The sequence below is a fragment of the Saccopteryx leptura genome, chromosome 4 (genome assembly GCF_036850995.1).
Source record: "Saccopteryx leptura isolate mSacLep1 chromosome 4, mSacLep1_pri_phased_curated, whole genome shotgun sequence".
Classification (NCBI taxonomy): Eukaryota; Metazoa; Chordata; class Mammalia; order Chiroptera; family Emballonuridae; genus Saccopteryx; species Saccopteryx leptura.
The window spans coordinates 124483523-124764290 of NC_089506.1; the positions used below are offsets into that span (position 1 = coordinate 124483523).

General features: G+C 51.2%; 7 protein-coding genes and 1 non-coding gene across 18 annotated transcripts; 6 read left to right on the forward strand and 2 right to left on the reverse strand.

Annotated features, from left to right (window-relative positions):
- Window positions 1-259: 259 nt before the first annotated feature.
- On the forward strand, window positions 260-16946 carry GAA (alpha glucosidase). 3 transcript variants are annotated; one of them, XM_066381467.1, is made up of 21 exons: window positions 262-563; window positions 4062-4196; window positions 4635-5192; window positions 7023-7168; window positions 7583-7748; window positions 7831-7927; window positions 8388-8507; window positions 8588-8706; window positions 8817-8948; window positions 10641-10751; window positions 10929-11042; window positions 11139-11223; window positions 11675-11792; window positions 12163-12296; window positions 12443-12594; window positions 12731-12879; window positions 13659-13800; window positions 14275-14424; window positions 14838-15002; window positions 15313-15465; window positions 15878-16946. In XM_066381467.1, the coding sequence occupies exons 3-21, from the start codon at window positions 4674-4676 to the stop codon at window positions 15935-15937; spliced, it is 2832 nt and encodes a 943-aa protein (XP_066237564.1). In that variant the 5' UTR covers window positions 262-563; window positions 4062-4196; window positions 4635-4673; the 3' UTR covers window positions 15938-16946. The 3 variants fall into 3 exon arrangements, with proteins under 3 accessions (XP_066237565.1, XP_066237564.1, XP_066237563.1); XM_066381466.1 differs by lacking the exon at window positions 4062-4196; XM_066381468.1 differs by lacking the exons at window positions 4062-4196; window positions 14838-15002 and having other exon boundaries at window positions 260-563.
- A 792-nt stretch (window positions 16947-17738) lies between these two features.
- Window positions 17739-31964, reverse strand: EIF4A3 (eukaryotic translation initiation factor 4A3). Its single transcript, XM_066381470.1, has 12 exons — window positions 31716-31964; window positions 28706-28778; window positions 27139-27205; window positions 26823-26885; window positions 26011-26143; window positions 25735-25815; window positions 24226-24367; window positions 23320-23458; window positions 22721-22836; window positions 18275-18382; window positions 18051-18178; window positions 17739-17926 (listed from the first exon to the last, which is right to left on the reverse strand). Exons 1-12 carry the CDS (start codon window positions 31882-31884, stop codon window positions 17910-17912), a joined length of 1236 nt encoding a protein of 411 aa, XP_066237567.1. The 5' UTR covers window positions 31885-31964; the 3' UTR covers window positions 17739-17909.
- An 11303-nt stretch (window positions 31965-43267) lies between these two features.
- On the forward strand, window positions 43268-68300 carry CARD14 (caspase recruitment domain family member 14). The gene is given in 20 exon segments (XM_066383626.1): window positions 43268-43293; window positions 43295-43464; window positions 45085-45205; window positions 45329-45401; window positions 46564-46721; window positions 46802-46896; window positions 48864-48924; window positions 49107-49263; window positions 49265-49306; window positions 58841-58965; window positions 59600-59664; window positions 59667-59835; window positions 60640-60703; window positions 61419-61488; window positions 61491-61535; window positions 62427-62630; window positions 64253-64362; window positions 65645-65763; window positions 66276-67760; window positions 68176-68300. Coding segments are annotated over 19 exon segments (2076 nt in total). The 3' UTR covers window positions 66478-67760; window positions 68176-68300.
- A 209-nt stretch (window positions 68301-68509) lies between these two features.
- On the reverse strand, window positions 68510-74710 carry SGSH (N-sulfoglucosamine sulfohydrolase). 2 transcript variants are annotated; one of them, XM_066381475.1, is made up of 8 exons: window positions 74557-74710; window positions 73152-73312; window positions 72403-72508; window positions 72022-72172; window positions 71592-71748; window positions 71147-71228; window positions 70144-70347; window positions 68510-69412 (listed from the first exon to the last, which is right to left on the reverse strand). In XM_066381475.1, the coding sequence occupies exons 1-8, from the start codon at window positions 74651-74653 to the stop codon at window positions 68853-68855; spliced, it is 1518 nt and encodes a 505-aa protein (XP_066237572.1). In that variant the 5' UTR covers window positions 74654-74710; the 3' UTR covers window positions 68510-68852. The 2 variants fall into 2 exon arrangements, with proteins under 2 accessions (XP_066237572.1, XP_066237573.1); XM_066381476.1 differs by having other exon boundaries at window positions 68958-69134.
- A 47-nt stretch (window positions 74711-74757) lies between these two features.
- On the forward strand, window positions 74758-92767 carry SLC26A11 (solute carrier family 26 member 11). Of its 4 annotated transcripts, none has more exons than XM_066381474.1 (18): window positions 74758-74864; window positions 75516-75619; window positions 75998-76234; window positions 76729-76921; window positions 77267-77352; window positions 80271-80350; window positions 81371-81513; window positions 83590-83765; window positions 84425-84497; window positions 84756-84806; window positions 86600-86660; window positions 88131-88186; window positions 88365-88505; window positions 89773-89900; window positions 90161-90260; window positions 90693-90826; window positions 91229-91301; window positions 91979-92767. In XM_066381474.1, the coding sequence occupies exons 3-18, from the start codon at window positions 76010-76012 to the stop codon at window positions 92068-92070; spliced, it is 1812 nt and encodes a 603-aa protein (XP_066237571.1). In that variant the 5' UTR covers window positions 74758-74864; window positions 75516-75619; window positions 75998-76009; the 3' UTR covers window positions 92071-92767. The 4 variants fall into 4 exon arrangements, with proteins under 4 accessions (XP_066237571.1, XP_066237569.1, XP_066237568.1 ...); XM_066381472.1 differs by having other exon boundaries at window positions 74797-74864; window positions 75522-75710; XM_066381471.1 differs by having other exon boundaries at window positions 74797-74864; window positions 75522-75619.
- A 7183-nt stretch (window positions 92768-99950) lies between these two features.
- Window positions 99951-225709, forward strand: RNF213 (ring finger protein 213). Its single transcript, XM_066381485.1, is given in 68 exon segments — window positions 99951-100033; window positions 102705-102928; window positions 117159-117319; window positions 133401-133895; window positions 134178-134300; window positions 134830-134987; window positions 135867-136025; window positions 136761-136963; window positions 138248-138531; window positions 139494-139750; window positions 140906-141106; window positions 144738-144957; window positions 145712-145767; window positions 150254-150533; window positions 152766-152936; window positions 153328-153417; window positions 154092-154214; window positions 156514-156694; window positions 158712-158885; window positions 159921-160070; window positions 161589-162178; window positions 164453-164618; window positions 166250-166467; window positions 167745-167885; window positions 167998-168162; window positions 169003-170167; window positions 171118-171311; window positions 171532-171687; window positions 175927-179535; window positions 181069-181205; window positions 182403-182498; window positions 183787-183905; window positions 184667-184774; window positions 185268-185413; window positions 185755-185905; window positions 186040-186178; window positions 188570-188761; window positions 190000-190145; window positions 191085-191239; window positions 192899-193105; window positions 193434-193615; window positions 194223-194343; window positions 196442-196542; window positions 196656-196838; window positions 198257-198426; window positions 198527-198626; window positions 203887-203998; window positions 205343-205556; window positions 205776-205966; window positions 206721-206843; window positions 207956-208066; window positions 209071-209310; window positions 209581-209662; window positions 210377-210411; window positions 212131-212225; window positions 213326-213485; window positions 214383-214563; window positions 215028-215119; window positions 216458-216709; window positions 218132-218264; window positions 218574-218657; window positions 219051-219231; window positions 219503-219782; window positions 220737-220931; window positions 221224-221313; window positions 221402-221571; window positions 223213-225151; window positions 225560-225709. Coding segments are annotated over 66 exon segments (15612 nt in total). The 5' UTR covers window positions 99951-100033; window positions 102705-102831; the 3' UTR covers window positions 223364-225151; window positions 225560-225709.
- On the forward strand, window positions 201589-201695 carry LOC136404647 (U6 spliceosomal RNA). Its single transcript, XR_010751367.1, has one exon. It is a non-coding gene; the product is annotated as a U6 spliceosomal RNA (small nuclear RNA).
- Window positions 225710-237341: 11632 nt separating the features above from the next.
- ENDOV (endonuclease V) lies at window positions 237342-261842 on the forward strand. 5 transcript variants are annotated; one of them, XM_066381477.1, is made up of 9 exons: window positions 237342-237408; window positions 237748-237919; window positions 241094-241228; window positions 241860-241899; window positions 242842-242954; window positions 243934-244002; window positions 244338-244466; window positions 246262-246335; window positions 247454-248101. In XM_066381477.1, exons 1-9 carry the CDS (start codon window positions 237353-237355, stop codon window positions 247566-247568), a joined length of 903 nt encoding a protein of 300 aa, XP_066237574.1. In that variant the 5' UTR covers window positions 237342-237352; the 3' UTR covers window positions 247569-248101. The 5 variants fall into 5 exon arrangements, with proteins under 5 accessions (XP_066237574.1, XP_066237575.1, XP_066237577.1 ...); XM_066381478.1 differs by lacking the exon at window positions 247454-248101 and adding an exon at window positions 246928-247015; XM_066381480.1 differs by lacking the exons at window positions 246262-246335; window positions 247454-248101 and adding an exon at window positions 259965-261842.
- The last annotated feature ends 18926 nt before the right edge of the window (window positions 261843-280768 follow it).

The following is a 280768-nucleotide window of genomic DNA, read 5'->3' on the forward strand; positions in this document are numbered from 1 at the left end:
TGTCTCTGCCATTTCGGGGCTGAACACCTGTGCTCGCCTTTCAGGCTAGACCGGCAGCAGTTGAGCAAGGAAGTCCAGCAAGCCCGACAGCCTCGGGGGCGTGCCGATAGGATGGTGTCGGCCCATCCCCCAATCCGAAAGGCAAGGTCGCGACCTCCGAGCACTCCTCCCACAGCCGCTGTGCCCGGCAAAGTGCGTGCCCCTGACCCCGCCCACATTGCTGATGAGCGGTTGGAGGGCGAGGATGGTCCACAAGGCCCTGCTCGCCCCTCCACCACCGGTCGCACGATAAAAGGAGCGCATCCTCACCCAGGGCGCCTGCACGGCAGCCGATCACGTAACCCGTGTTTCCACCCTCCCCACACCCACCCACCCACCGACCCGCCTAGACACGCCTAAACACGCGTCCTCTAGCGGCTGGAGTCTAGCACCTAACCTCCAGTCGCAACTGCGGGCCGGAAGCGCGTGCGCAAAAGGCTACGGTACCCGGAGCTGAGCGCGCGTGCGCAGGGCTGAGGCGACAGGGACCCGGTGCGCATGTGCGCGGAGGAGAGCAGGTCGCGGTAAGTGGGCCGAGGGCAGCTTGCGGTCTTAGCGAGGTGCTGGGGCGGTCCGCTGCAGCCTTTCCGGCGAGAGGCTTGGCTAGTTGGGGCAGCCTTGACACCCAGAAGGGGGAAGGATTGCTGGATCAATTGACCTACCGGCGGTCAGTGATTTCCTATGGGAGAAGCTGGGCACGTCGTGCCAGGGTCCGCGCGCGGCGGGACAGCAGCCACGACGGGTACTCGGGAAACCGCACGGTGTTCATTCAGCCCCGCAGTGCCGCCCCGGGAAGGCTGCGCTGGCCTGTTTCACCTGGAGGAAACTTGGAGGCACAGGCGACCCCGTGCCTCCCCCTTCAGTGGTGGAGCTGGGCTTTGAACCTGGCTGGCTGGTCTACACCACTACCCTGGCCTGGGAGCAGGGCCTGAGCCACCTCCCTAAGAACCGTGACAGGCCTCTGGCGAGGATTAGCGCCGCTTGACCTCCCAACCTTCAGTTCTTCCTCACTTTTCTACGTTGTCGCCCCCACCCAGAGACTTGCCCCGTTTCTGGGATCTCTTCCCAAGCTGTAGAATGGAAGCATCGGGAGGGAATTTGGTGCGCGTGTGGGGGGGGGGGGGATCCAGGGGTCCCACAGGAAGAGACGGCGTCGGCGAAATCGAGTGAGAGAGCCGAATTCTTTTCTTTCTCTTTATTCTCTGGTTAGCATTTACTGCCAGGCATCTCTACCAATGGCTGGTCTAACTACTTTTTATGCACACACACTAAGTTACAATCACATGGTATTTTGAATACATCATTGTTTTAGTTTCACTATGGTTACATATTTCCAGATAACAGTTAATTCGTATCTATAAGCTATAAGTCAGGTGGTAAGTTATTCAAAGTACAGTTATACAATAACTTGAATAGTAATAACAATATCGGTACAAACTTCTAAAAGATTAGTACTAATTAATAACTCTATTTTACTGTTGTTGTGAGTCAAGGGCGCAGAAAGAGATAGCAGACAAAATCATCAAGGACTAGCAAAGGACCACTGCTTGCTCAGGCAAATAACCTTGAGTTCATGTAGTGTCCTAATTCTATTTTCACAAGACTACAAAAGGCTTGCTATTTAAGAAACTAACATAGCATTAAGAGTAACTTTTACTTAAAGATACATAGAGTGCACCTGCAAGATAGCTAGTAGCAACATAATATCAGAAGGCATTAATTGCTATTGCTGCTATGAATCCCACCACATTCCTCTCCTTATTCTTGGAAAATACAAAAATCTCATGAGAATGTTTTACTGAGAAAAGCCCAGCAACTGCCTTCAGTGACAAAACAAGTCTTTTAACAAAACATTCTTGACTTGCCAGCTGCACTCCTATCCAAGGCCACGCAACGGGCCACTCCACTACACTTTACCTAAGATTCTAATGTCTAGTTAAACTTTATTCATTTACTATATTCATACACTAGTTAAGTTCTAACTTTATTCTTTCTAACATGATTAATAAGAAGAAATTCTCCTACAAACTTAACCCTTTATGAGGGATATCATGGCCAGCCTCTTATGTTTATGAGCCCAGTTCAAGGGGCTTACAGGCTTTTCTGTGGAACTTACACCTTCTGTCTCATTTCCAAAGAAATTACTACAAATCTACAGGGAAAGCACGGTACTATTATCCCTGTGCCATAAATAATAGCACACACCCAGAAAAGGGGGGATATAAGGCCAGATTAATTCAAAAGATTAAAGGGGGAAGTATCGTTGTGCCTTTCCTTTGCGGTGACTTTGTCAACCCGCAGCCGTTGGTCTTCACTGCGGTGACTCTATCAACCAGTAGCTATCGATCTTCTTTTAATGTGACTTTGTCAATCAGCAGTTGTGGATCTTCGCCTGCTGTGACCTAGTTAGCCAGCATTAGTGGATCGGCTCCCGACAGGCACAGGCACTGCCCAAGGGCTCCCCACCAAGGACCCTGCTCTGCATTCTTTTTTTTTTTTGTATTTTTCTGAAGCTGGAAACGGGGAGAGACAGTCAGACAGACTCCTGCATGCGCCCGACCAGGATCCACCCGGCACGCCCACCAGGGGCGATGCTCTGCCCACCAGGGGGCGATGCTCTGCCCCTCTGAGGGGTCGCTCTGTCGCGACCAGAGCCACTCTAGCGCCTGGGGCAGAGGCCAAGGAGCCATCCCCAGCGCCCGGGCCATCTTTGCTCCAATGGAGCCTTGGCTGCGGGAGGGGAAGAGAGAGACAGAGAGGAAGGAAGGTGGGGTGGAGAAGCAAATGGGCGCTTCTCCTATGTGCCCTGGCCGGGAATCGAACCCGGGTCCCCCTCACGCCAGGCCGACGCTCTACCGCTGAGCCAACCGGCCAGGGCCCTGCTCTGCATTCTTGAGTTCCTCGGTTTCTGAGTCGTCATGATCACAAGGTATCAGATGTGTCTGGAAGGGTCAGATGGAGCCGGGATACCTTGTGATATAAAAAACATTCAGGCTTTGTCCCCCACTCCTAAAGCCCTGGTATCTTGAGAGTGATGAATGTCTTTTATATGCTAATAAGGTGACGTGTGGCTTGGGGCTTGGTACCCAAAAAGACAAGCAGGACTCCACCCCCAACTTCTGGGGAGCTGAAAAGGGCTGGTGATCGATTGTGCCTACATAATGAAACCCTAAACTACTTGGGGTTTTTTTGATGCTGGGAGGGTGACAGGCTCCAGGAGGGCATGGAAGCCTGTTGCCCCTTTTCCCATACCTCACCATCTGGTGGTTCCTGAGTTGCATCCTTTATAATAAACTGGAGATAATAAAACTGTGACTTGTTCTAGCCAATATTGAACCTAAGGAGGTGGGGGCTTGTGAATCCTCAAATGCATAGCTGGCTGGTCAGAAATGTATCAGCTGGGGACTTAGGATTGGTGTCCTTGTGGGGGCAGTCTTGTGGGACTGAACCCTTAACCTGTGGAGTCTGTGCTAACTCCAGGAGGTGGTGTTGGAATGGGATGGAGTTCACACGCAGTTCAGCCGCTGTGTTCTGAAATCCACCCCTGTCCTTAAACCAGGCTGTTTCTGGCCGGTGACACTAGAGCAAGCTGCTTCCAGAAGCCCTGGGCCTCCTGATGGCCAGCTTTGGCTTCAGGATCCCCTCCAACCCTGAGGCCTTGCTGAACCTTCTTCAGCCTGCATGGCATTGTGGGACACATGGATTTAGCCACCAACCCCACGGGAGGGTCAGACTTGCCTGGAGTGTGATGGCTCTCCCATTTTCTCTTAGACAGAAAGGCCTTCTCTAATAGGATCTCTGCACGCTTAGTTCCATGATGGTGCCTCTGCTTGTAGGAGGAGCCAGAGCAACAATGTTTCTTAGAAAATATTTAGAACATAACAAATAAGTAAGACATAATAACAGCCTTACTTCTGGAGTAACCAAAGGCTCAGGTGCAGTTGCTATGACAGAGACAGACTCAGGACCACTGAGGCTCCCTCAGCTGAAGCTGGTTTCCCCTGGACCTGACCTCTGGCCAGTAGGGTCCATGGTCTTCTGCTCCTGGAGGCCATGTCTTTCTCCTGTGGATCTGCCATCCCTCAGTGTTGCCATCCCTCCGAGTTGCCCTCAGCTGCAGTGCCAGAGCCTTCTGCCCGGGCTGTATCCACATACAGGTATGCAGGAGGGGAGCAAAGGGAAGGTGGCAGCCACCCCACTAGTCACAACCTAATAGTCTTTATGAAGAAAACGGCTCACTTTGTCTGCTGTTGAAACTTGCTCATTCCAGTTGTCACTCTATCATGGGAATCTTTTTATGTCGTGAAATCATTTCTTACAGACCTTCTAAATGGGTTTAATTTGTAACATTTCCCAGTACTCTGCAACCCCCTATTTGAGACATTTCTCTCATTTCCCTTTTCCCCTCCCCTACATCTGTCTGAACAATATTAGGTAAGTTTATCCATCCTTGCCTGCCTGCCTCCCTGGCAGACCTCACCTCCACTCTGGGCATGGCTGGCCTGCACAAGTTCACACCTGGAAGCTGCTTGGAGTGTTTCTGAAGCCCCAGCCATTCCTCACTTCCCTGTTGAGCCTGCTTCCTCTCTTCACAGGCCTCCAGGACCAGTCCCACAGGCACTGAGATCATTAACATGAGGTGGCTGTCCTGTTCCCACCCCCTGCTGGGGGTCTGCACTTTCCTCTTCTTGGCCACAGCTGCATTCCTGGGGCATGTCCTGCTCCACAATTTGGCAGTGGTCCCCCGAGAGCTGCATGGCTTCTCCCAAGTACCCAAAGAGACTTACCGAGCTCACCAGCAGGGAGCCAGCGGCCCAGGGCCAGAGCCTTGCCCAGGAACAGCATCCACACAGTGTAACGTGCCCCCCAACAGCCGCTTCGACTGTGCCCCCGACAGGGCCATCACGCGGGAGCAGTGCGAGGCTCGGGGCTGCTGCTACATGCCTGTAGGCTGGCCCCAGGGCTCCCAGATGGGGCAGCCATGGTGCTTCTTCCCACCCAGCTACCCGAGCTACATGCTAGGGAACCTGACCCCCACAGACGTGGGCTACACAGCCATCCTGACCCGTACCACCCTGACCTTCTTCCCCAAGGACATCCTGACCTTAAGGCTGGACGTGCTGCTGGAGACTGAGAGCCGACTGCACTTCACGGTCGGTGGGCTGGGCACATGCAGAGACGGGCGGGGTGTGGGGATGGAGGATGGACATGGGTTCGACTGGGTGTCTGGTTATTGCACAATGTGTATGTGCCCTCGTGGGTAGACCCAGTGCCCACTGAGGGAGCAGTGATCACCAAGACAGTGACTAGGAGGTTCTAGCAGGGGTCCCCAAACTTTTTACACAGGGGGCCAGTTCACTGTCCCTCAGACCGTTGAGGGGCCGCCACATACAGTGCTCCTCTCACTGACCACCAGTGCAAGAGGTGCCCCTTTCCGGAAGTGCGGCGGGAGCTGTATAAATGGTTTCAGGGGGCCACATGCGGCCCGCGGGCCATAGTTTCGGGATGCCTGTCTAGAGCTTGCTGTGGAGCGCAAGGCTCAGGTTTGGAGGAGGAGGCTGAGCTCTCCCAGAAGTGATGTCTTACCCAGAACCCAGAGTCAGCAAGTAGGACATTGGAGAGGAGGGAAAGGGGAATGTTCCAGGCAGTGGGCAGTGGGATCTCAGCTGCCAACTATCCGTCCCCAAGGCAGGGCCACTTGTCTGGTTTCCCAGCCCCTGTAAAACCTTGTCGACTGAATGAATGTATAGACACAATAGCGAGAGCCTGACACATGGTTCAGATGGATATATATATATTTTTTTAATTTTTAATTTTTTTTTTCTTAAATGAGAAGCATGAAGTCAGAGTGACAGAATCTCACATGCAGCTGACCAGGATCCACCTGGCAAGCCCACCAGGGGGTGATGCTCTGCCCATCTGGGGCGTTGCTCCATTGCTGGGCAACTGAGCTATTTTTATCACCTCAGGTGAAGCCATGGAGTTGTCCTCAGTGCCCTAGGCCAGTGGTCCCCAACCTTTTTTGGGCCACAGACTGGTTTAATGTCAGAAAATATTATCACGGACCGGCCTTTAGGGTGGGACGGATAAATGTATCACGTGACCGAGACAAGCATCAAGAGTGAGTCTTAAACAGATGTAACAGAGGGAATCTGGTCTGGTCATTCTTTAAAAATAAAACATTGTTCAGACTTAAACATAAATAAAACAGAAATAATGTAAGTTATTTATTCTTTCTCTGCGGACCAGTACCAAATGGCCCACGGACTGGTACCAGTCCATGGCCTGGGGATTGGGGACCACTGTCCTAGGCCAACCTGCTCCAACCGAGCCATGGCTGCAGAAGGAGAAGAGAGAGGTAGTGAGAAGGGAGAAGGGGAGGGATGGAGAAGCAGATGGTCGCTTCTCCTGTGTGCCCTGACTGGGAATCGAACCTAGCACTTCCATACGCTGGACCGATGCTCTACAGCTGAACCAACTGGCCAGGACCCTAATTGTTTTAAGAGAACTTAAGACACTACTCTTTACTAAGTGCTTACTACAAACCAGACAAAAGCTGGGGTTCATTCACTCTGTGACAGCTGTGCCAGGTTGAATAGCATTGCCAGATTTGCAGATAAAAATACAGAATGATGCCTATAGTGAATTTGAACCAGATTACCAGGGAATGAGTTTATGTTTTTGGTGTAGGTCCCATGCAATACCTGAGTCATACTTCTACTTAAGAAAAGTGTTATTCCTGTGAAATTTGGGTTCACCGGGTGTTTTGTATTTTACCTGACAACCCACAGCAGGTGTGCTACTGGCTCTATAGGTGAGGAAACTGAGGCTCATTGAAAGTGACCAAACCACCCAGGTTCACACACTATGCACTGCCCTACTGGGACTTGAACTGACCCTTGGTCCCCCTGAAGGGTAAAGGACGGAGCAGGCAGGTGCAGCTACCAGCCCAGCAATGGCATTATGACACTGCTTTCGCCTAGATCAAAGATCCCGCCAGCAGGCGCTATGAGGTGCCCTTGGAGACCCCACGTGTCCACAGCCAGGCGCCATCCACGCTGTACAGCGTGGAGTTCTCTGACAAGCCCTTTGGGGTGGTCGTGCGGCGGAAGCTTGATGGCCGGGTGCTGTAAGTGCCCCAACCCCAGTGGGAGGGTCAGGGAATTGGGATGGCATTGTCCTTGACCTTATCTTGGTCCAGCCTCTCCTTCAGGCCTTCTTGCTAGGAGCTCAGGGCCACAACTCCTAGGTCAGAAAGAGTTTGGGGAAGCCCTCACCCAGTACCTGCCTGCAGCCAAGGCTCATGGGGGCAGTCCGGCAGGGCTCTCTCCCAGTGTGCTCTGGGCACTCTACACTGCATCGGGTACCCTGAATTGTTGGACCTCACATGGCTGCTGCTGTCACGAGGTCAGGGTATCCAGAGCTAGCCAGGTCACTCTAGCCCCCCTCAGGGACACCAGGGCCTGGGGATCTCTCTAGGAGGGTCTGTGTGGGTTTTGTCTGACCTCTGAGGTTGTGAGGCTGCCTGATCTCTTCCCAACAGGCTGAACACCACAGTGGCACCCCTGTTCTTTGCTGACCAGTTTCTGCAGCTGTCCACCTCACTGCCATCCCAACACATCACTGGCCTCGCTGAGCACCTCGGTCCCCTCATGCTTAACACCAGCTGGACCAAGATCACTCTCTGGAACCGAGACATTGCACCCATGGTAAGGGGGTAGCCAGGTTGGGGCCTGGACTGGAGGAGACGCACAGGCGAGGGAGCCAAGTGGCATATCCTCTGTGCCCCAGCCCAACGTGAACCTGTACGGGTCCCACCCTTTCTACCTGGTGCTGGAAGACAGCGGGTTGGCTCACGGGGTCTTCCTCCTGAATAGCAACGCCATGGGTAAGAAAGCGGCCAAGTGCCCCACCCCCCAGCCAGTTCTGAGCACCTAGGCCAAGGGTTTCCCTGGGCGTGGCCACATCCCCTCCTTTGTAGATAGAGCATGGGGTCTCTGCATCTGCCCCAACAGGCTGGGGTTGGGGGAGAGGGTCTGTGGACAGGGGTCAGGTCTCGTTTGCTATTCTAATAAATAAGTCCAGTGAGCTGTGGTTGCTCCAGCTCTGCCCTTTGGCTCTGGGGGTGGGCAGAGGCCAGAAAGGGGTGTCCTGAGGTCCCTCTGCTCAGCATCTTCCCATCCTCCAGGGTCCTCAGCAAGTCCTCAGGGTCCTCCTGTACCCTGAATAGACTGTTCCCAGGTCCCTGTAGGAGAACCCCCCCTCTCTCCAGAGATAGTTTGTGAGGTGCCAAGGGCTTTGGGGGGGAAGTGTGTATTTGTCCCTGAGCCCCAGGCTGCTCCCCTCAGATGTGGTCCTGCAGCCGAGCCCCGCCCTCAGCTGGAGGTCAACAGGTGGGATCCTGGATGTGTATGTCTTCCTGGGCCCGGATCCCAAGAGTGTGGTGCAGCAGTATCTGGACATTGTAGGTAGGCCTGCTCCTGGTCCTGTCCACAGCCCCCCTCTACCCCCTCCGCCCACTCACTGAGTCACCCTGTCTTTCACATAGGGTACCCATTCATGCCGCCATACTGGGGCCTGGGCTTCCACCTCTGTCGCTGGGGTTACTCCTCTACTACCATCACCCGCCAGGTGGTAGAAAACATGACCAAGGCCAACTTTCCCCTGGTGAGTGCTGGGGAGGGTCCTCGGGACCCAGCCAGGTGGGGTTGGGGAGGCATGGAGCTGGACCGGGATAGCTCCCCAAGCCCCACAGCTGCTCTGGTGCCAACCTGCAGGATGTCCAGTGGAACGACCTGGACTACATGGATGCCAGGAGGGACTTCACTTTCAATAAAGATGGCTTCGGGGACTTACCGGCCATGGTGCAAGAGCTCCACCAGGGCGGCCGGCGGTATGTGATGATCGTGGTGAGTGCCCCTTCCTGCAAAATGTGCAGCTGACTCTTTGTGAAGAAGAGCACCCGGTGCCTGGTGGCTCCAAATCTAGGTAGCAGCTTCCTTGTGCCTGCCAAGGTCACTAAGGATGTTTTCTGAGTGTCCTTGGTATGGAGGAAAAAGGCCAGATTTGCAGACCTTGCCTTTGCTCTCCATTGACGTCCAGGTTAAAGGTCCCTGGGGACGTCTGTCTGTCTGCTCCTCAGGATCCTTTTGGTTGTAGGTTACTTGACCAGCTTAAAGCAAAGAGGAGATGGTCAGATGACATCACCCAGTACTGGAAGGGCCAGGTGGTCTGAGTCCAGGGTTCATGTGTCTCCTGGCCTTGCCCCCACAGGCTGGCTGTCTCTTGGGAAGGCAGCAGGACTGAGTGGCCCAGAACAAAGACATACCCTCCCTGGGCTAGTCCCTGCAGCCCAAGGGATGCGATTTAGGCACTGGTACAGCCAGATGAGTGCTCAGCCCTGCGTCTGGAGGAAGAGGGGAGGGCAGCTGAGACCAAACAGCCACCACCCCAGATCCAGTAGAGGAGGTGCATTTGCTGAGAGACTTGTGATGGTGCTGGTCCCTATCATTGTGGCCCTTCTGAGGGCAGAGGGCAGCCAGCACCAGTGGTCACTCAGAACAGGGAGACAGATGTACACCTGTTCTTTCTTTTAGTGAGAGAGAGAGAGGGACAAACAGGAGGGGTAAGACATGAGAAGCATCAGTTCTTCATTGTGGCACCTTAGTTGTTCATTGATTGCTTTTTCATATGTGCCTTGACTGGGGGGCTCCAACTGAACCAGTGGCCCCTTGTTCAAGACAGCAACCACTGGGTCATGTCTATGATCCCATGCTCAAGCCAGCGACCCTGCACTCAAGCTGGTGAGCACGTACTCAAGCTGGCGACCTTGGTTTCGAACCTGAGTCCTCAGTGTCCCAGGTTGATGCTCTAACCACTCTACCACTGCCTGGTCAGGCTCCCTTTCTTTTTTTTTTTTTTTTTTTTTGTATTTTTCTGAAGCTAGAAACGGGGAGAGACAGTCAGACAGACTCCCACATGCGCCCGACCGGGATCCACCCGGCACGCCCACCAGGGGGCGATGCTCTGCCCACCAGGGGGCGATGCTCTGCCCCTCCGGGCATCGCTCTGCTGCGTCCAGAGCCACTCTAGCGCCTGGGGTAGAGGCGAAGGAGCCATCCCCAGCGCCCGGGCCATCTTTTGCTCCAATGGAGCCTCGGCTGCGGGAGGGGAAGAGAGAGACAGAAAGGAAGGAGAGGGGGAGGGGTGGAGAAGCAGATGGGCGCTTCTCCTGTGTGCCCTGGCCAGGAATTGAACCCGGGACTTCTGCACGCCAGGCCGACGCTCTACCACTGAGCCAACCGGCCAGGGCCTCCCTTTCTTTCTTTATGCTGAAAGAAATAAAAGCTCATTGTACAATGTATGTGAAATTGGGCCCTTACAACGGAAGTGGAGCCTGCATGCAGGTGTGCCCATCTTTGGCCAGCTGGTGCCCTGTGCTCTGCCTCAGAGGCTGAGTGTGCGTGTATACGACATGTGTGCAGTTCACACGGACGGCTCTTCCTCATCATTACCATTCCCAGTGCCATGTTCCGTTTTTCTAGCAATTGGTGTCATGGCTTTGGGCATTTCCTTCTCCAACTGGTTTCTCTCACCTCCAGGATCCCGCCATCAGCAGCTCCGGCCCTGCTGGGAGTTACCGACCCTACGACGAGGGCCTGCGGCGAGGGGTCTTCATCACCAATGAGACTGGACAGCCGCTGATCGGGAAGGTAGGGTGGGGGTTGGGAAGAGGGGTGAGAAGGCAGGGGTCCCAGCCAGTGGGAACAGGAAGCTGTTCAGGAAGAGGGTGTTGTCCAGTGGGACAGAGTGGGGTGGGGTCCCAGTTGGAGGTGGCAGTGGCTCCTGACAAGGGAAACCTGGGCTTCTCCCTGTGGTCTCTCACCTAGGTGTGGCCGGGGTCCACTGCCTTTCCTGACTTCACCAACCCCACGGCCCTTGACTGGTGGCAGGACATGGTGGCTGAGTTCCATGCCCAGGTGCCCTTCGATGGCATGTGGATTGTGAGTGTGCCCCCCCCCCCGGCTGTCCCTTAGCCTTGGGGACCAGCTCCACCCTCTGCTCTGGGTGGGTGCCCACCTCCGGGTCCTCTCTTGTAGGACATGAACGAGCCGTCCAACTTTGTGAAAGGTTCCGTGGATGGCTGCCCCAATGGCGACCTGGAGAACCCGCCCTACTTGCCAGGTGAGCTCTCCTACCTGTTGTCCCCCTGGTACCAGTTGTTGGGATTGGGTGGCTCAGATCTGGTTCTCCGGTTTGGGACACTTGAAGATGTCTTTCTGAGGAGTCGGTGGGCGCAGCCAGCCGGGAAAGCAGAGGGAACTCAGGAATGAGGTTCAGGTATGGGAGACGCCAGCCACGTAGCACGGACCCCGGCCGTGCAGCTGAGGCGAGATCTCCCTGAGGAGGGGCATCCGGGCTTAGGTAAACCAACAAGGAAAGACTTGAAATGGGTCAAGGGCAGGAAGCTGTGTCTGGGGTCTGCAAAGGTCAGCCTTCGGCATCCTCCTTGTTTCTGTCCTTGGACAAGTGGAGACTGTATAGGATGTGCCTCAAGTTCCAAGGTAGCTCTGATGACACAGCAGCACCAGCCCGCTGGGCTGAGCCTCCCTGGGAACAGCACCCTTTCCTCCAGGGGTGGTTGGCGGGACCCTTCGGGCAGCCACCATCTGTGCCTCCAGCCACCAGTTCCTCTCTACACACTATGACCTGCACAACCTGTATGGCCTTACTGAAGCCTTGGCCTCCCACAGGTGAGGACCTCATGTGAAGGGCTTTGGGGGGGATGGAGAAGGTACAGGGAAACAGGGAGGGAGCCCAGGCCACCCCCAGGGGCCAGCAGGTGGTCCTAGCACTGTCCTCAAACACTGTGCCCAGCACTTCAGAGGATGTTGTATGCTGACCAGGTCTCTGGCCCTGCAAGCCTGGAGGGCACTTATCCTCCTTGTGACTCAGTGCACCTTTGCAGGTAGTAAGGTGGTATGGGCAAAGCTGACTGCCCAGCAGATGTTGGCCACGGCCTTGCCTCCCTCCACCCTTCTAGCTCTGTACCCTACTGCATGGCCAGGCGCTCTGCGGAGCCATGACTCGCTCTGCACAACTCTCTGTCCCCGTTCCACCCAGGGCCCTGGAGAAGGCTCGGGGGACACGCCCCTTCATCATCTCCCGCTCAACCTTTGCTGGCCACGGCCGATATGCTGGCCACTGGACAGGGGATGTGAGGAGCAGTTGGGACCAGCTGTCCTCGTCAATACCAGGTGATTGCCTTGTCAGGATAGGGTATAGGGTCCCTTTCGGGAGGTGCATCCAAAGCTGGGTGCTGGGCTCAGCAGGGCGCAGAAACACGCTGCTGCAATGGAGGGGGCACTGCTGACTCATGTGGGGCTCTGACTCTGCCTTGCAGAAATCCTGCTCTTCAACCTGCTGGGGGTTCCCCTGGTGGGGGCCGACATCTGCGGCTTCCAGGGCAACACGTCAGAGGAGCTGTGTGTGCGCTGGACCCAGTTGGGGGCCTTCTATCCCTTCATGCGGAACCACAATGACCTGCAGAGCCTGGTAGGCAGGTGGTGGGGGCTTCTGTCCTGGGATCCCACTCCTGATGAGGTGGTGCCTGATCGAGCCATTGCAAGATCCCAGAATGGGGGCCTCGAGGCCTAGAGCACACTGCTTCCTCCACCCGTCTCTACTGCAGCCTCAGGAGCCGTACAGGTTCAGTGAGATGGCGCAACAAGCCATGAGGAAAGCTCTCACCCTGCGCTACACACTGCTGCCCCACCTCTACACACTGTTCCACAGCGCCCACACCAGGGGCGACACTGTGGCCCGGCCCCTCTTCCTGGAGTGAGTGTCCCAGGTCGGGGATGATGGCTTATAGGCACCCCTGGGGGAGGGGTGTGACCACGAGCCCAGTGACACCAGGGCCATCCGTCCTGCTGCAGGGGTCCTGCTCCCTGCCCCAGAACCGAGCGAGGGAGCAGGTTGCAGCTGAGTGAACCAAGGCCAAACCTGGGCCCTCCCTACTGGGGTGCCCCCTGCACCTGCAGTTCCCACCCCTTAGATTCCAGCTCAGGGCTGGGGGCGTTCAAAGTCCAGAAAACCCCGGGATGCAGAATGCTGAGTAGGGACCAGGTCACCAGTGCAAAACCAAGTTATCAAACTGCCATGATTGACTCTGTCTGGGGCTGGCCAAGGGAAAGGTGCTCTGGAACAGACCTTGGTCACACGTGAGAAGGCACCGTGCCACAGAATGGCATCTCAAACCAATGGCCTAATGGGTTCTTATTTGGTGAGGTGATAAGTTAGCTATGGAATAAGTCAGGTTACTTTCCCCTCATCACACAGACCTAAGTTCCAGGTGGATTCAGTAGTAAATGTCAAAAGTAAAGGTGTAAGAAAGGACCCAGGGGACAGGTGTGAGCGTTTCCCGGTGTTCTGGCAGGTGACAGCTTTCTAAGCAACAGAAGCTTAGAAAATCGGTGTTGACCAGTCAGCTGGAAGTGGTCCTGCCCTGTCTTCCCAGATTCTTTGGCTTTAGGAGCTCTGTACACATGGGAGCTCCAGCTGCTTCCCAAGCCACCTTGCAGGCCTGGTATGCACACTGATCTCGGGTCTCCGTGCAGGTTCCCGGAGGACCCCCACACCTGGACCGTGGACCGCCAGCTCCTGTGGGGAGAGGCTCTGCTCATCACCCCGGTGCTGGAGACTGGGAAGGTGGAAGTGACTGGCTACTTCCCTGCAGGCATTTGGTACAACCTGCAGGCAGTGAGTCCTAGGTCCCTAAACCCTGGGTCTCTAACCCTGGGAGACTGAACGGGTCCCTTCCTCCTGTCCTGTCAGTGTGGACCAGATGGTAAGAGAGGAGCTGTCTGTCCCAGCTGCTCGCGGGCTTCGCCTGGGCGTTCCACGACATTATCCCATGCAGTCCTTGCAGGAACCCAATTTCTAGATGAGCAAACCAAGGCCCAAGCAGTAACTTGCTAGGGTCCTATAGGCCATCCTGCCATAGACTGAGCTGGGACCCCACTTCTTTTGCTCCTGACATCCTGCCCCTCATGGTCTGGGGTTTGGGCCCCTCATGCTCTGTTCCCACTAAGTGGCTGGGTCTCTGCCCCTGAGGTCACACTAGCTTGTTTAAGCCAGGCCTCCTGGGCATCTTTGTGGAGCCCTCTATTCCCAATGATAGCATGGGGCTTTGGCACTGTCCAGGATCCTTAGTGACATGCCGTCCCCACCCAGGTGCCAGTACAGGCCCTTGGCAGCCTCCCACCTCCACTTCCAGCACCTTTCAAGTCTGCTATCCACAGTGAGGGTCAGTGGGTGACGCTGCCTGCCCCACTGGACACCATCAACCTCCACCTCCGGGCTGGACACATTATCCCCATGCAGGTACCTGGGCCAGACACCTGAACCATTTGTCTAGGCCCCGACATTACTTCTGTTCAGGGGGGCGGTCCAGCTGCCCAGACCCCGGGCAGAGGTGTGGTATCTGAGAGTAGAGGATGAATGGGTCAAGGGAAGGAGGCTCTGGACATAGTGTATGGACTTGTGGCCAGACCAGGCAGAAGATGGGGCCTCGGCCTTTTTCAGGAGTCAGTCTGCAGACCTCTGTGGCCCTCTTACATCCTCCGGGGCTCCACCTCAGACATCTGGTCACCACAGGAGTCCAGGCGACTTGGCTGTGGTGTCTTGCAGATCCGGGTTTCCTGGGCACAGGGTTGTCCCCACGTATTGTTCTTCCCACGCTGGGTCTGGAGGTCTCTGCCAGGCTTTAGCGGTGATATGTGCCACCCTGTTTCCAGGGCACTGGCCTCACAACCACAGAGTCCCGCAAACAGCCCATGGTGTTGGCCGTGGCCCTGACCTTGAGCAGGAAGGCCCGAGGGGAGCTCTTCTGGGACGACGGGGAGAGCCTGGGGGTGCTAGAGCGTGGAGCCTACACACAGGTCATCTTCCTGGCCAGGAATGTGAGTCTAGACCTGCCCAGGCTGAGGGTAGGGCATGGGGGCTATCCCAGGAGTGACTGCCCTGATCTGGCAAAGGGATCTGGCCACCTGGACCCTAGAGGATCAACCCAAGTGCAGGTTGTCTCAGCCTCACAATGGAGAAAGGCCTGAAGGTCAAGGGCCTTGGCTAGAGTCCCGAGCACTGCCAGACTGCCAAGGGCTTACATTGGCTGGGGCCTGATGCTGATGACCCACCCTTCCCTGTGTGCTGCCCAGAGGCGTCCTGCCTGGGCCGTCTGCTCACACCCTGGTTCTGTCTCTCTTGGGGCAGAATACCATCATGAATGAGCTGGTGCATGTGACCAGTGAGGGGGCAAGCCTGCAGCTGAGGAAGGTGACCGTCCTGGGGGTGGCCTCGGCCCCCCAACAGGTCCTCTCCAATGGTGTTCCTGTTTCCAACTTCACCTACAGCCCCAACACCCAGGCAAGTTCTCCAGATTGGGCCAGAGGGCTTGTCCCCAGGATGGGCGAGAGGCAGGAAGTGCCAAGGATCTTGGTGACACGGTGTCTGCCAACTAGCATCATGAAACATGCTATCTAGAAGCTTGTGCCACCTGAGGGGCAAGGGGGAATTGGACCTGGACCCTCGTGAGGTGGGTTGGGGAAGGATCAGTTGCTTTGCACTATATCTTCTATGTCCACACTGACGGCAACTCATTAAATGGCTTAAGGTGGCCAGTGCCAAGAGCACCTGCCCCCCCCCCCCCCGAGTGAGAGGCCTCCCTGGGCCAGCGGCTGCCTACCTGCCCATGTCCAGACTCCTGTCTGCCAAGCACTCAGGGTCTCACCTCTGCAGGTGCCAAGTTTGACGGCCAGTGGTTCTTTCTTGTTTCCAGACCCTGGACATCCCTGTCTCACTGATGATGGGACAACAGTTTCTCATCAGCTGGTCTTAGCCAGGGCCCATGGAGTATCGGGGCCTTGACAAAAGGAGCATGGGTTCCCAGCAGCCCCGGCACTCAGCCCATGTTGCATGGCGCTGACTTCCCTCCAGTACCCAGATTTGTTCACGTCTACCTCCTGTGCTGGGCTCTGTGCCAGCAACACCTCTGTCAGTTTTTCAGCCCAGACCCCAAGTTGGGTCAGTGCCCCAAGGGTTGCCCGGATTTGGAACGTTTTACTGGAAGGCTTGCTCTGTGTAGCGGGTCACTGGAACACATGTAACGTCAGCTGCTACCAGCTGCCTGTGTGACAGCAGGGAAGATCGTGCGTAGGGCCCTGAAGTTGTGCCTGTGTGGCTCCGCTGCTAACTCATGACAGGACAGAGCTGGACGGCCACTGCAGACTAGACTGCTTTCTGGGGAACTGGGGAGAATCCACAGGACTAGGGAAACCTTTCATTTTAAGTGCTATTATTTGTAGTAATAGGAGCATCTGAAGTCAAGCCTCTGCTGGTCCCTCTGGCATCCAGGGTATGGAGGGCGTGCCTGAGGGCCATGACATAGTGGCAGACAGTCCACCCTCCATGGGCCTGTGGGGGAGAGAAGTGAACTGTGCAGTCTCGAAGCAGCACCCTCATATCCCTACCTTACCCTTACCCCTGTATGCCTCATCTCTAAGGTGACTGGTGTCAGAGGCACATGTGGCCCCCACCCGAGCTGTGTGGGCAGGGTGCCTCACCCAACTCCCTTGTCCCCAGACAACTGCTAATCTGCTTTTGGCCAGTACTGATGAGCTCACGTTTTCTAGAACCTCATCTAAATGGAATCATCTCTGTATTATCATCATCTTACTAACATTACTCAATGTAATTTGCAATTCATCCACATGTGTGCTGTCAACCTTATCTTTTTTCACTGCCAAGTAATTTCTCATTGTGTAGCTATGCCACAATGTATCCACTTTTAACGGACATTAGCACTGTTTTCAATTTTTGGCTATTATGAATAAAGTTTCCATAAGCAATCATAGTATTTTTTTTCTTTAACGTTTACTTCATTGATTTTAGAGAGAGGGAGAGAATGAGAGACAGGAACATCAATCTGTTCCTGTACAGGCCCTTACCGGGGATGGAATCCACAACCTCTGCACTTTGGGATGATGCTATCTGATCAGGACAGTCTTGTTAAGTCTTTGAATGCGTTTCATTTCTCTTAAGCAAATACCAAGGTGATATAGTCAGACTGTGTGTGTGTGTGAGAGAGAGAGAGAGAGAGATTACTGTACTTAAAAAACTGGCAAACTGCTTTCCAAAGCGATTGTATGATTTTGCACACCACCCAGCAGGGAGCACTGCAAGGTCTCCAGCTCCTCCCCAGCGCTGGCCTCAGTTTGCCCATCCTGTCCACAGGAACGGAATCAAGCAGCAGGCACAGCTCCCCCTCCCACTATCGCCCTGTTGGCTGCCAATGAGCTGACTACTGTGGCCAAGCCGTTCTGTCACCCATAAACACACTGTACCTGAGTCCCAAATAATCACTCTTGTTGGGACTTCATAGAGCATAGAGGACAGTCCTTTCATAAACTGTACAATTTCAAATGCTTTTGAGTTAGAGACACCTGATGAACTTTAAAGTATTTTGAAGCTGCTGCCCCACTAGAAGTGGACACTGTTACCACCATCCCAGCCAGCATGGGAAAGTTGGGCACTCCTACCTCTTCCCTTTCACCATTTCACAGTTCAGGAAACAGTGAAGTGACCCACACAGCAGGTTACCAGAAAACCTGGTAGCACCTTAAGAAACAAATTTTGTGGGAAAATTTTTAAACATTTAATGAAAAAGAGCCAAGCATTATTTACATGTGGGTAAAAAGTCAACTCAGGTCATGCGTTATGGGCCACACATCCCTTTACACAGAACCTGTCCTGAACAGCTTGTGAGAGACCACAAAATAGCTCCATCCGCCTCCTGCTCAGACTTGTCGCTCTCAGATCAGATCAGCAACTGAAAGGGGAGAAAGCAACAGACAAAACGAGAATGTTAATGGCTCACAACAGACTTCTCAAAAACAACAAAACAAAAAGGCGAGAATCCCAGTGCCCAGACTGCGCCCTCTTTGCACGCTCACCGTTCATGGGCATCTCATCAATCTGTGTGGAATAGTACTGCTCGATGTCTCGCAGAATACGGATGTCGTCATTCTTCACGAAGTTGATGGCCACGCCCTTCCTGCCGTAGCGCCCCGACCGCCCAATCCTTCAGCACACAGTACAGCTACTTTAGTAATTACAGCAAAAAGACCCCAGTAAGCCCCGATGACAGTGAGGCTGCGGACAAGCCCGCACTCCGTACCTGTGTATGTATAGTTCTCTGTTGTTGGGAAGGTCGTAGTTGATGATGAGGGACACCTGAGGGACATCCAAGCCCCGGGCCCAAACGTCTGTAGAAATGAGCACACGGCTGCAACAAGGGAAAAGTAGTCGAGGTGATTGCCTCAGTCATGAAACTTGAAAACTGAACAGTAGTTCAAAACCTATCAGGTCCCGCTCAAACTCGTGCCAGCATGAAGAGATAGAGACTGCTCCAGAGACCCTTTCAAAAGGGTGTTCAGTACATTCAGTTACTTAGGTCATGTGCGCTTTCCGAATAAAAAATCCAGGAATCTACACTATGGCAAATGTAATTTCCGTAAAGCCAAGTCCACAGCAACAGCTGGGCAGCAGCCTAATGATTTTGGGGTGAGGTTTGCAGTATATTCATTTTTTTTGTTTTTTAGTCTGCAAATTTGAATGCAGTTCACACCACTCTGTCCCTTACCCAGGACAGTGTCTCACAGACCACAGACCTGTGTGTGCAACACTGAAGACACGGCCCTCCTGACCACCAGCCCCTGCAATGGAAACGGGCTGAAAGGAGATGTTCTTTATGTGTAAAGTACACACCAAACTCTGAATACTTAGTACCAAAACAAAAGAGAGAAAAAGTATCTTTAATGCTGATTACCTGTGAAAATGACATGCTATCCACTGCAGTGATTGTCAACTAGTGTGCCACAGAATTTTTTAAACATGCACTACCTGATACTTAGGGTGACCTTTCCCCTTAGACTATCAGACAGAAAAGTGACAGCCTGGCAGGTCAGCACAGTCAGAGCCATGGTCTCCCACCGCCAGTCCACAAAAAAGTTAACCACGCTGATGTTGTAGGCTCCTAGTGGGTCGGCACCAGTCCCAGTGGTTCAAAACCACTGGGTTAGAGCATCAGCCCAAAACACCAAGCTTACAGGTTCAATCTAGGGTCAGCACACATGTGGGTAGCCACCAGCGAATGAATGCACAAGTACAATGACGAATGCTTCTCTCCCCCACCACAAATCAATTGATAAAAGTTACACATTTTTTTGTCAGGCAAAATATTTTTGGGGATTCCACAGAATTTTAGTAGTTTATATATGCCATGAAATAAAAAGTTAAATATCGCTCCTCTACTGGGTTAAATACTTAAAATACGTACTATAAAAAGTATTATTAAGCTTGACCAGGTGGTGGTGCAGTGGATAGAGCGTCAGACTGGGATGCGGAAGGACCCAGGTTCGAGACCGCAGGATAGCCAGCTTGAGCGTGGGCTCATCTGGTTTGAGCAAAAAAGCTCACTAGCATGGACCCAAGGTCACTGGCTCAAGCGAGGGGTTACTCAGTCTGCTGAAGGCCGTCGGTCATGGCACATATGAGAAAGCAATCAATGAACAACTAAGGTGTCGCAACGAAAAACTGATGATTGATGCTTCTCATCTCTCTCCGTTCCTGTCTGTCTGTCCCTATCTATCCCTCTCTCTGACTCACTCTCTGTCCCTGTAAAAAAATTAAAAAAAAAAAAATTATTAAGAAGCAACCTCGCCTGACCAGGTGGTGGCACAATGGACAGAGCATCGGACTGGGACACAGAGGACCCAGGTTTGAAACCCCAAGGTCACTGGCTTGAGCATGAGCTCATCCGGCTTGACCATGGGATCACAGACCTGACCCTATGGTCGCTGGCTTGAGTCCAAAGGTCTCTGGCTTAAGCAAGGGGTCACTTGATCTGCTGTAGCACCCCCCTACCCGTGAAGGCACATATAAGAAAGCAATCAATGAACAACTAAGGTGCTGCAATGAAGAATTGATGCTTCTCATCTCTCTCCCTTCCCTATCTGTTCCTCTCTCTTTGTCACACACAAAAAAAAAAAATGAGAGAGAAACATCAATCTGTTCCTGTATGTACCCTGACTGGGGATTGAACCCACAATCTTTGCATTTCAGGTGATGCTCTAACGAACTGAGCTATCTGGCCAAAGCACCACTGTTTTTAAAGGAGCAGCAGTGATCAGGTAGCTGACCTCCCAACAGAAGCAAAGGAACCAGGACACAATCACATCATTACAGTGTAGTAAAAATTAGTCAACTAGATTCCTGTCTCTGCAAACACTGCCCTGCTAGATGTCAGAGGAGACATCTCAAGGCGAAGTCAAAATTTTCACACAGACTAAACAGACTAAACGAGCCGTTGTCACTGCCAACCCAAACAAAATACATAAACAGCACCTTCAAGCAAAGGAAAGTCACCCCTGATGGAGTTCAGAGACAAAGGAAAAGAGAGCGACAGCTAGAAGTATGTGTGTGGATTCTGTTACATAGAGCAATAGTAGGGTGTGGAAGCTATAAAATTTCACACACAGTGCACAAGTCTGGGGGCCCTGATGCCCATCATTCAAGCCCTCTGCACTGGTGAAGAAGAGTAGGTTCCAGTTAATGGCAGATGTCGATGTCATGCATTATATAGTGGTACCTTGACATACGAGTTTCACGGCCGAGCTCGTGAATCAATTTGCTTGTATGTCAAACTGAATTTCCCCATTTAAATTAATAGAAATGCAATTAATCCATTCCGGCCCCCAAAAACCACAGGAATTTTTTGTTTTATATGCTTTTAAATAAGAAAATCTACTTTACAAATAACAAATACATATATACAATAAGAGAGAATGTAAAGAAGTAAACTGGTTTATGAAGTGTATTTACCTTCAAAGTCAGGCGAAGATGTTGGCAGAGGGGGAGGAGACTGGCAGAAGTTTTCATTTCCTGTGCTATTGCTTAACATAACTTACTCTCTACACACTTAATGCTACATTTAATTGCAAAATTTAACTTATAGGCCCTGGCCGGTTGGCTCAGTGGTAGAGTGTCGGCCTGGCGTGCAGAGAAGTCCCGGGTTCGATTCCCGGCCAGGGCACACAGGAGAAGCGCCCATCTGCTTCTCCACCCCTCCCCCTCTCCTTCCTCTCTGTCTCTCTCTTCCCCTCCCGCAGCCGAGGCTCCATTGGAGCAAAGATGGCCCGGGCGCTGGGGATGGCTCCTTGGCCTCTGCCCCCGGCGCTAGAGTGGCTCTGGTGGCAGCAGAGCGATGCCCCAGAGGGGCAGAGCGTCGCCCCCTGGTGGGCGTGCCGGGTGGATCCTGGTCAGGCACATGCGGGAGTCTGTCTGACTGTCTCTCCCCATTTCTAGCTTCAGAAAAATACCAAAAAAAAAACAAAAAAAAAACCTTAACTTACATACTACATATGATATGTAACTATTGCTAAACTTAATTGCTACTTTTTTCCTTTGCTTAATCATAATCATTTTCTTCACTGACTTTTGGCTTTTTCACACTTTGCTCACTTTCACTTAAAGAGGCCGTTTCAACAAAAACCTCTCCATGGAAGCTTGTTTCTTCCTCCCTTTCAGAGCGTTAGGCAGACCATCTAGTGGAGGCTGGTGGAAGCTCGTGATTCAAATATCCGCTCATGACTTAAAGCAAAAAATCCCCTGACTGTTCATCTCTCAAATTGCTCATGATTTAAAGTGCTCCTGTGTCAAAGTACCACTGTAGTCTCCATGGCAACCACCACATAATATAAAGAAACAGGTACTCCCAAATGAGTAGAGAAAAAGAATGATTTTTTCAAGCCCGATATAAAAAAGGAGTCACAGAAGAGGTAAGAGATATACTTACAAAATGGTCAGTGTGAAACCACACATCAGGATTTGTGTTAAATGAGATGGGACTACATGCTCTCATGACAAGACAGTGATTCCCCTTAGACTAAAAGCAAAGCACAAACAGCCCCAGCATACTAGCTACTGCACAACAGACATGAAAGCTTAAGGTCACACACAGGACAGAGGCTGAGAGGACAACCAAGTGGACACAAGCTGAAGCAGAGCTGGTGTGGCTTTGCTAGCACAGTAGGGTTAAGATATGAGGAATCACTAACATAGACAGACACTTCCTGACAAAGTCAACACTCCAGAAACACTAGTTTGGATCACACACAGCCTCAGGATACACACACAAGACCTGACAAAGACTCAGGAGGAACCTCATCCCCTGCACACTCACAAAAAGGGGGCAACAAACAGGTGAGGACATGACAACTTGAAAAACACAATCAGCAGCTGAAACCGCACAGGCACATGTGGGACACTGAAGACCAACCACCCACAGTCCCTGTCCTGCTCAAGGGCACAGGACATGTGTACAAGGAGCCTGTGCTGGGCCACCAGGCAACTGTGAGTGCATCACAGGAACAGTCACATGGGCATGCTCCCTGACCAAAAGAGAACAAAGCTAAAACCAATTAATAAAACATACATGAGGCACCAACCTTCCTTGTGAGGGCTCCCATCACCCAACCTCGCCTGCCACAGCAGTAGGACCCCCGCGATCACAGGAAAGAAGGCCGCCCAGTGCCCAGCCCGGATGCAGAGGGTGCCCACCTACCTTGCGCCAGAACGGAACTCCTTCATAATGGACTCCCGCTCCTTCTGTGGCATGTCCCCGTGCATCGATGACACCGTGAAGTTGGCTTCTCTCATCTTTTCCGTCAGCCAGTCAACCTACCAACCAAATCGGCAGATGCTATGTAAGCTTATTCACAAACCAAACATGGTACTCAGGATTGATTTCAATTACTACTTGCAGAGTCAATGTAATCAATCATAAAGCAAGTGCCCTAGAACTCAGACTAATCGTTACTGGATGTGTAGAAAACTTAACTTTGCCCAGTAGGTAGTGGGGCAAAAATCCACTTAATTTGTCTATCATCAGGTACCATGCAACCACCCAGGCCACCTAAAACAATGACCCTGGGCCTTCTGTGGTGGGACTGGCAACAGCACTTCTGCAGTGTCCCTGTGCATGTTCTGTTCACAGCTTGTCCATGGCAGCTTCTGTGCTAACAGGCAGTAAGTGGTTGTCCCAGAGACCCCATGCCCACAAAGCCTGAAGCATGGACATCCACCCCTCACATAGTCTGACCCAGTTCTGCAGAGAACCAAGCTTGTGTCTACCACAAGGGAATCAGAGCCAAGACTGCGCACCTTCCTCTTGGTGTTGCAGAAGATGACCGCCTGTGTGATGGTCAGCGTGTCGTACAGGTCACAGAGTGTGTCAAACTTCCACTCCTCTCTCTCCACCGCCACAAAAAACTGCTTGATGCCTTCCAGAGTCAGCTCATCACTGTGGGGCAGAGATCAACACTGCTGCTCACCCTGCCAACCAACTGGAGAGTGCCTGCAGGCCAGAATTCAGGGTCCTGCCAGCACAGCCATACCCTCTGAGAAGTCACCACTCCCACATGGCCCAGCTCCAGATCAGAATTAACAGTTACCGCCACTCTGAACACAGCGCTGAACAAGACACTCCACTGCTCAATAGTAATTCCTTTACTCTCAAGTGACTGGTAAACACTAGCAACTAATTTTTAAGTTTGGAGTTAGTGGGTCAAAAGGGAATGCATGTCAAAAGCTGGCTTTTCAGAAAAGAAAATTAGAATTTCCGTGTTTTGGCCCTGGCCGGTTGGCTCAGCGGTAGAGCGTCAGCCTGGTGTGCAGGAGTCCCGGGTTCGATTCCCGGCCAGGGCACACAGGAGAGGCGCCCATCTGCTTCTCTACCCCTCCCCCTCTCCTTCCTCTCTGTCTCTCTCTTCCCCTCCCACAGCTGAGGCTCCATTGGAGCAAAAGATGGCCCGGGTGCTGGGGATGGCTCCTTGGCCTCTGCCCCAGGCGCTAGAGTGGCTCTGGTCGCGATAGAGCGACGCCCCAGATGGGCAGAGCATCGCCCCCTGGTGGGCGTGCCGGGTGGATCCCGGTCGGGCACATGCAGGAGTCTGACTGCCTCCCCATTTCCAGCTTCAGAAAAATACACACCAAAAAAACCGTGTTTTACATCTCAAAGACACCCCAAGTTGTCGGTTTAGGACCGCTGGAGAAGCAGGGCATGCTCACCGTTTCACCAGGATGCGAATGGGATCCGTCATGAACTTGTTGGTCATCTCCAGGATTTCATGAGGCAGCGTGGCGCTGATGAGCACCACCTGCGTGGCTGGGGGCAAGTACCTGTACACATCATAAATCTGCTCTTTGAAACCTGGGTGGGGAACAAAACACATGAAGACATGCAAGACCGTATACTGTGACAGTAAGGCTGCACGTCCAATGCTCACGCATCATTAGGAGCAGGGCTGTGGCTCAGGCCTCAGGCTTCACAAGGAGTCCTAACCACACAGCAGAAAAGCCACACGTTCCTTCTCCTCTCCTACCCCCACCCTACCCTTGGTGCTCTGCGGAACATAGCCCCACCCAAGATTCTAGATGCCTAGTCACAAGCCACAGACACCCTAGCCCTGAATCACCCAACCTGGATGTCAGCACACAGATCTCAACTAAGACCCAGCTGCTGCTGCCTGTGAGGACTTATGTCCACAGTGGCCAGAGCTACTACGTTTTAAGAGAATCTAGAGATGTGGATCTTTACCAAAAAAACAAAAACAAAAAAAAACAACTCCCAACTAAAAAAAGAACAAAACACTCCCACAAATATCAAATCATTATGTTGTACATCCGCAACTAATGTTATATGTCAATTATGCCACAAAAAAATCTGCCTATCAAACAGACAACCAATTTATATTTTGAATATGGTGTAGGCTGAATAAAACAGCCCAGAAACCGATAAAAGTAGTTCATGAATTACGGGTCACCTGGATAACAGAATCACCTCCACACCTGGCTCACAGCCCCCAACCACCCCCAGGCTCCTCTACGGCCTCAGCTCAGCTCAGCTCAGCTCATGCATGAGCCGCCTGGGCTAACCACCAGACACACAGAAAGAAGCATGTGTCTGTTTGAGTGACAGGCACCATGCTGATTGTGACAGCCTTACAAACACGGACCACAAAAAGACCTAAGTGTAGGCCCTAGCCAGATGGCTCAGTGGTAAGAGCATCGGCCCAGCATGTGGAAGTCCCAGGTTCAATTCCCAGCCAGGGCACATGGGAGTAATGCCCATCTGCTTCTCTACCCTTCCCCCACTCATTTTTCTCTCTCTCTCTCTCTCTCTCTTTCCCTCCGTAGCCAAGGCTCCATTGGAGCCAAGTTGGCCCGGGCGCTGAGGATGGCTCCATGGCCTCTGCCTCAGGTGCTAGAATGGCTCCAGTTGCAACAAAGCAATGACCCAGATGGGCAGAGCATCGCCCCCTGGTGGGCATCATGGATCCTGGTTGGGTGCATGAGGAAGTCTGTCTGCCTCACAGCTTCTCACTTCAGAAAAAAAACAAAAAAAAACAACAAAAAAACCCTAAGTGTGAGTCTTATCTTCATGACCCCTGAGGCACAACTGTGTTCCACAAGGACACATTACTCCTACTCCGAGCATGTTCACGAGGTCCACATCTCCACTCTGCTGTGAATACTCAGAATTATATCACAAGAAATCAACTCTATTGGCATGAGTACCTTTGTTCAACATTTCATCAGCCTCATCCAAAACCAACATCTTGATAGCACGTGTCCTCAAACTTCTGCGACGGATCATATCTACAAAATTAGATTTTGAAAGAATTAGCCATCACACTACAAGGAAACAGGCAGCCACCTCAGAGCCCTAGCTTCCACTTCCTGCAAGTGAGTCCAGAGCAGACGTACAGTGTAAGGAACGGAGGGAGCATGGCCCTCACCATTCTGGTGCATCTCACCACCACCACTTGCAGCACAATGTTACAAAGTGCTTACCAAAGACACGACCCGGCGTGCCGGCCACGACGTGCTGTCCATAGTCCAGTTTCCGAATGTCCTCACCCACGTTGGTGCCCCCGATGCAGGCGTGGCACTGCACATTCATGTAGTCACCCAGAGCAAGCAGGCCCTGTGTTGGAACACAGGATCATTTTTACTACAATTTTAAGTGACTACCAAGTATTACTTATACCATTAATTTTATACCATAAAGCCCAATTCTCCTCCTCCTACTCTTGTACCAAAATGAAGTTAAGTTTTAATGGTTTCTTACTACAAAAGTTATACATATTAATTATAGGAAAATCAGAGAATATGTAAAACTCATACTTCCATCCAAGAAACGATGTTAACATATTAACATACAGCCTTCTGTTGTGTTCACAGTAAAAGTAAAATATATTTTAATTAAAATGGGTTTTGCTGTTAAAAAAAATAATTCTAGCCTGACCTGTGGTGGCGCAGTGGATAAAGCATCAACCTGGAAATGCTGAGGTTGCCGGTTCAAAACCCTGGGCTTGCCTGGTCAAGGCACATATGGGAGTTGATGCTTCCTGCTCCTCCCCCATCCCTTCTCTATAATAAATAAATAAAATCTTTAAAAATAATAATAATAATAATAATTCTAAGACTGCCAAAAACTACTGTAATCACACAAATCATACTAAAAATAAAAACACAAACCAGCAATTCATGTATGATTTATGCCAAAATGTTAGGGTTCAGGAAGAGATGTTTGAGGGTATACAACTGGCTGCTCAGGAGGGACCTATGCATACAACCCCACCTCCTGGACGTGTCCGTCTCACCTTCTGGATCTGCACAGCCAGCTCTCTCGTCGGGGCCAAGATCAAAGCCTGGGTTTCACGAACCTGGCAAAATAATGTGCCAGCAAAGACACTCTTCAGTATTTTTAAGATAGACTGCACAGAGGACCCAAATTCAAATATTATTTCTAAATATTATTTCTAATAGAGCAAACAAAACCTAACATTCTGGATGCCACAAATCCAGCAATAACAGGAAGTACTGGGGAAAATTCTTAGATAAAACTGTTCTTCTCAATACTGCCATTACAGAGGAGAAAGGAAGTATTTCCCAGGATGAGACAGAGCAGCAAATCACCTGAATATCCAGACACTGGAGGACAGAGATACTAAAGGTGGCGGTCTTGCCCGTGCCAGACTGAGATCTAGTAGAGAAAACACAGGTGAGACTCAGAACCATGGGCCACATACCACTGTTCCCCTTCACAGAACCTGCCACAGTCATGCTCCGACGGGTGGGAGCAATGGGCAGCTTCTCTCAAGCTGATGCCCGATCCCCCCAAACAGACCAACACCTTAACTGCAAGGGGGTGGGATACAGGCACAACATCACTACTTTTAAGTCACAGGTAATGAGGACAGTAGCTACATCAGGGACTGATGGAGCTGCAAAATCTCTGACTCCAGCAGGTGGCATTCCCCTTTACACAAATATGAACTGGACTGAAACCATAACCATCCTCTATTTTTTTTCTTGTAATTGGGTCTTTAAAAATTAGTTAATAGGAACAAAGCTATTTCAAGAATACTGGTATATACAGCCTGACCAGGCAGTAGCACAGTGGATAGTGTCAGACTGGGATGCAGAGGACCCAAATTCAAAACCAAGGTTGAAACTTCCCAGGAGTCCTTGGGAGAACAGCGACCGTCCATCAGACAGTGAGATTTCATCACGTCATATTAGCTCGACCACCCTAGAGGAGACCTCTTAAATATCCCCCACGCGGGTCACCCTATCCGACTTCCCTGGCCTTTGTCCCGGGGACCAGGGAACATCATGGGGCGGGATACGCTCTGTACTCAATAAAACTTTTATTATTAAACAAACAAACAAACAAACAAAAAAACAAGGTTGCCGGCCTGAGATGGGCTCATCCGGCTTGAGCATGGGCTCACCAGCTTGAGCACAGGGTCGCTGGCTTGAGCCCAAAGGTCACTGGCTTGAAGCCCAAAGTCACCGATTTGAGCCCAAGGTTGCTGGCTTGAGCAAGGAGACAAGGTCACTCGCTCTGCTGGAGCTCCCCTCCACCCCATCAAGGCACATATGAGAAAGCAATCAATGAACAACTAAGATGCCGCAAAGAAGAACTGATGCTTCTCATCTCTCTCCCTTCCTGTCTGTCTGTCCCTGTCACACATACAAAAATAAAGAATATTATATAAAATTCCATATGTCAACTGACAGATAATAAAACTGGCTAAAAAAATAAATGGAAGCTTTCTAGAAGACCACAAAAATAATAACAAACAAAACACCCTGGGGCTAAAGTCAAGCATTTAACCACACAGCTGACCTTTCAACAACATAGGGGTTAGGGATGCCACATACGAAATCCACATACAACTTTCAAGTCTGCCAAACTTACCGCTAACAGCCTACCGTTGGCCAGAAGTCTTACCGTTAACATAAACAATTGTCATTCGACATATTTCATACATTACATACTATAACCTTACAATAAAGTAAGCCAAAGGTAAGAAAATGTTATTAAGCAAATAAGGAAGAGCACATACATTTGCTATATTTATTGATGAAAAAAAACACACATGTATAAGTGGACCCATGCACTTCAAACCCATGTTTTTCAAGGACTTGCTTTACAACTAGCAACTGAGTCCCTGTCTGAGCAAGTGAGCAGACTTACTGTGCGATGACATCTCTCCCTTTAATTATCTGCTTGATGGCTCGCTGCTGAATTGCAGATGGTTTTTCAAATCCTGTAAACACAGAAAAAGTTAGCTCTGACCACTAGGTAAGCATGTTTATAACCAGACACTATAAGCAACTTGAGGCAGAGATTTTTTTTACTCTCCACTCCCATCCCCTGCGTAAACCAATATTCAGCATACCAAGCTCTTACCAAACAGCTGTTGAATGAATATATTGGCCCGCAGTGGATTTTTATGCTAACATGGGATCTTATTTTAATGACAACATCCCTGTAAAAGAAGCATCCTTGTAGAATATATAAACCCCAGAGAGGTCTAAAATAAGCAAACATAAACATACTCCCGGAGAATGATCAGGGTAGATTCACTTTTTACTTCAATTGTGTTATTGTTTTACTACATTACAATAAGTATCCAACACTGCTTTCTTCATTACTTTTTTTTTTTTTTGTATTTTTTGAAGTGAGAAACTGGGAGGGCCTGACCAGGCGGTGGCGCAGTGAATAGAACATCGAACTGGGATGCGGAGGAACCAGGTTTGAGACCCTGAGGTTGCCAGCTTGAGCACAGGCTCATCTGGTTTGAGCAAAGCTCACCAGCTTGGACCCAAGGTCACTGGCTTCAGCAAGGGGTTACTCGGTATGCTGAAGGCCCACGGTCAAGGCACATATGAGAAAGCAATCAATGAACAACTAAGGTGTCGCAATGAAAAACTGATGATTGATGCTTCTCATCACTCTCCGTTCCTGTCTGTCCCTGTCTATCCCTTTCTCTGACTCTCTCTCTGTAAAAAAAAAAAAAAAAAAGCTGGGAGGCAGACAAACAGACTCCTGCATGTGCCCAACCAAGATCCACCCGGCACGCCCACCAGGGGGCAATGCTTTGCCCATCTGGGGCGTTGCTCTGCTGCAACTGGAGCCATTCTAGCGCCTGAGGTAGAGCCTTGGCTGAGGGAGGGTAAGAGAGAGATAAAGGAGAGGGGGGGAAGGGTGGAGAAGCAGATGAACACCTCTCCTATGTGCCCTGCCCGGGAATTGAACCCAGAACTTCCACATGCTAGGCTGACACGCTCTACCTGCTGAGCCAACTGGCCAGGGCTCATTACTTTTTAAATTAAAAAAAAAAAAAAAGAAAATCAATCCATCAGTGCTATGGTCACCACACTTTCCTAATCTGCTGTTGGGGCGACTGTGAGATGTCCTGCACTGTCTGCTGTCCTGTCTGGACACAGCTCTGTGACCTACACCCTACACCCTTCTCCCTCTTGCACAGCAGTCTAAATCACCAAGGATCGAGGCTACTCTAAGGAGTACAAGTACCTTCCATGTACACAAACAAAACTTTATGTACAAGATGGTATTTTAATTATTTTTGGTAGTCTTTTAAAATGTAGTACAAGTTCCCATTTAACACAAAAGCAAGTGTAACAAATAATTTAAGAGACCTCATGCTGACCAAGCACACAGATGGGAAAGTAAAAAGTGTTTAGGGCAGGGATGTCCTGGATGCTAAGAGGCAGGTCAGGCTGTCAGCCTCCCTACCAGATGGGCTGCATTGGTCCTTTACCTCCCACCCCTTCAGCAACTTCTCTTCTCTGTCTAAACTTTTATGACAGCAAGGACTGCAGGATAAAAGATGGACCAGTCCCAGGCCTTAAGTACAGATGCAGACCACTCCCATTAGAATCCCTAACCCCACCTCTTGTGTGTGTGTGTGTGTGTGTGAGACAGAGACAGAGAAAGGGACAGACAGGAAGGAAGGGAGAGAGATGAAAGCGTCAGTTCTTCATTGTGGCTCCTTAGTCTTCTTAGTGGTTCACTGACTGCTTTCTCATATGTACCTTGATGGGTGGGGGTGGGGAGGCTACAGCAGAGTGATTGATCCCTTGCTCAAGCCAGCGACCCCATCGGGGACCTCAAGGCTTTGAACCTGGGTCCTCTGCATCCCACTCCGATGCTCTATCCACTGCACCACTGCCTGGTCAGGCCGCAACTCCACCTCTTAACTTAGACAACTGCCTTCCCACATTGCCAGTGGGATGGCATGTGAGTCCCCAAGCTCACCACATCCAAGACAGAGCCCCAATTTTGCCTCGGTCAAGTGCTCTTCACCTAAGCTAATGGCGGCTTCACACGGCCCGCTCCCCTCGCTCTTCACACTCTCCCACCAGTGAACCCTGGTAGCAGCACTCCACCTCCAAATGACGGTTACCTCTCCCCTGGACACCCAGCAAAGTCTCCTAACTCAGACCTGCTTCTTCTCCTGCCTCCCCCCTCCCCCCAAATTCACAGACAACTAGGACAACCTCTGTAACTCTAAACCTGACTCTACCTTCTCAGGTAAAACCCTCCAATGGCCACTGCACTTAAACCCTTTATCGCCTCACATGACACTTTGCAAGCTCTGGCCCCTGCCTCCCTCTACAGCCTCAACCCTGGCCTCCCAAGAGGGGAGGCTTCTCTGTTCCTGGAATGCACCGGCAGCTCCCTCTGCCCAGTTTCACCAGTCTTCTAACAGCCTCCTTTAACAGCGCAAATGTCACCCCTTCCTGGACGGCCCTGACCTATCTGCTCAGTGTTAGTTAGCCCTCTTCTCTCCCAGGTACTCTCGATTCCATTATCCCGCTTCCTTTTCTTCACAGCCATTACTACTGCGAAGGCATCCCGGCTACAGGCTACCTTCTCCCAAACACAACTTAAGTTCTCCAAGAGCACAAGCCTCACACCAGGAGATACAAGACAGCTGCCCGCTGAATGACTGACTCCGAAGCGCCTGGACGAGTGCGCAGCCTGTGGGGGACCAGCATACTGCTTTGCGCTGAGGACAACACGCCGAAACCACGGACTCGGAGCGCTGACGGCGTGCTGGGGGCGGGGGTCGCCCATCAGCGGCCTCGCCTCGGGGCCCCGGAGTCCAGGCCCGGCCAGGGACTCTCAGCGACCAGACGTGGCCCTGCCCTCAGCCTCCCCGCCTGCGCCCACCGACCGTAAGCGTAGATGCCGCGCAGCAGGTCCTCCCGCAGGCCCATGGTGTCGAACGTTGGGGTCACATCCACCTCCTCGCTGGTCTCGAATTCCACTTTGGTCATGTCTTCCTCCTTGAGCAGCCGCTTCCGTGCCGAACCCGAATTTGCCATCGTGACCGTAGCCGCCATGATCCAGAGTAGGTAGAGAGGAGGGCGCGCGCCTCAGAGGAAAGCGGAAGCAGGACCCCTGCGCCGCCTCCGCCGCCGCCAGGAACTGACGTCACCAAGCGCGCGTACGTGCCTACAAACGTGCGTTGAGGCCACGCCACGGGAAGGGCGGGGAGCTCAGCATCCCGTGAAAGGGAAGGGATGCTCGACGCGAGAAAGGGGCGGTGCTTCGAGGCTCCTGTAAAATCTGAGCTCTCATAGGATCTCGCGAGGAGCGGGACCCCGCCCACCCTTTTATAAAAGTTGCGGATTATGCGCGGTGCTGGAATCTATTGCGTTAGAGGTTGGAAATTGTGCTGTGTAGCTGTCGCTTATTTACTGGGTCCTTCGCGCTGGCGGCGTCAGGGCGCCCTGCTCCGGTGGGGGTTGCCATGCGGTTCTATTTCGGAGGAGAACATGGGCGCAGGTCGCCAAATGCGCACATTCTCCCGTTTATACGCTTTTACGTCGTCACTGGCCTAGGTCGGAGCGCGCCGGGCACAACGTGGGGAGCGGGTTGTTAGTACTCGCTGCTGCTCCCCGCTGGAAACCCTCACTGCAGATAGTCTACTCCTGGAACACCTGGAGTCAGGTCTGGCTAGGCGGCCTGTGTTTAACTCCTTGTGGATAAGCCCTTCCTCGGGGTCGCGTGGGGAGACACAGGGCCACGCCTGGGAGCGCCCCCTCTCATTTCTCTCTATCTCTTCTCCCGCAGCCAAGGCTCCATTGGAGCAAAGTTGGCCTGGGCGCTGAGGATGGCTCCATGTCCTCACCTCAGGTGCTAAAAAAATGTCTCTAATTGCAACGGACCAATGCCCCGGATGGGCAGAGCATCGCCCCCAAGTGGGCTTCCCAGGTGGATCCCAGTTGGGCACATGCGGGAGCCTCTCTGCCTCTCTGCTTCTCACTTCAGAAAAATACACACACACAAAAAAAAAATTCTTGCAGAACACTAGTTGAAAATCGCTGAGTTACAGACATAACAAAAATCGGCAATCTTATTTGAGGCAGCGTCTGCCCCAGTCATGAGCTCCAAGGAGGCCTTCTCCCAGCAGGCCCCTGCTCACTGCTCAGGGTGCTAGTGCTCACTCTATGTTCTACTTTGATAAGACAGAGAACTTTCCCACTTGACTTCAGGACTCTAATGACCACAAAAGTTTAGTCCTGGGTCAAAACAGGCCCGATGCTCACCATGCAACAAGCAGTGCTCGGTGGGACCAGGCTTTCCTCCTGGATCCCCCAGCTCAGGGTGGTCACTCCACTGCTGAATGAGAAACTTTCTCTGGTGGATGTCACAGGGACTTCGGGTTGCTCTTTGACCTTCCCAGGCTCTCCCCAGAGTTTCTTTCCCTTTAAATGAGATGGTGGAGAGGGTCCTGGGGCCCCTTCCCCTGCCTGGCATGGGCTGCATGAGTGACAGGGCTTGTGCACTCCACATCCCTCCGTCAGCTTCATGCTCATCTGCCCTTTTTCAGAGTTTTTGGCAGAAAGTTGTTTCCACCTTTCTTCCTTTTGTAGCTGCTGCTTTTGTTCCTTTCTTTTTCTTTTCTTTTTTTTTTTTTTTTTTAAACAATTCAGCCTATTTTGCAAGGCACAGGGGGAGAGAGTCTGTGAGTCTGGCCATTCAGCATTTGAACTAATTTTCCATGTTGAGTGTGACCCAGCGTGGGGCAGCTGTGTTAGGCTTGCTCACTGGTGATTAGTGCGTAAGCACCTGGCAGAGGCACATGTGCACGGCCTCTATATAATAAGGCTGTGGGTGCTTGCGCTCGAGAGAGACGGAGGATTGGGGATTGTGGATGGCAGATTGCCTGCCCACCACTGTGAGGGGCCATTTTGCTGTTTGTTTGCCTGAGAGGCGGTTTCCCCTGTCTGTGTGCTCGTCTGCCGTTGTGAGACTTTGTTAAACAGAATGGCCCAACCCTTTCCGGCTCTGCAATTTTTCTACTGTCTGCCCAAATTCAGTGTGAACCTGCCTGGCCTCAGCCATCAGCATTATATCTGGCACTGTGAGCAGGATTCGGAGCAGATTGGTATGGAGCCGCCGACACCCTTGAGGGGTGGAATAGAGGAGTGGCTGTTTCCAGTGGCTCTCCTGTTGGGGACCATGGGCTGGGTGTTTTTTACAATCCTGCAAGAAGAAACCAGGAGCTCTATGTGAGAGGCTGAGCGAGGTCAAAAGCTCCAGGGTGAGCTGCATACTGAGCGCCAATGGTGCCTGGAACTTGAGCAGTCTCTGGACAAAGAATTACAGGTTCGCGAGTTGCAGTTTGCCCTGGAAGCTGAACATTGCCAGCAATAGCTGTTGGAGAAACAAATGCAGGATCAGAAGTACGAGAGTTAACTTCAGACTGAGAACCGGCAGCTCTAGTTGACTCAGAGCCACTCTACGGGCAGGAATGCAAAGATGGAGCTGCATTCCTGCCCGTGGAGTGGCTCTGAGTTGACTAGAGCAGGAGTTTCTGGCTCCTCCTTTTCTGAGGGGGAGGCTCTGGCTGCAACTGCCATCCACAGACTCAGAACCTGGCTAGTGGTTGCCAAAAAGGTAAAATCTCAGCAGCAAAGAGTCCCTCAAGGGCAACCACAGCCTCCTCCACAGATCGTAGGGCACTCTGTGGTCCTCCTCCCCAGGCAGAGCTGATGGAGTTGGGGGCCCAATTCAGGCAGAAACCCACCAAGTCGCTGGCAGCCTGCTTGGTGCAGCTGCAGGACATGGGGGTGAATGGCATCATGCTCTCTGGAACAGAGAAGGACTGTGAGGCTGTGAGGGCTGCTGTCCGTGCTGCCCCTCTCCCCGACTAACAAGAGAAACAGGCCTGTGAAAGTTACCCAAACACAGATGTGGGTAGATTTGATTGCAACTGGGGCAGAGAGAAATTATAATTTATTTATTTTTATTTACTTTTTTTTGACAGAGACAGAGAGAGAGAGTCAGAGAGAGGGACAGATAGGGGCAGACAGGAAGGAAGAAAGATGAGAAGCATCAGTTCTTTGTTGCAGCTCCTTAGTTGTTCATTGATTGCTTTCTCATATGTGCCTTGACCAGGGGACTACAGCAGACCAAGTAACCCCTTGCTAGAGCCAGCGACCTTAGGCTCAAGCCAGTGACCTTGGGCTTCAAGCCAGCGACCTTTGGGCTCAAGCCAGCAACCATAGGATCATGTCTATAATCCCACATTCAAGCCAGCAACCCCACACTCAAGCCAGATGAGCCCACACTTAAGCCAATGACCTCAGGGTTTCTAACCTGGGTCTTCCACACCCCAGTCTGACACTCTATTCACTGTGCCACCACCTGGTCAGGCTAGAGAGAAATTAGATGGCAAGCCTAATAAAGTCTTGTTGGCACCGTGGAATGGGGAGTTGGAGGTGGGCCTCCAGTTAACTCCCTCGGCAGAGTGCTCAGAGAGACATTGTGAAGGGCACCTTTGTAATTGTCATTTTTGGAATGTATGGAATGTACCTATTGTGAGATGAGCAACCCTAAAGGGGTGGAATGTGGGCAGCTGTGTTAGGCTTGCTCGCTGCTGTATCCGCTGCAGGCACTTTGCTTGAGTTGTGTGTAAGCGCCTGGCAGAGGCACATGTGCATAGCCTATATAAGGCTATGGGTGCTTGCGTTCAAGAGAGATGGGGGATTACAGATGCCTGCAGACTGCCTGCCACCACTGTGAGGGGCCATTTTTCTATTTGTTTGCCTGAGAGGCGGTTTCCCCTGTGTGCTTGACAACCATTATGAGACTTTATTAAACAGAATGTCCCAGCCCTTTCTGGCTCTGCACTTTTCTACTGTTTGCCCAAATCCAATGTGAATCTGCCTGGCCTCGGCCACTGGCATTAACCCAGGATCTTTGAGTCAGACACGATATGCAGCGATGTCACACATTTATCCTCTGGGTTGTCATCTAAGAAGGCACAAGGGGAACCCCCAGTGCCTATGCCCTGGAGAGGCATTCCCAGGTCATGGGACAATGAAAGAGCAGGGTGCTGGAATGAGGAAGTAGGAAGGGGGAGCCTGGCAAGGGACATGGAGCTCCTCTCAGTCCCTCTAGGACAGAGGACTGTTAGATTCAGGGAGTACTGGGGCTGCCAAAGAGTGTAACTATTGAAGGAACAGTAAGTGCTGATATGGCTCCTGTGAGGCTGGGAACAAAGAAGGTCAGAGACCCTTATCAGAAGTTTAGGTTTGAAATTCGCCACTAAGCTAAAACCGGCCCCTGTTGCTATGCCGGCTCCTGTTGCTATGCTGCGTGTAACCTCCCTAGCCAATAGCTAAACTGCCACATCTGCTTCTGTCCTATGCTTGCTCACTTAGGATATATAAGGGCCTGGCTGTAAGCTCCAGGCGCGGCTCCCATTTGCAGCTCCTTGTGGGCACGGTGTCTCCGGACATCTCGGGAGTTCGCCCCTGCGCAGGTTAAACTGGCCAATAAAGTAACATCTTAACTCCTGAAAGTCTCCGACGTTTGTTCTCATACCCGGTGGATGCTACAAGGACCAGAGCTTGTGCAACTCTGGATGGTCAGCGTGCCTGCAGGTTCAACTTTGGCTAAAAGGAAGAAGAAAGACCAGAGGAGACTGGTGTCCTGTATGTCAGGGTGCTAGCCTTAGGGAGGCAGGGGCAGGGTAGGCCAGGCCAATGAGGGGACATCCTCACTGCCTCCCTTCTCTGCATCCTGTCCAAGAGGGGCCAGAGGGCAAGTGGGAGTGGTAGCCAGCAGCTCTGGGATCTTTCTGCATTTTTTCCAAACAACTTTATTGGGATGTAATGTATCTGATGCCCAGCTTGCCCATTTAAGGAGCATAGTTCCATGGCTGCTAGTAGATTCACAAATGTGTGCAGCCATCACAACAGTCAATTCAGAACATTTTCATCACTTAAAAAGAACCACCAGGCCTGACCTGTGGTGGTGCAGTGGATAAAGCGTCGACCTGGAAATGCTGAGGTCGCCGGTTCGAAACCCTGGGCTTGCGTGGTCAAGGCACATATGGGAGTTGATGCTTCCAGCTCCTCCTCCCCTTCTCTCTCTCTCTCCTCTCTCTCTGTCTCTCTCTGTCTCTCCCTCTCCTCTCTTAAAAAAAAAAAAAAAAAGAACCATCACACTTTATCTACCACCCTCACCCTCTCCCCTCAGAGGACAGACATCCAAAGTTGGGGCGTCAGCAGGGCCCATCTCTTCCAAAGGCCTGGGAAAGGACCTGTCCCCCACTTTCTCCGAGCCTCTGGGGCTGCTGGCAGTCCTCGGTATCACTCCAGTCTGTGTGTGCTTGTTGTCACCTGGCATCCTCCCTGTGTGCATGTCTCTGGGTCCCTTCTCCTCTTTTTCTTTAATTTATTGGTTTTTAGAGAAAAAGGAAGAAAGAGAGAGAGGAACATTGGCTGGTTTCACTTATTCAGGTTGTCATTGATTGATTCTTGTAGGTGCTCTGACTGGGGATCGAATGTACAACCTTGGTGTGTTGGGATGATGCTCTAACCAACTGAGCTACCCAGCCAGGGCCTTCTCTTCTTTTTGTAAGGACACCTATCATATAGGATTTAAGGCTCATCCTAATTACCTCATCTTAATTTAATCATATCTGCAACAACCTTATTTCCAAATAGATCACGCTCAAGTATTGGGGGATTGGGACTTCAACATATTTGGGGGGATACCACTCAACCCACAACATTCTGTCATCTTTTTTTATTTTATCAGCAGTCCCCTGGAAACCAGGTATGAACTGCCAAGGGGCAGCGAGACAGACTTGCTCAAGGACCTGCTCCCCCTCATCTCCACTTACCCAGAGCCTGTCTAGCAGGTCCTCCCTCTGGCCAGGACACTGAGGGAGGGTATCTGTGGAGTCAGGCCTCTGGTGAGAGGCCCAGGGAGCCCCAAGCATGTTGATAACCATTGTACCTGACAACTCTCCTTGGCATTCTAGGCTTCAAAGCCCAGTTCTCCAGTGGTAGAGCGTCAGCCTGGCGTGCAGAAGTCCCAGGTTCAATTCCCGGCCAGGGCACACAGGAGAAGCACCCATCTGCTTCTCCACCCCTCCCCCTCTCCTTCCTCTCTGTCTCTCTCTTCCTCTCCCGCAGCGAGGCTCCATTGGAGCAAAGATGGCCCGGGCGCTGGGGATGGCTCTATGGCCTCTGCCCCAGGCGCTGGAGTGGCTCTGGTTGCAACAGAGCGACGCCCCGGAGGGGCAGAGCATCGCCCCCTGGTGGGCATAGCGTCACCCCCTGGTGGGCGTGCCGGGTGGATCCCGGTCGGGCGCACGCGGGAGTCTGTCTGACTGTCTCTCCCCGTTTCCAGCTTCAGAAAAATACAAAAAAAACCACCAAAACAAAGCCCAGTTCTCTTCTAGACTTCTGCTTTCTAATTCTTTTTTTTTTTTTTAATTTATTTATTAATTTTTAGAGAGGAGAGAGAGTGAGAGAGAGAGAAGGGGGGAGGAGCAGGAAGCATCAACTCCCATATGTGCCTTGACCACGCAAGCCCAGGGTTTTGAACCGGTGACCTCAGCATTCCAGGTTGATGCTTTACCCACTGCGCCACCACAGGTCAGGCATTATTATTTTTTTTTTAATTTTTTTTATTTATTTACTTTTTTAGATTTTATTTATTCATTTTTATTAGAGAGAGAGGGGAGGGAGAGAGAAAGGGAGAGATAGAGAGAGAACAGGGGGAGGAGCAGGAAGCATCAACTCCCATATGTGCCTTGACCAGGCAAGCCCAGGGTTTTGAACCAGTGACCTCAGCATTTCCAGGTCAACGCTTTATCCACTGCGCCACCACAGGTCAGGCCTGCTTTCTAATTCTGAGGAAGTTTTATATTTACTGATCAAACCACAAACGTGAAAGAGCTGTCCCCTTGTTTCCTGGATCATTGTTTGCCCTTTCTCCTCCTTCCACCAGTCCCAGGGCCTGAACTTTGAGTTTTGTAGCAAGTACAAGGTGTAAAATAGTTGTCAGATCACCTTGGCACTGGTTTGTCAGGTTCTACCTGCCCAGCCTTGTCTCACTGCCTAGAATCCTGCAAAGGAGCCTGAAGCGGCACCTGGCCAGGAGGGGGCATCAGGTCCCATTCCACTTCCACCCTGAGCAGTTCCTGCACAGACGGATGTGAGCATCTCTTGGTGAGTGTGTGCCCTTTGGGTGGCTATCCACGGAAAAGGACCCTCTACTGGCCATTCCCTATCTTTCTTAGTGAACACAGGCTGACTTGCTCTGGTTCTGAGCACATTTAGTGTATACACCTCTTCAAGAGGCATTAGATTCTCTAGCCAGTGCAGCTGTTGCCGGGGTCCAGCCCCGGGGGGGGGGGGACCCAGGGGTCCCACAGGAAGAGATGGCGTCGGCGAAATCGAATGAGAGAGCCAAATTCTTTTCTTTCTCTTTATTCTCTAGTTAGCATTTACTGCCAGGCATCTCTGCCAATGGCTGGTCTAACTTTACTTTTTATGCACACACACTAAGTTACAATCACATGGTATTTTGAATACATCATTGTTTTAGTTTCACTATGGTTACATATTTCCAGATAACAGTTAATTCATATCTATAAGCTACAAATCAGGTGGTAAGTCATTCAAAGTACAGTTATACAATAACTTGAATAGTAATAACAATATCGGTACAAACTTCTAAAAGATTAGTACTAATAACTCTATTTTACTGTTGTTGTGAGTCAAGGGCGCAGAAAGAGATAGCAGATGAAATCATCAAGGACTAGCAAAGGACCACCGCTTGCTCAGGCAAATAGCCTTGAGTTCATGCAGTGTCCTAATTCTTTTTTCAAGACTACAAAAGGCTTGCTATTTAAGAAACTGACATAGCATTAAGAGTAACTTTTACTTAAAGATACATAGAGTGCACCTGCAAGATAGCTAGTAGCAACATAATATCAGAAGGCATTAATTGCTATTGCTGCTATGAATCCCACCACATTCCTCTCCTTATTCTTGGAAAATACAAAAATCTCATGAGAATGTTTTACTGAGAAAAGCCCAGCAACTGCCTTCAGTCATAAAACAAGTCTTTTAACAAAATATTCTTTATTTGCCAGCTGCGCTCCCATCCAAGGCCACGCAATGGGCCACTCCACTACACCTTACCTAAGATTCTAATGTCTAGTTAAACTTTATTCATTTACTATATTCATACACTAGTTAAGTTCTAACTTTATTCTTTCTAACATGATTAATAAGAAGAAATTCTCCTACAAACTTAACCCTTTATGAGGGATATCATGGCCAGCCTCTTATGTTTATGAGCCCAGTTCAAGGGGCTTACAGGCTTTTCTGTGGAACTTACACCTTCTGTCTCATTTCCAAAGAAATTACTACAAATCTACAGGGAAAACACGGGTACTATTATCCCTGTGCCATAAATAATAGCACACACCCAGGAAAGGGGGGATATAAGGCCAGATTAATTCAAAAGGTCAAAGGGGGAAGTATCATTGTGCCTTTCCTTTGTAGTGACTTTGTCAACCCGCAGCCGTTGGTCTTCACTGCGGTGACTCTATCAACCAGCAGCCATTGATCTTCTTCTGCTGTGACTTTGTCAACCAGCAGTTGTGGATCTTCGCCTGCTGTGACCTTGTCAGCCAGCATTAGTGGATCGGCTCCCAACAAGCTGTCATCCCAAATGAAAGGAACCAAGTCACAGGAATGTTCAGGCCCAAGAGAAACACTCCCACCTGTGCCCCACCTGAACACAAGGAATCAGTGGGATGAGTCAAGTAGAAACAATGTAATGCCCAGCCACAGGCCCGTGGATAAATCTGCTGTGTTTTATTCACATAATAAAAATCCAGTGCACAGTGAAAAAAGGCTATGTGGCTGTATGTATCCATATGCTAAACCTCAGACGACTGTTAGGGTGGCGTCCTGTCCAGCATAGTACTGCTGATGTCAAGCAAGAGTTAACAGAGAAGTTACTGTTTGCATACAGAATCATGCCAGCTATGTAGTGATTGTCACCACCTTGTTTGGGCAGAGGGTGGGAGGAGAGGGACTGAGACAACCCAGAACTGAGTGCCTCTGATGATGCATTTTCTTAGAAAGGAGTCTGAGGTCCAGAATGTTAACACAGGTTGAATGTGTGTGGTAGGTGCATGGGTATCTGTGATATCACTTGCTTTTTTTTTTTTTTGTATTTTTCTGAAGCTGGAAACGGGGAGGCAGTCAGACTCCCGCATGCGCCCAACCGGGACCCACCCGGCATGCCCACCAGGGGGGCGATGCTCTGCCCATCCGCAGCGTCGCTCTGTCGCGACCAGAGCCACTCTAGCACCTGGGGCAGAGGCCAAAGAGCCATCCCCAGCACCCAGGCCATTCCCTGCTCCAGTGGAGCCTCGGCTGCGGGAGGGGAAGAGAGAGACAGAGAGGAAGGAGAGGGAGAGGGGTGGAGAAGCAGATGGGCGCCTCTCCTGTGTGTCCTGGCCGGGAATCGAACCTGGGACTTCTGCACGCCAGGCCGACGCTCTACCACTGAGCCAACCGGCCAGGGCCTCACTTGCTTTTTTATATGCTTGAAACAGTCCACAGTTTAAGACCATTTTAGAAAGATTCAGACGGATGAATACAGAGTGAAGACCTCATGCCAGGGCCGGAAGTGAAGAGAGGAACATGGCGGGATCAAAGCTGTGGAGGCAGTGGCTACAGAGCTGGGCACCCAGGTGGTGCTCTGTGAGAGGCTGGGAGGAGCCCTCTGAGGTCCTCCCAATAGAGGGCTTGGATTTAGTGCAGTCAGCATGCTATTAAGAAAGACCTGGCCATTTGAAAGCTGTGTGTGTACCAGCCAGGTGGAGTGGCCTTTACTACTTACCTGAGGAGTTGTTTTAGTTTTTTTGTTTGTTTGTTTATTGGGTATTTTTCTGAAGTGAGAAGAGGAGAGGCAGAGAGACACTCCTGCATGTGCCCAACCGGGAACCACCAGGCAGACCCACTAGGGGACAATGCTCTGCCCATCTGGGGTGTTGCTCAGTTGCAACCAGAGCCATTTTTTTAAAATTTTTTTAATTTTTTATTTTTCTGAAGCTGGAAACGGGGAGAGACAGTCAGATAGACTCCTGCATGTGCCCAACCGGGATCCACCCGGCACGCCCACCAGGGGGCGATGCTCTGCCCCTCCAGGGCGTCGCTCTGTTGCTAGCAGAGCCACTCTAGTGCCTGGGGCAGAGGCCAAGGAGCCATCCCCAGCGCCCGGGCCATCTTTGCTCCATTGAAGCCTCTCTGCGGGAGGGGAAGAGAGAGAGAGGAAGGAGAGGGGTGGAGAAGCAGATGGGCGCTTCTCCTGTGTGCCCTGGCCGGGAATCGAACCCGGGACTTCTGCACGCCAGGCCGACGCTCTACCACTGAGCCAACCGGCCAGGGCGAGAGCCATTTTTTTTTAGTGCCTGAGGCAGAGGCCATGAAGCCAACCTCAGCGCCCAGGACAACTTTGCTCCAATGAGCCTTGGCTGTGGGAGGGGAAGAGAGAGAGAAAGAAAGGAGAGAGGGAAGGGTGGAGAAGTAGATGGGCGCTTCTCCTGTGTGCCCTGGCTGGGAATCGAACCTGAGACATCCACAAGCCAGGCCAACGCTCTACCACTGAGCCAGCCAGCCAGGGCCAGTTGTTTTAGTTTTATAGCGATCCATAATGTGCTTTTACAGCGTCATTCTCCTAACACATTTCCCAGACACCTAAATACAAGTACCCGGGGCTGCTGAATGTGACATGTGTCCACTGTGCTAAGTATATATAAGCAGTGTGCTTTCTGGGTGAGTGCCCATCCACTTCCCACTGATCACCCCAAAGCCCTGTGATGTGGATCAGGGCGCTACCTCTGTTGCTGGATCATCCAGCTCATGTTAACCCAAGGCGGTGCTGTCAGGGCTCCTCCACCATCACCCCTGAGGAAGCTTTCAGTCATCTTTTCCCTTCATGCCCTGCCCCAAGATATCACTGAAACAGGTATGCTGTGATCTGTGCACAGCTGTGCTATATCCACAGAAGAGTAAAAATTTTTTGCTCAAGACCCAGTTTTTAGCCCCATGGGACTATGTGCCCATATTGAGAATGTGTGATCTAGACCAACCTCCTAAGTCAGTCTACTGGGTTGGGGGCAGCAGCCTGTATGTTAGAGCCAAATCCAGTCTCCCGAAAGCAAAAGAAACCCTGGTCTTGCTCTGCCCCAGGTCCAGGATTAATGCCTCCCCCCCATCATAGGACGCCAGGGCTAAGGCAGATATCATCATCCTCTCCTAATTGTTCATTTCCTTCCCTACCTGTGACATGGGTTAAGATGGTTTGAATTGGAAGGCCTCCCCGGGCCCAGAAGCCATGGCACTGACTTCAACCTTCCGTCACTGCCCTCTCCATGCAGGGACCCCAGTCATGGCGGAACTGTGCCGCAAGGACTCCTCTAGACGAGGAGACACTGGAGATGACAGAGAGCCACTGCTACAAGATTGGGTGAAGCATCTGCCCCAGCTGCCTGACCCCTGACTTGCACCAGGCCAAGGTGCTGGGCCAGCTGGGTGAGGAGGAGGTACTGTACAGCCCTAGGCTCACCAACACTGCCATGAGAGTTGGTGAGCCCTACACCTTGGTTCTGTGCACTGGCTCCCGTAGGCCATCTCTGCCCAGCCAGAAGCGAAGGGAACCCAAGTTCCAAATGTGGGAGCCCTGTATTGGTGTCCCAGGGCTGTTGTAACAAATGGCTACATAGCAGGTGGCCTCAAACAGCAGAAATGGATTCTCTCACAGCCTGGGGGCTAGACATCTGACATTAGGTACGGTATGGGCATGGCCACATTTGTTCTGATGGCTCCTGGGGAGGGTCCCTCCTCTCTTCTAGCTTCTGGTGGCCCCAGATATTCCTCAGCTGTGGCCCCTTCAGCCCTCACCCAACCTGTTTTCCAGGGCCTCCTCTTAGCCCTCTCCTCATGTCTCTCATAGGACACTTGTCATTGAACTCAGGGCCCACCCAGGTTATGCAGAATGCTCTCCCCTTGGTATTTGTAACTTAGTTACATCTACAAAGACCCTTTTCCCAAATAAGGTCCTGTTAACAGCTTTCAAGTGGACACACTTTGGGGACACAATTCATCCTGTCCCAGATGTCTTTGGAGCTGATACTGACAGTCTGACAGGCTGTGTTTATTCATTCAACACAGGGAAGCTCATAGCTTCATCAGATCAGGTTGTTAGGAGGATTCAGTCAGTTTTTATCACAAGATACTTGTCTCCAAGCCTGGGCCATAGAGAGCTGGCAGTAGGTGGTCACTGTTGACATGAAACTCTTTGTGCCTGTTTTCTGATGAACCTTAAAAGGAGGAGCAGTGCCCTGGCCGGTTGGCTCAGCGGTAGAGCGTCGGCCTGGCGTGCGGGGGACCCGGGTTCGATTCCCGGCCAGGCACATAGGAGAAGCACCCATTTGCTTCTAGACCCCCTCCCTCCTTCCTCTCTGTCTCTCTCTTCCCCTCCCGCAGCCAAGGCTCCATTGGAGCAAAGATGGCCCGGGCACTGGGGATGGCTCCTTGGCCTCCGCCCCAGGTGCTAGAGTGGCTCTGGTCACGGCAGAGCGACGCCCCGGAGGGGCAGAGCATCGCCCCTGGTGGGCGTGCCGGGTGGATCCTGGTGGGGTGCCTGCGGGAGTCTGTCTGACTGTCTCTCCCCATTTCCAGCTTCAGAAAAATACAAAAGAAAAAAAAAAAAAAAAGGAGCAGTGAATCCAAGCTACGACTCGAAGCTGAGAGCAGTGGGGTCTGAGTGGGCTGGGCCCCAGGGTACTGCTGTTTGCTTCTTTCCTCCATGAGCTAAGTATGCACGCCTGCACATGTCCATCAACACACCTGGCAGGTATGAGCTCAGGGACCATCTTCCTTAGTCTTTTACCTCCAAGGCCTAGCACTTGGGTCAAAGTAGTGGCTCAATAAATATCAGCTTCGCCCTTCTCAAGACTGTCTGACACTATGTGAACAGAAGAAGCCCACAGGAACACCCTACCCCTGGGACCCTGACTCTCAGATGTGCAAGGATTCCCCTTTTCGCCTGACCTCTGGTGGCACAGTGGATAAAGCATTGACCTGAAACACTGAGGTTGACGGTTCAAAACCCCGAGCTTGCCTGGTCAAGGATTCCCCTTTTCCATACCCCCCTCGTGGAGAAGCCCATTCCACTCCATTAGTTAACACTGTTCTGTCCCCAAGGGCACTTGCTGGATTTGCTGAGGACACAAGGAAACGATGGGGCCATTGCCTTCCTAGAGAGCCTGAAGTTCCACAACCCTGACATCTACACCCTGGTCACTGGGTTGCAGCACCTTCAGTGGTGAGAGCTCAGTCTTCAGTGGGGTTGGTGGGCACTCCTTGGAGCCTCCGGTTCCTAGTAGCCTCTGGGGTCCCACCTTGCTGGAGTGCTATTCCTAACGAACGCTCTTCCTCATTTCTTCAGGCAGAGGTTCCGTCCCTGTGCCATATCCAGCACTCTGGGGATAGGAGACCCCCCTGAGCTAACTGTAGTGGGGGTGAGTGAGAGAAAGATCCCATGACTTTGGGCTCTAAAAGGAAAAAAATCTGTCCCTAATTAGCCAGCACCATGGAAGAGAGCCCTTGTGGGGTGCAGGTGAAGGGAAGAGTCCTTTCCCTAGAAAAGCTCATGAGAGGACCCCAGGGGACTCTGCAGTCTCCTGCATTGGAGAGTGGGAAATTCCAGGATGTAGAGGCAATATGGATGCCAATGCCTTGAGACTATGCCTGTGCTTGGGGGCAGGCAGCCCAGTCCTGGGGCCTGGCCCAGCTCTCAAGAAGACCACCAAGGATAGAGAGGCACCTGCTGGGGGGAGAAAACGGAGGCTGCAGCCCTCCGTGCGTGTGCTCAGCCCCCTAAGTCAGAGTTCACTCCGACTGGATGGAGGTAAGACCATTTTTGTTAACTGAGTGACGTTAGGTTTCCCTAGAGCAGCTGTTGACAGTTTGGGCATTCAGAGGAGCAGGAGAGACATCACTGAAAAGTGAATAAGAAAGCATTTCTGCTCATCTGGCCTCACGGTCCATATTTGTGTTATTTAGAGATCTGTTATACAGATTTACACTCTTTGTTTTTCTTTAGAATGACATTAAAATGCATTAATATTGAACACGGTTGGGCTGATGAGGGGCAGTTGGGTCTGAATAGTGGGACTGTACAGGGAAGCCACGAGTGGGTAATCTCGACTCCTGTGGTTTATTGACCAAAGTCTCGAGTGCAGTTCAGCTGGAAAGCCTTTAAGGAGCCAGTCAGGCTAGGAGGGGGTTCTGTTGAGAGCCTGGGTGCAGGAAGCAAAGCCCTGGAGGTGAGGAGTGGTGCCCCGGCTTCCTGCCCCTTCCCTGCAGGGCATCTTGCACAGTACACCTGTCAGCACATGACCCTCACCAGCCAGTCACCTGATCTCTCAGGGTCTCAATTGCTTTATATATAAAGTGGGACAGTTCTGCCCGCTTCATGAATTTAAGGTGACACAAAGTAGCTCACAGAGTGCTGGTACATAGTAGGTGCTCAGCTAATGCACCCTGGCTGTGTACCCCTTCCTCTTTTCTCTGCCCTGATGTGAGGAGCCATGGCTTCGTCCCTTTCCACAGCAGGCCAGGGTTATGCGGGGTCCTGTGTGAGCTCCATGTTGACACTGCTTCCTCGTCCTCCCATCTCAGATCTGGTCAGACCTGAGCCCCTTATCCAGCTGCGAGCTGGTGGACAGCTTTCACTCTAGTAGCCTGGTGCCTCCCAGCCAGCTGTCCCTGTGTATGTGAGCCACAGAGGACTTCTGGGAAGACCCTGGTCTTCTAGGTAGAGAGGGGTGGGCATCAGGGTGGAATGATTCAGGTGCGGGCGGCTCTGGGTCTGAGACTGGGAGAGGCAGTACAGTCTGAGCTGGCTTCCTCTTTGCAGCAGCTTCCCAGAAACCTTGCAGGTGGAGCAGGGAGCCTCCCCAGGAGCTAAGGCAGGTGACGAAGACTTGGATTATGAGATTGTAGACAGAGCAGGTGAGTCCCAACCTCTGAAGCTGCCCACCGCCCCGGGGCTAGGCCATAGAGCCAGGAAGGGTAGTGATGACAGAGGTCCTCAGGGAGGCAGGTGAGATGACCAAGTCTCTCCAGGGAAGAGAGGCGTGAACTTGACCACTACCCTGACCGAGACCTCTGGCAGTTTAAGCTGGTGCCCAGCCGCTGTTTCCTGGGTGTCATTTCCATTGTCACTTGGAGGCTAAGAGAGCTGATCCATCCCCAGGACCAGCTCAGCATAGGTATTTGTGCAGCTGCTCTCTCTGCCCTTCCCTGCTTTGCGCCATAGACACTTGGACCTCCCAGTGACAGCAGATAGCAATAGGCTGCAGTGCTCCTGCTCCTGGCCAAGGCACCTGTGGGAGCACTTCTCCTCCTCCATGTTGGCACCTAGGACCTTCCCAATTTTCCTGTGGCTTATTTCTCATATTTGTAACTTAACTAGTTCTCTCTCCTTCTCAAGCCGTGGGCCCCTCACAGTCAGCCTCCTTTCCTGTCCCACATTGCGCATCTGCCCCAGTCTTGGGCCTCAAGCACAGTGGGTACATAGCACCCTGTCTGGGATTCACCCTTTGGCAACCAGGTGGCACACGTACCCTGGTGCATGTATCCCATGCTGGTCTGCCCTGATGCACCTGTATGGCCCACAGTGGGTCACATGGCCAGAAACCTTACCCCCCTCCAAGACCTTTGGAGGTTTTATTTGCTACAGTATCAATTGGGAGGATCTACCTAGGGCCACCCAGCCTGGGTATGAGAGCATGAAGAGAGGGGTGGTCATTGTGACATCTTAGGACAAGCGGAGCAGGCCACCAGCCATGAAAACTGAGTACATCCAGTACATGGCTGGAGGAAAAAAGATAAACAACAGTTAGAAATGTAGCAATATTTTTCACTGAACTCTATGTACCCAGCAGCTAGGAAGCCCCTACCCTAGAGACTTAGCTAAGAACAAGGTCAGCTAATTGCACCTCTTCCGCCCTTGTAAACGCTACTTGCTTGCTCAGCTTAGATAGCCACCCTATAGAAAGGAGCCATTTTAGAAGCTCGGGACTGCAGTGTTCCCTTGCGTGGGTTGCCTGCAGTCCCTGCGCAGGTTTGCAATAAAACTTATAAAATTCACTTTGGGTTTGCTGTGGTCTGTCTCCTGGGATGTAACAGTCATTTCTCTTTTCATCTCTGGTGATTCTACCTGATGTCCTGTTTTCATACACTTTTAGTGGAATGGACCTCAGCTACATCAGGAGTATCTCATTCACCTGGCTTAAATGTAATCATGAATAGATTTTTGTCTGTGAGCCGGGCACAGGCTGTCCATGGCAGGTGACAGGCAGCTGTCCATCTTCTCCTGGCTGTCTGGTCCTCATGTGTGGTCAGTCCACCAGGTGAGAGGAGCAGCCTCGGACTGCCCTCAGGGAAGCTGCCGCCTGGGCAGGGGGCCCATCTGCTGCATAGGCTGCATTTTAGAATGCAGAGCTTAGAGACCCCCTGGGGGCATCAAATCTTTGGACTGCCAACTCAGAGGCCTGCACATACAGCTAGGTGTCATGTCCAGCTGCTGGCATGGCCTGGGGTAAGCAGGAAGCAGCCAATGGCCAGCAGCAATTGCTGCCATGCAGAAATGCAGGTCAGTACAGAAATGTGGGCCCACCAGATTTGATTGTTCAACTGAAGCCAGAAGTCCAGGTTCTAGATTCTGTATCTTATAAAATGTTAGCAACATTCAGGTATCACAAAGGACACATATAGGTTAAACCCTGGCAAGTACAGCTCTCCACCAGCACCTCCTGTTTGGGGGATGGTGAATCAAAGAAAGAGAGGAGAATGACAAGGTTTAGCCTCTGCAGAAGGGGCTGAAGGGGACTGAAGTAGTGTGGACGGGCAAAGTTCTGTCAGGAGTAGGTGACCCCAAGGGCCAATTCAGTGTCTCAGCCTCTGCTTCTGTCTAGACCTTCTGGAGTCTGAGAGCAGCCCGCAGCCGCCTCCCAGGAGCCTCTGCGTATCAGCCAGGTGAGTGAAGGGTGGGGCTGTGGCCAGCAGGTGGCAGAGTGAGGGGTGTTGGCAGGTGACAACCTTTTTGAGTATGAGGTCATGGCGGGAATGGGGGCCATAGAGAGTTCCAGATTGCTGGGGCTGAAGAGGGCCAGTGGGAGATGCCTTGGCTGCACCTCCTGCTCTGGGCTGCCTGTGAGCTCCATCACTCCCTTCTTGCGGCAGAGACCAGCCTGAAAGATCCTGAATCAAGTCACGGTGCTGGTCTTCCAGGGGAATGCAATGCTGGAGCAGATAAGTGTCATCGGTGGGAACTACACTGGCAACTTCATTCACCAGGTCACCCCTGGCTCGGCAAGCAGCTGAGATGGCCTTGCACCTGGGCACCCAGATCATGATAGTGAGATGTGGATTGGAGGCTTCTTGTTGTCTTGTTTTTGAAAGGAGGGGATCTCACTGTCAGTGCAAGTGTGTGCGCACACACAGCTGTGTGTGAAACATATGTAACATAAAACTCACCATTTTAGTTGTTAGGGCAACTTTTAAAACTTTTTATTGTAAAATATTTATTTATTTATTATTATTATTATTTTTTTTTTTTTTTTTTACAGAGGCAGAGATAGACAGGGACAGACAGACAGGAACGGAGAGAGATGAGAAGCATCAATCATCAGTTTCTCGTTGCGCGTTGCGACTTCTTAGTTGTTCATTGATTGCTTTCTCACATGTGCCTTGACCGCGGGCCTTCAGCAGACCGAGTAACCCCCTGCTGGAGCCAGCGACCTTGGGTCTCAGCTGGTGAGCTCTTTGCTCAAGCCAGATGAGCCCGCGCTCAAGCTGGCGACCTCGGGGTCTCGAACCTAGGTCCTTCCACATCCCAGTCCGACGCTCTATCCACTGCGCCACCACCTGGTCAGGCTGGAAAATATTTATCAAACTTCACAGAACATAAATGTACAATGTAACTAATTATTAAGTGAATACAATGGCAGGTAGGTGACTTTGATGTAGCCAAAAAGCACTATTATTGAACTTCAAACTTTTTATTTTTTTATTAATTGATTTTAGACAGAGATAGGGAGAGAGAGAGAGAAGCATTTATTGGTCATTCACTTAGCTGTGTGTTCATTGGTTGCTTCCCACATGTGCCCTGACTGTGGATCAAACCCACAACCTTGGTGTATCCAGACGATGCTCTACCAGGGGTCCCCAAACTTTTTACACAGGGGGCTAGTTCACTGTCCCTCAGACTGTTGGAGGGCTGCCACATACAGTGCTCCTCTCACTGATCACCAATGAAAGAGTTGCCCCTTCCGGAAGTACAGCAGGGCCAGATAAATGCGGCCTGCAGGCCATAGTTTGGGGACGCCTGCTCTAAGCGTCTGAGCTAACTGGCCAGGGCAAACTTCAAAGCTTTTTAACAATAGCAAGAAATCTACAAAACAGGCACCACCCATTCTTGAGGCTCACCATTCTTCCAGGAGGAAAGAGGAGGGAGTGTGTGCAGGTGTGAAGGTGAGAGCTGAGAAGGGGTGGGAGGGAGGCTGGGCCCCTGCCTCAGGAGCCCCACAAACCCCACAGGCTTCTCCCTCTGAAAGGCTGTCCACGTGCTACACCACATTTCCTGTGTATCAAATGATCTCGACTCAAGCTCCTGATAGTGTCATCTTGTATTTTCCACTCCATACAACATGAAAATCCTTCATTCCATTTCTAACACTCCTCTTTTTTTTTTTTTGTATTTTTCTGAAGTAGGAAATGGGGAGGCAGTCAGACAGACTCCCACATGCGCCCGACCAGGATCCACCCAGCATGCCCACCAGGGGGCGATGCTCTGCCCATCTGGAGGGTCACTCTGTTGCAACCAGAACCATTCTAGCGCCTGAGGCAGAGGCTACGGAGCCATCCCCAGCGTCTGGGCCAACTTTGCTCCAGTGGAGCCTCGGCTGTGGGAGGGGAAGAGAGAGAGAGGAAGGAGAGAGGTTGGGGTGGAGAAGCAGATGGGTGCTTCTCCTGTGTGCCCTGCCGGTAATCGAACCTGGGACTCCTGCATGCCAGGCCGACGCTCTACCACTGAGCCAACCGGCCAGGGCCTCTAACACTCCTCTTGAAATCTCAGTTGTCAGCTTACATTGTGGCGACTGCTAGCAGAACCTTTTATGATGTTTGGGGGACAGTCCTGAGACCCGAATGGGGTCAATTCAGTTCTAGTAGTGTTACAGATACATCTTAGTTTTCATCTCATTATAAAAGTACATACTCTCCTCAACTAAAAGCAACACAGAGAATGAATGGAGTAGACCAGGGGTAGTCAACCTTTTTATACCTACCTCCCACTTTTGTATCTCTGTTAGTAGTAAAATTTTCTAACCGCCCACCGATTCCACAGTAATGGTGATTTATAAAGTAGGGAAGTAACTTTACTTTATAAAATTTATAAAGCAGAGTTACAGCAAGTTAAAGCATATAATAATAATTACTTACCAAGTACTTTATGTCGGATTTTCACTAAGTTTGGCAGAATAAATCTTTATAAAAACAACTTACTAGAGTTAAATCTATCTTTTTATTTATACTTTGGTTGCTCCGCTACCACCCACCATAAAAGCTGGAATGCCCACTAGTGGGCTGTAGGGGCCAGGTTGACTACCACTGGAGTAGACAGTAAGAACCAGGGAGCTGGGGGTGGGGGGTTGCCATGACGTTAGTGAGTGGAGGCCAGGGATGCCACTAAACATTCTACAGGGCCCAGGACTGCCCCACAACACAGAGTGACCTGGCTCCAAATGTCAATAGTCCCAAAGTTGAGAACCCCTGATTTAGAACATTCTAGAATGCTCTAGTGTTGTGGACCATAAATGGCAAAAAGCCATTGTAGATTCAAGGCTTAGCAAAAGGCTAAGTTCTCCCCCCTTCACCTCCATGTTGGCTATGATGCTGAGTATTTGCACCCACTTCACTTGCTTTCTTAAGTTGCTGGAAGCAATTTACATGCCCTTCCTCTTACTCTTTGTTTGTTCAGATGTTGGGTGATTTCGCTTATGCATGGTGGGGGGATTCCTGTTTTTGCCTTGAGAGAGTTCCTGTTTTAGCCTCTGATGTGTAACTTTGTATCAAGGACTTTCTTCATTTGCATATGGTTATATAATAAAGCAAACTGGGGCTATAGGCCACTCGGATATTGCCATAAGCATTTGAAGAGTCCTCCTGGTCCCATTTTTTCTTGATGAGTATGTTTCCTTAATTCCACACCGTTATTAGTAGCCACGCTGGTCCGCGGCAAGTGGCGCCCGAACAGAAGACTTGAGTATGAGTATGAGGAAACTAAAACTGAAGGAAGGTGACGGAACTCCCCAAAGTGAAGTGCGCACAGTGAGTAAAGAATGTTTTGGAGGAAAGTGTTGTTGGGAATAAAGATTATGGGACAGATAGGGTAAAAAATAAGGGACCTTTTTGCAGAAATGTTTCTGTATGAAGACAAATCATTGTCTGAAGAGTATCAGGGTGAGCTGGAAACAGAGGGATGTGAATACGAGGATAACTTGGAGTCTGAGGATGACAGGGGGATAAAAAATCCGCTGCTATGGCTGCTTTAGCCGCAGGGCCTCCTTTGCCCTCAGCTCCTTCCTACATTCAACCCTCTGCTCCTCCACTCCTTGATTCTGGAGTCTATAGCTCAAAATCTGGGGAATCCCCTCTCCAACAATCTATAGACCAGGCTCGAAATATAGGGGAAACAATAAATGGCTTTACCTGTTTTCCTGTTGTAGAAAGACAGGACTATATAGGGAGACTAGTGCGAGAACATGAACCTGTACCTTTTAGAACTCTGAAAGAGCTTAAACTCGCTTGTGTTCAGTATGGGCCTACTGCCCCTTTTTCACTTGGTTTATCAGATACTATTAGTGCAAAGGCTCTTCTCCCAAATGACTGGAAGGCGATTGTTTGTGCTTGTCTCTCCGAGGGTGATTATTTGCTGTGGAAGTTGGACTTGCTTGAGAATGGATAGGAGACTCAGGACTCGGGTATTAGGAAAATTACAGCTTTTCCTGTCATGGTCTGATTTTCTTTTTAAATGTTTTAACTACAATCTTCTGAACTATCATTTTGTTTCTTTCTTATTCTCTGCCTGGAAATTGAGGCAGGGGACCTGTGTTGGATCTGACTATGGAAAATATCCCAGCAGCTGCGGAGAGCAAATTTTCTCAGGGAGATTTTGTATAGTCACATCCTTCAGTCCCTCTGTCAGAAAATGCCCTTATTAATGTCAGGCAGGCATCTTTCTAATCTGGTTGTGCTCTGAAATCCCGGGTTTCTCTCTGGTTTGTCTGGTTCGTCTAATTCTTGTTTCTGTTTTGTCTTTGTTTAATGTTGTCTAATATGTGTCTGTTTTTAAGGCCTGAATTAAGGTTTTTTGCATGCAAAAATTGGAAATGCTGGCTCTAATATTTAGGAAAAAATAAAATGATTTTAGAACTTGTAAGGAGCACTCATTTAAATTTAAATAAAATAAGCCCTGGCCTGTTGGCTCAGCAGTAGAGCATCGGCCTGGCGTGCAGGAGTCCCGGGTTCGATTCCTGGCCAGGGCACACAGGAGAGGCACCCATCTGCTTCTCCACCCCTCCCCCTTTCCTTCCTCTCTGTCTCTCTCTTCCCCTCCCGCAGCCGAGGCTCCATTGGAGCAAAGATGGCCCCGGGCGCTGGGGATGGCTCTGTGGCCTCTGCCTCAGGCGCTAGAATGGCTCTGGATGCAACAGAGCGACGCCCCAGATGGGCAGACATCGCCCCCTGGTGGGCATGCCGGGTGGATCCCGGTCGGGCACATGCAGGAGTCTGTCTGACTGCCTCTCCGTTTCCAGCTTCGGAAAAATGAAAAAATAAATAAATAAATAAATAAATTTAAATAAAACAGAATGTAGATCCTTAAGACTTACTGATTTGGTTACTGCATTGTGAGGTGTGTTCAGAGTTCAGAGTCAAATAGCAATTTAAGTATTAGGATTAATCAAATTTACAATATATGTTATACTTGTGTTTTTTTGTGCGTAAATTGCCTTGTTTGTGTGTCAAGTTATTCTCAGTTAGGCAAAACAAAGGAATTGAGCAAAATTAAGCAGGGCTCTAATAAGTCATTTCAAGAATTTGTCTCACAGCTAATTCAGGCAGTTAGAAGAATAGTATAAAGATGCTAATTCTGCTTCTCAGGCCACATCCTGCAAAAGGGGCCCCAAGGAAATTGGTGATTTGGCTCCTCTGATTTTGCCAATTAGATTAAAAAAAAATAGGTCAGGAACTCCCTAAAATGGAATTAACAATACAAGGGCATAAATTTAAAAGACTTTTAGATACTGGGGCTGATGTATCTGTTATTGCTAAGCTACATTGGCCTCCTTCCTGGCCCACTCATGCAGCAGCCACAGAATTACAAGGTATAGGGCAGAGTAAATCCCTCAACAAAGCTCTAGTTTTTATAATGGGAAGATAAAGAAGGTCATTCTGGATTTTTTCAGCTTTATGTGCTCCCTGGATTGCCAGTTAATTTGTGGGGTAGAGGTGTTTTGAAAAATATGGGAGCGTTGCTTGTCAGTCCTAATGGTTTAGTCAGTACTCAGATGCTTGATCAGGGATTTTTGCCCACTACGGGACTAGGAAAAGAACAGCAGGGAATTCTCACCCCCATAGAAGTGGCACCCAATACCAGAAGGAGTGGATTAGGATATCAAAATTTAGCATAGAGGCCTTGTTAGCTCCTGCTACCCCAATAATGCATTGTGCAGACCCAATTACTTGGAAATCAGATAATCCTGTATGGGTAGACCAATGGCCCCTTTCTCAGGAGAAATTTAGGGCAGCTGCTCAGTTGGTACAAGAGCAGTTACAGCTTGGGCACATTGAACCATCTAATAATAGCCCATGGAATACTCCTATATTTGTAATTTAAAAGAAATTAGGAAACTGGAGGTTATTACAAGATTAGAGAACAATAAATAAGACTATGGAAATTATGGGTCCTCTCCTGTTAGGACTTCCTTCTTCTACTGCCATACCATGGAATTATCACCCTGTAATTATTGATTTGAAGGATTGCTTTTTTACTATTCCTTTAAATCCACATGCTTGCAAGAGTTTTGCAGTGTTCCTTCACTTAATTTCCAGGCTCCAATGGAGCAATACCAGTGGAGAGTTTTGCCTCAAGGTATGGCTAACAGTCAGTCCTACCTTGTGAAGGCAGCACCCTAAGGCATATATAATTCATTATATAGTTAATATTCTTATTACTCACCCAGATAAAGACACTGTGCTGACTATTTTGCAACAACTAGAATATTCTCTGAAAGAATCAGGACTTTATATAGCTCCTGAAAAGGTACAGCAATCTTTACCCTTTTCTTATTTAGGACAAATTATTGAGGGACAACAAGTTCGTCCACAGAAAATACAAATCAGGACGGATCATTTGCAAACTTTAAACAATTTCCAGAAACTGTTAGGAGACATTAATTGGCTTAGACCTTCCTTGAAATTAACTAGTGGGGAACAGAAACCACTTTTTTTTTTTTTTTTTTTGGTATTTTTCTGAAGCTGGAAACGGGGAGAGACAGTCAGACAGACTCCCGCATGCGCCCGACCGGGATCCACCCGGCACGCCCACCAGGGGCGATGCTCTGCCCACCAGGGGGTGATGCTCTGCCCCTCCGGGGCGTCGCTCTGCCGCGACCAGAGCCACTCTAGCGCCTGGGGCAGAGACCAAGAAGCCATCCCCAGCACCCGGGCCATCTTTGCTCCAATGGAGCCTTGGCTGCAGGAGGGGAAGAGAGAGACAGAGAGGAAGGAGGGGGTGGGGGTGGAGAAGCAAATGGGCGCTTCTCCTGTGTGCCCTGGCTGGGAATCGAACCCGGGTCCCCCGCACGCCAGGCTGACGCTCTACCGCTGAGCCAACCGGCCAGGGCTAGAAACCACTTTTTGATAGTCTTAGAGGCTAGGCTGAACCAGCTTCTCCTTGGCTACTTACAGATGCAGGACAGCAAGCTTTAAAGCTTGTAGAAAAAGCCTTGCAACAAGCACAACTAAAATGCATAAATCCTGAAGAATCAATTGCCTTACTAATTTGTCCCTCTAGTTACACTCCAACAGGACTATTGAGGCAAGCTTCAGGTCCTACTAAGTGGATTCATTTAGCTGTTACTCCTAAGAAACTTTTATCTCCATATTTTGATCTTGTCACTTCCTTGATTTTCAAGGGATGTAGGCGACTCTTACAGTTTATAGGTTTTAGGCCTCAAATTATTTTTTCTTTTTTCAAATGATCAACAACAATGGCTCTGGGAAACTTCCACTAAATGGCAAATTGCTTTTGCAAATTTTACAGGCCAAATTGATTCTCACTACCCAGCTGATAAAATAGTTATATTTGTATTTCCTAAAACAATTGTTAATGAGCCCATTCCTGAAGCACCTGCAGTCTTTACTAATGGGTCCAGCTCAGGAATAGCAGGCTTAATAATCAATGGACAACTTTATACTGAAACAGTCACCTTAAAATCAGCTCAAAGACTAGAATTACATGCCATTATCATGGCTTTTCAGCATTTGCCATGTTCCTCCTTTAATCTGTATACAGACAGCAAATATTTACTTATGGTTGTTTCCACTATAGAGAATGCTTGTCTTAGGGACAACTGCTGATGAGAAACTATTTCAGCAGTTTCTCCTTCTTCAAAGACTTGTATGTAAACATAGATCTCTGTTGTGGGTGTTGATAGTCCTATTTTCTGCTGCTTTGGTTAATATATAGTGTTTCCTTTATTCCTCCTGCCTCAATGCCCATTCATATTTCAGGCTGGGACCTATTCCTAATTTAGAGCTCTTTCTTTTTTTTTTTACAGAGACAGAGAGAGTCAGAGAGAGGGATAGACAGATAGGAACGGAGAGGTGAGAAACATCAATCATTAGTTTTTTATTGTGCGTTGCGACTCCTTAGTTGTTCATTGATTGCTTTCTCATATGTGCCTTGACCGTGGGCTTTCAGCAGACTTGAGTAACCCCTTGCTGGAGCCAGCGACCCTGGGTCAAAGCTGGTGAGCTTTTTGCTCAAGCCAGATGAGCCCGCGCTCAAGCTGGCGACCTCGGGGTCTCGAACCTGGGTCCTTCCACATCCCAGTCCAATGCTCTATCCACTGCGCCACCACCTGATCAGGCTAGAGCTCTCTTTCTCCTTTTTGCCAACTTCTATTACGAATTTACCTTTGCCACCCAGCTTAGTGTATCCCAAGGTTCTCTTCACCACGCCACAGTTGCAGAGCTCCAGGGAAAAGCACCCTGGTCTCATCTCTCCAGGCAGAGGAGAACAGAAGTTCCATCTCCACACATGCTGCAGATGGCTTTTCCAGTCTACCTGAATCATTACCAGCTAGAAGCAGCGGTCATTGGGACTTGGACGTGAGCTGCAAAGTATAGAATGTGACAACAATTCCATTGCCATGCGGACTTTTCCTGAATGTAGACTTTTCCTGGACTCCTAGTCCTGTGACAGCTCCTAATGGACTGAACTGGGGTTGGGTTGCATTTGCAGAGATTTGGAATGGTGTTGGTGCCAACTTGGACTTGGTGAACATGTTAAGGACACTACTCTTTTATAGATTCTTGTTATATTGGCTAAGAATTTGCTTAAAGGCTTTAATCACTGTAATGTATTAGAATACTTGTTTGGGTATCTGTTAGTATTGGCTATACTAATTTTGTGTTTGTTCTGTATTTTTTCAGTCTGCCTCCAAATTAGAATCAGAGAAACTAGGAAATCAGATGAGTGCAAATCTCAGCACACAAATTAAAAATAAAAAAGAAAAGGGGGATATGTTGTGGACCGTAAATGGCAAAAAGCCTTTGTAGATTCGAGGCTTAGCAAAAGGCTGAGTTCTCCCTCCTTCACCTCCATGTTGGCTATGATGCTGAGTATTTGCACCCACTTCACTTGCTTCCTTAAGTTGCTGGAAGCAATTTACACGCCCTTCTTCTTACTCTTTGTTCAGATGTTGGTTGATTTCGCTTATGCATGGTGGGGGGATTCCTGTTTTTGCCTTGGGAGAGTTCCTGCTTTAGCCTGGACGTGTAACATTGTATCAAGGACTTTCTTGATTTGCATATGGCTATATAATAAAGCAAACTGGGGCTATGGGGCACTCGGATATTGCCATCAGCATTTGAAGGGTCCTCCCGGTCCCATTTTTTCTTGATGAGTATGTTTCCTTAATTCCACACTATTATTAGGAGCCACGCTGGTCCGTGGCACTCTAGAACTGAGGTTCGTTTTTTTGTTTGTTTGTTTGTTTTAAGATTTTATTTATTTATTTATTTATTTAGAGACAGAGAGAGGGATAGATAGGGACAGACAGGAACGCAGAGAAATGAGAGGCATCAATCATCAGTTTTTCGTTGTAGCAACTTAGTAGTTCATTGATTGCTTTCTCATATGTGCCTTGACTGAGGGCCTTAAGCAGACCAAGTAACCCGTTGCTCGAGCCAGCGACCTTGGGGTCAAGCTGGCAAGCTTTTGCTCAAACCAGATGAGCTGAGCTCAAGCTGATGACCTCAGGGTCTCGAACCTGGGTCCTCCACATCCCAGTTTGACGCTCTATCCACTGCACCATCCTCTGGTCAGGCCTGAGGTTCATTTTGGAAGGCAGAAACAGTCCTCTGGGGATCTTGGTATGCAGTGTGTTGGGAAAGGGTTGGCGATTGACTTTGGTGTAGAAGTGTGTGTGGCTTCGAGGAGTGGAATGAAGCTGTCCTGGTGCAGGGCATGTGGCAGAGGCCCGAGGTGTGTGTGGGAGGAGAGGCGGGGAGTGCGGCGGGTCCTACTGTTGGGTGCGTGTCGGCACTAAGACTGCAGCCACAGAGTCCTGGTCTGGGGGCTGACCTGATGACTTGCCCTCAGGTGGATTATGAGGCAACAGAGCCCTTCTTCAAGGCCGTCCTGGAGGGCACGACCCTGAAGCAGGCCATGGGACTTCTCTGGAGGGTGCATGGCTTCTGCTGTCTGTCTGTGAAGGTCAACATGGAGGTTACACACTCCCTCCACCGTGAGCTCACCTCTCAAGACTCCCGGCCTCCCAGTCCCATTTATGTGAGCACTGGCCGTATGGACGCCAGCCCCTGGGCACACCACAGAGCCAGGCTGCACGCTGATAGATATATAAAATTCCAACTGCCCTTTGGTTGTTCCGCCTGGCTGCCTGACCTCACCCTGACTTACTGGACTATCGCCCCTGAGGCAGAAGAGTTCCAGGAAGCTGCTCAACCTCCCCCAAGAAGGAGCATTCCAGAAAACTGAAATCGTAAAACTGTTAAAGGGAACATACCAGAACTTTTGACTCAGTATCCCCTCAGGCTCTCCAAAGCCCTATAAAATTCGCCCCTAGTCTGTAACCAGCGCTCTTCCCAGGAGAAGTGCCCGGCAGGGTTCCTTTCTTCCTTTCAATAAAGCCTGTTACTCTGGTCTTTTCGGACTCCCATGGATTCCAACACACGCCAGGTCTGCTGAGGTCACCATGGCAGCAGAGTCCCCCACCCATGGACTCTGGCACAGAAATGGCTTCTGAGACTTGGAAGCAGTTCCTGCTATCCTCCTTCCACAGTTCAGAGCCTTCCTCATGTGGTGTCACTGCCCGGCTGATGTGCCCTCATGTCCTCTTTGATCATATAAGAAGCTGGTCCAGGACCTGGAAACCAAAGTGGCAACATCAGGGGACTCCTACATCCGGCCAACCTGGCCATAGAGGGACGGGCAGATGGGGAGGTGCAGGTGCATTGTGGGGACATCCTACATGTCACCGACACCATGTTCCAGGGCCGCAGCTGCTAGCACACCCACTGCATCGGCCCATACAGCACCAAGGACACTGAGCACGGCACCATCCCCAACTACTCACGGTGAGCACCTGTGGTGCACCTCCCAGAGAGGGGACACCACCAGGCCCGCTTAGCATGTAGGAAGGGTGGTCTTCTGGAGGCTTGCAGGACCAGGGTGGGCGTGATGAGATGCCCCAGAGAGTGGAACTCCCAATGTGCCACTCCTAAGTTCACTGCTTGGACAGGTTTTGTTTGTGCCAAGGGATAAACCTTGGTTCTAGAGCATTTGGGACCCGAGTTTCTCAGCTCAGCAATGCTGACACTTGGGGCTGGCTCCCTCTATTGTGAGCCTGTCCTGGCTACCACTGGGTGTTGAGCAGCATTCCTGGCTTCCCCTATGTCTCCAGACATTGCCAGTGTCCCTAGGAGGTAAGGTGACCAATCACACTGGTGTATCCAGGACTGTCTTGGTTTTAGCACAGAAAGGTCCCACATCCTGGGGAACCCTCAGTCCTGGGGCAGCTGGGAGGGTGGTTACCCTCCCTGGAAGCAGCATTACCCTTGCTGAGAGCTGTGTCCCAGATCAGCCCATGCAGAGAGCGTGGGGTCGGGTGTGGGGCAAACCCAAGTCCCCTAGCGCTCAGCTTAGCTGGTGCAGGCGGCTGGGACTGAGGTCCCACATGCTTCCCCATGGAGCCAGGCCACATCCTTGGATACACTGGGGTAGCAAGGGTCAGGAGCCCTGTCTCCATCCAGGCTCACACCCAGGACATTCATCTGGCATCTCCATGGTGGGTCAAGGCTTTGCAAGTCTCACAGGGGCTGCCTGCAGTAGTGGGGGCATTTGGTGCCCTCTTGCAGCTGGGAGCATCTGTCCTCGTGCAGGGCTCGGGAGCCGCTGCTTGTCCTCCTACAGGACATGGCTCAGCAGAGCACCACTGCCCGCAAGGTGAGGCGGCCTCCCACTGGCCCAGATCCTGGAGGAGGTCCTGCTGGGGTGGGCCCTGCCTCTCTCCTCGGCCTCCCTCCTCCCCCAGCTCACATCACCTGTGGGTAGGGACCCAATCCACCTGTCCTTGCACCTGGGGTGAGCTGGAAGAGGACTGGGGGCTGGCTTCAGGTCCCATTTGGAGGGTATAGGCTACTGATCTGAGGCGTCACCCTGTGAGTTCCTGCCCCATGGTCCCCCACAGACCTTTATCCAGGTCTGCCTACTGTACCCAGTCTGCAGGCTCTTCTGACATGAGCAAGTACATTCACATGGGCTCTCCCCGTGTGCCCAGCTAACCCCATTGCCTGTCTGTCTGCACCCCATCCTCACTCCCTGAGGTCAGAGACCTGGTGTTCTCCCGACAGAACTCTCAGTTGCCCTGAGCAAGGCCCCAGATTACAGCAGGGCTGGACTGCTGGGGCCCACACTTCCTGCCTCATGTGGTTCATGCATCCTGCCCTCACTGCAGATGCCTGCCGGGGAGTGGGGAATGACTCTGCCTGAGGACCCCCTCCTGCCTCCCTTCATCATCCCCCAGCACAGGGCCTGGGCTGTTCAGTGGGCACAATTGAAGGTCCAGGGATCACCCTGGATTCCCCAGTGGAGTGGGTGCCAGGCCCCCAGCCCTGCATGGATGGCTGGGACAACAACTGGTCCCTTCTCCTTCCTTCAGCAGTCTTGTGGAAGAACCCAGGGGTTGGTCTGCATCGTCACTGTGGACAGAACCAAGGCCAGCTCCCTGAGTCATTCTTTGACAGGGCCCAGTCAGACCCCAGCAGGCTGGAAGGTGAGGCAGGTGGGGCTGTTGGAGGGGCCACTGGCTCTAGGAGGTGAGGGTGTCTTAGGGGTTACAGGCTGGTCAGCTTGGTCAGGGTGCTGCCATCCAGTTGGGCCAGAATCGGTTTTGTAAGAACCAGAATGATGTCTGTGTATCTTGCTGGAGAGCAGGTGTGCTATGCATCTTTAATATCCTTCCTCCTATCATCTGTCCAGTGAGAGTCAACACCACTGGTACAGTTCTATAGACAGCAGTTCCTTTAGACTAGTGACAGTGTGACACTATCCAAATGTGGCACAAACAGTGGCCCCCACAGACCACTCCGGAGTAGTTGGTGTGGGTCTGGGCATAAAAGGGAGGTCAGCACTGCACATGCCCTGATCAGGTAAGATCGAGCTACAAAGATGATCAAAAATGAATTTAGAGTAAGCCGAGTTGACCTGAGTTTATTCCCTTCTTGAAAAGGTTTTGGGTGCATAATATAAGAGGGCTGCAGAAGATGAAACCTAAATGACAGGGAGGGAAGGAGGGGACCTGGATGAAGGAAGCTGAGGGATGGATAGTGTTCAGGCTGGCATTGAGAGGGAGGAGGGGCTGTTTGGAAGGGAGAGGTCTTCTCTATCCTCCTGCAGGCCCAACAGGCAAACGGATCAAACCACAGCTGCGAGCTGGACCTTGAGAGTCACAGGGCTCCGTGATCACTGGGCACAAAGGGCCCACTCAGCCAGGGCAGGTATGGATGTGGGTCCTCATGCTGGAGCCCAGCATATCCCGTACTCCTGTGGGTGCAGAGGCTGTGGCAGTGCACGCACAGTGCCTCCCGTGGGGCCAGGGCCTGGTGAACAGCCCAGGACAGCTGACAGCTGGGAGCCACTGACAGCTCTTCTCCCTGCAGGTCCCCCCCCTCTAGGTGCTTCTGGGTCGAGAGCTGCATCTCCCTGGTGCCCGACATGCGGGTGCACCCACACAGGCCCAGCAGGCCCCAGCCTGTGCTCTTCGTGCCCAGGGTGGTCAGCAAGATCCTGAGTGAGAAGCTGTGCCTCCTCCAGGGGTTTAAGAAATGCCCAGCAGGTACGTTCTCACCTGGAGGTCCCACTTATCTGTCAGGTGGAGGGCAAGATCTTGGCAGAATCCTTTATGGGCTCTCCGGAGAGCAGCATGAGGGTTACTGGCTGGTTCCCTGGGCCGCTGTCACAAGTTACCACATGCCTGGGGACTTAAACCACCGAGGTTTATTCTCACAGTTCTGGAGGCTGGAAGTCTGCCCAGGGTGCTCTCTGGGTTGTACTTCTCCGGAGGGTCTGGGGAGTGTTCTCCTGCCCCTGGCTGCTGGTGCTGCCAGAGTCCTTGGGCTCCTTGGCGTGTGGTGGCCTCCCTCCTTTCTCAGCCTCCTCATCACGTGGCCTTCTCCCCATGCCTCTCTCCCTTCACTTGACCTTTTTATAAGTCATTGGATTAGGGCCTCCCTAGTGCACTATGATCTTTTCTTAACTAATCACATCTGCAAAGATCCTGTTTCCAAATAAGGTCCCGTTCTGACATTCTTAGGTGGACATGGATGGCGGAGACGTTATTTAATCCTATGCAATTACTTCTGGCTCGTACTTCACTGGGGTGGTCACACAACCCACCAAAAGCAGACCAGCAGAGTCCTGGAGACAAACCGGTGTTGGATCCCAGATCCCAGAGGACAGAGTCTGCGTGTCCACACAGCAGGAAGGGTGGCTTACAGGGTGGAGAGCTAGAGGGAGGTGTTGGTTGGTGCTTTCATCCCCCCACCCACCACTAGGTGGCATCTGCCGTGGGCCTGTCTGCGAGCTGGGGCCCCTGTGATCTGGGGTGCTTTGGCCAGTGGGGCCAGGTGGAGGGCATGTGCCTCCCCTGACTGCAGGGTCAGAACCAGAAAGGCACAAGTGGGGGTGAGCTCACAGGGTTACTTAAGGCAGGGGTCTCAGCCATGGCATCTTGGGTGGGACTGTCCCATGCATTGTGGGATGTTGAGTAATAATACCCCTGGCCTCAACCCCCTAGATGCCAGGACCACACCCCCTCAGCCCTAGTTGTGAAATGTCTCCAGACACTGCCAGTGCCCTTGGGAGCAGAACTGCTCCTGGTTGAAAACAAGGGACCTAAGGGGTTTTTCTAGGTTGAAGTTGGATGTGTAAGTATGGATCTTAGAGAAGTGATGGTGGGGTTTGTTTATCTACATCTGTCTATCATTTGTCCATCTGTCTTTCCTTCTTTCCTTCCTTCTTCCCTCCCTCTCTTCTACCCCCCCCCCCCCCGGCACTGATGGACCACTGTTGTGTCCTTTGGTTTAAGGCAGTTTTCAACCTTTTTACACTTGGGGAATGGTGAAAATAGAATTATTTTGGGGACCACTAAGGCAGAAATCACCCTGAGCATAAGCGAATTCAACTAATGTCATTGGGTTTATAATCGTCATACAGTATCAGGTAGTTAACTCTTTCATGGACTGACACAAAATTTCTGGCTGACTAGTCTGTGGACTGGAGGTGGAAACCACTAGTTTAGGGTGCATGTGCAGGGCACAGCCTCCTCTGAGTGGGAAGAATAGGGCTAGGCTTATTAAGAGGGTGCCCCAGGAAGCACTTACCCTGGAGCTGGCAGGGTCCCCGGGGCAGGGTGTGCAGTGTGGGTCTCCATCAGGACCCCACACAGCTGGGTGTGTGATGTGTCTGTCCACTGTCACCTTCAGAGTGTTTGAGTGGATGAGTATGATGCCTCCAGCCAGAGAAGGGACATCATCCAGGAGAGGGAGGCCTCCAGTGGCCACTGCGGGGTGACCCGCCCAGCCGTTGAGTTCCTAATGGAAAAGGTAAGTGCAGAGGCTGCTCGGGGTATTTGGGAGTTCCATCTCCGGAGGAGGCTGCGGGGACAAGACAGGAAGCACTGACTGGGACACCTGAGGGGTGCTGGTCGCAGACCTGCAGGGTCCCCTGGACGCCCCAGGCCATGCCCAGCTTGTCCTGCTCAATGTGCAGCTGGGACAAGGCAGGAAGACCAAGGCCTGTGTTCACTATTTAAGGTCCTTGTAACATGGGCTAGTCGTTGACCTGCCTGGAGCCTGTACGAATCAGTGAGATGGAAGTAACAGTCCATGTTTTGTTTTGTTTTTTTGTTTGTTTATTTATTTCTTTTTTACAGAGACAGAGAGAGTCAGAGTGAGGGATAGACAGGGAAAGACAGACAGGAACAGAGAGATGAGAAGCATCAATCATTAGTTTTTCATTGCGACACCTTAGTTGTTCATTGATTGCCTTCTCATATGTGCCTTGACCGCGAGCCTTCAGCAGACCGAGCAACCCCTTGCTGGAGCCAGCGACCTTGGGTCCAATCTGGTGAACTTTTGCTCAAACCAGATGAGCCCGTGCTCAAGCTGGCGACCTCGGGGTCTTGAACCTGGGTCCTCAGCATCCCAGTCTGACACTATGCACTGCGCCACCGCCTGGTCAGGCACAGTCCATGTTTTAAGGCTCAAACAAATGTATGAGAAATAGCTCACTGTGAACCCTGAGGTTTTCCATGGATACAAAGTGGCTGGGCCAGACTGAGCCCATGGTGGCTCCCTCAGTCCCAGCTTGCAGTGCCTCAATTCCTAGGTGAAAAATCAAATGAATGAAAATTCTTTTATTACTAGAATTATTTTTAAATTGAAGTGACATTGGTTAATATTATGTGAGTTTCAGATGTGTAACATTGTAATTTGATATCTGTATAGATGCTGTACCACCAGGTCTAGTTACCATAGTCACAGTAGGTTTGACCCTTCACGCAGCACACCCTCCACCACCCCTCCCTCTCTGTTGCCTGTGTCTAGTTTTTGTTTCCCTTGTTCATTTCTTTGTTTTATATTCCATGTGAGTGGAATCATGGTTTTTGTCCTTGCCCACCTGACTCCTCTCACTGATCATAGGCCCCCCGAGGTGGACAGAAAGGCCACTGTGCACAGCACTCTGTGAGCCCAACCATTGGTATGCGCATCGCTCTGTCTCTTCACAAATGCAGCCCTACTGGGTCCCCTAGGCAGTGCTTCCAGGTGTGGGCTCTCTCCATTTCCCTGGAGACCGAATCCTGACTCCTTCCTTCTCCTCCCCCAGAACACCCACGCCCTTTTGGACCTTCAGCTGGATAGCGTCTATGCCCAGCACAAGATGGAGATCTTTCCCATCACTGTGCACATGTCCATCAAGGAGAAGGCAATAGAGAACTCAGATTGGTAGCCCCCTGGGGCTGGCGGTGGGGCTTGCTCTTGGCCGCAGCTCCTTGTTAAGCCCTCGTGCCTCCACAGCACATAAGTTGGAAGTATCACAGGGCAGTCACCCACAAATCTGGGACAAAGGTCTTGCTGCCCCCCACATGCTGGGAAGACAGCACAGAGGACAATGAGAACCTGGAACCTGCTTTAACTTGCGAAGGCTACCCGTGAACTGGGCACAGGGAAGAGCCCTCCACAATAGGTGAGAGCCTGTGCTGACACACCTGTAACTTGATTTATGGCCAGATACAAACCCAGATGTCCTGCCAACCCCATTTACAGTTTTGACAGCTGAGACTAGATAGGCAGCCCCCATCCATGTAATGTCATCTGCGGGCATGTCTTTTTGAGACCTTCTTGAAACTGGCTGCCTGTATCCAGGAGCATCTGGTCCCCTAGAATTCCAAGTTGGGGGTCAGCTTCCTGGGGCTCTGCCCTGCTATCCCTGAGCCCACCATCTCTGGCCCCTACAGGAAGGTCATGCAGCATCTGGGCACCTTGGAGGAGCAGCTGCTGGAGGCCAGCAGGCAGGAGGGCAAGCTGGACAAAATGCCATGTCTGTACTGTAGCCTGGTCCCTGACGGCTGGAGCTACCTGGACACCCTGCTCAGCTGTGTCCGCTTTGCCATCTTGGATGAGCAGAAGGTTGTATGGACAGAGCAAAGCCTCCACTGACCCCCAAGTTCGAGCAGTTGTGTCCTTTGTGCTCAAGGCCTGGCAGGGACAGCTTCAATGCTCGCCATACATGCCCCATTAGCTCCCCATAACTGGAGTCTGATCACGAACCCTTACTATATGTAGGTCACAAATGGGCATTCAAACCATCTGCCCACTTTTCTGAGTAAACAGTCTCAACTCACCAGGGCTTGGCCTGGTCTGAACCAGACACCTGAGAATGTTCCCACGGTGGGGGTGTCCCTGGTGCCCTCCTTGGAGCTGGAGGCCCAGGTGTCTCCAGATATCTGTCCATCTGACCTGGCCACTGCACTTTCCTTCTGCATTTCAGTGTCAAAGGGCTCATCCCAAATTCACTAGGGCAGCAGGCTGGCAACCCTACTGGCCCCAAGGACGTGGTGCCACCGCCCAGAGCAGAGGTATAAACCCACCTGTCATGTAACTCTGGCTAGCTTTTCTCAGCTCCTGACAGCTGAGATTCCTTAGTAACTTGTTTAGAGACTGAGTTTACTGGAAAATCTCTCCAAGTGACGGAAGCAGTCTTTTCAGTGGCTCTGTGCCTGATAACTACTGTGCCTGGCCAGAGACCATGGGGGCACCCTGGACAAGCCTCAAATGACCCCCTACAGGGTGCTGGCTGGACTCCTTCCGAGACTGGTGCTCCCTCTATCCAGACTCCCACCCTGGTCCCCCGTCTCTGGCCCCCTTCATTGTACCTCCAGGGTACAGGAGACATTGGGACATGGCTCAAGTGAGCATCCCCAGGTCCCCCATCACCAGGTTTTGCTTCCCACTATCACAGTGAATGTCACTGGACAGTAGTGCCCCAAATCTGACTGCTCTACGAAGTTGCTTTAGAATTCAGGTCGGCATTGTCACAAGTTTGGAAATGGACTTTGGTATATTTACTAAAATAAGTTTTACTGTTCTGGCCTGTGGCTCTCCCCCTTAACTCCCAGGATAGAGTTGATGGGGGAGGGAACGGTGGCAGGAGACCCCCATGCGAGGGAGAAAGCTCCCACCCTGGGTTTCCCAGGCAGAGCTCTGGTCACAGGGCAGAGGGAGGTGGGGGGGGTAGAATATTCTAGGAGCAGCATCTGTATCGGACCCTGGTGCCCTCCACATAGAAGGGACCAGCCTGAGGACAAGGAGTTCCCTTCATGGACATACAAAAAGATGGATCACCACTGGATTAACCTCTTCTCTCGGGAGCTTGTTAGGAATTGCTGGCATAGTGGAAACCCCTCCTGGGGGTTGGGAACGTGACCAGGGGCTGTTGCAAGGTTTCTTTTTTTTTTTTTTTTTTTTGGTATTTTTCTGAAGCTGGAATCGGGGAGAGACAGTCAGACAGACTCCCGCATGTGCCCGACCGGGATCCATCCACCCGGCACGCCCACCAGGGGCGACGCTCTGCCCACCAGGGGGCGATGCTCTGCCCCTCCAGGGCATCGCTCTGCTGCGACCAGAGCCACTCTAGCGCCTGGGGCAGAGGCCAAGGAGCCATCCCCAGCGCCCGGGCCATCTTTGCTCCAATGGAGCCTTGGCTGCGGGAGGGGAAGAGAGACAGAGAGGAAGGAGGGGGGAGGTGGAGAAGCAAATGGGTGCTTCTCCTATGTGCCCTGGCCGGGAATCGAACTCGGGTCCCCCGCACGCCAGGCCGACGCTCTACCGCTGAGCCAACTGGCCAGGGCCCGCAAGGTTTCTTTAAGACCCGAGATTGAGCCTGACCAGGCGGTGGCGCAGTGGATAGAGCATTGCACTGGGATGCAGAGGACCCACGTTCAAGACCCCAAGGTCGCCAGCTTGGGCACGAGCTCATCTGGTTTGAGCAAAGCTCATCAGCTTGAGCCCAAGGTTGCTGGCTCCAGCAAGGAGTCACTCGGTCTGCTGGAGCCCCCAGTCAAAGCATATGTTAGAAAGCAATCAATGAACAACCAAGATCCCTGCAACAAAGAATTGATGCTTCTCATCTCTCTCACTTCCTGTCTGTCCCTCTCTGACTCTGTCACACACACAAAAAAGACCAAATTGATAAAAAATCCAGATACTGTGTTCCCACCTGACATGTGGCACACATAGGCCCCGGTCCCAACCCAGAAAACAAGGCCCCTGTCCAGACCACCCTTGTCTGTCCTAGGTTAGACACCCTGCCCTAAGGACAGTGATGTCCCATACCACACTGGTTGGAGGCTGAGGCACATGTCCTCTACCTCTTGCCTGGCAGAAGGAGACTGAAGCCAACATCAGGGAGAGCCCCCCCCAGATGGATGCAGGGGAAGGGTGGTAGTCTCTGTGCCCCCAGGCTGGCTGTACCCTCACTTGGCATTGTGGGCATGCAGACCAGGACTGGGACAGGAGGGACATGTGCCCGGGACTCAGAGCTCGCTGTGTAGAGGCCGGCACTGTGGTGATGGCTGCTCCTCCAGGACCCCGTCGGGAGCACACACCCATGGGTCATGTGTCTCCCACTGCCACTTAGCTAGCTGGGTCTGGAGCAGTTCCAGAACCTGGGCATAGCGTGGATCTGTGGCCAGGTTCTGGGTCTCGCGGGGGTCCTGGCTGTGGTCGTAGAGCTCCCAGCGCTCCCGGTAGTAGTAGTGGTGGAGATCCGTGTACCAGCTAGTGGGCTGGCCAGCCATGGTGCGGTTCAGGAGGTCCTGGAAGGTAGGTGAGACATAGACGTCCTGGTCGATGGGGAAGGGCAGCTGGAAGTGCAGGTTGTGAATGAGGTGGAAGTTCCCGCACTGCACGGAGCGCATGGGGTAGGACATGGTGACCTCATGGTAGCTCTGGCTGCCAAAGACAGTGGTCCACAGGGGCTCTGTCTCCAGTGCTAGCAGGAGAGACTGGCCAGTGAGCTGGACAGTCTTTGATCCGAAGATGGTGTAGCGGGGGTAAGGGATGGAGAACCAGTCCAGAATAGTGGGTGTGAGATCTGTGAAGGAGGTAGCGTCACCACACAGGCCACAGGGTCCACCCGTGGAAGGCAAACTCAAGCCACTTTGAAAGGCTGATGGTTGCCTCACACATGAAGTCACCAACTGAGAGGGGCTCCTGCAGGCTGATACTTGTCCCTGCTGCCTGCTCCCTCTGGGCCACTGTGCCTCCAATGGTGACACTCAGGGTAATTCTAAAGTCCCTTGGGCTAGTGACAGTTCCTAGAGGCTCATCCATTCCTGTCTGTGCCATGGCCACAGCATTCCCTGGCTTGTGCTTTGGGGCCAAAGGAAAATGCAAGCCCTGAGCTGCAGGAGCCTGAGCGTGCTGCTGCCCTGACCCCTCAAAGCAGGGTCCCCGGGGCTGCAACATTAGTGTCAACTGGGAACTTGTCAGACATGCAAATTATCAGGCCCAACCACGATCTCCTAAACCAGGCACTCTGGGATGCAACACGTGGGTAGTGACAAGGGACTCTGACACTCATTGGTGGGCCAGTGGGAGAACTAGTCCTGGAGGTGGCGAGACCCAGGCTAGAATCCTAGCTAGGTATGCATGCTGCGTGACCTTGGGTAACTTATTTTACCTCTCTGAGCCTTATTTTTGACTCATCATTTAGAATGGGGGTCCCTTCCTCACCCAGGTGAGTGCAGAACAGTCAACACGGTGGTTCCACTAAATTTGTGCTTCTGCCGCCCCCTCCCCTTCCCATGAGACACAGACCCATACCTAGCAGGCTCACGTAGGCCTCGCTGACCTGACCCCAGCGTTTTGGGTGCTCTGGGGATGACACCAGCAAAGGTTCAGCAGTGCCTGGCCAGTACAGGTTGGTCCTGCCGCTGGGGAAGGGGATCCCGTTGTCAGATGTGAAGATCACCAGAGTGTCATTCAGGACACCAGTGTCCTGCAGTTCCTGGAGCACAAGTCCAATCCCTGTGGAGCAGGGAGGGGATGCAGAGCTCAGGCACAGGCAGCTGGGAGACGGGAGACGTGAGGACGTGTGTGTTCTCATGTGCACCTCCTCGGCCATAGGACCCAGCACCGTCCTGCCCACCAGCCTAGGCCTCTTGCCCAGTACTCCCAGCACCCATCCTGGAGCAGGCCTTGCAGGGCCTCCACCTGAGACCTGCCCTCCAGGAACACTGGCCATCCCTCGGTACCCCCCACCCCCCACCCCAGCTGCAAGCTGCCACACGCTGGCTGCTGTGTTATCCAGAATCTTGTGTCTACTCTGTGAAACTAACAGGGACAGTTTTGGGCAGAGCCAGAGACAGGAGTTCCTCTATACCCACTCCCTTTCCAGGTCATTGTGAACTAATAGCACTAGCAGGGAGACGATGACGTACCAGCATTCTATAGCAGATAGAAAGGTGGTCCCTCAACACATATGTCCACCTGGGACTGTCAATGTGACCTCATTTGAAAAAAAGGTTTTTGTGGATGTAATTGTCATCGCTCCCGAGATCACTCTGAAATACCCAGGTGGGCGTTGGATCCCATGACAAGTGATAAGGGGCACAGACAAGAGGAGATGCAGAGAAGGTTATGTGACTATAAAGGCAGCGACAGGAGGGACATGGCCATGAGCCCAGGATGTCTGGGGCCACTGGAGTCTGGGAGAGAAAGAGCTCTCCCTGGAAGAACAAAGCGTTGTTGACACTGATTTCAGACTACTGGTCCAGGACAGAGGCCCAAGCCATGGCACAGCCCACTGCTGTACTCCCTGACCCACCTTGGTCCATCCGGCCGATGGTGGTGTATTGAGCGGCCAGGTCAGCCCGGGCCGCTGGGGTGTCGGGAATGAAGTAAGGCACCTGGGGACAGGTGAGCGGAGAATCAGATTTAGAAGAGGCTGGGGCGTGGGCATCCAGTCCCTGAGTTAGGATAGAAGAGGAAGTGCCAGCATCCTCCCAGGACCTGCAGTCCTCCTCCTTCCTGTGAATGGGTTCACCTCCAAATCCACAATTTTGGACACACACATCATCCACACCTTTATGCCTCTCTCTGCAAGCTTCACAGACAAGACCTGGATCCAGTGAGTCAAAGGGTCCCTTCCATGCTAAGTCACACACTAGGGGCTAGGGCTGCAAGCTCATGGGGAGCATGGCACCCCAGATTTGTAAGGCAGAGGAACCAGGGTGAGGGTGCCTTGGCAACTTGGGAAGGGACCCTCCTACCCGCACATCCTGTGGGTTGTAGATCTGTGGGGTCCAATCTGGGATCCGCCCCATGCCACTCTCCCCATTGCCGAACTTCTCACAGAAGACCCCGTACTGGGGCTGGGAGTGCCCACAACGGTGGGGGTCATGGAAGGCGATGTATAGGAAGAAGGGCCTGCACAAGGGGTGGGGACTTTAGCGCTGAGGCCTGGCTTTCCACCCTGGGGAGCCCCATCTTTCAAGAAGGGACACCGCTTTTGGCTTTGCCTAGTCCCCTTTCACCCAGAGTCTCCTGTGATCCTCACTGCCTCAGTTTTCCCACGTTCCCTCTTCCTTTCACCAGATTAACTTGAGTACCTGGAACCTATTCTGAGATGTGTGTCCCATGTTAACTGCCCAGATCCCTGGCCATATGAGGGTGGGTAAGGGGGCAGGACCATCACCGCACCTGCCGTCCCCAGTCTTCAGGAATTTCCGGACCAGCAGTTTAATCCTAGTGATGTTCCTCCCCACCTGGAGGACAGAGCCATTCTCCTCTGTGTACGCAAAGTCGAACGGGAACACCATCTCTGGCCCCACATGCTTCTTCCCAATGATGCCTGGGGGTGGGAGATGCCTGTCCAGAGCCCCTTCTCACATCTCCCCTCTGCTGCCCTCTCCACTCCCAGCCCTGCACCCTGCCGTGGCCTCTAGAAAGGCAGCCCAGACCCTTGTTCTCATGGAGCCAGGGCCCATCCAAGAGGTCCAAGTCCTCAGGGACCAATGCTCAGAGCAGGCAACACAGGACAAGGCCCCATCCCTCTGGGGCATGTGGCGTGAAGCCCCTCACCCGTGCGGACGGTGGCTTGGCGGAGCAGCAGTGGCAGGCTCTGCACCCTGTCGAAGGCGTTGAAGTGGTGGACGTCCTGGTGCAGGCCGTACATCCCGTTCTGATGCTGCCAGCAGGGACGCTGTGAGCCAGGGTGGGGGCCCTACCACCCAGCAGAGCCCTGCTCCTGCTCCCTGACCCCTAGCTCATCACCTTCCCTTTGTAGGCCCCGTTTAGCCTTCAGGTGGCCAGCACCCTCTCACCCCTTGCTCCACAGGTCCCTCCCAGGGACATCAGCAGAAAATACAAGGATGGGAGGCTGTACACCAAATATAGGGCTGGCTTTCGTTTTACCTTTTTTGTGTATTTATACTTCCCGACTCTTCTGTTGTAAGCACACATCGTGGAGCGAAATAGAAAGCTTCCCCTTTACTAACCAGCTATTTAACGGTGTAAGAAAAATCGTACGTGCTACAAACTGACCAGAAAGATGGCAGCAGGTAAGAAGAAGCTCCCTCCTTGCTGCTGCCACCACTGCCCACAGCTGCCTGACTAGCCTTCCGGGAAGTGTCTGTGCTCAGGTCAAACCCCCCAGTCTATGGAGGCTCCAGCTTACCACGTTGGCCTCTTAGGCAGGGAGCACCTGCTCACCATAAGATAACATGGGGGGTGGTAGTGGAAGGTGACTGCATCTCCTGGGGTGGGGAGCACCACAGGAGGATTGGCCACTCCCTCCACCAGGCCCTGCTTCTGCCACCTGCCCCCCTCACCTGGGGCAGGCCAGTGAGGAGGCTGGCACGGCTGGGAGAGCAGCTGCTGACAGAGGTGAAGGCATTGCGGAAGACCAGGCTGCGCCGGGCCAGGGCATCCAGGTGGGGGGTGGCAATGGCACTGTTGTTGTAGGCACCACTCTCAAAGCCTCCATCATCCGCTGAAGAAGGTGGGAGAAACAGAGGACATGGTAGGCTGGGCTCAGAAGGAACCATGTGTGAGCAACGGAAACTTGGGTTCTGCTGCAGTGGCCTGGGCCAGTGATGCTCAGGTGGGTGTGATGCCCAGGTGGGCAACACAGCTGGGAAGGCATGATGTCCAGGTGGTGGGTGTGATACCCAGGTGGGCATAATATTCAGTAGGCAAGATACCCAAGTGGCAATGCTACCAGGCTTGTGAAAATGGGTTGGGTATGTTAGCAGGCACAGAACTTAGGTGGACGAGGTACTCGAGTGGGCGTGATACTTTGAGTGGGCATGTTACAGGCCTGTGAAACTCAGATGGGCAGGATACTCAGGTGGGCATGTTAGTAAACAGGCATGAACTCAGGGAGTCATAAACTTAGGTGGGCACAGCGGCAGGCATGAAACTTAGGTGAGCACTGCTTTAGCAGGCAGGCATGAAACTCAGGAGGACACATCAGCAGGCAGAAGGACATGGAGCAGTGTTAGGCTCCGAAGACAACCACAAGGATGTGGATGTGGACCCACAGCCAGGTTCTTCACTGCAATCCCCCAAAGGAGAGCTGACAGGAGACCCTCAGTGGAGAGCTGTTCAGGTTTCAACTAGCAAAAAGGCCTGGCCAGGGACCACAGAGTTATCAGGGTGACCCTAGCAGAAGGCCAGACCTCAAAAGTGGAAAGGACAGAATTGATGGGGTTGCCTTGTGACAGGATGGAGGAGGAACTTGGAATTTCTGGAAGCGGTGGCGTTGAGAAGGGCAGGTGTGGGTTGGCGAGCAGACTGACCCAGAGAGCTTTGGAGGTCTGAAAACCGGCGTGGGAGAAGATGAGAGCCCCAGGGCACTCTGGCTGGCCTCTGGGAACTTGGGCACCAACCCCTCTTCTGACACCCCGCCCGAGATCTGTGGACCCCGAGTGACGAAAGCGGCCGGCCTCCGGAGCTGGGGGCTCTGGGCACGGGACAGGGTAGAGGATCACTGCTGGCGGCAGGAGTTGGGTGCTGAATGCTGGGGCCGACCCCCGCAGAGGGTGAGGCTGTCCTGCCTCCCTCCCCAAGGTGCCGACCACAAAGAGTATGGCGTCAGCAGAGGGAGATGGGGAGGGCGTGGCAGTCAGGGCTCCAAGACAGGATGAGTCAACACTGACCGCTATTGAGGCCACCGAGTAGCCGCCATTAGGGGCGACCACAGGCGGTGGCGGCGGCCAGCCGAGTCGCACTCACCAAGGATCAGCAGTACATTCCGGGGGCGCGCCCGGTGCGCGCGGCAGACCCCCAGGGCGAGCAGCAGCGCCCAGTAGATAGCCCCGGGGCGGTGCATGGCGGCAACTCCGGGACCAGTCCGCTTGTGGTCACGTGGGACACCGGGCCCCGCCCCCGGCCCGATTACGTGAGCAACGCCCCCCCCCCCCCCCCCCCCGGTCACGAGGCGCCAGGCCCCGCCCGGTCCGCCCCTCGCTCCTCCTCCGTGTGTTATTCCTGCAGACGCTGCTGCAGCGAAGTCGTCGGGAGAGCAGGAGCTGCTGCGCTAGGTGAGTCCACGGTGGGTGGGGGGCGGCCAAGGACCCGGGGTGGGGTTGGTGAGCTGCCGGGGACCCACCGGGGTCTCCGGGAGGATGCCGGCGCGGCTCACGGCACAGGGTCGGAGTGTGCGGGCGCCTCCCGCGGAGACCCCTTTCTCCTGGTCTTCACCCCACTGCCCCCTACCCAGGCCCCTGCCGCCTTTGCTCTTCCGGGGACCCGTGGGCTGCAGACCATCAGCGGGGTGAGGTCCCCACCTTTAGACGCCATGAGCCGGGGCTGGGGTCGCAGCCCAGGCAGGGGCTTCGGGGGTGGGGGTTGGTCTCATTGTGTCCAGAACGGCCCCCGAGGGTCCTGGGGACGGGGAGGGGTCTTTGGAGGATGCTGCGCATTTGTAATTAGTGAAGGGTCTCTGACGTACTTTCAGAACCAACTAGAATTCCCGGGGCTCCTCTAGGGATGCGAATGCTACAGGTGGGGGTTGAGGTAATGCGCAGCCTCAGGATGAGACAGACTTCCTCCGCCCCCGCTCCTGCCAGCCGCAGTGCGCTGTAGTGGGTGGAGCCCGCCTAGCTGCGCACTTGGAAAACCTGGGGCTCTCCGGGCCTCCAGTTGCCTCCTCACCCACGCTCCCCTCTTCACTTACACCCCCCTCCATTTAAACATAGGTACCTCTGTGGACCCTGCTTCTCTCTGCGCTGCTTCCAGTTGGATTTCCTGGGCAAGAAACAGAAAAGAAATTCTCCTCGGAAGACAAACCTTGAGTGTAATTAGTGTTTAAGGTTCTTATTGAGAGATTGGGTGTTTTTTAGGGCAAGCATTGATGGAGGGAGAGAAGGCACCTGTGGTTTGAGCAGGTGAGATTCAGGGAGAGCAGTGAGCAGGGCAAGGAATAATGGACGGAGGAGAGGAGAGGAGAAGAGGGGAGGGGAGGGGAGGGGAGGGGAGGGGAGGGGAGGGGAACTCCACCACTGGTTGTTGGCTTCTTCTCAGACCAGCAAGGTGAGGGGATTTAACCCATCTGGCTAAAACCTCGGGGTGGGGGGAGACAAAATGTGTCTGTCCTGATGCCCCTGGACCTTTGCTCTGTTGCTGGGTTCTCTGAAGCCTGGACCCTGATTGCTGGTGTTGGTCCCCCCTCCAGCCCACCACAGGCATGTCATCGTCTGTGAAAGCAATGGAGCAGGCCAGTCCCTGGCCTGTTGGCATGGCCGCACTCTGCTCCCCTGCTGTTCTGCATAAGTGGCTGCCCTTCCTGGCCTGGATGCCCAAGTACTCCATGCAGTGGCTGAAGATGGACTTTATTGCTGGGCTCTCAGTCGGGCTCACAGTCATTCCCCAGGCGCTGGCCTATGCTGAGGTGGCTGGACTCCCACCCCAGGTGAGGTTGTCTGGCCCCATATTCCCTCCACACTGCCTGACATAGGCCTCAGTACCCACCTAGAAGCAGTATAGAAATGTGTAGTACTGCCTCCAGACCAGAGGCCACCCAGGAGTCAGTAGATGGGACCTGAGAAACCTTGGTTTACAATCTGGAACGTATGACTGCTGTCGTCACACTGCCACACACAGGTGCCAAGCTCATGTGGATTGCCTGCTGGGGCTAGCAGGATGGCTCACAGAAGAGCGTGTTTTCAGAGTCAGACCCAAACATAAGCACACAGGCTTTTGTGTTCTAGCAGGCAGGTAGAGGAAAGGTTCCCTCATCACTGCAGGTCAGAAAACGTGGGTGGGACAGGCTGAGCAGTTTCCCTGCCTGTGTGTGCTGGTGTTCCCTGAGTCCACAGTGGACACCAAGATCCTGTTCTCAGATGGGTATCCCAGGGACCCTGCGAGCAGGTCTCCTGGGTGCTCATTGCTCTCTCTCCCCAACAGTACGGCCTTTACTCTGCGTTCATGGGGTGCTTTGTGTACTTAATCCTGGGCACCTCTCGGGATTTGACTTTGGGCCCCACGGCCATCATGTCCCTCCTGGTCTCCTCCTACACCTTCCAAGAGCCTGCCTTCGCTGTGCTGCTGACGTTCCTGTCAGGCTGCATCCAGTTAGCCATAAGGTTTTTGTGCCTGGGTAAGACTCTTGGGCCCTCCTGCCTTGGGGAGTGAGGGACTGCGGTTCTCCTTCTTGGGGAACCAAGTCACCTGTCTCCTGGGGATATCCTGCCATCAACATTTTCTTCTTTGCAATTCATGGACTATCCCTGTGAGGGAGGGGTGGGGATGCACTCCACCCCTAGCACTAACCTATTCTGTGTAGGGGCCAGAACCTCAGACCCTAGCCTCCCCTTCCTGCTCTCTAAACCAGCCCAAACGGTGTGCTGCCCACCAGACTTAGCCCTGGTCCCACTGCACCCCTCCCAGCCCACATTTATCAGTATCATCCAAAACCAGCTCAGTATTTCCTCTTGGCCACCAGGGTTCCTGCTGGACTTCATTTCCTGCCCCGTCATCAAAGGTTTCACCTCTGCTGCTGCCATCACTATCGGCTTCGGGCAGCTCAGGGTAAGCGTGCTAGTTGGCACTGGGGCACTTGGTAGTAGCAGGACCAAGGCCTGCCCCTGTAAGTGCAGTCTGGTAGACACCCTGCTATTCCAGATTTCAGAGCATGAGGTCTCCATTAATAAAACAATCCCTCAGGGAGCTTTGAGTGACGGTCAGATTCTACAGCAGGTAACTTGGGCCAGAAATGCCGGCCCTGCTCTTACAGGTGTGCTCATGCCGACATGCTTGGTTCAGCTCACAGGGTGATTCTGTTCTCCTTCACATCATACTGCCAAATTCTAACAAGTTATTCCCCACACCGATTTAGCTAGGTGATTTCATGCATTTTTTTTCCTAATTTCTCCTTAATATTTTTTAAATACCATATTCCTTTATATTTCTGTCTAAACATCTCTAAGAAGTACTGGAATCATTTTTTTGCTTACATCAGACTTTAAGATTCTGGTGGGGCCCTGGCTGGTTGGCTCAGTGGTAGAGCGTCGGCCTGGCGTGCAGAAGTCCCAGGTTCGATTCCCGGCCAGGGCACACATGAGAAGCGCCCATCTGCTCCTCCACCCCTCCCCCTCTCCTTCCTCTCTGTCTCTCTCTTCCCCTCCCGCAGCTGAGGCTCCATTGGAGCAAAGATGGCCCGGGCGCTGGGGATGCCTCCTCGGCCTCTGCCCCAGGCGCTAGAGTGGCTCTGGTCGCAACAGAGCGACGCCCCAGAGGGGCAGAGCATCGCCCCCTGGTGGCCGTGCCAGGTGGATCCCGGTCGGGCGCATGCAGGAGTCTGTCTGACTGTCTCTTCCTGTTTCCAGCTTCGGAAAAATACAAAAAAAAAAAAAAAAAAAGATTCTGGTGGGCAGGAATTGTTTGTGCCTGGTGTAAAGAAGGTGAGTGCTCAGTGCAACTGAGCCGAAGTGTACAAATGAAGCCAAGGGGCCCCTCATCGCAGACTCAGGGCCACGCCCCTGCCTGGTGACTTGGTGTCCCTATCCCAGCCTCTCCCAGGCATAGTGCCCAGGATGACCTATGAACATCTTCCCAATGGAGACAGAGAAAAAGTCAAGGAGGAGATGTGTGTGTAATAACATAGCTGACACTTCCTGTTCTCTGTGTGCAACGAATTGTGTTCAACACTCTTCTAGTGTTTAATTTTCACGACACCCACGGGACGGAGGTTCATTATTAAGGCATCCATTTAGCCTGACCAGGTGGTGGCGCAGTGGATAGAGCATCAGACTGGGACGCAGAGGGCCCAGGTTCGAGATCCCGAGGTCGCCAGCTTGAGCGTGGGCTCAGCAGCTTGAGCAACAGGGGCTTGAGCGCAGGCTCACCTGTTTGAGCGCAGGATCATATACATGACCCCATGGTCACTGGCTTGAGCCCAAGGGTCACAGGCTTGAAGGTCAAGGTCACTGGCTTGAGCAATGGGTCACTAGCTCTGCTGTGGCCTCCCCTGTCCCTGTCAGGGACATATGGGAAAGCAATGAACTAAGGTACTGCAATGAAGAATTAATGCTTCTCATCTTTCTCTTCCTGTCTGTCTGTCCCTTTCTCTGTCTTCCCCATCTCTAAAAAAAAAGGCATCCATTTAGAGAGAAGGAAAACAGCTTAGGGAAGGTGTGGATGGTCATCAAGAAGTGTGTGCACAATGTAAGCTTGGTGAACAGTTTTGTGGGACGGTCTGTTTCTGTTTTTGGAAACAACATCCTTCATTTTTAGTGTCAAGAGTGTTCTTTTATACAATCAATGGGTATAGAGGTTAGCTTCTTTTTTTTTTTTTTTTGTATTTTTCTGAAGCTGGAAATGGGGAGAGAGAGTCAGACTCCCGCGTGCGCCCGACCGGGATCCACCCGGCACGCCCACCAGGGGGCGACGCTCTGCCCCTCCGGGGCGTCGCTCTGTTGTGACCAGAGCCACTCCAGTGCCTGGGGCAGAGGCCAAGGAGCCATCCCCAGCACCCGGGCCATCTTTGCTCCAATGGAGCCTTGGCTGCGGGAGGGGAAGAGAGAGACAGAGAGGAAGGAGGGGGGTGGGGGGTGGAGAAGCAGATGGGCGCTTCTCCTGTGTGCCCTGGCCGGGAATCGAACTCAGGACTTCTGCACGCCAGGCCGACGCTCTACCACTGAGCCAACCAGCCAGGGCGAGGTTAGCTTCTTTACGGACTTGTACTTGGAGAACTTACGTCCCTAAATTCCAGGTCATGACAGCCATCAGACACCCTGGGCTATGGTGCCAGTGGGGGACCTCCAGAGTCTCTCAGGACAGAAGCCCCTGCCCATGTCTGCCTATCCCCATCGGGCTGTGTGTGGATGGGTTTGAGGGTCCTCGAGCTGACTGCCCTGGAGTCTGGGCCTGGACTTCCCCTTCAACTACTCCTCACACCCTCCACCCCGTCTCAAGCAGAGTGAAAGACTAAATCAGAGTGGAGCCCCTTTACCCTCCCGAGGACCTGAGTGCCGGGATCACAGTGGGAGGCCCCTGACTTGGCCAGGTCCCCCCGCAGCTTCTCTGAACACTCCTTGATTCCAGGTTGAGGTGGGGGTTTGCGGGGTGAGTAGGAGTAGTTTTACCTGCCACAGCTGTGCCACCTGGTTTTTCCCAGGGGCAGAGGGCTGTGCTGGCTGGCCTCCGCTTGGGGGACGTGATGTCAGGCCAGTGGGAATAGGAGGGGCAGGGCACTCTCATGGACACAGCTGTGAGCCAATGACAACAAGATCTCAGGGTCTGACCACTAGTAAGTGTGCAGTCGAAGTGGTCTACCTTGCTTTGAGGCCGTCCAGACTGATAGCAGAAATGGAGATAATTTGTAAGGATGCATCCATGACTCCAAACGTTGTAAAATGCTCTTTCCCCTGAAAATAACTTTGTCTTCGGGGGGACCTCAGGCCTCCTTTGGAGAAGGTTGTCTAACCAGAGCCTCTGTGTTTGAACAGAACCTGCTGGGACTGTACTGTATCCCTCGAGAGTTTTTCCTGCAAGTGTATTACATCTTCCGCTATATTGGAGAGACCAGGTATCCTGCTGGGTTTTTTTGCCCACCTTCCAGGGAAGCTATTCCAGGACCCACTCTCGGCCCTGCCCCTCCCCTTCCACTCCCAGGTGGCATTTGTTCCATCCTCTGGGGTCTTGTTGCTCAAACAGGTCCCTAGGACGTCACTAGGCAGCGGGCCAGCCCAGGACCTTCTGAGTCAGTTGCACATGGAAGGGTGGGAAATCTGCTCAGCCAGTGTGACCCCTGTGCAGAGCTGTATTGGGCAGTGGCAGTGGGAAGAGACCGGGAGACAGAAGGACCAGGCAGTCTCTCTCAAAAGGTTTGTAGTTCAGTGAGAAGGAGAACGTACAGAAGTCAGCAGGTTGTGCTGGTGTCCAAGGTTCACTGGCAGGTGTAGCAGTGGTGAGAGCTGGGTTCCTGCATCGGGCACCTCTCTATGATGGCGGGGGCCCTCCCAGAGGGTGGGCACATCAAAGGACAAACAGGAGAGGCTCCTAGGTGAGTCCAGCTAAAAGCTGGGACACGTCTGACGGGGGACAAAATGAAGATGTGGACTTGGGGGAGCTGCGTAAGTGCTGTGTCAGAGAGCAGTGCTGAGGACTGGAGGGATTAGGGAGACCCTGTGACCACCCTCTCCCCTCTGATCTGCTGTGGAAGCTTCCCTGGGGTCTGATTCCACTGCGAGCCTGGGGCACTCTGAGCAGAGAGGTAGCTGGTGGGGTCAGAAGTGGAGACTGGATGGAGAGCATCATAGGCTGTCAGTGAAGCTTCTGGAGCAGAGGAGGCACGGGTAGCCCACAGAACCATGTGACTAGAAACGTGCGCTTGTTACTCTGCTGCCTTTATGATAGGGGCCACTGCCTCGTCTCACACAGGCCTGTGTACTTCCTGAGGTTTGAAGTAGAGCAGGGATGTAGATACTTTAGGGAAAAGCAGAAGGAGCCATGAAGAAAGAAAACTGGTTACCAGTTGAGGTGTCACCTGTAGACCAGAGGACACGTGCTATTGGCAGGTTGGGTGGTGACTGGCCTCTGTCTGCAGGGTGGGCGACATCGTTCTGGGGCTGGTCTGCATGCTGCTGCTGCTGGTGCTGAAGCTGATGCGGGACCATGTGCCTCCCATCCATCCTGAGATGCCCCCTGGTGTGCGGCTCAGCCACGGGCTGGTCTGGACTGCCACCACAGGTGAGGGACCCCTGGGCGAGGACCCACTCCCTCGGCGGCGCTGCACGACCTGGACATGCTCCCGGGGATGCACTGGAGCTGGCTTCAGGCCTCTTCTAGAGACTAGTATCACTGGTCTGGGCATGACGAGAGCCCTGGGATAGCTGAAACTCCCTGGGTGGTTTTGTGTACAGCTAGGCTAAGAACTCTTTTTTTGCATGAATTTTCCACCCTGGGCAATTTTGCCCCCAGGGACATTTGGCAGTGTCTGGAGGCATTTTGGTTGGCTCTACTGGGCAAGGCTATTACTGGCACCTAGTGGGTAGAGGCCAGGGATAATTACTGGCACCTAGTGGGTAGAGGCCAGGGATGCTGCTGCACATCCTGCATTCCACAGCCTCCTGTGGCAAAGAGTGATCCTGCCCAAAGTGTCAGCAGTACTGAGGTTGAGAGACCCTGGTGTGTGGGTAGGTCCTTATCAAGGGTGGAGGGTTAGGGGGCAACAATTCTGATTCGGTTTTAATTTTGCAGTTTGCTGGAGGTAAGTATTTTGCTTTGGGCATGAAAACGGGTCTTGTAATGAGGGGCTGCAGCCTGACCAGGTGGTGGCGCAGTGGATAGAGCGTCGGACTGGGATGCGGAAGGACCCAGGTTCGAGACCCCGAGGTCGCCAGCTTGAGCGCAGGCTCATCTGGCTTGAGCAAAGAGCTCACCAGCTTGGACCCAAGGTCGCTGGCTCCAGCAGGGGGTTACTTGGTCTGCTGAAGGCCCGCGGTCAAGGCACATGTGAGAAAGCAATCAATGGACAACTAAGAAGTCGCAACGCGCAACGAGAAACTGATGATTGATGCTTCTCATCTCTCTCCGTTCCTGTCTGTCTGTCCCTGTCTATCTCTGCCTCTTTAAAAAAAAAAAAAAAAAAAAAAAAAAAAGAGGGGCTGCAGTGAATGCTCCCAAGATGAGGAGGGTTGGGGTGGCAATCACTGGTAAAGGGCCCCGTCTGGGGAGGTGGAGATCTTTCCGCAGAGGTCCTCATGGCTGAGCTGCCAGTTGGTGGCGCAGGAGAGGAAGGCAGGCACAGGAAAGCAATAAAGTGTAGATATTTGCAGGACTTGCTTAGAATGGAAGAGCAAGTGTAAGTCATACTGCATTTGGCCCCACTCCTCCGTGGCCACCAAGTCCAGCCAGCACCATGGTGGGCGGTGCTCATTTCAGCCCTTGAGTCCCTTTCAGCTGTTCAGATGGTCCCCAGGCCCCAGAGTCTCTCACTGGCTCCTGTTCCTCAGACTGGAGCCCTAAGTAAATGCAAAGAACTAGGAAGGTAAAGGAGTCCAGGACTTAGAGGGAAAATATGTGGCTTTAAGTCCTGGCTTTGCCACTTACCTGGTGTTTGATGTTGGTGCAGGTCACGTGCCAGAGTGAGCTTTAGTTGAGTCATCAGGAAATGCATAGAAACAGGCATGTACGGTGTTTTCCAAACCTGACCACTGGGAGTGTGGCTGATGATCTACACCTGTGCATCCCTGGCTTATTTGAAATGCAGGTTCTTCTGTCCCACCCAGGCCTGTGACTCAGAATCTACATGTTACCATGCTCACCAGGTGAAGTGAGAGAAGTGCTGCTGTGACCCTGGAGACTTCTTGGGCTGCGTCTCCAGAATGTTTCTCATCTCATGCTATGGGTTTGATTTCTAGAAGTTCAGTTTGGGAGCTACACAAGAACATGCCTTCTCCTACGTTTTGTCCAGTTTTTAGTTGCCTTAGGCAGCCAGGAAAGCCTATTTTGTTCCTCTGTCTTACTTCAAAGCAGGATTGTCCTGGGACATCTGATCTCAAGAATGGGTTTCAGCTGTGCTGTGGGCCATGCGGTCACTGGTGACTAGAGATGTCAGATGTACTGGCCCTGTACTTGTCCCTCCTCCCTCCCACCTTTGTGCATTTTCTGTGGTGTCACATGTGGGCGGCACCACAGGGTCACTTGTAGCTGCACTGTTTCCCAGGTTAGAGTGTAAGGCCATGGCTTAGTGGCTAGGATGGCATCTTCTATTTTCTTACCCAGACGAGCTGGGTCCCACCATGGGTCTCCTGTCTGTCCTAGCTCGGAACGCCCTGGTGGTCTCCTTCGCTGCTCTGGTTGCATACTCCTTCGAGGTGACTGGATACCAGCCTTTCATTCTAACTGGGAATATAGTCCAGGGACTCCCTCCATTCAGGACCCCTCCTTTCTCGCTGTCCACTACCAACGGGACGCTCTCCTTCACTGAAATGCTGCAGGTGAGTAGGAACAGGGAGCCAGGTCGGCTTACCCCTCGCCTGGCTCTGCCCTGTAGGGAATCTGCTTGGTGGCAGGGAGCTCTGAGCTCAGCTAGGACTGATGAGTCCTCAGGAGGGGCTTTCTCTGGGTGGAGGGATAGGCAAGAAAATAATTCCAGATTAGGCACATCCTCAGGGGACCCCTTGTTTATTTTCCTGCCTTGAGCCCAGGGGTCTTCTGCCATCAGGCACACTGATATAGCAGGAGTGTGATATATCAGTTCCTTGTATGGTCAGGAAAGGCTTCCCCTCTAGCTCATAGCCCTGGGGCCGGGCTGCGTGCGCTACTCTGTCATGTGGGAGAGCCAGTGCCTGCCTGGGCTTTACGGATAAGGACCAGAGGGCAGCCAACATTCAAGGAAAATGGAAGGTTTTCTGAGTAATGAACATGAACAAGATAAGTAAAAGCTGTAACATATAGACTCCAAGAAATCCTACCCCCCAACCCCTACAAAGAAAATAATCAGGAAAACAGAAAATAAGAATGATGTGAACTGGACATGTTACGAACACATGCAGTGCAACCTGGAACAGCTGCAGGTGTTTGGGAGGAGTGGACATTAGTTGGAAGTCCTTTCCTCCCCCAGAGGGTCACCCACAATCCCTCTCTCCCCTCTCAGGAAATGGGGGCCGGAGTGGCCGTGGTGCCCCTGATGGGTATCCTGGAGAGCATCGCAGTGGCCAGATCCTTTGGTAAGAGACCTACCCCCGTGCCTTCCCTGGCAGCCCCTGCCGCAGCCCCGTTCACCTGCCCTCTGTTATCTTGTGAAACTTAGACACGCCCCTGTGTACACTTGCATTTGTGTATCTTACATGTTTATAAGCTTTCATTTATGAAACCTGGGTGGTGGTGTAAAGTAGAAACCCGCAACCTGTGTTTCCATTTAATGAATGTTTTCCTGCATGATGTCACCTACGTAGTGACAATGTTTTCCTGTCCTTTCTCTTTAGCGTCTCAAAATAATTACCGCATCGACATCAACCAGGAGCTGATGGCTATTGGTGAGACCCCTGTCGCTCTTACGAGGGCTGGGGGGGTATGTGCGTCCTGCTCAAGTTGGGGCAATTGTAGTGGTGGTCACAATGAGAAGCAGGGAGCAGAGGTGGCCCTGAGTTGGGTCTTTTGCAGCATTAGCGTAGATTCATCCTCAGAACTCCAGGGGATTCAGTGTAACTGCTCCAAGTAGGTAGCTGGCATCTGGTGCCTGTTCTGACAGAAGCTTGTTGAGCACCTGCTGTGGACCAGATCCTGAGGTCTGCGGCCAAAATGCCTAGGATGTGTCTCCTCAGGGTCAGGTTGCTGAATAAAGTGGCCAGGAGGACCCTCAGGTGAGCTTGCTGATTGTGTGGGTCCCGGAGTGCCTTTGCCCCACCCAGTGGCCTCCCTGCAGGCTGGGCAGGTGGATGAGTGAAGCCTCTGGTGACCCCAGGCTGCCTGTGGAGGGGCCTGTGGCAGGTGTCGCTCTAAGTTTTCTTGTTTTCTGTGACGGTTCCTTTTGAGACTAATCTTAACTTCGTTTACCATTATTGTTTTCAATTTCATGGGTGTCAGGCATCTCTGCTTTTCCTTTCAACTCCTTGTGAGGGGGGCACAGATTTAACAGGCAGCGCTGCTCAGTTCCTCCAAGGGCCATGGGAACTTCCAGCAGACAACTTCATGGCAGCATTGGGCACCCCGGCCACTGGACTTCTCAGTAGCAGATGGCATGAGGCCCCAGGGGTATTGCCAGTGCTCCTCTGGGCTCACAGTAGAGAGGGTCTTGCCTAGTTGATAGACTCAGGGTGGCCCAGGAATCACCTGCCCCACACAGAGAGTCTGCGGCTTCCCCATGTGCCTACCAGTAAATGCTCCAAGTATGAGTTGTCAGAGCTTCCCATTCTCATCTCTGCAAGTAGCACAAAATCCTCTCCTGATATGGTGGGTCCAGATCACAGAAGCGACAAGTAAGGGATGGTCATGGGCTGAGTTGGTGGTGGCAAGCTGTGCTGACTACACGAATGCTTTGACCTGAGCCGTCAGCCAGGTCAGGCAGCTCTGAGCAAGCACAGAGCAGGAAGCTAACCTGGCCTCTATAGATGGCTGGCACTGGGAGGGGTCCCCACCTGGGTCTTGTGGAGCTGGCATGAGAAGTTTGGGTGACCATGGCCTTTGCCATGCCTGCTGATGTCTGGCCCTGATCTTAGGACATGAGGGGGGCCGTGGGACTCATGAACGCTTGGTTCTAAGTGGACCCCACCCTAATCAAGACTTGAACCCTGGATGCTGTTGTGGGTTTTCCAGAGCAGGGGAGTCTGTGGTCTTTGTGAAGGTCTCCGGATGAAGTGGAGGCTGCGGGCTGGTTGTGATGGACATGGGCCAATGAGCCCAGTTCTTAGGTCCCAACCAGGCCCCAGGCTTGGGCACCACCCAGTGTTGGCTAATCAGTGCTGCATGGGGAGATGGCTCACTAGCCATGACCAGCCCCTCAACTTGGAGTGGGGCAGATGGCACCTGACTTCCCAGCACATGGGGCTGCCAGTGGTCCTGAAAGGCGGGGTTCCTCTCCATCCTATGTGGGAAGAAGGCACGTTTAACTCACATAGGCGAGGCTACAAAGCGAGAGTCCACCGTAGGGAACTTGGTTTCTTTGTCCTTCCCTGAAAGAGGGCATTAGGAATGGGATGTCCCCCTGGGGGCTTCCTCCACCTCTGCCTTCCTGTTTCTGTCTGGTTTTAGCCCCCCCACCTCCCATCTCTTTCCCTCAATTTTGTGCTCCTTCGCTTTCAGAGAAACCTTTTCTCTCTTTTCTCCCCAGGCACAACCAACATCCTGGCCTCCTTTTTCTCTTCCTTCCCAGTCACCGGCAGCTTTGGACGGTGAGTGCTCAGTGTCCTTCTCTGTGCTGCTGGGGATGGGGGGTCCTAGCCCAGGCCGGAGGGTCCTCTCTAGCTCTCAAGTCCAGCTTCCCCAGCCAGGCCCAGGCCCCATCCAGACAGGTTTCCTTTCTCTCTGGGTTGTGGATCTGCCTGTTCAGGCCCCCGATGGCCCTTGGTCCGCTGCTCTGGCATCTGGGCTTGGGAGACAGTGGGGGGCTTGCCCTGCTTCCCTTCAGGACCTGGTTGGGTGCTCTTCATGCCCACATACTGAGGATGAACACTGAAAAGTTACGGGTGTGCTGGGAGGGTGCTCCAGCGTCTTGCTACAGGAGCTGACCCCTAAGGAGGTGGGGCGGGAAGGGTTGTAGAAGGGGCATGGGTCAGCTCAAACTCCACAGGGAGGTGTTGCCCTGGGGCCCTCTGAAAGCCAGGGGGCAGTGTGACCTGTGGGGAAAAGAGAAAAAGAGGGTGCGTCTGGCAGCACCCGGTTCCCAGAACAACTGACCCTCAACCTGTCTGAGTACTGGGCCTCCTGACACCCCAGAACCAGTGTCCAAGGGACACAGGACACACTGACCATCCTCCCCGTGCCTCATGGTCCTCATCTGTAAAGTGAGCATCTTAATAGGCTTATGTCAGAGCCATGTATTCAGTGAAAAGCATGTAGGACAGTGCCAGTGATGTGGGTCCTGTGTTGGTGTTCATGCAGTAAGGCCTCGAACCCTTTTCTAAGTTGACTCGTCATGAGTTCTTGTTGGCATAACTGGGTTACAAGTCTGTTCAGTCACGTGGCTATTTCTGCCCCCCCCCCCCCATGTCTACACAGCACCTTGTATATAGAGGGCACTGAATATTTAATAGATGAGATTCGTTAGCTGTAGGGAGTGCTCTTTTGCCAGATCCACTGTATCTGCAGCGACTGGCAGCTTCAACAGCAGATGTTTCTGTCACACTTTGGAGGCTGAGACCTGAGTTCAGGATGCTGACAGGGTTGGCTTCCCCTGAGGCCTCTCTCCTTGACTGGCAGCCAGTGCCTCCTCACCATATCCCCAATGTGGTCATCCCTCTGTGTCCATCTTCGTGTCTCTGTACTGACCTCCTTTCCTTAGGACACCAGTCAGAGTAAATGAGGGCCTTGTCTTAACATAATCGCCCCTTCAGAGATCCTCTCCAAGTACAGTCACTTCCTGGGGGCTAGGGGTCTGGCCTTCAACTTGCTAGTTTAGAGGGTGCTCAGCCCACAGCAGGGAGGTTTACAGATCCTGTTGGATATTTGGATTTATGACTGGACTTCCCTCAGATGTGCCAATGGGTTGTTTCAGGCTTATTTAGGTCGGGGATGCCCCCCTTTGGTGAGGGGGCCCAGTGGTCCCTCTAGAGCACCCTGTCTCTGGAGGCCAGCTGCCTCTGTGTGGACTAGCATGTCCCCTGCTCTGATTACCACTAACAGGTCTCTGTGTTGCCTTCTAGGACGGCCGTGAATGCTCAGTCGGGGGTGTGTACTCCCGCAGGAGGCTTGGTGACCGGTGAGTACCCTCACACACTGAGCCCCTTGGGCCGAGGCAGCGACCTGGGAGAAAGAAAGTGAGAGGGAGCACGGTGCAGTTGGCTTGGTGCCCAGGCTGAGTCCCCTAGGTGGGGCTCCTCGCTCACCCTGTGTGAGTTGGGTGGCAGGCCCAAGTCAGTGCTGTCCCCCTCCTGCAGGAGTTCTGGTGCTGCTGTCGCTGAACTACCTGACTTCGTTCTTCTACTACATCCCCAAGGCCGCCTTGGCGGCTGTCATCATCATGGCCGTGGTCCCCATGTTCGACGTCAAAATCATCAAGACGCTCTGGCGCGTGAAGAGTATGTAGTTCCTCATCTCTCAACACAAGGTTCCCGATGCTTCTCCTACAGTCTCCACTGGACAGTGGTGGCTGGGTTGCAGCCGGAGGGTCCTGTAGTTCTGGGAAGTGTCATCGCAGGGCCAAGGGTCAGGCCTCCTTCAGATCCTCAGGCCTCCCAAGAGTACCTTAAACCAGCTCAATGCAGTGCTGGGTCTGCAGCAGGCTGGGTCTCTGCTCCCCCTCCTGCTTCCTTCCCCCTGCCCCTCCCCTGCCCCTCCCTCCTCCCTCTCTCTCCCTCCTGCTTCCCTCCGCCTGCCCCTGCCCCTCCCCCTCCCCCTCTCTCTCTCCCCCTCCCCGCTTCCCTCTGCCTGCCCTCCCCCTCCCTCCTCCTGCTCTCCCCCTCCCTCTCTCCCCCTCTCCCTCCCCCTCCCCCTCCCTCCTCCTGCTCTCCCCCTCCCACTTCTCTCCGCCTGCCCCTCCCCCTCCCCCTCCCTCTCCCTGTGCACCTGGCACCAGCCTGACATGGGGTAATGCTCATTAGGGATGACCAGCAGGGTCCCATGGAACAGCTGAACCAGCCAGTCCTTTGATGTAACAAATTTCTGTTCCTCCAAGCAATTAGGGAGTTTATGTAGCTTATCTGGTTCCTTCCTCATCAGCCACACACTTCTTCCAGTAGTTACCAAGTGCAGGGGATGTGACTAGATCATGTGCCTGTGATGTTCCAGGCCTTCCATGTGTCATTGTATCCCACCTTTGAACAGCCTTTGACCATGCAACACTGAGCCTAGTCCGAGACTGCCCCCACCCTGCCCCCCACCCTGCCCCCATTGCCCCAGGACGTCTTCCGCAGCTCAGAGAAGTCCAAAGTTCTGGTTTAGGAGTCTGGCGCTCTGGGATGAGGGGTCATGTGGTCTCCTGTCCCTTCACTTCTCACACTTGGCTATGTGCCCAGGTCTCTTTCTCAATCCCTGTTGGAATCCTCCCACAGAGCAGAGATCTTGTCCCCCCCCCAAGCCCCCTCCCAGGCAGGTCTCAGCTGCCACTCAGCCTGGTGGGGAGGGGACTTTCTGCCTCTGGCATGTTCCTGAGCTCACTTGGCTGTCAGCAGTCCCTGGGGTGTCTCAGTCCGAGTCCCGAGTCCCCAGACAGAGGTCCCTGGGGGCTGCTGGGGGCTGTGACACCTTCACTCATTACATGCAAAGCCCCCCGAGTCTTGTGCTGGTTGGTAGCTAGGAGCCTAGCTCACCGAAGAGGGACTGTCAGCTGAACACCCTCTCTTCCAGGGCTGGACTTGCTGCCCCTGTGCGTGACCTTTCTGCTGTGCTTCTGGGAGGTCCAGTACGGCATCCTGGCGGGGACCCTGGTTTCTGTGCTGATTGTCCTCTACTCTGTGGCCAGACCTGACATAAAGGTACCAGCCTTCTCCAAAGGGGGCCCCACTGGCCTTGGCCTCAGGGCTGAAGGGGCCCGGGACAGAACCTCTGGCCTTTGCATTTTGAGGTTTCAGTGTGGTTGTGGCCCAAGGCACTACTAAGTGATGTTTAGCTGGGGGTGGAACTAACCCCTAGATCTCTCTCGCTGCAGGGGGTGGTGTGGGCTGAGGGCTCTGCACCCCTTCCTTCGTCCTACTTGACTCCAGGGCTCACTGGCCTCCCCTGCTGCTGTCCCCAGGTGTCTCAGGGGCCAGTGCTGATTCTGAGGCCGGCCAGCGGCCTGCAGTTCCCTGCCATCGAGGCTCTCCGAAATGAAGTTGTGAGCTGGGCTCTGGAAGGTGCGTGGGGCAGGATTGGCTGTAGTCACCCCAGAGCTTTCCACTGACCTCTCTCTATCCAGCCTGCTCCCCAGGACCCCAGGGCCCTGACCTTGTCTGTGAGAGAGGAGCTTGCTCGCTGGAGTCCAGGAAGTCTGGGTATTAGCTGCATCCCCGTGGCCACGTCAGCCCTGCTCATCCCGGGCACCACTGCCTCCAGGCAGCGAGGGCGGCATTTCCCCATTATTTATCCTTGAGGACCTGTGTCTCCTTTTGGGTGTTGGTGTTTGGAGAGAAAGAGGCTGGTTCTCCCTCTGAGGGAAGCTGCTGCTATTGTCTTGGGTCCCTTGACCCCTCCCTACTGGGGGACAGAGCTCTCAATGGCCTTGCTGTGCTTCATGCCACTGGTCAGGGCCTCTGCCCAGCGTGACCCACACACTCCTACCTCCGCAGTGTCCCCCGCGTGCTGCGCGATCCTGGACTGCAGGCACGTCTGCAGCATTGACTACACCGCGGTGCTGGGGCTCAGGGAGCTCGTGGAGGACTTCCACAGGCAGGGCGTCAACGTCGCCTTCGTCGGCCTGCAGGTGGGCATCTCATGACAGCCGTCACTCGTCATTCTCAAACCAGCCCATGAGATCGTTGTTATCACTATCCTTATGTTAGGATGAGAGTGCTGAGGCCCAGAGAAGCTGAGTAAGCTGCTCAAGGTCACACAGTGAGGATGACAGCCTGGCATCTGACCTGGGGCATCTGGCTACAGAGCTCTGCTCATAGCTGTCACTTCTGTGCTGTACCTTCAGGGCACTCCTCTTTGTGTTCTTGGGAGAGTGCTTGCTTAAAACATGTTCCTCTTAGCACCAGTGGCCTGGTTTTCTCTCTGTTTCCCTGAGTTGGGGACATGGTATCTACCCAGAGACCATTGTAGTTATGCAGCCTGTGGTCAGTGCGGGTTGCCTGCCCAGCACTAACATTTGTCTGTCTTGCAGGGGCCCATTCTCCGTGTCCTGAAGTCTGCTGACCTGAAGGGCATCCGGCACTTCACCACCCTGGAGGAAGCAGGTGGGTACAGGCAGCATCAGCGGAAAGAGCCTACACCCTGCGGTCGGGACAGCAGGCAGAACTCGGGGAGACGGGAAAGTCGGATGCTAGAGTCTGATTGTGGGGATGAAAGGACAATGGGTTATCAGGAACCCTCTGGCACTGGGGTTTTATTTCTTATGGGTGTGTGTCTTCAGTTGAGGTGGAGTTTATTTCCAGTGACATGCACAGATCTTAAACGTCAGCTTAGGTTCTGACAGCTGTATCCACCGAGCAGGAGTTAGAAAGTTCCATCATTCCACCCTCATCCCTTTCCAGTGACCCCCACAGGGGACCCCTGTCCTGTTTCTTCCATCAGAGTTGGTTCCACCTCTTCTAGAATGTCCTGTAAATGGGGTCATAGGACTCTGGCTTCTTCAGCTCAACATGGTGTCTGAGGCTCCTCCATTTGGTGCTGGAAGGGAGCAGCCAGATGCCCCTCCGTGGGATGCAGTGACCAGTGGGTTTGCCACCAGTCAGAAAGGGTCATTATGGCACGGAAAGGGATGGAGCAACAATGGGGGGGAGGTGGATGTGGCCTAGGGACCCTCTGCTCCCTCTGCACTGGGACCCTGACATACGGCCTTCACTCTCGCTCTGTAAGCCAACCCGGCCTCACGTCCCCTTTTTTAGTGCTTTAAAAATGTTGGTCTCTGCAGAGAAATACCTGACTCAAGAACCAGGGACCCAGCCCTACAACATCAGCGACGATTCTGTCCCGGAGCACAAGGTGGCCCTGCTGAAGGCTTGAGTGGGCCATGAAAGGGCAGCTGATGTGCGAAGAGTCTTATAGAAGGTTCTTGTCATCGTGAGGCTGGATACTGTGCTGGCTAGAGGATTTTAGAAAGCTGGAGTGCTGGAGGGCTGGCGTGGAGTCCCCGGGTGGGCCTTGCTGGCTTCCCTTGGGGTGAGTGAAACATTGCTCCCTGCCATTCTGGGGCATGAGCCCTTTTTTTGAAGAATGGTTTGGAGAGAGCCTTCTAGACAGATGGACCCCGGGGGAAAGGGGGAGTGGGATGAGAGCCTGGTCCCGGCGTGGAGCCTTGCAGCCCAGCACCTTTCTGGATTGCGGGGAAGCGTGGTGGTGGCATCTGCGAGGCGGGCTCTGAACTCGACAGTATCCGCTGCTCTGGGAGGAAAACCAAGGTGTGCCAAATGACTCGTGTCTGTGCAGGACAGTTCTGTGCTTTTCAGACCTAAAAACGTGTAGTAGCTTTGGTGTTTTTGTAAAATTCATACATGCTTATTGTGGAAACTTCAGAAAACCCATCCCCTGACCTGTGTGAGTGACCGCTGTAGACCCCCCTGCCCCAGCATGTGGGAGTGTGTGCCATCCACATTCGTGAAGTCCTGTCATCCGTGGTGCGTGTACTTCTCAGTCCCACGCAGTCATTACTGTGAAGTGTGTATTGTGACGATAAATAGAGATGACGTGGTTCTCGCAGTTACCTGGTGTTCTGTGTCGTGATTTACCGAGGGGGCCCCTGTGTGTGGGCTGTGGCCCGGTTCGGCATGTGAGTGCATGTTTTCACTGCAACCTGCTGAGAACCCCAGCTCCACTCACTCCGAGGAGAGTGTGCTTCTGACTCTTCCAGAACTTGCCACACAGGTGGCTGTGGCACCCCAGAGTCACTTGTCCCTGACTCTTCGTCGCATGGAGGAGAGAGAGGAAAAGGGAGCGAGGGGCCTGGTGTGCAGTTGGCAATAAGAGGGACTCGTTCCGTTCTAGTTTGTTCCGTTCTCACCTCTCGGTGCACTGGAGTCCTCTCACCTTCCCGCTCAGTGCACTGACTGATGCACGCCACGCAGCTCCTCCCTCAGGGTCTGGCGTGACTAAAGAGCCTGTCTCTGGGGAAGTTGTCAGCAGGAACCCTAATGACGGGACAGGGAGGGAAGAAGGGGAGGGGAGGATTTAGGATTCAGGCTGTACATGTCCATCCATGCCCCCCTTCCCCATCCCCGTGCCCGAATGATCCCGCTACTAGAAAATGAAACGGCAGGGATGTCGTGGACACTCTGGTCCTGTGTCCCAAAGCCACCCTGCGCTGTACCTGACCTCAGTGCCACCGATGAGGTGGCAGCTTCAGGCTCTGCAGTTGTGTCCCTGTAGGCCCCTTGCTCCGTGAGGCCTCCTGAGGGCAGAGGGGGCTGGGGCTCTGTGAACATGCGGGGGTGGAAGGTGTCTCCATTAGTGCCGTTGGGGACCGGGACCTCCATCTCTCTCTCAAAGAAAGTTGGTGTGGAGCAGGGCTAACCTGGACTAGCCTGAATGTAAACAGCAAACCCTTTTCTGATAGAAGCATGACAACTTATAAAATCTGTTTTGTGTAGCTCTATCTACCCTTTGTAAATTCAGCTGCGGAGTGTAAATCCTGAGCCTGTTCCCCGTCTCCCCCTCGCTTTTAAAATAATTTAATCCCCTGGAAGGACCTCAGTTTTTCCAAGTCCTATGAATCTGCAGTGCCAGATGTCCAAACTGAGCTGAGGTCTTAGAGTGAAGCTGCTGGGACTGGTGCCCACAGTGGAGTGAGTTGTGTCCCCTAAGTCCCCACGAACACTGTATTTGGAAATAAGGTCTTCGCAGGTGCAATTAAAGTTCAGATGACATCACACTGTGTTACAAATTTCTTTACTGTTTGGACTCACGAGGCAAAAGACACACCAGATGCAAGTAAATGGGCAGAGGCTGAAACTCTTAGGTGGAATCAGCTCTGAGAAACTGCGCCACTGCTATTTATTGAGTTCCAAGAGCCACAGCTCAGCAGGTAAAACCAGAAAGCTACAAAAGCCTTTTTCCCAACCATACCATCCCCAACCCTGCACGTCTACTGTTTCTTTTCATGAACAAGGACACAAGAAGAGTCAGAGTCCCAGAGTTTATCAATCACAGAGTACATCTGGTTCTTGGAGGCATTCCTCCAAAAATCCTGCGTACACGCATTTAAGTAACCCTGGCCATTGCCTTTCCATGGCCAACACACTCCAAGATCTGTCTCCACTTAACCCTTGCTCTGCAGTTAACTGCCATCTACATTGGTGCAGAGTTGTCTCCTACAACACTGGATGAGGGTGAGTCCTACCCTAACTGCTGGTGTCTTTATAAGATGAGCAGAGAAACACATACAAGGAGAATGCTGTCCTGGGAGCTATGGAGTTGTTCAGCGACCACCTTCCTCAATCACCTGTCCTGTCTCATAGATAAGACAGAACTGTGAAGCTGTTCTGTCTGTGCCAATCCGCAGTCCAAGGTAGGTGCACCCATCCCGCCCCCACTGTTCTAACCTGGGGACGTCTGACTCTGGGACAGTTTTCACTCTGTGGGGCCAATAGAGCAGGATCTGCAGAGCTTAACCTCGATGGGGAGGGGTCCCCAAAGCCCACAGTGAGTGACATAACTGCCAAGTCTCACAAGACCCCTTGTAATCCTAACATGGGGAAAACCAGAGCTGAAACCCAGATCCAGAGGAGGCTGGTAAGTAGATGCCATCGAAGCTGGCACTACAGGCCCTTATTGTTTGTGCAATTTTTACTGATGTGGCTTGGAATAAATGGGGCATTCTATGATGCCTGCCTGGTCACACAAGCCCTGCTTTGAGCTGGCTGGACACCCGGATCTGGCCAGGGCCATGAGCTGCGCCCCCTGCTATGGCCCAATGCTTCCTGCACAAGCCCCCTGTTCTCAGCCGCCCACCACACTTCCCCACCCTGCAAAGTGCCTCTTAGCTGGCCCAGAGCTGTGGTAGGACTGCTTCCTTCCTGTGGGTGGCCCCCAGATTTTCCAGATATGCAGATGAGCACCCAGGCTGGCCAACAAGGTGTGTTTGGGACCCGAGGAATCCATTCTACAAACGCTAATGGTGGCAATGACAAGATCAAGGACGTTTCAATGATCCAACAGCCACAGGACCATGTGGGATTTAGCATAGTAGATGGTGTGGCTAAGTCAAGGGGCTCCTCTGCTGATGTCATGCTGCTGATCTGGGGAATAATGACCAGCAGATGTTCCCCAGGGCATCTTCCAGGAGGAGCAGACCCTTTGTGAACACTGGGCCAAAAGGAGATGTCCAGGCTTACACCTGCAGCATCTACAACACGGTCTTTCTAGGAACAAAGCTGGAAGTGGTGCCTCCTGAAGCCGTCCTCAAGTTTTCTGGCTTCTTCATTCCCTTCTTCCTTCATCCTCCTCTTCCACCAACTTGGAGCAACCCAGTCTGCTCCTGGCTCTGCTCCACAAAGTCTCCTATACCTGCTATTGTTTTTGTATTATTTTTCCTTTTTTTAGCAAGAGGGAGAGAGACAGAGACAGACAGGCAGGAAGGGAGAGAGATGAAAACATCAACTTGTAGTTGAGTCACTTTAGTTGTTCATTGATTGCTTCTCATAAGTGCCTTGACTGGAGTGCTCTAGCCAAGCCAGTGACCCCTTGCTCAAGCCAGCAAACTTTGGTCTCAAGCCAGGGACCACAGGGTCATGTCTACAATCCCACACTCAAGCTTGTGGCCCCGCACTTAAGCTGGCAACCTTGGGGTTTAGAACCTGGGTCCTCAGCGGCCCAGGTCAACACTCTATCCACTGCGCACCACCTGGTCAGATGTAATTTGTTATTTTCTAATAGATAATTTATGCGTTATGTCACACGCTTTGTTATTATTTTAAAATGTCATGTGAGCCTGACCTGTGGTGGCGCAGTGGATAAAGTGTCGACCTGGAAATGCTGAGGTCGCCGGTTCGAAACCCTGGGCTTGTCTGGTCAAGGCACATATGGGAGTTGATGCTTCCAGCTCCTCCCCCCTGTCTCTCTCTCCTCTCTCTCTCTCTGTCTCTCTCTCCTCTCTAAAATGAATAAATAAATAAAAAAATTAAATTAAAATGTCATGTGATACTTCAATGTATACAGTTATTTCATTGCTATCAGCTGGGAAAGGAAAGGTTTTTTGTGGGTGCTCAGCCCAGAACAGCTTCTCATTGCTCTTTTTTTGGTATACTCATGAGTTTTGACTTGGTCCTTTGGAGTGCTGCTCATCTTCATGGTGTAGCCATCCTGCTGATGCGGCCACTTACCACCAGATTCTTGGCACTGAGAGATGGACAGTGTCCACAACCTCTACTTTCTTTGGAATACTTGTTGGCTCAGACCTGTACCTGTCAAAACAGGATGTCCAGTACCAGTGCCTCAGGAAGTAGGATGTCACAGCCTCCTTCTCTAAGCAGGCTTCCTTTCTGGTGAATGAATGCTAATGCTTCTGGTGCTGCTCTAAGGTCCACACCTCGAAATGCATATTACAGCCACAGCGCCGGGTGAATGCGGCTAGACTAGACCCTAACGGCTGAAGGAAGACATGTTAAGAGGAGGCAAACTGACAATCCGCTGCAGCTTTGTTTACCCTGAAGCACAGATGGAGTTGGGAGGGCAGGTGCACTGAAGGTAGGACAGTGGCCGAACAGTTAGAATCTCTTTCCTGTTTTTCTTACTCCTCTAAGGAGTGGACAAGGATGTAGAGGTGGGGGTGGAGGGATTCCCCTGGAGACTGTAAAATGGCTTTAAAATCTAAAAGATGTGTTCCTTGATAGGCCTGGCCTCTTCTTGGAAGAATTCTCCATTGGAAGGACTACCTCCTGAGTTCTGTGAATGTCCAACTGCTATGCTTTCCACATGAAAGTGATGCAATATTGACTGTCAACTGTAATTTTCTTTTTCTTTTCTTTTTTTTTTCCTATTAAGTGAGAGGAGGGGAGGCAGAAAGACAGACTTCTACATGTGCCCCTACTGGGATCCACTCAGCAAGATCCTACCAAGCAGTGCTCTGCCTGGCTTGGCCATAACTCTGTTGCTCAGCAACTGAGCTATTTCAGCACCTGAGGTGGAGGCCATGGAGCCATCCTCAGCGCCTGGGGCCAACTTGCTTAAATCAATTGAGCCATGGCTGCAAGAGAAGAGGAGAGATTGAAGTGAGAAGGGGAAGGGTGGAGAAGCACATGGTTGCTTCTCCTGTGTGCCCTGACCAGGAATCAAACCTGGGACCTCTACACACCGGGCCAATGCTCTAACTGAGCTAACTGGCCAGGACTTTCAATTGTAATTAAAAAAAAAAAAAAGATTTTGAAAAAAAATTCTAATCCCTAAAGGCTGCATTGACTTTACAGTCAAAGAGGCTGTACCAGGCAGGTAACCACTTTCTCAGGCCATGTGACTTGACCAGGCCGTGTGGTTAGACCCCGGCAGGCTACAGTGTTCTGACTGTAGGTCCTGGGCCCATTCTGCTGGCCCCTTAACAGCTCCCTGTGACTTTGGGGAAGGCCTGGAGCTCTCATGTGCACATGGGTGTTACCCAGCAAGGGCTCACTGCCTGCCACACGTAGGAACTGATACTATGGCCCAGCTTTTGGGAAACAAAAGAGCTTTTACTGTGAGTTTGGCCAGCAAGGAGACTGGAGGCAGGACTCAACATCTGTCTCATCCAGGGTTTGGGTGGGACTTTAAGGGGTTTCAGTACCGGATCTTCCTGGACAGCAGACCCTTTGCTTAGACCAGCGGTTCTCAACCTGTGGGTCGTGACCCCGGCGGGGGTTGAACGACCAAAACACAGGGGTTACCTAAAGCCATCGGAAAATATGTGGCTTTAGGTGACCCCTGTGTTTTGGTCGTGGACCCCCACTGGGGTCGCAGCCCACAGGTTGAGAACCGCTGGCTTAGAGTTCTGGCACTCAGGTTCCCAAGGTGTCCTGTACTTTGGTTCCATGGGGAGAACTGTTAAGGGTTCACAAGTGTCACTCCAAAGTGGGGTTCACATGTTATTTGTAAGTATGGTAAACTTTGGTTTTAAGTCTTGATAGAAGCAGGATAGGACCGATTTGAGCTGATTCTGTGGTTACATGAGTAGGTGGAGAAGCCACCTGCCCCTCAGGGCACACAGGATGTGACACCAGCCTGGAAAAGGTCAGGTTTTGGCCCATGCTCCACTGGACACAGAAGGGCTTGGCTAGCATCCCCCCCCCCAACCTAACAGGTAGCAGTGGCAGGGTGGGGCACGCAGGGTTTCCCTTTTCTTGGTGCCCAGAGGACTCCCACTGTGGAGTATATCTGAGCACTGGGTTCTCACACAGCATCCTCCTGCTAGGACTCAGAAGGGCCAGCCCAGTGCAGTCCACTGCCATCCAACAACAGGCTTTCTGACCAATGCCAGCCCCATCCCTCATACCCCCCTTTTCAGGCAAGCTCTTTCTCCTGGGACCCCCAACTAACAAAGTCAAACACCAAAGCAGTGGATGCAGCCTGGATCCTGGCCAGATCCTAGATAAACTAGACAGTGAGGGGTGGCTGGTTATACATTGGAATTTGTGTCTGTGCAGGCTGCAGTGAATACAAGATAACAGTGGGTGACCTGGCCTAGTAGCTCAGTTGGTTGGAGTATCATCCTAATGAGCCAGGGTCAATCCCAGGTCAGGGCACATGCAAGAGTCAACCAACAAATGCATAAATAAGTGGAACAACAAATGTTTCTCTCTCTCTCTCTCTCTCTCTCTCTCGCTTTCTCCCTTCCTCTCTATAAAATCAATTTTAAAAATTAGAGAAAAAAGAAGATAACAGTGGGCAACCTCTGCTCAGTGTCCCCCCAGAATTTCATGGGCTCAGACATTGATGCTGGGATCCAGTGGCTGGGATAAGCCAGCCCTGTGAGTGGGGAGCATGTGGGAGGGGCACCCTGAGAAGGACCGAGCTTGCTGTATGCAGCCCAGAGCAAGGACAATGTGACTGGACAGTGTGGGTAAGCAGCAGAGTGTCAGGCAGGTGGATGGGGCGAGAACCTGCCTTTGTCATTAGTAATGATCATCCTAATTGGCATGTGTAGCAGTGGTGGGCCATGCCAGGCTTCCTACCAGTGCCCCTAGGCTGTGTTGGTTGGCAGAGGAGAGGATGGTGAGGAGGAAATGAAACACACATCAAACCCTGGCTCTGGCTGGGACAGTATTTGCTGCATGGTCACTTCTCCAGCAGCCCTAGCATGCAGGACTGGGAGCTTACCAATGAAGAAGCGGAGGCACCCAGCAGGGCGGGGTGCAGACCCAGACTCTGGTGGCCTCTTAGTTGTCAATGACCAGCGGAGCCCTGAATGTGGGCAGCAAGCCTCCCCTGCCATTGCTGTGGTCACTTAATACACACCAGGCCTGGATACAATGGGGCTGGTGACTTCCACTTTACACTCAAGTGGCCTGAAGCTCGGCTTAGTGACCTGTCTAGTATTCCCTGTGCCATTCCCCCGGTGGCCACTTGGTCTGCAAGGCAGTGGACACCATCCAAGGTGCTGGGCACTGGTTGGGAAACTTGTGTGCAACCCCCCCCTGGGCTACCAAGGGCTCCAGGAACCGGTCATTGGGGTGGAGAAGGCTGGGGGGGAACCGGGGTGTGGACCTGGCCAGGCCAGTCCCTAGTAGTGGGTGCCGCCCCCGCGCTCACTGGCAGGAGGCGCAACCACGGGCACTGGTCCACTGGGGGGCGCTACCCTGCGCGAAAATTCCGGCCACACCCGCGCGGTCCCGGGCCCAGGCGCAGAGACACGAGAAGGGGCGGGACCCAGACCCGGGAAACGAAATCGAGCGGGCCGGAACCACGTGAGTGCGGGCCCGTGGGGCGGGATGCCGGGTACAGGAGCCAGGGGTTCAGGACCCAGTGGGTATGGGATGCGAGTCACATGGGTGCGAACATGCCCCCACCGGTAGGTGTCGCGGGGTTGCGGTACCAGGGTACCGCGGGGTGTCTGGGTCTGGGTCGCGGGCCCCCGGATGCAAGCCGGGGAGTGGCGCCTGCATCTCGATGCCGCCTCCGTGCTCTCCAGGCCGCCTCTTCCTGCGGCGCCGGTTTCGGTTTCGCTGCCGGGTCGTCAGCCCATCCCCGCACATTCCGGGATACCAGAAACACTCGGAGACCCAGCCGCGGCCTCCACCCGGAATAGCTGTTTTAGCTAATTATATCAACGGAAACGGATTGTTTTGGAAACATGTCCATGTTTTTATCTCATTGTCACTTTTACAAGAATGGCGCTACTGCTCACAGCTCAGGGTTATCCCAGTGGTCCTGGCCAGGCTGGCACCTGTTTGGTGGTGGCCTTGAAAGCCAGAGGGGGGTGCAGAATGAGGAAGTGCTGCCAAGATGGTAGGGGCCACCAGCTGGGACCCCCTCTAATCCCTGACCTACTCCAGCCCCGGGCCTACTGGAGCCTCAGACCCATGCAACCCCTGGTATTGCTGGAGGATGGTTGGGAGAATGGGCTTGGAGTTTGGCATGGTTCAGTGGTTGAACATAATGGGAAAGGAGAAGTCTGGAAGGTGTTTGAATAGATAAGTGTATTATCCCTGCTCTAAGGCCCCCAGCACACCCTGAGGCCCCTGGTGCAGGTGGGACATAGGATACTTCAGTGGGGATTGCTGAGACCTGCTATGAGTGTTTTGGTCTGTGGGGAGGAAGAGCTTTTTTTTTTTTTTTTTTTTGTATTTTTCTGAAGCTGGAAACGGGGAGAGACAGTCAGACAGACTCCCGCATGCGCCCGACCGGGATCCACCCGGCATGCCCACCAGGGGCGAAGCTCTGCCCACCAGGGGGCGATGCTCTGCCCCTCCGGGGCGTCGCTCTGCCTTGACCAGAGCCACTCTAGCGCCTGGGGCAGAGGCCAAGGAGCCATCCCCAGCGCCCGGGCCATCTTTGCTCCAGTGGAGCCTTGGCTGCGGGAGGGGAAGAGAGAGACAGAGAGGAAGGAGGGGGGGCGGAGAAGCAAATGGGCGCCTCTCCTATGTGCCCTGGCCAGGAATCGAACCCGGGTCCCCTGCACGCCAGGCCGATGCTCTACCGCTGAGCCAACCGGCCAGGGCCAGGAAGAGCTTTGGATAAGAGGAAGATGACTTAGGGAAAGAAAGAAAGAAGCCTGGGCTGTGGGGAGTCATTGAAAGTCTTTGAGTGAGAGAGTGCCCAAACGATGGTGGTGTGTGCTTCCGGTGGCTGTGGTGGAAAAGGGCAAGAGGGAAGCCGCAGCCTATCTGTGGTGGATGAAGCCAGGGTACCGCACACACCAAGTGTCTTCAGTCTAGCCCCCCCCCCCCCAGGAGATCACCATCTTGTGGAGACCAAGTCAAGGGTAGCAGACAGGCAGCCATGCCACAGACCAGTGAGAAGGGAAGGCTGATGTCAGCAGCAGGGCAGGAGCCTGAAGGACCTAGCCTGAGGGCCCTCTGGGTGCCCTCCCAGCTGGCACAGGAGCCAAATTGGCCACTGCTTTGGCAGATTTCTCCGGTCAGAAGCCAGCAAAAGGTAGTAGGTGGGCAGGTGGATCTCTGTGCTCCAAGAGCTGAGATACCTGTTTCCACTTTCACTCTAGATGCACTAAGTGGCCTCTGGAGGCTGGAGATCCTTGGCCTGAATCTTGGCCTTGGCATGAACAAGCATGATCCTCACCTTGGTTTGATGCTACCCCCACAAAAGGGTGCTCTGAGTCATAGTCGATAGCAGAAGAACAGGCTTCAAAGATCGCAACCCCTTGCCCTTTAGTAGGAACCTGACCAGGGGCCCTTTTGCCCTGCGCTGCCCCTCTGCCCCTCTGCAGGCTGTCCCTGCGGCTGACTGACTCAGCTGTGGCTGACAGGTTTTTTTTGTTTTTTTTTTTTTTGTGGTAGAGATAGAGTCAGAGAGAGGGACAGACAGACAGGAAGGGAGAGATGAGAAACATTAATTCTTCGTGGTGGCTCCTGGTGGCTCCTTAGTTGTTCATTGATTGATTTCTCATATGTGCCTTGACCGGAGGGCTACAGCAAACCAAGTGACCCCTTGCTCGACCAGGGACCTTGGGTCCAAGCTGGTGAGCTTTGCTCAAACCAGATGAGCCCGTGCTCAAGCTGGCGACCTTGGGGTCTCGAACTTCGGTCCTCCGCATCCCAGTCTGACGCTCTATCCACTGCACCACCGCCTGGTCAGGCTGTGGCTGACAGTTTTTCTCTAGGGCTTTGGGAGCAGCTGTCCTTTGTGTCTCACCCGTGAGCCAGGGGCTTTGGTCTCTGAGAGTTTCTTTCCCAGGACAAGCTTATGCTGTGTCTCTGCCGGGAAAGCCCTCCTCCCACCCCACCCCACCCTGTCCTCAGCTACCCTGGCTTTCAGTCTCACCCTGGTGGGGACAGTTTTAGATGGATTCACTAAGAGACTTTATAAAGCTCAGGAGGGCAGGAGAGTGGGGTGAGGGGGCAGGGGTGAGGAAGCAGAAAGGGAAGTGGGCGCTGAAGCTGTGAGGGAGGCAGGACAGGAAGGACTTGGGATGAGGCTGGGCTGTGAACTGCAGGGGAGGGGCTCAGGCTGAGTTTCTATTAAGCCAGGACCTTGTGAGCTGCTGTAATTTCACTTTTCAGAAACTGAAACTGAAACACGGCTGCAGTCACATGACAGGAGGCTGGGAATAAAAGTGGCTGCTTCCTCAGGACTCTTGCTTCCATATCTTCAGAGGCACACCAGCCTCGGAAGCCCCAACCCAGAGGTATGGAGTGTCCTTCGTGCTGGCATGTCTCCAAAGAGGAAGCTCCCAAATTCTGCAGCGAGTGTGGACAGAGGCTGCCGCCTGTGGTCCCCGCACCTGGTAAGGCCTGGGGGGAGGTGCCAGTGAGGGCAGGGGCCAGCTGGGGATAGAGGGAGGTGCCAGTGAGGGCAGGGGCCAGTGAGTAGATAGTCAGCTCAGTCCTGCCTCCCTTCCTGGAAATGGAAACCAAGGCCAGAAGGCAGCCCAGACCTCAGAGTGAAGACTCCTGTGGCTAAAGGACTCTTTCTAGAAACACTTTCCTTAGAAAAGTTCCGTCGGGACCTTTGCTAGAGGCACCTGTCACTTTTTTAGAAATTTCTATTTCATTTCTTGGATAACCTCAAGGTTCCCCTTCCCCCTTGGGAATGGGAAGGGTGGGCTGAGCTCAGCTGGTGGAGGTTTTCTGAGGCTGCTGCATAGAGTGGGACCTCAGGCACAGAAGAAGTTGAGGGGTCGCTGTAGAGGGCTTGTGGTCAGTGACCAAGCTTGTGAAAGCCACATCAGGCGGGTCTCACTTGCTCACTTGGCCAGTCCTCGATTCTCTTGGCGTCCGGACATCAGCCTGATGTTTCCTCCTTCCTTGGCTGTTCTCTAGCTCTCCTGGTGACTTCCCCTGGTCTTTGGTTTTGCATACCGCTTAGGCACTGTGAGCCCCCAGGATAACCCTTTTTTTCCTGGACCTGTCATCTAAACTCCAGCCACGTGTGGCCTCCCCACCAGAGTGTCTGACAGGCCTCTCAGTTTCCTGTCTCTGAAGCCCAGCTCCTCTCTCCCCTAGACCTGCACCTCAGGCTTCCCACCTGCCTTGCCCAGGGTGAACTTATCCCTCCAGCACCTCAGGCCCAACCCCTGGCACTGACCTCCATTTCTTCCCTTCCTTATGCCCTGCATCCTGTTTCCAGGACCCTGCTAGCTGCATGAGCAGAGCCTACCCAGAGGGTTCTTCCCCTCCCCCTGCCATGTCAGTCAGAATAAAAGCTGCAAGTCCTGAGCCAGTGCCCTGCCATTGCCCTTTGACCTCTGCTCCTACAGCCACTAGCCTCCCTGCAGCTTGCTGGCCTCCCTGTCCTTTCTGGGATACACTGGACCTGCTCTGACCCCAGGAACTTTGCATGGCCTGTTCCTGTGCCTGGAACATACTTGTCCTCAGAGGGCAGCACAGCTCCCTGCCCTTGCTCCTATCTTTGCTCAGCTGTCTCCTCTGCCTCTAGTCCCCCCCAACCCCCAGACCCCCCCCCACTGATAACTGCAACCTGCCCCCCCAAACACACATCATCAGTTTGCCTTATGGCTTTAGGGGGGACCTTCACTGCTTTATCCCAGGTCCCTTGCACAGTGTTTGGCACACAGTAGGTGCTAAATAAATAATTGCTGAGTGATTCAAAGCAAGTCCGCAGGACCCCATGTGTTTTCTTTTTTTTTTTTTTCTCTCTTTTTTTTTTTTTTTCATTTTTCTGAAGCTAGAAACAGGGAGAGACAGTCAGACAGACTCCCGCATGCGCCCGACCGGGATCCACCCAGCACACCCACCAGGGGCGATGCTCTGCCCACCACGGGGCGATGCTCTGCCCATCCTGGGCGTCACCATGTTGCGACCAGAGCCACTCTAGCGCCTGAGGCAGAGGCCACAGAACCATCCCCAGCGCCCGGGCCATCCTTGCTCCAATGGAGCCTCGGCTGCAGGAGGGGAAGAGAGAGACAGAGAGGAAGGAGAGGGGGAGGGGTGGAGAAGCAAATGGGTGCTTCTCCTGTGTGCCCTGGCCCGTAATCGAACCCGGTCCTCCACACGCTAGGCTAACTCTCTACCGCTGAGCCAACCGGCCAGGGCCCCATGTGTTTTCTAAACACGTGCTATTGTTTGTGCATGTGTGTGGCGTGTACAGAGTGAGTAAATAACGGAAGCACAGGCCTTCCCACTGTGGTTCGGTTATCTGCGAGGATGACCTCGTGCCAGGGTTCTGTCACTCTGCTTCTGCTGCGTTTGTGCAAAGTGCTCAGGTTACAGACGTTGCATGTGGGCTCGAGAGGCAGGTGGTCCTGCTGTGGATTGTGTTTTATTGATTTTCTTTTGCTGCTAATCCTTCAGGAGGAGGTCTGGCTGACTGTTAAACCTGAGGGCTCCTGAGGGGTCACAGAACTACGTGTGCCCTTGGCTGGCAGCTGAGTGTTCCCTCCCCTCATAGATTCCTTGCTGTCTAGACATGGAATCATGGCATGGCCGAGCTCCTGGGGTCTAGATGGAGCCTCCCACCTGGCAAGGCTCCCTACCCCTGGTCACTAGAATGTCTGCTTGTGTGGGGACCTTGAGATGGAAAGGGTCTTTGGGGCTCCAGACATTAAACAAAATAAAACCAAATGCTGGCTAACCATGACATGCCCTGAACTATGCTGAGTATCAAGGGAAGAGCTGTATCATAAAGCCCTGTCTCACAGATGCCAAGAACAAAGCACAGAGAGGTGAAGTAACTTGCCCAGAGTCATACAACTGTTCACACAGTCTGAACCCAGGCTGGAGGTCGGGAGCCCATGTCTCGGGAGGAGGCAGTGGTTCAGGTCTTGCTGGCCTCACTGTGAAGGGGGGAAAGGGAGGGTGCTGGCATAACCTTACAGCTGTTCTGGAGCACTACCCACCTGGGCTGGGTAGATAACTAGCTCTAGGCCCTGCTGGTACTGGCCTGTAGCTGGGGGACAGGGGTCAGGAAAGTATTAAGTGTAGGCCTCAAGGGTTAAAATTAGTTGCTGTAGTCAGGTGAACTGGGGTGGTCCTTGGTTGGGGGTGGTCCTTGGTTGGGGGTGGTCCTTGGTTGGCAGCTGAGAAGTTGTTGGGAGGGACAAACAGAGGAAACTGGAGTCTTAGAGACGAGCCCCTCTGGGAATCAAATTAACATAGGACGGATTAACAGGAGAAGAAAACCCACATTTCATTTGTACTTATGGGGTCCATAAGAACAGGAGGTCCCAGAGAGGATCATGCAGTTTGAGGCCAATCCACCACCCTGAGCTAAGGAGAAGGGGTGGGGCTGGGGCTTTGAAGGGCAGGACAAGTTGCCGGCCAGTCACGGAAATCCTTTAGGCAGTGAAGGAGGAGGTGAAAAGCCCTTTCTGAGTCTTTTGTTTCTGAAACATAATCCACCTCAAATAATCCTCATGACAAAAGAGACTTGTTTTGGGGTGATGACGTCCTGCTCCCTATGGCCATCCTTCTCAGCCTGGTGAAAGGCCACTCTAGGGCCACCCGTCCTTAGCACGACACAATCACTGCAGACAGCCCTCACCTTCCAGATGTTCAGCACCCCTGGTCACCTGCCCTCTTGTCCCTATGAGCACGGTGAGCAGTGGTCAGGACCATTTTGCTTTGGGCTGGGAAAGAGAGAGGGAGATGTTGGGGGTGAGGAGTCAGATAAGGAGGCCTGGAAAGCCTACAGGGTAAGGTCCTTATGCAGATTGAAGTGGCTGCCTTCTGCTTTGATAATAGTTCGTGGAGAGGACGTCACTCTCCTCTACCTGGTGCCATGGGTCTCTTATCTATTGTTGGATGCGGCAGATTCTAGTGCTGGTGCTAGTCAGTCTCTGGGGACGCACAGCAGAGCCAGACACCTGGGCCTGAATGGTGAGACTGCCTGGAGCCACTGGCCTCTGAGCATTGCACACTCTGGTGTGACCCCAAGTCTGTGAGCTGCTTTGTGTCCTCAGCCCTGGCTGTGCCTTGGTATTTACAGGAATAGAAAGTGAAACCAGGATGGAACCAGGATGGAGGAGTGGCTTGGCAGGAGCTGCTGGGGGGGAGGCTCCTCCTTTCACCCTGGGGGATGGGTGCATCCATGCAGGTGGGGTGGGTGGGCCCTGCCCAGACCCCAGGGTTTGGGGGCAGAGGAAGGGCACACTGATAAAGGCATGTAAGAGTAGTGTGTGGAGAATTCCAGGCCATCCTAGGCCTACGTGGAGGGTGGCTAGCTTTGCTGGGGGTGATGTTTGCCTGATTCCTCGGAGGGCTTCATTCCAGTAGAGTCAGCATTGGAGGGGGGTGGGTTAAGGAGCTTCTTCCCACCTCAAGTTCCCATTGCTTCTTCCATTGCCCCAGGGGATCAGATGGGACTTCTAGGCAGGACTTGTGTGCTGGGAGATGATTAGGGGGATGTCAGGTTTGGGCAATGCATTTCTTTTTTGATTATCTGCATTTTCCAAAATTTCTTGAGACCCTGCAGGAGGCTGGGGCAGGGGGTGGTGTGGGGTAGCGCTGGGGGGGAGCCAGCTAATCTGTCCAGATGCTGGGTGTATGGCCAGTAGTCATGGCTGTTGTGGCCATTCACATGCAGGTTCTCATTGGATTCGGGCAGACGGTAGAGAAACAGTGGAGCCAAAAATGGTGGGCCATTCCTTTATTAAAGTCTTGCACCAGCCGATGAGCAAACACACAGGGAAACACTTCCCTTTCACTCAGGGCTCCCAAAGCCCTGACACATTCTCCAGTTCCACAACCAGGAGGATCTTCTCTAGTTTCTCCTAGAATCAAAGGCCCCCCCAGTCTCAGCGGAGCTCACAAAGCTCCTCACCTCTGGTTCCCCACCTGCACACCTTCTCTTTCCCTACCAACATGGCTTATTCAGCACTCTGCATTCTCTCCACTCACTCTGCAAACATGGCTTCTTTCTGCCTCTTCTCCTTCCTCTCTTTTTATTTTTTATTTATTTATTTTTTTGGTATTTTTCTGAAGCTGGAAACGGGAGAGACAGACAGACTCCCTCATGCACCCGACCAGGATCCACCCGGCATGCCCACCAGGGGGCGACGCTCTGCCCACCAGGGGGCGATGCTCTGCCCCTCTGGGGGGTCGCTCTGTCTAGACCAGAGCCACTCTAGCGCCTGGGGCAGAGGCCAAGGAGCCATCCCCAGCGCCTGGGCCATCTTTACTCCAATGGAGCCTTGGCTGCGGGAGGGGAAGAGAGAGACAGAGAGGAAGGAGGGGGGGGGTGGAGAAGCAAATGGGTGCCTCTTCTATGTGCCCTGGCCGGGAATCGAACCCGGGTTCCCCGCACACCAGGCTGACGCTCTACCGCTGAGCCAACCGGCCAGGGCCAACCTTCCTCTCTTCTTTTCAAAACTTTCTTGTGTGAAAACATCTCCTCCAGCAAACATTAGCAAAACAATAGGGCCATTCCTAAGCAGGAAGATAATTTGTAATTTTACCGACCACATACATATACCTGGCGCTGTTCGGCCCCCAGTGCAAACTATAGGCCAGCAAACATGAAAATCGTAATTTTACAAACATTTGCCCAACACTGGGGTGCCACAACCAGTGCGGCTTCTAATAACAGTACGGAATTAAGGAAACATATTGAGAAAAGGATGGGACTGGGAGGACTCTTCAAATGCTGATGGCAATATCCGAGTGACCCATAGTCCCAGTTTGCTTTATTATAGTCATATGCAAATCAGGGAAGTCCTTGATACAAAGTTACCAGTCCAGGCTAAAGCAGGAACTCTCCCAAGGCAAAAACAGGAATCCCCCCACCATGCATAAGTGAAATCAACCAACATCTGAACAAACAAAGAGTAAGAAGAAGGGCATGTAAATTGCTTCCAGCAACTTAAGGAAGCAAGTGAAGTGGGTGCAAATACTCAGCATCATAGCCAACATGGAGGTGAAGGAGGGAGAACTCAGCCTTTTGCTAAGCCTCGAATCTACAAAGGCTTTTTGCCATTTACGGTCCACAACATATCCCCCTTTTCTTTTTTATTTTTAATTTGTGTGCTGAGATTTGCACTCATCTGATTTCCTAGTTTCCCAGATTCTAATTTGGAGGCAGACTGAAAAAATACAGAACAAACACAAAATTAGTATAGCCAATACTAACAGATACCCAAACAAACATTCTAATACATTACAGTGATTAAAGCCTTTAAGCAAATTCTTAGCCAATATAACAAGAACCTATAAAAGAGTAATGTCCTTAACATGTTCACCAAGTCTAAGATGACACCAACACAATTCCAAATCCCTGCAAATGCAACCCAACCCCAGTTCAGTCCATTAAGAGCTGTCACAGGAGCAGGAGTCCAGGAAAAATCTACATGACACTGGAATTGTCACATTTCTATACTTTGTAGCTTGTGTCCAAGTCCTAGTGACTGCTGCTTCTAGCTGGTAATGATTCAGGTAGACTGGAAAAGCCATCTGCAACATGTGTGGAGATGGAGCTTCTGTTCTCCTCTGCCTGGAGAGATGAGACCAGGGTGCTTTTCCCTGGAGCTCTGCAACCATGGGGTGATGAGGAGAACCTTGGGATACACTAAGCTGGGTGGCAGAGGTAAATTTGTAAGTTGGAAAAAAGGAAAAAAGGAGCTCTAAATTAGAAGTAGGTCCTAAACTAAAATGTGAGTGGGGCATTGAGGCAGGAGGAATAAAGGAAACACTATATAATAAACAAAGCAGTAGAAAATAGGACTATCAACACCCACAACAGAGATCTTTGGGGGAAGAATAAAAAACCCCAAATATTCAGGCAAGACATAGTAAGTGGCCCTTGTGTAAATGAGATCAGTTTACCAGCTACTTGGAAGAAATACCCTAGGCTCGTCCACAGTGACATAGATGGGGCCGATGGCCCCGGGCACCTTCAGCCTTCAGTGGCAAGGTTAAGTCACAGGTGGCTGGAGCAGGGCTGGAAGAGATTGAACCCTCCCTTAGAGGAGCGAGGGGGAAGCCTACTTTCCAGTGTCCCTGTTTCCTCACAGCAGAGGCATGTAGGTCTGGCAGGCTTTGGCTCAATGACCTTCCTTTCCACTACTGAAGCAGGACCCAGATGGAGTCCTATGAGATCCCTTTGCGGCGTTGGAGCCTTTAAGGGTGTATCCCAAGAGCTGTTATTTCACCTGATCTCTCTTGGGCTTTTTCTGCCTCTTGGTACCTTAAGAGCCATGCTGAGTGGGCTCATCTGGTTTGAGCAAAAGCTCACCAGCTTGGACCCAAGGTCACTGGGGTTACTTGAGCAAGGGGTTACTTGGTCTGCTGAAGGACCGCGGTCAAGGCACATATGAGAAAGCAATCAACGAACCACTAAGGTCTCGTAACGAAAAACTGATGATTGATGCTTCTCATCTCTCTCCATTCCTGTCTGTCCCTGTCTATCCCTCTCTCTTACTCTCTCTCTGTCCCTGTAAAACAAACAAACAAACAAACAAACAAACAAACAAAAAACCAGTCTCAAGAGCCATGCTCAGAAGATCTCGCTGAGGGGTTTGAGGATCCCCATCCGCCTATATAAACCTTTAACATATATCTGGAGCTATTTGGAAAAAGACAAAACAGTGTTATTAGCTGAATCAACTAAAAAGGGTAGAAGTTTGCAGGAGAAAAAGATTTGGCGTCTCCTGTTCATCAGCATTCAAAAGAAAATTTTTTTTGTGTGTGTGACAGAGACAGAGAGAGACAGAGAGAGTCAGAGAGAGGGACAGACAGGGAGGAAGGAAGAGAGATGAGAAACATCAATTCTTCATTGCTGCTCCTTTGTTGCTCATTGATTGATTTCTCATATGTGCCTTGACCCGGGAACTACAGCAGACCGAGTGACCCCTTGCTCGAGCCAGCGACCTTGGGCTTAAGCTGGTAAGCCTTGCTCAAAGCAGATGAGCCTGCGCTCAAGCTGGCAACCTCGGGGTCTCAAACCTGGGTCCTCCATATCCCAGTCCAACGCTCTATCCACTGCGCCACCGCCTGGTCAGGCTCAAAAGAAATTTATTTTATTTATTTATTTATTTATTTATTTATTTTTATTTTTTACGGAGACAGAGAGAGGGATAGACAGAGACAGACAGACAGGAACGGAGAGATGAGAAGCATCAATCATTAGTTTTTCATTGTGAATTGCAACACCTTACTTGTTCATTGATTGCTTTCTCATATGTGCCTTGACCTCGGGCCTTCAGCAGACCAAGTAACCCCTTGCTGGAGCCAGCGACCTTGAGTCCAAGCTGGTGAGTTTTTTTATTTTTTTAAATTTTTTTATTTTTCTGAAGTTGGAAATGGGGAGGCAGTCAGACAGACTCCCACATGTGCCCAACCGGGATCCACCTGGCACGCCCACCAGGGGGTGATGCTCTGCCCGTCTGGAGCGTCGCTCTGTTGCAACCAGAGCCATTCTAGCGCCTGAGGCAGAGGCCACAAAGCCATTCTCAGCGCCCGGGCCAACTTTGCTCCAGTGGAGCCTTGGCTACAGGAGGGGAAGAGAGAGACAGAGAAGGAGAGGGGGAGGAGTGGAGAAGCAGATGGGCGCCTCTCCTTTGTGCCCTGGCCGGGAATCGAACCCGGGACTCCTGCACACCAGGCCAACGCTCTACCGCTGAGCCAACCGGCCAGGGCCTTCTTTGAGCTGATTTTAAGGTGACTGTTTTAGTATAAAGTTGTCCATTGATTATTATTTTTTTTTTTATTATTTTTTTTACAGAGGCAGAGATAGACAGGGACAGACAGACAGAAATGGAGAGAGGTGAGAAGAATCAATCATTCGTTTTTCGTTGCGCGTTGCGACTTCTTAGTTGTTCATTGATTGCTTTCTCATATGTGCCTTGACCGCGGGCCTTCAGCAGACCGAGTAACCCCTTGCTGGAGCCAGCGACCTTGGGTCCAAGCTGGTGAGCTTTTTTGCTCAAGCCAGATGAGCCCGCGCTCAAGCTGGCGACCTCGGGGTCTCGAACCTGGGTCCTTCCACATCCCAGTCCGACGCTCTATCCACTGCGCCACCACCTGGTCAGGCTGTCCATTGATTATTAAGCCTGCTATTCCTGAGCTGGACCCATTAGTAAAGACTGTAGGTGCTTCAGGAATGGGCTGATTAACAATTGTCTTAAGAAATAGTAATTAATGAAAATTGAGCTATTTTATCAGCTGGTAGTGAGAATCAATTTGGCCTATAAAATTTGCAAAAGCAATTTGCCATTTAGTGGAAGTTTCCCAGAGCCATTGTTGTTGATCCTTTGAAAAAGGAACAATAATCGGAGGCTCAAAACCTATAAGCATTAAGAGTCGCCTACATCCCTTGATAATCAAGGAGGCGACAAGATCAAAATACAGAGATAAAACTTTATTAGGAGTAACAGCTAAATGAATCCATTCAATAGAACCTGAAGCTTGCCACAATAGTCCCGTTGGAGTGTAACTCGAGGGACAAATTAGTAAGGCAATTGATTCTTCAGGATTTATGTGTTTTAGTTGTGCTTGTTGCAAGGCTTTTTCTACAAGTTTTAAAGCTTGCTGTCCCACAGCTATAAGTAGCCGAGGAGAAGCTGGTTCAGCAGAGCCTCTAAGAATACCGAAAAGTGGCTTCAGTTCCCCGGTAGTTAATTTCAAGGAAGGTCTAAGCCAATTAATATCTCCTAATAATTTCTGGAAATCGTTTAAAGTTTGCAAATAATCTGTTCTGATTTCTAATTTTTGTGGACGAATTTGTTGTCTCTCAATAATTTGTCCTAAATAAGAAAAAGGTAAAGATTGCTGTACCTTTTCAGGAGCTATTTAAAGTCCTGATTCTTTCAAAGAATATTCTAGTTGTTGCAAAGTGGTCAACACAGTGTCTTTATCTGGATAAGCAATAAGAATATCCACATAATGATTTATATATGCTTAGGGTACTGCCTTCGTACTGGAGAGATGGCTTGAGCAACATATTTTTTGGCACAAGGTAGGACTGTTAGCCATACCTTGAGGCAAAACTCTCCACTGGTATCACTCTATTGGAGCCTGGAAATTAAGTGAAGGAACACTGAATGTAAAACGCTTGCAAGCATGTGGATTTAAAGGAATAGTAAAAAAGCAATCCTTCGGCCCTGGCCGGTTGGCTCAGCAGTAGAGCGTCGGCCTAGCGTGTGGAGGACCCGGGTTCGATTCCCGGCCAGGGCACACAGGAGAAGCGCCCATTTGCTTCTCCACCCCTCCGCCGCGCTTTCCCTCTCTGTCTCTCTTCTCCTCCTGCAGCCAAGGCTCCATTGGAGCAAAAGATTGCCCGGGCGCTGGGAATGGCTCCTTGGCCTCTGCCCCAGGTGCTAGAGTGGCTCTGGTCGCAACATGGCGACGCCCAGGATGGGCAGAGCATCGCCCCCTGGTGGGCAGAGCGTCGCCCCTGGTGGGCGTGCCGGGTGGATCCCGGTCGGGCGCATGCGGGAGTCTGTCTGACTGTCTCTCCCTGTTTCCAGCTTCAGAAAAATGAAAAAAAAAACCCAAAAAAAACAAAACAAAACAAAACAAAAAAATCTTGTAATAGCCTCCAGTTTCCTGATTTCTTTTTAATTACAAATATAGGCATATTCAATGTGCCCAAGCTATAGCTGCTCTTGTACCAATTGAGCAGCTGCCTTAAGTTTCTCCTGAGAAAGGGGCCATTGGTCTACCCATACAGGATTGTCTGATTTCCATATAATTGGGTCTGCACAATGCATTATTGGGGTAGCAGGAGCTACCAAGGCCCCTATGCTAAATTTTGATATCCTAATTCACACCTTCTGGTATTGGGTGCCACTTCTATGGGGGTGAGAATTCCCCTAGTCGCTTAGTGGGCAAAAATCCCCAATCAAGCATCTGAGTACTCACTAAACTATTAGGACTGACAAGCAACGCTCCCATATTTTTCAAAACACCTCTACCCCACAAATTAACTGGCCATTCAGGGAGCACATAAGGCTTAAAAAATCCAGAATGATCTCCTTGATCTTCCCATTGTAAAAAAAACTAGAGCTTTGTGCCCTATACCTTGTAATTCTGTGGCTGCGCATAAGTGGGCCAGGAAGGAGGCCATTGTAGCTTAGCAATAACAGATACATCAGCTCCAGTATCTAAAAGTCCTTTAAATTTATGCCCTTGTATTGTCAGTTCCATTGCAGGGTGTTCCTGACCTATTTTTTTAATCCAATTGGTAAAATCAGAGGAGGCGAATCCTTGATTTTCTCGGGGTCCCTTTAGCAGGGTTTGGCCTGAGAAGCAGAATTAGCATTCTTATACTATTCTTCTAAGTGCTTGAAGCAGTTTGAGACAAATTCTTGAGCTGACTTATTAGGGCTCTGCTTAATTTTGCTCAATTCCTTTATTTTGCCTACCTGAAAGTATAACCTAACACATAAACAAGACAATTTATGCACAAAAAACACAAGTGTAACATATAACTTTGATTAATTTTAATACTTGAATTGCTATTTGGCTTCTAACTGAACATACCTCACAATGCACTAACCAAATCAGTAAGTCTTAAGGATCTACATTCTATTCTATTTAAATTTAAATGAGCGCTCCTTACAAGTTCTAAAGTCATTTTATTTTTTTCTAAATATTAGAGCCAGCGTCTGACCAGGCGGTGGCACAGTGGATAGAGCGTTGGACTGGGATGCTGAGGACCCAGGTTTGAGACCCCAAGGTTTCCAGCTTGAGCGCGGGCTCATCTGGTTTGAGCAAAAAGCTCACCAGCTTGGACCCAAGGTCACTGGCTCGAGCAAGGGGTTACTCGGTCTGCTGAAGGCCCACGGTCAAGGCACATATGAGAAAGCAATCAATGAACTAAGGTGTCGCAATGTGCAACGAAAAACTAATGATTGATGCGTCTCATCTCTCCGTTCCTGTCTGTCCCTGTCTATCCCTTTCTCTGACTCTCTCTCTGAAAAAAAAAAAAAAAATAGAGCCAGCATTTCCAATTTTTGAATGCAAAAAAAGAACTTAATTCAGGCCTTAAAAACAGACACATTTTAGACAACATTAAACAAAGACTAAACAGAAACAAGAATTAGACGAACCAGACAAACCAGAGAGAAACCTGGGATTTCAGAGCACAACCAGATTAGAAAGATGCCTGCCTGATATTAGTCAGGGCATTTTCTGACAGAGGGACTGAAGGATGTGACTAAACAAAATCTCCCCAAGAAAATTTGCTCTCGGTAGCTGCTGGGATATTTTCCATAGTCAGATCCAACACAGGTCCCCTGCCTCAATTTCCAGGCAAAGAATAAGAAAGAAACAAAATGATAGTTCAGAAGATTGTAGTTAAAACATTAAAGAAAATCAGTCCATAACACCTGAGTCTCCTATCCATTCTCAAATTCTAGTCGCTATAATTGGTGGCTCAGGTTGACTATGCTGAGATTTCTCCCTTACCTCAACAGCCTCTTCATGAAAGTCCAACTTCCACAGCAAATAATCACCCTCGGAGAGACAAGCAGGAGCAATTACCTTTCAGTCCTTTGGGGGAAGAGCCTTTGCACTAGTAGTATCTAATAAACCAAGTGAAAAAGGGGCAGTAGGCCCATACTGAACACAAGCAAGTTTAAGCTCTTTCAGAGTTCTAAAAGGTACAGGTTCATGTTCTTGCACTAGTCTCCCTGTATCATCCTGTCGTCTTTCTACAACAGGAAAATGGGTAAAGCCATTTATTGTTTGCCCTATATTTCGAGCCTGGTTTATAGATTCTTGGAGAGGGGATTCCCCAGATTTTGAGCTATAGACTCTGGAATCAGCTTGATAAGGGAGTGGAGGAGCAGAAGGTTGAATGTAGGAAGGAGCTGAGGGCAGCAGAGGCCCCGCGGCTTAGGTAGCCATAGCCACGGGTTTTTCATTTCCCAAGTCTTCCTCAGACTCCAAGTTATCTCGTATTCACATCCCTCTGTTTCTGGCTCACCCTGATACTTTTCAGACAATTTGTCCTTATACGGAAACATTTCTACAAAAAGGTCCCTTACTAATTTATTATTTTTTCTTTTTTGCATTTTTCTGAAGTTGGAAATGGGGAGGCAGTCAGACAGACTCTCTCATGCACCCGACAAGGATCCACCTGCCATGCCCACCAGGGGGCGATGCTCTACCCATCTGGGGCGTTGCTCTGCTGCAACCAGAGCCATTCTAGTGCCTGAGGCAGAGGCCACAGAGCCATCCTCAGTGCCCAGGCCAACTTTGCTCCAGTGGAGCCTTGGCTGCGGGAGGGGAAGAGAGAGACAGAGGAAAGAAAGGGGGAGGAGTGGAGAAGCAGATGGGTGCTTCTTCTGTGTGCCCTGGCCTGGAATCGAACCCGAGACTTCTGTATGCCAGGCCAAGTCTCTACCACTGAGCCAACCGGCCAGGGCCAAAAAGGTCTCTTATTTTTTACCCCAACTGCCTCATAATTTTTTACTCACTATTATACTTTACCCCAAAACTTTCTTTCCTCGCTGTGCACATTTCACTTGGGGAGTTCTGTCATCTTCCTTCACTTTCCTCATACTCAAGTCCTTGTTTGGGTGCCCCTTGCCCAGGACCAGCGCGGCTCCGAAGAATGGTGCGGAATTAAGGAAACATATAAATATTTATTAAGAAAAGGATGGGACTGGGAGGACTCTTCAAATGCTGATGGCAATATCGAAGTGGCCTATAGCCCCAGTTATCGAAGTGGCCTATAGCCCCAGTTTGCTTTATTATATAGTCATATGCAAATCAAGGAAGTCCTTGATACAAAGTTACACATCCAAGGCATAAACAGGAATCCCCCCACCATGCATAAGTGAAATTAACCAACATCTGAACAAATAAAGAGTAAGAGGAAGGGCATGTAAATTGCTTCCAGCAACTTAAGGAAGCAAGTGAAGTGGTGCAAATACTCAGCATCATAGCCAATATGGAGGTGAAGGGGGGAGAACTTAGCCTTTTTCTAAGCCTCGAATCTACAATGGCTTTTTGCCATTTATGGTCCACAACAGTGGGGGAGGGTTCCAGCGCTTTCCTGGGATGTTCACTTGCTTTCCTTAAGGTTTAACCTACGGGTAGAAAATGTTTCCTTCTCCCCTTCTAGGTTCTTTCGCTGATCTGATAAGTAAACTGATATAAGATCAGCTTAGCAGAACAAAAAGAACACTGAATAACATGCATGCCTCCTGTATACCTGGGAGAGGCCCAGGATGGCAGAGTAACTCTCCCAAATGGCAGAAGCCACCACCTCAAATACTGTCTTCAGGACAAGACAGAGGAAGATATTGGAGATGGGGATTCAGATAAGAAGGCCTAGAAGGCCTGCAGGGTAAGGTCCTTATGCAGATTGAAGTGGCTGTCTTCTGCATTAAGATTTCATAGAGAGGTCACCTTCCTCTTCCTGGTGCTGTGAGAGGAACACCTCCCCCCCACCACACACACAGCTGGAGGCTTTGCTCTACATGTAAATGTCTCTCACAAAATGGCCCCTTCTCCTCAGCTCAGAGCCTCTCCTGTGTCTCTGCTCTTTCTTAAAAATAACTGGCTCAAGATAACATTCCAGAGGGTGACAAACTCTTCCCTTCACTGCATTTGTAGAGCCTGACAACAACCCCAAGCTGATGTCGGTCCTCAAGGGAGAAATGGAGAGAGGAGAGGAGCTGAAGGAGACAAGTAGTCCCTTCTCATACCTGGGTTCCAGTGACTGGCAGGAAATTCCGGACAAGCCCCATTCCCAAGACCCCTGGAAAGTCCAAAAGGTGAGTGCCGGCCTGGTCAGGTGAGCCTCCTGGTTCTGCCTAGTCATTGTTTTCTGCTGTGGTTTCCTCAGCTGCTGACCAAGGTTCCCCATGTCCCCTTGGCATCCTCTCCAGGACATCCTCTCTAGTGCATCATCACAGTATTGCCCCCCAGTCCTGCCTGCCACAGCCCAGCCCATGGACCCCAGCATGTGGGGCAGTGGCAGAACTACCTTCCTTTCCCTGTGCCTGCTTTTTTGCTTGGTCTCTGGGTTCCTGTACCTCTGGGGCTTCAACCTGCATTTCCTCCTGCCCGATCCAGGGTGTGGTCTCCCAACAGCTGTGGCTGGGCGAGTCTGGGTGTCTATGCTTTTGTCCCATGGGCATCAACCACACTCTGAGCCTCTTTCATTGATGGTGCCAGCCCCCAGGGGTCTCCAAGCTGTAGGGACATGGTGGGTGCTCAGAAGAACCACAGAGGCTGTTGCCTCCTGACAGGTGTCAGACCCCAAGTGACTCCTGGGTAAGGGACCAAGTTGGAGCCCTAAGCCAGGCCTGCAGGGCACTTACCTGGTCAGGTTTACGAAAGATGGGAGGGCGTCCCTGTAGCAAAGTCCAGCTGTCCAGGCCCAAGGGCAGGACTTCGGGGAGGAACGTTCTCTCTGTGTCTGCATTAGGGCTGATTTTCTGTTTGATCCTCATAGTAGTGTTCATAGTAGTGACTGGGCTGGGTTGGGCTGGGGTCTGTCACAGGTAGCAGTGTTAAGATCCACTGTGTGTGAGTGTGTGGTATGTGTGCATTGCGGGTGTGTGTATATGTGTGTGAACCTGTTGGGGTGTGAGTTTATGTGTGGTGTGTGTGTATATACATGTGTGTGGTGTGTATATGAGTAGAAGTGTGTGTGTGGTGTATGTCGTGTGTATGATTGTAGGGTATATGTGTATTGGGGATGTGAAACCGGAAAAACAAAGCTGGACTCAGGGTTACCTGTCATCCCCAATGCCAATAAAGAGAGGCAAGGACGAAGTAGGTGTAAGAGTGTCGTTAATTCAAATTGCAGTAACTTCAGTAGGCAGGGGACTCCTGTCCAAAAGAACTGCCTTAGCACTCTCTTGATGCTGCTAGTTTTTATAGGGCTCAAGGGCTGTTAGTAATGGTGTAAGGACAAGAGAAGAAAAGGAAAAAGCCCATACAGTTGCTCACGTAGCAGTGTGTGGGAGGTGGGAGGCCGGTTTGCAGGAATGTCTCCTCTGCAAGTTCTTCTGAGGTAGTGCAGGCCTAATCAGCACAGTCCTTTCTGGTGTCCTTGGTAAATCTTTAAGGTAAATCTTCAAGGCAGTAGGGGCAGTTGTCTCCCAGGAATAGCTGGGGTCATGATGCTACTGGGAACTTATACAAGAGAACTCCCTGCATTTCTTAGGCAACAAAATAAAGATAAAGGTTTGTGAACTAAGTTCCTAGTTATGTACAGGGCCTTAAATCCTTGCAGGAAGTTCTGTGACTCAGCCCTTACAAGAAATTATTATAATTTAACCCCTTACAGATGTATGTGTGGTGTGTAGTATGTGTGAGAGTATGTTGAGATGTGTGTTTGTGTATGTGATGTATACAGTATATGCGTGTTTGTGGTATGTATATAAGAAGAAGCATGTATGTGGTATAGATAAGGGGTGTAAATATGGGATATGTAAATTGGGTGTATTTTTGTGTGTGTGTATTAGGGGATATGTATGTGGAGTGTATATGTGTATTGGGGATGTGTGTGTGGTGTATAGTGTATGTGTGAATACGTTGGGATGTGTGTGTGTGGTGTGTGTGTATGTATGTTTAGAGTGTGTGTATTCAAGATGTTTGTGTTTGTGTGTGAGTGTATGTTCTTCCTCTTGGAGAGTAACCCACTCAGGGCCGATGGTCAGCTCTGAGCCTGGGCCCTAGGGGACTTTGGAAGCTTAGGTGAACTTGGGATGAGAACCAGGAACCACCATGAAGTGCACAGGACACTTAGCCCAGTAGGACTAGGGTTTGGTTTTTGGGACTGAGGAAGTTTAAGGGCCTTTTGGAAGAAAAAATGGGGAAGAATTACCAAGAAAACAGTGAGCAAGAAAAGCTTGGAGTGGGACTTGGTTGTGCTCGATCACACAAAGCTGTCCCAGAGCCATGGTCACGGAGACAGGGACTCCGGGGGAGATGGAGGCGCCAGAGCAGACAGCCTGAGGTGGAGTTTGATGTGTACAAATATCTATCTGCTCTTGGTTGGGGGAAGGTTTTCTAGTAATGAACACAGAGGAAAAAGTATAAACAAAAGATTACTATGTGTGACATCAGGGAAATGATGGCATGAGAGATAATCCTGATCTCTCTCCTTGAAATTTCAACGAATTCTACAACTATATGCAGAGAAAACCCCCCGAGATGAACCTGAAATATACACACACCAGAGAGACAAAAGTATGATTGCGTACGAAGGTGAGCCAAAGCTCAGAAGAATAAAAAAAATACTGGAGGGCTGAATCTTTCTCTTTCCTCAGGGACCTGAGGGAGGGAGGCACTGTTGCTGCAGGCTTTGTCTCAGACCTGGAGCAGGAAGGAGAGTCTGGGAAGAAGGAACTGAAATAGGGGCAACGACCAAGAATGGAGAGGAGAGCCATTTCCCCACGTCTGCCTCACCGTGATTGCAGGGCTGGGCGACTACAGGCACTGGGCAAACACAAAGCTGGTGGCACGTTCCCAAGAACTACAGGCAAATAGCTTGTGGAGATCAGCCCACAGGGCACTGGGGCACGTGTGATCTGCCGGCTGTTCAGCCTTGTGACGCCAGACGTCCCTGATCTGAGAGCTCTACCACAACTGCTCCTGAAGCTCAGGCACTGGCTCGTGATGTGCAGTCCTGCCCTGCCCAGCGCTGTGCTTTGAGTGCTTAGAGTGGTATCAGAGGAGGAACTGGACTGTGTCACCCAGCCTCTTGGTCCCTTATTGCTCCTCTGGCTGTGAGAACAGCGGTGGTTGCAGACCCCCCCTCCACTAGATCTCCAGGCTGCTCTCTCCAGTGAGAGTTGGGGGGCACCTGGACGCTTGATTCTCTGCCCTGTAGGGACGTGGAGAGAGCCCTGGAGGACCCCTGCTTGGCCATTCCTAAAGCCATAGAATTGCGAAGCCCTGGCAACAGGCCCTTCCTACCAATGCGAATGCCCTGCCTGCATCACTAGGAAGGCAACAGCAGAACACCCAAGAATCTCGCAGAGGCAAATTTTGTAGTAAAAATTTTCTACAGAAAAAAAATAATTGTCTCTTGTTGGGGTTATTAAGAACACAACTTGCAAATGCCATCAAGAAAAAAAAAATCAAATACAATACAGAGATGTAGCTCGAATAGATAATGAAAAATCTCCAGGAAAAAAATCTCAATTACATGGACACTTTGGAGGTTAGTGACAGAGAATTCAAAATTGAAGCTTTAAAAATACTCAATAAGCCTGACCTGTGGTGGCGCAGTGGGATAAAGCGTCGACCTGGAGCACTGAGGTTGCCGGTTCGAAACCTTGGGCTTGCCTGGTCAAGTCACATATGGGAGTTGATGCTTCCTGCTCCTCCCCCCCCTCCCCTCTCTCTAAAAATCAATAAATAAAATATTTAAAAATACTCAATAAGATACAAGAAAACACTGAAAGGCAATTTAGTGAACTCAAAAAGAACTTTATGAACAAAAAGAGTACTTCACCAAGGAAATTGAAACTATAAAAAAGAACCAAAGAGAGATGAAAAACTCAATACACAAATTGAAAAATGAGGTAACAAGCTTAGCCAATAGAATAGGCCAGATAGAGGAGTGAATCAGTGACATTGAAGAAAGGCAACTAGAGATACTACAGAGAGAAAAAGAGAGAGACTCATGAATTTAAAAAAAATTAGAAAGCCCTACAAGAATTGTCTGACTCCATCAGGAAGAGCAATATAAGAATAATGAGTATATCAGAAGAGGAAGAGAGGGAAAAGGGAATGGAGAACATATTAAAACAAATAATCGATGAGAACTTCCCAAGCCTGTGGAAAGAGTTAGAGCCTCAAATCCAAGAAGCAAACAGAACACCAAGTCACCTCCTCCCAAACAGACCTACTCCAAGGCACATCAAAATGAAATGATCACAAATCAATGATAAAGAATCCTCAAGGCATCTAGGGAGAAGAAGAATATAACATATAAAGGAAGGCCAATTAGGTTATCATTAGATTTCTCAGCAGAAACTCTACAAACCAGAAGAGAATGGACCCCAACATTTAAAGCACTGAAAGAGAAGAACTACTAGCCAAGAATACTATATCCATCAAAGCCATCCTTCAAATATGAAGGGGAAATGAAAACATTTATAGACATACAGAAGCTGAGGGAATTTATCACCAGAAAATCCCCACTACAGGAAATACTAAAGGGGGTTATCTGAACAGATACAGAGAACAAAACAAAACAAAATTACAAGTAAAAAGTTTCTGACAAAACCACAATAAAAATAAGGATTATCTGTGATAACAATAACATAAAGGGGAGAGGATAAGATCAGCAGTAACATAAGAGGATGGAGTGCAGAAACATTCATGAGATAATGGACTCTAATAAACTTGATAATTTTTATTTTAATAACCTAATGGTAACCACCCCTGAAAATGCCACTACTGAAATACATAGCTTAAAAAAAAGAAGAAACAGAAGATAGAACTGTGGAATAACACCAAACCAAAACAAAACAAAACAAAGCAAAACAAAAACAAAAAAGAAGAACCAAACAAGACACAAAGCTGTCAGAAAGCAGTATATAAAATGGCAATAGGAAATCCTCATGTGTAAATAATTACACTAAATGTAAATGGGTTGAATTCACCAATAAAGAGACAGAGTAGCAGAGTGGATCAAGAAGCAAAACCCAACAGTATGCTGTCTTCAAGAGATACATCTAAGTTACAAGGATAGAAATAGATTCAAGTAAAAGGATGGAAAATGATTCTCCAAGCAAATAAAATTAAAAGAAAAGCAGAAGTAGCTATACTCATCTGACAATGCTGACTACAAGACAACAAAGGTAACCGGAGACAAGGGTGGACATTTCATAATGATAAAGGGAACACTGTATCAAGAAGACATAACACTTCTTAATACATATGCACAAACCAGGGAGCACCAAAACATATAAGACAGCTACTAACTGATATAAAGGTATAAATTAAAAAAAAAAATCATACTTGGAGACCTCAATACACCATTGATGACTTTAGATTGTTCATCCAAACAAAATCAATAAAGAAATATAGGCCTTAAATGAAACATTAGAACAAATGGATATAATAGACATCTACAGGACATTGCATCCCAAAACATAAGAGTGTACATTTTTCTCCATTGTGCATGAAACATTCTCAAGAATAGACCATATGCTGGGCCACAAAACTAACACCAACAAATTCAGAAAGATTGATATTATACCAAGCATATTCTCTGACCATAACTTTGTTTTTATTTTTTTATTTTTTTATTTACTTATTTTTTATTTTTTACAGCGACAGAGAGTCAGAGAGAGGGACAGACAGGGACAGACAGACAGGAACGGAGAGAGATGAGAAGCATCAATCATCAGTTTTCGTTGTACACTGCGACACCTTAGTTGTTCATTGATTGCTTTCTCATATGTGCCTTGACCGTGGGCCTTCAGCAGACCAAGTAACCCCTTGCTGGAGCCAGCGACCCCGGGTCCAAGCTGGCGAGCTTTTGCTCAAACCAGATGAGTCCGTGCTCAAGCTGACGACCTCGAGGTCTCGAACCTGGGTCCTTCCGCATCCCAGTCCGACGCTCTATCCACTGCGCCACCGCCTGGTCAGGCTCTGACCATAACTTTGAAACTAGAATTCAACTGCAAAAAAGAAGCAAACACACACACAAAAATGTAGAAATTAAACAACATACTTCTAAAAAATGAATGGGTCATAGAAGAAATAAAAAGATATATACAGACAAAAAGATATATACAGACAAATAAAAATGACAACATGACATATCAGAATCTCTGGGATGCAGCAAAAGCAGCAATAAGAGGGAAGTTCATATCATTACAGACTTATATGAAAAAACAAGAGACAGCCCAAGTAAACAACCTAACATCACATCTTAAGGAACTAGAAAAAAAACAAAGGCAATCAAAAACCAGCAGAAGTAAGGAAATAATAAAAATTAGAGCAGAAATAAATGAAATAGAGAACAGAATAACTTTGGAAAAAATTAATACAACAAAGAGCTGGTTCTTTGAAAGGATCAATAAAATCAACAAGCCTCTGGCAAGACTCACTAAGGAAAAAAAAAGAAAGGACCCATATAAACAAAATCCAAAATGAAAGAGGAGAAATTACCATAGATGTCATAGATATACGAAGGATTATTGCAGAATACTATTAAAAATTATATGACACCAAATTCAATAATCTACAAGAAATGGATAAACTCCTTGAACAATACAGTCTTCCTAGGCTGAATCATGAAGAAGTAGAAATCCTAAGTAGACCGATAAGCAGGAAGGAAATAGAAACTGCTATCAAAAACCTCCTCGCCTGACCAGACGGTGGCGCAGTGGATAGAGTGTTGGACTGGGATGTGGAGGACCCACGTTCGAAACCCCGAGGTCACCAGCTTGAGTGCGAGCTCCTCTGGTTTGAGCAAGGCTCACCAGCTTGAGCCCAAGGTCTCTGGCTTGAGCAAGGGGTCACTTGGTCTGCTGAAGGCCCACGGCCAAGGCATATATGAGAAAGCAATCAATGAACAACTAAGGAACTGCAACAAAGGATTGATGTTTCTCGTCTCTCTCCCTTCCTGTCTGTCCCTCTCTCTGACTCTCTCTGTCTTTCTCACAAAAAACAAAAAAAACCTCTCCAAGAATAAAAAAAATCTGGGGCCTGATGGCTATACTAGTGAATTCTACCAAACATTCAAAGAAGAGTTGGTTCTTATCCTTCTCAAAGTCTTCCAAAAAATTGAAGAAGCAATACTTCCAAACACATTTTATGAGGCCAACATAACCCTCATACCAAAACCTGTTAAGGACAACACAAAAGAAAACGACAGACCAATATCTATAATAATACAGATGCAAAAATCCTAGCAAATTGAATACAACACATCAAAAAAAATTATTCATCATGACCAAGTGGGATTCATCCCAGAAACACAAGGATGGTTCAACATATGTAAAATGAATAACGTAATACACCATATCAACAAAACAAAGAACAAAAACCATATGATACTACGAATAGATGCAGTAAAAGCATTCGATAAAATACAGCATACTTTATGTTTAAAACACTCAACAAAATGGGTATAGAAGGAAAATACCTCAACATAATACAGGCCATTTACAACGAACATCATACTAAATGGTAAAAAACTGAAAACTTTTCTTCTAAAATCAGGAACAAGACAAGTCTGCCCACTCTCTTTACTCCTATTCGACGTAGTGCTGGAAGTTCTAGCCAGAGCAATCAGACAAGAGAAAGAAAAGGCATTCACATTGGGAAAGAAGAAGTAAAAGTTTCACTTTTTGCAGATAATATGATCCTGTATATAGGAAACCCCAAAGACTCCACAGAAAGGGTATTAGAAACAATAAACCAATACAGTAAGGTCACAGGATACAAAATTAATATACAGAAGTCTATTGCTTTCTTATATGCTAACAATGAAACCTCAGAAAAAGAACTAAAAAAAATAATCCCCTTTACAGTTGCAACAACAACAAAAAAAAACCCTAGGAATAAACATAACAAAGAAAGTAAAGGACCTATATACTGAAAACTACAAAGCATTATTTATTTATTTATTTATTTATTTATTTTTTTGCATTTTTCCGAAGCTAGAAACGGGAAGGCAGTCAGACAGACTCCCGCATGCGCCCAACCAGGATCCACCCGGCATGCCCACCAGGGGGTGATGCTCTGCCCCTCTGGGGCGTCGCTCTGTTGCATCCAGAGCCATTCTAGCGCCTGAGGCAGAGGCCACAGAGCCATCCTCAGCACCCGGGCCAACTTTGCTCCAATGGAGCCTTGGTTGCGGGAGGGGAAGAGAGAGACAGAGAGGAAGGAGAGGGGGAGGAGTGGAGAAGCAGATAGGCGCTTCTCCTGTGTGCCCTGGCCGGGAATCGAACCCGGGACTCCTGCACACCAGGCCGACGCTCAACCACTGAGCCAACCGGCCAGGGCCTACAAAGCATTATTAAAGGAAATTGAAAAAGATACAATGAAATGGAAAAATATTCCTTGTTCATGGATAGGAAGAATAAATATAGTTAAAATGGCCATATTACCCAAGGCAATATACAAATTTAATGCAATTCCCACCAAAATTCCAATGTCATTTTTTAAAGAAGTGGAACAAAAATCAGGTTTATATGTAACTGTAAAAAACCTTAAATAAAAAAACCAAAACAAAACAAAACAAAAAAAACCCTTAAATAACCAAAGTAATCCTAAGGAAAAAAAATGAAGCTGGAGGCATTACAATACCTGACTTCAAACTATACTACAGAGCCACGATAATCAAAACAGCATGGTATTATCAAAAAAATAGACACACAGACTAATGGAACAGAATAGAGAACCCAGAAATAAAACCAGATATATACGGTCAAATCATCTTTGATAAAGGGGCCAAAAACACACAATGGAGAAAAGAAAGCCTCTTCAATTAACGGTGCTGGGAAAATTGGAAAGCCACATGCAAAAGAATGAAACCTGACTACAGTTTATCTCCTTGCACAAAAATTAATTCAAAATGGATCAAAGACCTAAATATAAGACCTGAAACAATAAATTACATAGAAGGAAACATAGGTACTAAACTCATGGACCTTGGCCGTAAAGAACATTTTATGAATTTGACTCCAAAGGAAGGGAAGTAAAGGCAAAGATAAATGAATGGGACTACATCAGACTAAGAAGCTTTTGCTCAGCAAAAGAAACTGACAACAAAACAAACAGCCAACTAAATGAGAGATGATATTTTCAAAATATTCAAAGGACTCACAAAACTCAGCAACAAACAAAACAATCCAATAAAAAATGGGAAAAAGACATGAACAAACACTTCTCCCAAGAAGTAATACAAATGGCCAACAGATATATGTAAAAATGCTCATCTTCACTAGTTATTTGAGAAATGCAAATAAAAACTACAATGAGATATCGTCTCACACCTGTTAGATTAGCTATTATCAACAAGACAAGTAACAACAAGTGTTGGAGAGGCTGTGGAGAAAAAGGAACCCTCATCCACTGTTGGTGAGAATGTAAAGTAGTACAACCATTATGGAAGAAAGTATAGTTCCTCAAAAAATTAAGAATAACATTACCATCTGACCCAGTAATGTTATATACTGGGTATATACCCCCAAAAGTCAAAACCATTGGTATGTAAAGACACATGCACCCCCATGTTCACTGCAGCATTGTTCACAGTGGCCAAGACATGGAAACAACCGAAATATCCTTCAATAGAGGATTGGATAAAGAAGATATGGTACATACATACTATGGAATGCTACTCAGCCATAAGAAATGATGACATCGGATCATTTACAACGACATGGGTGGTCCTTGATAACATTATACTGAGTGAAATTAGTACATCAGAGAAAGCTAAGAACTGTATGATTCCAGACATAGGTGGGACACAAAATTAAGACTCATGGACATAGATAAAAGTGCAGTGGTTACCAGGGGGAAGGTAAGGGAGGGGGGTGAGGGGAAGTGGAGGGACTTAAAGAGAAACAAAAATATAGAGTGACAGAAGATGATTTGACTTTAGGTGATGGATATATACCATAATCGATTACTCAAATGATGTGAAGATGTTTTCTCTAAATATGTATTTTGGCTGACCAATGTCACCCTGTTAAATTGTCTAAATAAATTTAAAAAAAGATTACTACATTTAGCTCTCAAAAAAGTCTTAAAAGAACTAAAAGCCTCATATAATATGATCAGAACACATGAAGGGCAGACTGTATAGGAAAGATATAGAGAGAATATTTGGCTTTCCATAGAAATATTTTTTAGCAAAGGGTGAGTCACTCCCTATATTAAAAGCTCTTAGGGCCCTGGCTGGTTGGCTCAGCGGTAGAGCGTCGGCCTGGCGTGCAGAAGTCCCGGGTTCGATTCCCGGCCAGGGCACATAGGAGAAGCGCCCATTTGCTTCTCCACCGCCCCCCTCCTTCCTCTCTGTCTCTCTCTTCCCCTCCCGCAGCCGAGGCTTCATTGGAGCAAAGATGGCCCGGGCGCTGGGGATGGCTCCTTGGCCTCTGCCCCAGGCGCTAGAGTGGCTCTGGTCGCGCAGAGCGATGCCCCGGAGGGGCAGAGCATTGCCCCCTGGTGGGCAGAGCGTCGCCCCTGGTGGGTGTGCCGGGTGGATCCCGGTTGGGCGCATGCGGGAGTCTGTCTGACTGTCTCTCCCCGTTTCCAGCTTCAGAAAAATACAAAAAAAAAAATTATAAAATAAAATAAAAGCTCTTAGGCGCTGGCCGGTTGATTCAGTGGTAGAGCGTCGGCCTGGCGTGCAGAAGTCCTGGGTTCAATTCCCGGCCAGGGCACACAGGAGAAGCGCCCATCTGCTTCTCCACCCCTCCCCCTCTCCTTCCTCTCTGTCTCTCTCTTCCCCTCCCACAGCGAGGCTCCATTGGAGCAAAGATGGCCCAGGCGCTGAGGATGGCTCCTTGGCCTCTGCCCCAGGTGCTAGATTGGCTCTGGTGGCAACAGAGCGATGCCCTGGAGGGACAGAGCATCGCCCCTGGTGGGCAGAGCGTCACCCCTGGTGGGCGTGCCGGGTAGATCCCGGTCGGGCGCATGCGGGAGTCTGTCTGACTGTCTCTCCCCGTTTCCAGCTTCAGAAAAATACAAAAAAAAAAAAACAACCAAAAAAAACCACTCTACCGCTGAGCCAACAGGCCAGGGCCCCCACCATTCACTTTCAACATGGACATCACCCAACTGTTGGGGTCTCCTCCTAACCATCCCCACCCTCAGTGTCCACTGTCTAGGTGCATCCCAGTCAGAGGTGTGTGTTTACTCTTACTGTACACATTTCTGACTCCTGTGGCCTTTATTTTGCCTTTTGGGCAAAATTCATTTCAGAATAGGCCAAATTAAAGACCACATTAATTAGGAATACATGCATATGTACATATATACTGCTCACAAAAATTAGGTGATATTTTTTTATTTTGTATTTTTTCAAAGTTACAAGCTGGAGGCAGTCAGACAGACTCCTGTATGCTCCCGACCAGGATCCACTTGGCATGCCCACTAGGGGGCGATGCTCTGCCCATCTGGGGCGTCGCTCTGTTGCTGCTGGAGCCATTCTAGCGCCTGAGGTGGAGGCCATAGAGCCATCCTCAGTGCCTGGGCCAACTTTGCTCCAGTGGAGCGTTGGCTGCAGGAGGGGAGGAGAGAGAGAGAGAGAGAAAAGAGAGGGGGAGGGGTGGAGAAGCATATGGGTGCTTCTCCTGTGTGTCCTGACTGGGAATCTAACCCCGAACTTTCACACACTGGGCCAATGCTCTACCGCTGAGCCAACCGGCTAGAGCCAATTAGGGGGATATTTCAAAATGAATATGAAGTGATAAAAAAGAAGCACTTGATTTTTTTTATTAATCAAGAACCTTAGAAAAGCAAACAATTCAAAGAAAGTTGTTTGATTATGCAAATGAGATGCAAAACTAACTTATTTCATTGGTGAAAATGCACTAGACAAAAAGCTAAAAGTACTGGAGTATGTGTATGTTCCCTGGTCCCCTAATTTTTTTTTCAAATAATACAGCCTGAATATGTTTATTATTATTATTAAATTTTTTTGACAGAGACAGAGTCAGAGAGAGGGACAGACAGACAGGAAGGGAGAGAGTTGAGAAGCATCAGTTCTTCATTGTGGCTCCTTAGTTAAGTTCATTGATTGCTTTCTCATATATACCTTGACTGAGGGGCTACAGAGCGAGTGACCCCTTGCTCAAGCCAGCAACCTTGGTCTTCAAGCCAGTGACCTTTGGGCTCAAGCCAGTGACCATGGGGTCATGTCTGTGATCTCATTCTCAAGCCAGCAACCCCGTGCTCAAACTGGTGAGCCTGCACTCAAGCTGGTGACCTTGAGGTTTTGAACCTGGGTCCTCCATGTCCCAGTCCAACATTCTATCCACTGAGCCACTGCCTGGTCAGGCCCTGATCCCCTAATTTTTGTGAGCAGTGTATAATGAGGAATATATAATGTGTAAAACTTACATAGATAAGCCTTGATTTTTGTCAAGGGAAAGTTTAGGTTCCAGCCCCGAGCCCCGCGTGCTAGGTGTGTCAGGCCTGATGGATGTGAGACAGGTGTGAGGTGTGTCTACCGCCATCCCCAACAAATATATGTAGAGAATAGCACTTAACCTATGCAGAATTGAATCCTATTGTGGAAGGTCTTGAGGCAGCTGACAGGTCGCATGCAGAGTGGAGATAGGAAGGAGGGAGAGCAAGGTGAGTGGACAGAGACAAACTGTGCTTCAGGGGCCCAGCCTGGGTTGGCCTGAGCTCGGATGGCGAGGGGCGAGGTCTGAGGAGCGGCACTGGGTGCCTGAGTGAGAGAGGAGGCATGGGAGCCTGCAGAACTCGCGTGGAGGGGCGTTCACCTACCGAAACGGAAGCATGGGGCACCTGCGGGGCTGGGATTGTTCTGGACCCTGGATGCAGCAGTGAGCAGAGCAGACTCTCAGACTTCTGCTCTGGAGGAGAGAGGAAACAGCACATGTGTCATGTCTGTGTGTGTCTGCATGCATGTGCATGGGTGTGTGTGTGTGTCTGAGTGTGTCTGTATGAGCATGCGTGTGTCTCTGCGTGTGTAACTCTGTGTGAGTGCATGTGTCTGTTTATTTGTGTCCAGATGAGTGTGTGTATCAGTCTATATGTGTGAGTGTGTGATGTGTGTATGAGCATGTGTGTGTGATATGACTTAAAGCAGGTGGCACCTGCGGGGCTTTGCTGTCCTGCAGAGGATCTCCAGGATGGTATGCTGAGGGGCGTGGACTGAGGAGGTGTCTGGGAAAGAGGGAAGTTGAGGCAGGAGATGGCGAGAAAAGGTGTCCTGATTATACCTGGAATTTAGTTTATAGAGGTGACTGAATGATGAAAATAGATGTCAGCACCATTGATAGAAATTTTATTATTCACAGTTCCCAAGAGGAGGGGTCACTCCACACAGGCCACCTAGGGAAGCACTGGGTGGTTGGGACGCAGCGGGAGCCAGGGAATAGTGGACAGCAAGGCCCAGCCTGTATTTTGGGGCAGAGCACCCGAGATTGAGCACGTTTAGGATTGGCTACTTGGAATCATTGCAGTGGGCTCAGGGCATAGGAACTCTCCCTTGTTTTCAGGTTCCTGGGTCTGGGATGATAGGGCAGGTGGATAAGGACCCAGAGTGTGAGAGGCAATGTAAGAGGTAGAGGGGTGTGCTCTCTGGGTGGGTGGGTTTATATATGGAAGACGGCTCACTGGCTAGTTGTCTGCTATCTCTGGGAATTAGCCAGCCCTGGAAGGGGACTCCCTCCAGGGTCTGCAAGGCCCCTAAAATGACACAGCATCATAAAGCCAGAAAACAAAATGCAGGATTAGTAGCTGAGGCCAAGGCAGGACGAGGATGGCAGGAGCTGCCAGGCAGTGCAGTGAGCAGGTGGAGTCACGCAGGGACTGTGGGCCGCACTTAGGCTTTTGTTCTAGGTGAGTGAGGAAGGCGCCAGGCAGCCCGTGTCTTTGTGCGGCACAAGACCAGGCGTCTGCTGAATTCTTCGTCATTTGTGTCTGTCAGACTCAGCCTGTGCTATCTCCTCCAGGAAGCCTTCCAGGCTCTGATTTCCCAGTGCCCTCAGGTGCCTTCCTCATCAGCACTTCCCATACACTAAAACCGCCTGTGTTCAGTTTGTCAACCCCCTCTAAATTTTTGGCCTCGTGGGAGAAACATGTCTTGATTGCTTATTCTTTGTTCATAGCAGTGTTCCAGATTGCCTGGTAAATAAATCAGTGTTAATCGGAAACAACTCGATTCCAGGTAGTTTCGCACTAAAGAGGAGATTCTACAGAAGGCTGTGTCCCTGCACAGATCCCCCTGCTGGTCTGACCAGTGTCTTTCAGCCAGGCTACTTGTTGGGACAAAGTGAATGGAAGTGCTGATGCCCAGACAGATCAGACCTGAGGTGCATGGGCTGGACTTCCAGGGGTGACCTCCAAGGGGCTGCACTGTTCTTCTGCTGTACTGGCAGCACCTCCTTAGAAAGGCAGACTCTCGGGGCCCCCACACATGTCGAGTCACCATCTGCACGTTAGCAAGACCTTTAGAGATCTGTACAACCATGGAGATGTCACCTCTGTGAATGACCTTTCTCAAGCCCCTTTCTACCATGATGCTAGTGGGCATCAATGATCAGACAGGCCTGCAAATCATCCCCAGGTTGCCCAGGGTGGCTGTGTCCCCTGCTCATTATTGTGGGCAGATCTGCAGGAGGCTCGGTCAGGATTGTTGGAGGAAATCTCAGAACAAGGCCACCCATCCCATGTGCAGAGGTACCCCATGTTCTCCGGCCGCCCTGTCCCAGGTGACTCAACCCAGGCAAGCTCAAGGTGGTGAGGGCAGGGTCCGCACTGGCCTTCGGGGACTTATGGGTCACTCCCACTTAATGAGCTGATCAATACTCCAGAGCATTGTCCCTGTGAGGTCCTCAGAAGGTTCTGTCCCATCTGCTTCTTTTTCCTTTCTTTTTTTTCTTTTTGTATTTTTCTGAAGGTTGGAAATGGGGAGGCAGTCAGACTCCCGCATGCGCCTGACCGGGATCCACCTGGCACGCCCACCAGGGGGCAATGCTCTCCCCATCTGGGGCGTGGCACTGTTGCAACCAGAGCCATTCTAGCGCCTGAGGCAGAGGCCACAGAGCCATCCTCAGTGCCTGGGCCATCTTTGCTCCAATGGAGCCTTGGCTGCAGGAGGGGAAGAGAGAGACAGAGAGGAAGGAGAGGGGGAGGGGTGGAGAAGCAGATGGGCACTTCTGTTGTGTGCCCCGGCCGGGAATCGAACCTGGGACTCCCGCACGCCAGGCCGACGCTCCACCACTGAGCCAACTGACCAGGGCCCCCATCTGCTTCTTTTTTTTTTTTTTTTTTTTTTTTATTTCTGAAGCTGGAAACGGGGAGAGACAGTCAGACAGACTCCCGCATGCGCCCGACCGGGATCCACCCAGCATGCCCACCAGGGGCGATGCTCTGCCCACCAGGGGGCGATGCTCTGCCCCTCCGGGGCGTTGCTCTTTTGCGACCAGAGCCACTCTAGCGCCTGGGGCAGAGGCCAAGGAGCCATCCCCAGTGCCCAGGCCATCTTTGCTCCAATGGAGCCTTGGCTGCGGAAGGGGAAGAGAGAGACAGAGAGGAAGGAGGGGATGGGGGTGGAGAAGCAAATGGGTGCTTCTCCTGTGTGCCCTGGCCGGGAATCGAACCCGGGCCCCCCGCACGCCAGGCCGACGCTCTACTGCTGAGCCAACCGGCCAGGGCCCCCATCTGCTTCTTACAAGCACCATTTCTGATTCCGAGGTTGGGAACTCTCACTTTTGAGCAAGGATCTGCTGGATGAGGCTCAGGGTGCCTGTGTAGAGTGGACAGAGCTGTTCTGGCTGTTCACATTAGTCCCCTTCTTTTCGTCTCGGTTGAGTAGACAGAGCACGCACAGCATAAGAGTGACTTTCAGAGGCTCAAGTACACTCTCAAACGTCTGAAAACCATCCTTATAGGGCTGTCCCATTGGAAGGAACTCCATGTGAGGTTGTCAGCTGTGCTTTGACCGCACTGCTCAGCTGCTTGTCCCTGAGCTCTGTCCACCACTCCCGTTCCTTCTGTGTCTCAACTTCATTCCTTCCAAGATAACTAGATGGTGGGTTCCATGGATGTCAGGAGGGTTGGTGGAGCTAGGTTTGACGTTCTTGACCAATTGAAAGGAAGATGGAGCAAAGCATGGGTGAGAGTCAAACATACCCAAGGAGTAAAATTAGTGTTTCTTCCTCTACCTAGAGCAAAAGGAAGAGAAAGAAGGAGAGAAAGAACCAGAACGCCTCTGCTTCCACAGGGTTGGAGTCCCTGCCTCCCTGTCCCTCCATCCTCTCTAGTCTGGATTCACTTGTATATCCTGAGTTCCAAGAAGCAACCCTGCTCCAAAGCCCAGCTCAGCAGGGTGGTCCTCCTAGCCAGTGGAGCCCTCACCCGGGCGCCAGCATGATGCCTGCTGACCGCAGAGGGCCTCTCCAGGGCCAGACTGCAGGAGAAGCAGAGGCAGCCATGGAAGGACAATCTCCCGGTGGCCCGGCCTCCCGAGATCAGCACTTCTCAGAAGAGAAGGACCAGGAGTGGGCCAGCCCAGCCGCCTCTGCCGCCTCTGCCCATGAAGGTGGTCCTGGGAAGGAAGACACTGCCCAGGAGCTACTGCTGCCGGAGTCCGAGGGGGACCGCTCTGAGCCCAAGAAAGAACTGCAGGCTGGCCGGCAGCAGGCTGGGCCCCCAACCTCTGGGGTGAGTTGTGGGGGGCGGGGTGATGACCAAGATTGGCTTCCATGTCCTGGATGCCTTGCTGCGCGGTGTGGTTCTGATGTCACCTCCCTGTCCGGGAAGGGCATCCATCCTCTCGGACTGGCTCCCGGGAACAGACCGTGGAAAGAGCCGCCCTTTCACCCCAAGCAGCTGACCCCATCTCTGAGCTGGAGGTGATGCTGAGCCTTATGCTGTTTGAGTCACAGGCTCCCTGTTCATTTTGTCTTCTTGGTCCTGACGCTTTGGAATCTTAATTTCCTCCAGGCAATTGATGTCGCAGCCAAGTCAGCGAATGCAGGAAAGAGGGCTGAGAAAGAAGTTCAAAGTAAGACTCAGAAATCTAAACAGCCACCTGCAAGTGTCCCAGCACCCCAAGAGTACTGCCAGGTAGTGTCTTGTTCTGTGGGGATGGGTGTCTGCACCCCGCAACCTGCCCCACAGTCCACGCCTTTTGGCCCCGTTTCGCCACGGCTCATCTTTCATTTGGTTCCCGCCCCCCCATTTACGTTAGGTGCTGGGGTGGAGCTGTGAGCCCCCCCCCCCGCCTCTGAGCTTGTACTCTAGAGGGGATAGAGACATGCTGCCGGGCAGGGGGTGCTGGAAGGGCACCAGAGGGGGTGCCTAGGGAACATGGCTGGGCAAAGCCTCTCCAAGAAGGGGTTGCTGCAGTGGACACCTGGATGGGTGAGAGGCAAGTCACAGGGAAAGGTGGGGACGTGCCCTGGCAACAGGAATGGCACATGCAGGGGCCCTGAGGTAGAGTGTGGCAGCTGCTCTGGGAGCAGCGGGAAGCTGGTGCCCTGAGAGGCAGAGGGGTTGGGCGAGGGACCCTAGGAGGCTGTTGTGGGTGCCCCAGACTGTCAGAGGCAAACTTGGAGGCTGGTGTTAAAGGTTGGAATTTGGCCACTTGTCCTAGGAAGCTGAAGTCGAGGGCAAGACCACTGTTTCTGGACAGAAAACCAAGCCCAGCCACCTGAAGAAACTGGATGGGGATAACGGGAATCACGTGGCTGCCAGGAAAGAAGAGAAGGAGCAGAAGGACCAGAGAGCTGATGTGTGTGCTGTTACAGAGAGGTGAGGTGTAAGGTGTGCATGGGAGCTGATGTGTGTGCTGTTACAGAGAGGTGAGGTGTAAGGTGTGCATGGGAGCTGATGTGAGATGTTACATTACAGAGAGGTGAGGTGTAAGGTGTGCATGGGAGCTGATGTGTTTGCTGTTACAGAGAGGTGAGGTGTAAGGTGTGCATGGGAGCTGATGTGTGTGCTGTTACAGAGAGGTGAGGTGTAAGGTGTGCATGGCGCGTAGGGGACATAGGGACAGCCCGCCCCTGGGGGCACAGGCACAGTGCCTCCCCACCCCACCCCATGGAGGGGATTCCCAGGCTGCCCTTCTTGTCCACTGCTCTGGAGATAGGCGAGGGAAGGGTCCCAGTCCCAATTTGTTGCCTGGTTTAAGTGCTTAGTCATGTAGTTCCTGGGGTCCCAGAGGCAACAAGGGCCTTACAGAACTCAGGAGAGAGGCTGCGTGTTTCCGAGTGCCAGCCAGCCCCTCCCACCACTTCCCCAGCACTTAGAGAGTGCGGAGATCGTCCCCACCCTCTTACACACAGGGCTGGCCGTGTGTCTGAAGTGGTGATTCACTTGATTTTTGCTGGATGCATGTTAATGCACAGTGAAGAAATAAGGATTATGTATGTGTGCATGCTTGTGTGTGCATGCACGTGTGTATGTGTGCTGGTTTGTGTGTGTACGCATGTGGCCACATGCACGTGTGCAAGTCTGTGTGTGCATGAGTGTGTGCACACATGTGCATGTTTGTACATGTCTGTGAATATGTGCAGTGTGTGCGTGTACTGTGCATGTGTGCGCGCGCATGTTTGTATGTGTGTGCATGTACATCATTGGGTAGACAGATCCAGGTCTAATTGTCGATTCCTGGTGGCTTCCCTGCAGCCCCTTGAGCCCCGGAGAAGGAGTCACAGTGATCTTCCACGCCATCATTTCCAAAGACTTCCAGTTTGACTCCAACCACCACAAAGTGTTTGTTCGCGGGGGAGAAGAACTTGGGAAGCCAAAATGGAACTGTAATGTGTGCGAGTTGTATGCTATCAAGTGAGTGTTTCCGAGGGCTTGTGAACAGTCCTTTGGTGAGTCTCATCTTTGAAATCAATTGAAACAATATTTTTTAGGCCCTGGACGGTTGGCTTAGTAGTTAGAGCATCTGAGTGTGCTCTTCTATACATCAAGTGTATGGAAGTCTGGGGTTCAATTCCCAGTCAGGGCACATAGGAGAGGCAACCATCTGCTTCTCCACCCCTCCCGTCCACCTTCTCTCTCTCTTCCCTTCCTGTAGCCAGGGCTCGATTGGTTTGAGTTCATCAGCCCCAGGTGTTGAGGATGGCTCCATGGAGCCTCCACCTCAGGTACTAGAAATAGCTCGGTTACAAGCATGGCCCCAGACGGGCAGAGCATCAGCCCCAGACGCGGGTTTCCAGGTGGATCCTAGTCGGGGTGCATGTGGGAGTCTGTCTGTCTGTCTCCCCGCCTCTCACTTAATAGTAATAATAATAATAAAAAAGAAACAATACTTTTTAGCTAAGTTCATTACATCCTTGAACTTTCGGAAAATGAGTATTTCAAGCTGCTCTTCCACATAAAGCTCTTGTCCTGTGTCCCCATGACTCACTTTCCATAGGCTCTGTCTGGGAACCTCACCTTGTTCCAGAAGTGTCCCCTTGGTCAGCACTGACATGTAGCTCTTGGTCTGCACTCCAGGCTGTGTTTGAGAAGAACTAAAACTTCCAACAGGATTTCCCAATAATTGGGTGGTATCCTGTTTGTTCACAGACCCTTAGATCCTCATGGGTTTCTCGTTGAAGGCAGCACCGTCATTTCCAAGCAGCACGTGGGCAAACCCATTCCATACAAGTATGTGGTCGCACAAAGCAGCGACTCTGTTCAGTATGAATTCATCTACAAACGTCAACAGAAGGAAAAGGAGTACGTCAACCGCTGCCTGCACATGAAGTCCTCGCTGCTGGGCTCCGGAGGTGAGTCCCTGCGGGGCTGCCGACCCAGTGCACACATGCAGGGCCAGGTCCCCAATGCTGGATATTTCTCTCCGAAGAGCAGAGGCTCCCTTCGCCTAGGTGGGTCCTCTCTGCTCAGCACTGGCCCCTATCTCTGGCTCCACGTGTAATAAACCTGAGCTTGGAAGGAAGTTTTCACCAGGTTAGCCTGAGTGCTCACCTATGAGAGGAAATAAGGAAAGGGATTTATAATGAGGGCAGAAAGGAGAAGACGAGGCTAGGGAGCAAGGGGGCTGAGCGCAGAGGGGTGCCAGAGTAGGGATAGGTCGGGCGGGGAGGGAACTGGGGAGGGGAACTGGACCCCTTCCAAATGGTGCAGGGAATGAGGTATTGAAAGAAGCCCTGAGGAGCCCAGCCCCGCCCCCATGTGATTGCAGCCACACTTCCCCTTTCTCTTCTACCATGTCACCTACACTGTCCTTTATGGGTGAGCATCAATGCTCCTAATAGGAAGGGCAGTGGCACGTGCACCAGGTAACGTAGGAAGTAGCTCACCTGCTACTGTGAGTGATAGTTTCAGTATAAAATGTTTACCCTCTGAGCAGTCTTTTTTTTTTCTTTTTTTTTTTTTTAAGTGAGAGAAGGGGAGATAGACTCCTGCATGTGCTTCAATCAGGATCTACCTGGCAACCGCCATCTTGGGCCAATGCTTGAATCAACCAAGCTATTTTTAGTGCTTGAGGCTGATGTGCCGGAGCTGTCCTCAGTGCCCAGGCTGATGCTCAAACCAATCGAGCCACTGGCTGCGGGAGGGCAAGTGGGAGACAAGAGGGAAAAGGGTGGGGGGAAGAAGCAGATGGTTACTTCTCTTATGTGCCCTGACCAGGGGTTGAGCCTGGGACATCCATATGCCAAGGTGAACACTCTATCCACTGAACCAACCCACCAGGGCCACAATTATTTTCTAAGGAGCTCATGAACATTTGCTGAGCCGTCACATTTGCTAAAGAACCAAGAAAGTTCCAAGTACTTTCAGGCCAGCTGAATTGTGTGACCTCACTGTCATCGTACTCGCTGTGCTGTCTACATACATGGCCTAAGCACAGCCATGCTCCCCCACGAGGCGAGGCCCCATGTTGCTTGCCTGTGACAGGCAGGTGCTGTCTTCCGCTGACCACAATTTTCTGATCGTCCTTCTTTTTCCCTTCCTGGGGCTCATTCATTCTGTTCCTGACAGTCAGGAGCAGCCTTCAGGACAGAGTGTCCAGGTCAGGGGAGTTTTGATGTCCTTTCCCTCCCTTCTAGAGTGGCATCAGTATGATGACATTATTTGCATGAGGCCCACTGGGAAGATACGGGCAGTCATGAATCATTTCGTGGACCAGACAAGGAAAGACGTGGTGAGAGGAAAACGCCTTGCTGCCAACGTCATGCTGGATGGCATCTTCAGCATCCTCCACTCCTGGAAGGACATTGACTTGAAAAACTTTTTCAGCCAGTTTCGCCAGTTTTATTCTGTCGTCCACATGCCCATGATCTATGAAGGACAGGAACAGCCCTGGAGTGACCTGCAGTACGGAGAGAAGGAGGTATCGGGTTTCAGGAGTTATAGCCATTCCCTTCCCTACCTTCTGGGCAGCCAAAGTCACCCACCTCCTAGGGGCCAGTTGACCTGTTGACTCAGTGGGCAGGTGCAGGTGGGGACAGGTGTTATCTCTGCCTCTTTTCTCCAGATATCACTTCTTGGAAATTCTTTGTCATTCCCATTTTCTTCCTCCTGCCCTGGTTGTTCCCACCCCCTCTTCTTTCCCACCCCTCACCTGGCCCCACCCCCTCTTCTCTCCCACTTCTCACCTGGCCCCACCCCCTCTTCTCTCCCACCCCTCACCTGGCCCCACCCCCTCTTCTCTCCCACTTCTCACCTGGCCCCACCCCCTCTTCTCTCCCACCCCTCACCTGGCCCCACCCCCTCTTCTCTCCCACTTCTCACCTGGCCCCACCCCCTCTTCTCTCCCACTTCTCACCTGGCCCCACCCCCTCTTCTCTCCCACCTCTCACCTGGCCCCACCCCCTCTTCTCTCCCACCTCTCACCTGGCCCCACCCCCACTTCTGGTCTCATCTCCTTGCCAGACCTCCAGGAAGAATAGAAGGGGTAGAGTAGAACCCTCCTTCACTGGCTCTTCACCTGCACTGTGTGTGGCCTGGGCAGTTTTGAGACACTTCTTGGGCCACATCTGAGATGACTGTTGAACATCAGTCATCTTACCCTTGTAAGCATCCAGGGTCCCCATCTGAAAGCCCCTCCACCATGTCAGGGTCTCTGGATGGCATTACTGATGGCAGCTCCCGAAGGCCCCGGGCAGCTAAGCTGGAGAAGGGCATGCTCGGGGTTCAGTGGAGAGGCAGGGTAGTGGGACAGCCCCTTCAAAGAGCTGTCCCTGCCCCTTGGGGACTAGGCCTCTGCCCAGATGATGTGGCCTTGGCGCAGTGATGGGCAGCTCAGATGGATTCAGCCCCATGGTTCTGTGTTCCCCTTTTCTCTGGGATCAGGTGAAGGAACACCTGTGTGATTATTTGGGCAAGAAAATGACACTGTTTCTGGAGAGTGGTGGGGATCATCAGCCTGCAGATTGCCCAGTGAAGAGCAAACTGAGAATGGGCCTCATTGTCCTGCACTTGGTCCAAGAATTGAAGCTTCCCCTATCACTGCCTAACCTGATCTCGCTATGCACCCTCCTGTGTGCGAATGCCAGCTCACCGAAGGACCTTCACGCTGACCTGAGCCACATCTTTGAAACATCTCAGAGGTAGTGTTGTGTGTGTGTGTGTGTGTGTGTGTGTGTGTGTGTGTGTGTGAAAGATTTTATAGCCATTTTTCATGAGTTTCATCTGATTATAAAAGTAGTGCTGGTCATAGAATGGATGAAAACATACAAGAAATCAAGACTGCCCTTGAGGTTACCAGTCGTGGCTGTCACTCCAGCATTTATCTCTCTAACCTTTTCCCAGCATATATACTAATTCTTCTGTGTGATCTTTTGACAGTGCTGCTTTGGAGATGCTGTATATTGGGCCACATCGCGCCCTCAAGTGCGTGTATTTGGTGGGGCTTTGCTATGATGAGTGGCTGTAGGAGCCCAGCCCCAGAATGTTTGCAGAAGCAACCTGGCGCTCTCCTCATGGCCTCTGTCACCTCTGTGTTCAGTTCAGGAGACATGGGCCACTACACTTGCCCGGGAGCATCCAGGGTGCAACGGCGGTGGCCAGCCTGGAGGAGTTCACATTTCCCTGGGTGTGGGGGGTTGCCTACTCTGTGCTCTCCGATGATCCCAGCATCCCATGTTCCACAGTCTTTCCTGCAGCTGTTTGAATTGAACTTGAGGATGACAATAAGTAGCCTGCCCCGAGTGGCAGGTCTCCTTGGGACATGGGCCTCTTTCTTGGTTTTACAAATTTACAACCCCAGCTGAATGCTGTCTGTTTTTATCAAGAGGAGGAATGGTGGTCAATGGATGAAGTGTGTATACGTTTTTCCAAGTATGAAAGCATTAATGTTTTGTAATTGTAAGAACTATGCCATACATGTTTATAGGAGCCCCCTTTCATGAAAAAGTTGCTTAATACTTAGATTTACTGTTGCCAGATAGCCTGCTCTGGCATGTGCACCTTGTATAGATTACTTAGCCTGTTGTTATGAAGATGTAAATGACACTATCAGGAGTTTGCTGTGGGGCTTTAGTGAGGGCTTATTCACGCCCGATGCTTTGGGTGCAATTCCGAGGGTACCCTATCTACCACACGCTCCCATTTCTCCCTGGTCCAGTCACGCAGTGCTCAGGCACCGGAGTGCTCCTGTCCTCCCTGTGCAAGGAGCTGGCCCTTCGCTGGTGAGATGTCATACTACAGGCTAGTCTGACACGGGCCACCCTTGGCTCACTGCTGGACCTCTGTTCCCTTTCTAGTTGGCGAGTGTACTTGGTGAACCTCTGCCAAATGAGCATGGACAGAGGGATCCACCACTGGGTGGGCATCCTGCCTGTGCTCCACCACTGTACGGGGCAGTCTCCTCGAGGAAGGAACTCCGGGATTCAGCGTGAGGACACCTGGGCAGCCCTCGAAGGAATCTCTTTCTCAGAGTTTCGGGAAAAAGCACAGGAGTAAGTGTGGCACGTCACTTCTCGTAGAATGACTTCTTAAAAAAAAACTGTGAACCTGCATGAAATATAAAGAAATAACAAAAACAGCCTGTTGCAATGCCCGAGATGATAGTGTAGTTGACACCGACACGCACGTGTCCAAGATCTTATCCAAATAGGCCACATGGGTGCTTTTATGTGCTTGGAAAACAGCAAACGATAGGATACAGCAGGGGTCTCCAAACTTTTTACATAGGGGGCCAGTTCTCTGTCCCTCAGACCGTTGGAGGGCCGGACTATAAAAAAAACTATGAACAAATCCCTATGCACACTGCACATATCTTATTTTTAAGTAAAAAAACAAAACGGGAACAAATACAATATTTAAAATAAAGAACAAGTAAATTTAAATCAACAAACTGACCAGTATTTCAGTGGGAACTATGCTCCTCTCACTGACCACCAATGAAACAGGTGCCCCTTCCGGAAGTGCGGTGGGGGCCGGATAAATGGCCTCAGGGGGCCGCATGTGGCCCGCGGGCCGTAGTTTGGGGACCCCTGGGATACAGATTCTGTTTTCCAACCTGGGTTTTTTTTTCACCTCCCAGTATTCTGTCAGCGAGTGCACACCTACATGGCTGTCCTCGTGACGACTAGGTCATGATCCTGTGTTTTTGTCCAGCCAGGGACTGGGCTTTGGCTTGTCTGGGCACTGTCACTTTGTGAGCAGCTCTGACAGGCACCTTTCGTTTCCTTGTCCTGCTGTTTTCCTCACCACACGTCCCCCATGTGGTGCAACCAGGTAGGTCAAAGGCTTTGCGTGTCAGATGTGTGAATCTTCAGGTAGGGAAGTACCAGCCTTTTCTTGGAGAAGATGCAGAAAGCACAATTCATAAGAGAAAAATGGTAATTCTGATTTAAGTGCAAAACTGAAATCAAAACCTCAGAAAACACAAAGTGCAGGAAGATTAATACCAGCGTTTCTAACCAAGCACACGTCATACTTGTGCTGCATTTTGTCAGAGTACTTGTTCCAAGCGCACACCCCTCCCCTAACCCGATGGGATCTAGTCTGCAGGCGTTTAGGGAGTGAAGTTGTGAGCTAACATACATTACAGCTTCTTCACTGCTCTGGGAACCTTTTGAAATTAAAGCCCAATTAAGATTATCTTATAGAGCCCTGGCTGGTTGGCTCATTGGTAGAGCATTGGCCTGGTGTGGATGTCCCAGGTTTGATTCCCGGTCAGGGCACAGAGGAAAAGTGACCGTATGCTTCACCACTCCTCCCCTTTTCTCTCTCTCTTTCTCTCTCTCTCTCTCTCTCTCTCTCTCTCTCCCCCTCTCCCACAGCCATGGCTCAGTTGGTTCAAGCACATTGGCCCCGGGTGCTGAGGATGGCTTCGTGGAGCCTCTGCCTCAAGTGCTAAATGGCCTTGTGTTTGCCTGGGAGCATGGCCCCAGATGGGCAGAGCATCGGCCCCTGACAGGGGTTGCCAGGTGGATCCTGGTCAGAGCATATGTTGGAGTCTGTCTCTTTATCTCCTCTCCTCTCACTTGGAAAAGAAGAGAAAAAGATTACTTTATAGAATTACATGTGTTGTAAATGCCCTTCAGTATTGTGCAGACTGTCTGGAAGAAATTTAGTTGCTAGCAGTGGACAGACAGCAGCCTTGGTCCTAAGAGTCTGTCCTTCAGACAGAACTGGTCTTTGTGTGTCCTGAACACTTAGCCATATGTTTTTCATATGTAGCCTCTGTCACCCTGCTTTATTGAGTTTCCAGTGATCATCTTCTGGGGGTCTTCAGGATAATGTTACAGAATGAGCATAGGTTAAAGGAAGATCTTTCCTGGGCTCACTCACACTCGTTCCAGGGCACTTACTTCATCAAAATTAGTAGTTTGTAAATTATTGCACCCACTTTGGAAACCAGTATGGAGGTTCCCCAGAAAGTAAAAAATGAAACTACCATATATATGGTCTAACAATTGCAAGGGAAACAAAACCACTCTCTTGAAGAGCTATCTGCACCCCCATGTTTGTTGCAGCATTGTTCATGGTAGCCAAGGTATGGCAACAACCTAAGTGAGTGTTAATGGAAGGACGGATGGATCAAAAAGATGTGGTATATCTATAAAATGGAGTATTTTTCAGCCATGAAAAAGAAAGCAGCCTGCCATTATTACGTGAATGAAACTTGAGGGCATTTTGCCAAGTGAGATGAGTCAGAGAGAGAACAAATACTGTGTGATCTCAGTTTTATAGATGGAATCTAAAAACGCCAAACTTGTGAAACAGACTGGAATTTGGTTATCAGGGCTTCAGGGGTGGGGAAAGGGGTTGACGTTGGTCAGAAGGATACAAACTTCCAGCCCTAAGGTAAGTTCTGGGGAGCTAAAGTACAGGTTGGAGACTGTGGTTAACGGTGCTGTAATCTGTACCTGAAAGTTGCTGGGAGAGTAGAGCTCCAGTGTTCTCAGTGCAACAAAGAAATGACAACTATGGGACATGACTGAAGGTGTTAGCTAATGCTACAGTGGTAATCATGATGCAGTATACAAGTGTATTCAATCAACACATTGGACACCTTGCACTGACACAATGTTATAAGTCAATTATAGCTCAGTAGAGCTAGAGAAAAATGCTTAATTTGCAGTGATTTTTTTTATGGTGGTAAAAGAAAAATAACACAATTTGCCAGTTTACTCATTTTAAGTGCACAGTTCAGTGGTAAGCACATCCACACTGTTGTGCGGACTTCACTCATCCATCTCTGAAACTGTGTGTGTGTGTGTGTGTGTGTGTGTGATAGAGACAGAGACAGAGAGAGGGACAGACAGACAGGAAGGGAGAGAGATGAGAAGCATCAATTCTTTGTAGCGGCACCTTAGTTGTTCACCGATTGCTTTCTCATATGTGCCTTGACCAGAGGGCTACAGCAGACTGGGTGACCCCCTGCTCAAGCCAGCGACCTTGGGTTTAAGCTGGTGAGCCTTGCTCAAACCAGATGAGCCTGCACCCAAGCTGGCGACCTCAAGGTTTCAAACCCGAGTCCTCCGTGTCCCAGTCCGACGCTCTCTCCACTGCACACCGCCTGGTCAGGCCGTCTCGAACTCTTTCCGAACAGACCTCCCTCCCCGTGAAACGCTCCCGCTCCATCTCCCTCACCCAGCCCCTGGTAACCTCCCTTCTACTTTCTTTTACTTTTATAAATTACTTTTTAAATTTATTTATTGATTTTAGAGAAAGAGAGCGAAACATTGATTTGTTGTTCAGTCGTGCCCTGACTGGGGATACAACCTGCAACCTTGGCATATCAGGGCGACGCTCTAACCAACTGAGCTACCTGGCCAGGGCCTTCCTTCTGTTTTCTGTTCCTATGTATTTGATCACTCCTGGTACTCCGTGTAAATGGAATCATATAGTATTTGTCCTTTCGTGACTGGCTTATTTCATTCACCATCATGTCTTCAAGGTTTGTCTATGCTGGTTAATTCTTAATATGTCATTGTTTCCTTTTTGTTTGATTCATGACTTATCATTTAAATTTTCTTAAAAATCTGAACTTGCTAGATTCCTCCTACCATGATTTTACATAACTCAGAATGTTTCACAGACCTCACTGCCCTTCTTCTGTTCCTCCTTCCCCTCATACAGTAGAAAATTACTCGATTTCATGAAGAGTAAGAGACATCTGTTGCACTTGGACGAACACCTGTTCTGGTCCTGGTTCAGTGTGCTGCCCCTGAGCAAGCTGGCTCCCTACCTGAGAGAATTCTCCAAGTCCCTTAGCGACTTTCCCGCATGTGTCCTGGACTGTCTCTGGGGGACTTGCTACCGGCTTCAAGGACTGAAGGAAATCTCCAACAGAAACCTGGAGGTTTGTCTGTCTAGAGGAGGCTCTTGAGATTTTGCTTAGCAAAAGCACACCAAAATGCCAGCATACAGAGCCTGTGGTCCCTCTTTTCTGAAAGTCTGACAAGATGAAGCACTTAAAGAACTGGAAGGGGTCCCTGGTTCTTCTGCATCAGTGAAGCTCTACCCCTTTTTTACTTATGACAGTGCTGGCACATGTCACAGTTCCTTTCCCATTCTGGGGGTGGAAACCAGTCGTTTTAAATCCTGAATTTTATTTATTTATTTTTTTCTAAGTAAGAGTAGAAGAGATAAACAGACTCCCACATGTACCCCGACTGGGATCCACCCAGGAACCCCCATATGGGGCCGATGCTTGAATCAACTGAGCTATTTTTAGCACCTGAGGCTGACAAGCTCAGACCAACCAAACTATCCTCAGGGGTCCATGCTCAAACCAATTGAGCCACTGGCTGTAGGAGGGGGAGAGGGAGAGGAAAAGAAACAGATGGTCACTTCTCTTGTGTGCCATGACCGAGAATCAAACCCAGGACATCCATATGCCAGGCTGAAGCTCTATCCACTGAGCCAACTAGCCAGGGCCCTGAATTTTTTCGCTGGAAGCTAGGAGTTTAGTACTGGAGCACCTTAAAACATGTTTATAGAAAGAAAAGAATTGGTCACCTTTCTTGGGATTGGATTTTTTTCTTTTTTTAAGCCTGTTTTAGCAAAGACCGGTGCCATGATTAAATCTTTCCTTTTTTTCTTCACCACCCTAGGATATTGATAATATTTTGAAAATGCTGTTTCACCTCCTGGATATGTTTCAGGACAAGTAAGTAGAAAAGCAAAATGGAGTGTCCTCAGCACACAGTTGTCCCTTACTGGGTGGCAGCATCTCATATTTGCTGCCCTAATCAGAAGGTCATGAGTCAGTCTATATCCCACTTCTTTCTTTAAGTTGCTATGGTAATCATCCTGTTTGTAAGGAAAAATAATAGAAACTGCTAAGCTTTTGTGTTCTTTCCCTCTGGTCTTGTTTTATCCATGCATTTTTCTTTTTTTTTTTTTTAAGTTTTATTTTTCTTAAGTGAGAAGTGGGGAGGCAGAGAGACAGACTTCCATATGTGCTCCCCTGTGGGATCCACCCAGCAAGCCCACTAGGGGGCGATGCTTTGCCCATCTAGGGCCAGTACTCCATTGCTCAGCAACTGAGCTATTTTAGCACCTGCAGTGAAGCCATGGAGCCATTCTCAGCATCTGGGGCCAACTTGCTCCAACAGAGCCATAGCTGTGGTAGAGGAAGAGAGAGACAGAGAGGAGGGGGAGGAGTGGAGAAACAAATGGTTGCTTCTTCTGTGTGCCCTGACTGGGAATTGAACCTGGGACATCCACACGCCAGGCTGATGCTCTACCACTGAGCACACTGGCCAGGGCTTCCCACTTACTTCTAAGCGGCCATCAGCACATTGCACATTGCTGTGTGTGTGCCACATGCCTCCAGCATTTGTTTATCTAATGTGTTTTTCTGTAAGTCAGGCCCGTTGAAAATAAAAGTCCAGGCCCTGGCCAGTTGGCTCAGTGGTAGAGCGTCAGCCTGGCATGCAGAAGTCCTGGGTTCGATTCTCGGCCAGGGCACACAGGAGAAGCGCCCATCTGCTTCTCCACCCCTCCCCCTCTCCTTCCTCTCTGTCTCTCTCTTCCCCTCTCGCAGCCGAGGCTCCACTGGAGCAAAGATGGCCCGGGCACTGGGGATGGCTCCTTGGCCTCTGCCCCAGGTGCTAGAGTGGCTCTGGTCGCAACAGAGCGACGCCCCGGAGGGGCAGAGCATCGCCCCCTGGTGGGCAGAGCGTCGCCCCCTGGTGGACGTGCCGGGTGGATCCCGGTCGGGCGCATGCGGGAGTCTGACTGTCTCTCCCTGTTTCCGGCTTCAGAAAAATACAGAAAAAAAAAAATAATAAAAGTCCAAGTAGTTTCTCATAATTGTCCCGAATCACCAGCTCCTGCCACTGTGTGACCTCTGACCCCACCTCCCCTCAGAGAGACAGGACATATAGAGTGCAGGGCAATAGAAATATTCACGGGGTGGGAGCAGTTTTCTGGGATTCCCGCAGCACCTCCCATCTACCTCACTGAATTCTTAGGGTGTTAAGGTCAGAGGCAAGGGTGTCAGGCTCCTGGAATTTCAGGACCTCATCACCCAGCCTTCCCCTGTTGTGGCCACCTTCCCAGCCCTGCTCTGATCAGCTCAGTCACTGTCACCTCTGGCCAAATGTCAGTCAGTAAACAGGAAGCCTGGTCCTCCCTGGGCTAGAAGAGGCTGAGCATAGTGCACGGCCTTCTGGTGTGTCTTCCTTTCTCCTCCCCTCCCTGCATCTTTCGGAACTGTGTTCAAGTTTACTTAATAGTTTGCTGTCCATCCCTAGATTTTCTTCAAGTAAGGGATTACCCTTGGAAAAGTTTAACTTGGTTTTGTTAAAACAGTTCAGACCGGGGAGGCAGCACAAAAGTTTCTGTTTTGATTTTTTTGTGGTTTTTTTTATTAAGTGAGAGGCAGGGAAGCAGAGACAGATTCCTTCATGCACCCGACCAGGATCCACCCAGCAAGCCCCCTACCCAGCGATGCTCACCCCATCTGGGTCCACTGCTCTGTTGCTCGGCAACTGAGCTCTTCTTACCACCTGAGGTGGAGGCCATGGAGCCATCCTCAGCTCCTGGGGCCAACTTGTTCAAACTGTTTATGCCATGGCTGGGGGAGTAGGGGGGGAGAAGAGAGAAAGGGGAGAAGCAGATGGTTGCTTCTCCTGTGTGCCCTGATTGAGAATCGAACCTGGGATTTCCACGTGCTTGGCTGACGCTCCACTGCTGAGCCAACTGGCCAGGGCCTTGCTGCTTTTTTTTTTTTTTTAAGTCAAAGAAGATGTTTTAATATATAATATTATATAATATTAATATAATCATCTTTTACCAATGTAGTCATAAAATATAATTTAAGAAGAAACTCTGTAGGAAGGGGTTCCATCCATGAAAGTCATAATGCTGCCCCCCGTTGTATCAGTAAGAATACTTTCTGCTACAAGTATCAACAGGGCTGTTCTCAGTGGCTTCAGCAGTGACAGGGCTTTGTTCCCCTCACATGAGGAAGTTCAGCATGAGAGAGGCCTCCAGGGTTGGCAGACTGAGTGTCATCAGAGACAAAGACTCCGCCCAGCTCTCCGCTCTGCCGGCCTTGCTGTGGACCCCACTCCCAGCTGTCAGCACAGCAGCCGCAGCAGTTCCAGCATCTCCTGCCCTGACAGCCTTCCCAGGAAGAAGACACACTGCCCCCTCCGGTGACTCCTTCACAGAAGTGATGAAACCTTTCCCAGAACGCCTGCAACAAGTGTCCCCCTGGTTCACTGGGCAGGACCAGAGCGTGTCCCCACTCCTAAACCAGCCACTGACAAGAAGGACGGAATTAGCACAATGGGCTCAGACTAATCCTTTCAGGTGGAATAGAGGTTAGGGAGTCCATCTTAATGCCTTCTCTAGAAATCTTCCTCCAGGAGGTAGAAATGGAAGACAAAAAATATGGACGAGCTTACCCAGGGAAAGTGTTCAGATGGTGAAGCTCAGAGGAGGTAGGAGCTTCAACATCTCCAACATCTACTGAGGGCAAAGGAGCAGAGATGGAATCAGTTATGGTTCCTGCTACAGAGGGGCTTCCTGGCTTCCTGCTGGAAGAGATGCCATTAAACAGTTACAAATGGACTGGAACCACAGCTGGGGTCAGCACACAGTCTGAGAGCAGACAGGGTTGGAGTCCCAGTTGTACATTAATAACTGTGTGACTGGACAGGTTACTTAAGCTCTCCGCCTCAGTTTCCTCTCCGTAAAGAACCCTATACACAATAAGTATCAAATAAATGAAGCTATTATTTTATAATGGTCCATGTTGTTACCATATTTAGGCGGTAGGAAGCTGTTGGAAGGGAATTAGCAGGCCACTGTCCTGGTCAGGGTTGTGTCTTGGTTAGATGGCTTGGGCAAGCTGCGGTCTGTCTCTGCTCTGGTTTCCTCTTCACTAGTCACCACGAACAAACACTGAGTTTCCTCTGGCTGCCCCCATCAGACCCTCCAGACCCCTGCAGTGTCGATAAAACTGCTGTTGGTTTTAGCTGCACTCCTGTGCTTTGGAGTTGGAATGAATTACTGTTCCTACTTTCACCCCATCTGCTTGCATTGCTGACACTCAAAGAAGTTAATCAGGTTTCTTAAATATGACTTCTCTTCTGTGAGCCCTGCTCCCGGTCTGCAGATCTGTACCTGTCTGCTGCACTCTGCTCGGGTCCGGTCCGAGAGGCCTCAGCCTCCTTACTGCTGTCATGGGGGCAGGGACAGACAGCTGGGTGGCCACACCTTTTGTTGTTTACAGAGACTGACACACTGGGCTGGGGCGGACTAAGGCAGGACACTCTGCTGTAGTGAGTACAAGGTCCTTTGTTGCCATGGTGAGAAAAGAGGATGGTATCGGGAGGCCTCTTCAATGCTGATGATAATATCAGAGAGACCAGGGCCTTGCTTTTTATCTTGATCACAAGTTCAACATGGATTGAAATTTTCCTGATGTTATCCTCTGTGGGGATCAAAGCAAAGACGCAGGGAGGGGAGGAGAAAGGAAGACACACCAGAAGGCCGTGCACTATGCTCAGCCTCTTCTAGCCCAGGGAGGACCAGGCTTCCTGTTTACTGACTGACATTTGGCCAGAGGTGACAGTGACTGAGCTGATCAGAGCAGGGCTGGGAAGGTGGCCACAAATACCTGTTGGGATTTTATTTTATTTTATTTTATTGTATTTTTCTGAAGCTAGAAACGGGGAGAGACAGTCAGACAGACTCCCGCATGCGCCTGACCGGGATCCACCCGGCACGCCCACCAGGGGGCGATGCTCTGCCCACCAGGGGGTGATGCTCTGCCCCTCCGGGGCGTCGCTCTGTGGAGACCAGAGCCACTCCAGCGCCTGGGGCAGAGGCCAAGGAGCCATCCCCAGTGCCCGGGCCATCTTTGCTCCAATGGAGCCTTGGCTGCGGGAGGGGAAGAGAGAGACAGAGAGGAAGGAGGGGGGGGGAGGGGTGGAGAAGCAGATGGGCGCTTCTCCTGTGTGCCCTGGCCGGGAATCGAACCCGGGACTTCTGCACGCCAGGCTGACGCTCTACCACTGAGCCAACCGGCCAGGGCCTGTTAGGATTTTAGAGGGAAGGACCTCGTCCTGAACAATGGGTGCTGTGTGTCTCCTTCCTCCTGGATCTCTTCATTGGTTTCTCTTCCCTCTGCGAGGTAGGGTGCTCAAGGAGCCCTCGATACAACCCTACTTAACTGTGTGCCTGAAACTCCATGGAAACATCTGCAGACTCACAAGAGAGTATGAATTTTATGAGATGCCTGCTTTGTCTGCTGAGATCATGTGCAGGATTATTAGACTGAAGCCTCCTGTGGTGAGTGGAATGCATATACATAACGTCATGCCCGGGACAGGTGTGGCAGGTCAAGCAACCTCACCTCAAAAAGGAGGTCGGCTGATTCTAAGATTGCTGTTTGACAGAGTGGTTCTGTCATCTAAGGTGGGTTGCCTGATTGATGCTGTTTCTGTTCTGTGCATTGAGGATGTTTCAGTGAGCCCCTGTGCACCTTGTTCCCTTCACACAGTGTGCACATGTCCTACATGGGAGAGAAGGATGAGTTCAAGTGCAAGATACCAGGTGACTGGGAGATTACAGAGCAGAGCAGGTTGCCAGGACGGCATGTGAGCCTTTTCCCTGCACTTGAACTTGAAGACAGGAGCAGAGGCTGCACATACCACGTGCACCCTCACTGCCTTTGCACGCGGCTGCCTGCCCTGGCTTACTCACACATTGAGCTGGAGGGAGATCCCAATGCTCTCCACCCTCCCTCCTCCTCCTCCCAACCGTGACCATGTGTGTGGTTTCTGACATCACGGATTAGCTTGCTTGCCTTTAACTTTCTACTTTTTTGCGTCTGACTTTTCTTTATGCACACTCTGTCTCTGAAATTTGTCCTGGTGCTGCACATGTTGGTGGTTTAGTCCTCTCCCTTGTTGTGTAGTCTTTACCCCCTTAAGTTTATGAGCTGCACTGTGGAGGTGATGGAAGTTTTTTACCTTTATAGCATGTACTTTTAAACCACATTGCATGTCAAAACTGAGACATTAGTGCTATAAAATTATGAGTTATATTTTTATGCCTTCTGGATTTCTTTTTCTTCAAAATCCCAGAGACACATTTCTAAATGATGTTGTTGGTAAGGTGATTGCTTTCTCCTAAAGTGAGATCTCATTTAAACTATCCTAGGCAGGGGCCAACTTCCAAATTAACTGTGTATAAGGAAGCTGTCAGTCATGGAGTGTGTAGTGTTTCCTGCAGAAATAATTGTCTTAGATGTTGGTTGGAGCAGCAGAATCCACAGTGTGGTCAGAATATGCCACCTGTGCTGTGAAAGCAAAGAGCTTTGCAAACTGAAACCCAACAGAAGTCCATGGTGAGTTTTACAAAAGCTGTCAGTTGGATGCTGATATAAGGGGTCAGTGGAACTGAAGGGCCAGATGGAGGAAAACAAGGAGAGAAAGTGAAGGTTGCAGTGTAGGGTTTCAGGCTCGAAGCTGTTCCTCCCTCGCTCACCTGTGCCCGGTCCTGTGCTGGGTACGGGGACCCCAAGAGGAAAACAGAGCCAGGCTCTGGCAGCAAGGACTTGTTGAGGGGCCGGCAGTGAGCGCACAGGGTGGCACCCTGGGCTGAGGGGAAGCTGGTTTCTCCACGGTGCTCTGGGAGCAAAGGGCAGGGCCTTGGACCGGGGCTGTGGTCCCACAGACAGACAGCAGGATGCCCCTGCAGGATGAGGGGTGAGGGGGCCCCTCACCCTTCTGGAGAGCCTGTGGGGAGCCACGTGTGGGTGGAGGGGAAGCCCAGGTCTAGGCAAGGCCCAGAACACAGGGTGTGCATGCATAACTGAAGCTCTTGGATTGTTCTAGAAAGTGCTGTGCTATTCGGGGACTTTAAGCAAGAGCCAGCGTGTTTGGTGCCCAGCTGAGAACTGTCACCCTGTGTGCTGTGCTGCAGCCACACCTGCACCTGAAGCCACCCTCCTCCCCTGCCCCTTGCTTTCTCCTGTCAGGGCAGAGGCCCTCCCCCGCTGGCCCCAGGCTGGGTACAGTCTCCTAGTGCCCTGGTCGGCAAACTGCGGCTCCCGAGCCACATGCGGCTCTTTGGCCCTTGAGTGTGGCTCTTCCACAAAATACCACGTGCAGGCTCTACCTTGATAAAGAATGTACCTACCTATATACTGTAAGTTTAAAAAACTTGGCTCTGCTGACTAATGAGTTTGCCAACCACTGTCCTAGTATACCTGGAAACAGCAGTTGGGATTCTCTAAGCTCCTGGCAGCTTTGTGCCATTGAGGGTGCACCCCACCCCCTTCCAGTCTAGAGACAGCGTGATGGCTTTTCCTGGGTCAGAGCCCATGGGTGTGTTGTTGGGATGGCCAAGCCTCCCTGAGCTGTCATTGCATGGGGGTCTGTGAGCATCAACTCTAACGACATCCCTGCTCTTACCCCTGTCCCTGTGTCACCCGCTCGGAGTGAACCGCAAAGTGCCAGGAAAGTAAAGTGTTCTGAGAACACAGCTGCTGGCAGGGCCGGTGTGCGAGCACATCTGTGCAACTTAGACGGAGCTGCTTCCCGAGGCTCTGTCATGAACTTGGGGAAAGCAGGGGAAGGTCTCGCCCGTGCCTTTGAGAGCACAGGGCCAGGATGATTCACTCTCTCTCCGCTTTGGTAACAGGATTTAGTGGATGGGCAGGGAAGTGAAACTGGGAAGAAGAACCTGGTGAGGACTGCCGTCCAGCGGACCCTCACCACTACCAGAGAGTGGCTTCGGGGAATCTTCAAGAACAGCATGTTCCCGAGCTCACGTTTTGCCCCAGTCACATTCACGTACAGAGAGGAGATTCAGGTGAGCCAGGGATGGCACAGAGCCTGCTGGACAGTGTGAGAGGGTCTAACGAGGGACAGAGACAGTCGTGTTCAAGGTTAACAGCTGGGATTCTGCTGCAGGGACAGGGGCGTCATGTTGTGTTTGCCGCATTTCAAAACAAAACATCAGAGGGAAATTCCTTCCGAATAAGCACCGGTTACACAGCAAAGGACCGGAGGAGTTACCTGTCTAGTCTGGGCTCTTTGTTTCCTGGGGCTAAGGTGTGTGTCCTGAACATGGCCAGGTCTGGGGCAGGGTGTCCTTGTGGCCCAGTGCTCTCTGCACTACCATGATGGTCTGTCTTTTTCACAGAATGACACCGTGGCATTTTGTGGCAATGGGGGCTGTTGCTCACATGTGGCTTTTGCAGGTCTGGAGGCGGCTGGTGGAAATAAACTTTCCCGAGGAGCACGGCTGGAAGGAGTCCTTGCTGGGGGACATGGAAGGGAGGCTCAAACAGGTACCAGGATCGGGAATACTTTTCTCAGGGGTGAAGGCACCAGACTATTGGTGACAACCAGTGGAGACGGAGAGTGCGTTTGAGTGGATGGACATACCTCCTGTCCACAGGGATGGGACATGTGTGACTGCGTGGCCACTTCTGGTGCAGCTGAGCTGTCTGACCCCAGGTGGCTTTCCAGAACAGATAAAGGAAATAGGGTATTGCCACCAGGGAAACCCCAGGCATATACCAGAGCCTGTCAGTGGCCTGGTGGTGACCAGAGTAGGGAAAACACAGAAGTACTCTCTATTCTAGTTCAGGCCTGTGCCCCTAGGAAAATTGAGGTTGATTTCTGTTCTTTTTTTTTTTCTTAATATGGCACAGGAATTTCATGTATGACTGTTCAGTGGCTCCTTGTAGGAAAACATAGGCCAGGGAAAATCAAATTAGTTTTCAAAACTTAAGTTTTCACAGACTGCAGTGTGGGTACTTTCTCTGCAAGAGAAGAGGCTGAATTGTCACTGGTCTGATGTTTGGGGGGCAGTGAGGACATGCTTTGTGGGGGGGGGGACAAAGGTTTGAACAATGGGGCACTGATAAAATAGAGGGGAAATAAAAACAAGTGACAGCTTTGTCCTAGAGAGTTGGCAGCCACACTCCCAGCTCTAACCCTCACCCTTGCATCCTCGCAGGAGAAGCCCCTCTGCCAGATCTCCGCCTTCTGTAACACCAGCTGGGAAGCTGTGGGCTCAGGAGACAGTGTGTCCAAGTGCTTTGAGAACTGTGTCATTGAAGCCGTCAGCTCAGTCTGCCAGGTGAACAAGCTTGCCCACCCGGGGGCCACTTCTGGGGTTGCAGCGGCTGCCTACCAACTGTCAGGAAGGGCTGTTAAACGCCCGCTGGTTCTGAGACCATGCTCTGACCCCAAGAATGGGCCTGGGCATCCCCCTTCTAGCTTGCATCGGTGGTTCTGGAATCCAGGACCCTTGGCCAATGCCTTGAATTGCCACTCAGCTTCCTGCTGTGGCCTATGGCTGTGACGTGCTGTGAATCACAGCCAGTCACGTGTGACCTCACATCTGGAGGAATCACAGTTTGCTTCCGCTCCTGAAGTTCCCCATGACTCCTGGCGTGTGTCATTGTCTGCTGGCACTATTTGGTACATTTGCAGTAAAAGACCCCAAAGGTTGACAAAACTGGTGGAAGGAAAAACTGTCTGATCCTATCCATTCTCTTAGGGCTTTCCTTTTCTACAAAGTAGGAAGCTCTTCTGCCTCACACTGCCTCTTAGGGGCAGCCTGCTGCTTTGTATGCGTGTCTGTGTCTGTGTTCTGTAGAGTTTTCTATAAAAAGGTTGTGTCATCTGTGAGTACAGAGGTTTTGCTTCTTCCCTTCCTATCTGTGCCTTTCGGAGCTGGTTCCTGCCTGATTGCTGAGAGTGGAACCTCCAGGGCATGTTGAATAGTGTGGAGAGGGCACACCCTTGTTTGGGTTCTGATCTTGGGCAAACGTTTCAGTCTTTCTCTATTGAGTAGGAAGCTAGCTGTGGGTTTCCATAGATGCCTTTTACTGGGTGGGGAGGTTCCTTCTAGTCCTGGTTTGGGTGTTTTTATTATAAAAGAGTGTTGGATTTTATCCAGTGCTTTTTCTGTGTCTATTGAGTTGATTGTGTGTTTATTTGTTTGTTTTTTTCTATTGATAGGATGTATTATATTAACTGGTATTTTTATGTTAAACCAACCTTTCATCCCTGGGATACATCCCACTTGGTTGTGATGTTTGATCCTTTTTATAAGTTGCTGGGTAAGGCTTGTTATCCTTTTAAATATCAGAAATGGCCCTGGCTAGTGGCTTAGTGGATAGAGTGTCGGCCTGGCATATGGATGTACCGAGTTTGATTCCTGGTCAGGGCACATAGGAGAAGCAACCATCTGCTTCTCCCCTACCCCAGTGGTTGGCAAATCATGGCTCATGAGCCACATGTGGCTCTTTGGCTCCTTGAGTGCGGCTCTTTGGCCAGCTTAGCAGTACCCTAATTAAGTTAATAACAGTGTACCTACCTATATAGTTTAAGTTTAGAAAATTTGGCTCTCAAAAGAAATTTCGATTGTTGTACTGTTGATATTTGGCCCTGTTGACTAATGAGTTTGCCAACCACTGCTCTACCCCATCTTCTCCTTCTCTCCCTCTTCCTTTCCCACAGCCAGTGGCTCAGTTGGTTCGCGCATTGGCCCCAAGCGCTAAAGATAGTTCCATTGGAGCACATCAACCTCAAGCACTAAAAATAGCTTGGTACTTGAACATTGGCCCAAGATGGGGTTGTCAGGTGGATCTTGGTTGGAGCATATGCAGGAATTTGTCTATTTCCCTTCCTCTCACCTAAAAAAAAAAAAAAATCAGAAAGTATCTATTATAAACTCACCTTACCTCTATTTATTTATTTATTTATTTATTTATTTACTAATTACTGAACTATTTGTAAAAACTTGGGGCCTAAAGAAGGAAAACATGATTTCTTGGTGGAGAACCAGAAAGAGAATTAGAATGTATATGCTACTTGTAGGCAGCCTGGGAAAGAACTCCAGTCTAGGAAAACAAACTCTGTGATGCATCAGTGATTGACTCATACTGCAGTTAGTGTTTTTTGTGATTTGAAAGTCCAAGAAAAATGCAGAAACTGGCCGTGAGGTTGTGGGTTGTGAGTGTGGACATCTCCACATCTCTAGTCTTTGTCACTCATGGGGACAGTTTGCAGGAGACAGAATGCCCTAAGAAAAGTCAGGTATTTTAACTTTTCTTGAAGCTTCATAAAACTAGTCATAGAAGATTTCTGAAATGCTATTGGGTCATTTACTTCTGTCATTTAAAAAAATAAACCAATTTTTCCCTACCCAGATAGCTCGGTTGGTTAGAGCATCCTCTGGAAGCAGCAGCGAGGTTGCCAGTTTGATCCCCCGTCAGGGCACACACAGGAACAGATCGATGTTCCCGTCTCTCTCTCTCTCTTTTCCTCTCTTGCTGAAATCAATCTATCAATCAATAAACAAACAAACAAAAAACAAATCAATTTTTAAAACTTCCTGAATTCTCTTCTCTTTACTCATTTTCTTACAGTCTCAGACCAGCATCCTCGAGGGGATCTCTTACAGCGACTTGCACAAATTTGGCACTCTTGTGTCAGCTGTGATCACCAAGTCCTGGCCAAGAAACTGTGGGGAAGCCGTGGATGACTTGGAGGAGGTCCTGAAGCACCTGCTCACGGGGCCAGACATCAAGCATCTCTTCAAACTGTATGGTACGTTTCTGTAGGGGGGGTGTCTACTCAGTGTCCTCTTGACCTTCTGTGGAAGCAGAACATTTTACCTAATATGCCATTAGGATGGGCTGATGTCTAGCAAGGGAGCAGATTGGATGGAGAGACCCATCAAGGACTAGGGTATCTTGTATGGGAATAAGAACTAATAAAGAAGGCCACCACCCCTTGCATACCTGCTGTGCACCAGCTGCTGTGACCTTGAAACTGCCCTGGAAGTCCTCCTGAAGGTCCCCGTATTCTGATAAGGACACCGAAGTGGAGGATGGGATGAGACTTACCCAAGGTCCCCAAGATGCGGAGTATTTGGCACTGAACTACACACCCAAGAGTGTCCATTTCTGAAACTCCCTCTCAGCTAGTTGGAGGCCCAAGTGACTGCAGGCTAACAGATGACCTGGACAAAATGCTGACTATGTGTGGTTCTCCCAAGCACCGCCCCCCCCCGCCCCCGTGTGCCCCGAGTGTTCTGTGATTACAGACGGGAGATGTGTTCTACCTCAAACACATGATATTCAGGCTCACATGTAAGTTGTGAGATGCAGATGGGGTGGAAAAGTACTGTGTTTGGATAAAAAAATCCCATGTTAGTTGATTCTGAGCCTCAGTTTCCTTAAATTACTGGGACAGCCAGAAAAGAGCTAAGCTGCTTCCACCTTGGGATTCTTGTAGGGGTAAAATAAGGTCACCGAGGTGGGACTTTCAGGTACGTTATTGAAAGCGACTCAAAGGTTGTATGTTTTTTAAGTAATAGACCTTATTTTTTAGAGCAGTTTATGGTTCAGAATAAAATTGAGCATAAAGTACAGAGCGTTCTGTCCCTGGCCGGTGGTTCAATGGATAGTGTCAGCCCAGTGTATGGATGTCCTGGGTTCAATTCCTGGTAAGGGCACATAGGAGAAGCAGCCATCTGCTTCTCTTCCACTCCCTGTCCCCCTCTCACAACCAGTGGCTCGATTGGTGTGAGCATTGGCCCTGGGTGCTGAGGATAGCTCACTTGGTCCAAGTGCGTCAGCCTCGGATGCTAAAAATAGCTTGATTGATTTGAGCATTTACCCCAGACGGGTTGCCAGGTGGATCCCGGTCGGGGTATGTGCAGGAGTTTGTTTCTCTATCTCCCCTCCTCTCACTTAAAAAAAATTCTGCCCTCTAAATTGATCCTGAAATTCACAATCAAAATTTTGAAAGATAGCTATGATGTGCAGAGTAAGACATGTCTGTTTCTACGGGCCGTGAAAGTGCTCAGTGACACCACCTGAGCCCCTTTTTGAGTGTGAATGTACACCTAGCACAGTTTATTCTTCTGCCGCTGGGATTCTTGAGATGGGGATTTGAGAGGAGATTATGTGTGGTTTGAGAATACTGAAGGGTGCAGAGATTGTTTGTTTTTTAGTGAGAGACGGGTGAACAGGAAGGGAGAGAGATAAGAAGCATCAATTTGTAGTTGTGGCACCTCAGTTGTTCATCAATTGCCTCTTATACGTGTCTTGATGGGGGCCTCCAGTCCAGCCGGTGACCCCTTGCTCAAGCCAGCAACCTTGGGTTTCAAGCCAGCTACCATGGGGTCATGTCTATGATCTCACGCTCAATCCAGCAACCCCTGTGCTCAAGCCAGATGAGCCTGCGCTTAAGCCAGCGACCTCAGGGTTTCAAACCTGGGACCTCAGCATCCCAGGTTGATGCTCTGTCCACTGTGCCACCCCAATCAGGGCAGGACATGGGTTTTAAAAGCCCAAGAAACTTGGTTCTCCTGGCTGATTGCAGCTGCTGGACGGATACTCTTTATGATCAAGGCAGTACTTGGGAGATGAGTGTTAGTAAGAACTCCACCTCCCAAGTGAAGGGAGAAGCAGACCTGGTGCCATGGCACAGCCTCTGCTTGTGTTGTCTGGGCACTAGGGCTGAGCAGCAAGGAGGTCACAAGAGTCCTCAGCTTGGCAGACGGGGGTGGAAGGCAGCGGGCGCTCACTGGGTCTAACTCTGTTCTCAACCTGGGCAGGAACTGACGAGAAGATACTAGCACACATTACAGAGGACGGCAAGAAGCTGATGGCTACCGCCGACTCTGTATTCACGAAAGTGATGGCTGACCTTCGAAGTGGCATGGTGTTAGTCGGACAGCTGGAGCTGATCTCAAGACACACCAGTCAGTTTCTTGACCTCTGGGAGCTGAGTGAGTGTGTAGCCGGGCACGGACAGGCTGCTGAGGGCCACCAGGACAGGGGTGTCTATCTGTGCTCATGGGTGTTAGTAGAAGGGTGATCCTTGTCCTCTTTACAACAGGGGCTCTCCTTGCTGCTAAATTGACAAGATGGTCTCTTTCTCTCTTTCTCTCTCTCTCTCTCTCTCTTTTCTTCCTTCCTTCCTTCCTTCCTTCCTTCCTTCCTTCCTTCCTTCCTTCCTTCCTTCCTTCCTTCCTTCCTTCCTTCCTTCCTTCCTTCCTTCCTTCCTTCCTTCCTTCCTTCCTTCCTTCCTTCCTTCCTTCCTTCCTTCCTTCCTTCCTTCCTTCCTTCCTTCCTTCCTTCCTTCCTTCCTTCCTTCCTTCCTTCCTTCCTTCCTTCCTTCCTTCCTTCCTTCCTTCCTTCCTTCCTTCCCTCCTTCCTTCCTTCCTTCCTTCCTTCCTTCCTTCCTTCCTTCCTTCCTTCCTTCCTTCCTTCCTTCCTTCCTTCCTTCCTTCCTTCCTTCCTTCCTTCTTCTTTCTTTTTTCTTTTGGAAAAAAAGGGCTACTATTTTTTTAAATGATTACAAAGTTAAAAATATTGGAAGTGTATTCAAAATAGAATTTCTTTTGAAAGCCCTCAACCATTTGAGAATAAATTGCCAAAGTGATGACTCATCCTTCCTGGACACTTCCCCATATAACTACCATGTAACTATTCAAGTCAGAAAAATTGGTTACTACTTCGTGTGCTCCTACTCCAGCCACATTTTACGGATGGTCTCCGTAACAGCGGAGATACAAGAAGATGCAGTTCAGAATCCTGTGCTGCATTTAGTGTCATGTGGTGTCTAGTCCTTGGGAGAAGTAACAGGAAAGTGACCGGATCGTGACAAGGTCACAGGGCTTGTGCTGCCTGAGTCCAGGGCCCCTGGTTACTGCCCTTTCAGCCCTCCCCAGGCAGTGTGTTCAAAGGGAGAGGAAAGAAATGGTTGCCATGGAAAAGCACATGTTTGTTCTCTTGGGTTACTTTTATTTTATTTTTTCCAGAGAGGAAAAGTCTTTTGCCCCAGGAGAAAGAACACGACATGAGGAAAGTGCTGGATTACAGATTGGATGAACTACTATTTCTACAGAAAGAGAGGGGATACGTCAACAGTCTCCTCAGGCTGTGTGAAGGGGTGAAACACTGGGTCAAAGGTGACATGCCTAAGGTTTTATTTTTTAAGTGAGAGGAGGGGAAATACTGAGACAGTGTTTCCTGCATGCACCCCAACTGAGATCCACCCGGCAACTCCCGTCGGGGGCCAGTGTTTGAATCAGCTGAGCTGTCCTCAGCACCTGGGGCCTACACTTGAACCAGTCGATCCCGTGGCTGCAGGAGGGGAAGAGGGAAAGAAGGGGGAGAGGGAAGGGAAGCAGATGGTCACTTCTGTGTGCCTTGACTGGGGATCGGACCTCGGACTTCCATACACTGGACTGATGCTCTATCCACTGAGCAACTGGCCAGGGCCAGCATAAGAATTTTAATGAACAAACCAAAGAGGGGATCAGAGGAGAATCTGAGCAAACTGCACCGCCATTGTGACCTTTATCTTGGAGGGGAGGCTTTTGATAAAGCATTCAATCTAAACTGAGGCAGAAGTGTCACCTTGTTCTTTTCTGATATTTACCCCCACCCCTCTAGATAACATGCTCAAGTCCCTCCTTGGTTTTCCAGATTTAAGCATCGTCCATTGTGGAAGATGAGGATTTAGGTCTCTTTATTTTTCCAGTCCCTGCTTCCCCCATGGAACCTTTCCAAATCCCCTCAATTTTCATGAGCACATTTTTTTAAATTTTATTTTTTTAAGTGAGAGGAGGGGAAATAGACAAATTCCCTGCATGTGCCCTGACCTGGATCCACCCGGCAACCCCTGTCTGGAGCCAGTGCTCTGCCCATCTGGGCCCATTCTCGCAACTGAGCTATTTTTTTAGCGCCTGAGGCGGAGGCTCCATGGAGCCATCCTCAGTATCCAGGGCCAATGTGCTCAAATCAATTGAGCCATGGCTTCAGGAGGGTAAGAGAGAGAGAGAGACTGGAGGGGAGTAGTGAAGAAGCAGATGGGCGTTTCTCCTGTGTGCCCTAACTGGGAATCGAACCTGAGACTTCCACACACCAGGCCTATGCTCTTCTGCTGAGCCCACCAGCCAGGGCCTCATGAGCACACTCTTGGGGGCTTATATGGTCATGGCCATATAAAGAAGACTATGATTACCTTATCTTCTTGCACAAACTTTTCTGTTGAATGGAAACCATTGTTTTGTCCCATGCTCTGTTTCCAGCATTCTTTATTTTAGTTCAACTCCAGACTCTTGAAACTTAGAATTTTCTCCAAATAAGTTTGACTTGATCTTTTGGGCATCTCCCCAAATGGGAGGGATATAGCCCTTGAACCTTCCTTCACCGTGCCTGGGATGACTGTGCCTCACTCCAATTTGGGTCTTTCTCCCCGGGGGTGGGGACCGTGACACCCTCTCACTCCCTTTCAGTGTTTCCTTTGTGTGGAGAATTGATGAGCAAGAAGGTGGTGTCTGGGTTCTAAGGAAAACATACCAGCACGTTTGTTTCTTTGAGTTCCCTTAAGAGCAGTGAGGATATTTAATGCTGGGAGAGGGAGATAAAGTTATGTCTGGACTGCAGGTTTGACTTGTGACTTTCTCTTATGGTTTCAAAAGTGGAGTTTGGAGAGATTGCGGAGAAACATTCAGAAGACCTCAGCAACAAGAGGTTGAAGGACGTTGTGATGGTGAATTTGTCCCCCATTTCCTCAGACTCAACATGGGTGACACATTACAACCTGAGCCCCCAAGTCCAAAAAATGGCCAAAATGATAGACTCGCTGAAGGACAGTTACATCTTCCAGATCTTCTGGGCAGAAGCCACAAAGGCGCTGAGCCAGCAGCAGGAGGAGCAGGAAGGGCTGGTTGTTGGCATTGAAGACATGTATGAAGACTTGTATCTTCCTTGTCTCAACAAGTTCAGTAAACTGTATAAGGACCTGAAGGCAGGAGAGGTCACCTTTGCGGAAGTTGACACCACCTTCAAAGTCTTTGTGAATAAGTACAACGATCTCACCACCGACCTTCGCATCATGTGTGCCCTGGACCCCAGGGACCAAAAGGATTGGATTCAAGAGCGAGTGAGGCAGATCCGCGAATTCCACCACTTGTATCAGGCTGCCAAATTGGCGAAGGTCATCTTGAACGTCAAAGAGAATTTGAGCCTGACTGGTGACTTTGATGTTCTCCTCATTTTATTACACATTGTAAGTTATTCACCGGGGATTCCTGGAGTGGGGACAGGATCCTAACACAGACTCCTCAGGAGCCGTGAGCCGTGGGCTCTCTGGCTTTTATTTTACTTTATTTTATTTCATTTCATTTATTTATTTTAGCAAGAGACTGACAGACAGGAAGGGAGAGAGATGAGAAGCATCAACTCATAGTTGTGGCATCTTAGTTGCTCATTGTTGGCTTTCACATATGTGCCTTGACCAGGGGGCTCCTACTGAGCCCGTGACCCCTTGCTCAGGCCAGCAACCTTAGGGCTCAAGCCAGCGACCATGAGGTCATGTCTATGATGCCACACTCAAGCGGATGACCCCATGCCCAAGCTGGTGAGCCCATGCTCTAGCCAGATGAGCCTGTGCTCTAGCCGGTGGAGCCTGCATTCAAGCTGGTGACCTCTGGGTTTCGAACCTGGGTCCTCGGCATCCCAGGCTAATGCTCTATCCATTACACTACTGCCTGAGCAGACTTAGCTCTCTGGCTTTTAAAAACTGGATGTGTGGCCCTGGCCGGTTGGCTCAGCGGTAGAGCGTTGGCCTGGTGTGCGGGGGACCCGGGTTCGATTCCTGGCCAGGGCACATGGGAGAGGCGCCCATTTGCTTCTCCACCCCCCCCTCCTTCCTCTCTGTCTCTCTCTTCCCCTCCCGCAGCCAAGGCTCCATTGGAGCAGGGATGGCCCGGGCGCTGGGGATGGCTCCTTGGCCTCTGCCCCAGGCGCTAGAGTGGCTCTGGTCGTGGCACAGCGACACCCTGGAGGGGCAGAGCATTGCCCCCTGGTGGGCAGAGCGCCGCCCCTGGTGGGCGTGCCGGGTGGATCCCGGTCGGGCGCATGTGGGAGTCTGTCTGACTGTCTCTCCCCGTTTCCAGCTTCAGAAAAAAACAACAACAAACAAACACAAAAACAAACAAACAAAAAAACTGGATGTGATGATTTCGTAGCTTCCTCTGGAATTCTTGTTTGTATTTTATTTGGTGCTGAATATTCCAGGGACTCAGTTTCACCTCTGTTTATAAATACAGTGGTACCTTGAGATACGAATTTAATTCGTTCTGTAACTGAGCTCGTAAGTCCGTCAACTTGTATATCAAACTGCTGATACTGGACTCGTGTGCCAACTAGCAGCAGCTTCCCGAATCACAACTCGTATCTTGGAATTTTGCTCAGATCTCGAACAAAAATATGGACCGAGTCGCAGTTCATATCTTAAAAAATTTGTATGTTGGTCTGTTCATATCTCAAGGTACCACTGTAGCATGACTGCCTTTTAGTTAGTGAGAGTTTTCTAGGGTTGCTATGAGAGTCAAGAACTTAGGAAAGGGCTGTAATACTCTTGTAGTCATTAGATATTTGTAGAGATTGAAGGACCTTGCTTTTGGCCTCTCACGCCCCCTAGTGCTAGCCAGGAGCTGGGCATGAGAAGGTTCTGTTTATCTTTTGGTTTCTGTTCTTTTAGGACAAGCATTTGTAAGATATACTGTGACCTATATAATAGATTAGACAGGTATTACAATTCAGTACAAGATTTTTTTTTAATTCAATGAGAGGAGGGGAGTCAGAAACAGACTCTCACATGTGCCCTGACTGGGATCCACCCAGCAAGCCCACTAAGGGACACTGCTCTGCCCACCTGGGGTGTGGCTCTGTTGCTCGACAAGTGAACTCTTCTTAGAGCCTGAGGTGGAGACAATGGAGGTTGGCCTCAGCGCCTGGGGCCAACTCACTCTAATAGAGCCATGGCTGCAGGAGGGAAAGAGAGAGAGAGGGAGAGAAATGCAAGAAGGGGAAGGTGATGCAGAGGGCACTTCTCCTGTGTGCCCTGACTGGCAATCAAATCCAGGACATCCACACGTCTGGCTGACGCTCTACCACTGAGCCAACTGACAAGGGCCCCAAGATCATACACTATAAGCTTGAACTCCTGCTATGGGTTCTTGTGTGGGTCCCAGTTCCAGGCCCTCACTTCTGTACCTATAACACAGAACAATTACACATACTGGGTGAGTTCTTGTGGAGCCTACTTTAAAGAATGTCTCTACAGAACTGTAGCAGTCACTGCTGATTGAGGGAGGACAGCCGTGGGAGGGGAGGGGTACAGTGCCCAGTTCTGGCAGGAGAGCCTTGTAGGCATGTCGCCATTGTAGCAGCTTCCAGTCCAGGAGGCTCAGAGGCCCTTGCAGTGGTCAGCATTTCTGCTCAGATTCTGGGGCCCCACGGAACCAGCTCCAGCCCACAACAGAGCTTTGTCTTGCAGACTGACGATTTTGAGAGCTTCCGCCATGAAAAACTGGACCAGATCAATGAGCAGCTCATCCGGGCCCACAAGCTGCTACAGGGCATTGACGAGGCTCGGTACCGGTGTCTGTGGGAGTTGTCCCTGAGGAAGGAGTTCATCAGCTGGGTCCAGGAGGCTCTCGGAGGTACAGCCTGCCATGGGGGTTGCAGAGGTCTGGTTGTCCTGATGCACTCAGGGCGGCTGTCCTAAGCTGACAGGTCACATGAAGGACAGGGCAGAGGTGCCATCTGCATTCTGTGATTCACATGCCATGCATGCTTGTTGGCAGGATTTCTATCAGGACAGTATATTTCTCATGCTCTTGGGTCAAAATGACTCCCTTGGCTATTGTGCCCCCCACACTGCATGCTGACTGTGAATGACTGGGGATCATTTTCTTAAAAATCTCAGCCTCTGGCCTGACCAGGTGGTGGCACAGTGGATAGAGTGTCGGACTGGGATGCAGAGGACCCAGGTTCGAGAACCCAAGGTTGCCAGCTTGAGTGTGGGCTCATCTGGTTTAAGCAAAAAAAGCTCACCAGCTTGGACCCAAGGTCGCTGGCTCGAGCAAGGGGTTACTCGGTCTGCTATAGCTCCCCGGTCAAGGCACATATGAAAAATCAATCAATGAACAACTAAGGTGTCGCAATGAAAAACTAATGATTGGTGCTTCTCATCTCTCTCTGTTCCTGTCTATCTATCCCTCTCTCCGACTCTCTCTCTGTTAAAAAAAAATAAATCTCACCTTCTGGTTGTTTTTCATGGAGGCCAATGGAGAGATTTAATTTAGTTGGTGTGATGCATTCCTCTTCCGGTGGGGTGGGGCGGGGGAGGGAGGTTGGCAGCCTGTTGAGCTCTGTGGCTGAGGTGCTTTAGGTAGAGCTCCTTGGAGGAGAGGAGGAGAAGTGAGGAAGGAGAGACGGGGAAGGTGGACAGTGCCCGGAGTGGGCGGAGCAGTGGGGGCCTGACCATCCCAACTGCCATCCCAAGCCTTTTTGCCTGCAACTGGGAGCTCTGGTCCACATGGACACATCTTCTAGTTAGTAAGTATCCCAGAGAATTACCCCTGTTTCTTACAGTCTCTGTCGACATAGTATTGTTACCAAGCAAGGCAGGCTTGCTGCCCACCACGCACAGGAACCACTACCATGGCACCAGCTTTTGGAAAAAGAAAGAGCTTTTACTGTGAGTTCAGCTGACAAGGAGACAGTGGCAGAGCTCACATCTGTCTCATCCAGGGTTTGGGTGGGAATTTAAGTGGTTTCCGCACCGAATCTTTCTGGACAGCAGACCGGTCACTCAGAAAGGGTTCTGGAGCTCAGATTCATGACGTGGTCCGTCCTCTGGTCCCGTATCGGGGAGCTGTTAAGGGTCCACACATATCACTCGTGAGTAGGGTGAGCTTTGGCCCTGGGTCCTGTTAGAAAGAATCAGGACAGCACCAGTTTGAGCTGGTTCTGCGGTTCTAGTACTTAACCAGCTGAACCCCTTTCTGTGTAAGTTGGTGATGTCGCGTAGATTGAGTGGAATCGGGCACAGGAAGCCTTGGGCGGTGCCTGGATCCTGCTTCCAAGGGGTCAGATGTTGCTTAGTGGTGTTCAGAGAAGAGGCCAAAGGGAAGGTGCCCAGGTTCTTACTGAAAGCAGAAAAGTGGATAAAAACCCTCCACGTCCATTCAGTGTCCATTTCTAGCTTCACTGAGGATTACTGTCCACAGGTAGAGCCTCACATTGTTGTGGAGAGGCCCCATGCTCACCCGTCTCTTCTTGCCCCCAGGGATCAACGACCTGAAGGTGTTTGTGGACCTGGCATCCATCTCTGCAGGGGAGAATGACATTGATGTGGACCGTGTGGCCTGCTTCCACGATGCCATGCAGGGCTACACTTCTCTGCTCCACAAGTTGGACACAAGTGCAGGCTTCCATGAGTTCATGGTCCATCTGAAGGAACTGTGGAAGGCTCTGGAAAATGACCCGGACCTCCCCAGCAAACTGGTAAATCTTACTTCAGGCTCCCAAGCCGATGGGGTTCAATCAAGCATTGCTCAGCTGTACTAGGGGCACGGCTGTGCAAATCACATGCCTGTGGGTGGGCATTCATGCAGATGTTGTTTGCAAACAGTTGAAAGTGATGTTTGCAAACAGTGCTGCCTGTATGGAAATGCTCTATCTCTCATATGTTACAACATAGGATACAAAATTGCAAGTAAATAAGACTAAATTCTACTAGGTAAAACACATAGGGGAGAAAAAAGAGAAAGGAAACATATTAACATGTTACCAGTGTTTTTTCCAAATGGTGATTATTGTGACTTGATACTGTGTGCTTTCTGGTACTTTTTATATTTCCTACAATTGGGATCTATTTACTTTTTTAATTTTATTTTTTCCTTTTAAATGAGAGGAGGGGAGATAGTGAGACTGAGTCCCACACGGGCCTTGACTGGGATCTACCCAGCAACTGAGCTATTTTTAGTGCCTGAGGCTGATGTGCTCCAACAGAGCTATCCTCAGTGCCCGAGGCTGCACAGGAACCAATTGAGCTACTGACTGTGGGAGAGGGAGAGAGAGAAAGAGAGAGAGAGAGATTGAGGAGAGGGAAGAGGGGAGAAGCGGATGGTCGCTTCTCCTGTGTGCTGTTACCGGAAATCAAATCCGGGACGTCCATAAGCTGGGCTGATGCTCTATCCACTGAGCCAGCTGGTCAGGGCTGGATAGATTAACTTTCAGAAAAATCAAACATGTCCATTTATCAGAAAAAGTAAACACTTCTGATGATGAAGTGACCTTTCTTCAGCGAGGTTTGAGTAGACCCGGGCTGGATGGATCCTCATGGGGAGCAGGGAGCAGTGGAGTGAGCAGCATTTTCTATGCTGGGAGCTCATGTCCAAACAAAAGGCCTTTGTTGTAGTTTTTCCTTAATTCTGCTGGTCCAGACTTGGGGACCCCAAAAGGACATTTAGAATGGAAGAACCACAGCCCTGTTATTTCTGGTATTGCCCCCGACCCCAGCTGGGAGACTGGCAGAGCAGCGCCGCCTTCTGGCCACCTTGTCCAGGTGTCCACAAGTACAGGTGGGAACAGTGCGACACAAGTGTTCTGAGAGAAGCAGCTGAAGCACATGGCCGTGAGCAGCAGCTGAGGAAGCCTCCCTTGTGGGGTGACTTGCCCAGCCCGGCAAAGGGAGTCGGCATTTGCCCTCGAAGGCAGAGGTGGGAGGGGCTGCGTGAAGACAGAAGAACACATCACTGTTTTCTCTCCTGTCCCAACAGCGTGACTCGGCCAGGAACTTGGAGTGGCTGAAAACGGTGAAGGAAAGTCATGGGTCTGTGGAACTCTCGTCCCTGTCGCTGGCCACAGCCATCAACAGCAGGGGCACCTACGTGATCCAGGCGCCCGGTGATGGCCGGAAGGTGTGTGCTCACGTCCTGGGCACAGCTGGCCACAGCAGAGCTGACAGGCTGCTGGGAATTGGGGTAGAGAGGTTGTTTCTCCCTCCGAAAAATAACGTGTCCTGTTTCTCAGATTTCCCCAGACACAGTTCTACATTTACGCCTCCCGGAGAGCCCCGGGGACCTCCAGCAGGTGCGAACATACTCCTTGGAGGAGCTGAGGGAGCTTTTGAATAAATTGATGCTTATGTCTGGCAAGAAAGACCACAACAGTGCTGAGGTGGAGCAGTTCTCCGAGGTGAGAACTCCGTTTCCCTCGAGGCTGTAGGGCAGGGCCAGGGCTGCTCAGTTTGGGCCAAGGACCCCCTGCTGAGTGGCCTCAGGGCTATAAGGAAGGTTTGGGTTTGGATTTGATTACTAATCATTGATCTGCTCTGAGAGTCAGAGTCATGGGTCTGCAGCATGTGTGTCATCCAAAATCGTGACCCAAAGGGGACGCCTCATGGGCAAAAGGCACTCTGTTGAGAAAATACATCAGAAGGAACCCTGTTGAGAAAATATATCGGAACAGTCTCATTGTTCGTTACTAGATTTTCTACATTTTTTTTAAGTGAGAAGAGGGGAGATGGTAAGACAGACTTCTACATGTGCACCGACTGGGATCCACCCAGCAACCCTGTCTTGGGCTGATACTCGAATCAACCAGGCTATTTTTAGCTCCTGAGGCTGATGTGCTCAGACCAACTGAGCTATATCCTCAGTGCCTGGGTTGAGCCACTGGCTGTGAAAGGGGAAGAGAGAGAAAAGGAGAAGAATGAGGGGGAGAGAAGTAGATGGTTGCTTGTCTTGTTTGCCCTACCAGTAATCCAACCTGGGACATCTGTACACTGGGCTGATGCTCTATCCACTGAGCCATCTGGCTAGGGCCACTAGATTTCCTTTCACACTCAATTGTTCTTTTTTTCCACGACTGCCTCCGTATTTACAACTTCCAGCCTTCCCTGGGAAGAGGGCATGTGACAGAGGAAGGTAGGCCTCTGTGGTCAGTCCCTGCCCTCCAGTGCTTAGGAGTCGAAGTCTGATTGTTCTTTCTGTGATCTGCTGGGTGACACCTGCCTCCTGCTTCCGTTCACAACAGGTGTTTTGCAACATGCAGAGGCTCACGCAGTCCTTTATAAACCTATACTGCGCCGGGAACTTGCTGTTCCGGGCCTGGAAGGCAGAGGTGTACTGCTTCCCTCAGAAGGACATGTCTGTGCAGATGGACTTCAACCTGGGCCTGGGGCTGCTGGACACGCTAGCTGGGAGTGGGCCACTAGCCCCGCTGCTAGAGGCCATATGCCGGCAGATGGAGCTCTTCTTGGAGCAGTGGGAGCGTTTCATGGCTCAGAAGCGAGCTCACCACTTCTACCTCAACTACTACACGGCCGAGCAGCTGGTGTACCTGAGCACAGAGCTCGTGCGGCAGCCACCCAGCGATGCTGCCCTCACCATGCTGTCCTTCATCAAACGTAACTGCACCCCTCAGGACATCGTGGAGGCCTGCGTGAGGTCTCAGAGCAGGGTGGCCGGACCCCCCCTGCGGCAGACAACGGTGCAGGAGTTGCGGCTCATGCTCAGCTGTGAATCTAGCGTGGTGGACAAGCTCAGCATCATCATGAAACAGTCCCTGGTGTGTACGAGCGCCTTCCTGCCTCAGTGCCTGGACTTGGAGGCCCTGGGCTGCTGCCTGGCACACCTGGCGAGGATGGGTGAGGCTCCCGTGATGCGGGAGCTTCCAAAAGGCCTGCGGGTCGGCCAGCTCAACCTCATCATCTGTGGCCACTTGGAGGTGCTGCTGGCTGCCCTGGCCACTTACATGCAGAGCCCGAAGCAGCCGCTGCCTACCTATGATGAGGTGCTGCTGTGCAACCCGGGGACCACATTTGAGGAGGTGGCACTTCTCCTGCGCCGCTGCCTGAGCCTCGGCTCCCAGAGGCGCCGCATCTACAGTCTGCTGTATGCAGACCAGCTGAGTTACGAGGTGGCCTGCCAGACGGAGGCGCTCTTCCATAGCCTTTGCACGCAGCCTCACCGGGAGGACTACCAGCTCATCATGGTCTGTGACTATGAACGGGAGCACTGCCACCTCCCCTCTGTCTTCAGCCAGCACAAAGTCCCCATCATCCCCCAGGTGCCCCTTGAGGATGTCCAGACCTACCTGGCACATCATTTTCGGGTTCCCGAGTGGACCCCATTGGCCTCTGCCATGTTCAAGGACCAGATGTGTGTTGGAATCGTGGCCTCGGAGAGAGCGGGTGTTGGTAATGACAGCTGCTGGGGTGGACAGGTCCCCTGTGTCCCAGGAACCACCTGGTAGCTCTTCCTTATCCCACAGGGGTGGGAGGTGATTCAAATGAAGCCCTCACCCAAGAGGGGAAACTGAGTCTTAGGGAGATGTGGTTTATCTGAAGTTGCAAATCAGGGTCCAAACTGGAACGGGACCCTCTCATCCACCTTCCTTGTTTAAACAACCTCCGAAGTTTCCTCATTTTTTTTTAGAACTCCATTGGCTGCTTCTGGGTTGGTGTGGGTGGGTCATGAGAGCAAGAGGAGACATAACCCTGGACTCTTTTTTATTTCCTTTTTTCAAGTGAGAGGAGAGGAGATAGACAGTGCACCCCAACAGGGATCTACCTGGCAACCCCCATCTGGGGCTGATGCTGTGCCCATCTGGGGCCATGCTCTCAACTGAGCTATTTTTAGTGCCTGAGGCCAAGGCTCCATGGAGCCATCCTCAGCGCCTGGTGCTAACTCGCTTAAACCAGTTGCACCATGGCTGCAGAAAAGGAAGAGAGAGAGAGAGAGAGAAGGGGAGGAGTGGAGAAACACATAATTGCTTCTTCTGTGTGCTCTGATCAGGAATCAAATCCTGGACTTCCACATGCTGGGCCAATGCTCTACCACTGAGCCAAACAGCCAGGGCCACCTCTGTCTGTTGATCTTTGTCCTCCTTCAGTCCCCATTACCATTTTCATTCCAGTGACTGAATCCTCTTCACAGCACTGCCCCTTCCCTCCCCACAGGCTATGCATAGTGCATCACCGGCCCTAGGGAAACAGCGTGGACACCTGCGTGTCTTTGATCCCCGGGTTACGCCTTGCGTCAGTTTTGAATTTTGCACAGAAAGAAGTGACTTGGGCTAAGTCTTTCTGGACTCTTGGATCATTGGACTGCAGCCCTGGCACCTAATATTCTTATCTTAATGTTGCAGGAAAGTCTCTCTATGTGAAGCGATTGCACGAGACTCTGAAAATGAAGTTTAGTAGGAAACAAGTGCCTCTAAAAATTATTCGATTGATCGACGCCCAGGTGGATGAGAATCAAGTGCTGGGCTCCCTGCTCCCCCTCCTGGATGCCCAGCATCAGACGACACCCGTGATTTTCCACTTTGATGTGACCTCCTCAGTAAGTGCCAGGGACTCCAACTGAGTGGCCCTGTCAGGAAACAAGTGATGCTGAGCCCTATCCCGCTCCACCCCCCTGCATAAGGAATTTCTTTACCATGTATAGATATTCAGTCTTGTGTATCAAAGAACAGAATAAGAAGGTCCTTGAAGGGGGTGGGTTGGGGAAATTGGTCTTCTTGTGTATGAATACTGACAGACCCATGTGCTTCTGTCTCAAGGTGCAGACTGGAATCTGGGCGTTTCTTTTCAAACTCCTCATTCTACAGTACTTGATGGACATAAATGGGAAAATGTGGCTGCGAAACCCGTGCCATTTATATGTCATAGAGATCCTGGAAAGACGTTCTGCACTGCCTCTGAGGTCTTCCAAACTGGTGCGCTTCCCAGGGCCCCGTCATGTCATGGCATGGTGGAGTGGGGTCCTTCCTACGGGCTTGTCACCCCCTACTTGTGCCTTAGCAAAGCAGCCAAGTGTGATGCTAGTAAAGAAAGATTAATCTTTAAACTTTTTAAAAGTTTTTTTTAATTTATTGGGGTTTTTTTAGAAAGAAGAAAAGGGGGGGGAACATTTGTTTGTGGTTCCACTTATTTATGCATTCATTGATTAATTCTTGTATGTGCCCTGACTGGGGATCAAACCTATAACCTTGGTATACAGGAAGGATGCTTCAACCAACTGAGCTATCCTGCCAGGGTCTAACCCTGTTTTTTTTTTAATTTTTAATGCCTGGAATAAAAATAGTTTTATTAATCAGCAGCATCTTAAATTTATTTTGAGTCACAGCTGATGCTGAGTCTTATGGGATAGATATCAACTGTGCTTCTGAGGGCGGTAAATTCCTGTGCTGAGAATTACTATCTTTCTTAATGCATGGGAAGGAGACTTCTGGCACATAAATTTCTTGACAAAAGGAAGTTTTACACACCCACACACACACAGACACACAGACACACACACACACACACACACACACATACACACACATACATGATGTAGAGCAGTGGTAGTCAATCTGGCCCCTACCGCCCACTAGTGGGCATTCCAGCTTTCATGGTGGGCGGTAGCAGAGCAACCAAAGTATAAATAAAAAGACAGATTTAACTATAATAAGTTGTTTTATAAAGATTTATTCTGCCAAACTTAGCAAAAATCTGACATAAAGTACTTGGTAAGTAATTATTATTATATGCTTTAACTTGCTGTAACTCTGCTTTATAAATTTTTTTTTTATTTTTTTTAAAATAAATTTTTATTTTAATGGGGTGACATCAATAAATCAGGGTACATACATTCAAAGAAAACATTTCCAGGTTATCTTGTCATTTAGTTCTGTTGCATGCCCATCACCCGAAGAGAGATCATCTTCTGCCACCCTCCATCCCGTTCTCTCTGTACCCCTCCCCCTCCCCCTCTCCCTCCTTCCCTCCCCCCACCCCCTGTAACCACCACACTCTTGTCCATGCCTCTTAGTCTCGCTTTTATGTCCCACCAATGTATGGAATCCTGCAGTTCCTGTTTTTTTCTGATTCGCTTATTTCACCCTGCACAATGCTACCAAGACTCCACCATTCCGCTGTAAGTGATCCGATGTCATCATTTCTCCTAGCTGAATAGTATACCATGGTGTATATGTGCCCCATCTTCTTCATCCAGTCCTCTATTATTTTTTTTTACAGTGATTAAAAGCCTTTAAGCAAACTCTTGGCCAATACAGCAAGAATCCCTAAAAGAGTAGTGTCCTTAACATGTTCACCAAGTCCAAGTTGGCCCCATCACCATGCCAAATCCCTGAAAAATGCAACCCAACCACAGTTCAGTCTGTTAGGAGCTGTCACAGGGAGCAGGAGTCCAGGAAAGTTCCCCACAGGAAAAGTCCGCATGGCACTGGAATTGTTGTCACCATTCTATACTTTGCAGCTCATGTCCAAGTCCCAATGACCGCTGCTTCTAGCTGGTAATGATTCAGGTAGACTGGAAAAAGCCATTTGCAGCATGCATGGATATGGAGCTTCTGTTCTCCTCTGCCTGGAGAGTTGAGACCAGGTTGCTTTTCCCTGGAGCTCTGTGACTGTGGCCTGGTGAAGAGAACCTTGGGATACACTAAGCTGGGTGGCAAAGGTAAATTCATAATACAAGTTGGAAAAAGGAGGAAAGAGAGCTCTAAATTAGGAGTAGGTCCCAGCCTGAAATATGAGTGGGGCATTGAGGTAGGAGGGATAAAGGAAACACTATATATTAAGCAAAGCAGCAGAAAATAGGACTATCAACACCCACAACAGAGATCTTTGAGGGAAGAATAAAAAACCTGACTATTCAGGCAAAACATAGTTAAGTGGCCCTTGTGCGAATGAGATCAGTTTACCTGCTTCTTGGAAGAAATACCCTAGGCTCGTCCACAGTGTTGTAGATGGGGCCGTCGGCCCTGGGCACCTTCAGCCTTCAGTGTCAAACCCCAGCTTTCTGGGCAAGGTTAGGTCGTAGGTGGCTGGAGCAGGGCTGGAAGAGACTGAACCCTCCCTTAGAGGAGCGAGGGGGAAGCCCACCTTCCACTGTCCCTGTTTCCTCACAGCAGAGGCGTGTAAGCCTGGTAGGCTTTAGCTCAATGACCTTCCTTTTCACTATTGAAGCAGGACCCAGATGGCATCCTATGAGACCCCTTTGGGGCATTGGAGCCTTTAAGGGTGTATCCTAAAAGCTGGTAGTTCCCCTGATCTCTGTTGGGCTTTTTCTGCCTCTAGGTATCTTAAAAGCCATTCTCAGAAGATCTCACTGAGGGGTTTGAGGATCCCCATCCGCCTATATAAATCTTTTCCATATATCTGGAGCTATTTGGAAAAAGACAAAACAGTGTTATTAGCTAGATCTAATAAAGAAGGTAGTAGTTTGCAGGCGAAAAAGATTTGGTGTCTCCTGTTCATCAGCATTCAAAAGAAATGTAAATTTTTTTTTTTTAAGTAAAAAGCATGATATGGTAGACCCGTCGGAGTCATTGGCCTGGTGTGCAGGATTCCCGGGTTCGATTCCTGGCCAGAGCACACAGGAAAAGTGCCCATCTACCTCTCCACCCCTCCCCCTCTCCTTCCTCTTCGTCTCTCTCCTCCCGCCCGCAGCCAAGGCTCTACCGGAGCAAAGCCACCCTGGGCACTAAGGATGGCCCCATGGCCTCCGCCCCAGTCGCTAGAATGGCTCCGGTTGTAACAGAGCAACACTCCAGATGGGCAGAGCATTCCCCCTGGTAGGCATGCCAGGTGGATCCCAGTCAGGCGCATGCAGGAGTCTGTCTGACTGCCTCCCCATCCCCATCCTCAGAAAAATACAAAAAATAAATAAAGAAAAAATACTAAAAAAAAAAAAGGGGGGGGGCATTCCCCTGTGCTATAAAGCTCCAGGGAGCATGGAGTGAGCTTGAGTATGTCCTATGAAACATGGAGCTCTATGTTGACATATAAGTCTTTGAAGAAGGAGGAACTGCTGAAATAGTTTATCAGCATTTGTCCCTGAGACAGCAGTCTTTATAGTGGGAACACCATACGTAAATATTTGCTGTCTGTCTATAGATGAAGGGGGGAATATGGCAAATGCTGAAAAGCCATGATCTTTGTGCCCCTCCCCCAACCCCCTCCCTCTCCTTCCCCCACCCTGTAACCCCGACACTGTTGTTCATGTCTCTGAGTCTCATCTTTATGTCCCACTGCTTTATAAATTTTATAAAGTAAAGTTACTTCCCTACTTTATAAATCACCATTACCGCAGAACCGGTGGGTGGTTAGAAGATTTTACTACTAACAGAGATACAAAGTGGGCAGTAGGTATAAAAAGGTTGACTACCCTGATGTAGAGATTTAGTTTCAGGAGCTCGGGTGGAAAAGATTTCCTGATGGGGAACGCAGCTCTCACAGTGCCCGAGTTTGCAAATAATCACAGAAAGCGGTTTACAGAAATGGCTTTGCAAAAAGTGTTTTTGGAAGGTCTGTCCAATACAGACTATGTGGAGGGTTCAAACACAAAAGCAGTTTTTAAAAAAAATTTAGTCAGCCTGACCTGTGGTGGCGCAGTGAGATAAAGCCTCGATCTGGAACACTGAGGTTGCCGGTTCGAAACCCTGGGCTTGCCTGGTCAAGGCATATATGGGAAGTTGATGCTTCCTGTTCTTCCTCTCTCTCTCTCTCTCTCTCTCCTCTCTGAAAATTGAATTAATAAAATCTTAAAAAAAAAAAAAAAAAGAATTTAGTCATGTCCCTGGCCTGTTGGCTCAATAGAGAGAGCGTTGGCCCATTGTGTGGATGTCCTGGGTTCGATCCCCGGTCAGAGCATAAATGAGAAGCAACCATCTGCTTCTCCCTGCCTCCTTCTTCCCCTTCTGTCTTCCCCTCCAGTAGCCAGTGGCTCAATTGGTTCAAATGTCGGCCCTGGGCACTTAGGGTAGCTTGGTTGGTCTGGCATATCAGCCTCAGGTACTAAAAATAGCTCTGTTGAATAGAGCATTTGCCCCAGACAGGGGTAGCTGGATGGATCCCAGTCAAGGCTCATGTGGGAATCTGTCTTGTCTCCCTTCCTCTCACTTAAGAAAAAAATTCAATCATAACCATTTTGTTTCTATCTTCCTTTCCAGAAGTCAAATGCCCCCCACTTCAGTTTTCTTGACATCTTCCCAAAAGTCACCTGCAGGCCTCCCAAGGAAGTGTTAGACATGCAGTTAAATCCTCAGTGGAACCAGGAAGAGCCAGGAATGGATCCAACAGAGTTCTGCAGCGAGACTTTCCAAAGACCTTTCCAATATTTACAACGGTTCTATCAGAAACAAAACCTGGACATGTTCCAGTACGAGGAAGGCGTGGTTGAGGGCACACCTGCGGAGTGCCTGCAGCACCTCCTGTTTTACTGCGGAGTGATAAACCCGTCCTGGTCGGAGCTCTGGAACTTTGCTCGGTTCCTCAACTACCAGCTCAGAGACTGTGAATCCTCTCTCTTCTGCAACCCAAGAATCGTTGGGGACACTCTGAGGGGCTTCAAGAACTTTGTGGTCACCTTCATGATTGTTATGGCGAGAGATTTTGCCACACCCACCCTCCACACATCTGACCAAAGCCCAGGAAAGCACATGGTCACAATGGACGGGGTCAAGGAGGAAGACATAGCCCCTTTCTCCCTCCGAAGGACGTGGGAGTCAGAGCCCCACCCATACGTGTTCTTCAACAGTGACCACACGTCCATGACGTTTATAGGGTTCCACCTGCAGCCCAATGAGAAGGGCATGGTCGACGCCATTGACCACTTGAGTAAGAAGGTGATCAAAAAAGATGTCATGACGATGGATCTGTACCAGGGGCTGTTGCTTCAGAGGGTGCCCTTCAATGTTGACTTTGATGAGTTGCCCAGGCATGAGAAACTGGAACGGCTCTGCCTGGCTTTAGGGATCCAGTGGCCCATTGACCCTGACGATACTTATGAGCTCACTACGGACAATATGCTCAAAATCCTTGCCATTGAGATGCGTTTCCGGTGTGGGATCCCCGTGATCATCATGGGAGAGACCGGCTGTGGGAAAACCAGGCTCATCAAATTCCTTTGTGACCTGCGGCGTGGGTGTGCTGACGCCGAAACCGTGAAGCTGGTCAAGGTCCACGGAGGGACAAGTGCAAACATGATCTATGACAAAGTCAAGGAGGCGGAAGTCCTTGCCCTCGCCAACACAAATGAGTACCAGCTGGACACTGTCCTATTCTTCGATGAAGCCAACACCACAGAAGCCATCAGCTGTATCAAAGAAGTTCTGTGTGACCACACGGTGGACGGCTGGCTGCTAGCTGAGGACTCTGGCTTGCATATCATTGCGGCCTGTAACCCCTACCGTAAACACTCCCAGGAGATGATCTCCCGCTTGGAGGCAGCTGGTTTGGGCTACAGAGTGAGTGCAGAGGAGACTGTAGACAGGCTGGGCTCCATCCCCTTAAGGCAGCTGGTATACCGAGTCCATGCTCTGCCGCCAAGCCTGATCCCTCTGGTGTGGGACTTTGGGCAACTGAGTGACACCACAGAAAAGCTATACATCCAGCAAATAATCCAGAGACTGGTGGATGCCACCCAGATAGGCCAGGATGAGACGCGTGTGATCACCGACGTGCTCTCTGCCTCCCAGCGCTTCATGAGGAAGAGAGAGGATGAGTGCAGCTTCGTCAGCCTCAGGGATGTGGAGCGCTGCGTGAAGGTCTTCAGGTGGTTTTATGACCACAGCAAGATGCTCTTGTCAAAGCTGAATACCTCCCTCTGTGTGTCTGACACCAGCAGAAATCACTTTGAGAGAGACCCTGTCCTCTGGTCGTTGGTGCTGGCCATCGGGGTGTGTTATCACGCCTCTTTACAGAAACAAGACTTGTATCGGAAAGCCATTTGCCGGTTTTTACCACAACCATACAACGATAGCAAGGCCATGCTGGACGAGATAATGCGGACGCAGGACCTCTTTCTGGATGGTGTAGCTCTAAGGAAAACCATCGCCAAGAACTTGGCTTTAAAGGAGAATGTCTTCATGATGGTGATCTGCATTGAGCTTAAGATCCCTCTTTTCCTTGTGGGAAAGCCCGGCAGCTCCAAGTCTCTCGCCAAGACCATTGTGGCGGATGCCATGCAAGGCCAGGCCGCCCACTCAGACCTCTTCCGGAGCCTGAAGCAGGTCCACCTGGTGTCATTCCAGTGCAGCCCACATTCCACCCCACAAGGCATCATCAGCACCTTCAGGCAGTGTGCCCGTTTCCAACAGGGCAAGGACCTGCAGCAGTATGTCTCCGTGGTGGTGTTAGATGAGGTCGGACTGGCCGAAGACTCGCCCAAAATGCCCCTCAAGGCTTTGCACCCGCTGCTGGAAGACGGTTGCATTGAAGATGATGACCCTGCTCCCCACAAAAAAGTTGGCTTTATTGGTATTTCCAACTGGGCTCTGGACCCAGCCAAGATGAACCGGGGTATTTTTGTGTCACGTGGCAGCCCCAATAAGAAAGAGCTCATAGAGAGCGCCAGGGGGATCTGCTCGTCAGAGCCCCTTATTCAAGAAAGAATCCAAGGATACTTCCCGTCCTTTGCCAAAGCCTACGAAACAGTCTGCAAGAAGCAAGACAAGGAATTCTTTGGGCTTCGTGACTACTACAGCCTCATCAAAATGGTCTTTGCCTCCGCAAAAGCTTCTAACAAGAAGCCTTCCCCACAAGCTATCAGCCAGGCCATCCTTCGGAATTTCAGCGGCAAAGATGACATCCATGCCCTGGACATATTCACAGCCAGCTTACCCGAGGCTAAGCTCTCAGAGAAAGTCAGCACTATGCAGCTGATCAGGGACAACGTGTATGGTGACCTGAAGGTGTCGGGCAGGGAGCCAGAAGACTCTGAGTCCCGCTACTTGCTCGTGCTGACCAGGAACTACGTGGCCCTGCAGATCCTGCAGCGGACCCTCTTCCGTGGGAACCAGCAGCCAGAGATCATTTTTGGGTCCAGTTTCCCCAGGGACCAAGAGTACACCCAGGTCTGCAGAAACATCAACCGGGTGAAGATCTGCATGGAGACTGGCAAGATGGTGGTGCTCCTCAACCTGCAGAACCTCTACGAGAGCCTCTACGATGCCCTCAACCAGTACTATGTCTACCTTGGGGGCCAGAAGTACGTAGACCTCGGCCTGGGGACCCATCGGGTCAAATGTCGGGTTCACCCAGACTTCCGCTTGATAGTCATTGAAGAGAAAGACGTTGTCTACAACCACTTCCCCATCCCCCTCATTAACCGGCTGGAGAAGCACTATTTGGACATCAACACCGTTTTGGAAAAATGGCAGAAGAACATCGTGGAGGAGCTCCAGGGCTGGGTGAAGAAGTTCATCTGTGTCAAAGAAGAGCTATTCCAAGCCAGACACAGCTACAGCCCTTCTGACGTCTTCATTGGCTACCACTCGGACACTTGTGCCTCTGTGGTGCTTCAGGTCATAGAGAGGCTTGGTCCTGGGACCTCAACCCATGAGCGTTACCAGAAGGTGCTTGAGGACGCCAAGTTGGTGCTGCTGAACTGCGCCACGCCTGATGCCATGGTCCGGCTCGGCTCTTCCTCCCTGGGCGTCTTTGCCGCACAGTCCCTGTCGCAAGAATACTACTATAGGCAGCAGCATGACTCCTTTGCAGACTTCCTTCAGGCTCACCTCCGCACACCGAATCTGGAGCACCATGTTGTCTTCACAGAGGTGATGATCTTCCTACGGTTTTACCCTCAGAGTCCTTGATCCTTAGTGTCAAAGACTCAAGATTCTTTTCCAGTCAGTGTCTAGATATCGTAAAGGGACATGTTGAGACTTTTGCTTCCTTTTCATGTTAAGTGTGAGGAGACTCATAATTTATAAAAGTGCAGTTTGTGTGCCTGTTGCTGTGCAGAGCTCTGGGCTGACAGTAACAGTCAACAGTGTTTACGTCAACAGGTGAAGTATCATGTTCAATCACAGTACTCAGGGTACTGGGGACAAGAAAATGCATTGGCACAGTTCTTGTCCTTGGCCAGCATAGAGTATAATGTGGAAAGACAGACTCACAAACCTGAGCTGTTGATATCATTCCATGATGCTCTCCCCAGGCAAGGAGGGGCAGTGCAGGCCAGGCTGTGAAGTCAGATGGATCTTCTTTAAGAGCTGACCCCTAAACAGCTTGTGAAATATGGCTGAGGACAGTACTACAGGCAGAGGGCCTTGGGTGAAGGTGTGAAGCAGCACAGCCTGTGCAGGAGACTAGGCATTGATCACTGATGGAGCTTAACGTTCCAGGCCCACTGCCGAGAGGGAGGGTTGACATACCGTTGGAGAAACTGCATGGAGGGCCCATACAGCAGCCCCGAGGAGCTTGGTGGGTCCTGCACAGAGAGGAGTTCTGGAGAAATATGTGTTGAGATACAGGAGGAAAGTCTGATAAGAAACTATCCTAGAAAAGATACACCAGTAGGGAGACTGCTGCAGGCATTCAGAGTCGATGGCGGATGGGTGTGACCAGGAAATGGGAAGGAATGCGCTGGCTGGTTCTGAATAAGGGCCACAGGAGGTGGAGGAGTCCGGGGGTGACTCCCTGGCTTCTTCCTCAGATGGTCAGAGGTTTGGTTAACCACAATCGAGAATCCTGGAACAAGCAGCAAGTCTGGGGGACACTGGTAAATTCTCTTTGGTGCTCCTCTAACACCCAGGCAGACGTGTCTGTCATGCAGCTGTATGTAGAAATTGGAAGGTCTGTGGTAAGGCAGCCTGGAGACGGGAACCTGGCAGCTGTGGGATCAGCATGCCCATAAGGAGTGTTTTGCTTGCACTATGTGGTATGACCCAGTGGTAGAGAATTGGCAGCCACAAAAGGAAGGGGCATCATTGGCTAACTCCATCTGAAAGGATGAAGCAAGATTGCCAGGGAAGAAGTGACATTTGTGTTGAGCCCTTAAGGGAATTTCCAGAATTTCCAGTAGAGACTCAAGCAGGAAGAGGCATTGGTGTCTGGGAAGGGCACCCCACCTTAGGGACGGGGTGTCTTCTCTCCATTGCCCTTTGATTATTGGTTGTTTCCCTCAGCACTGCCTCATTTTTTTAAAACTCTGCGTTGGGTTGATTTTCTGTCTATGTGCCAGCTTCCCCATGCTGCGCCCATAGAAAGTATTTGCTAACCATCCTCATGTTCCTGGGATCTCAACTTAGGGGATGTGCTAATAATTTTGAATTCTAGTGAATAATTTGCATTCCCTGACTTTGCAGATTACTACTTTCTCCAGACTGCTCACCAGTCGTGACTGTGAGAATTTAGAGTCAAAAGTTAATGGCAGGGCCCTGAAACCCACGATCCTGTCACTGCAACAGTTTGACACAGAGCACTCATTCCTCAGAGAAATCCGGTGAGGTCCCTTGCCTTTCCTCCCTCTGGGCTTCATCCTCAGTCCTGGCTGTGTCGTATGTTGTTTGTGTGGCTGTTGTGACCGCTGGTGCTTGTCACCGCATCGGTTAGTGAATGTGAGAACTTGTAACTGTGAAAAGGACAGCTGCGGAAGTCTCTTGTGTCCTCGTCATTGCTGTTATCTTCTGCGTGAACATTCTTCTCTGGCCCTTGGTCCTTGTATCTCTTGAGGAAGCATTTATTGAGGTTTGTTCTTTCTCCACTGTAGGGAAAGGATACTCACCTTGTAGAGGAGAGTCTCATCTGTACAGTTTTTCTGTCTGCTGCCCTTATAGTTCCCATCACTCAGAGTGAGGAGGTCATTGGCACAACTTTTTTTATTATTAAGTAGAAGCAGGGAGGCAAAGAGACAGACTCCCTCATGCGCCCTGACTGGGATCCACCCAGCAAGCCCCTTACCAGGTGATGCTCTGCCTGTCCGGGACCATTGCTCTGTTGCTCGGCAACCGAGCTGTTTTTAACTCCTGAGGCAAGGCCATGGAACCATTTTCAGTGCCTGGGGCCAACTTGCTTGAACCAGTTGAGCCATGGCAGCAGGAAGGGAAGAGAGAGAGAAGTGGAAGGGGTGGGGGTGGAGAAGCAGATGGGTGCTTCTCCTGTGTGCCCTGACTGGGAATCAAATCCAGGACTTTCACACACCAGGCCAGTGCTCTACTGCTGAGCCAACTGGCCAGAGCCATCACCCACTTTTCTTTTTTCTTTTTCTTTTTTTGTATTTTTTCAAAGTGAAAAGCAAGGGGGAGGCAGACAAACAGACTCCCACATGTGTCCGACCAGGATCCACCCGGCATGCTCACCAGGAGGTGATGCTCAGCCCCTGTGGGGCGTTGCTACACTGCAGTCGGAGTCATTCTAGCACCTGAGGCAGAGGCCATGGAGCCATCCTCAGCGCCCAGGCCAACTTTGTTCCAGTGGAGCCTTGGCTGCGGGAGGAGAAGAGAGAGAGAGAGAGAAAGGAGAGTGGAAAGGGTGGAGAAGTAGATGTGTGCTTCTCCTGTGTGCCCTGGCTGAGAATTGAACCCAGGACTCCACACGCTGGGTCAACACTCTACCACTGAGCCAATGGGCCAGGGCCACATCACCCACTTTTTTAAGATTGGTGAACTCACTTGCATAATTTCCCTTTTTTCCCCCCTAGAAACTGCTTGACTAACACAGCCTCATGTACAATCCTCATCATTCAAACAGATTTTGAAGATGGGGTTCACAGTGCTCAGCTCGTTGCATCGGCTAAGTATGTTTCTGTTATTTTTCTCAGCAATCACATATAGGAAACCCAAAATTTATTTGGGACCTCCTAAAGAATTGCTTTCCTGAGAACAGTATGGTATCCCAGTAGACATAGAAATAAAAGTAAAACCAATTCTCTCTTTTTGTTTTCCCGGTTGTGGACTAGAGAAACTGAACAAGGAGAAGCAAAAAGAGAAGGAAAAAAAGGCTAATCACAATACAGAAATGGTGGAGTGATGCAAGCTGTGTAAATAATAGAACATTAGTGGGATTTTTTTTTTTTTTCGTTTTTCCAAAGCTGGAAACGGGGAGGCAGTCAGACAGACTCCCGCATGCGCCCGACCGGGATCCACCGGCATGCCCACCAGGGGGCGATGCTTTGTCCCTTTGGGGCGTTGCTCTGTTGCATCCAGAGCCATTCTAGCGCCTGAGGCAGAGGCCACAGAGCCATCCCCAGCACCCGGGCCATCTTTGCTCCAATGGAGCCTCGGCTGCGGGAGGGGAGAGAGAGACAGAGAGGAAGGAGAGGGGGAGGGGTGGAGAAGCAAATGGGCGCCTCTCCTGTGTGCCCTGGCCGGGAATCGAACCTGGGACTCCTGCATGCCAGGCCGACGCTCTACCACTGAACCAACTGGCCAGGGCCCATTAGTGGGATTTTTAAAAAAGGGGGTATCCTTGACACTTGGGCTTGCAGACATGTTTCAGTACTTAAAACTAGTTTTAAATTATTCCATTTGAACTTGTGGCAAGGTCAAGGACAGTAACAGGCTATAAATGATTTTATTTGCATTTGTTGGATTTTTATAGTGTTTGTAGGGAAACATGGTACTTTCAGAGTTGTGTCCCCTATTACTCAAAGTCAGTGATTTCTGGATCTTTGAAAGCATTGGAAGCCATATGTCTTGCCCTGGTCATCTGTTCTCAGAGCCAGAGCCCTGTTGCTTACAGTATAAAGTTTTGCTAGACTTGCCTTTGGTGGGATTAGGGCAGCACATCTAGATCCCAGGTTAGGGGTTCCAGTTGGTAAGAAATTCCTTTTTAAAGCAGGAGGACACAGGAATGGGAGTGGGCAGGAATAGGCTAGAACATGCCCTCATTCTCTCATAAGAGGGGTAATCACGAGGGTATGATATATATTGAAAACTGGAAAAAAAGTAAGGTGAGACCATAAGCTTGGACAGGCCAGCTTTGAGGACAGACACCCATCAGCCATGCCACAGCTATGGTTTTGTTCATTTGCTTTGTTTTTTGCTTTGATTTGTTTTGGGTTTACGTGTTTGTTTTAAAAACAGGTATTCCATTATAAATGAAATCAACAAGGTACAAGGGAATAAGGACTGCATCTTTGTCTATTTCATCACAAAACTGTCCCGGATGGGAAGTGGAACATCCTACGTGGGATTCCACGGAGGTGAGAGAAAGATACTACTGACTGTGGTTATGTGTCTAACACTTCAGTTGTATCTAACTTGGTCCTGGGGTGTACAAGTCTGAAATTAGAAAATTAATGTCAATCTCAATAGTCTTTGGTCCAGATGCAATTAGATTTGTTACCACTGATTACCGGGGGAAAAAGTCCTTTATCTTTGGACTTGCAGCTTCCACATGTAGCATTTCCTTTATTACCTGATGAACACGCACACGGCCTCTCTGGTTCCTCACCTTCATTATATGGGTAATGCTGAGAGGGCATTCCCGACTCACCTGTCATGGACACACTGATATGTTGTGCCTGTTTTGGGGTGGGGGACATGCTATCTTAAATCAGTCTCCCTCTCTCCTTCCCCCTCCCTCCCTATCTCCTAAGGAATGGCTCACCAAATATTTGTCATGTAAGAACATTGGCATTCTAGAAATAGACAAATAGCGGTTTACTTTAATAGTTCCCTAGGTGATGGAGGGCAGCCCTGCCGGTGCCCCCCGGCCCTGTACCAACTGTGCCAGGGCAGGTGGGATACCACCTACGTAGAAGACCACAGCCCTTCTTTGGGGGGCCTGGACCAGGTGTTTATTTCAGGCTCACATGGATTGCAGTGTTGGGCTATTGAGACACAGCATGTGTCAGACTGTCCCTCAGCAGTGCGGGTCAGCACCAAGACATGGAGCCTCCTGCTCTGACAGATGGGTAAACCGGAAAAGATGCCAGGAGGCTAGGGGCTTTGCTCTTTACAGGGCTGTGGCACTCCGTGCACATCGACGACCTCCAGAAGTCCACGGTCATGGTTTCTGATGTGACGAAGCTACAGAACGTGACCATCAGCCAGCTGTTTGAGCCAGACGGTGGGCTTGTGTGTATGTCTTGGGGAAAATCTCTGGGGATGCGGGAGGGAGGCCATGTGGTCAGGCAGTGTCGGGAGTGCTGCAGTGTGCTGTGAGAACAGGGCCCCCATGCTTCCATTGCCAGAGTCCTCGATCCTGCCTCTCAGCGGCAGCTGGGACGGCTCCCAGGCATCCCTACTGCTTTCCCAAGCCATGCAGGAGGCAATATTTCCACTGGGAAAAGTTGTCTGTGGGTGCAGAGGGCTACAGAAATGACACCTGTGGCATATGTCACCTTCTCTTCCTGTATCATTGGCCCTTGGAGCCTTGCTTGGAAGTGAGGGGTCCCTTCTGAGGACACCTGAGGGGCAGACTGGAGGTTCTGCATGTCCCAGGCCTCTCCTTGGGGTCCCTGCTGGAGCCAGGACCCATGGAACGGCTGCCAGCTGGTACCCTGCGTGCAGTTCAGGGCCGTCTTCTGGGCAGTAGGTTGATCATGTTGCTTTTCTTGTAGCCGAGGCGGGACACAGGGCTGCAGACAGCCATGAGGAGGTGATGGAAACAGAGACTGGTGAACCGAGGGCCGAGACCCATGTGGACATGGAAACAGACAGCTCCAAGGTAGTGGAGAGCAAGACCTCTGAGCCCAGGAGAAGCCATGTGAGTTCAGCTCCCTTGTTCCTGGGGCCTCCCCAGAGCTGCTGGTCACCCTCCGGCGCTCCACACCTGCCCCCAGAGAAGCTGAGGACTAGACGGGCAGACCCGGGCTAACCTGGCACCATTTTCCTGCATGCTGCAGAAGAATTACCAGGAGGGGGCGCATGTGGGCTTTCCGTGCCATCTCCTGGATGGGTTCGCTCTGTCCCTTGAGCCCCAGCTGAGTCCTGAGCACGTGCAGTAGTTCTAAGGGAAGCCAGGCAGGTGGGTGGGCGTGAGGGGACCTGTTTCCAGCTGGGCCTCCCCCACACTTGGGTGGCTGACAGGAGCCTGCCTGTGTCCAGCAGACAGCAGCCCTGGACACTGACAGCCTGCTGCGGAGCTCCATCCAGAGTGCAGTGGGCCTGCTCCGCGACCTGGGCACGCCCAGTCAGCGGAATGTGCGGCGGGTGGAGATCCTGCTCAGCCTCCTCAGTGAGGACTGGGAGCCCGGAGGTGAGTGCTGGGGACCCCAGCAGGGACCGGCTGGAGACCTGGCCAGGCTCCAGGTGGCCCGGGGCTGCACCCCTGGACCTCAGCAGGGGCGTGGCATGTGGCAATGTTGGTGTGTCCCCTCTGCTGTGTTGCAGTTGCTTTCTTGTGGGTCACCAAGATGCGCCTCCACGACCTCTTAACACAGCAGGAGCAAAGCTGCATGTCACACAGGAAGGAGTGGGTGGTGCAGGAAGCCTCCAACCCCGATGCCCTCCAGGAGGCGGGCACGTTCAGGTACCTGATGAAAGCCACCAGGGGGGGCCTGCAAAACACTGGGGTGACTGACAGGCAGCCTGTGCAAGGTCAGAGCTCTCGAGTTTCTTTCTCTCAGCTATTCAAAGTGGTCTTCCCCCCAGGAAAAGTCCAAGATGGTCTGGATGGGGGTTCTATGGGGGTTTGCAGACTCTTTTCTCTACTTGTGTGTGTGTGTTTAAATCTGTTCTTGGAGGATGTAACCGTTCGCCAGCATGTAACAAACCATAGAAACAGATTCTGTTTGAGGTCGTTAAATTAAAAAGGTGGGGAAAAAAAAGAGTGAAAAAAAAATTAAAAAGGTGAGGAATTACTTCTCCAGACCTCCTACTTGAAGTTATTCTATAACGAGAAGAACAAGCCCCTGGAGAATTCACTTATTGCCTGTGGTCCTTTTTCTCTAAAACCACCATGATGACCAGTGTGGCCCAGGAAGGAGGGGCCGGTCTGAATCCCAGGTGGAAAGTGCTGTCCATGCCTGAGCGGCAGGATTGCGTAGACTTTCTTTGGGACTCTGGCCTCAGCTCTCTCGTCTCTGAATGAAGGTTTTTCTCATCCTTTGGCCCCTCTGGGTCCAGTGGCCCAGGCTCTGCTGGACTCCGCTCTGGGTGTATGAGTAGGCGGGACTGGAACACAACCGGGTGGGGGCTCATCAATGGGGTTTTATTACTGTAGGGGTCTCTGCTTCTTCTCCACCCTCCAATTATCCTTAATTTCTTTCCTAATTCTACTTCCTGAGTCAGGAATTTTATAAGATACGAACCTTAGAAGGATTTCTGTGCCCCTTGGCTGTGCCAGTGTACTTCATCAAATACTTTATTTTACATAAATACTTCTTAAAGTCTGTGTCGTCAGGGGCCCCCCTTTACACACCGCTTTTGCTGCTCAACCCCCTCATTTGCCGGGTGTTCAGAGGGGTCAGGCGTCCCACCCATCACAGCTCTGCCACTTGCTGTAGCCCCAGGACTGACCCATCTCACCTGTTGGTCGGGGACAGGGCAGAACTGCACACTGGTGTCAGGTGTCAGGAGGCAAGTAGAGCTCTGGGGCAGCCAGTCCATGACCGCAGCCTTGGGAACAAATGTTCTCCATCCGTGTATTTTGGACCTCAGTCCTTTGCCCTCTTGGGAGTAAACAGTCCAAACCCTGGTACTCTTCACACTCAGTATCTTCCAGTACCCGGAGCCCAGAGTCTGCATGCTTGTCCTGGAGTGACTTCCCTGCCTCTCCCTGTAGCCAGTGCTTCCCTTCCCCTTTTGTAGTCTCTGCACTCTTTCTACTTAGGCATTTTTCTCCCTCCAATCAAGTGACCTCTTGGGTCATTGTCATGCTTTGTTTCTTCAGTAGATGGGTTTGAATTCTCTCCAGGTCTCTACATACAATAGACCTAAGAAACTGAAGTATTTTCTTCTTTTGAAAATAAAGCCTGCATTTTTCTCCCTAGTATTAACTAGCAAGAGATGCCTCATTGTTTTTTGTTCATTTTGTTTTGTTTTATTTTGTATTAAGTGAGAGGAGGAGAGGCAGAGACAGACTCCTGCTAGCAGCCAGACCAGGATCCATCTGGCAAGCCCACTAGGGGGCGATGCTTCGATGCTCAGCAACTGAGCTCTTCTTACCACCTGAGGTGGAGGCCATGGAGCCATCCTCAGCTTCCAGGGCCAACTTGCTCCAATCGAGCCATGGCTGCAGGAGAGGAAGAGAGAGAGAAAGAAGTGAGAGGAGGAGGGGTGGAGAAGCAGGTGTTTCTTCCCCTATGTACCCTGACTGGGAATCTAACCTGGGACTTCCATACACTGGGCCAATGCTATACCACTGAGCCAACTGGCCAAGGTCTCATGTTTTGTTTTGTTTTGTTTGGGTTTTTTAGGTGAGAGGAGGGGAGATAGTGAGGTAGACTCCCACATGTGCCCCAACTGGAATCCACCCGGCAAACCCATCTGGGACTGATGCTTTAGTACTCAGCTATTTTTAGCACTCGAGGCTGACGTGCTTGGACCAACTGAGCTATCCTCAGTGCCCAGGGCCATGCTCGAACCAGCTGAGCCACTGGCTGTGGGAGGGGAAGAAGGAGGGAAGGGGGAGAAGAAAGGGGGGTGAAGCAGATGATTGCTTCTCCTGTGTGCCCTGACTGGGAATTGAACCTGGGATGTCCATACACTGGGCCACCAGCCAGGGCCGTCTCATATTTTACCACAAGAGTTTTTTAAATGAATTGTAGCTTATTATATATAAACTTAATTATAGTGACAGTGTAATGCAATTAACAGAAACAATCACATTTATATATATCACTACTCAGGTCTAGTGTACAAAACCCCCAGTGACAAAAGCTCACTCTGGGCTAACCACATGCTGTCTCCCTCACTGCAGGCACACCCTCTGGAGGCGCGTCCAGGGCGCAGTGACCCCTCTCCTGGCGAGCATAGTGTCTGTCATCGACAGAGATGGCAACCTAGAGCTCTTGGCCACGCCTGACACTCCATCCTGGGCCAGAGACCTTTGGATGTTTATTTTCAAGGACATTAAGCTTCTGAACATTCCTGTTGTGATGAGCGATACCAGGTGAGTAGAAGACTTCCTGCCTGTGGTGAGGAGGCACCCAGCACTGTGGCAGTCTGAGTCTGCTCTTCCACGTGTCCAATAGCACACAGGGCCCTGACTGGAGAGTCACACTTAGCCTGGCGCTTGTAGCCTCACGGCCTGTGGGAGGATTTAGTGGCATTCTGAGAAATCTGGGCTTCAGGCGCCGGCCACGTTCCGTGCCCTCAGATCATGACATTGATGGACTGGCATTGCCGGCATCCACTCCATCTTTTTGGAGAGGCTGCAGTGGGAGAGCTGTGTGGTCTGTGTGCTTCCTAGTTTCTCTCTGTGTGGTGGGGCTCTCAGAGCCTAGCCCTAGGTCCACTCCTGTGTTACTCCCCAAAGCTTCCTGTTTGGATTTTAGGGGGCTTCTTTACAAAGGAGAAGTGATTGTTTGCTTTCCCCCTCCCTTGCCCCCTTCTCCCCCTCTTTCCCTCCTGCAGCCAGTGGCTTGATTGGTTTGAGGTTGGCCCCGGGTGCTGAGGATACCTCCATTGGAATGCATCAGCCTCAGGCACTAAAAATAGCTCAGTACTCAAGCATCAGCCCCAGATGAGGTTGCCAGATGGATCCTGGTGAGGGTGCATGCAGGAGTCTGCCTCACTATCTCCTGTCCTTTCACCTTAAAAAAAAATGAGCTAAGTGGAATTCAGAATCACCGGTGGAGGCCTAACCTGTGGTGGCGCAGTGGATAAAGCGTCGACCTGGAAACCCTGGGCTTGCCTGGTCAAGGCACATATAGGAGTTGGTACTTCCAGCTCCTCCCCCGTCTCTCTCCCCTCTCTCTCTCTCTGTCTCTCTCTCTCCCTCTCTCTCTCCTCTCTAAAATGAATCAATAAAATAAAAATTAAAAAAAAAATCACCGATGGAGACCCCGAGAAGACAGACTCGAGACTTGAACATGAGACAAACTCGTACTGACCTCATGTCCTGTCTGCACAGGGCACGGCAAGGCCCTGGCTCCCTGAGACTGTAGCCAGCCTACTTGACCCCTCGCAGGCTTGGTCTGTCTGCACAATAGATTACATAAGGCCATCCTTGAATTCCTTTAGAACAGAAACCTGAGCTGTGACACAGATCGGAGGACTGGCTTCATTACCTTAAACATTCCTCAGTCTTGAGAGCTAAGAACAGTGGGCTGGGGGGAGGTGGCTCCTGTCTTACATTTTGAGTGATACTTCCCTGACTGTTTTCTGACCTCACTTGCCCAACTGCAGGTCCAAGAATGAGATGTCCCACATCCTGGTGCAGAGCCACATGAACCTCTCGGACAATGTCTGCAACGCTGTCCCATTCAGCTGGAGGATCAGGGACTACCTGGAGGAGCTGTGGGTCCAGGCTCAGTACATCTCCAAGGCTGCAGGTACATCCAGGGGAACACTGTAAGGGATCGCTGTGGGGCGGGAAGAGAGCCCAGGAGCCTGTCACAGGCTAGTCATTCTCGTTCTGAGCGTCCTGGACAGCGAGGGCCCAGGACTCCAATGTCCTCGGTCGGTGCTTTCTCAACAACTGCCAGTTTCAAGAGCAGAGTGCCTCCGTCCAAGCTGACTGTGTCCCCTCAGAACCCTGTGGCACCTTGCCTAGCTGTCTGTGACATGCCAAGTGGTCTGGCCATTGGTGTGCCAGGAAAACCAATATTCACATGATGCTTTGGGAGAAGTCATCTTCCATAATGAAATAATATTTTTAAAAGGTTGGCTTATAGCTCTGCCTTTAAAATACACAGATTAAGATCCTTGAAGATGAGCTTATTTTTCTAAGCAAGCCTCCTGCCACTTTTTCTGAGCAAACTTGAAGCCACCTGTCCCCAGAGGAAGGAGTTTTTCTGTTTCGAGGCCACTCCAACTGACCCTGCTTTGCCATTGGTAGCATGCCACATGGGGGCAGCGCCCCATTCCCAGAGGCAGATGTTTAGTTTGAGCAGAATGTGACCCCCAGTCCTGGAGAGCAGCCCACTCTTTCTGATCCTGGGGTTCCTGAGATGCATCAGGGCTGAGACACACATTCGGTCTGTCTTGGGCCGTCTTCTCCTTTTGGGGCTAGTGAGGCTGTTTGTGACTGAAATGGAACATCAGCTCTGCCTTTGTGTCTGCCCTTCCCCCGGAAAATATGGAATGCATCAACACAATGATCTTAGAGTCAGGCCACCCACTCTCCTGTGCTGCTGGTCAGCGGACCCTTCCCCGCTGCGAGTGTCTGCGGAGCGGCGGGCCCACCTATGGGGGCTACGTGTCCCGAGCAGAGGGACAGGGACGCACTGGATTGGCGTCCTCACCCCAGGCCACTCTGGTCTCCCCCTCAGGGGCGTCCAGTAAGTTTGTAGAGATCTTCCAGAAGACTCCTCTGGGCTGCTTCCTCGCTCAGCTCCGCAAGGAGGAGAGGCAGGAGCTGCTCGACTGCTACCTGAAGGACTTCTTGCTCTTGACTATGAGGGTGTCCACGGCAGAAGAACTAATGGTAAGTGCTGACACTGGGGCAGTGTGGACTGGCTGCAAACAGTGCTGCGGGTCAGGACCTGGTCCGGGAGGTCCCCGGTTCAGTGCTGCGGGACGGGGCCTGGTCCGGGAGGGCCCCGGTTCAGTGCTGCGGGACGGGGCCTGGTCCGGGAGGGCCCCAGTTCAGTGCTGCGGGACGGGGCCTGGTCTGGGAGGGCCCCGGTTCAGTGCTGCGGGACGGGACCTGGTCCGGGAGGACCCTGGTTCGTGACAGGCTGCCGCACCCTCAGCCCACCGCCCAGGCCCCTAAAACAGGGAACTCTCTAGCAACATGATGAAGATCTCTAATGTCCCTGGAACACCTTCTTTTCAAACGCTTAGCTTCTCTGAAAGGAAGTTAGGCAAATATTTAACAGACCATTACAGGGTAATAATAATAACAACAACGGAAATTTCAACAGAAAGATACTTCCTTCAAACTTTGTACGTAAAAAAGGAAAGGGCCTGACCTGTGGTGGCGCAGTGGATAAAGCGTTGACCTGGAAATGCTGAGGTTGCCGGTTCAAAACCTGGGCTTGCCTAGTCAAGGCACATATGGGAGTTGATGCTTCCAGCTCCTCCCCCCTTCTCTCTCTCCTCTCTCTCCCTTTCTGTCTCTCTCTCTCTCTCCTCTCTAAAAATGAATAAATAAAAAATAAAAATAAAATTTAAAAAAAAAATTAAAAAAAAAAAAAAAAAAGGAAAGGGACAGATTGGAGAACATATGAATAAGGGTTAATAAAGTATGCTTAGGAGTCAATAAGAAAATTCGCCCGATTTTTTAAGGAGTAGAAGTTATAAACCAACTATTCACAGAATTATACAGGCATCCAGAAAGCATTTTTTTAAGTTATTTACAAAAATTCACTTTAGAAGAGAGAGAGAAGGGGGGGAGGAGCAGGAAGCATCGACTCCCACATGTGCCTTGACTGGGCAAGCCCCAGGTTTTGAACTGGCGACCTCAGCGTTCTAGTGCGCTACCACAGGTCAGGCCAGAAAACATTTGTAAAACTGCTCAAACTCACTAGTAATCAACAAAACATGAAGAGTTGAAGAGACTCTCTTTACCTGTCCCCATGGCAATACTGTTTTTTTAAAAAAGGCCAGCAGTTTTTTCATTGCAGACAGCATGTGACCAGCACAGAGCTTCCTGAACACCCCCTGGCAGGGCAAACAAGTGACCTTACAGAAACTGAACTGCGGATTCTGTCCTGAGAGCATTGTTGCACATGTGGTCAAACAGCTTAGCCCTAAGAATGTTCTTTCTAGCTTTGTTGCTAAAAATGGAAGATGAGAAACCATTTAAGTGTCCAAAAATAGGCGTTGGACAAATGAAGTGCGCCCCCTGCGGCCCCTCGATCGGGATTGCACAGCCAGTAAAGACGGTGCTCTTCAAGTACACCTAAGAACAGAGAAACCGTTCATGATGGAAAGTGATACTGTGACCTTCACTTGGGGACAACAGGGAGGACAGGTAGGGGTGTTCAAATGCTAGGAGTGGATGACACCAAGAGGTAGACGAGGGACAGTGCCAGTATGCCTAAGTTTCCCTTTACTGCCGTGTTTTGAATCGTCCCAGTTTTCCATGAGCAGCAACATGTCTGTGTGTGTGACTTAACACGTACACACTCTCTTACCCCAGTTCCTGCGGACAGCTCTGTGGTCCTGCGTCCACCAATTGACAGCAGGAAGCCCCGAGGAGGAGCTGTCTCTCCCATGGGTGCACCTGGCCTATCAGCATTTCAGGATCCGGCTCCACAACTTCTCCAGAATCTTGACTCTTCATCCCCCAATTCTAGACAGCCTAACCAGCGCCACACAGAGCCACAGCTGGGCTGGACATGAGATGGTATGACCATTCTTGGGGACAGTTAGTTCTTCCAGCCAGGGATTGGCCTTCCTTAAGCAGGTGGGAGGGTGCTCCCGGGCCACTCTGGGAGGGAAAGCTGACAGCCATGCTCCAGATAGGAGACCCCTGCATGGGGCACCTACATTGGCACAACACATGTCAAGACACAGAAAACAGGCCTGCTGTCTTCCCAGACCATCAAGAGGAGGCTGCGGGCAGGTACCGTGCGAGCACACTGAGCTAACTGCCAGGGCCTCTGGGCTTGGGATTTAGAGCCACTAAAGGGGCCAAGGAAGCGCTGCATCGCAGGTCTGCTCTCCACCCCCAGACCCTGGATGCGTTTGCAGCAATGGCCTGTACTGAGCTGCTGACGGAGGGCCTGCTGAAGCCCAGTCCCGAGGCATGGCTACAGACGGTGAAGAACTTGTCCATCCCTCTGGGACTCCTCTGCTCCGACGGGTATGTGCCAGACCACAGAGGCCTGGCCGGAGACATCATCAGGGAAGTCAGGTGAGTCACTGGAGCTGCACTCAGAGTCTCTTCCACTTGTGCCGAGTCCCAGGCGGCTCAGAGAGAAAGACGACGCAGATACCTCTGCACGGAAGGAGCCGTTTTCTCCTCCATTCCCTTAACATCAATGCACCACCACTGCCCCCAATGCCAGGCCTCCCATTGGCACTAAAGACACAGAGAAGAAACCGTGTGCAGGGAGTACACGGAATGAGGGGGTGACAGAAGGGTGAGCAGGCACTGTACCCCACGGCAGGAATGCTGTGACAGTGGAACAGCCAGAAAGGACCCCACACAGGACAGTGTGGGGCGGGGCACATTCAGGGCAGTCATTCGAGGTGGACAAGTCCTATGCTCGCTGTGCGGGCTCAGTGGCGCTCAGCAGGCACAGCTGAGACAAGAATGTGCCACCCCAGGTGACCTCCATGCGGAGTCTAATGAGAAGCCAAACTCGCTAGAGGCCAGGCGGTGCATGACAGGGCCCACACGGGTCTCTCTCTCTCTGCTGGCACCCCTATCCGTGGCTCATCTTCCACCTCTAGAGCCCCCCTCCCCTGGCTTCTCTGGCTCTCTCATCAGCTGAGTGGGTGGCGCCCTCTCTTGACAGAAACCTCTGGAACCGCATCTCCTCCGTGGTGCTCTTTGTGGAGCACGTCCTGCTGGGGACCAGGAGCTGCATGCCCGAGCTGGACAAGCTGGTGACCAAGTATGTCCTCTTGCTCGACAAGGTGAGCACTTAGGCTTGTCTCAGCATGCAGCATCTGTCTGTCCCACACAAAGAGTAACTGCAGCATAGCCTGACCTTTATCTGACAAGGTCAGCTAGAATTGCAAAGGGAAGTGATCCTGTCACAGAGGCTGCCGGGTTTTCTGTGTTTAATTCTTCAGTTGCTCACCCTGTCCTGAGTGCCAAGTCAGAGCACATCGTTTTAGAGACGCCACTCGTGCACAGGACGTGCAGCGAAACCTTTGGGACAGCAGAGGAGGAAGGGCTCCAGCCCGATCCTCAGTGCCCAGACCAGCCTGGCCACTGCTTGCAAAATCTGGGAACATTCTAACTGTCCAACAGTGGGATAAAAGGGAACTGGTACAGTCATCAGATGGTATCCTATAGCGGTTAGTTACCATGAATGAGCTGGACCTTCATGTAGTGATGAAGAAAGCAGGTTGCAGAAGCTTAGATACAGTGTGATGCAAAGTTTAAACCCATTCAAAATAATAACAGTATCTTTATTCATGCATACAAATGTTCCTATCTTTTTTTTTTTTAACAGAGGCAGAGATAGAGAGGGACAGATAGCACTGACAGACGGGAAGGGAGAGAGATGAGAAGCATCAGTTCTTTGTTGCAGAGCCTTAGTTCACTGATTGCTTTCTCGTATGTGCCTTGACCAGGAAACTACAGCAGAGCAAGTGACTGGCTCAAGCCAGTGATCTTGGGCTCAAGCCAACGACCTTGGGCTTAAAACCAACGACCTTCGGGCTTCAAACCAGCGACCTCAGGGCTCAAGCCAGTGACCATGGGGTCATGTCTGTGATCCCACACTCAAGCCAATGACCCTGCTTTCAAGCTGGTGAGCCTGCACTCAAACCGGCGACCTTGGGGTTTTGAACCTGGGTCCTCCATGTCCTAGTCTGATGCTCTATCCACTGCACCACTGCCTGGCCAGGCGGAATGTTCCTATCTTTAAAATTACTCAGAACACGCTTGACCAGGCAGTGGCGCAGTGGATAGAGCGTCAGACTAGGATACGTAAGACCTAGGTTCGAGACCCCAAGGTGGCCAGCTTGAGCGCGGGCTCATCTGGTTTGAGAAAAAGCTCACCAGCTTGGACCCAAGGTCACTGGCTCGAGCAAGGGGTTACTTGGTCTGCTGAAGGCCCACGGTCAAGGCACATATGAGAAAGCAATCAATGAACAACTAAGGTGTCGCAACGAAAAACTGATGATTGATGCTTCTCATCTCTCTCTGTTCCTGTCTGTCCCTATCTATCCCTCTCTCTGACTCTCTCTCTGTCCCTGTAAAAAAAAAAAAAAAAAACAAACAAACAAGAAAAAACTACTTAGAACAATAACAGTATCTTTATATATGGATAAAGACCCCACAGTCTCTTTGGGGAGAGGAGGGATACATTTGGATTGCAGTATAGCTGTAACATCTTGTTTCTTTAAAAAGTAATCTAAAGCAAATGTTCCAAAACAAATAAGATTTCTTAAAGCTTGGTGGTAGATTCACAAGTGGTCGCTGTATTATCATTTAAAGTTTGAAATATCTTGTAGAGGGAGGAGGGGCTAGACCTTAAAAATGGGAAGAGGGAGGCCTGACCTGTGGTGGCACAGTGGATAAAGCGTCGACCTGGACTGCTGAGGTCGCCGGTTCGAAACCCTGGCCTTGCCTGGTCAAGGCACATATGGGAGTTGATGCTTCCTGCTCCTCCCCCCTTCTCTCTCTCTCTCTCTCTCTCTCTCTCTCTCTTTCTCTCCTCTAAAATGAATAAATTTAAAAAAAAAAAAAATAGGAAGAGGGAGCAATCGGAAGTTGAGAACACCAACCTTCTCCCAAAAGTGGCATGGTCTTTAGCATTCAAAGCTAAAGACACTGAAATAAGTACAAAAAAAAAAAAAAAAAAAAAAAGACACTGCTAAGCACATGCAAGGCCTTGCCCTGCAGACAGACGGAACAGTCCTGGCTACCCATCAGTGGGCCAGCCGAGTGGGTGCCGTCTCTATTGCCCTGGGTTGGGGAAGATCTTGGCTCACCTGGCCTGGCTAACCTTGCCCTTCCTTACTGCTAATTCTCTTGCTGGTCACTGCCTTTCTCCTCCAGTACCTGCAAGAGAACTCTGACATCAAGACCCACAAGCCTTTTGTGGCAGTAATGACCGCTCTCTGTGAATGTAAGGAAGAGGCCAGCAGGATGTTTACCCGGTGAGACCTTTGGTTTGGGACCCACGAGGGAGAGGACGTTGAACCATTGTTGTTTCTAGTGTCTCCCAGCCAGCTTCTGTGCTTTAGCACTGACCACTGCCCTTGGATCCTAGGTATGGGGTCCAGCCGTGCCCTGTCTGCCTGGGAGATGCACACGACCCTGCCTGCCTGCCTTGTGAGCACGTGTTCTGCCTGGGCTGTGTCCGATCCTGGCTCATTCCTGGGCAGATGAGATGCCCCTTGTGTTTAACCGACTTGCCTGGCAACTTTTCTCTAAAGGTTTCCCACAAACATAGGTAGAATACCCTTTCTCTTAAGAAAGCTTCTTTCTTTTTCACCAATACGATATTCAGAAATAGAACTCTGTTAACTTTAGGAAACCTGGTCATAAGGGACTATTCCAACAGAGAAAATGGACCTTCATAATAACACCTAATGTCTCAAAATTATTGTCTCCCCAAGACATACATGTGTATAGATTTGAGAGACAGCAAACCAGGCAGTCATAAGTTATATGAAGCCATCACCAAGAGAACAAAGGAATGTAGGTGGTTTTTCCTCTTGTTGTGGTACAGCCGTTCATGTTCTATGACCTGAGGGTAAGCTGCGGGCTGGCTAAGTACTCTTTGGGGTAGGTCATTAAAGTTAACGGGAGTCCCGTGGGAAGGGCTTGGCTTCCTCCCTTTTCCTCCTTTCTGGGGCCAGCCCTGTGATGGGGTCTTTGACACACACTTAAGAGGTTAGCCAGCTGGTCCAAAGCTCAGGGTTTCTTAGAAAGAGATGAGCATATCCTTCCTGGCACTGTTCTCCAGGCCCCTCCAAGCCATGTCAGGAGATGTTTACATCTTTTTGTTTAAAAAATCAAAATGCGCCCTGGCCAGTTGGCTCAGTGGTAGAGCGTCGGCCTGGCATGCAGAAGTCCCGGGTTCAATTCCCAGCCAGGGCATACAGGAGAGGCGCCCATCTGCTTCTCCACCCCTCCCCCTCTCCTTCCTCTCTGTCTCTCTCTTCCCCTCCCGCAGCCGAGGCTCCATTGGAGCAAAAGATAGCCCGGGTGCTGGGGATGGCTCCTTGGCCTCTGCCCCAGGCGCTAGAGTGGCTCTGGTCGTGACAGAGCGACACCCCGGATGGGCAGAGCATCGCCCCTTGGTGGGCGTGCCGGGTGGATCCCAGTCGGGCGCATGTGAGAGTCTGTCTGATTGCCTCCCCGTTTCCAGCCTCAGAAAAATACAAAAAAAATAATAATAATAAATAAATAAATAAATAAAAAATCAAAATGCCTCCTGACCAGGCGGTGGCGCAGTAGATAGAGCGTCGGACTGGGATGCGGAAGGATCCAGGTTCGAGACCCCAAGGTCACCAGCTTGAGCGTGGGCTCATCTGGTTTGAGCAAAAAGCTCACCAGCTTGGACCCAAGGTCACTGGCTCAAGCAAGAGGTTACTTGGTCTGCTGAAGACCCATGGTCAAGGCACATATGAGAAAGCAATCAATGAACAACTAAGGAGTCGCAACGTGCAACGAGAAACTAATGATTGATGCTTCTCATCTCTCTCCGTTCCTGTCTGTCTGTCTCTATCTCTGACTCTGTAAAAAAAAAAAAAAAAAAAGAAAGAAAAAAACAAAATGCTATCTGCATCGCACAGCACCGAGTATGGAGGGAATTGGGAGCCCATCCTATAAGCCTTTTGACTGTAATTTTCCACCATTTCCAAGGGATGCCATTGAGAAGCACTTCCGCTTCCGACAGATGTGCACCAGCTTCTTTGTGGACCTGGTGTCTACCTTGTGCTTCAAAGACAACTGTCCCCCACACAAGGATGTGGTCGAAGCTCTCCTGTCTCTGCTCTTTGTGGAAAAGAACCTCTTAAGAAATGAGCTCCAGAGTAAGTTGCTTTCTTCCTAGGAACCTAGACATCCAGTCCCCCTCTTGCTATCACATGTCTGGTGTGACCAGTGAGCTTACCTCACTCTTTCCGGTTAAAGGGTGCCGTGAACACACAAAATCTCTGTCTCCCTTTGACGACGTCGTGGACAAGACGCCTGTCATCCGCTCTGTGGTCCTGAAACTGCTTCTGAAGTACAGGTCAGTGCACTGGCGTCCAGAAAACCCTGCCTGCTTTTATTTTTCTTTCATTCCTTTTTTTTTTAAATAAGTGCAAAGAAAGGAGATCAAGAAACAGACTCCCATGCCTGACCTGTGGTGGCGCAGTGGGATAAAGCGTCAACCTGGAACACTGAGGTTGCCGGTTTGAAACCTTGGGCTTGCCTGGTCAAGGCACATATGGGAGTTGATGCTTCCTGATCCTCCCCTTTTTCTCTCTCTCTTTCTCTCTCTCTCTCTCTCCCCTCTCTCTAAAAATAAATAAATAAAAAGAAAAAAGAAACAGACTCCCACGTGTGACCCAACTAGGATCCACTTGGCAATCCCCCCGTCTGGGGCCAATGCTTGAATCAACCAAGCTATCCTCAGCGCCTGGGGCTGACACTCGAACCAATAAAGCCACTGGCTGCAGAAGGGGAAGAGAGAAAAGGAGGAGAGGGAAAGAGCGAGAAGCAGATAGTCGCTTCTCATGTGTGTCTTGACTGGGGATCAATCCCAAGATGTCTGCATGCTGCACCGACGCTCTATCCACTGAGCAGCCAGGCAGGGCTTTTCCTCCTCATCCAGTTTCTCTCTGCTGCCTGCACTCGTCCCCGCAGGACAGGCAGCAAGTTCACGCTCAAGGAAGGCTTCTCCAGCGGCACAGCGCCTGCCTTAGTTGTCTGTATTGGGGGGGGGGGGTGTTGGCCATTCTTGCATTCTTGCAAATGCACACAGCACCACCACGGCACATGTTGTCAGGGAAAAGAAAGCAAGTGGTGGGAAGGGGCCTGGGATGGAACTCAGGTGGGAACTCCATAGCGGTCTAGGCGTGTGATGTTTGGGAAGGTAACTGGTACCGTCCCCTGGCTGTCCCAGACATCCTCAAAGCTTTGATTCAGCTCCTAAACTTCTGTGTCTTTGTGGATGGATAGAGAAGTCCCATAGGGTGTTGAGTTCTCCTTTAGAAAGAGCTAAGAAGGTGACCTGTATTCAGAAGGCTTCTCCCAAAGGGTGCTCAGCATATGTGGCCATGTTCTGATTGGCACGGTGTCCTTGGAGGTGTTGGCCAAATCAAGACGCTGCAGGAAAGGCTGTACTAGAAACAACTATTTTTGACTTAACCATCCAAAAGCAGACATAGAGGAGAGATTAGATGTCCATGTAACACATGGATCCATAGCATCCTCGTCCATGGACACATCCTTTTCCTTTTTAATGTTCATCATTTATGAAACAGGGTTCCTGCAGGATTTTCAAACAGAAAGCTCTTAAAATGCATTTTATTACAGAACCAGTATCTCATTCTGCTTTTCAGGTGTATACGTAGTTGACTTGCGATATGAAAAGAGCCTCCTTTGATGTTCTATAACATCCACTGGCTCTGATAAGTGTGCCACATCTGTATTCACTTGATGTTCTCTGCTCAGAGACATCACCATGGAGTCGCTGACAGGCATACCTCCTGGCATGTAGTGTAGATGTAGTCACAGGAGTAGAGACAGCCCACTTACGGGGTACACGCTTTGTCTTGCAGTAGGGGCTGCACATTATAGAACTGACATTAAGATAGAAATCTTGAGCCCTGGCCGGTTGGCTCAGTGGTAGAGCATCGGCCCAGTGTGTGGATGTCCTGGGTTCGATTCCCGGTCAGGGCACACAGGAGAAGCACACACCCATCTGCTTTTCCACCCCTCCCCCTCTCCTTCCTCTCTGTCTCTTTCTTCCCCTCCTGCAGCCAAGGCTCCATGGGAGCAAAGTTGGCCCGGGTGCTGAAGATAGCTCCATGGCCTTCGCCTCAGGTGCTAGAATGGCTCTGGCAGCAATGGAGCAATGCCCCAGATGGGCAGAACATTGCTCCCTGGTGGGCATGCCAGGTGGATCCTAGTCAGGTGCATGTGGGAGTCTGTCTGATTGCCTCCCCGTTTCTAACTTCGGAAAAATACCCCCCCCCAAAAAAAAAGATAGAAATCTTGAAACATAAGACATAATTTTTAAGTTGGCATTGTCTCTGAGATGTGCTGGCTTGTTGTCCCTTTGTTTTGGGGGTTTGAACATTTTGTGTGTATGATTTGGCTGGACTTGGAGTTGCTTTGTGGAAATCTAGACAGCTCTCTGGGTAGACTGCCCCCCCTACACCCTCCAAGCCCCCTGTTCCTGGGCTGCCTCACCCCTAGCTGCTTGTGGTCTGGACACTTGAAGGGAGACTAGTCACACTTTTTTTTTGGCTAAGTCTTGGGCCACAGAGGGCGGACACCACTTATGCAAGTTCCTTGTTGGGGTCAGATGCCCAGGACAGTATCAGTAGGGACACTTGACGATCCAGTATTGCAGTTTCCAGAGTGTGGGTACCTGGACTCTACAGGGAGTCCATGCGGTCACGACTATTTTTAATATAGTACTAAGATGATTCACCTTTTTCCTTTTTCTTTTTCTTTTTTTTTGTTTGTATTTTTCTGAAGCTGGAAACGGGGAGAGACAGACAGACTCCCGCATGTGCCCGACCGGGATCCACCTGGCACGCCCACCAGGGGCGACGCTCTGCCCACCAGGGGGCGATGCTCTGCCCCTCCGGGGCGTCGCTCTGCTGCGACCAGAGCCACTCTAGCGCCTGGGGCAGAGGCCAAGGAGCCATCCCCAGCGCCCGGGCCATCTTTGCTCCAATGGAGCCTTGGCTGCGGGAGGGGAAGAGAGAGACAGAGAGGAAAGAGGGGGTGGGGGGTGGAGAAGCAAATGGGCGCTTCTCCTATGTGCCCTGGCCAGGAATCGAACCCGGGTCCCCCGCACGCCAGGCCGACGCTCTACCGCTGAGCCAACCAGCCAGGGCTCACCTTTTTCAATATGTTGGCATGTGCAATGTGACTAACGCCACAGTGGGTAATGGCTGGCATCTCAGCATGAGGAAAACTGTCCTGGGAGCCCTTCCTCATTGCCATGCATGGGTTGTCCTAAAAATAGCAGTTTTGTGCTCACTTCAGCAGCATGTGTGCTAAACTTGGGGTGATACAGAAAAGATTAGCCTGACCCCTGTGCAAGGATGACATGCAAATTCACGACATGTAACAAAAAATAAAATAAATAAAAATGAGAATGGCAATTTCTTACCTTTTGTGACAACATGGATGGACCTGGAGACTATTATGTTAAGTGAATAAGCCAGGTAGAGAAAGAAAAATATCATATGACCTCACTTATATGAGGAATCTAATGAACAGTGTGAACTGAGGAATGGAATAGAGGCAGAGGCGGGGTCAGAGGGACCAGAGGGAAAGAGGAAGAGAGGATGGGATCCGAGAGGGGAAAGGGATTAGTGAAATTATGTACACAGAACACAGAGACAAAGGGAGCAGGACAGCAGATCCTGGAGAGAAGGGGGAGGGTGTTGGGGGGAGGGGCCAAAGGGGGTATCAAGGGGAACACAGGGGTGGGGGAGGGAGATATATTCGATAGGACACTGAATCTATGTAAACACAGTAAATTAAAGTAAAAAAAAAAAACAAAGAATGGCAGTTTCCCTGAAGAACATCCTTGGTGAGGCTATCAAAGTCATCATTCTGACTAGATCTTGACCCTTGAGGATAGGACACGGATGTTCTGTTGACGTGAGCAGCACACAACAGGAAAACCATGCCAGCAATTTCTGAGTGGCACTCCAAGCGAGCTGCTTTGTGCACGGACGCCCTCTGGGACTTGGCAAGGGACTGCCAGCCTATAGTGACTCAGACCTGGGCATTACCTTTCCTCAAGAGCAAGTGAAGGGAAAATTCAAGCTTTTAAGCAAAAATGAAAATTTTGCAAACTTGTATCTTCTGCTGTGAGCCTGTCAGCTTTTTCATAACATAAAGACTTTTTGATGACATGGGTAGTGATATTAGGAATGTGAGGTTTGGCCCTGGCCATGTTGCTCTGTGGATAAAGTATTGTCCCAGCATGCCAGAGGTCACGGGTTCAATCCAGATCAGGGCATGTGCGAGAAGCAACCAGTGAGTTACAACTAAGTGTAACAATGAGTTGATGTTTCTCTCTCTTTCGGTGAATGGAAAAACAACTAAGAAAAAAAATGTGAGGTTTTAAAATAGATATTTTAAAATAAAAATGTGTCAGTGTTGGCAAGTTCCACATAGCTCAGTGCACCAATGTTTTCGAATGACCAGTGTTTCATGTTCCAGAATCATGTGTTTGTCAGAAACAACTCCGCTTCAAGTGCAAGGTCGACCATTTGACTTAATGTAACTGGCTAAAAAGGCACAGGTGCATTTTCAAAGTGCACATTGCAACATCTTTAGAAACTACCCATTTATCAGAGAAGAATATTTAAAGTTACCTGGAAGATAAGATGTTTCTCCCAGATACACAGCACTCCAGAGCAGATTCTCTCTGATACTTCAGTATAGGACAGCTGATGGGAGCAAGAGCGAGTCGGAAGGTCAGGCCGACTCAAACTGTTCTGCGAGGCTTGGAAGACAAAGCCATTTTTGTTTTGGGAAATAGCTTGATTTTAAATGTTATTTTTTTAAAATCTCTAGTGGGTTCAATTTTGTCATTTTAAATGAGTTAATTTCTACTACCATAAATATCGATAGCTAGAACCCACATAAACAAAAGCTCTTAGGGGTTCTCCATAATTTTTAAGACTGCAAAGGAGTCCTGAAACCAAGACATGGCAACAGCCAGTCTAAAATGCAACATTTTTTCTCCCTTCTTTTTTCGAGTGAGAGAAGGGGAGACTGAAAGACAGATTCCTGCGTGTGCCCTGACCAGGATCCACCTGGCAACCTCCATCTGGGGTGGATGCTCTGCCCATCTGGGACCATGCTCGCAACCTAGCTATTTTTAGCACCTAAGGTGGAGGCTTCATGGAGCCGTCCTCAGCACCTGGGTCCAACTCGCTAGAACCAATGGAGCCTTGGCTGCAGGAGTGGAAGGGAGAAAGAGAAGCGAGAGGGGGAAGGATGGAGAAGCAGATAGGTGCTTCTGTGTGCCCTGACCAGGAATCAAACCAGAGACTCCCACATGCTGGGCCAGTGCTCTACCACTGAGCCAACTGGTCAGGGCCCTAAAATGCAACATTTTATATTCTCCAATGTCATACTGAAACGTTTTCAATAAAGACATGTGACATACTATACCTATGTATGTATGCATATATTTACATAGGGAGATTGACAGAGATAAGTCAGTAGCTATTGTTTTCATTTATTTGTTTTTTCAAAATAAACGTCCGGACCTGAGATAACCAGGTTTACTACTTCTCTTTCTGTAGCTTCCACGAAGTGAAAGATTACATTCAGGATTACTTGTCCCAGTTGGAGAAGAAAGCATTCATAGGGGAAGATAAGACCGAGCTGTACATCCTGGTCAGCAGATGTCTGGAGGTAGCATCACCCCTCCCTGGATTTCTTTGGCACACTGGTTGCACCACGTCATTTGCACAATGGAAAAGCACTTCTGAAAAGTCACAGGATATAATTTTTTTTAAACGAGAGGAAAGGAGAGAGACAGACTCCAGTATGTACCCTGACTGGGGTCCACCCAGCCAGCCCCCTACTGACAATACCCTGCCCATCTTGGGCCATTGCTCTGCAACCGAGTTATTTTAGCACCTTACATGGAGGCTCCACAGAGCCATCCTCAGTGCCTGGGGCCAACTCACTCAAAGCAATGGAGCCATGGCTGCGGGAACAGAAGAGAGAAAGAGAGAAGAGGGAGGGGAAGAGGTGGAGAAGCAGGGCTTCTCCTGTGTGCCCTGACCAGGAATTATACCTGGGAAATCCACATAGCAGGCTGATGCTCTACCACTGAGCCAACCAGCCTAGGCCACAGAATACAATTTTAGTGGCTGAAATTAACGGACATGGTGTTCCAGGCAAGGGAAAAAAAGGGGAGGGGTTTCAAAAGCATTGCCTCCGCCCTCAGTCATTGTCTATATTGGCATTGATGTACAGGAGGAGAAAAAATGCAAACAGGCTAGACAATATACCATTCAAGTTCATGTTTAGCTCCAGGGGGAGGGACTTCGAATACTTTCCATTTTCATTGTCTTCTCTTTTTTTAAATTTTATTTATTCATTTTAGAGAGGAGAGAGAAAGGGAGAGAAAGAGGAGAGAGAGAAGGTGGGGAGGAGCTGGAAGCATCAACTCCCATATGTGCCTTGACCAGGCAAGCCCAGGGTTTTGAACCAGCGACCTCAGCATTTCCAGGTCAATGCTTTATCCACTGCGCCACCACAGGTCAGGCCATTGTCTTCATTTTTTTTGTTATGTTCAAAACTTTTACAATGCATTTGAAAAAACTTGAGATCATACACCATTTTTTTTCCTCAGAAGTTTCCTTTGTCTCCTCTTTCTTGGTCTTAAAGTAAAAAAAAGAGAGAATAGGTTTCCAGGGTTCAGAAAAATGGACCCGAAAACCTACAGCCTTCTTCATCCTCCCTGTAGTTTCTACGTGTTGCATGGGAAGTTCTGGAGGGTTGGGCTTGCATATTAAAAAGAACATCACTGGCCTGACCTGTGGTGGTGCAGTGGATAAAGCGTCAACCTGGAACACTGAGGTCGCTAGTTCGAAACCCCAGGCTTGTCTGGTCAAGGCACATATGGGAGTCGATGCTTCCTGCTTCTTTCCCCTTCTCTCTCTCTCTCTCCCTCTGTCTCTCTCTCCTCTCTAAAAATAAATTAAAAAAACAAAACAAAACAGTGCCCTTTTCCATCTGGTTCCCCAGGATTCCATCCACGAGAAGAATAGTTCTTTCCCCACCAGTGATGACCTGAGACTCCTGCGGGAGGATGGTCAGTTACTCCAGGCGTGTCTGTCAGGAAGGCATCACAGAGAACCTGCCTGTGAGGCTTCCGTGGAATACCTGCAGGAGATGGCCAGGATCCGCATCTGCCTAGACAGGGCTTCCGAGGTCCTCTCAGAGCTCCGGCTAGGCTCGGGCAAGTTCTTCCTCTGCACCTTTCTTCTCCTTGGCTCAGACCTCCCTTACAGAGAAATCCGGGAAGTGTGGGAGACTGGTCCTCAGAGTAACACTGGCCCCATTTCCCTCAAGTTGGTGTTTTACTCCAAGTTCCTATTTTACTAGCTTCGTGTCTGTCCCAGACTCTGAATGACAACACTGTCCCCGGCACTGACCACTTTATCCTTGGTCTCTGCAGAGATGGCCAAGGAGAAGCAGCAGTTCCTGCAACAGGTCAAGCACTTCTGCACCCGGGTCCAGAATGACTGGTACCGGGTGTACCTGGTGAGGAAGCTCACGAGCCTTCAGGGGATAGAGTTTGTACAGTCTCTGTCCAGGCCCGGACATCCGGCCCAGTGGGTGTTTCCCAAGGAAGTCATTGCACAGCAGGTGAAGAGCAGTCCCAACACCCCTGGGTATTGTCACACCTCTGGGCACACCCCCCTCCCAGGAGCAGGTGTCCCCAACTTCCTCCTGCCCACTTGGGAAGGCTGGCGTCTGGTCTGGGCCTTTGTGTTCCAAGTCATTCAGCTCCACCAGTGATGGCCTTTCCCAGCTTGCCTGAGGGAGAGGTGTGCGTGCACCGGCCTCTGCTCCCCTGTCCTCCTGTAGTCCTTATGGGGCATCACTTTGGATCCCGCTGGACACGGGAGCAGTAAAAAAATGAGTCTGTGGCTTTTGCTTCCAGCAAAGTAGAAGTCGTTGGGCTTGTAGGACAAGGTCTTTCTACCCCAGCAGCGGGGATGGGGAGAACCAGGGTGCAACAGTCCTTTCCTCATGCTCAGAAATAAACAAATTGCATTGTTCATAGTAGCACTAAAAACCCTGACATTTGGGGGCGGGGGTTAACTACCAATTGGAGCATAGATTGAGTGAAGTCACCTGGCCTCTGATACTGCTGAGTGGAGACAAGGTTGGCATCGCCTCCTCCTTCCCTGCTCTGTCCACCCCTCCGGCTGCAGGGAGCCTGGAGGAGTGTCCCACACAGCACTGCACTTCCCTGCCACGAGCCAGCCTGGAGTCCCGGCTTAGCACCTTTGAACCTCCAGTGATCGCCAGCTTCTTTTCCTTTTGCAGACAGTTACCTGCTACACGTTACCCCCACCGTCCCGCCATGATTAACTCTGTGTTCCTGGGCTTGCAGAAGGACTATCCAGGCCAGATGGATCGCTACCTGGTGCATGGAGAGGAGTACAAGGCTGTCCGTGACGCTGTGGGCAAAGTCATTCTGGAATGCAAACCCCTGGCCTTTGTAACTGCTCTGGAGGTAGGATGGGTCAAGGCTTCTCAGAACCTGCCTCTTTCCTTTGTTATATCCCACGATGCAGTGGAGTGTCCCAGAGGGTGACAGCGCCTTGGAAGCCACAGTTCCCTGGCCCCCACTGGCAAGCAATAATAGAAGAGCTGGGTGGACAGGTTTGCTTGGTCTCGCTGACCTGCCAAGGCCATTAGTGACAGCAGGTCCTCTATGTTGTGTCTGTCAGTTACTTTCTCTGAGACCCTGCTGAGATCACTTCCTACAAGATTGCTCTGATGGGACGCATGTGGGCACAACCAGCAGTGTGGGTACTCATGGGTGTTCACTGTCCAGCATGTGCCTATTATGCGTGCATGCAGTTCTCTGTATTAAAGAGAGATGGATGCAGGGTGTTTAGAATCTATCTTTTGGCCCTGGTTGTTTTGCTCGGTGGATAGAGCGTTGGCCTGGTATATGGACACCCTGGGTTCAATCCCCAGTCAGGGCACACAGGAGAAGTGACCATCTGCTTCTCCCCCACACCCCCCCCCGTCTTCCCCTCTGCCCCTCCCGCAGCCAGTGTCTCTGTTGGTTCGAGCGTCTGCCCCAGATTCTGAGGATAGCTTTGTTGGTTTAAGCATCAGCCGCAGACGCTGAGGATAGCTTGGTTGATTCCAGCACCAGCCCCCAAATGGGGGTTGCTGGGTAGATCCCTGTAGGGGCGCATGTGGGGATCTGTCTCTCTACCTCCCCTCATCTCACTGAATAATAATAAAAAATGAATAGAGTCTGATCTTTCAAGTGTTCTGGTGTTGCTTCTTTGGGAGACCCTTTACCCTGGCACTGTGCCAGGACTTGTTTCCAGGACCAGGAAGTGGTCAGAGAATAGATGGTGGCGTCTGTTATGCCGTCATGAGACTTCTACTACATGTGCTCTGAGTCTAGTAGAAATCTTTGTGAACTCTGCAGCCTTGGAGCTGTCTGTTGCCAGGAGGCAGTCCTTGAGGCTCAGGGTCCAGGTCTCTAGGGTCTTAGGAAAGTCTCCTCACCCTATCGTGGTCTAGGGGCTGAATCACATGGGCTCTGGCCCTTGGCAGGAGCTGTATATGCTACAAAGTCTTTCTTGGTGTCCTTGCTCTCAGGCCTGCAGGAGCTCCCAGACCCCACAGGCGGTCTACCTACTGTTGGCGCTTTTCAGAGAGGTCACCGCTCTGTACCAGTCCTGCAACGCCAGCCTGCACCCCAAGCCAGAGGTGAGTGTCTGTCTCCAGGGCTTGTGGCCATAGTCTCAATATTCGGAGGGTACTTGTCTGCCCATAATTTTTAAATCTAGGATAGGGGTTTTCACCTTTCTCATATGGAGAGACTATTTTCTGTTTTACCCAAAGCTGTTAGAATTATAGGTAAAAGTAAAGTCAAGGCCCTGGCCAGGTAGCTCAGTTGGTTGGAGTGTTGTCTTGATTCGCCAAGGTTGCAGGTTCGATCCCCAGTCAGGGCACATGCAGGAATCAACCAAAGAGTGGAACAACAAATCAATGTTTCTTTCTCTCTCTAAAAATCAGTCAATAAAAACAATTTAAAAACTAATGTCACCTGACCAGGCAGTGGCGCAGTGGATAGAGCATCAGACTGGGATTCAGAGGACCCAGATTCAAGACCCCGAGGTCGCCTGACCTGCGGTGGCGCAGTGGATAAAGCGTCGACCTGGAAATGCTGAGGTCGCCGGTTCGAAACCCTGGGCTTGCCTGGTCAAGGCACATATGGGAATTGATGCTTCCAGCTCCTCCCCCCCTTCTCTCTCTCTGTCTCTCCTCTCTCTCGCTCTCTCTCTGTCTCTCCCTCTCCTCTCTAAAATGAATAAATTTAAAAAAAAAATTAAAAAAAAAAAAAATACCCCGAGGTCACCAGCTTGAGCGTGAGCTCATCTGGTTTGAGCAAGGCTCACCAGCTTGAGCCTAAGGTCACTGGCTCAAGCAAGGGGTCACTCGGTCTGCTGAAGGCCCACGGTCAAGGCACACATGAGAAAGCAATCAATGAACAACTAAGGTGTAGCAATGAAAAACTGATGATTGATGCTTCTCATCTCTCTGCATTCCTGTCTGTGTGTCCCTATCTATCCCTCTCTCTGACTCTGTCTCTGTAAAAAAAAAAAAAAAAAAAAAAAAAAAAAAAGATGTGTGATTGACTTGAGAGCAAACCAGTGAATTCAGCGTGCCTTCTTCTTTTGTGCTTTAATATTGGAACATGTTCCTGTCAGCAACGTGAGGCCATGAACAAGTTCATTGAAGAAAGCCATATCCTTTCCCCCAACATGAGAGGTTTTGCCACATCTCTTGTGGCCAACACACTGCCGTTGCTGAGGACGGATCCCGGTGACAGTGGCCCTGAAGGCACAGTGACAGAAATGGCCGTTCATGCTGCAGCTGTGCTCCTCTGTGGACAAAACAGAGTCCTTCAACCCCTGAAGAACTTGGCCTTCTCCCCGGCCACCATGGTGGTAAGACTGCACGCTCTGCTTGGTCACCGGCAGACACCCAGCCCCTGCCGGGGGACCTGCTGAACGTGCTTGTTTTCTTGAGTCTGCCTCTGTCTCACCTGATCCTAAAGTCCACTGTGACGGTGACAGTCTTGCCTCACTCTTGGTTGTCTCATGGAGAGCTGTGACATTTTCTTCAGTGTTTGGGGTCGAGAAGAAAGGAAACAAGACGTCTGTGTCCTTGCTCTGGACTTCCTGCCTGATCATTGCTCTGCTTTCTTGGTTTTTCAGACAGCATATCTCCCAACGATGCCCGAGGACTTGCAGGCTCAAGCCAGAAACTGGCAGGGTCTAGAACACGTCCGCTGGTATAGTAAGTATTGATGTCTCAGACAGTCACAGTTCTCTGAGCTTTGAAAAGTTTCCTGATGCCACGGGAGCCGTTGGCTTAGAGTGGGAGTTCATGTGGTTGGTGCCTGAGGGTCCCAGAGTGCCCTGCCCCTCCTGCCATTGGTGCTTGGTGGGACAGGAGCGGCCTGCAGAGTGTAGATGACCTTCATCATGTCCTTCCTGGTCATGGGCAAGGACCTGCAGGACCTGCTCCTTTTCCCTGGACTATGCGTCTGGGGAGAAGGACACTGGGAACCAGTTACATCAGAGGCTCAGTTACAACAGAACCAGGTTTTTTGATCTAAAGATGTTTCTTTTAGAAAAAATAAAACTGGGAGACAGAACCATGTCACCCATGACTTTATGTAAATTTTGCTCTTGCCTGAGTAAATAACCAAAAGTTATTCTAAAAGTTGTTCTAAAACATGCTTGTGGCAAAAAACCCCAGAGAAAACAGAAGTATATAAAATCCTATCTACCTTGCCTTCCACGGTAACCCCAGCATAGGCCTGGGATCTAGTTTCTGTCTGCTTTGTAGACTTCAACTCAGAGACACTTTCCCATACGTACTTGGGACACATCCGCCTTGCGTCCAGTGTAGTCAGGCCAGTGAGGAAAGAGTTAGCTTTCCCTTTGAACCGTGGGTCATTAGGTGAAACCTCACCAGCCAATGCATGTCCCATTGTTCTCCCAACAGTGTGTCCCAATGGTCACCAGTGCTGTGTAGGAGAGGTGAGTCTTGTTTTGGAGCAGGGTTTTGGGGGGCTTAAAACAAGTGTTCCTTCAGGGCTGGGAGGGGTGGGAGAGCATGGAGGAGGAGGATAATGAGGTCTTGTCTCTCCAGGAGAACATAGACTGTTTTGAGGGCTATCCCAGGTGTTCCAAATAAAGCTCTAAATGGAGCTCCGTGTGCCCAGCCAGCCTCTCAGCCTCGACACTTTGCACATACCTCTTTACTGGGGGCTGTTTTGTGCATTGCAGGGTGTGTAGTATCCCTGGCCTCACCAGATGCTGGGAGCACCCCTCTCCCCAGTGTGACACCCAGGGATGCCATGGGTCCCCTGGTGGACAGAATGGCTGCTGGTTAGGAACCAGTGCTAGCCACTTTTCCTGGCGCCTGCAGACACGTGTCTTTCTGTGATGGCAAAGTGGGGACTGGGTCAGAAGCTGAATGACCAGCCCAGAGAAAAGAGACAGGACAGAGAGGAGAGCCAGGAAGAGGAAAAAGACTCGTAGCTCATAAGTTGGGGGGCAGGACCTGTGTGTTCCTCATCCCTGAGTCCCAATACCCTTGTTAGGGTCGTTGGTAGCTGCCTGCTCAGCAGCGGGCTGTGGAAGCAACAAATGTTAATCGATAAATTAAATGAGAGACACAGAGGGAACTAACTGATATGCACCCTCCACTCTAAGTTTCCTGACTTCCATATCTGTGAAGGGTGATAGCCAGGTTCACCCCAGACTATGCCAGCCCTGCCTGTCTGTAGTCTGTCCCAGAGTACGAGCCACAGTTGCCAGCACAGAGTCCAGTGTTGCAGAACGAGGAAGCACTAGACCATATGGTTCCATTATTTTAAAGATATTACTCATTTTAGCCTGACCAGATGGTGGCACAGTGGATAGAGCATTGGACTGGGATGCGGAGGACCCAGGTTCGAGACCCCGAGGTCACCAGCTTGAGTGCGGGCTCATCTGGTTTGAGCAGAGCTCACCAGCTTGGACCCAAGGTCACTGGCTCGAGCAAGGGGTTACTTGCTCTGCTGAAGGCCCACGGTCATCAAGGCACATATGAGAAAGCAATCAATGAACAACTAAGGTGTCACAACAAAAAACTAATGATTGATGCTTCTCATCTCTCTCCGTTCCTGTCTGTCTGTCCCTGTCTATCCCTCTCTCTGACTCTCTCTCTGTCTCTGTCAATAAAAAAATTAAAAAAAAAGATATTATTCATTTTAGAGAGAGAGAAAGAGGAAGGGGGAGGAGCAGGAAGCATCAATTCCTATATGTGTCTTGACCAGGCAAGCTCAGGGTTTTGAACCCGCGACCTCAGCATTTCAGGTTGACGCTTTATCCTCTGTGCCACCACGGGTCAGGTATTTATTTATTTTTTAAAATAGAAGTCCATAACAGAGTTGAGGAAATGCGGCGCTCGCAGTATCAGGAAAGAAAGCACCCGAAATGGTGACAGTAGGGGGTGGAGAGCAGACAGAGCCCAGGATGGAACACTGGCTAGACACACACTGATGATTCTGTCTGGGAGGGAAACTTAAACTGTCTCTCCTGTTGGAGAAAGACCCAGATTTGCCCGTGTTCAACATAATTGGCACAGAACATGTGCCATCGATACACATGCACCAGTGAGCACCCCTGGGGGCAGCCGCTGCTCCGTGGTTCGTCTGCATCATGTGTGCACTGGTGTGGGTCCCGGGGCTGAGGCCATCTGCTCTGTCCTAGTGCGGCATGCCCATGGAGCGGAGCGTCTGCATCGACTGCGGCGCACCCATTGGAGGGAAGGATCACAGACCCACCCAAGGATTCACTGTTGTCCAGTACGTATGGCTGTGTCCTCCGGGCACACCCTGGGCTGTGGGCTGTCTCTGTTCCGGCTGAGAAACTGGTACTAAACATGGTGTCACTGCTGTAGTGCCTGTGTACCAATGATGTGCTGGGAGGTGTCAAGGCCACAGTCCCTGTAGTCATACCCCAGTCTGTCATGTCATTGGCCAGCTGGCTTCTTACCTGCAAAACAGACAATGTGTTTAGTCCTTATGAATGTGAATACTTGTTTATGCCACGTCTCCCAGTAGGGACTGTCTGAGGCATGCTCCTGGTGAAATATGCTTGGCACATATCAGTGACCTAACCCAGAAGGACATTGAAGTTTACAAAACCAAAAACCGGACCTTGTCTCTCTGGGCAGATGCCATCTCACTTGTCAACTCCCTTAGTTTCCTCTTGTTAAGAAAGTAAAGGAGACATAGTCTTCCCGGATGCTGTGGGATCCAGGTAAAACCTGGTCTCACAGTCCTGCACCTGTACACCAGGTGAGGATGGTTGTAAGCACTGCCTTAGGGTGGCAGGTGGGCCTCTGCGTGGTCATTGTCCATGCTGGCTATCCTGGGACAGTTACAGTTTCAAATGTTCTAACCTGTTAGCTCCACAAACCATCAGAATGTCCTAGAATGGGTAACAGTTTTGCAACTGGACATGTCTATCATATAGTACCTGCCATCTGGGTACAGTAGGACATCCTTTGCCAGACCGTGGGTCCTGGTGTTTGATTTGGGAGAAGGAGACCAGTAGTCACATGTGCCCACGTCAGCGTCAGCTCTCCTTACTGAGCCCACCTCCTGTGCTCGCAGGACTTCAGACATCCGTCCTGACGTGCGGCCCCATGATGGCTCCGAATGCTGTCTCGTTCAGCCACTTTCCCTCAGAAGATTGTGGGCTTTTGGTCAGCCAGGAAGGTGGTTCTAGAAGGAAGAAGACTTCTAGGAACATGGTCTTGGCTTTAGCAGAAAGAGTACTTTTAACATCATTCTCTTCCATAACATGAGCCTGGTCTGCAGGCCTAAGGAGCTGGTGTGGGCCCAAGAGCTCAGGAGAAATTACCTTCAGCCCTCACCTTGACGTCTCTTGCTCTTCCCAGAGAAAACCCAGACGGAACTCAGACTGGCCATGTGCTGGGAAGCCCAACCTCCAGCTCCCAACCGGTAGTTTCTGACCGACAGCTGTCCCCCGTAGCTTTTCTTCTCACCCGGTTACTCACTCACCTGGCCATGCTTTTGGGAGTGGCGCACAGCCAGCAGGTACTGTGGAATGCTGCCCCTCTCTCTGTTTAGTTCCTACGGTGATGAGCTGCTCCTGCAGTGTCTCACAGCGTGTCCTTCTGTCTAAAAAGTCCTAGCCCAGGGGTCGGGAACCTATGGCTCGCGAGCCAGATGTGGCTCTTTTGATGGCTGCACCTGGCTCGCAGACAAATCTCTAATAATAAAAAAAATAACGTTAAAAATATAAAACATTCTCATGTATTACAATCCATTCATTTCCTACTGCTCATGTTCATGGTTGCGGGTGGCTAGAGCCAATCACAGCTGTTCTCTGGGACAACACCAAATTTTTATTGGATAATGCGTAAGGTACATGGGTCGTTGTATGGCTCTCATGGAATTACATTTTAAAATATGTGGTGTTCATGGCTCTCTAAGCCAAAAAGGTTCCCGACCCCTGCCCTAGCCCCTCCTGAGGATATTGAAGTTGTCTTGGTTACCTAATCTACAAACTGACATAGAACACAGGTACCCTGCCTCTCCCCGCTGTGACATCTGATGGTGTGGGGAAGCACTCACCAGCTCTTGTCAACCCCATTTTAAATGGCCAGCTCCATTTCCACCTGGGAACAGGGAAGCTAATGCAGAGCCATAGTCTTCCCGTGCCGGGCTGTGGCTCAGGGTGGGGGCTGAGGCCTGCAGTGGGAGGAAGAAGAGCATGTGGCTTCCTCTAAGTTAGGGACTGTGAGAGCAGGCATCCCCTTTCCTGCTGACAAAACCAGAGACCACCTCTCCACCTCTCCCACCCCCCCACCCTCGCCTTCCCACCCCCGCCAGCAAAACCCGCTGGCTCACTCGTTTTTTAGCCATCCTGCCTTCCACTGAGCTCCCTGTCTCCTCCACCTTGTGTGACACATCATTCTCTGGCTGCTGCAGGCTCTGAGCCACATCATCAAGCCCGCAGTGAGGGACCCGAGAGGGTTTCTGCAGCAGCACCTCCACAGGGACTTGGAGCAGCTGATGAAGACGCTAGGCAAGAGCGCTGATGACACGGCCATCACGGTCCACCTTGTCCTGCGCAGACTTTGCAAGGAGCATCACCCGCTCTCTGGCCAGAGTGAGGGACTGGGTGTGGGGTGCGGGTGGGGGGCCGCAGGGCACACTGCAGAGACCATAGGGCCCAGGGAAGACAAAAGGATGGTGGTGGGGGCAGAGTCCTGGGTGGGGAGGCAAACAGGAAGAAGTGCACCTGCTGGTAGTGCTGGGGGCGGGGCCCACTGCTTTGTCCTTCTCATGCTCCTGCGGGGATCAGAGATCAGACCTGCAAGGTTCTGGTCGCCTGCACAGAGGTGCTTAGTGTACATGGGGAGGCTTTGCAGTCTCCAACATCAGACATTGGGAGCTCTTCACAAAGAATACAAGGCTGGGGGTTGCAGCAGGAGCCATTTTTAAATATTCAGGTTAATTTAGAAGAAGATATCCATCCCCACCCCCACAGTACTTCAGTTTCACTTGGTCTTTACTGTAGATAGACTGCTGTGGGTTTTGTTCCTTGGGGAACCCACACATTTCTCTTTGCAGGTTCTTCAAATTTTGATGCAACCTTGTCAACCAAAGGAAAGAGAAACTCCTGGGAAAGGTTTCTGGAGACTCTCATTTTACCTGAACTGGAGGTGAGAGAGGAAGGGTGACAGCTGCCTGCCACCCTCATCTAGGAAAGATGGATACAGTCTTTCCTACGCAGCCCCTGGGTGCTCTGGCCAATGTCCTTTATGGAAGGGCTGTTGAAGCCTTTGGCCAGGCTCAGATCTCACTGTCCTCTGCCCAGGTAACACGCCCTCGTGTTGTCCCTGATCCTCTCCCTCCTGATGCCTGTAGGTGAGTGTGGCTGAGGAGTGATGGGAAGTTTAGAAAGTGCAAAGTATAGTTTTCTCTCCTTTTTACTTTCTTTTTTTGAGAGAGACAGAAACATCGAACTGCATGTGCCTTAACTGAGGAATCAAAACGAGCAACCTCGCACTCTGGAACAATGCTCCAAACAACCAAGCTATCCAGCCAGGGCTTAATTTTTATTGATTTTTAGAGAGAGAGAGGAAGGGAGAGAAAAGGGAAGGAGAACGGAAGCATTAATTTGTTGTTCTAGCCTGACCAGGCAGTGGCGCAGTGGATAGAGCGTCGGACTGGGATGCGGAAGGACCCAGGTTCGAGACCCCGAGGTCGCCAGTTTGAGTGCAGGCTCATCTGGCTTGAGCAAAAAGCTCACCAGCTTGGACCCAAGGTCGCTGGCTTGAGCATAGGGTTACTTGGTCTGCTGTAGCCCCATGGTCAAGGCACATATGAGAAAGCAATCAATGAACAACTAAGGTGTCACAACGAAAAATTGATGATTGATGCTTCTCATCTCTCTCCGTTCCTGTCTGTCCCTATCTATCCCTCTCTCTGACTTTCTGTCCCTGTAAAATAAAATAAAATAAAATTTTAAAAAAATCTTTTAAAAAAATGTGTTGTTCCACTCAGTCCTGCGCTCCTTGGTTGCTTCTTGTATGAGCCCTGACCAAGGATCGAACCAGCAACCTTGTTGTTTCGGGACAACACTCCTAACTGACTGAGCTAACTATCCAGGGCCTCCGTTTCTTTTTGCAGCAGATTGTGAGGGCGAGAGAGATGGGGAAATAAACTACCACAAAGCGACCCTCCAAAAGTGCACTCATGGTCATAGATCAGGTTACGATGTCCCTAAGAGTGACAAGCCCATCAAGCAATGAACAGCAGTGAGAAAGAGGGTGGGGATACAGTGCAGGCCTGAGTCTCATTCTAGCTGGGGAGATGTAAACCCACAAAGCAGGAGTGTGGGAGTTGTAATAACGCAAACCAGTATGAGCATTTGATTCTGTGTGAACACGAGTCGCTGGACACCCTTGTTCTGCGCTCAGGTTGCTGCCCGCTGGGCGTCCCCACTGGGTGGCTGTAGCATTGCATGTCCACAGTCCTGTCTCCGTGTCCTCACCCAGCATTTGGACAGAAGCCTGCTAGCGGTGAACACTCTAATTAGCCACGATGAGCGCGTCAGCTCCGACCCAGTGGCCAGAATCATATTTGGTGACCCAGCGGCCTTCCTGCGCTGCCTGCCCTGCCGCAGTGTGGTCCACTGCTCCAAGATGTGGAGCTGCAGGACGAGGGTCTCCGTGGAGTGTCTGCAGCACATCGTGGAGCAGAAAAACGGCAAGGAAACAGTGCCCGTCCTCTGGAAGTTCCTCCAGAAGGTAAGGGCCTCGCTGCGGCTACTGGCCCCCTTTTCCGTCGGCCTGAGGGCCCGGCTCAGAGTCAGTCTGGTCTTTCCTAAAGGTGGGACATCTGACAGACTATGTCAGTGCTTTGATGCTGAGGGGCAAGTCGGTAGCAGAGGACACAGGGTCAGAGCCGGGGCCTTCAGACACAGGCGGCTGCACAGGGTGGGCAGAGCAGAAGTCACAGACGGGCACACACACGAGCTGGGAGCAACAGGAATCCATAAAGACCTGGAGCCCGGGAGCATCTCCCCAGCCCTCAGCAAGAGAGAAGAGAATGGAAGTCTCTCCCAGTGCGTCTGTCTTCATCCCCGGCACCCAGAAACACTTGGTCATCCATGAATGAAAAGCTTTAGTCCAAAATGCCTCACCAGAATTAAACAAAATCTTCCCTATGCCTGAACTGTTTCAGTTCATAGACTCGGGTGAGAGAGGACTGGAGGGTAGATGAAGTGTATCTGTTGATCATATCAGCACCAGAAACACACAGTTTTTAACTTCAATGCACTTGAACTTTAATTTTGATTTAATTTCAGAAGCACGTTTATTAAACTGAGAGCAGTAAAATAAGGAAGGGTTTAGGATACAAATCACAACAGGAGAGCCTATGCAGGGCTGGTTTGGCTCATTGGGAAGTCAGAGAAAAGAGGGCCTTGGAGACGGGTTCAGGGGGTTAGTCTGGGACAAGCTGCCGCTGCCCCCTGCTCCCCTGGTTACAAGTTTCATGGGGTCCCTTAGAGCTTAGGAGGTACACGCCTATGGAGGACTTGAGGGGGAAAGAAAAGCATGGGTGTGCTCCCAGGAGGGAGAGTGTGAACTTGCATTTTCTAGAGCTGATTTCCTAGTTATTTTTTCTAGGGACCAGTAGTGCAATTTGCAGTTCAGCAGGAAGTGAGATGATTCGGAAATTCCCATTGGTCAGTTAAAGGAAATGAATTCACAGTGGGCAGGGCTTCACATTGAGACCCTGATCGCTCACTGTTGAAGATTCTCAGGATGCTCAGGATGCCTCCCAGGGGGATGCTGCACTGCTGCCTAGACTCTGGGTCTTCTGCTCTTGGCCACTTCTGTCCACATCCAGCATGTCCTATGGGTCCCAGAGTCCAATTTCTGCCATCAGCTTTGGGCAGTCACATGTGTTATGTCAGGCTGTGAGAACAAGGACTTTCCTGCCCACACCATTGTCTCCCAAGGGCTAGCACATGGCCATCTGTTGGGGGGTCCTTGCTGCTGGCATGACATAGCCTTTTCTCCACTTCCAAGGGTCTTGTATAAAAATGCCACATTGACCAGTGGAAGCACAAACACACATCCGAGTCAGCCCCGTGGTCTGTGTCCCCAGTGACAATTTCTTGGCAGGTAAGAGCTGTTACTGGGTCGTCTTCCCTCCCTTTCCAGGAAGCAGAGCTGAGGCTGGTGAAGTTCTTGCCGGAGATTCTGGCCCTGCAGCGGGACCTTGTGAAACAGTTTCAGAACACTTCAGAGGCTGAGTACCAGTCCATCAGGGGCTTTGTCAATAGTCACAGCTCAGGTATGACTCTGCTGCCACAGGAGGTCAGGGCTGCCTGTGTTGGGTGGCTTGGAGGATCGCTGCAGCTGGGCATGAGGGCAGACCAGGCCTTTAGCAGGATGCAGGGGGAAGGGTGTGTGCCGCAAGTCCTTAGGACCCATCAGAGGCTTTGCTGCAGACTCTCTCTGGCTCCTCAGACTCAGCTGTGGCAGTCACACAGCATTTGGGTTGCACTGGTGAGAGCATGCCAGAGCCAAGCTGGCTGTGCCCACCGAGCACGAGTGCCGCTGCCCCGGTCTGACCTCGACGGGCTGGGCTTGTGTTTGACAGATGGGCTGAAGAGGTTACTCCTCTGCAGAGTCATGGTGTTTCTCGCCACATGGAACAGGCTGAGGCGGTCACTGGAGACCAATGGTGAGTGGCACATTCCCCTCTAACATAAAACACAATGGAGCATGCATCCTCATGGCCCTTGTCTTCAGTCTCTGTGACCACATAGTACTGTGCTGCGTGCGTGTAGCTGAGTATTCTCGGGTGGAGGGGTCTGGCGTAGTGACATCACACAGCCAGAAATGTACAGCCTCAGTCCTTGGGGGTCTCTTGATGTAGAACCAAGAAGGCATTGAGGACATTTGAACCTGGTTTTCACAGAAGAGACTTGGAGGCAGGACCCCTGAGGACCCCTGGGCCAGCTCTGGGGGCTGAGATTCTGGGCTGTGGCTCCTGCTTCGGGCTTCCTGGGACCTGGGTTCTGTGCAGAAAACAGCAAGGAGCTGCAGCTGCTTACGAATAATCCTGCCATTTAAGGTGAAATCAAGCTACCAAAAAACTACTGCAGCACTGACCTTGACCTGGATGCAGAGTTTGAGATCATTCTGCCCCGTCGCCAGGGCCTGGGCCTCTGTTCCACAGCCCTAGTCAGCTACCTTATCAGCCTACACAACGAAATGGTCTACACGGTGGAAAAATTCTCCAATGAAAACAGCAGGTGAGTGCACAGCCTGTGCGGGTGGCGCACTGACCCCCCCCCCTGTACCCCCCACCCCCCTACCATTTCTGAGGCCACCTGAGCTGGGTCTGCAGGCCGCATGCACATTGACTCCTCTGGCCAATGCCCCTTCCAGTTGTGCTCACGGCATGATCACAGATTTTTGTGTTGTCCCATCTGCTCAGACTCCCGAGGACAGCGAGTGGGACCTGGGTCCTATGGCCGGAGTCCCGGCCACAGTCCCCTGAGTGCTGTGTCCTTATGCCCTCAGCTATTCTGTTGATGCCTCTGAGATTGCTGACCTACACGTCATCAGTTACGAGGTGGAGCGGGACCTGACTCCACTGATCCTCTCCAACTGCCAGTACAAGGTGGAGGAGGGTGGCGAAAACCTGCAGGAGTTTGACCTGGAGACGATTCAGCGCCAGGTCACCAGCCGGTTCCTCCAGGGCAAACCCAAGCTCACACTTAAGGGGATACCCACACTGGTGTACCGACGTGACTGGAACTATGAGCAGCTCTTCACAGGCGTAAGGAGCAGAATGCTACAGGTGAGCCCGCAGCCCTGCCTTCAGCATGCTGCTGCTCATATCTGGTGGTGGCCAACTTTTCTACACTTGGGGACCAATGAAACTAGGAGAATTATTTTGGGGGTTGCTAAGGTAGAACTCATTCTGAGCATAAGCAAATTCTACTGAGATCATTGAGTCCATAATCTTTATACATCAGGGTGGTTGTGCCGGCATGCAGTTTCTGGTGGACCAGTCCACAGAATGGTGGTCTTATTTATTTATTTATTTATTTATTTTTTATTTATTCATTTTAGAGAGGAGAGGGAGAGACAGAGAGAGAGAAAGAGAGAGAGGAGAGAGACAGAGAGAGAGAAGGGGGGAGGAGCTGGAAGCATCAACTCCCATATGTGCCTTGACCAGGCAAGCCCAGGGTTTCGAACCAGCGACCTCAGCGTTTCCAGGTTGATGCTTTATCCACTGCGCCACCACAGGTCAGGCAGAATGGTGGTCTTATCATAAGACTTTCCTTGGCACAGGCTGCTCTCATGCCAGGCATTTGCTGCAAGTGCCCAAGGCTTCAGCTCTCTGACCCCACTGCTCCTGCCAGAGGGTGAGCAGCACAGCGAGCCGCACGTTTTCTTGTCGAGTGTGACAAACTGCAGTTGGGTGGTGGTGGTGTCTTGGTGCTGGCTCCATGGCCACGTGTGCTGATGCAGAAGGCCAGGGAACTGGGGCATTCCTGCTCTTTTATGTGTGCTTGTGATGTTGTGTGCAGGGTATATGTGTGCGTGTGTGCGTGTCCATGGACGCATGCTCACAAAGTTGCTTTGAGGGTTCAGTGAGTCCCCCTCTGTCAGTACAACACACTTAGGAAGCACAGCGTGTCAGAGAGCTTGTCCCAGTTTATGGCCTCGGCAGTGGGGAAGGTAAGCACCCTTAGCAAGTAGTGATGCATGGCCACCCATGGGCCCCTGTTGTGCTTCTGTTTCCTAGAACTCCCTCCCTAATGCGGTCATCAGTGCCATCAGTGGGCAGCTGCAGTCCTACAGCGACGTCTGTGAAGCTCTGTCTGTCATCGAAGTCACCTTGGGGTTTCTGAGCACCGCGGGTGAGGACCCTAACATGAACTTGAACGTGTATATCCAGGACAAGCTGCGAATGGGCGATCAGACGGAGCAGGTTTTAAAGGTGGGTCTTGAGGGAGCTCAGCACCGCTCCTCACCTCTGTCCCCTCCCTTCCTACTAAGCAGGGTGCCATTTGGCCCCAGCCCAGGCCAGTCCACCTGGAAAGAGGACAGACTCTGGAGGTCATGGTAGACGCAGAGGGCCACAGGTGCTGCCAGAGAGACAGACTTAGTGGCCCGATGGGGTGGCCTTTGTGCAGAGGGAGACTAGATGAGCAAACGGAAAGCTGTTCCACGCCTTCCCTCCCCCATGCAGAGTGCTCTCAGGCTCCTAAGGAGCCCTCTTCCTCTCCCAGGCCTTCCACAGGTGTCAGCTGAGGCATGTCATTGCCCTCTGGCAGTTCCTCTGCACTCTCAAGTCTGAGCAGCTGCTGCGCCTAAGGAAGGTCAGTCCTACCCCTGCTCTCCCCCTGACTGCAAGCTGCGCTCCCTTCCAGGGCCTCTGCTTCCCTCCTCCTTCTTTCTTCACTGCAGGAGCCCTTTGGGGACATCAGTGATGAGTACAAAGATGAGCTCAGCCTAGAAAGTGCTAAGCTCCTGAGCACATTCCTGAACCAGAGCAGCCTGGACGCCTTCCTCCTGGAGCTGCACGAGATGATGGTCCTGAAACTGAAGACCAAGAGTGATTTCAACCCCACCTGGAGGTAGGGTCTGTGAGCCGGCTGGGCCAGTTGCACTCATGGGGGGGCCTGCGACCCTCCACAGGCATGAGAACCAGCTGTCTTCCCACCGCATTCAGTTTCCTGCTGTCCTCATGGCCAGGGCACCTGAGGACTGGCTTCAGAGGTTTGCCTCTCTAGTGGATCTTTTAAAATCATTACAGAAGTCATATTCTCATGGTAGCAAGTGGACCTACTAAGTCAAAGCGGTATTCATTTTAAATTTCATACACAGGGAGAATATACAACCCTGGATATTATCCATCTTTTACATTTTTGTCAATCTAATGGCCAAAAAAATGCTATCTCATTCTCATTCATGTTTTCCTATTTCCTTAGTTTCCTAGTGAGGCTGATGATATTTTTCTGTTTATCAGCCATTTGTATATCTTTCTCTGAATTACCTTTGATTATTTTTTGTGCAGGGGGGCTATTTATCTTTTTCTTAATTGCAAAAGATTAAGACTCAGCCCTAGCTGGTTGGCTCAGTGGTAGAGCATCGGCCAAGTGTGATGTCCCAGGTTTGAGTCCCAGTCAGGGCACACAGGAGAAGCAACCATCTGCTTCTCCATCCTTCCCCCTCTCCCTTCTCTCTATCCCTCTCTTTGCCTCCTGCAGCCATGGCTTGGTTAGAACAAGTTGGCCCCAGGTGCTGAGGGTGGTTCAGTGGCCTCACCTCAGGTGCTAAAATAGCTTGGTTGCCAAGCAACAGAGTAATGGCCCCAGATAGGCAGACCATCGCCCCATAGGGGCTTGCTTGGTGGATCCCAGTTGGGGCGCATGCAGGAGTCTGTCTTTCTGCCTCCCTGCTTCTCACTTAAGGGAAAAGAAAAAAAAGATTAAGACTTACATTTTCATCTGTTATGTTACAAATGCTTTATCTCAGCGTTTAGCTTTATGAAAGTGAGACCTGACAGGATTTTTCTAGAAAGCTGCTGCAGGAACATAGAGCTATAATATTCTCCTTATCCTGAGCTTCTAAAACAGCACAAAGTGGGCTCCTACCTCTGCTTCTAGGGTTTTGTGGTGTACTGGTTGTTGTTGTGTATGGTGTGAGGTAGGGATGTGATTTGGCTGGTTTTCCTAAATAGAAGTCAACCCTGGTTCCTTCATACCTTCACACAGCAAGTAGCTATTCTGCATTATGCCATGTGGCATATACTTGTATACATCTATCTGTAGCTTTGGAATTTCTAATAAGTCTTTACTGTCCTGGACTTTGGGTATGGGAAAATGAACCCATTCCTAGAGAACTTACCGTGTTTGTTTATAAGAAACGTTAAATGAAGTACTGTAGAAGTTTTTATCTGGAATGGTAGGCTTTGTTGTTATTGTTTTTTAGGTAGCAGATCACATTACTAGCATGCTTAATGTCTTTGTCAGATGGGGCTGTCACCAAGGTGGGCTACATCCTGCCTGTGTGCACGCTGCACATGGGAAGGGGCCAGAGTCTAGTTCTGGCTCACCAGCTTAGGCATTGCTGCCCTGTAGCTGACCGTCAGTACTTCTGGTCTTGGGAGCACTTTGGTTCTGTTGCTGGTTTAGAAAAGGTGACAGCCATTGGGCATCATGTAGGTTATCCTGAAAACTGTTTAAAATGCTGTCTCCTGTCCCTTGGTTTTTCAGCCTGAGAGACACACTAGTAAGTTACATGGACACTAAAGGCAGTGAAATTCCCCCCGAAATGGGTCAGTTCCCAGAAGAGATCCTGCTCTCCAACTGTGTCTCCGTGTGGAAAATGGTGGCCGACCTGAAACGGGACCGGCAGATGAGATAGAATGACTCGCTCGGCAGCGCCATCTCTGCCTGAGGCTGGGGTAGAGAGGGCTGGCCACTCCCCACACAGTGGTGGGCACCACCACCGACCGCCACCTCTGTGACTGCCGTCTCAGGAACATGTGTGTATGCCAAACAACACTTTCTCACAGGGTGACAAGTCCTTGTCACTGGGAGGTGAGAACTGAACATACCACCACCCTTTACATTCCAGGGGAATGGCTGTATAGGAACTGTGTGTCTTAGGCCTCCAGGCCCCTCAGCAGGGACATTCCCAGCCACCAGGCTCCCTTCTTCCTCGGACTACTACCTGGTCAGAGGGAGGGAGAACAGTGTTACAGATTTTTGCTTTTTTTTTTTTTTCTAATATGTTCTGCACTCACAGAAGAGGTTCTTTCTTCCATTCCTTTAAACTAAGGATTTTGTATACATTTTTCTAGATTTCCAAGATTAAAAAAAGGAAAGTGCCAGACTCTCTTTTGTCTTCTCACAAGTCAGGGCATTTTGGGAGTACTAGACCCTTGAAGCCAAACCGACAAACCTTATCCAGGCTGTAGCAAGCACTGGCACTTTGCAGGGGTCAGAGCGCCGAACTAAGAATCCTGGACACAGGGTCTTAATTTCCTCATCTATAAAGTGAAGGAACTGGAATTATGGCCAAATTTCCTTCCCATACTAGTTATTTTGAAATTCTACATGAAAGGTTGCCAGTGTAGCTCGAGCCAAAGGCACAGTCCCACCATTTCTTTGGCATTCTACCAGATAAATGTGATCCCTGTGTGACCTCAGTTTCCACGAGCATTCGAATGACTGGTCTTTGCTCTGGGTCTCAACCAAGGCACAAAAACAAGCTCAGAGAGAGCACAAAAGCAGTTAAGTTTCCAAAAAAGGAGCAAGGCTGACCCTGTACTGCTTTCTCACTGGGAGTGTCGGCCCCTTTCCCACAACTCACCTGGGTGCTTAGTGACCTCTCTAGACTTGTTCCTATCCCTACATTGCCTCAGCACCAATGACCATTGGCAAACAATTTTTTACAAGTCACACAGAAGTCCTTAATGTACATTCTCAGTGAGTTAATGACTCAGTCAACTTGAAATCAGGTCCCTAGGTGGTAAGAGCTACAAAAAACAGCAAATGCTCATCCAAACCCCATGCATGCCCTGAGCGTCGGGAGGGAGCTGCAGGCGGCTCTGCGCCCGTGGTCACTGTACCGATTTCTCTTCATTTTGCTTGGCGAGGGAAGTACAGTGATCTAGGCCCCGCAGTCATTCACCTGATGCAGTATCCACCTGCCTTTAGTAATCTGATTGTTCAATCATTCCAGACTATGCAAAGGCGCCCTCACCCCCGCCATCTGCAGCCTGGATGCCATGCAATTGCCATTGAATCAGGGGAAGGGGGGTTGCTCGTTCAGCTCCTCCACTTGTACTTAGAACGCTTTTGATACCTCAGAGCTGGGATGGAGCCAGCCAGGCCATTGGGTGCCACACTGGTTCCTCACTGTGCCACACCTGAACAGAAGACCCTTTTTTTCCCGGGGGGGGGGCGAGGACTGGAAATTTTCTGCCCATTTTTATGAAGGTTTTTTTTAGTAAAGATGTTTTGTTTTGTATGCTGTGCTTTTATTTTATTTTAGATTTCTGTTTTTATTTATCCACTTTTAGAGAGAGAGGAGAAAGAGAGAGGAAAGAGATAGAACAGGGAGAGGAGCAAGAAGCATCAACTCCCATATGTGCCTTGATCAGGCAAGCCCAGGGTTTCAAACTGTCGACCTCAGCACTCCAGGTCTGTATACTGTATGCTTTTTTTTTTTTTCCTCCATTTTTCTGAAGCTGGAAACAGGGAGAGACAGTCAGACAGACTCCCGCATGCGCCTGACCGGGATCCACCCGGCACGCCCACCATGGGGCAATGCTCTGCCCACCAGGGGGCGATGCTCTGCCCATCCTGGGCATCGCCATGTTGCGACCAGAGCCACTCTAGCGCCTGAGGCAGAGGCCACAGAGCCATCCCCAGCGCCCGGGCCATCTTTGCTCCAATGGAGCCTTGGCTGCGGGAGGGGAAGAGAGAGACAGAGAGGAAAGCGGGCGGAGGGGTGGAGAAGCAAATGGGCGCTTCTCCTGTGTGCCCTGGCCGGAATCGAACCCGGGTCCTCCACACGCTAAGCCGACGCTCTACTGCTGAGCCAACCGGCCAGGGCTACTGTATGCTTTTAAAGCCTTAACTGTCATTATGTAGCATTATCTTGTTTGTACAAAAATACACTGGCCTCAAAAAGACAAATGCAGATTTTATTATTCTTGTTTTAAAATTGAGTTTTGTTGAATAAATGTGAGTTTTACTGCTATAGGATCTTTCCTTCTCTGTGGGGGCACAGATTTGATTTATGGCGATTAGCCCTCAACTGGCTTTGGGCAGCAGTTTTGCTTGTGGAAATACCATCACGTGGAAGGTTATGGACAGACAGCACACACTCTGGTTCAGAACACAAGGGTAAACTTTCCATCTGGATAAAATGACAGAAGAGTGGCCATGGACTTGAACACCACTCCAGAAAGCAGTAGCCTCTGCCTCGGGGGCCTCCTCCATATCCTGGCCAGTGAGAGCAGGGACCCAGCCAGCTGAGTCAGAGCGAACTCTGGGAGGGTGGGATAGGGAGAAGAGGTCCCCAGTGAAAGGAAATAAAGACTAAGAGACAGATCGTCAGTGTCCAGCTGCCCCCGGAGTCAGCCAGTGATAAATTATCTATATCCCATAGTTAAAATATAAAACAAGAACAGCAAGATCCGTATGTAACTATGACCAGTGATCTGGAAACCCCTTCCCCCTTGTTTACCCCACTGAAACTCCCCCTCCTCTCTCCTTGAGTCCTGGGAAACCTTAAAGAAATCACATGCCCATTGCTTAGATACTGTAAAGGTATATAACCTGTAAGAAAGTCAACTTCAGGGAGCCCGTGTTTTGGAGCTATAAGCCTCAAGTGCTCTGTCAGCTTTAATAAATCCTACTTCCTTCATCAAGTTGTCTGGGCATTTTTGTCCTCCTTTGATTCCTGCAAAATATGGTGCATTGGCCGGGAACCAGGGAGGAAGGACGCCAGCAATTGGCGGACTTCAGGCACCCTACTGGGGAGCCCCTGAGCCGCCCTGCGGACGCACCTGCGTATGCTGGGGATTTCCCCGTGTGGACACCTCCGTAGGATGAAGGGGGGATCCCCTTCACCGGTCCCAGCAAGGACCAGACAACAAAGGAATAAGGAAAAAGGGCGCGTCAGAGCCACGGTCAGGGAAACTGGGCAAGGGAAGCTCGCTGAGGTCCTGCCTCACTGGGCAGAAGGGAGGCCTGGTCACCTTCTGGAGAGTCACTCATCACCCTCCATATAGGTTAGGAGTGGGGACTGCACTCTTCACAGGTGTGGGGAGTGGTCCCCACAGGAGTAGTGACTCATCACCCTCCACTGGTGTGTGGGAGGCTGTGTGAAAGAGAGTGGGTGTGGAGTGAACGAGATGGACACTGGGAGAGGGTTCCGACTCTCCCACAGGGTCGAAACGAGTGTTGGGTCCCGAACCGTGGTTCCACAGGGCACCTCATATGGGTAAGAGGCAGAATTGTGTGCTGACGCTTTATATCAGCCTGCCATAAGCCAAGAGGGCCCGCCATTCCCATGAGGGGAGCGGCCAGTGACGGACTGAAGCGAGTGGTGTCCCCTCCAAGTTTCCCCTCCCTTCCCCCACTCCTTCTTGTGGTGTGATTGTTGTCATGGGGGGTAGGGAGGTTCACAAGGAAAACCCACTCCTTTAGCCACGATGGTCAAGAATTTTAAGAAAGTATTCTCAGGGGATTACAGGGTTACTGTGTCCCTGGGGAAATTGAGGACCTTGTGTAAATTAGAATGGCCCACTTCTGGGGTCGGGTGGCCATCAGAAGGAAGTTTAGATGAGTCTGTTGTATAGAACGTATGGCAGGTAGTCACTAGAGATCCAGGCCACCCCGACCAGTTTCCCTACATAAATACTTAGCTTAGAGGTCAGACTTCTACAGTGTTAGTAGCTAAGGCAGGGAAGTGTACCACCAGACCCAGTGAGCTGCTGCAGCAGCCAAAGCCAGAAAATTTAACCCCTAGTGAACCAGAAGAAGCAGAAACTTTGGCTTCTCCACCTTACATACCGGCGAGGCTCTACCCGTCCACCTGACTCTCCGTCCACCCCAGAGACTGCCACTGACTCAGGCCCGTCATCATCAGATTTATCAGGTCCCAGCATAAACTCGCTGAAGCCTGAGCCAGAGGTGACTCCCACTGCATCGCCAGAATCAGGCCCAGGCTCTCCTCCCCTAGCTAGGAGGTTGCAACAGGTGCCTAAACCTAGGTTTGTTCTAGTTCTAACTGTCCCCAGAGAGGAGGAGTGGAGAATTTTTGCTGCCGCTTCTGGGAACCCTCCAAGCCAAAAACTAATTCAAAAATACTCTAGAGCAGCGGTTCTCAACCTGTGTGAGAACCACTGCTCTAGAGTCTAGCCTGACCAGGCGGTGGCGCAGTGGATAGAGCGTCAGACTGGGATGCCGAGGACCCAGGTTCGAGGCCTGAGGTCGTCAGCTTGAGCGCGGGCTCATCTGGCTTAAACATAAAGCTCACCAGCTTGGACCCAAGGTCGCTGACTCGAGCAAGGGGTTACTCGGTCTGCTGAAGGCCCACGGTCAAGGCACATATGAGAAAGCAATCAATGAACAACTAGGGTGTTGCAACGAAAAACTGATGATTGATGCTTCTCATCTCTCTGTTCCTGTCTGTCTGTCCCTGTCTATCCCTCTCTCTGACTCTCTCTGTCCCTGTAAAAAAAAAAAAATACAGAGTCTAGGCTGAAGACCACCCCCCTTCCCCAGGCTGGCAATAAACCAAGTGCCAGTGCAGATAGAGTTAAAATCTAGGGCACTGCCTGTCAGCCAGAAACAAGATCCGATTCCTAAGGAGGTCTGGGAAGGAATCCAGGTGCATTTACAAAGGCTCAAGCAGCCGTGCCAGTCACCCTAAAATACAACTTTGCCCTCTGTCAGAAAACCAGGGACTAATGATTATCAGCCAGTATGGGATTTAAGGGTCATAAGTGAGGCAGCAGTGACTCTGCACCCGACAGTACCAAACCCCTGCAGTACTCTTAACCCTCCTTTCTGCTCAGGTCTCATGGTGCCCTTGCTTGGACTTAAAAGATGCCTTCTTTAGTATAAAACTGGCCCCTGAAAGCTGGGAGCTGTTTGCCTTCCATTGGGAGGACCCAGCTACCGGGACAAAACCTGGACTAGGCTCCTGCAAGGGTTCAAGAACTCCCCTACCATCTTTGGGGCGGCCCTCGCTCGGGCCCTCCAGAGGTTTCCTGCACAGGACATCGGGTGCGTCCTCCTTCAGTATGTAGATAACCTGTTGCTAGGTCATGAGAGTTTCCAAAGATGTGCTCAAGGAATGGACAACGAGCTTCTATGTCATCTAGAGAAGAATGGATACAACATCTCGAAGAAGGCCCAGATCTGCCAAAGAAGGCATACCTGCCTGGAATTGCAATAGCCGCCTGAAGCCTGCAGCCCCAGCGGAGATACCGTCATAGATAGCAGAGACTAACCTTGCCAACCCTTGTAAATTGACCCTGAGAAGGACAACATGCCCTACTCCAGCCACAAACCAGGAGCGGGCTGGTCGATGTATGACAAAAGCCCGAGGAATCTCTCTGTGGGGATCCTTATAATTGGACTCTGGGGAAGGAGGGAAACTAGGACAGAGGACTGTGAACTATGTATCCCCACCACCTTATTTTTCTATGGCTTCTATGAGTGTGAGGGAACCCAGAAAGGGACCTGTACCTGTAATCAGACTCAATATTCAGTATGTGACCCAGGATATAACCAGCCCTATGTCTGTTATGATCCTAAAAATCCTATTTCAACAATATTTAAAGTAAAAACAGCAGCAGGGGCCCTGGCCGGTTGGCTCAGCGGTAGAGCGTCGGCCTGGCGTGCGGGGGACCCGGGTTCGATTCCCGGCCAGGGCACATGGGAGAGGCGTCCATTTGCTTCTCCACCCCCCCCCCACTTCCTCTCTGTCTCTCTCTTCCCCTCCCGCAGCCGAGGCTCCATTGGAGCGGGGATGGCCCGGGCGCTGGGGATGGCTCCTTGGCCTCTGCCCCAGGCGCTGGAGTGGCTCTGGTCACGGCGGAGCGACGCCCCGGAGGGGCAGAGCATCGCCCCCTGGTGGGCATGCCGGGTGGATCCCGGTCGGGTGCATGCGGGAGTCTGTCTGACTGTCTCTCCCCATTTCCAGCTTCAGAAAAGTACAAAAAAAACACAAAAAACAACAAAAACAAAAAAAACACAAAACAGAGCAGCAGGGGGATAGAGGAAATAGATAGAAGGACCAACAATAGTCCAGACCAAAGTTAAAAGAAACCCCAGTAGCCTTTTTGGGGGATAGTTCTCAGCCTTTAGTAGGTTTAAAACCCCAATAGGAGCAGTCTCACTACTCCTAGGAATTTGCTTAGTAGGTCCATGCTTGTTGCCACTATTGATGAACAGCATAAGGAACACGACAGGGGCCACAGAACGACAACGAACCATGGTCCATTTATACTTCATCCACCACTATCAGGCTTTCCTCTTGGGATCAGATGAGGAATGTGAGACTCCAGTATAAAAGAAATTCTGAGCTGTTAAAGTGGGGAGTGTGGAAGAAGGGGCAGGCCCCTTCTTCTCTGAGAAGGAAAAAACGAAAAGAATATAAGGGAAAGGAGCCAGCTGGGCTAACCGAGTCAGCCAGTGATAAATTATCCCATAGTTACAATACAAAACCAGAACAGCAATATATGTATGTAACTATGGCCAGTGATCTGGAAACCCCTTCCCCCTTGTTTACCCCACTGAAACTCTCCCTCCCCTCTCCTTGAGTCCTGGGAAACCTTAAGCAAAGACATCACATGCCCATTACTTGGATACTGTAAAGGTATATAACCTGTAAGAAAGTCAACTTCGGCCGTGTTTTGGAGCTATAAACACGTGCTCCACCGTTTTTTTGTTTGTTTGTTTTTTGCTCCACTGGTTTTAATAAATCCTACTCCCTTCATCAAGTTGTCTAGGCATTTTTATCCTCCTTTGATTCCTGCAATATTATTATTAATGATTTTAGAGAGAGAAGAGGGGGAGGAGCTGGAAGCTTTAACTCATAGTAGTTGTTTCTAGAATATGCCTTGACCAGGCAAGCCTGGGGTTTCAAACCGGTGACCTCTGTATTTCAGGTTGTAAAGCCAGTAGCCACGGCTACAATCACAGCCGCCTGGCCTATGCAGGTTTGCATTTGATTCAGACAGATGGTAATGAAACAACAGAGAAAGAACTGGTGGGCCTTTTCCTTTAATCGTAGCTCACACCCAGCAGGTGAGAAATACACACAGTGGGAAAACACTTCCCTTTCCATTCAGGGCTCCCAAAGTCACTGACTCATCCGAGTATTCCTAGAATCAAAGGTTTGTACCTCACCAGCCTTATTCACCTCTGTTCCCCATCTCCTTCTCTCTGCACAAACTGGCTTCTCCCTCAGCACTCCGCCATCTTGGCTGCTTCTCCTCTCCTCCATGTGGCCTTTCTCTGCCCCCCTCCAGCATGGGCTCCTCTGCCCCATTTTATATATAGAAATCAAAACCTTTAATCCGATATACAAACAAGGAAGTCTCTGATACAAAGTCACTTATCTGAGGCATAATGGGATTCCTCATAAGAGTGCACCACCCCACATCATGCAACAGTCAAGGGTGTGGGGAAAAGCTTAGTTTTGAAAAGATCTTAGAATTAAAGGATGGGAAAGGCTTAGTCTTAAAACTAAGCCTTAGGCTATAAGGATCCTGCCTGCTTATAACCTGTCCCCCACACCCAATGCAAACTATAAGCCAGCAAACATATACATCATATTTGCAAACTTATTTGACCCACATCCACCCAGTCAGATCTGTGAGTCTGGCTCTGCTAAGGACTGTGCCCTTCCCTTGACAACTTCTCTAGTCACTGGGACTGAAGTTGAGGTGTCCTATGAACAGCAGGTACCTGGAAATGGGGATCGGGGCACATCACCCCAAATTATGGCACCCAGCCTGACCTGTGGTGGCACAGTGGATAAAGTGTCAACCTGGAAATGCTGAGGTCGCCGGTTCAAAACCCTGGGCTTGCCTGGTCAAGGCACATATGGGAGTTGATGCTTCCTGCTCCTCCCCCTTCTCTCTCTCTGTTTCTCTCTCTCTTCCTCTCTCTCTCCTTTCTAAAATGAAAAAAAGAAAGTTAAAAAAAAAAATTATGGCACCCAGCCACTCTGAATACCAAACTGTTGGAGTTTGGGGAAACAGCAGGAATGGGAAAGCAGCTGCTGCTTCTGCCAAGTGAGAGGTCCCTCCGCATTTCACCAGAGAAGACTCAAGTCCTGGGGCTTCTCCATCCTCAATTTTTGTCATACTTGTGAGAAGGAATCCAGGCCAGAGACAGGGCGCAGAACCCAAGCAAAGCACAAAGTTTATTAAACAAAGCGATACATGTGCCCAAGCCACAAAAGGGCAAACTCAGCCAGCCTGAGCACCCTGCCTGTTGGGGACATATGAGTTATATACTCTCAGCTTCAAGATTCGGCTTCCCTGTTATCAGGGCTAATAGACAGGGTTTCAAGGCTCCCTTTGTAGTTTTTCTTGTAACTTTTGGGACACCTGGTTATCTTGTTTTGTCTGGTCACAGGACTGCTGACTCATTCATTCTGTGGGTGAGATAAAACACCTAACCAGCCCCTCTTCCCCTGGCCTGATAACCAGCCATCCTGCCTCACAGCTGCGTGTGAGGGAGCAAGACCAGGGCGGTGAGATGCCGGACAGAGGCCCAGAGGCTGAGCTGACTATGTGTCGGTCAAATAAGTTTGTAAATGTGATGTATATGTGTAAAGGCAGGAGGCAGGGCCAGGGCCACTATCACAGCAGCCAGACCCATGCAGGTTCGCATTGGATTCGGACAGTCGGTAAAGAAACCATGGAGCCAAAAACTGGTGGGCCATAACCTTTAATCCTACCTTGCACCCGGCGGGCAAGTAAAAATACACACTGGGCTCCAAAACCCAGTCACACTCAGTGCTCACAAAGCCACTGACTTATCCGAGTTTCCTAGAATCAAAGGTTTCTAGCTCACCAACCTTATTCTCCTCATTTCCCCATCTCCTTCCTTATCCCAGATACAAACTCTACACAAACTGGCATCTCACTCAGCACTCCGCCATCTTGGCTGCTTCTCCTGGCCTACTCCACGTGGCCTTTCTCTGTTCTCCTCTGCTCTCTCTTGCTAATCTCAGGAACCAAGAGCCCAAACTCTCGTTCCGTCCCCATTTTATAGTGTAGAAATCCAAACCCTTAATCCAATATACATAACAGGGAAGTCTCTAATACAAAGTCACTTCTCTGAGGCATGATTGGATTGTACCACCCCACATCAAGACGGGTGGGAGAGGCTTAATCCCAAAACCAAGCCCCAGGCTACAATGATCCTGTCTCCAACACACATTAATATCACCTGGGCGATGGCATCTTTAACAAAGTGAGCATAATACATTTTATCCGCCCAACAATATGTTTGCTTGCTTTTAGTTTGTACTGGGTGTGGGGGGCAGGCTGTAAGCAGGCTGGGTCATTTTAGCCTAAGGCAATGGTCCACAACATTTTTTGGACCACGGACCGGTTTAATGTCAGAAAATATTTTCACGAACCGGCCTTTAGGGTGGGACGGATAAATGCACAAAATAAAATTATGCGACTGGCGTAAAAACTGTGGTATTTTTAAATATAATTGTCGAACTTACAAGACAAGCGTCAAGAGTAAGTCTTAGACCAGGGGTCCCCAAACTACGGCCCGCGGGCCACATGTGGCCCCCTGAGGCCATTTATCCAGCCCCGCCACACTTCCGGAAGGGGCACCACCATCTCATTAGCCAAAAGCAGGCCCATAGTTCCCATTGAAATACTGGTCAGTCTGTTGATTTAAATTTACTTGTTCTTTATTTTAAATATTGTATTTGTTCCCGTTTTGTTTTTTTACTTTAAAATAAGATATGTGCAGTGTGCATAGGGATTTTTTCATAGTTTTTTTTATAGTCTGGCCCTCCAACGGTCTGAGGGACAGTGAACTGGCCCCCTGTGTAAAAAGTTTGGGGACCCCTGTCTTAGACGGATGTAACAGAGGGAATCTGGTCATTTTTAAAAAATAAAACATCGTTCAGACTTAAATATAAATAAAACAGAAATAATTAAGTTATTTATTCTTTCTCTGCGGACTGGTACCAAATGGCCCACAGACTGGTACTGGTCTGCGGCCCAGGGGTTAGGGACCACTGGCCTAAGGCTTAGTTTTTTTTTTAATTATTTTTTGTTTGTTTGTTTTTTTACAGAGACAGAAAGCGAGTCAGAGAGAGGGATAGACAGGGACAGACAGGAACGGAGAGAGATCAGAAGCATCAATCATTAGTTTTTCATTGTGTGTTGCAACACCTTAGTTGTTCATTGATTGCTTTCTCATATGTGCCTTGACCGCGGGCCTTCAACAGATCGAGTAACCCCTTGCTGGAGCCAGCGACCTTGGGTTCAAGCCGGTGGGCTTTTGCTCAAACCAGATGAGCCCTCGCTCAAGCTGGCAACCACGGGGGTCTTGAACCTGGGTCCTCTGCATCCCAGTCTGACTCTCTATCCACTGTGCCACCACCTGGTCAGGCAGGCTTAGTTTTAAGACTAAGCTTTTCCCCAAACCCTTGACTGATTGCATGATGTAGGGTGGTGCACTCTCAAGAGCAGGGGTCCCCAAACTTTTTACACAGGGGGCCAGTTTACTGTCCCTCAGACTGTTGGAGGGCCGGACTATAAAAAAACTATGAACAAATCCCTATGCACACTGCACATATCTTATTTTAATTTTTATTTTATTTATTTATTTTAGAGAGGAGAGAGAGGGAGAGAGAGAGAGAGAGAGAGAGAGAGACGGGGGAGGAGCAGGAAGCATCAACTCCCATATGTGCCTTGACCAGGCAAGCCCAGGGTTTCGAGCCGGCGACCTCAGCATTTCCAGGTCGACGCTTTATCCACTGCGCCACCACAGGTCAGGCCACATATCTTATTTTAAAGTAAAAAAACAAAACGGGAACAAATACAATATTTAAAATAAAGAACAAGTAAATTTAAATCAACAAACTGACCAGTATTTCAATGGGAACTATGAGTCTGCTTTTAGTTAATGAGATGGTCAATGTGCTCCTCTCACTGACCACCAATGAAAGAGGTGCCCCTTCAGGAAGTGTGGCAGGGGGCCGGATAAATGGCCTCCGGGGGCCGCATGCGGCCCACGGGCCGTAGTTTGGGGACCCCTGCTCAAGAGGAATCCCATTATGCCTCAGATAAGTGACTTTGTATCAGAGACTTCCTTGTTTGTATATTGAATTAAAGGTTTTGATTTCTACACTATAAAATGGGGCAGACCGGGAGCTTGCTCTCTCTTGGTTCCTGAGATTAGCACTAGAGAGCAGAGATAGGCCACGTGGAGGAGAGGAGAGGCAGCCAAGATGGCGGAGTGCTGAGTGAGATGCCAGTTTGTGCAGAGTTTGTATCTGGGATAAGGAAGGAGATGGGGAACTGAGGAGAATAAGGCTGGTGAGCTAGAAACCTTTGATTCTAGGAAACTTGGATAAGTCAGTGGCTTTGTGAGCACTGAATGTGAGTGGGTTTTGGAGCCCAGTGTGTGTGTTTTACTTGCCCGCCGGGTGCAAGCTAGAATTAAAGAAAATAGCCTATCAGTTTTTGGCTCCATTGTTTCTTTACCAACTGTCCGAATCCAATGCAAAACTGCATGGGCCAGGAGGCTGCTGTGATAGTGGCCCTGGCTGCTGGCTTTACACCGGTTCAATGCCGTGGGCTTGCCTGGTCAAGGCACATATGGGAGTTGATGCTTCCTGCTCCTCCCCGCTTCTTTCTCTCTCTCTCTCTCTTTCCTTTCTAAAAAATGAATAAAAAAATTAAAAAAAAGGTAATGGCCCACCAGTTCTTGGCTCCATTGTTTCATTACTGTCTGCCCGAATCCAATGGGAACCTGCATGTGAATGGCCACGATGGCAGCTCCTGGCCATATACCGTCTGTCCAAATCAAATGCCAACCTGCATTGGCCAGGCAGCTGCGATGGTGGCCGTGGCTACTGGCCATACACCGTGGCTTCCCTAAGGGAGGAGAAACCAGAAGAATGCAATGAATGTCTGGGTTCTTACACTCCAGGCTGTGACATCAGCCTTCTTTTATTTATTTATTTATTTATTTATTTATTTATTTTTCAAATTCATTTTAGAGAAGAGAGAGAGAGCGAGAGAGAGAGAAAGAGAAAGAGAGGAGGAGCAGGAAGCATCAACTCCCATATGTGCCTTGACCAGGCAAGCCCAGGGTTTTGAACTGGCGACATCAGCATCCCAGGTCGATGCTTTATCCACTGCGCTACCACAGGTCAGGCAGACATCAGTATTGACTGAGGGAACAAGGGCAGACAGAAAAGTTTGAAAAATAACAAACCACGGGTGTGGCCCTTGCTTGTTATCAGTTCCTTGAAATGAACTTGCAACTCCAATAAGAATGAGTGATAGGATTATCAAGGACAGACCGTGGGGCTACCTCTCCCCTTCCCCTCCCTAAAACATGAAAGTCACGTAGGCCTGTGTTGGGCAGATAAAATATATTATGCTCACTTTGTTAAAGATGACGTTGCCCACGTGAAGCCATCGCCGAGGTGATATTAATGTGTGTTGAGAATCCTTGTAGCCTGGGGCTTGGTTTTGGGATTAAGCCTTTCCCACCCTTTTTGATGTAGGGCGGTACAATCCTATCATGCCTCAGAAAGTGACTTTGTATTAGAGACTTCCCTATTTTGTATATTGGATTAAAGGTTGTGAAGCTACACTATAAAATAGGGGCAGAATGGGAGCTGGGGCGCTCTTGGTTCCTGAGATTATCATTAGAAGAGAGAGCAGAGGAGACCAGAGAAAGGCCACGTGGAGGAGGCCAGGAGAAGCAGCCAAGATGGCGGAGTGCTGAGTGAGATGCCAGTTTGTGTAGAGTTTGTATCTGGGATAAGGAAGGAGATGGGGAACAGAGGTGAATAAGGCTGGTGAGCTAGAAACCTTTGATTCTAGGAAACTCGGATAAGTCAGTGGCTTTGTGAGCACTGAATGTGACTGGGTTTTGGAGCCCAGTGTGTATTTTTACTTGCCCGCCGGGTGCAAGCTAGAATTAAAGACTATGGCCCATCAGTTTTTGGCTCTGCTGTTTCTTTACCGACTGTTCGAATCCAATGCGAACCTGCACTGGCTGGGCGGCTCTGATGGTGGCCGTGGCTTCTGGCTTTACAGCCTGCAAACAAGGAAGTGATAAGAAATCAGACATTTGCCACGTGAAAGCTAAAACTGTAAAAATATATAAGATATATGAAATTAACTTCGGGGAGCACGTGTTTTGTTGCCTCTTTGGGGGTCACACAGCTCTGCTGGCTAAGTAAATCCTACTTCCTTAGGTTGTCTGGGTGTTTTTGCCCTCCTTTGATTCCTGTAATATCCCCACCGCCCCTTGCCCTGGCCCAGCTCTTTGTGTACACGATGCCTTCCCCGGGATTGCGCTCTTTGGTGGTGGCTCCCTAGACAAATGAAAGCTCAGCAAACACGTGCATTCCGCTGTGGAGCCGAGCATCGGATGCCGGAAGGAGACAATGACCCTCCCTCCGCGGCTTCCGCAGGACTGCGCACTACTGTCAAAGTGGGACCTCCAGCCACAAGGCTGTGTGGTCCAGGGAGCCCTTCCCGCCGGCCCGTATCAAGAGATGGCCCCCACCGAGCGCCACCATAACAAACGGCGGTCTGGCGCATGCGCGCGGCGGCTTCGGAAGTGACGCCACCGGAAGCAGTGCCGGGGCTGCACCATGGCGGAGGAGGTGGCTGGGCGGCTGCCCGAGGAAACTCTGTTGCTCTGGAAACGGTAATGGGGCTGGGAAACAACCAAGACCTGAGGGTTGGTGAGACACGAATCTCGGCTGCCCTTCCGACCTTTGAACCCTCGGCTTTGGGGCGGCAGGCGACCCAGTCCGGTTTGCGGCGCACGGACGAAGAGGCCTTCGGGAGTTGTAGTGGGCGAGGTGCGCGTTTGCCGCACGCCCCTGGCTCCCCCGGGAGGGAAGGGAAAAAGACTTGTAGAGGGTCCCTGAGGGTAGGTGGGTGAGACTCGGAGGTTCCCAGGAGGAGCCACTACCCCCGGCACTACCCCCGGGCCTGGTCGTGCGGGGGCCGGGCGACCCGTTGGACGTGTGTCTGTCCCCAGCGAGCAAGCCCTGCTGAAGGCCCACGTGGTGGACCGGGACACGGAGGCGTGGCAGCGGAACCCTGCCTTCTCCGGCCTACAGAGGGTCGGGGGCGTGGATGTGTCCTTCGTGAAGAGCGATGGTGTCAGAGCCTGCGCCTCCCTGGTGGTGCTCAGCTACCCTGATCTCGAGGTAACCCGGAGAGGAAGGTGACGCCGGCCGGGGCCCGCTCTGCTGGGCTCCCTGTGCGTTAGTGAGACAAGTGGAGCTCCGAGACTGGGAACAAGGCGTTTTGTAGGGTTTCATTATAGGTTGGGGGGGGGGGGTGTCTCTGAAGAGAAAAAGGAAACAGCTTGGGTTCCCCATTGAAGTGACCCGCAGTGACGCATCTCAGGCTGCTTAAATTGGCAATCTCTGTCTTTCCAGATCTGGCACTTTTAATCACACACTAGCTCCGTTTTTTTCCTGCTTCCTAAATATTGCCAGCGTCAGTCCTTTTTTCTTCATCCTGCTGCCCTTGCCCTGGCTGTGCCATGGTCACCACTTCTATAGGTGACAGGCACAATCTTGACTGGGTTCCAGCCCCCAGGATTACCCTCGGTGGTCTCGTCCATGCTGCCAGCTGAGCATTTTTCCTAAAAATGCATCACCACCTAGTCCACTTAACACACTGCCCGTGACTTCATCGTAAATGAAGTTCACCCTTGCTTGCAAGGTGTAAGGGCCCTTCCTGATCTGACCTTGCTGAAAGTAACGGTGGAGGCCCAGCTGTCACCCACTCCCCATCAGGTAGGCCCTGCTGCATCTGCCTGCCTGACCTCATTCTTCACCTAGCTACTTCTGGCCTGTCTCATGGGGCAGTCCTCCAGTAAGGCTCCCTCATCTCACAGGACCATGAGTTGCTTCCAGCACCCTCTCTTTTCTCTTTATCACATGAAAAGGGATTGATCTTTTTCCCCTACAGAATGTGAACTATGATGGAAGGGACCAGGGGGTTCTGTCCAGCCATTGTGGCCTTGCCATCTAGCTTTATGCCTGGCGTATAGGAGGCACTCAAGTAGATACATGAATGAATGAATGAACAGTATGCCCAGGATATGTTTGGAGTCAGCAGCTCAGGACACCTTGGCTAAAGAACTTGATAAGGGGCCTGACCTATGGTAGCTCAGTGGATAAACCATCAACCTGGAATGCTGAGGTCTCCAGTTGAAATCCTGGGCTTGCCTGGTCAAGGCACATATGGGAGTTGATGCTTCCTGCCTGCCCCCCCCCCCTAAAATGAATAAATAAAAATATAAAAAAAGAAATTTGACAAGGAACCCTTGCTGTGCAGCTCCAGAGTTTCCCCTTCCTGCCCTCTGCCTGCTCCTAAAGATGGCGTCTTCCTGCCTCAGGAAATGCCTTTGCATTTTTCTCAGAAGGCCCCTTAGTCAAAATTCAGAAAAAATGTACTGAGCTCCTGCTCTAAGGGTGAAGGACCAGAGTCCCTGTCATCAGAAAGCAGTCTGTAGGAAGGAGCAGGGTACAGATTGCTTCCCGCATAGGCTCTGCCCCTCCCACTACCTCGGGCCTCCATTTTCTCTTTCCTACCTCTGGATGATAAAGTACTGAAAGCCAACCCTAAGTTGTGAGGAACAAATGAAGTCACACATGAAAAGCAGTTGGCATCACTGGCCGTAGTGAGCCCGCAGTACAAACATTTTGGCCACATAAAAGTCTTCATATGGTGCCTGACCAGGCGGTGGCGCAGTGGATAAAGCGTTGGACTGGGATGCTGAGGACCCAGGTTCGAGACCCCGAGGTTGCCAGCTTGAGTGCGGGCTCATCTGGCTTGAGCAAAATAAAAAATGCTCACCAGCTTTGACCCAAGGTCGCTGGCTCAAGCAAGGGGTTACTCGGTCTGCTGAAGGCCCGTGGTCAAGGCACATATGAGAAAGCAATCAATGAACAACTAAGGTGTTGCAACAAAAAACTGATGATTGATGCTTCTCATCTCTCTCCGTTCCTGTCTGTCCCTGTCTATCCCTCTCTCTGACTCTCTCTCTCCCTGTAAAGGAAAAAAAAAAAGTCTTCAGATGGCTCCTTGCTTTTCCAGATCGGGTTCCATCTGTGTACCTGCCCATCGCTGCAGAATTAACCAGCCCTCATTTCTGCTCTGGGCCTTTTATCTTACGTGGGTTCTGTTACAGCTCTTCTTATCTTGTGCTATAGTTACTGGTTTACATGCTCTCTTTCCCACTGACCATAGGCTGTCAAGGGCAGGGTCACTCTCTGCTCTTGGTGTAACCCCAACACCAGGCAAAGTGCCTCCTACTTGGAGTCAGCTTTTGTCATCCTACACTGTGGAAGCTTGGACAAGGGAAGGATCTTAGAAAGGTCTGGTCCAGTGGCTTCCCAGTGCCCAGCTGGTGATCTGTGCAGCTGAAGCATCTGGAAGTGTGTTTAGAAATACAGACTCCATGGACAAACCCATAGAGACAAAGTCTGGTCATGGTGCTGAGGGCTGAGGCTTAGCATGGATGGAGAATGACTACCTACAGGTACAGGCTTTATTTGGGGTCTGACTCGAATAAAAACCCAACATTAAAGGACCCAAGGCTGCAGACCCTTTGCTCTAAGTAGGTCCCTTGCCATTCTAATGATGTACCAGAGAGGGAGCTGTACCTGTGAAAGCTCTGGCTCATCACAGCACTTCGGGGAGCCCTGTCGGCCCATACCCAGTTCTGCCTTCAGACCATGCTCCCCCCCCCCCCCCGCCCCCAACAGTTTGCTCAAGGTCTTGGGCCCACCTGACGTCCTGGGCTCCAGCCTGCCACACATCTATCTCCAATGCCTCCGTGCTGGTCTTCAGTTGCAGCCTCAGAACTTTCTTTTAGACTCTGTGTCCTTGGGGACCCCTGTTCTATCTAGCTCTGAGGCCACACCTGTCCACTTCTCAATTATTTGAAACGTGTCCTTGTAGAGCCAGAGTTGTCGTTCTCACTGTTGCAAACTCTAAAGACCTGGCCTTTTCTTCCCAAGGCCCCTTCTTCCTGGGGCCATCCTTAATCCCATCCCACTTCATGGGGTGCTTTCACTTGGTCCTCTTTGATCCTCCATACATCCGGCCTCAGCTCTGACTCACACAGAAGGCGGCCTGACTACACAAAGTTGACCCAGCAGAACATTGACTCAGCCCCATTTTCAGGCCAATCACCTCGTCCTTTCTCATGCTTTCCTCCCAGATGGTTGAGGCAGGGAAGGGGGACAGGGTGGGCCTAGGAAATGGGGGGGAGCTGGCAGTGGAAAGGATTGATAGATGAAGGGCTGAGGGTAGACAGCTAGCCAGGGCTGTGTCCCAGCAGTGACATGGCTTCCTGGTGACAGGTGGTTTATGAGGACTGTTGCATGGTTAGCTTGACGGCCCCCTACCTGTCTGGCTTCCTGGCTTTCCGAGAAGTGCCCTTCCTGGTGGATGCAGTACGGCAGCTACAGGAAAAGGAGCCCAGCCTCATGCCCCAGGCAGGTATCTTTTTTTTTTTTTTTTTTTTTTGTAGTTTTTCAAAGTGAGAAGCAGGGAGGCGGGGCCAGACAGACAGACTCTGGCATGTGCCCGACTGGGACCCACGTGGCATGCCCACTAGGGGGCGATGCTCTGCCCATCTGGGACATTGCTCCACTGCAATCAGAGCTGTTCTAGAGCCTGAGGTGGAGGCCATGGAGCTGTCCTCAGTGCCTGGGCCAACTTTGTTCCAATGAAGACTTGGCTGTGGGAGAGGAGGAGAGAGGTAGAAAGAAAGGAGAGGGGCAGGGGTGGAGAATCAGATGGGCGCTTCTCCTGTGTGCCCTGGCAGGGAATTAAACCCGGGAGTTCCACAAGCCAGGCCGACGCTCTACCACTGAGTCAACTGGCCAGGGCCCCAGGCAGGTATCTTGGAGGCCTCTACCTTGGGAAGGGAGGCCCTTGCAACCCCACCATCTGTCATAGGGAAAGGCCTGAAAGCTTCCTGAAGAAGGTGTACTTTTCCGGAGGGCAAGGATGGGACTTTCACAAAAGCTGGACTCAGGATGGTGGCACCACCCTGTCTGCTCGTGGATGTCCCACCCTGATGGGCAGCACTGCTGACCACGACTTTACCCGTGGCTCTTCCAGGTCCTCCTTGTGGACGGAAATGGGCTGCTCCATCACCGAGGTAATCCCGCTCCCAAGAGGCAGCGCAGGAGGGCAGTGGGAAGGGGGGACCTCAGGACAGCTGCGCCCCATCCCAGGCAGGCACTGACAGCTTTTTTCCGGGCTCACTGCTTTGTCAGGATCCACCATTAAAGACCTTTGCTTCTCTTCATACCCCCATCTTTCCTGCCTGCCCACCCCCGGCTTCCCACTGTACCCTCCACAGGCTCATCTCAGGTGTCTTTGACCAATTTGGACCTGACCGCTACCAGAAGTCCCGGACCTGAGCTCAGCCCACCCTGCATCCTAACAGGCTCTTGCCCTAAACCAGCCAGGAGTGTCCATTTCTCATGGATGCCAGGAAACCTGCACCCTGGCTACTAAAACCTTGGCCCAGGGGAGAACCAAAGGGCGGGGCTGTTCTGTCTTCAGAAATGAGCCTGGGGGTCCTGCAGCAGAAGGAGCCACAGGGGTGGTGTCGGGCTTTTCAGCCACTGCACTAGGAACCTGTGGGTCTGAGGCAGAGGGCGGACAGGCATCACCCTTGATGCGGGTGTGGGACCAGTAGGTCAGCCCTGGCCTGGGACCTGAGGCGCTGGAATCCTGGCCACCTGTCAGTAGCCCCGGGGTGTTTGGAGAGCTGCAGAGATAGAGACCCAGAGGCCTGGTGGCCACAAAGGGGAGAGGGAGATGGAAGGTACCAGAAATGAAAACAAGCGGGTGAAGGATTGTGAGCACACTGAGTGAACACCCAGATTGTTGGAGAGAGACGCCCTCCACCCAGCCCAACACCTGTGAGGTTGGGGCCAAGGGCCATGTCCAAGGTCAGGCTGGGGCTTGGCTTCCTATCTTCTCAGCCCTCTGCCATGACAGAACTCTGATCACTTAGGGAAACTCAGTGTTTGTCCCCCAAACCCACACCATCCCTAGACTGCTTGCCTTACTGCCCATCTCTCCTCTGCAGGCTTTGGGGTGGCCTGCCACCTCGGTGTCCTCACAGACCTGCCCTGCATTGGGGTGGCTAAGAAGCTCTTGCATGTGGATGGGCTGGAGAACAACATTCTGCACAAGGAGAAGGTGAGGAGCAGGCCTCTGGGGGTACATGGCCCAGCTGGTGACCTGGGACAGCCCCAGGAACAGGGACACCAGCCGACCCTGCTATGGAGCAGCCGTGGCCTGTTGATACCTGTCAGTTTTCTTGTCCCCATCCTAGGTCCCTGGCCTGGGGTCAGGAAGACCGACTTCTCTCTGCCCCCCTCACATGTTCCCTGTGGGTGGTGGAACCCCACAGAACACCCTCTGAGTTCCTCACCTAACCTGGCTGCCCCTGAGGTGTCCTCATGTGGGACAGGGCCTTCAGTTAGTGGGCCTGGGCATTTAGGAGCCTGAGTGGTGTCCTGTACTACCCCATCTCCAACTCCCAGGCTCTGCTCTTTTCTGGGCGTCTTCCTGCTCTGGTGTCTCCCTGCTCTGGCTCCCTGGCAGGAGTGGCTGGCCCTGGAAATGTGACACCCCCCCCCCCCAAGAAAGCTGGTGACCCTCTAGCTCCCCTATGTATAGCAGACTTGGAGAGCAGAGCACATCTCTCATTTCTCCGGGTAGTCTCGCATCTGCATAGAGCATTGGAGAGGGTCCCCAGACTCATTCAAGTGGGCCAATTCCTACCCCACCCCCAAAATTTAGTTGGGTTGAGTCAAATGTGCTCAGATTCCTAGCAGAAAGTAAGTGGCCTCAACAGGTTCTGGCTTGCCATGTAGAAGCAGAGCCTTCATCCCATGGTGGCCTGAGCAGCTGCCCCTGCTCCAGGCTCCGACCTTCTCCACTAGAGAACAGGGAGGAAAGAGGTGAGCTGTGAGGGCCTGGCCAGGGTGATATGGGACTCTGGGCACCCTGGACACTGGTCCACCCACAGGATGGGTATGGCATAAGCTGCCTGGGCTGCGGCCCACGTACAGGATTGGACCCTTCTCTCTACTTGAGCATCGTCTGCTGGGGTTTTAAAAATGAGCAGGCCTTCACCAGATAAAGATGTCTTTTCACGTTTTTCCTGTTCCAGATAAATCTTCTGCAGGCTGGAGGCAACTCCTTTCCTCTGATGGGAGGCTCCGGGGCTGTGCTGGGCATGGTGAGTGGCCAGGGGCCTGTGCCCACTGAGGCAGCACTCACACGTATTTGTGCGCACACAATAGACCCCAGCCATTCTCCCCGTCCCCTCGTCCCCCCCATCCTGGCTGTGGTGTGCCCTGCGCCTTCATTTCCTCCTCACCCCAGGCTGTGCTGAAGGGATCTCTGTGCCCCTGCCTGCTCTACCCTGTTCTCAGGACAAGCCATAGGAAGGTGCCCTAAGGGTGCTGCACGCTCCGTCCACCCCCCAGTTCCCTCTTGCCACCCAGGACAGCTGTCAGTCCTGCAGCCCAGAGCTTGCGCCCTAGCACCCTGACCCCACCCTCCTTGCTCCAGGCGCTGAAGAGCCATGACCACAGCACCAAGCCCCTCTACGTGTCCGTGGGCCACAAGATAAGCCTGGAGGCGGCAGTGCGCCTGACCCACAGCTGCTGCAGGTTCCGGATCCCAGAGCCCGTGCGCCAGGTGGGTGGCCAGTTCCAGAGCCCTGGATCTGCCTCTTTGGCCTCAGGGAGCCCTGTCACCCAGCTGCCCATGGTCACCACCCCCCTTTCCTTGGGTCCTGGGGCCTTCCTGGTTGCTGGTGTGCAGGGGGCCTCCAGGTGGCAGCACAGCCCGTACAGTGCCGGTGTGCAGGGGGCCTCCAGGTGGCAGCACAGCCTGTACAGTGCCGGTGTGCAGGGGGGCCTCCAGGTGGCAGCACAGCCCGTACAGTGCCGGTATGCAGGGGGCCTCCAGGTGGCAGCACAGCCCGTACAGTGCCGGTGTGCAGGGGGCCTCCAGGTGGCAGCACAGCCCGTACAGTGCCGGTGTGCAGGGGGCCTCCAGGTGGCAGCACAGCCCGTACAGTGCCGGTGTGCAGGGGGCCTCCAGGTGGCAGCACAGCCTGTACAGTGCCGGTGTGCAGGGGGCCTCCAGGTGGCAGCACAGCCTGTACAGTGTTGGCTCAGCCCCTGCTCACAGCCAAGGTCTCTCAGGCAGGCGGCTTCTCAGAGCACACTCCCTGGACGTCCACCCTCTCTCCCCACCACGGTTCATCGGTGTGTGGGTTCTCGGGCCTGTGACATGTGTCCTGGCTCTAGGAGACCTTTTCTCCCCAGTCCTACCTACTGGGTATTCTTGGGGGAGAAAATCCAAGGACTCCCCAAACCTCAGAGCCTGGGACTCTGGTGCTGGTGCAGTGGGGCAGGTCTCAGTCCCCTCCATGCCTCGCTCTGCCCAAGAGTGGACAGTGGTGGGGCATGGCCTATAAAGGCCCTGAGGCACTGAGAGGTAGGGAGACCATGTGTCTAGTCCTGGAGAAAAGTCTGCCAAATCCGTGGGCCTGTACCCCCCAGGGAGCAAAGCCAGCTATCTGTGCCAGGAGCCCACAGTCCCTGTCACTTCTGTGAGGAGGGGTGAGGTCCTGTCTAGCAACTCTGCTGTCTCAGTCAGCTGTTGTCCTGGCTCCACTTCCCTGTCACCACTACCCTCCTGACTCTTCCTCAGAGAGGGTGAGAGGGGTCAGTGCTTGTCCCTCTGCCCACGGCATCCAGGGGTCCTGTGATCCAGGCCTCACGCTTGTCTCACAGGTTGCCTTCCCACGAGATGTCCCACTGTCCACTGTACCCGCTTGGCACTCACTCGGAAGCAGAGGCCTGTGGGGGTGGCCTGTGTGCAGCTGTCAGCAGTCTGACATGGCACTGAGGTGAGGCCCAGGATGCGGGAGTCATCACGTGGCAGAGCCCAGCAGGAAGTTCCTAGGGGCTCCCCCTTGGGCCTGGGTCCATCCCCTGGGGTCTGCCCTGACCCCACCTGTGGCCCACGTGCCCCTTTGTCACTCCTGGGACTTAGCAGAACTTTCTTTGCACTTTCTTGGGGGCAAGGTCATGGCGGACACTAGACAGATGATGAACCGAGCGAGAGGACAGGTAAGCTCGGTGAGGAGCCTCAGGAAGTGTCACTGGAGGAGACTGGCTGCAGTGACACCACAAAAGGGAAGCTCACACTATAGTGACAACAACTAAGTGGCTCTAGCTGAAACAGGGGGACTTAAGATCCCCACCTTAGCCCATTCACACAGCTGTGGGCCAGAGTGCCTGCCTATCCGTCACCTGCACACCCCTGGGCTGCTGCTCCTTGTCTCCAAGGGCGGGCCTGCAACGGCCTGGTGTTACTTCTGTGGGCTCTCTCAGGAGGGCACAAGTGGTGGCAAGGGCCTGTCTGGAGACCCTCCTGGGACCCCAGCCACCACCCCTCACTCGAGCCACCCTCTCCTCAGGCTGACATTCGCTCCCGAGACTACATTCGCAGGACCCTGAGGCACCCCAAACCCCCTGCACCAGGGCAGGAGAGGTGAGCATGGGAGGCCGAGCAGTTGGTTAGGAGTCCTCAACCAGGTGGGCGACGCAGTGTCCCTGCAGGGCTGGGAAAGTTGAGCCAGCAGGTTGTTGGGGGCCTGGGTGGATGTCATGTCCAGAAACCCCCAAAGGCCACGGCCCACCTCCTGCCAGGGCTGCCACTGCTTGCTTTGGGCCATGTACCTGTACGGTGCTGGGGCAGGGTCCCTGCAGAGAGCATGGGTGTCAGCGGGCCGCCTTATGTCCTGGTTGTGTGGCCAGCTGTGTCATTTCATGTTCTCTGAGCCTTGGTTTCCTCATCTGTGTGGCAGACACAATTGTCCTGGGTTCTCGTGAGGGAGAGCATGGCATTCATAGATAGTCACCACCAGCAGTAGCTGGCTGTGCAGTCTGACAACACCTTTTCACAGACAGGAACTCTTACCCCTTTACAGATGAGGAAACAGACACGGGCCCACAGACAGGTGCTATTACTCCTTTACAGACGAAACTGAGGGACGGACCCACAGACAGGCACTATTACCCCTTTACAGATGAGGAAACTGAGGCACAGGGCCCCACAGACATGCACTGTTACCTCTTTGCAGACAAAACTGAGAGCAGGCCTGACCTGTGGTGGCACAGTGGATAAAGTGTTGACCTGGAAACACTGAGGTCGCCGGTTCAAAACCCTGGGCTTGCCTGGTCAAGGCACATATGGGAGTTGATGCTTCCTGCTCCTCCTTTCTGTCTGTCTCTCTCCTCTCTAAAATGAATAAATAAAAAAAAAAAATGAAAAAAAAAATGAGAGCAATGAGCAGCCAAGCGGTTTCAGTGGGCCGTGTGGGTTCTGACCCTGGTCTCTGACACCAGGCCATGGGTTGGCCCTGCCAAGGTCCCTGGAAGGCGTTCCCTTGTGCTCTTTCCCTCTGAGCTGGTGGCTGTCCTGGGCCTGGCTGAGCTTCTCTGAGAATGGGGGAAAGATGTGGCTGGGGCCCCTAAGCTCTCCCAGAGGTGGACAGGCCATCTGGGTCTGAGGATCAGATGGTCAGTGGCCACCTCCAGGGACTCTCTGGTGAGCGTGGTAACCTTGGGCTCGGGTTTGATGCTGTCCCTTCTCAATATTGTTCCCAGGAGCTGGAAAGCACAGAGGCCAAAGGCGTGCCCTAAGATAGACTCCGAAGAGCCCACGGGTGAAGGCAGGCTGCTCGAAGCCCAAGCCCCAGATCTGGGCGCCCAAGAGCAGTAGGGCAGGGGTTAAGGGCGGAGCAGAGCTGGACACCCTGAAGACTCAGGCCGCCCGCCATGTACTCCAGTCCCAGACCAGTGCCTGGCCCTGGGCTTCTCCACAGGGACTGGAGGCACACACCCCTCCCCCTGCCCCCAAAGCAGGTGGTGTGTCAGACTCTGAGGACACGGGACGTAGCAAACAGCCCTGCTCAGATGGGCTGTGTGGTGACCTTCCTGTCCCGCTCCATGGTCACAGTCACAAGGCCCAGGACAACCAGGAACAGCCTGGAGTGTGTTTAGTGGAAGGCATCTCAACTGCAGAGCCTCAGTCCTGCAGCACGGGATGGCTTTCCCAGGAGCCGCGGGAAGGGGATTCAGGGTTCACTATTGGGTGAGGGGATCTGAAAAAAGGACTCAGAGCAGTTTGACTGCTTGAACATCCAGAGCTTCTGCTTCACCTTCTCTGGTATATTTGTCACTGTTACTGATTTTGCTTCTTGTTCATTTTTAAACCAGCCATTGCCCCCTCCAGCCCCCCCCTACCTCCCCCCCCCCCCCCCCCCCCCCCCGCAGCCACATTGAAGTGCTACTGCCTGACCTGGGCAAATCCAGGCCAAGGTGGTTGCTGTTGGGCTGGGCTCTTAGCTGCTGGGAGGAGGGAGGGGATCAGCCTGGAGAGCGCCTGACTGGGGGGCACGCATGACAGGCTGGGCTGCCCGCACGGCTGGCATCGCTACCCGCGGGGCTGGGTGTCCGGCCCTGCAGCTCCCCCTGTCCCTGCCAGCACAGTGCCCTCCCACGCCACTCCTCACCCAGCGGCTCTAGGAGATTAGCTGTGCCCCTGTCCTGTCCACTGCCCCCAGCCCACTCTGTGCCAGCTCACCCCTCCAGTCCTGCCCTGCTCTCTGTGGAGCCAGGGTCTTTGCTAAGATGAGGCTTTCTTTTTTTTTCTTTTTTTTCCTTTTTTTTGTATTTTTCTGAAGCTGGAAATGGGGAGAGACAGTCAGACAGACTCCCGCATGCGCCCGACCGGGATCCACCCAGCACGCCCACCAGGGGGCGACGCTCTGCCCCTCCGGGGCGTCGCTCTGTCACAACCAGAGCCACTTTAGCGCCTGGGGCAGAGGCCAAGGAGCCATCCCCAGCGCCCGGGCCATCTTTGCTCCAATAGAGCCTTGGCTGCGGGAGGGGAAGAGAGAGACAGAGAGGAAGGAGAGGGGGAGGGGTGGAGAAGCAGATGGGCGCTTCTCCTGTGTGCCCTGGCCGGGAATCGAACCCGGGACTTCTGCACGCCAGGCTGACGCTCTACCACTGAGCCAACTGGCCAGGGCAAGATGAGGCTTTCTTGTCATTCATCTTGCCTCCCAAGAAGGAGCCCTCACCTGCTCCCCTACAGGCATTCCCTGCCTCCCAACAGTGTTCTTGGCCCTCCCTGCCTGGCGCCCCAGGGCCTCTACCCACCTAACTTTCTCCAGGTCTCCACCCAGAGCTCATCAGGACTGTGGTGGGTGGGGTGGATTTGGGAGCACAGGATGGAAGCAGAGTAGAGCCGGCTGGACAAAGCTGGGAGCCCCTGGTGGGGCTGGTACCTGCCTCGCCTCACCAAAAGCTGTGCAGTAAACGGGCAAGGAACCTGGCACAGTCAGCCCTCGACAAGGGGGCCCTGGAGGCCAGGTGGTGGCCACTGGTGTGCAAGCTGATGAGCAGGAAGAAACCAGAAGGTAAAGCTGGTCTACCCAGCTCTTCATGCCCCCTGGTCCCCCAGAATGCAGGCCTGCAAGGCTGGGCAGGCAGGACTGAGCTCATGGGAGGGCTTCCTAGGGGCATTGTCTGCAGCAGCTTCCCTTGGGGATCCACCTTTAAGGGATGTGTGGAGATAAGCACGGCCTCCTTCTAGGGATGGGAGTTAGGTTCCATTTAAAGCCACTGGTTCATTGACCAGAGGGGTCTGGTGGGCCTCCCAGCTGCAGGCTATGGGCATGACAATTTAAACTGCATATTCTCTTCAGTAGGGGGGTTCCCACCCCTGCAGTGAGGAACAGGCCAGAGTCTGGACATACATGTGCAGACCACTTACTAAGTAGTTTTTCTTTTCTTTTTTTTACAGAGGCAGAGATAGACAGGGACAGACAGACAGGAACTGAGAGAGATGAGAAGCATCAATCATCAGTTTCTCGTTGCGCGTTGCGACTTCTTAGTTGTTCATTGGTTGCTTTCTCACATGTGCCTTGACCGTGGGCCTTCAGCAGACCGAGTAACCCCCTGCTGGAGCCAGCGACCTTGGGTCCAAGCTGGTGAGCTCTTTGCTCAAGCTGGTGACCTTGGGGTCTCAAACCTGGGTCCTTCCGCATCCCAGTCCGACGCTCTATCCACTGTGCCACCACCTGGTCAGGCTTTTTTTCTTTTTCTTTTTTGTGACAGTCAGAGAAAGGGACAGACAGGAAGGGAGAGATGAGAAGCATCAATTCTTCATTGTGGTTCCGTAGTTCATTGCTTTCTCATATGTGCCCTGACCATGGGGCCATAGCAGATCGAGCAAACCCTTGCTTGAGCCAGCAACCTTGGGTCCAAGCTGGTGGGCTTTTTGCTCAAGCCAGGTGAGCCTGTGCTCAAGCTGGCGATGTCGGGGCCTTGAACCTGGGTCTTCCGCATCCCAGTCCAATGCTCCATCCACTGCGCCACCACCTGGTCAGGCTTTTTTTAAAATTAAAGTTACATAGAAGAATCATTTTAAACAAGTTTGAGTGCACAATTAAATGGATTTTAGTGTATTCAGAATTTTTTTTTTTTTTTTTTTTACAGAGAGAGAGGGATAGGGACAGACAGGAATGAAAGATGAGAAGCATCAATTATTAGTTTTTCGTTGCACGTTGCAACACCTTAATTGTTCATTGATTGCTTTCTCATACGTGCCTTGACCGCGGGCCTTCAGTAAACCAAGTAACCCCTTGCTCGAGCCAGCGAGCTTGGGCTCAAGCTGGTGAGCTTTTTGCTCAAACCAGATGAGCCCTCGCTCAAGCTGGCGACCTCAGGGTCTCGAACCTGGGTTTTCTGCATCCCAGTCTGATGCTCTATCCACTGCGCCACTGTCCGGTCAGGCTATTCAGAATCTTGTACAACTATCATACTAGTCAGAAATTTTCCTGGATGAGGGAATGGAACCTTGTCCCCATCAACCATCACCCTCCACTCCACCTCCTACTAGCTCCTGGCAACTGGTAATGGCTTTCTGATTGTGGTCTTGCAGAATCTGGGAGCCTCGTGTGAGTGGAGTCACTCTGTGTGACTTTTTTGTCTGGCATCTGCACAGTGTTGCCAAGGTCCATCTGTGTTATATCAGGTGTCAGTAGTAACTCCCATCATGGATGCCCCACATTTTTTCACCCATCCTTCATGTTGATGGGTGTCTGGGGCTGTTGGGAACAATGCTGCTGTTGAACATGGATGCACATGTGTGTGTAAACCTACATTTTCAGTTCTCGGGTATCTCCCTAGGAGTGGACCTCTGGCTCCTGCGGCGGCTATCTAGCTATTGGAGCTCCCTGTGCTGTTGTGCCCAGGGCTGAACCCCACAGCTCCAGCAGCTGCATGCGGGGTGCTCATTTCGACATGTCCTCACCAGCACTTCCCTGTTTTTGGTGCTGGCCATTGAGGCAAAGTTTCTCGTAGCTTTGATTTGCACTTCCCTAATGACGTGGGACCCCTTTCATGTGCTTATTTGGCTACTTATACATCTTGAGAGGAATGTCTGCTCAAACCCTTTGCCCCTTTCAAAATTGAGTTTCTTATTTCCTGGTTGCTGAGCAGTAGGAGCTGTGTGTGTTCTGGATACCAGAGCCTTGTCAGTTCCAGGACGTATAATTGCCCACTCTGCATTCTTTCCTTCTTTCTTGTCCTCATTTTCTTATAGTGTCTGTGATGCATGAAAGTTTTTAAATTTGGTGAAGTTCATTTTCTCCATATTTCATTTGTTGCGTTGCCTTTGATGTCACTGAAGAAACCATTGCCTAATCCAAGGTCACGAGGACTTACTTCTTGCTTCCTCCTAAATCTGCAGATTCAGCTCTTAACCTTTAGATCTTTGACCCATTTTGAGTTCATTTTTGTATGTGGCTATACAGGTTTCTTTGCAATTCTGTATGAACTTTAGGACCAGCTTGTCTATTTCTGCAAAAAAAAGATTTTGATAGGGATTCCATGGCCAGTGTGGGAAGCATTACATCTTTCCAGTCTCCCTGTAACTGAACTTGATGTCTTGTCAAATCTTCATTTTTTCTAACAATCCTGTAGTTTTCAGTGTCCAAGTTCTACATCCCACTTGGTTATACTTACTTCTCTTATTATATTTGACAATTTGTAAATGGAATTGTTTTATTAATTGTGTTTTTGGGTTGCTAATTGCTAGTGTATGAAATACAACTGATTTTTGTGTCTTGTATCCTGAAGTTGGCTATACTTATCAACTGCCTGTGTGTATGTGCATGTGCATGTGTGTTCTGTAGGATGTCCCATGCGTGCGATCATGTCATCTGCAAGTAGAGACCATTTTGCTTCCTCCTTTCCCATCTGGTGCCTTTGTAGCTCATTCTAATCTAATTGCTGAGAGTGGAACCTCCAGGGCATGTTGAATAGTGTGGAGAGGGCACACCCTTGTTTCGGTTCTGATCTTGGGCAAACATTTCAGTCTTTCTACATTGAGTATGAAGCTAGCTGTGGGTTTCCATAGATGCCCTTTAGTGGGTGGGGGGTTCCTTTTAGTCCTGGTTTGCTTAGTGTTCTTATTACTGAAGTGTGTTGGACGTGTCACATGATAGAAACGGTCATTGTCTTTCATCTGTTCATGTGTGTGTTACATTGTTTACCTCCATACTTTGAGCCACTCTGGCATTTCTGAAGTAAATCCCAGTTGGCCGTGGTGTATGGCCCTTTCACTGACCACCAAGCTCACTGTGCTGGTGCCTGTTGAGGGTTTCTACACTCATGAAGGTCTGTATTCTTAAAGGACACTGGTCTAGACTTTCTTGTGATGTCTGTCGGCCTTTTCATGTCACGGTGGTGCTGGCCTCACAGAACAGTTCCCTCTGCTGTTGTTGAGAAGTCAGAACGGTTGGTGCTGATCCTTGTGGAAGTATAGGTGGAATTCAGTGCAGCCCTCTGGCCTGCACTGCTTCTGTTGGAGGTATATTGATGAATAATTCCATCCCTGGTCTGTTGCAGGTCTGCGAAGGTCTTCTGTTTCTTCCTGAATCAGTGGGTAGTTTGTGTGTTTGTAGGAATTTGTCCATTTCATCCAATTATCTAATGAGTTGGCTTGCAGTTGTTCATACTTTCTATAAAGGTAGTGGTATTGTCCCAACTTTCTTTCCTGATTTTACTAATACGAGTACTTCTGCTCCTGCTATGAGTGAACCCTCTCCCCACTCTCAAGGTGCCCCGGCAGTGATCCCTGGCTCAGTGGGGGCTGGGAGCACAGAATCCCTGCAGGATCCACTAGGGATCAGGGCTCAACTACATCTGCCTCCAAGTGCCCCCCTGCTCTCCCCAAGCAGACAGGCCCACGAAGGTGCAGACCCCAGCCCATCAGCAACCAGTCATGGCCCCACTAAATGCTCAGCTAAGCACCCGACCTCAGGGGAGTGGATTCCAGGAGAACCCCTTGGAGGACAGCAGAGGCAGCATATAACTGGGTGGTGGTGGGCTGTTGAGCCTGGCAAGAGGGATGGGGGGAAGGGGTCTGAACCTTAAAGGCACTAGGGTTTTAGCTACAGCTTCAAGGACGAGACCCTGCAGCAGGTGGAGTGCCACAGACCCTCTACCTTGACAATGGCCAGACCAAAGTCATATCAGAGATGAGATGATGTTGGGTGTTCAAGCAGAAGAGGGGTGGGGCCTCAGAAGCAACTGGAGGGACCCAGGTGAAGTCTGTACCGATTGGCTGGGAACATTTGTAGGAGACCAGAGAGCAGCGGGGAAAGGGTTTGGGGAGGCAGCTTTAGAGGGGCACATCCTGCCCACCTCTATCCCCCTCCTTCCCTCTCTGCCCTGCTCCTTCGAGCTGTGCAAAGGGCACAGGACATGTGGGGGCCTAAGTGGTCTGGTGTCTCGGCCCCTTCCTACAGAACCTTAAAAATAGGGCTGAGATGATGTCCATCTTCACAGACCACAGCCTGTCCCAGAGCCGAGAATAAGTCTTGAACCACTTAATAATTCAGATCAATCCAAATAGAATGTCCTGTTCACCTGGTGGCCTCTGTACCCCTTCCTCAGGTCTCTACCCCGCCCATGAGCTGGGAATGAGGCTCCCAGGGGGTGGGTTTGCCTGGCTTTGCAGATCATACTCAGCCCCTCGGGGCTCTTCACCTTAGGGACCCCAGCCTTCCTGCTCTCCCCTCAGGACAAGCTAGAATGGGGACACCCAGGACTGCAGGTGGCAAGGACAGGCCCCAGGGAGGAGGCCCTGCCATGGTCCTAGCTGTCCCGGGACCCCTCCCCTGCTTCACTCCTCTAGCCACAAACTTTGCCTGTTTGAATGTAGATCTAAGCCAGGCTCTTTGGCCTCTTTGACCACACCTCCCCCTTCTTCTGGTCTGGGGTCCCAACCCTCCAGGGTCTACAGGTTAGTCAGGCCTCCAGGGGAGCCAATTCCCAATTTAGGCCCCAATCCCTGGTGTACACACCCACCTCAGGGTCAGTTTTACTGCTTCTTGGCAGGGTCCCTAAAGGGGCTTTGCCTGGGGCTCCATGGGCTGGTGGGAACAGCTAGGGACAAGGAACCAGAGCCCTGGGTTCCAGGACAAGGCTTCTGCACTTGGTGGAGGTGGGAGTGGGGGTCCTCACTGGTCTTCCCTACTCAGCCCTGGTCTGGCCCAGCCCCAGTCACTGCTGCACTGCCCGGCCGGGCCCTGCATGGAGTTTTACTGGATTATTAATTAAAGGTACAGGCATGTGGCAGCGCCCACATCCAAATGAATAGCACACTGGGTAATTAAGTGAGGTGTCATGAAAATGATGGAGCGAGACCCGCTGTCCCCAATTCACCTCCCCAGGAAGCAGAAGTGACTTTTTGCAGTTCCCTGCCACCATGACTTTCTGGGGGTGGGGGGAGTGCAGCCCAGGGACCATGGCTGGGCCTCCTCTGTTCTGTTCCTCCCCATCCAATGGGGAGCAGACCAGGAAGGGGGCAGGAGAGGCAGGCAAATGGGAAGGACATAGAGATAGGAGCAGACCTAGAACAACTCAGGCAAAACTGGGAGCAGTGAGGTTTATGGTGGGTAGGGTGGGGGAGACCCAAACCCAGAGCTGAAGGGTTCTGTGCTGGGAGAGAACACAACTCTAGGCCCTTCCCTGGGGCGTCAGGGGCCCGGGAGAACTGCTGTGAGCAGCAGGCTTAGTGTTTTTGTTTTTCCCTTATGGAAATGTCACTTGTGTTTCTCACCAGTCAGGAGTGTACTTGGTTGGATCAAACAGTCTATAAGCTGGTAATGGAAAGCCTCCTCTTTCCTGCCATCCCTTCTCAGAGTCAAGATCTTACTTTTTCTGGTTTATCTCTGGGTTTTTCCCCCCTGGGTATTCTAAATAGCATGCTGATGTTGCTGGTTTTCATATTTAGAACTTACCCCTGACCCCCTGTCGAGTGTGTTCTCCCCCTCGTGCCCCCCCATGCACACGTATTCACACACCTGCCATCCTCTCATCCACTGTTGTGCACCTGAATTCAGTGCTTAATTCACCATTATTTCTTTGCACATACTGTTTGTAGCTGAAGACATACTGTAATTACATCTCATTTCTTGTACAGCCTCTTGTTATTTTTCCCTGGACTTAATAACAGCCTTGTATTTTAGGTGTGGTTAGTTTTCTGTATACCCATTATTTATCCCCAAATGCTGCAGTGGAAATATAATCCTCTTTTTGGCACATGAAGAACATCAGGCCGCCTGTAAATTTTTTGTTTTCATGGAGCCTGTGGCTGCCAGTTGCCAAGATGACCCCAGTGACCCATACCTGTGTGGCCCTGTGGCCACACAGCCCGGTGGTTCTCTATGACCAATGGAGGTGCAGAAATTAGGCGTGTGTTGCCTGACCTGGGGTGACACAGTGGATGGAGCATCAACCTGGCACGCTGAGGTTGCAGGTTAGAAGCCTTGGGCTTGCCCATTGAGGCACATACAAGAAACAGCTACCAATGAGTTGATGCTTCCTGCTTCTCTCCCCACCCCAGCCTTACTCTCTCTCTTTTCTCTCTCTAAAGTCAATAAAATCTAAAAAAAAAAAAATACTAGAGCTATTTTTAAATTATTTTTTTTTTGCAACAGAGTCAGAGAGAGGGAAAGACAGACAGGAAGGGAAAGAGATGAGAAGCATTAGTTCTTCATTGCAGCACCTTAGTTGTTCATTGACTGCTTCCCCATATGTGCCTTGACCGGGGGCCTACAGCAGACCGAGTGACCCCTTGCTCAAACCAGATAAGCCCGCGCTCAAGCTGGTGACCTCAGGGCTTTGAACCTGGGTCCCCTGTGCTCTCTCCACTGCACCACCGCCTGGTCAGGCTAGAGGTATTATTTTAAAAATAAGTGAATGTCATTTCTGATACTAGACCATAAAGCACATTGGGACTTTTCTTGATGGTACTCCCTCTCTCTTTGTCCTCTGCTTTCATTACCCACTTTGAGGGAAGTCAGGGCCATGTCATAAGCTGCTCTATTAAGTCCCATGGCAAGGCACTGAACCCCCCTGCCCTTCAGCATGTGAGGGAGCCATCCTGAGATCACGCTGTCCTAGCTTGATCAAGCTTTCAGATGTAGCAGCCCCAGCCATATTCTTGACCGCAGCCTCATGAGAGCCTAGAGCCAGAGCCGGCTCACCAACCCGCTCCCAGGTTCCCACTCCTCAGACTTGGTGAGCTAATAGGTCTTTGTTCTGGAGTCATTTGTTACCCAGCGAAGTTCACTGCCACAGAGCTGTCCCTCCCATGTCCACTTGTCCCCATTGCCTTGGACACCTGGCACACCATCCCCAAGCCCTGTCTGCCCTCATCTTGCTCCTGTGTGAACCCTGTGTTGGGTTCCGTGCAGCCCTCTGTTGGGCCTGTTCCTTGTTTTAATGGCTATGTCATATGGTGGCTGCTTGATAACACGTATGTGAGAGCTGCAACCCCACCTTGTCTGGCCTAGAAACCAGTGCCATTATTGGTCTCCCAGCAGGGAGACCTGGGAAAATGGCTCTTTTTCCAATGACCAGAAGAGTACTTGTTTTTAAGCCACAAGGACACCATGGTGTCTTTCAAATGTCTGTCAACAGCCTCAAGACGAACCGCATCATCATGCTTCATTTCAGGAGCCTCCAGGCAGGAAGGTAGGACATCCCCCTGTGGGGGTGTGCAGGGCGAGACCACCTCTGTCTGCAGTGCTGAAGCCAGTGCCAGGGCGTTTGCTCGAGCCGGCCTCTGCTCCAGCTTTGCTCCCAGCCCGCCCTACCACCCGGATCCTGGACAGCCCCTGGGTTAGTCTCAGGATCACCTCCCTCTGGCCTGGGCCTTGCCTCGCTGTACCTGGCTGTCTTCCTGCCTCCAGAGCCCCCATTCATCTAGCTTAATGATTTTTTTTTTAAGTACACATTTTTTGAAACTTTTTAAATTTTATTTATTCATTTTAGATAGAGAAAGAGAGAAGGGGGGAGGAGCAGGAAGCATCAACTCCCATATGTGCCTTGACTAGGCAAGCCCAGGGTTTTTTTGAACCAGCAACGTCAGCATTCCAGGTTGATGCTTTACCCACTACGCCACCACAGGTCAAGCTAGTTTAATGATTTTTAAATAAGCTGTATGTGTTCTTTTTGCATTGGGACCCATAAGTTGCAACCCTCTCCTGACTGTAGATGTGAGACCCACTGACCCTCCCAACATGGACTTTGTTCCTACTTCTGTTATCACTGTTAGGTCTACTATCAACGTTTAAAAAATCCCAGTTAAGGCCCTGGCCGGTTGGCTCAGTGGTAGAGCATCGGCCTGGCATGCTGGAAGTCCCGGGTTCGATTCCCGGCCAGGGCACACAGGAGAAGTGCCCATCTGCTTCTCCACCCCTCCCCCTCTCCTTCCTCTCTGTCTCTCTCTTCCCCTCCCGCAGCGAGGCTCCACTGGAGCAAAGTTGGTCCAGGCGCTGGGGATGGCTTCATGGCCTTTGCCTAAGGCGCTAGAGTGGCTCTAGTTGCAGCAGAGTGACGCCCCGGATGGGCAGAGCATCGCCCCCTGGTGGGCATGCCGGGTGGATCCCAGTCGGGTGCATGCAGGAGTCTGTCTGACTGTCTCCCCGTTTCCAGATTCAGAAAAATACAAAAGAAAAAAAAATCCCAGTTAAGCCTGACCAAGTGGTGGCGCAGTGGATAGAGCGTCAGACTGGGATGCAGAAGACCCAGGTTCGAGACCCCGAGATTGCCAGTTTGAGCGTGAGCTCATCTGGCTTGAGGAGAAAAAAAAAAAAAGCTCACCAACTTGGACCCAAGGTCACTGGCTCGAGCAAAGGGTCACTCGGTCTGCTGAAGGCCCGCTGTCAAGGCACATATGAGAAAGCAATCAATGAACAACTAAGGTGTTGCAACAAGAAACTGATGATTGATGCTTCTCGTCTCTCTCCGTTCCTGTCTGTCTGTCCCTATCTATCCCTCTCTCTGACTCTCTCTCTGTCCCTGTAAAAAAAAAAAATCCCAGTTAAGCAGGTTACTGAATCCCTACCAACAGCCTCTAGACCTCCTAATATTACAGCTTATAAAAACACCTGTATTGCTTTGTGAATCTGCGTGCTGTCCTCATGCAGGGGCCATGCTAGCCTCTGTGTCACTCCAGGTTGCTCTTTGCGCTGCTGAAGGGAGCACCTCTGGGGCTCTCCTGAGCTGACCCCACACAGGCTCTGGATGGCGAGAGCCTGAAGACATTTGAGCTGAGAACTCTCTGGGTCCCAAGTGACAGAAACCAACTAAAATCCCTGTAAGCCAACAGAGGGTTTATTAGTTTGCTTCCAGGACGAAGCTGGCCATGCACAGCCTGGCTGCACCATGCAGGGTCTTCCCTCTGGGGTGGGGTGCTGGCAGCTTCCTGGGCTTATTGACTTATTCCCCCTGCAGTGGTCCTGAGCAGAGTGGACCCTCATCGCAAAGGCTCCAGTGAAGCCCAGGGCCTGGCTTGGTCCTGGCTGGCCTGACTTGACCATTGTGGCTGGAGATCACATACCCAGTTGGGAGCCAGGGAGTGGAATTAGTCCCTCCCACCTTGGAGGGGGCTCCTCAGTGGACAGTCAGCACTATTATCTGGTTGGGGAAGCTAAGTGGAGGGGACCTTCTTGGGAGCTGCCATGGCCCCAGGACCTCTCAGGACACTCCATCCCAAGGCCTTCTTCCCAGCAGAGCTCCATCTCATCTTCTGGTAACTCTTCCGGTGCCAGCAGGGAGCAGCGTGATGAAGGCTCCATTATTAACTTGCTAATCTTGTTTCTGGGGCACAGACACCGATGGCTTAAGGGACCCAGTTGGCATATAATAAGGTCTCCATGATAAATTACTTGGGTATCAATTAACTGTCTAGGGAAACGTCAACCAGGATCCATCATGCTGGCAGGGAAGGATAGTCAGTTAGCCCAGAGCAGTTAATCCAGTCTGATTGGTCACCTACCTCAACCTCCAGCTGGGCAGTAAATGAGGGAAGGACCCCAGTGCCTAGCCTCCCTCTCTCTGGATGCCTCCTCTGCAGTCCACCTTTGTCCATATGTTCATTCCAAAACCACCTGCTGGGTCAGGCCTGACCCAGTCACTGCTGGTCAGGAGCTGGGGCAGCCCTGGGGAGAGACACATGTGCAGGCAGGTGTCTATGATTTGTGTGGTCTCTGAAGGATCCAATATGGCTAAGAGCACCCTTATAGCACAAGGAGGGATGGCATAACTCGACAAGGGCCAGGGCAGGGAGAGGGAGGAGTAGTCCCTGGGTGAGGGGCTGGCAGGGCAGTCCTGCACAGCACAAGTGTGTGCAGCCTTTGGCAGTGAACCGGCAGGCTTAAGCTGTAAGACTTGGAGACAGTTTCTCGAAATTTCTAAGCCTCAGTTTTCTCACCTGTAGAATGGGACTAGGCGTGTGATGACAGCGAGCAGTGCCCTGTGCAGATGTGCGGAGCTTGGTGTTGACCCTGCAGGTGCTGGCTGAATCTGGTTTCCTCCTCCCTGCAGTGAAGCCTTGCTCCCTGGCTCAGGGGAGAGGCTCAAGTGGAGCACGTGCCAGGGAGAGGCACAGGGAGGAGGCATGTGGCCAAGAGGCAAAGGGTGTTTTGGAGGGGGTGGTTTGGGCTGGCCAGTGGCACACACAGGGTTGAGGGGCAGGGACAGGGAATCTGGCCACCCCATGCCTTTTAAGTTTTGTTTTTTCTGTTTTTAGGAAAGCATGCTGGCTGCCTGCAACCCTCCTGGTGAGGACCAGTGATCATGCTCTGACCTCAACCTATTCTCCTGCCTTCGCCCAGACCATCCCCCTGCCAGCCGCCCCTCTGGTGGCATTGGTCACCTTCCCTGGGGAAGCCCCCACCTGTGTCTGCCTGGGGGGTGATTGGCAGCTATCACTCCCCCTCCCCCAAGCCATGGAGCCTGTGCTTATCCATGACACTGACATATGGCGCCTCTGTGGGGTTGGGATAGAAAGAAGCTGCCAGTTGTGAGAGAGCAGCATGTCCCCATTCAAGTCCTACTGAAGCAAAGCAAACACAAGATGTGAGGGGAGCAGAGGCAGCTGGGGGCGTGAGCATGTGTGTGCATGGCTGCTGGCCCGCACCGTGGGTGCTGGAGAGGGGAGAGAGTGAGGGGGTAAAGAGGGAGGCTGCAGGGTTTAGGAGTGCATTTTGGTTTCCATGGCTTCTGGGCTCTTGGCTAATGGGGTCCTCAGAGGTCCCATTGTCCATCGATCCCCCTGCCCTGGTAGGCTGGCTCACAATACACCCTTCCCTCCCCTTCACTTCTCATAGGGACGCTGGGCTCGCGGCCATGAACGAGACAGGCTCGTAGCCAGCAACCCTGAGTGCAGATCATTGAAATGTTCTCTTTCTTCCCAGAATCAGGAAATTCTATCCAATGCCAAGCCAGAGCCCACAGGCTCCAGAGCTAGCCAGTTTCTTTCTTTTAAAAAAAAATTTTTCCCATTGATTTGAGAGAGAATCATCAACTTGTTGTTTCACTTAGTTGTTCCATTTAGTTGTGTTCTCATTGATTGCTTCTTGTATGAGCCCTGACCAGGGAGCAAACCCACAAGCTCGGTGCTCAGGAACAACTCCCTATCCACCAAGCCACCAGGCCAGGGCCGGCTTAGCCAGTTCATTCCCGTGTGTGTTGAAGATGAACGCGTGGATGTGCCCTGCTCCACATCAGTGGGTCGGGGCCCAGCAGCACACCAACATTTCCCTCTCCTGCCCTTCCCTCTGTGGGGCTGGCTCCAGTGCTCAGCTGGTCACAGGCTGCAAAGCTCTGCTCCTCAAGCTGGGAGAGCTCTTGGGGTCCTTGGCAGCCCCTCCTCTCTGACCCAGAGCTGTGGCTGCTGCCATGGAAACAAGGCTCTTTGCTAGCTGGCCATGTGCATCCTGGAAAGGGTCAGCGGATCCCAGGAGGCCCAGCTCTAAGGCCCCCCCACCTTTCTCTGCCATCTGATTCCATTGGTAGAAAGAAATCACAAGAGACAGAAGAGAGCTGACGAAGCCTGGGACCCAGCAGGCCAGGGGCTGCAGTGGGCTGAGCATTCAGAACTGACAGCGAGTCACCCAGGTCCAGCCTGCACGGAGGGGCAGCAGCTCTTGGCTGTCCTCTACCAGTCTTCATATTACCTCTGTGGCTCCGCCAGCCCTGTGTGGTCTGTCCGTGGGATTGACCAACCTCCTTTTGGAGAGGGGTATGGCACGGGCTTATAGCAGCACCCCTACACTTGGGACTTCCCAGGGAGCTACAGAATCCAGCCCAGGGGTACAGCCTGCTAGAGAGCTGCCCCCGCACCAGCTGCCTCCCAGACAGCTAGAGCTCCACTGACACCCTGCTTCCCAGCCCTGGGGGCTGTGGGCGGCGGGGCTGTCTCCTGGCCTGGCCCTGGGCAAGGGGCACTGCTCAGGAGGGTGCTGTGTGAGCCCTGCACCTGGCTGGCAGCACTCACGTCCGGTGGCACTGGGCCTCTGCGTCAGGCACCACTGTGCACGGTGGCGTCTGCTGCTGTCTCAGAGCAGATGGGCTGCCAGTGAGCTAAGTGTGTGCGGGGGAAGGTGCCATAGGAACCCCTTCCCGCCAGAGTGTGGGGGTGGGAGAGGCAGGCGCCTGCTGCTTGGAGGAGCGGGGATCACATAGGGCAGTGGTCCCCAACCCCCGGGCCGCGGACCAGTACCGGTCCATGGGCCATTTGGTACTGGTCCGCATAGAAAGAATAGATAACTTACATTACTTATTTATATTTTATTTATATTTAAGTCTGAACAATGTTTTATTTTTTTAAAATGACCAGATTCCCTGTTACATCCGTCTAAGACTCACTCTTGACGCTTGTCTTGGTTACGTGATACATTTATCTGTCCCACCCTAAAGGCCGGTCCGTGAAAATATTTTCTGACATTAAACTGGTCTGTGACCCAAAAAAGGTTGGGGAGCACTGACATAGGGGGTTTGGGATCACAAGGGCCTTGGGTTTGAGGTGAGGCTCATGGTGCAAGGGGTTCAGGGACCTCCTAGGGGATGCTGGGCCCTGGAAGCACTGGTCAGGACAGGGATCCCCATCCCCACTCTCAGGGTGGCCTTGGGCATGTCCCTCTCCACGCAGGGCCGTGTGGGCTGGAAGATAGTTTGGATCATCTTCAGGACGCTTCCCAGCTCCTAAACCTTGAGCTTCAGCAGGATGGGGGCATCCTCAGCAGACAGATGCCTGCCATCTGCAGGGTCCTCCAGGCAGGGCGTGTGGGTGGACAGGACATCAGCACAATCAGCCAGGCCCATTCTGGCACAGGCTTCGGGGTTAGAGGAATGCGTGTCAGGCACGGTCACCTCGAGTCACTCTGCATCCAAGTGCCCCGGCCCCAGCGACCATAGAGGAAACATGCTGTGAGTGTCCTGTCAGGTGATGGGCAGGCTTCTGGACAGGGTGCTGGCTGAGGCAGGAGACCCAGCCTGGCTTGGCTTCCCCAAAGCCCAATCCATTGGACCCTCAGGGATACTGGGACTTGTGAAAGGGGCAGGTATGGGAAAGTTGGTGAAGAAACAGCCCAAGGCCACTGACAGCCTTGGAAACCACTCTTGAAGAACCATGGGAAAGGCCTGCTGGGCAACCCCCAGAATCCTTTTCTGGGGAGCCTGAAGGGCTTTTCTTTCATGATGACAGTGAGTAGCACCCCAGGGCCTGGCTCTAGACGCTGCCCTGAGCACTGTGGCCTCCAGTAACTGGCACAGCAGCTGGCGAGGAGACTGAAACCTAGAAGAAGTAGCTGGCGGAGACCTGGGGTCCCTCAGTGCATGAGCTGGGACTGGAGCTGAGACTCCCGGCAGCCCAGCCCTGGCAGTCAGCTTCACCCCTTGGGCTCCTGGTTCGCACCCCCAGCTGGAGGGTGGATGGTGCCTCACTGCTCCACTGCTCCAGAAGGCCAGGGTAAAGTGCCAGGTGGGCCTGTGTCCCTTCTCCCCTACATCCTGTCCCTGGACAGCCCCCTTCCCACCCTTGCAACCACCTCCACCAGCCCGTGGTGACACAGCTCAGCTGTTACTCAGCCTCTCTGCTTGTTCGTAGCTGCCTTTTTTTCCTTTCTTTTCTGAAGTGTGACGTGCTGTTGTGCTGTGGCGAGGTGACTGCCTCTTCCCAGGAGTGTCCAGGACAGCCCCAGCTTGAGGCTGCCAGTGTGGCCAGATGACTAGGCCCTGCCCCTAAATTCCGGTCCTGAGCAGAGACATGCACCTCCAGAGCAGGCACAGTTCTGACCTTAGTTCCATCTGACTTGGGTATGGTGCCAGGGAATTCCTGTCTGTTCATCCTCTGCAGCTCCTCACCACCCAAGGACCTTGTGTCCTTGATGTAAGCTGGGCATCCAGAGGCCAGAAACCACCTAGGGAGGGTGACCTGGAGGAGGAGCAGAATCCCCCTTCTGAAGAAAGCATAAGAAATAGAGAAATTTGTCCTGGAGAAGACTGGAGGTGGGGCACTGTTTATTGCCAAGGTCGTGGGAGCCAAGTTATGTGGAGAAGGAAGGGTTTTCCCTCAGTGAAATAAGTTTCCCTGACACTTGGGGCTGTTGGTGGAATTCAGTGCTTTGTTAGGTGGTGAGTTCCCTGTCTCTAGGAGGATGCAAGCCCTGATGTACATGGGATTCTTGGAGTTTGAATTCGTTAAAAGCTGGAATTGGATGTTTGGGGTTCAAGTCTCAGGTTTGTCTCTGTGAACTTAGACAAATCATTAAGTCTTGTAGAGCCTCAGCCTCATTTCTAAAATGGGTTTAGTGGCCTAAACGGGTTGCTCAGTGGATAGAGCATTGTCCTGGGGCACCGAGGTCATGGATTCGATACTGGTCAGGGCACATACGAGAAGCAATCAGTAAGTGCACAACTAAATGGAACAAACAAGTGTAATGAGTGGATGCTTCTCTCTCCATTTCTCTTTCTCTCAATCAATGGAAAAAAAACACCCCACAATAAAATGAAATGAGCACCTGCTTTGCAGACAGAACTGAACCTAAAGAGATGATATGGGAGAAAGTGTGTAAGACATCTTCACAATCCAGTTGTGACCTGCACATCTTGGAGGGCCCTCATCCTGCCAAGGACAGGAATGAGCCCGTCAGAAGAAATGGCTTATACACTCCAACAAGGAGGATTTGGGGAGAACAGGAAGGGTTCTGAGCAACGAGGAGGGAAGGCCTGTCTTCCCGAGTATGCTTAGAAGAGCTAAGAGAGACTGACCTCTCTGCCCCCTGGACTCAGAGACCTTGGGGTTCTGAGGTATGTGTGTGTGTGTGTGTGGGGGGGGGGTGTCTCAGGTACTCATGGTGCCTAGAATCGGGGACACCCCTGGTCTTAGGAAGAGAGAGCAGCGGGAGAATAGAGATGGTGCTTGAGCAGCCAGAAGCTGACCTGGAAATTAAATAACTAAGAGCAGGTCAGACAGCCCCATGCCCACAGATGCCAGGCTGAGGAAGCTGGCTTCTGCCTAGACATTCCTTCCCACCTGCCACCCCCACCTCTCCTCTTCTTCCCTCCCTTCCCCACCCCTGCTCCGTGCCAATTTCTCATGCCCCTTGGAGTGCCTAATTGGTGATCTCCAAAAGGTGTGCCCACCGAGAACCTCAACATGTGACCTTTGGAATAAGAATCTATCTGCAAGTATAACCAAGTCAATGATCCTTTCCCCTCCTGAGAGATAGAGGAAGGGAGAGAGATGAGAAGCATCAGCTCATAGTTGCAGCACTTACGTTGTTCATTGATTGCTTTCTCAAACATGCTGTGACCAGGGGGCTCAAGCTGAGCCAGTGACACCTTGCTCAAGCCAGTGACCTTGGGCTTCAAGCCAGTGACCTTGGGATCATGTTGATGATCCTGTGCTCAATCCAGCAACCTTTGGGGATTTGAACCTCGGACCTTAGGGTGGCCCCTACACCCAGTGACAAGTGTTAGGAAAGAGGCAGAGGGAGATGTGAGACTCAGACTCATGAGGTTGGAGGCAGGAGTCAAGCCCAGAAGCCGAGGAAGGCTGAGTTGCTTCAGGCAGCAGGCAGGTAAAGAGGCCTGAGACAGGTTCTGCTTCAGAATTCAGCAGCTTCTGGGAATCTGGGCTAAAATGTCCTTTGTGAACTAAGGTGTTTCTGGTATGGCTGTGCCTCACCATGCTGTTCCCTGTCTTACACAGTCCACCTTTTTTTTTTTCTAATTGATTTGAGAGAAGAGGAAAGCATTCATTGTTGTTCCATTTAGCTGTTTGATCAGGGAATCAAACCAACAACCTTGGTGTTTCAAGACAATGCTCTAACTCAGTGGTCCCCAACCTTTTTTGGGCCACGGACCGGTTTAATGTCAGAAAATATTTTCATGGACCAGCCTTTAGGGTGGGACAGATAAGTGCACAAAATAAAATTATGCGACCGGAGTAAAAACTGTGGTATTTTAAAATATAATTGTCGAACTTACAGGACAAGTGTCAAGAGTGAGTCTTAGGCCCTGGCCGGTTGGCTCAGTGGTAGAGTGTCAGCCTGGCGTGTGGGAGTCCCGGGTTCGATTCCCGGCCAAGGCACACAGGAGAAGCGCCCATCTGCTTCTCCACCCCTCCCCCTCTCCTTCCTCTCTGTCTCTCTCTTCCCCTCCCCCAGCCAAGGCTCCATTGGAGCAAAGTTTGCCCGGGCGCTGAGGATGGCTCTGTGGCCTCTGCCTCAAGCGCTAGAATGGCTCTGGTTGCAACAGAGCAACGCCCCAGATGGGCAGAGCATCGCCCCCTGGTGGGCATGCCGGGTGGATCCCGGTCGGGTGCATGCGGGGAGTCTGACTGCCTCCCCATTTCCAACCTCAGAAAAAAAAAAAAAAAAAAGAGTGAGTCTTAGATGGATGTAACAGAGGGAATCTGGTCATTTTTTTAAAAATAAAACATTGTTCATACTTAAATGTATTCAATAAATAAAATGGAAATAATTAAGTTATTTATTCTTTCTCTGCGGACCAGTACCAAATGGCCTACGAACCAGTACTGGTCCGCAGCCTGGGGGTTGGGGACCACTGCTCTAACTGACTGAGCTAACCAGCCAGGGCCAGTCCCACCTTCTTAAGGCAGAAGTCAGAGCTTGCAGGTAGACTTTCTTGCAGCTAGAGGGAGGACCTGTGACCCGGGCTCCAACCGGTCACCCAAGCAGACTGATTCAGAAGTGAGTAGTACCAGGAAGACAATGACCCCCAAATCTCTCTTTCTCTTACTGCAAGAAGTTTTATTGTTTCCATTTAGAATGGGAGAGGGCTCTGGGGTGGTAAAAAGGCTGCCTAGTAGTGGCAGGGAGAGGCTCAGGCAGAAGCCAGACACCAGGGTGATACAGAAAGTCCCGTGAAGGCCTCTGGGCTCCAAAGGCTCCTGGCTGTGATTGAAGAGGAGCCTTTCAAAGAGATCATCACCCAGCCCGGCCTGGGGGCCGGCCTGCAGAGGTGAGTCAGGTGCCATTCATCTTCCCGATCAGTTTCCCCTGCTCATCCAGGAAGTGGTTCTCCAGGAAGGCACAGAAATGGGGGTCTGTGCAGGCAGACCCCAGGGCCTGGTTTGGGTTCTTCTCCATGACCTCGGTGGCTCCCACACCCCTGAGTGTCACCCACCCACTGCAGGAAGGCTTCTGCATGTCCCAGAAAGGGGTGCAGCCCCACACTGGTTGTGCATCTTCAAGAGCCCTGTCTTCTCCCCCGCCAGCTCCTGGAAGGAGGCCCATGCCCTCAGGAGCCACAGTGTCTGGAGCCAGAAGCCCTAAGAGAGGAGGGGGTGGGGGCCGCAGATGCAGGCTGACTGGTGTTATAAAGTAGTGTACTTTAATCTACGAGTTACATAGAGACACAAGGCAGGATACAGAAGAAATCTTAGGAGGAGATTTATTAATAAGCCGTCTACATATGACTTACACGGGGTATAGCTAACCCAAATCGTGCAGCCTTGATTATAGTCCTGAGGCTGGTTGTATAGACATGATCACATCCTGGTTGGGGGAAAAAGGAGGGGGAGCATGGTACAAAAGTAATTTACTGATAAGCTTACAACATTTATCTATAGGATCTATTAAAAGGAAAAACAGCCCTGGCCGGTTGGCTCAGCGGTAGAGCGTCGGCCTAGCGTGCGGAGGACCCGGGTTCGATTCCCGGCCAGGGCACACAGGAGAAGCGCCCATTTGCTTCTCCACCCCTCCGCCGCACTTTCCTCTCTGTCTCTCTCTTCCCCTCCCGCAGCCAAGGCTCCATTGGAGCAAAGATGGCCCGGGCGCTGGGGATGGCTCTGTGACCTCTGCCCCAGGCGCTAGAGTGGCTCTGGTCGCAATATGGCGACGCCCAGGATGGGCAGAGCATCACCCCCTGGTGGGCAGAGCGTTGCCCCATGGTGGGCGTGCCGGGTGGATCCCGGTCAGGCGCATGCGGGAGTCTGTCTGACTGTCTCTCCCTGTTTCCAGCTTCAGAAAAATGAAAAAAAAAAAAAAAAGGAAAAACATTCCTACACATTAAGACTACAAGATAACACAGTAGTGATACATGTTTTACATACCAACACAGTAGGGTAAATGTCGTTTTACATATCAGAGACATTCCCAAATCTTCCAGGGTTTTACATTTATCTTTGTTGCCACAACAGTGAAAAGTTTTAGCTTAGGGTAAGGAGAGAAGCTAACTGAAATTACCTTTGCTAAGAGTGTTGGGGCTAGCTTTAGTTTATATGTTTTATACATATAAAGAATTTCAGAAGGGATGGTTATTAGAAAGCATATAAAATGTTACAGAGTGCAGGGTTTTCAAGCAAGGGGAGTGGGTTCGTGATCCCTTTGTCTAGAGGTTTCTGTCCCTCTCAGGACTCCAGAGGGGAGGAAGAGTTAGGATCAGTGTAGGATATGTAAACACTGTCTCCTAAAGGATCTTATTGAAGGGGAAGAGGAAGTTTTCAGATAACTTTTATCTTCTTTGCTGTCTAGCAAGTGACCTTAGTCCTTCCAGAAAACTATAGTTAAACTATGATTAGTTACTAACTTTTGCCCCTTTAATCTCTTTCTCTGGGTTTTTTTTCTTTTCAGAAAAGAGGGGTAAGGTGGCCTGACTCTTCCTTTTAACATACTAATGTTAACAATTTTTGCAGTTTTTTGGCACTTATCACACTGGGAGGTTGAGGGGACCTCTGCGCTGTGGAGCGATTCTGACAGATGTGGGAGCTCATGGTTTCTCGGCAGTAAGGAAGAGTTAAGCTCAAAAATGGGGTTGGTCGGCCTGTCTCTGGGCGAGGACGGCTGAGATGGGTCCGAAGGGGTTGGTCGGCCTGTCTCTGAGCGAGGACGGCTGAGATGGGTCTGAACTGGAGAAGAGTCTGGCAGGTGGTCGGAGGCTGGGCAAAGGGGCGTCCCTGGGTCTGTTCTGTCCACACACTGCTGAGGCGAGAGCAGACCCTGAGGACTGCTCAGGGCATTTCCCCAAAACTGTTTCTATGAAGGGTAGTGGCAGGGTGCCCTGGCTTTCAGGGTCACAGTGCTGTATCCCAGTGTGGGCTGCTGGTCTGCGCCCCGTGATGGAGCTCATGTTCCTCAGAGTGTGGCCGCCGAGCACCTCCATGGCTTTCCAGAAGATTCTCTGAGCCTCCCAATATCCTGCAGTGAGTTTCTTTCCCCATAGGTTACCACAGTGGGCTCTGTGGGTCCCAGTGGCTCGTGGGGTAAGGAGAACTCACTGGGAATCACTCTCAGTTCTGTCTCTGGGGCCAGGAGGTCATACCTAAGAGAGAAGCTCCTGCCTGACCTGTGGTGGCACAGTGGATAAAGCGTCAACCTGGAAATGCTGAGGTCGCAGGTTCAAAACCCTGGGCTTGCCTGGTCGAGGCACATATGGGAGTTGATGCTTCCAGCTCCTCCTCCCTTCTCTCTCTGTCTCTCTCCTCTCTCTCTCTCTCTCTCTCTCTCCTTTCTAAAATGAATAAATAAAATTTAAAAAAAATTAAAAAAAAAAAAAAGAGAGAGAGAAGCTCCTAGCAGCCCTTCTCCTGCTACTCCCGGCTCAGAAGGAGGCAGCGGGGCAGCCTGGGCTGGCAATCCCCCAGGCAAAGAGGCCTCGGCTTCGGCTGTTCCCTGGGCCCAGGCAGCCTACTCTCTGCCCACACTCCTGTTCCACCCCCTCTTCCTCATCAGGGCCCATGTCCTCCCTCTTGTTCTTCTCTCCCATGAAGCCTTCTTAGAAATGAAGTCATCTAGAAAAATAATCAAAATAGAAAGGGAAAAAAAGCTTAGAAAATGGGATTTTTTTCCCTTTCAAACATTTGGCAACACACCTCCTACACAGATGAGAGTCCACAGGGGCCTGTTTTTGTTGGAGGGAGACTCAGACCTGCATCTCTAGAGCAGTGTGAGCCGGTGGACCTCCCTACTCCTCATGTGTGAGTCCATATGGGTCATCCCCCACAGCCTGGCAAAGGTCAGCCCCCAGAAGTCTGAGACCCCAGACAATGCTTTCAGCAGGAGGCAGGGAAGGCCAGGAGAGAGGGCGGGTGGGGCCAAATCCAGGGGGTTATTAGCTCCTAAGTGAGATCTCTGCCTCCAGCCCTGCCCTTCTTCCCAGCAGCCCACACCCTGCTGCAGAGTTCTTGTTTGTTTATCTATAATTTATACTCAGCCTGCTTCCAAGAAAGCTCCAAGGCACTTGCTGAAAAGCTGCTCCCAACAGCTCTGTTGAGCTACCTTCAGCCTCAGATTCAAAGCCTGTGGACATGTGTCCTGGCTCCCAAGTTCTGATGTCTCAGCCGGGTTCCTTGTCTCCCCAAGTGCAGGTGTTCCCTTTACCTGCGATGTACACCCTGGCTCCCAGTGAGCCCCCCCTGCCAGGGCAGCTTGCTGGGGTGACCCCACGGCCAGAGTGCCTTCTGCCCATCTTGGGACCAGACCCTTCCCTCATTGTGCCTTCTCTGGCCCCGATGGGAGGAGACCTGGGGACATGTACACCTCTCCTTTGTCCCTCGGATGACTGTGTCACAGTTACACAGTACAGGCTGTTCCTTCCTGCCCCTAACTAGACCTTGCCTAGCCCTTGAAAGGATGTAGCTGAGTCATGTACCAGCTGAAGATGATGGATGAATATGATGGTGAAGAGGGCCCTTCTCTCTGCGTCTGGAATGATGTTCAGGCCTGAGTTACAGAGGTTTCCACGGTGGGTGTGTTGGAAGAGAGGAGCCTGCAGGCAGGAAGCTTTGAGAGGGGAGAGGCTTCAGGGAAGAGAGGAGTCACCCTCTTGACTTTGTCTGAACCCCCAGGTAGAGGCCAGAGTCACCATTTTTCATGTGTTTCTTCAGGGCCCAGATGACAAAGTGTGACTCCATGGACCAGGGCAGTGTGGGGCACTCAGCACAGTGAGGACCGACGTGACCTCAGCTGAACTCAGTGTCTTCATTCCCACATTCCCCAGGCCAGCGGGGGCCTCAAAACTTCTTGTTTCTGCAGGAGAGTCCACCTTGATCCTGGCTCTCCGTTTCTTCAGCCTCCCTGTTCCATCTCATGGCAGAATGAGCTAGTACTGGTGCCACTGAGCGTGGTGACTAGCTTAACCAGAACTTGAAAATGGCCCTTGACTTCTCCAGCTGCCCCCACCCCCACCTTGTACAATGGAACTCACATGCCAACCTAGCCCTGTGCTGAGAAACAGCTCTAGGATGTAACCCACAGCGCTAGCACACATACAAGTCCACCTCTCTCCGAGCCCTAGTTTCCCATCTGTGAAATGAAAGTCACTCAGGGTTCTCCATCTGCCATTTCGATGGGCACATCCTGAGCAAGGACTGGGGGCTGCCCTGCTCCTTCTTCCGCTGGCCTGGCTGGCATCATCAGCCTCAGGCCGCCTCTCCTCCTTTCCTCCCTTCCTCAGCCTGAGCAGACACCGCCTAGGAGGGAGCCCTGGCAAGGCAGAGCCCTGGGGGTCACCCTCGGAAAGCCTGCGTGGTGAAGGAGATGCCAGGAATGCTCTGCCACTTGGCAGGCACACGGCAGCGTGCAGCCTTTCCCTCGTTCTGGCTCTCCTTGTCACCAAGTTCCAGGAGGCCACGGATGCCCTGACTGTGGGGGTTGAGGCAGATCAGATGTCCATTCCAGGCCAGTGCCTTGGGCCAAAAGGACAGTGTCGTCTGGCTGCTTGCTGACACAGCCCTGGAACTGTTGACTTTGGAGCTGAGTGGGAGATGGGCAGGAGGTAAGCAGGTGAGGGGCCAGGTGGCTCCCTCTCCTGAAGGAAATGTCTATGAGCCACAGACTGGCCCAGGAGCACTTGGCCACCAGGATGGCCAGTGCCGTGTACCCCATGAGGTTGGCAGCATATGGCTGCCCTGGCTTGTCCAAGCTACACACCCTGCAAAGGGCTCCTCTCCTGGAGCCCATGCTCACAGGGAAGGCAGTTGTCCAAACATTTGGATGCAATTCCGGGCAGCCCTGGATGCTCATCTGGCTTCCAGCCTGAGAAACGGGATCATGCATGGGAAGATTACAGGCCTCTCAGCTGCCAAGATTGGAACTGAAGACCCAGAACCTCCATGTTCTGGTGGTATAACTTTGGTCAGGGCTCCCCTGTCTGAGCCCGTTTCCTCGTTTGTGAAAGAAGACTCGTCAGTGTGAGGACTGGTACTAGAACCACATGGTGTGCACACCACACCAGGTGTGGCCTCCAGGGACCCTACTGTGGGAGCTGTCCCCACCTCCTCCTTCCACTGTGCCTTAGCAGTCTTCCTCCGCATGGTCCTGGTCAGCACACTGAGAGCCCTGAGGGCAGCACCAGGCCTCTCCATGCAATCTGGCGTAGCACTGGCACCAGTCAGAGACATCTGGATCCCAGAGGGTTCTCAGCTGAGGGCGGCTGTGTTTGAATGGCTCGGTCCTCCCATGGGAATGAGCTCTCTGGGAGTGAGAGAGGGGAGTAAGAAGCTTGGCGCTGGGCAGTTGCCCCCTCCTTGCAGGGTCCCCTTCTAGGCTCCCCCAGGGGACGAAGGACATGGGTGGGGAGTAAGAAGAAACCCTCCTTCAACTAACTGCTCAGTGTACACATAGCTGAGCACCTGTTCTGACCTGAACAAGACAAGCTCTCAGCTGCCATGGAGCCTAGTAAACAAATTAGATGGTGGTTAAGACTATAGAGAAAAACAGCAGGGAGGTGAGTCTGAGCAACGACCAGAGGCCGTGAGATCCCAGGAGCAGCGAGGCCATAACGGATCAACAGGTCCATGTGGCTGAAGTGGGAGAATCATGAACTGTCTAGAGCAGTGGTAGTCAACCTGGTCCCTACGGCCCACTAGGGGGCGTTCCAGCTTTCATGGTGGGTGGTAGCAGAGCAACCAAAGGATAAATAAAAAGATAGATTTAACTATAGTAAGTTGTTTTATAAAGATTTATTCTGCCAAACAGCAAAAGTCCAACATAAAGTACTTGGTAAGTAATTATTACTATATGCTTTAACTTGCTGTAACTCTGCTTTATAAATTTTATAAAGTAAAGTTACTTCCCTACTTTGTAAATCACCATTACTGTGGAACTGGTGGGCGGTTAGAAAATGTTACTACTAACAGAGATACAAAAGTGTGCCGTAGGTATGAAAAGGTTGACTGCCCTGGTCTACAGTGTTGAGACCGCACTGAAGGGCTAAGCAGGGAGACCCGGCCTAGAGGTCAGGCAGTAATCTGGGTGGGAAAAATGGTTAGTCCTGGTGCTATTTCAAGGCACAGCCGCCAAGGCCAGCTGGATTGGACATGGGAGTGACACACATAAGGCCAGGAGGTCATCCAGGCGGGAAGCCCCACCCCTATTCCCCCCGAGGACCTGCCTACTGAAAGCCAGGGGGCTGAGCTCTCCGGAGAGCACACCCCAAGCCGTGCCAATAGCTGCGCACCTGAGCGCGTTGCTGTAGCAACGCCTCACTGCGTGCCAGGGTCCTGCCTACAGAGTAGGTTGGAGCAAGGCTTCTGCGCCTCCAGGTGTCTGCAGGGCCAGGTCAGCTGTCTCCATTCTCACGCATCCAGTGCCGTGGGCCAGAGGCCGCAGAAAGCCAAGTCGACCCCTCTTAACGTTCCCCTCTTAACGTTTTCCATCGTCCTAGAAACTGAGGAGCTGCACCCGACCTTCCCGGAAGGCCACCCCACCCCACCCAGACCCCTCCTCCGACAGCGCCGTCCCTGGGCCTTCTCTGACCTCAGACCTCACCTCTCTTCCCACCCTAGCCTGAGAGCCCGGGAGGAGGGCGGGGGGACTACTCGGAGGCACTGGCTTGACTTCAGCTGACCTTGGTCCCTAGAAGGGAAGGTCTGTGACACCCAGAGCTGAGCAGGGTCCCCTCTGCCTCCTTTCCCCTCAAGTTCAGGGCTGGAATCAGCTGGAGGGAAAGGAAGGAAGGGCCTGAAATTGGACAGCCTTGGGTCTGAGGGCAGCCCCCAACCTTAGCCCAGCCCAGAGGGAGGATACGGAGGGGGCGGTGGGGGTGAGAGAGAGTGCCACTAAGCCGCAAGCTCCTTCAAGACAGAGCATCGGCTTGGCATGTGGAAGTCCTGGGTTTGATTCCCAGTCAGGACACACAGGAAAAGCACCCATCTGCTTCTCCACCCTTCCCCCTCTTCTTTCTCTCTGTCTCTCTCTTCCCCTCTCACAGCCAAGGCTCCATTGGAGCAAAGTTGGCCCGGGCACTGAAGATGGCTCTGTGGCCTCCACCTCAGGTGCTAGAATGGCTCTGGTTGTAATGGAGCATCACCCCCTAGTGGGCTTGCTGGGTAGATCCAGTCCAGCGTATGCAGGAGTCTGTCTCTCTGCCTGTTATCTCCGCCCTGCAGAGCCGGCCCAAGGCATCTGCTGCCTAAGGAGGAAGGAATAAAAACGTGAATGTGCAACTGTGTGAGCGTGAGAGCGAGGATTCTGACTCAAAGGAAAGTTACTGCAGCTGGGGAGGAGCACAGTTGGCTGGAGAATTTAGTTTTAAAATAAATAAAATTTAAATTATGTAATGTGTTCGGTGTAAAAAATTTGGAAAACACAGGAAAGTATGAAAATCCTTGATCCCGTCTCAAGATCTAACTACCATTAACATTTCAGAATATTTTGTTCAATCTTCTTTATTCAGTGCCTTTATATTGCCTACTTTTTTTTTCAAATAAAGTTTATAGGCATGCCCCGTCCCCCATGGACCCTTATACATGAATGGGAGTGGAGGGTACTGATGTAATCGAGCAGTTCAGCTTTGTCCCCAACACACACACACACACACACACACACACACACACACACACACACACACACACACTAGCAGCCTCAGGACTCAAGTTCACACAAAAGTGCAGTGATGCAGGTGATGCAGGTGGAGCCTCAGGTTCCCAGAGGTCTACCTTACTCATGCTTAGGGGTTCCTCTCTCCTCCATGCTTTTTTTTACTCTTTTTTTTTTTAACTATTTATTTATTTATTACAGAGACAGAGAGAGAGAGAGTCAGAGAGAGGGACAGATAGGGACAGACAGACAGGTAACAGAGAGATGAGAAGCATCAATCATCAGTTTTTCATTGTGATACCTCAGTTGTTCATTGATTGCTTTCTCATATGTGCCTTGACCGTGGGCCTTCAGCAGACTGAGTAACCCCTTGCTCGAGTCAACGACCTTGGGTCCAAGCTGGTGAGCTTTGCTCAAGCCAGTTGAGCCCACGCACAAGCTGGCGACCTCGGGGTCTTGAATCTGGGTCCTTCCGCATCCCAGCTGGACGCTCCATCTACTGCGCCACCACCTGGTCAGGCTCCTCCATGTTTTTTTTTTCTAGGGTTCCAAGTTTTCTTGACCTTCTCCTTCTAGGTAAGGGTGGGGGACATGGTCAGGATGAGACTCGAGGAATCTGCCCGCCCAGGTGAGGGAGATGGAGTGCATGGGTGGCTTTGACCAGACAGATCCTCAGCCTCCCCTTTCTCTGGGGCCAGCAGCAGTGGTGACCCCTGAGCCCTACAGAACAAGGAAGCTGGAGCTCAGAGGCCTGTCCGCCCTCCTCTCTGCCCAAGGAAGGTCCAGCTCTTTGCCTCAGGACCCAGGCGCCACCTGGTGTTCCCAATTTTCCAGCCTCAGGGACTTCCTTTCCTTTGTGACTAAAATAGAAGGCCTTTAGCCTCTTTATTAGTTTCTTGGGCTGTCATAATGACATGCCACAAACTGGGGGTGAGGTGCTTAAAACAATAGAAATATATTCTCTCTCAATTCTAGAGACCATAAGTCTGAAGTCATGTTGTCTTGGTTTCTTCTGGAGGCTTTGAGAGAGAATCTGTTTCATATCTTTCTTGTGGCTTCTGGTGGCTGCGAGCAATCCTTGGTGTCCCTTGGCTTGTAGACAAATCACTTCAGTCTCTGGCTCTGTCTTCACATCGCCTTCTCTCTGTGTCACTGCACCTTTGATCAAATTCCTCTCTTCTTATAAAGACACCAGTCACTGGATTAGAGCCCACTAATCCAGTATGACGCACCTTAACTAATCACACTTGCAAAGCCCCTATTTCCAAATAACATGGAATTCATAGGATCCTGGTGGACATGAATGTGGAGGGACACTGTTGAACCCAGTACAGCCCCCATCTGTATCTGGTGGAAAACCCAGTGTCCTTGTGAGGGTTTTCATGTTCTTCCTGCTCATCCCTCCTTCACTTGCCTGCTTCTGTTGCATACTCCATGGCTGGTCTATGCACTGGACACCATCCAACTAGGTCATTCTGGGCAGCTGGCATTCACTCATGGATACAGTGACCGAGAAGCATATTACAGATGACAACATAGGGCATTTCTTTTTTTTTTTTTTTGTATTTTTCTGAAGTTGAAAACGTGGAGGCAGTCAGACTCCCGCATGCGCCCGACCGGGATCCACCCGGCATGCCCACCAGGGGGCGATGCTCTGCCCATCTGGGGTGTCGCTCTGTCGCAACCAGAGCCATTCTAGCGCCTGAGGCAGAGGCCATGGAGCCGTCCTCAGCGCCCGGGCCAACTTTGCTCCAATGGAGCCTCGGCTGTGGGAGGGGAAGAGAGAGACAGAGAGGAAAGAGAGGGGGAGGGGTGGAGAAGCAGATGGGCGCTTCTCCTGTGTGCCCTGGCCGGGAATCAAACCCGGGACTCCTGCACGCCAGGCCGACGCTCTACCACTGAGCCAACGGCCAGGGCCCATAGGGCATTTCTTGGCAGCTGGGTGCTCCGCCTCTGGCCCATCTTCTGTTCCAGGATGCCTGTGAGAATTTTAGTCCCTCCAACTTGTGCAAGTAGTTCAGCATCCTCCTCTTGTCACCTTTTTCTCCTTGCTAGACCCCTGGAGGCCTACTTTCCAGACCCACAGAAGCACTGGGTATTTTCCTAACCAAGTCAAGGTGGCCTATGAGTTATGCTGGCCCCTAGTATGTAAAAGCAGTCAGTGCTCATTTGAAAGAGCAGTTTTTCTTTTCTTTCTATACATCTGTGCTAACATTCTGTGATTCTTAGAGAACAAAAATTCTGAAGAGCAAAGCCCAGAGCCAAGAACATGCAAGCCAGAGGAGGCTCTTATAAGGAAACACCATGGTCCCTGCCCACCTCAGGTTCTGGTGCGGACCAACCACGCATGGCCAGCACCATGCAGTAAACATGGCTGTGATGACACAGAATAGCACGAAGACCATTCACAAGGGGGTTGAGGTGCGTATGATGAGTTGGATTTAATCAAGCAAATTATTTCTTAGTTATGGCACCAAAAGTACAGACAATAAAAGGAAAAAAAATAGAAAAGTTAGGCTCCATCAAAATTAAATACCCTTTGACTATCAAAGGATACCATCAGGAGTGTGAAAAGACAACCTAAAGAATGGGAGGAAATATCCACAGTTGCACATTTGATAAGGGGTGGATATCCAGAATGTATAAAGAACTACAACTCACCAACAATAAAACAAACACCTGATTTAGAAACAGGTAGAGGAGGCCTTGGCCAGTTGGCTCAGTGGTAGGGTGCTGGCCCAGTGTGTGGACGTCTCAGGTTTGATTCCTGGTCAGGGCACACAGGAGAAGTACCCATCTGCTTCTCCACCCTTCTCTCTCTCTCTCTCTTTCTCTACCCCTCCTGCAGCCATGGCTTGATTGGAGCTAATTGGTCCTAGGCACTGAGGATGGCTCCATGGCCTCCACCTCAAGTGTTAAGAATAGCTTGTTTGCTGAGCAATGGAGCAATATCCCAGATGAGCAGAGCATCACCCCTTAGTGGGTTTCCCAGGTGAATCCTGGTTGGGGTGCATGTGGGAGTCTGTCTCTCTGCCTCGCCACCTCTCACTGAATGTAAAAAAAAGAAACGGGCAAAGGAGCTTGACTGGTGGTAGAATAGTGGATAGAGCATTGACCTGGGATGCTGAGATCCTAGGTTCAAAACCTCCAAGGACATCAGCTTGAGCACAGGTTCACTGGCTTGAGCACAGGCTCACCAGCTTGAGCGTGGGGTTGCTGGCTTGAGTGTAGGATCATCAACATGATCTTGCGGTTCTACAACAATTTTTTTTTTTGTATTTTTCTGAAGCTGGAAACGGGGAGGCAGTCAGACAGACTCCCGCATGTGCCCGACTGGGATCCACCCGGCACGCCCACCAGGGGCGATGCTCTGCCCACCAGGGGGTGATGCTCTGCCCCTCTGGGGCGTCGCTCGGCCGCAACCAGAGCCATTCTAGTGTCTGAGGCAGAGGCCACAGAGCCATCCTCAGCGCCTAGGGAAACTTCGCTCCAGTGGAGCCTTGGCTGCAGGAGGGGAAGAGAGAGACAGAGAGGAAGGAGAGGGGGAGGGGTGGAGAAGCAGATGGGCACTTCTCCTGTGTGCCCTGGCCAGGAATCGAACCCAGGACTCCTGCCCACCAGGCCAATGCTCTACCACTGAGCCAACCGGCCAGGGCCTCTACCACAATTTTTAAAGGCCCAAAGGTTTCTGTCTTGAGCCCCTATGTGTCTGCCAAGACACATAGGAGAAACAATCATACTAAAGTGATGGAACTCTGAATTGATGCTTCTCATCCCTCTCCCTTCCTATGCACTCACCACTCTCACACACAAAAACAAACAAACAAAAACGACAAAACAAAACCAAAAAAAAAAACAAAAAACGAGCAAAGGAGTGAAATCGACATTTCTCAAAAAAAGATACACAAATGGCCAATAAACACTCAACAATCCTGATATTACTAATGATTGTTGGGGAAGTGCAAACCAAGACCACAGGGAGACATCACCTCACATACACCCATGGGCTGGCTACCATCAAAAACCCAAAACAGGCCCTGGCCGGTTGGCTCAGTGGTAGATCATCGGCCTGGCGTGCAGGAGTCCCGGGTTCAATTTCTGGCCAGGGCACACAGGAGAAGGGCCCATCTGCTTCTCTACCCCTCCCCCTCTCGTTCCTCTCTGTCTCTCTCTTCCCCTCCCGCAGCTGAGGCTCTGTTGGAGCAAAGTTGGCCCGGGCACTGAGGATGGCTCCATGGCCTCTGCCTCAGGTGCTAGAATGGCCCTGGTTGCAACAGAACATCGCCCCTGGTGGGCAAAGCATCGCCCCCTGGTGGGCGTGCCAGGTGGATCCCGGTCGGGAGCATGCGGGAGTCTGTCTGACTGCTTCCCTGTTTCCAACTTCAGAAAAATACAAAAAAAAAAAACCCAAAAAAACAAAACAAACAAAGAAAACCCCAAAAACAGAACAATGTGACAGCAGAAATAACAAATGTTGGGAATATAAGATGCTGTAGCTGCCACAGCAAACAATTTGGCAGTACTTCAAAAAGCTAAACATAGAATTTCCATGGGATTCCATGCCTAGGTATGTACCCCAAGAGTCAAAATCAAGGACTGAAACATACTTGTGCACCCATGTGCACAGCAGCATCATTCACAGCAGCCAAAAGGCGGCCTCAACCTGAATGTCCATCCACAGATGACTAAGAAACAAGCTGTGGTCCATCCATAGAGTGGAGTATTATGCAGCCATAAAAATGAAGGAAAGTCTGACACCTGCTACAACACAGATGAACCTTGAGGACATGATTCTCATTGAAATCAGCCAGACACAGAAAGATAACTACTGTGTGATTCCACTCATATGAGGAGCCAGTCAAATGCAGAAAGACAGGAAGTAGCTTAGAGGTTTTAGGGATAGGGAGGAGGGGTTTAGGACTTAGTATTTATGAGGACAGTTTCTGTTTGGAGTGATGAAAAAGTTTTGGAAATAGTGGTAGCGGTTGCACAACATTGTGAATATAATCAATGCCACTGAATTTATACACTTAAAAATGTTAAATATATTTACCACGATTTAAATTTTTTAAATTTATTTTATATTTTTAAATTTTTCATTTTCTTTCTTTTCTTTTTTTTTTTTACAGAGAGAGAGAGAGAGAGAGAGAGAGAGAGAGATAGATAGATAGACAGGGACAGACAGACAGGAATGGAGAGAGATGAGAAGCATCAATCATCAGTTTTTTGTTGCGACACCTTAGTTGTTCATTGATTGCTTTCTCATATGTGCCTTGACCGTGGGCCTTCAGCAGACCAAGTAACCCCTTGCTCGAGCCAGCACTTGGGTCCAAGCTGGTGAGCTTTTGCTCAAACCAGATGAGCCCATGCTCAAGCTGGCGACCTCAGAGTCTCGAACCTGGGTCCTCCATATCCCAGTCCAACGCTCTATCCACTGCACCACTGCCTGGTCAGGCAAATTTTTCTTAAGTGAGAAGCAGGGAGGCAGAGATACAGACTCCCACATGCGCCCCAACCGGGATCTACCCAGCAAGCCCCCTACTGGGCAATGCTCTGCCCATCTGGGGCCATTGCTCTGTTGATTGGCAAACGAGCTATTTTTGCACCTGAGGCGAGGCTATGAAGCCATTCTCAGTGCCTGGGGCCAACTTGCTCCAATTGAACCATGGCTGAAGAGGGGTAGAGAAAGATACAGAGAGAGAAGGGAGAGGGAGAGGGGTAGAGAAGCAGATGGGCACTTCTCCTGTGTGCCCTGACCAGGAATCGAACTCAGGACATCCACACACAAGGCTGACACTCTACCACTGAGCCAACCAACCAGGGCCTACCACAATTTTTAAAAATCAGTAATGTAATAGACCAAAAGACATTGATTTGCACACTTTAAATGAGTAAACTGTGTGATACATTAAGTATATGTCAATAAAGCTGTTAGCCCTGGCCAGATAGCTCAGTTGGTTAGAGCATTGTCCCAAAATGCAGAGGTTGTTGGTTTGATTCCTGATCAGGGCACATACGGGAACAGATCGATGTTCCTCTCCCTCTCTCTGTCTCTCTCTGTCTCTCTCTCCCTCTTCCCTCTCCCTCTCTCACTGAATTCAATAAATAAAGTTTTTAAAAATAAAATAAAGCTGTTAAGGGGGGGGGATCAGTGCAACCTTCATGCAAAGACCCCTAAATTTTAGGACGGGGTTTGATGAATTGGAGACATTGGGCAGTCTGGGACTGGAGCCTGGCAAGGGTGGGTGGGGAGTGCAGGGATGTC

Excerpts from the sequence above, each read along its gene's own strand:
- EIF4A3 (XM_066381470.1), bottom strand. The coding sequence starts at position 31,884 with ATGGCGGCTACGGTCACGATGGCAAATTCGGGTTCGGCACGGAAGCGG. Across the intron at positions 28,779-31,715 it reads GCGCGGCATCTACGCTTACG|GATTTGAAAAACCATCTGCA; the intron begins GTCGGTGGGCGC and ends CTGTGTTTACAG. Across the intron at positions 27,206-28,705 it reads GGGAGAGATGTCATCGCACA|ATCTCAGTCTGGCACGGGCA; the intron begins GTAAGTCTGCTC and ends TTTCTCTACTAG.
- ENDOV (XM_066381477.1), top strand. The coding sequence starts at position 237,353 with ATGGCGGAGGAGGTGGCTGGGCGGCTGCCCGAGGAAACTCTGTTGCTC. Across the intron at positions 237,409-237,747 it reads ACTCTGTTGCTCTGGAAACG|CGAGCAAGCCCTGCTGAAGG; the intron begins GTAATGGGGCTG and ends GTCTGTCCCCAG. Across the intron at positions 242,955-243,933 it reads ACATTCTGCACAAGGAGAAG|ATAAATCTTCTGCAGGCTGG; the intron begins GTGAGGAGCAGG and ends TTCCTGTTCCAG.
- SGSH (XM_066381475.1), bottom strand. The coding sequence starts at position 74,653 with ATGCACCGCCCCGGGGCTATCTACTGGGCGCTGCTGCTCGCCCTGGGG. Across the intron at positions 73,313-74,556 it reads GAATGTACTGCTGATCCTTG|CGGATGATGGAGGCTTTGAG; the intron begins GTGAGTGCGACT and ends CACCTTCTTCAG. Across the intron at positions 69,413-70,143 it reads GGCCTACGTGAGCCTGCTAG|ATCTCACACCCACTATTCTG; the intron begins GTATGGGTCTGT and ends CCTCCTTCACAG.
- SLC26A11 (XM_066381474.1), top strand. The coding sequence starts at position 76,010 with ATGTCATCGTCTGTGAAAGCAATGGAGCAGGCCAGTCCCTGGCCTGTT. Across the intron at positions 76,235-76,728 it reads TGGCTGGACTCCCACCCCAG|TACGGCCTTTACTCTGCGTT; the intron begins GTGAGGTTGTCT and ends TCTCCCCAACAG. Across the intron at positions 84,498-84,755 it reads CGCAGTGGCCAGATCCTTTG|CGTCTCAAAATAATTACCGC; the intron begins GTAAGAGACCTA and ends CTTTCTCTTTAG.
- GAA (XM_066381467.1), top strand. The coding sequence starts at position 4,674 with ATGAGGTGGCTGTCCTGTTCCCACCCCCTGCTGGGGGTCTGCACTTTC. Across the intron at positions 11,043-11,138 it reads CCTTCGATGGCATGTGGATT|GACATGAACGAGCCGTCCAA; the intron begins GTGAGTGTGCCC and ends CCTCTCTTGTAG. Across the intron at positions 15,003-15,312 it reads TCATCTTCCTGGCCAGGAAT|AATACCATCATGAATGAGCT; the intron begins GTGAGTCTAGAC and ends CTCTTGGGGCAG.